Genomic DNA, 272,506 nt, shown 5'->3' with positions numbered 1-272,506 from the left:
CAGTGGGGCTGGCAGGGTCGTGACCCTCTCAAGAACATGGGTGGGACCGCCCCCCCCCCCCCCCGCCACCGCCCGGCAGCCCCCAAGCCTCACCTCCATCTTGTCTCTCAACAGGGAAGGTGAACATGAGCTCCGAGTTCCTGCGCTTCAAGTGGGGTAAGAGCCACTGGCCCTCTCCGGCTGGGCTGGACCGTGGCCGGTGGGGCAGGGGAGCGTGTTGGGGGCAGCAGGAAGGGCGGGTGCCGAGACACGGGCTTGCCTTGCAGAGGTGCTGGCCCAGGGCAGCTGCGCTTAACTGGGGGAGGGCAGGGCACGAGTGGCCCCGGCCGCAGGCTGGCCCCGAAGCTCCACTCATGCCACCGTTTCTGCTCTCCGTGGGGTAGGGATCGGACGCCTGATCGCCGAATGTCATCTCAATCCTGTCATTCTGCCGCTGTGGCACGTCGGTGAGCCAAGGCTGCGGCCCCGGGAGAGGGGCTTCACTCAGTGGTACTGGCGGGTGGCTCTCCTCTGGGTGGCAGAGAGGGGGTGCCCGGGCTGCCCTGCTCCACCCCACACCTGCTTCCCAGCCTTCTGTCTACTGTGCTACAGGAATGAACGACGTCCTTCCTAACAGCCCGCCCTACTTCCCCCGCTTTGGACAGGTGGGTAGGGCTACTGACCTTGTCTGTCTGTCTGTCTTTCTGCCATCTGCCCCGTGACTCCCACCCAGCACCACTGAGGCTGCAGCAGGGGGAACGGAGTGAAGCGAGGGGGCTTCCTGGCGCCGGGGCCGGGGCTGGGGCCGGGGCAGGCCCTGGGATTGGGACAGGACAGGATGGAAGATGAGGGCATGGACCCCGGAACTGGGATGGCCCTTGGATGGCCCTGAGCCCAGCCACCTCGTTTTAAAGAGGTTAGAGCGGACCCGAGGGAGTACTCAGCAAGGTGGGGACAGGATTTGGCCTCTGGCCCCCCAGGGTGCTGGGGCCGTGGGCACCCCCCGTTCCTGTCACCCACCGGCGGCCCGTCTCCCCACAGAAAATCACCGTGCTGATTGGGAAGCCCTTCAGTGCCCTGCCTGTGCTCGAGCGGCTCCGGGCAGAGAACAAGTCAGCTGTGAGTTCTCCCCCAGGCCATCCCACAGCTGTCCTAGCCCTTATCCCTTATGCCCTTGGCCTCCCAGGGACCCTGGGCGAAGCTCCCTGAGGGCTGCAGGCCAGCCCCAGTCCTTCCCCTCAGGTGGAGATTCGCAAAGCCCTGACGGACTTCATCCAGGAGGAATTCCAGCGCCTGAAGAGCCAGGCCGAGCAGCTCCACTACCACCTGCAGGCCGGGAGATAGGCGCCACCCCGCCCAGACCCCGCCCCGGCTTCCTCTTGGACTGGGGCGGGGGCGGGGAGGGGCGGCGAGGCCTGGGACCGAGGCGGCTCTGGACGCGGGTCCCAGCTGCCGGGCGATCGGTGCCGCCTCTGGGTTCTGGCCCTGCGCGAAGCTGGGCTGGGGGACGGACTGATGCTTTGAGCTCAGATGCGGTTTTTCAGACAGATTTGTTCAGAACCCTTAACGGGTGCCCTCTCCTAGTTGGTGAGCATTCCAGCTCCTCTGGGGTTCTTCAGCTGAAAGAAGGGTCTCAGCTGCCCCTCCCACTTGGCCACGCAGGGAGGAAGACATTTAGGCCGGGGCCTCCTTCCTTCTTGCCTTCAGGGTGTTCTCTCCCGGGAGTGGGGGGTGCACCACAGGGACGGTTGTTGAAGCGGGGCGGTGGCCAGGCCTGGCTTCTGCGGTGGCGCCTGCCCTGATGAGGAGCTGCGCACCACTTCCTCAGGGATGGCCGTCAGCCACAGGTATGGGACCCTCGGGCAGGGCCCAGCCCTGGGCTGCAGGTAGAAGAGCTGCCCTTTTCCAGAAGCAGAGCCCAGCCAAATGGGGCCTGCAGCAAGGGCCCAAGACCCAGCCCCTTGCCCCCATGCTGGGGCCTACCGACTTCTCTTTCCACCTCCCTGGCATCACTTGAATCCCCTGGGGCCTGGGTTTTCATGTTTTATAAACAATAAAGCATCTGTGTTGTGCTCTTTTACATCTGGCCTCTCTGTAGGGGTGGGAGTGGGAGGTGGCCCTCCGGACAGGAAGGCTGGACCTTAGAGCTCTGGGCACATCAAGAGCACCTGGCCAGGTGGGCTCTCAGTGTGTACCAGTCACCTAAGACTTCCGTCACTGTCTGTAATCCCCATACAACCTTGCAAAAGTAGGGATTAATCGCATTCTGCAAAGGACGCAGAGCGAGGTTAATGGACTTGCTTCAAAACCCAAAGATTTGTAATACACGTAACTAATGCAGGGCTCACACCCAGAATAAATAAAGAACTCCTATAAATCAGTAAAAGGATAAACAATTGCATAGAAAAATGGGAAGATTGATGTGAGCAGGCATTTCAGAGAAGAGGAAACACAATGGCAGAGCTGAAAATACATGTACTGTATGAGTTTGCTGTAAGTGCAGTAACAAAGCACCCTAAACTGGTAGGGTTAAAACAACAAAAGATTTATTCTCTCACAATTCTGGAGGTCAGAAGTCCAAGGTCAAGGTAACGGTAGGGTTGGCTCCTTCTGGGGGCTCTGAGGAGGGATCTGCCCCTCTGCTAGCTTCCAGTGGTGGCCAGCAATCCTTGGTGTTCCTTGGCTTGAAGACACAAGTTCGCTCCAATCTCTGCTTCCAGCTTTGTATGGCCTCTTCTCTGTGTGTGTCTCTTTTTCTCTTCTTATAAGGACACCATTCGCTGGATTAGGGCTCGCTACTCCACTATGACCTCATCTTAACTAATTATACTCACAGAGATCCTTTTTCCAAATAAAGTCACATGCTGAGGTTCCAGGTGGACATGAATCTGGGGGGACACTATTCAACCTACTACATACACTCTATGACCTGATATATATATACCCATTGAGATGCACGTATGTGTGCACCACATATGCAAGTATTGGCAGCACCACTAGCCCTGCTAGCTGAAGTGGGAAACCACTCAAATGTCTCTCAACACTAGAAGGGCTCAATAACTGGCAGAATATCTATCTAGGGGAATAGCAGTCATGTCACTGTTATGCAGTGACACATTAACCTCCCAATTTTTTTTAAATATTTATTTTGGCTGCGCCGGGTCTTAGCTGCAGCACGCGGGATCTTTGTTGTGGCATGCGGACTTCTTAGTTGTGGCTTGTGGGATCTAGTTGCCCGACCAGGGATCAAACCCGGGCCCCCCGCACTGGGAACGCTGAGTCTTACCCAATGGGCTGCCAGGGAAGTCCCTAACCTCCCAATTTTGAGCACAGAATCTAGACACAAAATGTAATGCTGAATAATTCCATTTAAAGTCCGAAAACAGACAAAACAAAATCATCATATTGAGGGATGCCTGCTTTAGGTCATGAGGTCATGCGGGTGAGGTCCTCATGATGGGATTAGTGCCCTTATAAAAGAAGCTCCAGAGAGTTCCCTCACCCCTTCCACCAGTGAGGATACAATGAGGAGTCTGCAACCTGGAAGGGGGCCTTCCCCCACCCTGATGGCACCCTAATTTCTGACTTCCAGCCTCGGGAACTGTGAGCAATAAATTTCTGCTGTTTATAAACGCCACAGTCTGTGGTGCTTTGTCATAGCATCCTGGACAGACCGACACAATTGGTAAAATTATAAAAACCAAAGAGATTACCACAGAAATCAGGTTTGTGGTCACTTTGATGGAAGGGAGAAGGAAGTGATGGGAGGGGGATGAGGGGGTTTGGGGAGGTAGACATTTGAGTTCTTGACTTCGGTGATGCCAAGGGAGTGTTTGTTTGCTTTGCTAAGTCATTGCACTGTACACCTGGATTTTGCCACTTTTCTGTTTTTGGCCAGCGTAGGGTTGGGGGGCAAGGAGTGTGTGGGGAAGGCAAGCCGGGGAGGGCTGAGCGGTGGTCTGGGTGAGCAGGCTCAGGCTGTGGACTCCACCTTGCCTGGGGGCACACCTGAGATGATGTGGGATGCAGCGGTGAGGCGGTGGCGCCCTTCCCGCCCCTTCACCTGTCTCACACCCAGCACAGCATGGAGTTCAGGGTTTCAGCAGCAACGTTCCAGTGCCTAGTCACTTGCTGTGCGGGCGTCGTAACACTCCCACAGGGCCCCTGGTGGTCTCCTGATCCCTGGATCCCAGCTATGGTGGGGTGCCCTGGAACCTGCCTCTTCCAGTGTGTCTCCTGCCTGGCAATGGGCAAGGAGGGGTGCCCCAAAGGGAAGGGGGAGACTGAATCACTGGGAACGACCGTGCCATCTACCACGGCCCCTGAGACACCTTGCGTTCGTAGATCATGAAAAGCCTCCCGGCAAACAGGGATGGTCGGGAGCACCGGCATCTGCCAAGGGGAGAGTGAAACCAGGGGTCGTGGAAGGCTCACCACCAGACTAGCAAGGATGGCACGATGCTACCCGCGTCCCCTGCGCAGGACTACGACCAGGACGATGCCATTTCGTCAAGCTCAGGTGCGGGCAGGCTGAGCACTGGACTGTTTAGGGGGACACACCGAAGTGGTCAACCTGTAAGAGCAAAAAAAAAGAATGATAAACAGCAAATTCAGGGAAGTCATTACTTCTGGGCGTGGGGCAGGAAAAAGGGATTGGGGGAGACAGATTCTTGCCCAGGAACTGGCAGCGCTCTGTGAAGTCCAGGGTGGGTGATGAGGGCTCCTTTTATTGTATATTTCACATACAATAACGTATCATGGGTAACGTAAGACACAGGCCACACGTGTCTATGTAACATATGTAATCTATGTAGCACACAGATATTACACATATTTCGGGATGTGTCCAATATTATATTAAAACAATTTAAGAAGACATGGAGATGATGAGGGCCCAGAAGGGTTTTAATGAAGAAATGCTTTTACCCAAAAAATGAAGCACCGGACACAGGTGCTTGTGGGCGCTATCAACATTTAGCGAGTGACTCAGCTTAGATGTCACCTTGTGGTCAAAGCAGACTCAGGTGGTGCCCCTCTTTGTGCCTCCCTCCCAGCCCTGTCTCCCCCTTTTGAACATCCATCACCCTGGGTTGTGACGCACTATTCTGCATCTCCTCCAGATCAGACTGTGAACTTGAGGGGCAGGGTCCGAGCCTGACTCAGTGCCTGGCCCATAGCAACCGCTTCAGGAAGCCTCGAGGGTCACCACTCCAGGGACCTCCGGGAACTGAGGGAGAAGAAAAGTAGCCACAGGACTTTCTCCCTTAAGGACGGTGAGCAAGAGACTGCTGGCCAGCAAGGTCACGCTTCTGAGAAAGTCTTTGCCTTGAAACTTTATTTAAATGGTGCCCTTTGTGTTCCTAAGTCTGCCCATGGCCCTCGGCTCCGCTTTTTAAAAAAATATTTATGATTTTTTTTTTTTTCGGTACGCGGGCCTCTCACTATCGTGGTCTCTCCCGTTGCGGAGCACAGGCTCCGGACGTGCAGGCTCAGCGGCCACGGCTCACGGGCCCAGCCGCTCCGCGGCACGTGGGATCCTCCCGGACCGGGGCACAAACCCGCGTCCCCTGCATCGGCAGGTAGAACCACTGCGCCACCAGGGAAGCCCTGCAGTTCCGTTTTGTCTCATTAGTTCCTCCCCGGTAGTCTCCGTGAGTAACATGGGCTGCACAGCACGATTACCTGACACCACGCGACATCGGGGCGGGTTTCCCTGGTGGCGCAGTGGTTCAGAGTCCGCCTGCCGATTCAGGGGACACGGGTTTGTGCCCCGGTCCGCGAAGATCCCATGTGCCGCGGAGTGGCTGGGCCCATAAGCCATGGCCGCTGGGCCTGCACGTCCGGAGCCTGAGCTCTGTAGTGGGAGAGGCCACAGCAGTGAGAGGCCCGTGTACCGCAATAAATAAATAAATTATTTATTTATTTATTTGGCTGCATCAGGTCTTAGTTGCGGCATGTGGGGTCTTTAGTTGCAGCACGCAGGGTCTTTAGTTCTGGCATGTGGGATCGAGTTCCCTGACCGGGGTCGAACCCGGGCCCCCTGCATTGGGAGCGCAGAGCCTCAGCTAGTGGACCACCAGGGAAGTCCCATTGGCTCCTCTTGCCACCCTCTGTCACTGTTCTGATCTCTGGGGCCTCTGTCCCTGCCCTCGACAGCTTTCACTCCTGTGGCATCATTATAGAACTTTCCTGTCAAGACGTGTCCCTTGCTGGGTCTGTCCTGGGCCTGGAGGACTTTGACTTTACTGTGATGCCCCAATTGGGGGTCCTCATTTTCCCCCCCACCGGGCGCTGGGCCGAGCAAGATTTCTAGGACTTTGGTGAGTGACGGAATGACAGACCGAGGGGATGCAACTGAGCCCCAGGGCAGCGAGTGAGAGTAAGAGCCAGGCCAGGGAAGGACTTGAGCATATGCGGGGATCTGGTTTCCCCACCCCCCGCTGGCTGCCCTGACTTCAGCCTCTCACTTCAGGTGCTCCTGGGGCCCTTGCCCCGCCATCATGCCACCTGGTCGAACCTCAGTCCCGCACCAACACTGAGGCAGTGACCTCTGCAGTCTCTTTTGCCTTCCCTCTCTGCCCCTCCATTACCCTAGCCAGGCCCCCATCATCTTTCTCCCAGATGATGGCAACAGCCTCCTCCTGGTTTCTGCTGGCACTCCCATCCCTATCATCTGCTCTGCTCCCACAGCCAGATCCACCATTTCAAATACAAATCAGATCGTGGCACTGGGACTTCCAACCTCTCCCAGGGTTCTGGGGACACAGCAAGCTCCAGCACAAACCTCTCCCCTCAGCTGGCCCAGACATGGCCAGTTGGGGGCCCCACAAATAACCCAAACTTAACTGTCCCCAACTGACCTCATCTCCCAGTCCCCAACTCAGGGACATCCAAGAGCCACCTTCAGCCACTGTCCTCCCTGACCATGGCAAGCCCACCTCCTGTCTTCAGCTCAACTGCCACTGTCTTAGTCCGAGCCCCATGTGTGACAACGATGACTACAATCTCAGAAGCAGTTTCTCACACAAGTGCAGCTGATCAGCGGTCTGTCAGTTCCGTGGGGCTGGGTGGGAGTCACTGTGTACAAGGTGCGGCGGCTCCCAGCATCTAGTCCCCCTTCTCGTGTGCTTTCCTGTGCTGCATTGAGGGTTCCGCACGCAGACTGAATCCTGCCAAGGAGATGGTGTTTGAGGGGCAGGGGCGGCAGCAGCAGTGGCGGGGCACAGTGTCCCAGTGTCTAGTCACAAGTGCCCACATCTTTGCAACTACACAAATGGCGCTGCAATGGATCTCTCTTCGTACGTGCATCTTGTGCTTGGCTGAGTATTTCTGTTGAATGGATCCCGAAGAGGGAAACTGCTTGGTTAAAGGTCATATACGTTTTAGTTTGTTAGATGCTGACAAATTATCCTCCAAAAAAGTTCTACCAGTTGATACTCTCACCACTGTGTAGGTGAGACTATTTCCTAACATCCTTGCCAGCAATGGGCCTGATCAAACTTTCATCTCTCTCTCTCTCTATATATATATATATATTTTTTAAATTAATTAATTTATTTATTTATCTTTGGCTGCGTTGGGTCTTTGTTGCTACGCGTGGGCTTTCTCTAGTTGTGGCGAGCGGTGGCTACTTTTCGTTGCAGTGTGCGGGCTTCTCATTGCGGTGGCTTCTCTTGTTGCGGAGCACGGGCTCTAGGTGCGCGCGCTTCAGTAGCTGTGGCATGTGGGTTCGGTAGCTGTGGCTCATGGGCTCCAGAGCGCAGGCTCAGTAGTTGTGGCGCATGGGCTTAGTTGCTCCGCGGCATGTGGGATCTTCCTGGACCAGGGCTCGAACCTGTGTCCCCTGCATTGGCAGGCAGATTCTTAACCACTGCATCACCAGGGAAGTCCCTCCCTATATGTTTTATTATGAAAAATATCAAACATATAGTGTGTTAGTTTCCCAGAGCTGCCATAACAGATTACCGCAAACTGGCAGGCTTAAACCAACAGAAATTTATTCTCTCCCAGTTCTGGAAGCTAGAAGTCCAAAGTCAACAGGGCTGTGCTCCCTCTGAAAGCTCTAGGGAAGAATCTTTCCTTGCCTCTTCCAGCTTCTGGTGGCTCCAGGAGTTCCTCAGTTGGCAGCTGCAAAACTCTGTCTCCATCATCAATTGGCCTTCTTCCCTGTGTGTCTGTGTCTAAATTTCTCTCTTCTCATAAGGACACTAGTCACTGGATTTAGGGCCCACCCTAATCCAACATGACCTTATTTTGACCACATCTGCAAAGATCCTGTTTCCAAATAAAGTGAAATTTACAAATTCTGGATACACATGAATTTTAGGGGGATACTCTTCAACCCGGTACATGTACCAAGGTCAAAAAAAGCTTACAGTGAACACCCATATACTCACCGGCTAGATTTCAATGGTCACTAATATGAGAAATAAAAAATGGCACAGAAAGGGACTTCCCTGGTGGTGCAGTGGGTACGACTCTGTGCTCCCAACGCAGGGGGCTGGGGTTCGATCCCTGGTCAGGGAACTAGATCCCACATGCATGCCGCAACCAAGAGCTCCCATGCCGCAGCTAAGGAGCACGCCTGCTGCAACTAAGGCCTGGCGCAACTAAATAAATATTTTTTAAAAAAATGGCACAGAGAAAGATGAAAGTCTCCCAATTTATTTGAGGTGGTGTCTCTCATCCTCTGACTCTAGCTGTCACTCTGTCTCTTTCCTCTCTTTAAGGCACACTTCGAGAAAGGACAGTCTATACCGTGTCTCCACTTCCTCACACTGACATCGCTCTCACCAAACTAGTGTTGCTAAGTACAAGAAAGTTTCCTGTCCTCATCTTACCTGCTTCCTGGCAGCAGTCGAGAATGATGTTGTTAACCATGGTGTGCTTGAAACTTCCCTGGGTTTTCCCCTCCTCTTTGATGCTCCTTCTCCGATCCCTCTTCTGGATCCTCCTCCTCCCTGCCCATAGTCAGTGCTGGTGTTCCTCTGGACGCTATCCTGGGCGTTCTCTTCTCTCCCTACCTGTATAAAGGAGGGTCCATGTAGCAGGAAAAAGAAACTACTCTTGCTACTTTAAGCATTAAGAAGATTAAAACAGGGAAAGGGGAAGCTGTGCGTGTGGGAACCAGCGGAGCCCGCTCCGCCCCGTTCCTTTTGCAGGGTTAGAACCTACGGCGTCCGCAGAGGGGCAGGAGGCCTTGGGAGCCGGTGGAGCTCGGTTCCGCCCCCTTTCCTACTTGGAGCGTGCGCGCCTGGAGACACGTACAGCCAACCAGCGAAAAGGAGCGGCTGTGAGTGGCATCCACTCCGTCCAATCACCTGAGGGTCTGGAAAGAGGTCTTGCGCTCGGGCCAATGGCGGCTCGAGGCGGAGCTCGGGCGGGGGCGACGGTCACCTGATCTGCAGCGGCCGAGGTGGGTCCAGGCAGCGGAGGCCGAGAGGTTATGATGGCGGCGACCGCGGTGGATCGAGTGCGGGCGGGGATGCGGCGGGCCCCGGCGCCCTGGCAGATGCCATGGCTGCCGCTGGTGATGGTGGCGGCGGCGGCGGTGGCGTCGGAGCAGCAGGTGCCGCTGGTGCTGTGGTCGAGTGACCGGTGAGCGGGGCGGGCCGGGGCGGGCTGCGCTGCGCGCCGCGGCGGCTGAGGTGCCCTCGCCCGACTCCGGGGCTGTCCTTGGCGAGGGGCGGTGGGGCCCAGAGGGGGACTGTACCTTGCTCGGTGGCTCCATAGCGAGTGGGTTGGGTCTGAGCTCTGGGCCCCACGCATCAAGCTGGGAGCCCGTGGGTTTTCGATCTCAAGCCTTGAGCTTCCGTTTGACAGCACCTCTTCTATCCACTTCCAGAGACCTCTGGGCTCCTGCGGCCGACACCCACGAGGGCCATATCACCAGCGACATGCAGCTCTCTACCTACTTAGACCCCGCCCTGGAGCTGGGTCCCCGCAACGTGCTGCTTTTCCTTCAGGACAAGGTGCGCCTGCCACAGCCCTGTCTCCCTCGGTCATCAGGAGGCAGGCAGGCCCCCTCCCCCCCCTTCCCCAGGACACTGAGGCCCATTCCTCAAGGGAAGCTTCAGTGACCTTGTCCCAAGTCTAGGGAGGTGTGGTTCCTCCCTTGGGAAGGCATGTAGGAGAACATTCAGTGGGAATGGTGAGGGCCTTGAAATGGCACCCACTTGATTTGGGGGAAATAAAGGGTCAGAGGCCAGATGCCCAGTGAGTGCCAGACCCTTATCTGATCTACTCTACGTGGTGGGGATGATGAACCCTGTTTACAGATCAGAAGAGTGATGCCCAAGGATGGCAAATGACTTGCCCAAGGTCACACAGCTAATGGGTGGCAGAGTCGTGATTCTAACTGTAATCATCATAAGAGAGAGAATCGAAGAATGATCACTTACTGAGTGCTTCATTCGCACTATGCTGAGCTGATGTCATTATCTTGGTTTTACTGCCAAAGAAGGATTGACTGAAGTTGTGTGGCTTGTGCAAGCCACAGCTGGTTCCAGCCTGGGTCTGTTGGACACCCGTCCACCCCAGGTTTGTGCTCATATCCAGCACACTGTTTACCCTCCCATCTGGGTCTTTCTGCTCCCAAAGCAGGCATGTAGACCACAGGAAAGTTCTAGGGCAGTGCAGGCTTGTCGTTTGGGAGGTTATCGAGCTTCTGCTTGTCTGTTCCTCATTGGTGGCCTGTATGGTTCATTCCCCTTTTGGTTTTGCTCTGTCGTTCTGTGGGCAGGTGGTGGTGGCTGTGCTGGCCTGTAGTCTTTCCAGGAGGTGGTCAATAATGTAGTCAGATTGGAACTCAGTTCTAGTCCTACTACTTACCGGCCTTTGGACATGTGGAATACTCTGCAAATGCCCCTTTCCGCATCTGTAAAATGAAGACACCGCTGACATCAGAGGGCTGTGAGGAGCACTTCTCACAACCCGCGTAAAACGTTTAGCTGGCATCCCCGCCCCGTCTTACGGCATGCCTTCAGTTCATTCATTTGTCGAGTATGGACTACCTGCTGTGTACCAGGTATTAAGTGTTGGGGACACAGCAGTGAGCAGAATAGCCCAAGCCCCTACCCTGGAGAAGCTGACATTCTCGTGAGGGTGACAGGTAAATGCTAAGTTGGTGTATGATGTAATGTCAGTTCTGTGGTCCTTAGAGAGGAAGGAAGCAGACTAAGGGGACGAGGTGACTGGCAATGCTGTTTAAGATAAGGGTGGCCAGGCAAGCGCTCGCTGTGGAGGTGATATCTGAGCAGAGACCTAAGTGGAGGGAGGGATGGAGCCGTGTAGTTGTAGGGAAAGGGCATTCCTGACAGAGGTAACAGCAGGTGCAAAGGCCCTGGGCAAGGAGCGCTCCTGGTGAGCCCGTGGAAGAGCTGGTGTGGCTGGAGTATAGTGAGCGAGAGAAAGGGGTAGGAGATGGTCAGCCAAGAAACCAGGAGACAAGGGGGAAGATGTTGGTTGCAGTTCTAAATGTGGCAGGAAGCCTTGGGTGATTTCGAGCAGGGAGTGCTATGAGGACAGAGTGGTGGTTCCTGGGCTTTCAGAATGAGAGCTTAGGTGGCCAGACAGGGTAAAGATTCCTGCCCAGAAGGGAGAGGAGGCCGGGCAAGTATGTATACTAAACAGGATGAGGTTAGGGAAGCTGATTAAGATCTTCTCTGGGCCTAACTGGGAAAAGGCAGAGGAAGCTGGGAGTTGTGATGGAGGGGCAGAAGTTGAAGGACATCTCTAGGTTGCAGAGGAAAAGGGATGGGGTTGGGGTTACTGTGGTCCAGAGAGCTCAGAAGACTTCAGTGCTTTTTCTCCAGCATGTTCTGAGATCACCACCTCTCTCTCCCCTTCCACCAAAACCGGCAGGGAGGGGCACTTCTCCCCCTCCTTTGCAAAGGGTCCCATCCAGACCGGACGGACGTGGCTCTACCTGGGGCAGCTGGCGCGCAGGCTCTCCTTGCCTCTGACTTCTGCCTTGGGGGGCTGCAGGCAGTGCTCCTGGCTGCCCCCCAGCCCCTCCCCACAGCTTCCCTCTTCGCTCCGCAGCTCCTGCTGTCTGCTTGCGGGGGGCGGCTGACTCTTACTCCCGAGGTTACCGTGAATCAGCTGCCCACAGACTTCCTTCCAACCCCGTGACCACCTTCCTTGTTCCCTCACCCTGCCAAGAGGGCGCTGGAGAAAGGAGAACCTTCCACCGCCCCACCCCACCCCACCCCTAAAATGCACCGTCACTCACTCTTCGGACCAGATCAAATTTGACTCTAAATGGGATTTTGCTGGCCCTGCAAATGCACAGGGAGGGTGTCTGCCCCCTGCCCTGGCCCTAGCCCAGCCTTCTGAGGCCGTCTCCCTGCTTCCCTACTAGCTGAGCATCGAGGACTTCACGGCGTATGGTGGCGTGTTTGGAAACAAGCAGGACAGTGCCTTCTCTAACCTGGAGGTAAGGCTCCTCTCCCAGCTGCAGGCCCTGGAGGCCATCCTGCACCCCCTCTCCCAGCACAGTAAGAACTGGCCCCCTCAGGAGCCAGAGATGCTGGCTGAAGGTAGAAAGGCCTCAGTGTCAGGGCCAGGGGTGTAGCGTGTTTTCTTTGTCACCTGGAATGAGAGCCCATGTGGGTGTGGGCGTGGCTTTCCAGAGAGGTCTGGGAGGCTGGCCCAGGTCCACTGGCCCCTTGCTAACTCATCCTCTCGCCTGCCCCTCTGTCCGCAGAATGCCCTGGCCCTGGCCCCCTCCTCTCTGGTGCTTCCTGCCGTCGACTGGTACGCGGCCAGCACTCTGACCACTTACCTGCAGGAGAAGCTCGGGGCCAGCGCCCTGCACGTGGACCCGGCTGCCCTTCGGGGGCTGAAGCTCAACGCCAGCCTCCCGGCCTTGCTGCTTGTGCGCCTGCCCTACACAGCCAGGTGCGGCCTGGCCTCGAGCCGCAGGGCCCGGGCTCTGGCGGCCGGCCAGCCAGCCAGCCGGGGAGAGCACTCCTCCCGCTAGCACCTCGAGGCCCTCCCAGAAGGTGCCTGCGTGGTCAGAGAGGCAGGAAGGACCTCAGCCTGTTGGGCCTCCCGGGACAAGGCAGACGTGGGCCTCGCTGGCGGGAGCCGGCCCGCCTAGCGGGGACCGTACACGGAGCAGGTGGCAGGGACTTGAGCGGGACCCGAAGCTGGGGGAGGAGGGCCCGGGGATTCCAGGCAGGGCCGTGAGGTGGGCGAAGGTACCGGTGGTGGGAGCGAGCCCCCGGCTCGAGCGTGCTAGGTGGTGGGGCTACTAGGCCCGGACGGCGGCCCAGGGCAGCAGAGGCCCTTTGGATTTGGGCGTCTCTAATGTTCTGTCTCTTCCCCAGCTCGGGTCTGATGGCGCCGAAGGAAGCGCTCACAGGCAATGGTGAGCGGGGGCGGGGCGGTGCACGGTTTCTGTCCTCAGCCCACCCTTGGCCGCGAGGAGCCGGCCCGTGCTCCTCAGCCCCTCCGCCCTCCCAGGGTGGCCCCCCTGCTTCTTGGTAGCGACTGGCCAGCTGAGCAGGGCGCCGCCGGTCCCCAGGCCTCGGCCCTCTCCAGCTGGGCCCAGCCCGGCAGGGCTGTTGGATGTCCAGGGGCCTTCTGCGTGCAGCCTGGAGCCAGTTTCCACTCAGGCGGCCTGAATGCTAGGGTTTGGGCTTGAACATACCAGCAACGTTTCAAAAAACAGTTCCGAGGGCTGGTCTTCCTTTGGCTGTAAAGGAGTCATTCCTCCTGGCAAGGTCACTGGACACTTTCCGGGGGTAGAATTGGAGTTTCCTGTGTCTGTCTGTCTTTCCTCCTTCCACTGAGTTAGGACGTGGCATTAGGGCCTCAGTGACCAGGCCACGGTGGCCGGGGGGGGGGAGGCTGGGGCGGGGGGTGATGAGAAGCGGCTGCTGGAAGCAGCAAACACTAGTGAAGGTTGCTGGGGCCCGGCTCTGCGAGGGTCTCAGCGTCCCACCAGGGGGCGCGCCGCTTGCTGGGGCATGGCGACTGCACAGGGCAGCCAGCCGGTGCCCCCCACCTCAACACGGTGCTCCCGCGAGGCCTCCAAGAGGGCGGCGGGAGGGCGCAGCCTCGCCTCTGCCGGGCGGCGCTCACGCGGGTTCTGCTGGCCAGAGTGGGAGGCGTGGCTGTGAGTGGCCACCCGTGACTCACTTCTCTGCTCTCCCCGCTGCTCCTCAGATGAGGCCATCGGGCAGGTGCTGAGCGCGCTCAAGTTGGAAGGCATTCCGTACACGGCGGCCCTCACGGCAGCCCGCCCTCCTAGGGTACGTGCCCTTGCCCAGGGCTCCGGAGGTGTGGCCAGGGGCCTGGAGGCGGGTGCGGGGCATGGATGAACCGTGAAGCCCTGCTTTCCTCCTTCCAGGCAGCCGCTGCCTATCTCACCCCAACAGCCTTACTGGCTGGCGTATTCGGACAGTAAGTCCACGTGTTCCTAAGGTGCAGAGACGAGAAGCATCACAAAGGCTTAGGGGCCACCAGGGGAGCGCTTCCCAAAGGAAGCTTTGAGTACGGGCGTGACTGGTGGGACTTGAGATGGTGGAGAGAGTGCCCAGTGGGACCGCGGGGCGGGCCGCTCAGTTCCGGGCCTGCCGAGAGAACCAGGGCTGTTGAGAGAAGGCTTGCGGGCTCTTTCTGCAGGTGGCCCGCGATGTAGCCTTGGTGGCTGGGGGTCTGGGTCGCCAGCTGCTGCAGAGACAGTCGGCATCACCTACGACCTTTTCCCCTGTGAGTTACAATGACACTGCCCCCCGGATCCTGTTCTGGGCCCAAAACTTCTCGGTGGCATATAGGGACCACTGGAAGGACCTGACCTCCCTCACCTTTGGGGATCAGGACCGCCTCAACCTGACCGGCTCCTTCTGGAACGACTCTGTTGCCAGGTAAGGGCGAAGTACATGCCACTGAGGGGGTATGTGTTGGGGGCTGTTCGCCGTGGGGATGCAGGTGGCATTGTGGCGGGGGGAGGCTGGCGGAGGGCTCCTGAGTGGGCGCTGTTCAGAGTTCTGCCTCCTCACGCCTTCTCGTCCTTGGCCCGACCTCGGTGGGTAACACCTTGGATCCTGCTGCTTCCCCCTTGAGCAGCCTCAGCAATCCCAAGGGGGGGGCTGAAGGGAGTGGCCGTGGGTTCGGGGGAACCAGAGGGAGGAGCTCTCAGCTGTAGGTGGGGAACCTGTGTGCTGGCTGGTTCCTGACTTAGGCTGTGATGGGGCCTCAGTTTTCCTATCTGTCAAGTGGGGGCACTGCCTCTTCAGGTGGCTGTGAAGACCCCGTACAGCTTAGGTAGAAGGATACCTGAGGAACTTGCTCGGAGATGCTCAAGGCCATCCCAGAGCCTGAAAACTCACCTCTTCCTCTGACTCCGCAGGCTTGTGCTGACCTACGAACAGCTCTTTGGTACCACAGTGACATTCAGGTGAGTCCGAGAGGCAGGTGCGGGTGGGCTCGTGCGGCCTCGGCCTCCTCTCCAGCTGCCTGACACCTCCACGGCTTCCCCCAGGTTCATTCTGGCTAACCGCTTCTACCCGGTGTCTGCCCGACACTGGTTTACCCTGGAGCGCCTTGAAATCCACAGCAACGGCTCCGTCGCCTACTTCAACGCCTCCCAGGTCACGGGGCCCAGCATCTATTCCTTCCACTGCGAGTACGTCAGCAGTCTGAAGAAGAACGGCGATCTCCTCGTGCCCGGCACACAGCCCTCTCTCTGGCAGATGACTTTTCAGGACTTCCAGGTAGGAAGGGGGAGGGACCGCGCCTGGAGCCCACGTTGCAGGTAGCCCAGTACTGGGAGGGGCTGGGGGAGCGAGGCCTGAGGAGTCTCGGTGTTCTTTGGGTTGGGGTCCGGGCTCAGGAATGTAGTTGAGAGTCCGGTCCCCTTGGTGCTCCCACGCCCTTACTGGGCCTCCCTGTGTGGGGCCACTTGGTGCTTTCTGTCCCCCAGATCCAGGCCTTCAACGTGACGGGCGAGCAGTTCTCCTACGCCAGTGACTGTGCAGGCTTCTTCTCCCCGGGCATCTGGATGGGGCTGCTCACCTCCCTGTTCATGCTTTTCATCTTCACCTACGGCCTGCACATGATCCTCAGCCTCAAGACCATGGACCGCTTTGACGACCACAAGGGCCCCACCATAGCCTTGACCCAGATCGTGTGACCCTGCGCCTGTGGGGGGTTGAGGGCGTGCTGGTGTCCAGGTCGTCGTGTTCCCACCAGAGGCACGCTGGACAGGAGGGCTTCCCCTCTTCCTACGGTAGCATGACTCCTGGCTCCCCTTAGCCTGTCTGGCTCTCTGTTCAACCTGCTGAGGGTCTTCCCCGGGCTGCCCACCCCCCATCTCTATCACCAAGGTGTATGTATTCTGCGTAGATAGTAGGCAAATTTCCCAGGCTTGGTCATTGTGAAGGAAGGGGCCGTGAGTTCTAGGGCCCCGTCCTCCTCCCCCTTTCTCCTTATTTATTCTCATTTCTCCACTTTCGCCCCTCGCTGTTTATAGTGCTTTAGTGTAGCCAGTGCTCCCTCCCCAGGCTCTATGGGGCTCCTTGTAGCAGCCAGGAGCTGGAAGTACCCTGAGTTTGGGGGCTGTGGAAGTACTATTTAACTGTGTCTGTCCTGCTTGGCTGGTGTTATTGTTTTTTGGTGATGTTGTGCTAAGGATAAGCAGTGCACTGGGGTTTTGGGGGTTGTTTTTTTTTTTTTTGGCCTCAGAAGGAAGGGACCTCCCTGGCAGGGGGGCTGGGTGTGATCACTGGGTGCCTGGCAGGAGCCTGGGGTGCTCGTGGTTTCCTTCCTAATAAAATAAAGACGGGTCGCCATGCTTGGGCCTCTTGTTACTCATTTCTGCGCTGGGCACAAGGGAGGATGCGCTTGGCTGAGGGCTGCCGGAGGAGGCGTGCGACTGTACCCGTAGCCTAGCGCGACCAAGAGGGAGGCGGTAAGGTCTCGCACGGGTCCGTCCTGCGGGCTGCTTTTTCGGGGGCCAGGGGAGGCCGGGAGGGTTGTTAGCAAGCTGCGTCCCTAACCGACTAAATGAGGGCGGGGGCGGTCAGCGCCCGGGAAAGGGGTGGAGACGGCCGCGACAATGGCCGCCCCCACGTCCCTAGGGGGCCGCCTCGGGCTGCCGCAGCGGCGCGCACCCAACCCGCGGGGCCGCGCTGAGCTTCCCGGGGGGCGGGGCGCGTGCGGCTCCCGCGCACGGATCCCTCGCGGACCTCAGCACCGGCTGCCGGGCCGCCCCGCCCGCCCCGCCCCGCCCCGCCCCGCCGCTCTCCCCTCAGGGCCGTTGGCGAGCGGGCGCTGCCCGCAGAGCTGCGCTGGTGCTGCGGCCCGGGCCCCAGCAACCCTCACGGGAGACAACCCGGGGAGGCGGTGGCGCCGGTCGGCGCGGCGGGGGCGGGGAGGGGCCGGGACTCTTTGACGCGGCGGAGGGGTCGGGCTACGGCCGAAGCGCCGCCATCTTTGGTCCAGTGCGGCGGCGGCGGCAGCGGCGGCGACGGCGGCGGCGGCGGTGAAGGAGGAGGAGGAGGAGGAGCCGACGGGCGCTGACACTGAGGCCTGACCATGGACGAGGAATATGATGTGATCGTGCTGGGGACCGGCCTCACCGTAAGTGCGGCCTCTGGCGTCCGGGGCTCCACATCGCCCTCTCCTCCCTGGGATGCTGCGGCCCTCGGCCCCATCCTCCCATCATTGCCATCGCGGCGCTGCCGCCCCCGGCGTCCGTGTCCCCGAAAAGACAGCCCTATGCCCATCCCCCCCGACGTTGCTTCTACCCACTGCCATGGCCCATCTCCAAGAAGCGGCCCCTCTTCTGGCCGCCCCCCCTCCAACTCCCCGGGCCGCGACCCCTGGCCCCTCCCGTCCTCCCTATTCCGGCCGGCAGGGCCGGAAAACGCACCCCCGCTCGTCCCGATGTCTCCCGTTGCTCCCTGACCCCGCCCACCCGGCCCCCACCCAAGGCCAGCCCAGCATCACCTACCATCTTGCGCTAATTCTGGTGGGGATGTAGTAGTACAAGGACCGCCGGTCGGGTCGGGGGACCTCGCCAGGATGGGCCCTCATCCCGCCTCCCCGGGTTCTTATGGGGCCCGGGGACCCATGGAATGTTCCAGAAGGAGCAGCAGTGGGGGCAGTGACCACATTCCCGTTACCCCACCCCGGTTTCCCGTGGAGACCTCAGGCTGAGTCGTATTTGCAGCCTTTGTCCTTGGGCTGGTGACAGTGACTGGTGAGGGTGTTTACCCTCCCCCAAACCCCCTCGGACTGCTGCCTTGAGAGATGCATCCCCTGCAGTCGGGCGCAGAAGCCCCTCCCGTGGCTGGGAAGGCTCACGGTCAGGGGCTCCTCTTTGAGGAAAGAGCAGCCCAGGGTGGGGCCTGGGATTTCAGTACCATGCTAACTAAGCCTTTCTTCGCTTCCCTTTTGGGTCCCTTTGGCTGTGCAGCTAGGTCTTCCCTGTGGTTCATTGTGTTTTCTCTGCTTTTCTGTGGGGCTCTACGTACGTAGATGGTTTTCTTGGTATCTGGGTTGCTTGAAGACTGTGCGTGTGTCTGCTGGATACTCTCTTTCTTGTTCACCTTCTTGCCCAGCAAGGTTATGAAAGGAAACCGTGGTCAAATGAAGCACCACCCCCAATTTTAGGCAAGGCGACCAGCCACGGATGGAAGGAGCTGTCCGTTGGGGCACAGTCCTTCCAGCTTTGCTCTCCTCTCGGGGTTGGGGTGGGGAATACATCAGGGCTGCTGGTGGGAATGTGGGCAGGTAGGAGTGCAATGAACGTCGCCCCTCGCCCAGGAATGTATCCTGTCGGGTATCATGTCCGTGAATGGGAAGAAGGTGCTGCATATGGACCGGAACCCCTACTATGGGGGCGAGAGCTCCTCCATCACCCCCCTGGAGGAGGTAGGGTGCTTGGGGCCCAGGCCCATCCCCTGTTAACCTCTCACGTGGGGTGCAGAACGAAGCAGCTCCCCAGGTTTTCTGGGTGGGGGGTGGGGGCGGGACGGGGTGGGTGCTCCTTGAGGTGCATCTCTGTCTCTCTCTCCTGCCTGCAGCTGTATAAGCGTTTTCAATTGCTGGAGGGGCCCCCTGAGACAATGGGCCGAGGCCGAGACTGGAACGTTGACTTGATCCCCAAATTCCTCATGGCCAACGGTGAGGGAGACGAAGGAGGTATTATGGGGGGTGATTAGGATGACCAGAGGAGAGTCAGACTCCAGAGAATGGCAGCCAGACCAGCTAGAGCTTCTGGAGTGAGCCACGCTGACTCTGTTGCCTTGCCCACACCACCCCGCAGGGCAGCTAGTGAAGATGCTACTATATACAGAGGTGACACGCTATCTGGACTTCAAGGTGGTGGAGGGCAGCTTTGTCTACAAGGGGGGCAAGATCTACAAAGTACCGTCCACCGAGACCGAAGCCTTGGCTTCTAGTGAGTGTGGGTCCCCTGAGCCAGGGAATCGTGGGGGGGGGCAGCTGTCCAGAGCAGGGCGCCCCTTGCCCAAGGTCACGTTCCTCACGCTGTACCAGAAGCCCCTTGCTCTGTCGTCCCTCTGTGTCCTGGGCCATGCCTCCCACTGGTTGCCAGGAGGGGAGTTTGCGTGCGGAAGGGATGTGGAGTCCTTGACAGGGGCTCCACCTGATTAGTGAAACATCCCCAAGTGTCGGAGCCGGGAGGGCCCTCGGAGCCTGTCCAGCCTGACTCGTTCTTCGTATGTATGGGGAAACTGAGGCCAAGAAGCACCGAGGGGTTAATCTGAGGTCACACGGGGGTCAGCAAGGGAACTCAGCTGGGAGCTAGGGTGCCCGCTTGCTCTGCCTGCTTGGTGGGATGGAGAGTTTCATCGTCTGTGGTGCAATGATTGTTTTCATGTTGCCCGCGCAGATCTGATGGGCATGTTTGAGAAACGGCGCTTCCGCAAGTTCCTGGTGTTTGTGGCAAACTTTGATGAGAATGACTCCAAGACCTTCGAGGGCGTCGACCCCCAGAACACGAGCATGCGTGACGTCTACCGGAAGTTTGACTTGGGCCAGGATGTCATCGACTTCACTGGCCACGCCCTGGCGCTCTACCGCACCGATGAGTGAGGGAAACTGGCATGGCAGACCGCCCCTCGTCCAGCCCGCGCCCTGCCCTCCCTGCTCCTGCTGCTGTCCTCGGGGCCCACGCCTCCCGTGCTCAGCCTCGTGCTCGCTTGCCTGTCGCCTTTTCTGTCCCTTCCCTACATATGACCTGTGGTCTTGTCCAGGCCATTGAGGGTGGTGGGAAGGCTGGCCTGGTGCCTGGGTGGGGTGAACTGGGGGTCCTGCTGTTGGAGCCTCTTCTGACCCCATCCCCCCAGCTACCTGGACCAGCCCTGTCTTGAGACCATCAACCGCATCAAGTTGTACAGCGAGTCCCTGGCCCGGTATGGCAAGAGCCCGTATCTGTACCCACTCTATGGCCTTGGCGAGCTGCCCCAGGGCTTTGCGAGGTAAGGGCGTGGCTTCGGTCGCTTGGCGGTCCCGAGAGGGACTGAGGCCAACGGTGGAGACGGCCCCCTTGGGCATCTGCACAGCAGTTTGTACTTCCCCACTGTGGTCCTAGCTCGTTTCACACCATCCTTGGGTGATGGCGCCACAGTGGGGTACTGACGTGCAGAGCTGAAGGACCACAAGTGGGGGCTTGCTTGGCTCCTGGCCTGAGTCAGGCAGTGCTAGGGCTGGGCACGGGGTCTGGAAACCTCGAGTCGGATTCTCCAGAGCCCTTCGTTCTGTTGCCCAGAACATTTCCGTGAGGAGCCACCCTCACGCTAGCCCTTCGCAGAACATTCTGGTGTTAAGCTCCGGAGAGGAAGGAGCACTCCGGGTTCAGCCCTGAGTTTGTGGCAGTGACAGAGTCGGGAAGCACCGCCAGGTCTCCCGAGCTCTGCCTGCCTGGGGCCGCCCTCTCCGCACCCTCGTGCTGGCAGGGGCAGGTGGTGCAATAGCGCTGGTCCCCATTTGTCCTGGGAGGGCGCCCTCACCCATCACTCTCCCCACCACAGGTTGAGTGCCATCTACGGGGGGACCTACATGCTGAACAAACCCGTGGATGATATCATCATGGAGAACGGCAAGGTGGTGGGCGTGAAGTCCGAGGGAGAGGTGAGCCGTCCCCGCCGCGTGGGCCCGCTGCTCGGGGCAACCTTCGCCCTCCTTAGCGGCGCTCTTCCCAGCGGCCCTGGCTCTGCTGGGTCTGCTGCTGCTCGGCTCTGAGGGCCTCAGGCTGGGGACCGGGGCTCCAGAAGAAGACTGCGTAGCCGATCCTGTTGGCAGACATCCGCGTGTCAGGGCCCCCTCCCCGAGGTGCAGGAGGAAGCTGCACGTTGTGGGAGTGTCCCGTCTGCCGGAGCTGCCAGCCCTCGTCACGAGTCCAGGCCCTGAAACCCCGAGGGGTGTGATTAGATCGGGACAAGGCCTTTTGGTGCTTTCATAGGTGGCCCGCTGCAAGCAGCTGATCTGTGACCCCAGCTACGTTCCAGACCGCGTGCGGAAGGCTGGCCAGGTTATCCGTATCATCTGTATCCTCAGCCACCCCATCAAGAACACCAACGATGCCAACTCCTGCCAAATCATCATCCCCCAGAACCAGGTCAACAGGAAGTCGGGTAGGCCAAGCCCCATGGGACTTCCTCCAGTGTGTTCTGTTTGGTGTGGCGCATGCCTCTCCCCCTCAGCCTGGGGGCTGGCTCTCTGCCAGATCCCTCCTGGAAGAACAGGGACCCACACTGCAGTCCCCATGACCTGAGGTTCTAGGGATTGGCTGGCTTGGCCTCTTCTCCTCTGTGAGGGTGGCAGCTTGGATGCTGCCTGCTCTGCAGGGCTGGGGGAGGGCGGGCCGGCCGAAATTGAGCTTGGCCCCCCGCCTGCCCGCGTTAACCAAGCCTTTCCTGCGGGCAGACATCTACGTGTGCATGATCTCCTACGCGCACAACGTGGCCGCGCAGGGCAAGTACATTGCCATCGCCAGCACCACGGTGGAGACCGCAGAGCCCGAAAAGGAGGTTGAGCCGGCCCTGGAGCTGCTGGAGCCCATTGACCAGAAGTGAGGGGCTGGGGGGCTGGGGCTGAAGCTGGGGGGAGGAAGGGAGCCAAGGAGCTGGGGGTGGGCATCAGGGAGGGCAAGGCTGGTTGTGAGACCTGACTCGTCCCTTGCATCTGCCCGTCAGGTTTGTGGCCATCAGTGACTTGTATGAGCCCATCGACGATGGTTCCGAGAGCCAGGTAAGCAGCCTGTCCCGGCCCCGGCTCCTGGCTGCCCGCCCAGGGCCCCTGCCCAACTCACCTTGGCCCCCGGGCGCTGGCTGTTTCCAGGTGTTCTGTTCCTGCTCCTATGATGCCACCACACACTTTGAGACAACCTGCAACGACATCAAAGACATCTACAAGCGCATGGCAGGCTCCGCTTTCGATTTTGAGAACATGAAGCGCAAACAGAACGATGTCTTTGGAGAAGCTGACCAGTGATTGCCGGCCCCTGGTGCCCTCTGCCCCAGCCTGAGCCTGTTCTCCTCAAGGGCTGGGGAGATGGGCGTGGCTGGGCACCCCCGTTTCCAGCATCCTCTGCTTCCCCCACCACATTCCTGTCACCCACCTCATTGATTCACTGACCAAATCCTTAACCTTAGTGATGGTTTGGGAGATGGGGGCGGGGGGTGGGGTGGGGTTGGTTAGTATCCTCTTTCTTGGCCCTTCCTTATCCTGGGAGAAGGGGGTTCCTGTCCTTGTGTGTGTCTCCCACCCCCACCCCTAATTCTTCTGCTCTATTCGGGAGGAACATGGAGGAAAAGCTGACTTCTGCCCCCACCGCTCTTACCCCTGCTCTAGTGGCCTTTGGAGATGCCCCTGCCTCCCCCCACCAGCTCTTGTGTGTTGGAGAGAAGGGGCCCTCCCAGCACAAAGTTGCAGTCCTTTCCCTACCCCACCCCCGTAATTTATTCTAATTTATTAACTTCGGCCCACCCTGTGTGAGAAGGGAGCACTGTACCCGCAGCCTCACGGTGCGGCCTGGGGCTGTGGAGCAGCTACCCTGGCCTGGCCTTCCTAACCCTGGCGACCCTGGTGCAGCCTAGGAAGGAAGAGGGCTTGGGTGTGGCCCCATTGGAGGTTGATTTGGTTTTTGTTTTTTGTCTTTGTGTCTGCTGGTACTTGCTGAGAGAGAAAAGACATGCGAGCAAAGCAGAAAGGGGTGGGAAAATGGATCGAAACCCTGCGTGCCCTGCCCTATTCCTTCCCCTTAGTGGTGGGAAACCCTTATCTTGCAAAGTGAATGTGTCCCCTTCCCCAGCCTCTAGTGTATTTCACAGAAAACAAAACCTCCCAATAAAATTGTGTTGAAACCTGAGCCCAGATCGTTAATTTTATTTCCCCAAAGCTGCATCTGGGGCGGGGCCTTGGCTCCTTGGCTCCCTGGGCTGTCCTGCTCTCCTACCCAGGCTTGGGACTGCGTGTGGCTTAGCTTTGCTCCTGATGGCTATAAGAGGTGACTTTCTTCATCAGGAAATCGCAGAGCCCCTGAACTGAAAGGGCCTATACAGAGGAAACAGGTCACATCACCCTGCCCAAGGGGTCAGTGTGAGAGGAATCGGGGGAGAGGGGTCTGGCCTGGGGTGGGGGCTGAAGTGGAGGAAGCAGAAGCGCAGGCCCAGCCTCATGGCCTGGGGAAACGCGGGACTGGGGCCCAGTCTTGGGAGGGGAGTCAAAGCCAAGGAAGCAGGGGGAACCAGGGCGCCCTCAGGCAGGGAGGCAGCGAGGGGATTGGGGGTATCTGCCCTCAGACTGGGATCAACATCGAGGAAGTGAAGGGCCCGGGGGCACAGCCTTAGGGTCAACAGAGGGAAGCAGGACTGGGGACCCAGCCTCGTACCGGCGGTTATTGTTGAGGAACTGCTGGGGAACCTACAAGGAGACGGACCGGCGTCCAGCTTCCGGCGGCCGGCGGGGCGGGGCCGCTAGTGGGGCGGGGCGGCGCGGCGCGGCGCGGCGCGCTGTCACGTGCCGGGGGCGGGGCGCGGTGGCAGCGAGTGCCCCGGTAGCCGACGTCACGGCGCTGGGGTCAGTTGAACAGCCGCCTGCACAGCCGCCGCGGCCCCTGAGACTCTGCTGGACCGCTGTAGCTGTTGCCGCCGCCATGGCTCAGTACAAGGGTGCCGCGAGCGAGGCGGGCCGCGCCATGCACCTGATGAAGAAGCGGGAGAAGCAGCGCGAGCAGATGGAGCAGATGAAGCAGAGGATCGCTGAGGTGCGGGTCGGGCCGGGGCGCCTCGGCGCAGGCGCGCGGCCCGCCGCCGGTGCTCTGCTCCCGCCGCCCAGGGTCGCGCGGGGCCCGGGGAGCGGGAGCAGAGCGCGGGCGGCGAGTGGGGGTGGGACCCTTCCGCAAGGGGCGGAAATGAGCCGGCGACAGTCTGTTCATCTGTAAACTGGGCGCAGAAGGCTGAGAGGAGATAGGTTGTGACAAGCCTCCAGCAGGAAGGAGCCACACTCAGTGACTACATTTTTGGCATTGGGGCGACCCTCGAGAGCACAGAGCATTCTTTCTCTGGCCCTTCAGCCCTGAGAGGCCCAGATCCAATGGATATCAGGAAGGGTGGGCCCCAGCCAATCCACTGGACTCATTCTGGAGCCCATTTCACGGGACAAAGGCAGGCAGGAAGGTGTGGGGTGCTCGCGGTTCACTAAGGGCTTCAGTGAGTGGCCAGTGGCCGTGGGCCGTCAGGAAGGAAGGAGCCCTCCACTTAGGCCTTTGGGGGAGACTCGGTGGAAGAGCAGGGGCTCACTCGGCGCAAAGGGGAGAGCAGGCCTTAGGTACTGTGGCAGCCAGGCCCAAGGAAGTGGCTGTTTGCTGAGGCCCGGTGCTGCCTCGGTTTCCACTTGAGCCCCAGCCCCACTGTCTCAGTGCGAACTCAGCGGCGGGACGGAGGTACATTTCTCCGCTGGCCACCTCCTGTGGAGGCTGCTGGCCAGGGAGGGACCTACTTGGTACCAAGTGGCATGGGACTGGGCTGGAGTGAGGAGGCCTCGTGGGAAGCTGTGGCAGCATCTGGGGCCAGGAGGGAGCAACATTGCTCGGTGAGGGACTAGGCCGCCGGCCACTCTCTGCTCTCTCCTGTCACTCCTTGCCTTGGGTCTCCAGAGCTTCAGCTCAAGAGCTGGGCATGAAGGACACCAACGGCAGGGAGGGCCCACAGCTCCAGAGCACTGAGTGAGCTCTGGTTCCCAGCGGGACCTGTGGAGGGGCCGGAGCAGCGCGGATGGTGCGGGGAAACAACCCCACTTGGTTCCCTCGGCACTGGAAGAGCCTCTCACAGCCCCGTGGAACCTTCCATCAGTCAAGGGAAGGGGACATGGCTTCCCCAAGGTCACATCATAGTGAGTCTAGGGACACACCTGGGACTAGAAGCCAGGTCCCCACTTGCACGGCGGGGTGGCAGGTGGCCCTCACTGCTGTTTTCCCTCCCGGACAGGAGAACATAATGAAATCCAACATTGACAAGAAGTTCTCTGCGCACTACGATGCCGTGGAGGCGGAGCTCAAGTCCAGCACCGTGGGTGAGCCAAGCGCTCGTGTCCGCACCCCCGGGCTGAGGCCAGCTGCATGGCTGAGTCTGGGTGACCGTCTCTCCCCCGCGCCTCCTCACCTCACAGGTCTTGTGACCCTGAACGACATGAAGGCCAAGCAGGAGGCCCTGGTGAAGGAGCGGGAGAAGCAGCTAGCCAAGAAGGAGCAGTCGAAGGAGCTGCAGCTGTGCGTCGTCTCCCCGCAGCCCGCGGCCTTCCCCTCCGGATGGAGCTCGTGCTTGTGGGCGGGTCGGGCTGGTCCCGCACGTGGAAGGGGAGGGGGACCCTTTGGCATCATCAAAGCCCTGCCCCTGAGCTTGAAGTGCCCCGGGCCAGTAGGAGTCCTCTGGGCCTGTGCTGAGTGGGGCCCGCACTCGAGCGCACAGGCGGCTCTGGGTTGGGGAAGGGGCCTCGGGGGTGGGGATACGCATGACGGCCACCCATGCCTTGGCAGGAAGCTGGAGAAGCTGAGAGAGAAGGAGCGCAAGAAAGAGGCCAAGCGGAAGATCTCCAGCCTGTCCTTCACCCTGGAGGAGGAAGATGAGGCGGGCGAGGAGGAGGAGGAGGCGACCGTGGACGAGGAGGAGCTGGAGAGGGGAGGTGGGGGCAGGCTGGGGACGGGGAGGGCTCCCGCCGGCAGAGCTCTGTCCTGCCTTCTGGCTCTCGTGAAGAAGCGCTTCTACCAACAGCCTTGACTGCCCGCCGCATTCGGGGTCCCGGACCTCACAAGTTGGGCCAGGAGGGAAAGGGCCAAATCTTCACCATGGCAAAGTTGAGTGGGGGGCTCGCTTTCGTTGGCCGACTGAGTGGGAGCCAGCTGTGTGGTCCCTGGGCAGGTGTGTGGGGCTTGTGTGGCTGGGCGCCAGACTTAATTCTGCTTGAATAATTTCAGTGTCGATTGACCCAACCGCAGAAACGAAGCCCAAGGGAACAAGGGGCCACAGGAACGGCCCAGGAAGGCTGAGGCCACCGTGGGGCCCCTGTGTGCTGGGTACCCGCTCGCGGCTGGGCCAGGGCCGAGGCAGACGGACAGAAGCTGGGCACCGTCCCTGTCCTGGTGGGGGACACACAGGGAAGCGTGCATCTCGCTGGGGCCAAGGGAGGGGGGGGAATTGAGTTGGGCCTTCAGGGTGAGGGGAATGTCATTAGCACCCAGAGAGAGGCGGGTGGGGCAGCGTGTAGAGTCAAGAGGTGAGCATGCCCAGAAGCAGAGTGGGCAGAGGTGGGCACATTTGAGGAGCGGGGAGGATGCAGTGCGGGCTTGGGCTGGGTTAGAAAGTGTGATGGCCGGGATGTGGTGGCCTGGCATGGGTGTTGGGGGACCGAGGCAGGGGATGGCACTGGGACAGCTTTGGGGGCAGCGGCCGGTGCTGTCAGGAGGAAGAGCCTGCCAGCTTCCCGGGGGGGACGCCCCAGGGGTAGTCTCACTACTATTTAGTGACAGTAACGATCTAGTGATATTTGGCGTCTAAAATATTCCCACGGGCAGGTCAGCTGCGTTTGGCGTGAACTGCGCATCTGTATGGCAGAGGCCGCCTTTGGGACAGCACGGGTCTCGGGGGGAGGCTTTCAACCTCTCTGTGTGTCACTGGGGCTTTGTGGGTGCTTCCCTCCCCCTGGAGGTTTGGTTTCAGGGGCCCGGCCGTGGGTAGCTGGTGTGGAATTTTTGTAACTTGTCCAGGCGCTGGAACCTCTGCCTTGGAGTATGGGCTTGTCTTCTAGGTCAGCGGTTCCCAAAGAGTGCTCCAGGGACCCCTGGGGGTCTCCGAGACCCTTTCAAGAGGTCTGCGAGGTCAAAACCGTTTTCATAATTGTGTTAAGATGTCCTTGGCCTCTTGCACTCTTGTTCTTTCATGAGCGTGCAGTGGATTTTTCCAGAGGTCACGTGACATGGCATGACGTCCTCCCTCCGACAGCTGATAGAATGCATGCTTTCACGTTCTCGAGCCTTTGGCACTTCCCAGACTTAATTTCCAATTTTGTGACTGTCAATGGTTACAACCCCTGGGGAGAAGAGCTCCCTGGGGTCCTTGGTGACACAATTGTAAGAGTGTCCAGGGTGCCGAGACCAGCAAGTGGAAGAATCACTGTTCTCGTTCCTTTGTGCCCTAATTGGGGAAAGTGAGTCGCAGAGTCCAAGATGGCGGGCCTGGCCTGAGCCCATGTGGGGCCTCTCCTTCCCTCCTCCCTGCGGGTTCTGATAGTAGCAACCATGGGACTTTGGGCTTCAGCTTCGTCTCCTGGTAAAAAGGAATGTCATAACGTTTTGAGGCTGTCGTGAAGAGTGCATGAGACGTCACATGTGTCCCTGAGGTGCTCCAGGCCACAGCTGACAGGGCAACAATTAGGTACCAGCCTCCTGTTCAGCTGCTGGCAGCAGAGACCGAGGTGAAGGCCCCTTGGCAAGGGCGCCTTTCATAAAGGTTTCCGGAGGTGCTGTGAAGAGGGCCGTGTGTCCCGGCGAGGCCAGTCCAAGAAGCCTCCAAGGAGGTTGCATTTGAGCTGAGGCCTCGGTGACAAAGGTCTGGGCTGCCCTGGAGGCAAGGGCTGTTGTGCCGCTGACCCTCGTGTTTTCCTTCTGCTCCAGAGATCACCACAAAGAAGAGGAAACTGGGGAAGAACCCAGATGTGGACACGAGCTTCTTGCCTGACCGAGACCGGGAGGTAAAGGCGGCCTGACCCTGACCCTGGCAGAGGCTTTTGCTCAGGAAGTGGGGCCCTATGTGCCCCCCGGGCCTCCCTCCTTTGCCTCTTTCTCTTCCAGGAGGAGGAGAATCGGCTCCGGGAGGAGCTACGGCAGGAGTGGGAAGCCAAGCAGGAGAAGATCAAGAGTGAGGGCTCCTGGAGTAGGACGCAGGCGGCCCGGGGCTGGGAGCCACACCCTCTCTCCTGCCGGGGCTGCTCTGGGCAGTGCCCCGAGCCCCAGGGAGCCGGCCGGGAGTGGGGACACCGGGGTCTGGAGGCCAAGCGGCAATTCTGTTTTGTAGGCGAGGAGATCGAGATCACCTTCAGTTACTGGGATGGCTCAGGGCACCGGCGCACAGTCAAGGTGACGCTGCGGGGCCTGCGCCCCGTGCCCCTCGCCCCTCGGGCCCAGCCTCCTTTGGCCTCGGTGGGAAGGAGCTGTTAATCCCGACAGAGCCCTCAGGCCCCCTGGTGTGGTGGCCCCTGGGGGTTCGAGGGGGAGCAGGGAGGAGGGTTCCGGGCTACCGTCCTCCCTTCCCAACTCCTCGGTTGCTTTCCCCGCACGGTTTCCCTCTCGCCTCTTCTCGGGTCACTCACACAGATGAAAAAGGGCAACACGATGCAGCAGTTCCTGCAGAAGGCCCTCGAGATCCTGCGCAAGGACTTCAGTGAGCTCAGGTGGGGCCGCGCACACCGCAGTCTGCAGCCACAGCCCTGGCGCTCGGGACCCCAGGTGGCAGCTGCTGCTCGCGGCACGCTGCGCGCGCTGCGCTCCTGAGAAGGGGGCCGGGCTCCCTTTCCCATCCCCCTCCCAGCACCGCGGGCCTCCGCCTCCTGGCTCTAGTGCCCCGGTGTCCTTGGCCACCTGCTTCCTGCTCCTTTCTCCCTCAGGTCGGCGGGGGTGGAGCAGCTCATGTACATCAAGGAGGACCTAATCATACCCCACGTGAGTCCCTTCTCTGTCCCCACGGCCCCAGGCGGGGCCGCGGGGAGGGTCTCAGGCTGCGGGACACCCGGGGGCTTCGAGGGGGGCCCCGCCTGCCCTGGGTCTTCGGCTCAGGTGGGCAGGGCTGGAGCCCGGCTCGCAGGCGGCCGCGATGGCTCAGCTGCCGTCGCTTTCCTGCCCTCTGCTCCTAGCACCACAGCTTCTACGACTTCATCGTCACCAAGGCGCGAGGGAAGAGCGGTGAGTGCGCCTGGCCCCACCCCCCGGCCACTTGCCCGTGTCACAGGGCGGCAGCTGAGGGGGCCTGGCCTCTTGTCTCCTTGTCCCTGCAGGGCCCCTCTTCAATTTCGACGTTCACGACGATGTGCGGCTGCTCAGCGACGCCACCGTGGAGAAGGACGAGGTACGGTGGGCGGGGGCGCCGCGCGGGTAACGAGGGGTCCGGCCACGTGGCCCTGGGTCCTGAGCCGCGGCGCCCGGCCCTCCTGCCGTCCTCAGTCGCACGCGGGCAAGGTGGTGCTGCGGAGCTGGTACGAGAAGAACAAGCACATCTTCCCCGCCAGCCGCTGGGAGCCCTACGACCCTGAGAAGAAGTGGGACAAGTACACGGTACAGGAGCCCTCGAGCGCTGGGTGGGAGCTGGCCTGGCTGCCCGGCGGGAGACCCGCCCGGCCCTGCTCAGCTCGCCTTTCCTTCTCTGTCCCCTCGTCCTGCACCAGATCCGGTGATGTGGCAGCAGCACGGCCCCAGCTCCTCCGGCTCCCTGCGGCCCCAGGATTCCGGGCGCCCGGCTCCCCGCTGCCGAGACGTGACGGGGCCTGCTCAGCCCCGGCCCCGGCACTGTTGTTTACCACCTTTTTCTTTGACGACAAAGAGATACACGCGTTAGAGCTGGAGCACCTGTGGTGCGTTTTATTTTAAAGATTTTTTTTTTATTGAGCTAAAATTCACATAACATAAAATTCACCGCTGTGGCCATTTGAAAGTGTACCGTCCAGAGGTACTTGGTACGTTCGTAGTGTTCTGAATCACCCCGAAAGGAGACCCCACGTCCATTGGCAGCCACCCCCCAGCCCCTCGCACCCGCTGGTTTACTTTCTGTGTGTATGGCTTTGCCTGTTCTGGAAGTTTCACATAAATGGAATTATACAGTATCTCTGCTCTCTGTGTCTTGCAAGAAAGTGTGTGTTTGGCAGGGGTGGGAGGGTGGAAGGGCTATTTGGGATGCACTGGGGCCTCGGCAGGCCCAGTTTGTCCCCCACCGCAGCACCTACATGGGTAGGAAGGGCCCTCCTCCCCATGCTTCCCGCCCAAGACTTTGGGCTCCTTTGTGTCTCCTAGCTGTGCCCCTTCCATAAGGGCTATGGCTGTCCTATGGCTCCCAGCCACCCTGTATGCCTGTCACAGCATCTCTCCCCAATCCGGACACGGGAAGGCCCTACAGATGCCCTGTACTCACTGCCTGCCCACCTCACCCACGGCCGGCTCTGCTCGGGCTGTCACGGCCCCAAGCGGGGAGCTTGTCTTGGGGGTGTGTGCTCCTGCGTTCCGCCCCGCCTTGGCAGCCAGCTCCGGGAGGCTGAGGAAGGTAAGCTCGCCACCCCTGCTCCCCCCTCATTCCCCTTGCCTGAGACGTGGCAGAGGGGACAGGGGACAGACCCCAGCGGGCAGGGAGCATCTCAGCTCTGGGTCCGGCCCCACCTCCCTGGCCAGTGTGCAGATCTGACGGTGGTGGTGGGCTTTGCCCGGTGCACAGGCTCTTGTGCCTTCCTCCTCTGTGGCAGGGCCCTCTCTCCTGTTCAGCCGCGGCCTGCGGAGGCCCGTCTGGCAACTAGGAGCTGTCACTTGGGCTTCCTTACCCTGTGTCTGGGGCGGGGCCATCCAGGGTCACTTGGAGGAGGGAGGAGGGTAGAATAGGCCTGGGCACCTGGGGCTCAGCAGGGAGGGGTGGGCAGGCCTGACCCTAAGTCCTGGATGCAGGGAACAACCCTGAGGAAGTCATGTGGCTTTCTGTTGGGTTCCGGGAACCCTGGGGAGGGGATCCTCTGGCCTGCACCAACCCCCTCCTGCCCCCTTTGAGAAGCCACCAGAAGAGGAGGCTCCCTCTCCCTCAGCCAGCTCACCCAGGGCTGCATGATTTGAGGGACTTGCCTTTGGCCTGGCAGCTTCTGGAAAACAAGCCCCTTGAGGCCCAATCTTGTGTCCCGTCAGGGAAGGAGCTGGTTTTTAGAAACAGCCCTAAGTTGCTGGGAAGTCAGGCTGGGAAGAAGGGAGACATCTGGGGTCAGGGTCAAGGGGGCAGGGAGACTGTCGGGGGGGAGACCCCCTTCCCTGTGGCCATTGGAGGGGTGGAAAAGACACCATGGTTGGCGGGGCCCAAGGGAGGAGCCCCTTATCCTAAGAAAGGGCTGCTGTGGCAGGGACAGCAGCTTTCTGCTTGGCAGTCTTGGGCTCCCTACTTCCTGCCTGGAGGCCAGTGCAGGCCAGTGCAGGCCAGCACTCCTGCCAGGACGGTCACTGTCGTGCTGGGGGCCCTCTCCTCGGACCTTGAACTCATGTGAGTGTGGAGTGTAGGGGAGAGGGCCGGGGGCCGCAGAGGAAAGTTGGGGGCTGCTGGGACAGGCATTATCTGATGCTCTAGAACTACACGAGGTCACCGAGGCCAGTGAGTGGTCACCAAGGTTTCTGGGGACTAGTGTTTGCCGGGGGTGGGCTAGGTGGTGAGAAGAGCAGGTATGGCGACACAGGCAGGCAGGCTGGAGGTGAGTGGGTTGGAAGGGAGGGAAGGAGAGAGGGGAAGGTGAGGAAGGGAGGAAAGGTCAGAGAGGCAGTGCCAGGAATGAGCGGGAGCGGCAGGGGCCAGCTCTTCACCCTCCGGGTCCAGCTGCCCCAACAAAGCATCCGCGTTTGTCGCTTAACAATACATCCCCCAGTAGCCTACGTGTCTCTCCGGATCTATGCACACAGAGCCTCCTCCGTTTTAAATCTTTTTAAAACTTTTTGGCCGAGCCATGTGGCCTGCGGGATCTTAGTTCCCCAGCCAGGGATGGAACCCGTGCCCCTGCAGTGGAAGTGCCAAGTCCTAACCACTGGACCGCCAGGGAGGGCATAATTAATTTTCCAGACAGTGGCGGACTCCCCGCCCCCCAGGCCCCTCCCATTTTGCAGCACCACCACCAGGTGACAGTCCTGGCTCCCAGGCTTCGCGCACAGTGCACTGTCTCTCCTCAAGGGGGTGGGGGACATGTGCAACCTGAGATGGCACATGTGGTCTCTCACTGTGGGATTTTGTTTTTTATTTTCAATTTTTTTCAGCTGAGGAAAAATTCGCTAATTTCAAAAAAAACACGCAAAAGGGACTTCCCCGGTGGTCCAGTGGTTAGGACTCTGCGCTTCCACTGCCAGGGGGCGCAGGTTTGATCCCTGGTCAGGGAACTAAGATCCTGCATGCCCTGTGCATGTGGCCGAATGAGAAACAAAAAAACAGGCAAAAGATTTGAATACACAATGTCACAAAAGACAAATAAGAATGGCAATAGCAACACAACACTGTAAATCAATTGTACTCCCATAAAAATTTTTTAAAAAGGAAAAAAAATGGCAATAGCAAGTGAAAAGATGCTCACCATCTTCATGGTGACAGCAAATGCATCAGTAGCTGCTGTGGCCCAAGGTGAAGGGGCACCGGCTGCAGAGGGAACCCAGAGGGGCCTCGGGGCTGATGAAAATGGCCTGTATCTTGACTGGAGGGTGGTTAAAAGGGGTATGCGTTTGTCAAAACTCGCTGAACTGTACCCTTAAAGTGGGGTCATTTATTGTCTGTAAATTATACCCCAATAAAGCTCATATTAAAAGAAAAAAGGAAAAGAAGGCAACTAATGAAACTGGTTACCTAAAGGGGTAGGAGGGAACTGGGTGACAGGGATACGAGAGGGAGTGATGATCCTCTGGATGTCTCTTCTGATGTAGGTTTTTTTTTTTTTTTGTGCTAGGCGGGCCTCTCACCGCTGTGGCCTCTCCCGTTGCGGAGCACAGGCTCCGGACGCGCAGGCTCAGCGGCCATGGCTCACGGGCCCAGCCGTTCCGCGGCATGTGGGATCTTCCCGGACCAGGGCACGAACCCGTGACCCCTGCATCGGCAGGCGGATTCTCAACCACTGCGCCACCAGGGAAGCCCCTGATGTAGTTTTGACTTCTGGACACATGTTGCTATTTTTTTTTTTTTTTTGCAGTACACGAGCCTCTCACTGCTGCGGCCTCTCCCGTTGCGGAGCACAGGCTCCGGACGCGCAGGCTCAGTGGCCATGGCTCACGGGGCCAGATGCTCCGCAGCATGTGGTATCTTCCCGGACCGGGGCACAAACCCGTGTCCCCTGCATCAGCAGGCGGATTCTCAACCACTGAGCCACCAGGGAAGCCCACATGTTGCTATTTTACATACTAAAAAAAAAATCAGGGCTTCCCTGGTGGCGCAGTGGTTGAGAGTCCGCCTGCCGATGCAGGGGTCACGGGTTCGTGCCCCGGTCCGGGAAGATCCCACATGCCGCGGAGCGACTAAGCCCGTGAGCCATGGCCGCTGGGCCTGTGCGTCCGGAGCCTGTGCTCCGCAACGGGAGAGGCCGCAGCAGTGAGAGGCCCGCATACCGCAAAAAAAAAAAAAAAAAAATCAACAGGATGGGGGGAAAAGCTAAAACTGAATACAAACAAATTCTCCCAAGTGTATTTCAAATGAATAACATAGCTATACTAAAAGGAAAGATTTTTCTTTTTTGGCCGTGCTCTGCTTGGCTTGTGGGATCTCAGTTCCCCGACCACGGATTGAACCCGGGCCACAGCAGTGAAAGCCTAACCACTAGACCACCAGGGAACTCCCATAAAGGGACATTTTTTTTTAAAGCTACCCAAGGGACTTCCCTGGTGGCTCAGTGGTTAAGAATCCATCTTCCAATGCAGGGGAAGTGGGTTCGATCCCTGGTCTGGGAACTAAGATCCCATGCACGGCGCAGCCAAAAAAACAAAAAAACAATAATGGATTACAGTCCATCGAATAAAATCCACATCCCCGAGTCCACACTGATAATGAATATATAGATAGATGAACAGAGGAGCTCTTCCTGACAGGAGAATGCCAATGAATGAATGTAGGAGAGATCATGGAGGGAGAAGAATCACTGTTTTGTAACCATCAGAGTAATCATTGATTTAGGCAAGAATTATCAATGACTGGTGACATTTTGATAAAGAGCAGAATATTTAGCTAGTTTCAAAGTATCTTCCTACAAGCTACTTTTTAGTCACAAAGGGAAAAATAATAACTGTCCACTTGAGAAACTGGCAGTCACCACCTTAACCAAATGCTTAAAGTTAACATCAGAGTGAAGGGACAAGACAATAACACTTGCCTCCTGATAAGAAGCACAGAGAGGGCCTGGTAGCCTCCCAATACCACACAACCCAAATCATACCCTGAGAAAACATCGGACAAATCCGACCTGAGGACGTTCCGCCAAACACCTGGCCTGTACTCTTCACAAATGTCCACGCCATGAAAGGCCAAGAAAAGCAGAGGAATGTTCCAAATTAAAGGGAACCGAAGAGACATGAGAACAAATGCCACGTGGGATCCTAGACTGGATCCTGGATCAGAAAAAACATCATGAGGACAATTGGTGAAATTTGAATAAGACCTTAGATAAAATAATATCATCGTATTAACATTAACATTTCTGAGGTTGATAGTTATACTTTGGCTATGTAAGAGTCTATAATAATTATACAGTAATTATGCTGTGGTTATGAAATACAGAGTGAAGTGGGCTAAAGGGGTAAGCTGTATGCAACTTACTTAGACATAGTTGATAAAAATATTATTTTTATATATAATAAATACATATGCACCTACAAGAGAGAGGGAGAGACAGAGAGAGAGAGAGAATGAGAAAGCAGATGGAACAAAATATGAACTCTTGGTGAATGTGGGTTAAGGGTACATGGGAGCTTTCTGTACTATTCTTACAGCTTTTTTGTAAGTCTGAAATAATTTCAAATTGTAAAGTTAAAAAGAAAGCTACCGCTTCTATCCAACATTGACTGGAGTGTGTAGCCAGGGCAATTAGGCAACACAATGAAATAAAAGGCATCCAAATTGGAAAGGAAGAAGTAAAACTATCTCTATTCTCAGATGACATAATCATGTATACGCAAAATCCTAATAAATCTTCTAAAATATGTATTAGAGCTAATAAATGAGTTCAGCAAAGTTGCAGGATGAAAGATCATTACACAAAAATCAATTGTACTGGGGGGCTTCCCTGGTGGCGCAGGGGTTGAGAGTCTGCCTGCCTGATGCAGGGGATGCAGGTTCGTGACCCGGTCCAGGAAGATCCCACGTGCCGCGGAGCGGCTGGACCTGTGAGCCATGGCCGCTGAGCCTGCGTGTCCGGAGCCTGTGCTCCGCAACGGGAGAGGCCACAACAGTGAGAGGCCCGCATACTGCAAAAAAAAAAAAAAAAAAAAAAAAAAAAAAAAATCAATTGTACTTCTATTCCATAGCAATAAACAATTTTGTTTACAAGAGTATTATAAAGAATAAAATACTTAGGAATTAATTTAACAATTTACAATAGAAATGCAAGACTTGTACACTGTAAACTAGACAATGTCATTGAAAGACAATAAAGAAAACCTGAATAAATGGAAAAATATTTAGTTAGGGTTCTCCAGAGTAACAGAACAGGATACACACACACACACACACACACACACACACACACACACACACACACAATTTATTTTGAGGAATTAGCTCATGAGATTGTGAGGGCTGGCAAGGTGGCAAGTCTAAAATTTGTAGGGCAGGTTGGCAAGCTGCAACCTCAAGCAGGACTTCTACATTACAGTCTTGAGGCAGAACATCTATTTCTCCTGGAAACCTCCGTTTTTGCTTTTAAGGCCTTCAACTGAGTGGACAAGACTCAGCCACATTATGGAGGGTAATCTTTACTTAAAGTCAACCGATTGTCGATGTTGACCACACCTACAAAATTCCTTCACAGCAACACTTAGATGAGAGTTTGATTAAATAACTGCAGACTACAGCCTAGCCAAGTTGAAATTAATACACATAAAGTTAATCATCACATCCCAATTGATTTACAGATTAAATTCAATCCCTATCAAGCTCTTGCTGGCTTTTTTGCAGAAACTGACAAGCTCATCCTAAAATTCATATGGGGCATACTGGGAGGACTGCTAAGGGGTATATGGGGGCTTGCTTCAGGGGTGATGTGAACGTTTTGGAATCTGGTAGTGGGGTTGGTTGCACAACTTTGCGAATATACTAAAAGTCTAAAATGTTACTTAAAGTGTGACATTGAATGTTACACTTTACATGAGTGACTTACATGACAGATGAATTATAGGTCAATAAAGCTGCTTAAAAAGAAAAGGAAAAGGAAACCAAGGGAATGAAAACCTCCGATTCAGGGCCGCGGTGGCTGGCTGGGGAAGGGGCCAGGTGTAAATGGCCGACAGTCTCGAGTCCTCGCGCTGGGCATCTGCATGTTATTAGCCGCGGGCCCTCCAGATTAAGGACCGTCAGGGGGAGAGTGTCCTGAGCCAGGACCGCGAGTCCCCGGCTGGTGTGCGCTCTACGGGTTGGGACAGGGGAGGCCGCGCACCGTCGGCAGGTGGCCCCGGGCGCGCCTCCGAGCGCCGGGGCGGGGTCTGCGCGCGCCCCGGGCCCTAGCGGGGGGTGTGTGGCGCGGGCGCGCGCGGGTCCGGGGGTTGCGGGAGGCGGCGGGCCGGGGCGGGGGGTGGCGGGGGAGAGGCGTGCGCCGCGGACGCGGCCATTGCGCGAGGGGGGTCGGCTCGCTGGGCGGGGACCCGGGCCGCTCATGGGGGCCCGGGCTAAGCACTGGGCCTCTCCCGGCCCCAGGGAGGGGCGGCCCCCGCCCGCCTGCCCGCGAGCCCGCGAGCCCGCGAGTCCTCCCGCTCGGCCCTCCCTGGGCGCCCCCGCCCGGCGCGGTGGTACGGTCCGGGTTTAAAAGGCCCTGGCGGCCGCGGGCCGGCCCAGTGTGTGGGCGGCGGCGGCGACGCGGGTGCGCGGGGTGTAGGGCGAGGGGTGCGGCGGCGGGGGCGCGCGAGCGGGGCGGTGTGGGGCTCGAGGGCGCGTCCACGTGGCCGGCGGGCGGCCACCTGGAGCCAGCGGCGGCGGAGGGACAGGTAGGTGGCCTCCATCCCCCGCCGCCCGTGCGGGGCCGGCCTGCTTGGCGGCCCTGGGCTCCGGCAGCGTGGGGGTTCGGCTCGGCCTTTAAGGGGTCGGGCCCTACCCGTGCCTCTCGGGCGCCGGCCTGACTGGTCCTTCGTGCCCGGCACCGGAAGGGAAGGTCCGTCCGCGGCTAGCCCCCGGCCCGATGGGGACCCTTTGTGGCGGAGGAGCGGCCCCTGCAAGGACTGCTGCGGCGCCTCCATCCACTAGGGTCCCCGTGGGTCTGCCGGGGGGGGGAGGTGTCCCTGGTGGGGGCAGGGCGAGCCGGGCAGGCAGCACCTCGCGGGGCGTTGGGGAGTGGGCGCTAGAGCCGGGTCTCTGCGAGGGTCTGTCCTCACCCTCGGGCTCTGCTGGCAGGACCGTAGCAGAGAGGCTGGGTGTGCCTGTGATGCCCGAGGCTCCCGGTTACAGGCTGAGGTTTGGGATGGGCACTTGGGCTGCAAATTCTGCCTTTTCCAGGTCTCCCTCCCGACCTGTCCCATCCCCATTCTTAGGCCTGAATTCCTGTGCGGTGTGGAGGAGGTGAGGGTGGCATGAGGCCTCCCTTCTCCGTCTTCCTTTCTTCTCTGGCTCTTGCATTAAGGATCCAGGATGCGGACCTGACAAAAGAGCCCCAGAGAGATGATCAGCCTGAGCTGAAACTTTGCGGTTCCGAGCTGGGTCTTCTTGTTCTAGCAAATGCATTTTTTCCTCTTTACTTGGCTGCTGCCTTGGTTTGATTCCCCGCACCCTCCCCAAGCTGGGTAACTTGTGTCTCCCTTGGGGCTTGGGCACTGAGAGGGTATCGCTGAGCCCTGCCCCCTTGGCTGCCACGACACTTCTCTGCTGTCTTTGCCGCCTGGAGCTGGCCGAGGGCTGGGTGTGGCCTAGGGGTGAAGACCCAGCCAAGCCCAGTACTGCTCCTGTGGTCCCCCACCCCACCTCCCCAGAGCCTCAGCTGTAATTTAGAATGTTGCTCGCCTTCCATAGGTCTCCTTGGACCCCCCTGCATCTCCCCTTCCCCAGCTAACGTGTGGATTTGGAGGGAGAGCCGCGCAGTGCTGCCTGGGCATCCGTCTGGCTGTGCCTGAGCAGAGCCTGACTTATGTCTGTCTCTGTGCTTTGCTCTGGGGTCAGGCGATTCGGCTTTGTGTTGCAGCCAGTAGGCTGGATGGCAGGCTCCTCCTGGCCAGCCAGCAGCCGGAGGCCCCTGGGACGAGGAGGCAGCCGGGGCCAGGAAGGTGGAAGTGGCAGCCCTGGGTCCCATCTGGTCTCAGGCTTCGATGCCTCAGACCTCTGTCCTGGGGTGGTGTCCTGACACCAGTTTGTGGTTGTTCTCTCCCTACCTTTCCTCCTTTCCGCAGCTAGGCTGTGAGGCACGTCTGTGGCCTTGGCTTGCCCACGGTTGGGTTGCTCTTGTGTGCGGCCGGCCACCCTCAGCTCTGGGATCTGGTGTTTGGCTTCTCCTTCCTGGAGGGCCTCCCACCCTGCCTTTCCTAGCATCTGGCTCTGCTGCCCCCTTGGGTGTGGCCCAGCTGAGGCGAGGCCTCCTGGCTCCTTTCCAGCAGTGGGTGGGGGATGATTGATGGCCCCCAAGCCTGCCTGTGCTCGCTGCTCACTCGTGCGCCCTGGCGGCGGCCCCTCCTCTCTCCCAGCCGTGGTCGCCATCTGGGGCTCTGGCATGGTGGTGGGCGACTGGCCTCCGCCCTCTGTGGCGTGGCTCTTGGCCTGCTGGGGGCCCTAGGCCAGGCAGGGCCGGAAGCGGCGGGGCGCCCCGGGCCGGGGCCCTGTGACTGACACTCCCCGTCTCTCCTCAGGCCCACCCCCGGGGCAGCCGCCGGCCATGCCCGCTGTAGGCCTCCTCCTGCTGTTTCTCCTTGCCGTGGGGCGGGCCCTGGGTGGCAGCACGCCCTTCCCTGCCTTCTCAGTGACGGACACCTCGCTCACCCACCTGGCCGTGCACCGGGTGACTGGGGAGGTGTTTGTGGGTGCGGTGAATCGCGTCTTCAAGCTGGCTCCCAACCTGACCGAGCTGCGGGTCCACGTCACGGGGCCCGTCGAGGACAACGCTCGCTGCTACCCACCCCCCAGCATGCGTGTCTGCGCCCACCGCCTGGCACCCGCGGACAACGCGAACAAGCTGCTGCTCATAGACTACGCAGCCCGGCGCCTGGTGGCCTGCGGCAGCATCTGGCAGGGCACCTGCCAGTTCCTGCGCCTGGACGACCTCTTCAAGCTGGGCGAGCCGCACCGCCGCAAGGAGCACTACCTGTCGGGGGCCCGGGGGCCTGACTCCATGGCGGGCGTCATCGTGGAGCAGGGCCAGGGCCCCAGCAAGCTGTTCGTGGGCACCGCTGTGGATGGCAAGTCTGAGTACTTCCCCACCCTGAGCTCCCGGAAGCTCATCGGCGACGAGGACGGTGCCGACATGTTCAGTCTGGTGGGTGAGCCCGCCCACCTGCTCGGCCTCCCGCGCCGGCTGGCCGGCCCCCTCCCCTCCCTTCTCGCCCCTCTGAGGAGCCAGCTCCCGTGCCCCCCTGCCTTCAGCCTGTCCTGCCTCTGCCTCTGCCTCTGGAAGAGCCCTGGTCCCAGAGGGGACGGGCTGCTGAGGACGGGAGGGCGGGCCAGGTCCCGGGACGGGGCTGCTCAGCCCGCCCTCTGGAGCCTTTCTGGCCTGGGGTCCTGTGACTGCGTGGCTCGGGGGCAGGGAGGGTGTGAGGGAGGCCCCCCGGGGGCCATGTTGTGGGCTCAGGGCCAGGGTGGGTGGCAGGGGCCCAGGGGCCATGGTTGGGGAGGTCGAGGGTGGACCTCGGCCTCGTCCCAGGCTCTGTCCTCCACCTGCTCCCCAGGTGTACCAGGACGAGTTCGTCTCCTCTCAGATCAAGATCCCCTCAGACACGCTGTCCTTGTACCCAGCCTTCGACATCTACTACGTCTATGGCTTTGTGAGCGCCTCCTTCGTGTACTTCCTGACACTGCAGCTGGATACCCAGCAGACACTGCTGGACACGGCAGGCGAGAAATTCTTCACGTCCAAGATCGTGCGCATGTGCTCGGGGGACTCGGAGTTCTACTCGTACGTGGAGTTCCCCATCGGCTGCTCTTGGCGCGGCGTGGAGTACCGCCTGGTGCAGAGCGCCCACCTGGCCAAGCCCGGCCTGCTGCTGGCCCAGGCCCTGGGTGTGCCGGCCGACGAGGACGTCCTCTTCACCATCTTCTCTCAGGGCCAGAAGAACCGGGCCAGCCCGCCGCGGCAGACCATCCTCTGCCTCTTTACCCTCAGCAGCATCAACGCCCACATCCGGCGCCGCATCCAGTCCTGCTACCGCGGGGAGGGCACGCTGGCCCTGCCTTGGCTGCTGAACAAGGAGCTGCCCTGTATCAACACCGTGAGCCCTCACCCGCCCCCACCCCTGCCCCTGGGCTGGGCCCTCTGCCCCTTCCTGGGTCTGTGGGGCCAGCCCAGGCGGTCGTACGGCAGCCGACGGGCTGCGCCGCGTGTGCCAGCCTGGGCTCGGTCTCGGGAACGACAGCTTAGCCCCGGGCCCCCCGCCCCCGTCATCCCCTGTTGCTTCTCTTTCCTCCCCGGCCTGCCTTCCCACCACCTCTCCGGCTGGCTGTGCTCTCTGGGTGGACCACCGCCGCCTTCTTCCTGCCCCTCCTTTCCCCCTGCTCCTGCCTGCTCTCCTTCCGTCTCCCTCCTCAGCCCCCGCTTTCCTGTGGGGCCCCGGGGCAAACGGTTGGTCTCGGCTGCTCCCTCTGAGAACGTGGGCTCCCACTGCCTCTGTCCAGCCGCTGCCCCCAAGCTCAGACTCATGCGTACTCCTCCTGTTCCACCAGCCCATGCAGATAAACGGAAACTTCTGCGGGCTGGTGTTGAACCAGCCGCTGGGCGGCCTGCACGTGATCGAGGGGCTGCCCCTGCTAGCCGACAGTACCGATGGCATGGCCAGTGTGGCCGCCTACACCTACCAGCAGCACTCTGTGGTCTTCATTGGCACCCGCGGCGGCAGTCTGAAGAAGGTGAGCGCCCCCCCGCCCCCGGACGCTCGGCATGTGCGCGTCGGGGCCGAGATGCAGACGAGGGCTGCGGTCGAGAACGTGTGCACGAGCCCTGCAGCACCTTGGACGGGGCCTGGCCCCTGGCGGAAGGGGGACTTCCCAGGCTGGATCCCAGGAGCCCAGCTGTGCTCCACGGGTGGCCTCTCAGCCACCCATGCTTGCAGTGCTACCGCCCGCCTGCCGTGGCCTGAATCGCTGGCTTCCTGTGGCTCTTGGGGAAGACCGGGCCTCCCTGCCGGGAGAGCAGGGGCCATCATGGATGGGTCCTCAGTCAAATGAACGAGGAGACAAATGTGGACCTAACCCTCTCTGCCCTCTTGTCCCCTCATGGGTACGGGGGCCACAGCTGCTTCTGTTCCAGGGTGTTCTGAAGGGACAGGAGTTAGGACAACTGCCACGTTCCCCTCCTGCTCACCTGGGGGAGGTCTGGGGTGGCCGGGGGAAGGTTTGTGAAGGGAGCCACTGAGCTCTTGGGGCCTGGTCTGCTTCCCTCCTGGTCCTCACTTTGCATTTGCCACAGCTTTATTGCGGTGTAACTGCCGTGTCACACACCCCGTTTAAAGCATACACCTCGGTGATTTCAGTAAGTTTGCGGAGTTACTCGAGCATAACCGCTGTCTCATTCCAGGATGCTGCCATCACCCTAAAAACCCCTTCCCTTTTCGCTCTCACGCTCTCCCGGTCCCCCAACTCTAGGCAACGCTCCTCTCTGTCTCTATGTCCTGGGAGCCTTTTTGGACTGGCTGTGTCACCCCCAAGGGCCTCCAGGGGGCAGCCTTGGCGTCCTCCTTCCCTGGTCTGTGGGACAAGGGGGCGGTGGGCAGGCTGGGTCCCTGGCTCGAGAATAGGATGCCCGGGCACGTGGGGTGCTGCTGTGGCATCAGATGGCTGGTCTCGTGGCCCAGGTACGGGTCGACGGCTCTCAGGAGGCCCACCTGTATGAGACAGTGCCTGTGGTGGACGGCAGTCCCATACTCCGCGACCTGCTCTTCAGCCCCGACCACCGGCACGTCTACCTCCTGAGCGAGAAGCAGGTGGGCCCGGCGGGCCGTGGGGCGGGGGCGGGGGCGGGGCGGGGGCGGGGCGGGTGCTGACACGGCTGCCCCCAGGTGAGCCAGCTCCCGGTGGAGACCTGCGAGCAGTACCCAAGCTGCGCAGCCTGCCTGGGCTCGGGGGACCCGCATTGCGGGTGGTGCGTGCTGCAGCACAGGTGAGGAGCCTCCCAAGTGCCCACTCCCCCCAGCTGCGCCCCTGTGGCCTCCCCCTCCCTGCCTTTCTACTTTCTCCAGCTAACGAGTGGAACCTCTATCCCGAGTGACATCCCTCGGACCCCAGGGGATGAGGCCGAGGCATGCGGTTGCCTGGCGCTGTGGGCTGGGCCGGCTGTCCCCTTCGTCCCCGCCCCCCAGGCCCCCGCTGCACTCCCGCTCCGGGCCTTCCTGGGGCAGCTGTGGGATGGGCCTGGCCTGACCCCGTGCAGGTGCTGCCGCCACGGGGCCTGTCCAGGCGCCTCGGCCCCACGTGGCTTCGCCAAGGAGCTGAGCAAGTGTGTCCAGGTGCGGGTCCGGCCCAACAATGTGTCGGTGACATCGCCTGGGGTGCAGGTGAGCGGTGCGGGGCGTGCAGGCGTAGAGGCCCGTGCACACGTGTCAGGGGGGCGCGCCCAGCTCTGAGCCCTCTGCTTCCCCCAGCTGACCGTGGCCATAAGCAACGCGCCGGACCTCAGTGCGGGCGTGAGCTGTGCCTTCGAGGAGGTGACTGAGAGCGAGGCCGTCCTGCTGCCCTCTGGAGAGTTACAGTGTCCCTCACCTTCCCTGCAGGAGCTCCGGGCTCTCACCCGGGGGCACGGTCAGTGGCTGGGCTGCCGAGGGCAGGGGTGCTCTCTGTCCGCGGCTCACGCGTGGCTCCCCTGGGTTCGCTGCAGGGGCCACGCGCACCGTGCAGCTGCAGCTGCTCTCCAGGGAGAGCGGCGTGAGGTTTGCCGGGGCCGACTTTGTCTTCTACAACTGCAGCGTCCTCCAGTCGTGAGTACTGGCCCCTCCGACCCCCGTCCCCGTGTCTCTGTTGCCCACGGTGTCGTGTGGGCCTCGGGCGGGATCCGGCCGGTGCCTTTTGCCTTTGGTTCCCCGTGTGTCCCGCAGGAGGGACGGTGAGGGGCCAGGCCTGCTCTTCTCCGTGATTTCTGAAGCCTCTCCCCTCCAGGTGCACGTCCTGCGTCGGCAGCCCTTACCCCTGCCACTGGTGTAAGTACCGCCACGTGTGTACCAGCCACCCCCACGAGTGCTCCTTCCAGGAGGGCAGGGTCCACAGCCCCGAGGTGAGGCGGGCGCCACACGCGAGGGGGCCGGGCTCTGCGCGGGCCGGCCCCTGGCTTTTCTGCCTTCGGTCTTGGGGTTTTCTTGGAGCCCCCTTAACCGGGGGCCGGCCCAGCTGGCTGACGGGCGATCTCCCCTCAGGGCTGTCCTGAGATCCTTCCCAGTGGGGACCTCCTGATCCCAGTAGGCGTCATGCAGCCTCTCACCCTGCGGGCCAAGAACCTGCCGCAGCCCCAGTCGGGCCAGAAGAACTACGAGTGTGTGGTCCGGGCACAGGGGCGGCAGCAGCGGGTGCCTGCCGTCCGCTTCAACAGCAGCAGCGTGCAGTGCCAGAACGCCTCGGTGAGGCCCGCCCGCCCCGCCTCCCGCGGGGGTCCAGGCTGTGCAGGGCTGGGCGTGCTGCAGATCTGTGCCCGGCAGACTGTTCTAGAAGCTTCGGCTGACCGTGGCAAGGGACCTTCTGAGCCTCCTGCTGGGGATTTCTGAGCTGGGGGAGGGGCGGTCTGCGCACCTTCGCTGGGGTCACGTGGGTCCCTCTCCCCCAGTACTCCTATGAAGGTGATGAGCACGGTGACACCGAGCTGGACTTCTCCGTGGTCTGGGATGGAGATTTCCCCATCGACAAGCCTGCGACCTTCCGAGGTGAGCCGCGGGATGGGGCTGAGGAGCTCACCTCCTCGGGCGGAGAAGGCACGTGCTGGGGCCGGGCCCGCAGGGGGACCCTTCGTCGGGGCCCGGAGCTGCTCCCCAGCGGTGCCCTCTGTGCCCACAGCCCTCCTGTACAAGTGCTGGGCGCAGCGGCCCAGCTGTGGCCTCTGCCTCAAGGCTGACCCTCGCTTCAACTGCGGCTGGTGCATCTCGGAGCATCGGTGCCAGCTGCGGGCCCACTGCCCGGCCCCCAAGACCAACTGGATGCACCCGAACCAGAAGGGCGCTCGCTGCAGCCACCCCCGCATTGCCCAGGTTGGCCTCCCCACCACCCGCCGCCCTCTGGGTACCCACTGCCTCGGCTCACCCTCCCGCCTCCCCTCCTGCTCCGCAGATCCACCCGCTCGTGGGCCCCAAGGAGGGAGGTACCCGGGTCACCATCGTGGGCGAGAACCTGGGCCTCACCTCCCGAGACGTGGGCCTGCGGGTGGCCGGCGTGCGCTGCAACTCCATCCCCGCCGAGTACGTTAGTGCCGAGAGGTGAGTGCGGCCGTGCGGGCGCCGGGCCCCCGCTCAGCCCGCGGCCGGCCGCCCGGGCCTGACCTCCGACCCGACCCGACCCCTAGGATCGTGTGTGAGATGGAGGAGTCGCTGGTGCCCAGCCCGCCGCCGGGGCCCGCGGAGCTCTGCGTCAGCGACTGCTCGGCTGACTTCCGCACGCAGTCTGAGCAGCTCTACAGCTTTGTGGTACGTGGGCTGCCCGCCCCCTTCCCTCGCCCCCTCTTCCTGGCGGGGGCTGTGGCCCAGCCCTGCCGGGCACCCGCTGTCGCCCCGCTCCCCTCAGGGCTGCTTCTCCCGTAGACGCCCACGTTCGACCGCGTGAGTCCCAGCCGGGGCCCGGCCTCGGGGGGCACGCGCATCACCATTTCCGGTCATTCTCTGGACGCCGGCAGCAGAGTCACGGTGACCGTGAGAGACGGCGAGTGCCAGTTCGTGAGGTGAGTGTCGCAGACGGGGGCCGCGGGGCCGGCAGGCGGCAGCCCTGGGCGGCCTGCTCCAAGTCCCCGCTCGCTGACGTAGGAGGGACGCTGAAGCGATCGTGTGCATCTCGCCCGTCTCCACCCTGGGCCCGAGCCAGGCCCCCATCACCCTGGCCATCGACCGCGCCAACATCTCCAGTCCCGGTGTCCTCTACACCTACACCCAGGACCCCACCGTCACTCGCCTCGAGCCCACCTGGAGCATCGTCAAGTGAGGCCCTCGGGAGCATGGCGCCTGGCTGGCAGAGGGGCGGCTGGGGGCCAGGTCCTTGAGTGCCCGGCCTGGGCCTCGCCTGGTGACAGGGCGACCCAGGGTCGCGGAGGCCCTGGGCTCCCACGGCAGCCTTGATAATGCTCCGGGGCTGGGCTCGGGGTGGTGGGGAGGAAGCCTGAGGCCCCTCACCCCTGTCCACAGTGGGAGCACAGCCATCACCGTGAGTGGGACCCACCTGCTGACGGTCCAGGAGCCCCGGGTCCGTGCCAAGTACCGAGGCATCGAGACCACCAACGTGAGTGCCAGCTGCCGCCATGCCACCCCTGCCCCCCTGCCCGCTGTGGCCTCACGTGCTGGGCCGCCCACCTTTGTCCCCACAGACGTGCCAGGTGATCAACGACACCGCCATGCTGTGTAAGGCCCCCGGCATCTTCCTGGGGCGGCCCCAGCCGCAGGCCCAGGGCCAGCACCCTGACGAGTTCGGCTTCCTGCTGGACCACGTGCAGACGGCCCGTTCCCTCAACCGGTCCTCCTTCACCTACTACCCCGACCCCAGCTTCGAGCCGCTTGGGCCCTCTGGGGTCCTGGATGTCAAACCTGGCTCCCACGTGGTGCTGAAGGTGCCGGTGCGGTGGGCGCCTAGGGCGGGAGGGGCGGGGCGGTGGGAGCCCCGGCCAGCAGTGCCCTCCGTGTGCAGGGCAAGAATCTGATCCCCGCGGCGGCTGGCAGCTCCCGCCTCAACTACACGGTGCTGATCGGGGGCCAGCCGTGCACGCTCACCGTCTCGGACACGCAGCTCCTGTGCGACTCCCCCAGCCAGACGGGCCGGCAGCCGGTCATGGTGGGTAGGGGGCAGGGAGGCCGCCAGAGCAGCCCGGGGCGGGGGTGGGGGTCAGCTTACGGCGCCTGTCCCTGCAGGTGCTGGTGGGCGGCCTGGAGTTCTGGCTGGGCACCCTGCACATCACGGCCGATCGGCCGCTGACCCTGCCGGCTGTGGTGGGGCTGGCGGCGGGGGGTGGGCTTCTGCTGCTGGCCATCGCCGCCGTGCTGGTCGCCTACAAACGCAAAACTCAGGATGCCGACCGCACGCTCAAGCGCCTCCAGCTCCAGATGGACAACTTGGAGTCCCGGGTGGCCCTGGAATGCAAGGAAGGTGCCTGTGGGGGGGGTGCGGGGTGGGGCTGGCGGCAGGGGCTCCCCACTCCCTCTCGCCGCTCACTCTCCCTCACCGGCCCTCCCCAGCCTTCGCTGAGCTGCAGACAGACATCAACGAGCTGACAAACCACATGGATGGCGTGCAGATCCCCTTCCTGGACTACCGGACCTACGCCGTGCGTGTGCTCTTCCCGGGCATCGAGGCCCACCCGGTGCTCAAGGAGCTGGACGTGAGTGCCCCCCGTTGCCCGCCCGTGCCCTGTCGCCCCCCAGGGCCACCTCCACCCTCTGAGATGCCCTGTTCCCCCCGCCCGCAGACACCCCCCAATGTCGAGAAGGCCCTGCGTCTCTTTGGGCAGCTGCTGCACAGTCGCGCCTTCGTGCTCACCTTTATCCACACTCTGGAGGCTCAGAGCAGCTTCTCCATGCGCGACCGTGGCACTGTGGCCTCGCTCACTATGGTGGCCCTGCAGAGCCGCCTTGATTATGCCACGGGGCTGCTCAAGCAACTGCTGGCCGACCTCATCGAGAAGAACCTCGAGAGCAAGAACCACCCAAAGCTGCTCCTGCGCAGGTACTTGGGTCCTCCTCCGCCAGTCCTGCCCCTCCCCTGGGAGGCCCCGCCGTGCCCCAGGGCCCCAGCACCCCTCTCACCCTAGGACCGAGTCGGTGGCTGAGAAGATGCTCACCAACTGGTTCACCTTCCTGCTGCATAAGTTTCTGAAGGTGCGCGCGCGCTCAGAGGGCAGGCGGGGGCGGGGGGGGTGAGGAAGCAGTGGGCCGCAGGCAGGCAGGCAGCGAGCCGTGTCCCGGCCCCGCCCGCAGGAGTGCGCCGGGGAGCCGCTCTTCCTGCTCTACTGCGCCATCAAGCAGCAGATGGAGAAGGGCCCCATCGACGCCATCACGGGCGAGGCGCGCTACTCCCTGAGCGAGGACAAGCTCATCCGCCAGCAGATCGACTACAAGACGCTGGTGAGCGGGCGGCCAGGTGGGCAGGGTACCGGGCCCGAGGGGACGGGACGCCTCACCCAGGACCCACCCTGTGGTCCCCCTCGCCCTCAGACCCTGCACTGTGTGTGCCCGGAGAGCGAGGGCAGCGCTCAGGTCCCGGTGAAGGTTCTCAATTGTGACAGTATCACCCAGGCCAAAGACAAGCTGCTGGATGCTGTGTACAAGGGCATCCCCTACTCTCAGCGCCCCAGAGCTGAGGACATGGACCTAGGTGAGGCCCCTGCCCTCGCCTCCTGGCCCCGCCCCCACCTCCTGTGGCCACGTTACCTTGGCTGGCGTTCACTCTCCCCACCTGAGCTCTGCTCTCTGAGGGCAGTGGGCCCAGGGTCCCAGGGGACGCAGAGCAGGACCTCAGAGCTGCCTGTGGCCCACAGAATGGCGCCAGGGCCGCATGGCCCGCATCATTCTCCAGGACGAGGACGTCACCACCAAAATCGAGTGTGACTGGAAGAGGGTCAACTCGTTGGCCCACTACCAGGTGAGGGGCCGGAGGTCCACTCACGCCCAGGGCCCTTGGGAGCCGTGGCCCTGCCCTGAGGCCACAGGAGTAGGGGCCCCGGCCCGTCCCCTCTCTGGCCTCCACATCACAGGCCCACCTTGGGGAGCCGCGGGAGCTGCCCCACGCGTGCCCTGCCGGGCTGGGGTAGACGGCGGCTCAGGCCCTTGGCTTGTTGGCCTCCTGCATTGCCCCCCTCTCTGTCTCTGGCATCTGCAGGTGACGGACAGTTCCTTGGTGGCACTGGTGCCCAAACAAGTGTCGGCCTACAACATGGCCAACTCCTTCACCTTCACGCGCTCTCTCAGCCGTTACGGTAAGCGGCCTCGGTGCGGGGTCCCTGCTGGCCCCGTGCCCTGTGAGGCTGTGTCGGCTGTCGCGGGGAACCCCCAGCCCCACCCCGTCTGAGCAGCCGGCTTGGCTCTGGCGGCCCCCCTGGACCCTGCTCTCAGGAGGTCTCTAGTTCCTGGGAGCCTAGCAGTGCGGTGGGCCCGTGAGAGCAGGTGGGGCCCCTCGGCCTGCAGGGCTCCCGGGACGGAGGGGAGCGAGAGCCACGGCGATGGCTGGTGTGGCCCCACTGGCCTAAGGGGCACACCGCCCTCTGCCCCAGAGAGCTTGCTCCGCACGGCCAGCAGCCCTGACAGCCTCCGCTCTCGGGCACCCATGATCACGCCCGACCAGGAGACGGGCACCAAGCTGTGGCACCTGGTGAAGAACCACGACCACGCCGACCACCGAGAGGGAGACCGAGGCAGCAAGATGGTCTCAGAGATCTACCTGACGCGGCTGCTGGCCACCAAGGTGTGGGCCTGCCCTGCGCCACCCTGGCCTCAGTGCACGTGCCCTGTAGCCCAGCCTTGGCCCTGGGGTTGGCCCGGGCTGCCTGGGGAAGGGGCCACTGGATTGTTCCAATCCCAAGGGACTTGCTCAGCGCCTTTGCTACGGGAACTGCCACCCTGAGGTCGAGGCCAAGCTCGTCTGAGGGGTGCTGGCCAAGCAGGGAAACCGTGCTCGTTGTCAAGCCCCTCCGTCCCCGTCTGTCCTGCCGTGGGCTGGGGACGTCCCACCCTGGCTCCCCGTCAGGTGGTGTCCTTGCTGCGCCCCCGCAGGGCACGCTGCAGAAGTTCGTGGACGACCTCTTCGAGACCGTGTTCAGCACGGCGCACCGGGGCTCGGCCCTGCCCCTGGCCATCAAGTACATGTTCGACTTCCTGGACGAGCAGGCCGACCAGCGGCAGATCAGCGATCCCGACGTGCGCCACACCTGGAAGAGCAACTGGTAGCGCCGCGCACCGGCCCTCGGGCGGGGGCGTGAGGAGGCTTGGCTGGGGCTCGGGGACCACGGTCAGGATGCCGGCGGGGGCTTGGCCGGCCACCCTGGCAGGAGAGGACAGCGGCCTGGCACCGATGGTGCCGCCGAGCACAGAGAGCAAGCGCGTGTGACTCTGCAGGCGGGCTCTGCCGGGGCTTCGGGCGGCTGGGATGTGGGTAGTGTGGCCAGCGCCCAGAGGTGCCCTTGGCCCTCAGGGCCGTGCTGCTCACCTGGTGATACCGCTGACCCAGGGCAGAGATAACCGGAAGCCCGGTCCAGGGGTTAGCCGTGCGAGGGGGGGCGCGCTGAAACTCGCTGAGGACGGAAGACCGTTCACTCTGACTTCTCACTGCTTGAAGTCAGGCAGAAAATTAAAGAAAAGGCTGCTACCTCTCAGCGCGTCACTCTTGCCGCCTGTGGGCCTGCGGAGGTGAGCGCGGACGGACGGGGCGGGTGCGCGGGCAGGTCGGGGAGCTGCGGGCCTTTGTTCCTCTGTCCAGCCTGCCCCTGCGCTTCTGGGTGAACGTGATCAAGAACCCGCAGTTCGTGTTCGACATCCACAAGAGCAGCATCACGGATGCCTGCCTGTCGGTGGTGGCCCAGACCTTCATGGACTCCTGCTCGACGTCCGAGCACCGCCTGGGCAAGGACTCGCCCTCCAACAAGCTGCTCTACGCCAAGGACATCCCCAACTACAAGAGCTGGGTGGAGAGGTGGGCCCCAGTGTGTGTGGGGAGGCGGGGCCGGGACCCCAGGGGACGCGGCTGCCGGGCGAGGGGGCAGGAGCTGCGCCACCACGGGCTGGCTCCTCTTCAGGAAGGGCTGGCTTCAGGAAGCAGGCCCGGAGGCTGGCCTGGCAGCCGGGCCAGGGGCTTTGGCTTTTGTGGCGCCTGCTGGCACGACCTCCTCGGGGCCCCGACAGGTACTACCGGGACATAGCCAAGATGGCCTCCATCAGCGACCAGGACATGGACGCCTACCTGGTGGAGCAGTCCCGTCTCCACGCCAGTGACTTCAACGTCCTGAGCGCGCTCAGTGAGCTCTACTTCTACGTTACCAAGTACCGCCAGGAGGTGCGTGCCACCCCGCAGGCCCCTGCTCTTTGGCTGTGAGAGTACAGCTGGTGGCGAAGGCAGGGTGTGGTGGGGGTCAGCGAGCCCAGCTCTTGGCTTCCTCGGGGTTCCTCCCCCAACCGGGCCCTTAAGGTGGCACAGGTGACACTCTCTGTAGATGCTGGGATTTGAGGGACCCAGTAGAGAAGCCACTGGCTGGAGCGCAAAGTTCTGGTCCAGCAGAAGTTAGGGGCCGGGAGCACACAGAGGGCTGGGTTGACCATGGGCTGGGGCCAGAGGTGGGCGGAGTCAGCCCACCTGCCTGGTTTGTGGCTGGAGAGTCTGGGAAGACAGATGCACCGGCTCCAGGGTTGGATCCCTGGCTGGAGATAAGAATGGGTGAGCCCGGACAGGGCCCCGAGCCTGGATGAGCTCCCCAAGGCGGGTGGGGGGCCACGGGCAGCTGGAGAGGGAGACGTGGCCCAAGCACTTGAGTGTCCCAGGGCCTCTCAGAGGTGGCAGAGAAGAGGGGGGACCAGCTGCAGAGTCTGAGGAGGCTCGGGTGGGGGCCCTGAGTGCCAGACGGGTCCTGGAACGCGCGTGAGGACCCCCCCACCCCCGCCCTGGGCGTCAGGGAGGAGGGAGCGACGGGCTCTGTCGGGTGCTGCCCACAGTCGGTCACGGAAGGTGAGGCCCGAGATCGCGGAGACCTGGGTGAGAGAGGTCTGGGGTAGAGGTGGGGGTTAGGAGGGGACGGGAATGGGGGGCCTCCAGTGCAGACCACCCCTTGGGAGGGGCTGCGTGCTGGCCGTGGAAAGGCGGGGAAGAGGGGGCAGCGGGGGTGGGGCTTGGCCAGGGGGAGCTCGCCCCTCAAGAGCCCAGCTCGGGGCCTCTTCCCGCAGGTTCTCACCGCTCTGGACCGAGATGCCTCTTGCCGGAAGCAGAAGCTGCGCCAGAAGCTGGAACAGATCATCGGCCTTGCGTCCAGCAACAGCTAAGGGAGGCGGACCCCGTGAGGAGGGGGCTTCTCAGTCCTCCTCCCGTGCAGAGGGGCGTCTCCCGCCTGGGTCCCGAGGCTGAGCCCTGGATCGGGTGGCATGAGGTCACCGGGCCAAGATGCCCCCCGGCAGAGCCGGGCCCCCGTCATTAGTGCCTTGCTTTGGGCCCTGCGTGGGGAGGGGGTGACCGGACCAAGCCCCCCACCCCGGCAGCAGCAATACGCCCCCACCCTCCTGCCCTCGTGCCGGGGGTTGTGGCCGCCCCTGCCCTCCTTGCTATTTATACCCCAACCACCTATTTATTTAATTTATCTCCACCTCACCGTCGTTGTCTCCACATGTAAATATGCGCCCCCTCCTCCTCCCCCGCCCCCAGAGGCTGCCAGCCTCACTCTCCCCTCCTTGAGGCCTCCCAGCTCCCTTGTGACATGGTCAGCCTCGGCCTAGCTTCTGACCCCGCCCCCTTGCCCTGGCTGGCCCCACCCATGCCGGGGAGAGGGGGGCAGGCTCGGCACCGCAGCCCTTGGGGCGGGTGAGGCACCCGAAGTTGCCCTTGGATGGTGGCTCGGCCAAGGGGTCCCCCTGCGGCCACTGCAGCAGCCCCTCCAGACTTTTCGGGCCGGGACTGTACTCCCTCCCGGGGCCCCGTTCTCTCAGCGCCTGGAGAGCTCGAACCAGGCTCCTGGCAGGGCGTGAGCTGGGCCTGGGGGCACCGAACCCCCCCCTTCTCTGGGCCCTGCTGCCAGACCCCCTCAGTGTGGTCTGCGTGTCCGGCCCCCTCATCCTCTGCTGACCTGTCCTGCGCTCGCCCCGAGGGGCAGAGGCGGCAGTGCCTTACTCCTTTGTCCTTCTGCTTCCTTGGAGGAATCTGGCCCCGGCCCGTGTGCTCCTGGAAACCCACTTGGCCCCTTTTTCTCTTTTTTGCATGAGGTTTTCTTTGTCCCTGTATTTTTTTTTTTCCTAATTAAATGTTAAGAAATGGACGCCGTGTGTGGCTTTGTCCTCGGGGCAGGTGGCCGCTCCCCAAACGTGGAAGCAGGTGGGGAGGCTGTCGGACTCTGCGTGAGCTGCTCGCCCTTGGTGGGGGGTTTCTGAGGAGCTCCAGGGCCGGTCCAATCCATCAGTGAGTCCTGGTGGCTCCGCCTTCAAGACACATGCAGAATCCGCCCCCTTCTCCCCTCCTCCACTGCCCCCAACTGGTTCAAGCCTCCCTTGTCGCTTGCCTGGATGCGAGGGTCCCCCCATTGCCGCCCTGGGCGCCCTCAGCCTCTTCTCAACGTGGGAGGCACTGGGGCCCTGTTAACATGCACGGTGGACCTTGTCCCCACTCTGTTCAAAACCACCCAGGGCTTCATGGCCCCCAAACGCCTTCATATCTGACAACTCTTTACTGTCCGGTGCACTGCAATGACTGTGCTCCTACCTACCTGCCTCTTACCCTCTTACGCCACACACCTGTTCAGGTAATCCAGGTGGGGAGAAAGCGGGATGTGATTTTAAATAGAGCGGGCAGGAATGATTTTTCGGTGAGCCAGGGGGATCCCCAGAGGAAGAGGGTTCCAGACTGAAGAGAATCGGTGCAAAGACCTTGAGGCAGGAGCCAGCCTGGCATGTTGTTTTTTTTTTTTTTAAATAAACTTATTTATTTATTTATTTATATTTTGGGCTGCGTTGGGTCTTCGTTGCTGCGCGCGGGCTTTCTCTAGGTGCGGCGAGCGGGGGCTGCTCTTTTGTTGTGGTGCCCGGGCTTCTCATTGCGGCAGCTTCTCTTGTTGCGGAGCACGGGCTCTAGGCGCGCGGGCTTCAGTAGTCGTGGCTCACGGGCTCTAGATCGCAGGCTCAGTGGTTGTGGCGCATGGCCTTCCTTGCTCCGTGTCGTGGGATCTTCCTGGACCAGGGCTCGAACCCGTGTCCCCTGCATTGGCAGGCGGATTCTTAACCACTGAGCCACCAGGGAAGCCCCCCGGCCTGGCATTTTTGAACAGCTAAGGAAGCCAGTGAGGCTGAATCAGGATGAGCAAGCGAAAGGGTGGGAGTGGAGAAGACCGGAGAGGAAACAGGCTGGGTCACATCTCACATCTGGCTTTTTTTTTTGGGGGGGGGGAGGCTGCACTGGGTCCTCGTTGGGTTTTTGTTGCTGCGCGCAGGCTTTCTCTAGTTGCGGCAAGCGGGGGCTGCTCTTCATTTGCAGTGTGCGGGCTTCTCTTGCACAGCTCGGGCTGTAGGCACACGGACTTCAGTAGTTGTGGCACGTGGGCTCAGTAGTTGTGGCACACGGGCTTAGTTGCTCCGTGGCCTGTGGGATGTTCCCGGACCAGGGCTCAAACCCGTGTCCTCTGCATTGGCAGGTGGATTCTCAACCACTGTGCCACCAGGGAAGTCCCTCACATCTGGCTTTTCAGGCCACTGTAAGTTCTTTGGCTTTGTCCCTAAGAGTCCCTTTTGGAGATTCTTTTTAACGGAAGAGTGACGCAATCTGCAATCTGACTTACGTTTTAAAGCAACCTGGCAGCTTCACCAGTTCATCTGTCAGGCCAAGGCAGTAGGCTGATTCTGGGCTTTGCCGGGTCAGGGAGGGAGAATCAGATGGACGTCGAGTCCTAGAGCCTGGGAGCTGCTGGAAGAGAGGATCCTGGGGATCTGCAGAGGGTCCCCGTGGAGCATCGGGGGTGCTCATCAGCACAAGTGTGTGAGGAAACCGCCCCGGGCCTGGGGAAGGGCTGCCAGGAAGGATTAAAGGTAACTATGCTCGGGGCTCAAGCACGACCTGGATGAGCCCCTGTCCCCACTGGCCAGAATGGAAACCTGGGAATTCAAGAGGCCTGAGGGAGGGCACTCAGAAGGGTCGTGCCTCAGTAGCAGGAAAATAATTAATTCTACACTAGAAGCTGCTCTAGCGCCATGTAGCAAATCTCAGAAGCAAGATTCTGAAGATCAAATTGTCTCCAAGTAACCGCAGCACCTGAGAACAAAGTTCGAGCCTGTTAATGGGTACAAAAATAGCCAGCACCCAAGGGAAAACATACAAGGTCTGCTTTCCAAGCAAAAACCCTTGGCCTGAAAATAGTAAGTAAAGACCGGCCCATTAGAAGGAGATGGATAGAGCAATCAATACAAGGCAACCAGACTGGAAAGGAGGAAGTAAAACTTCCAAGATCGCAGGATATTTTAGACCCTGAGCCAGGCGTGCCAGCAGTTTTCTTCACTGATCTGAAACGAAGCCAGTAAACTACAAAATTCCTAGCCTCGTGTTTCTGGGTTGTTTGCTCTTCTCACACACACTCAGTCTTTTATTTTTGCGGGACACTAACCGAATGGTGACATAGATGTGGGGAAACCAGAATTGTGGTGGGAGGGCACGGTTTCTGGAGTGAGTAGAATAGAACCACGTGGGGAGGATGCAGAAGGACAGTGGCGTGAAAGTGCTCAATTCTCATCTCCCCATCGATAATTAAAGTCTTAAAAATGGTTTTTAAAAAGGGAAGGAAGAAAAAGACCCTTGCCGTAGCCACCAGAGCTGCTGCGTGCTGGCGGGGGAGATGCTCCATCATCACCGTCATCGCCACGCCCAGCACCAGCATCCCCCTCCCTCCAGGCCACGCTGCCAGAGCTCTCTGGGTTCTGTCCCGGCAGACTCCCTTCACGCACATGCAGGAACAGGGACCGGATCTCCCCCCCCCCCGCCCCCCTCCCCGCTGGCTTGAAAGAATCCCCTAAATGCAGCCAAAATATATGAAACACAGGCTGTGAAGAAACTGAGCCTCCGGTGAGGGAGGACCGTCAGAGATCTCTGGGAGCTGAGACCCCGAAGAGGTGAGCCGTGCAGCTGCCCCCGCTTGCTCTCTACACGGCCTGTCCGGACCGAGCCCAGCCGCCTCCCCGGGTCTCGGGGGTGGATCGCGGAGCGCAGGCAGCGGAGCTGGCGGGTGGAGGACCGGAGAGGACGCAGCGGCGCAGGGAGAGAACCGTGCCCACGGGCCGAGGGTCCGCTGGAGCACGCCGAGGACCACTGAGCAGCGCCAGCGTGGAAGGAAACTCTGCGAGGCGGGGGACAGGGCCACCCAAAGGATGGAAGGTAACTCTGCCCAGTGCTCGAGCAGGACAGGGACTGGGGGCTGTCCCCACCGGCCAGAATGCAAACCTCATAATTGGGGAGGCATCCGGAAGGGGGCTCAGAAGGCTCGCGCCTCAGTAGTGTGGGGAAAAAAATGAATCCTATGGTACTTCCCCGGCGGTCCAGTGGTTAGGACTCCGCACTTCCAGTGCAGGAGGTGCGGGTTCGATCCCTGGTCGGGGAACTGAGATTCCACATGCCATGGGGTGCGGCCAAAAACTAAAAAAAAAATGAACCCTATACTGAAAGCTGCTCTGGTCCCACACAGCAAATCTTCAAAGCAAGACTCAAAAGGATCTGTCCCTGGTAATCTAACAGCATCCCAGAACAAAGCTCAAAAACTATGTCTAGGAATACAGATACCCAGCACCCAGGGGAAAAGGCTCAATGTCTGACACTGAAGAAAAAACTACCAGGGATACAAAGCAGCCAAATCCAATCCTTAACCAGGAGAAAAATTCATCACTGAAAGGCACGCAGATTGGAAAGGAAGAAGGAAAACTGCCTTTATTCTGAGAAAACATGATCAATGATGAAAATCCAACAGCATCTACCAAAGAGCTACTAGAATAAGTGAGTTTAGAAAGGCTGCAGGATACAACACCTTTTACAGGAAGCTAACTCCTTCTAACTAAAGGCTTAAATGACTGTCCTAGCACTGTTTCTTCACTGATCTGAGACAAGGCCAGTAAGCCACAAAGCTCCTATTCAAGTGTTTCTCGGTTGTTTGCTCTCGTCATACAAACCCAGTTTTTTAAAAAAATTTTACCGAGGAGACCCAGTAGTGACAAGGATGTGGGAAACCAGCATTCTAGTGGGAGGGTACATTTTCTGTATAATTTGGAGAGCAATTTCACACACTGAAGCGTGAGAGCTTTACATATTTAACCAATTCTACCTCTTGTAGTCTATCTTAAGAAAACGATCATTCAGGCAAAGCTCTATATACAAGCATTCCACTGAATCATTACCTATAATATGGCAAAAATTGAAAATAATTTAAACATTCAATAATGTATCTTTTATGTATCCATTCAATAATGCTTTTGAAGAATTTTTAGAAAAAGGTTCACGTTAGAAGAAAAATATCAGGAAAAATGCTAAGCTTGCAAAATATTATTACTGTTACACATTTACTACATAAATACCACTACAAAACTAAGAAAATATTCCAAAATGTTGACAGTAGTTAATACTGAATGACATACAGGACCTATCCTCTTCCATTTCTTAAACTGTCTTCAGTTACGTTGTACTATCTGAATCACAGAACCTCCCCTCCAATTTAAGGACAAAGGCAAGAATATTTAAAGGTGCTGTGGTTGAAAATAAAGTCAGACATAGCATCGTAGCTCAGTTTTATTTTCAGTAGTTAAGAAACATTTAAGCACCCAACAGGACAAGTGAACCCTCAGCACCCAAGGGCCAGTAGAGGCAAAAGATGAGGACCCCATAATAAAGCGGCAACTACTACAGGAATCTCTGCCCTAGGAGGGATGCACTGTCTAGGAAGGGGCACAAGTTTAGACCTTAATCCCCTTCTCTAGCCCTGGCTTAGCGTGCAACAGGGGGCCCAAAGCGCTGCATGGTCCGTATCACCAGAGAAAGATGGTCAAGAAAGGAGACGATGGAAGTTTGGAGGAGGTGGGAATCTTCAGCTCTCCAGTGGCTAAAAGTGACGGAAAAAGAAAACCAAGGTGATGGTAGCAACCCCTCCAGTCCCTGGCTCTGCCCCTCTACGACACCGCAGCCGCTGCCATGTCCATTGGAGCGCCCACTAAGGCGGAGACGGCTCCAGTGCGCCGCGTCACCACCTCCCTAGATCCAACGCGGGCTATCTCCGAGTCTCCAATAGAGCGCCCCTGGTGGAGACTGGCCCGGCCACCTGCTGCCACTCCCAAGCAGCCCTTTCTAGAACTTACACCGCCAGGACGCTGCCGCTTACTGTGAGCTCCTTCCCAACAGTCCCATGGTGCAGTTCGGCATCTGGGGCCAGGGAGCCACGGGCTATCTCCGCCTCCAAGGTGGACGGGAAAGGCACACTTAGGGCGCTGATGGAGATTCGGTTAAGGCACCATCCACACGGACTGGTGCTTTGGGCCCCGTCTCAGGGCACCCTGACCAGCCTCACCCCTTTCGGGACTGCTCCCGGCCCACCGAGCACACCTGGCCCTAATCCACCCCAGCCGCCCAGGCGCCCAGCTGTCCCGCGCTCTCTTTTCTTCGCCCCCAGGCGGCCCGGGTCTCCTTCTGCTCTCATCTGTCCGCCGCAAGCCCGCCCCACAGCAGCCCCTGACTCCACCTCCTCCCCTTCGCCCCCAGGCGGCCCGGGTCTCCTGCTCTCATCTGTCCGCCGCAAGCCCGCCCCGCAGCAGCCCCTGACTCCCCCTCCTCCCCTTCGCCCCCAGGCGGCCCGGGTCTCCTGCTCTCATCTATCCGCCGCAAGCCCGCCCCGCAGCAGCCCCTGACTCCCCCTCCTCCCCTTCGCCCCCAGGCGGCCCCCGATTCATGCGTCCCTCCGTCCCACCTCCCACCGCAGGCAGCCTGCAGCCCATTCCCCACTCCGCCCTCGGGTAGGATACAATACGTGTGGCCGGCTTCCCGGCCTTCTGGCCGTGGGTGCAGGGTGTCCGCCCGGTCCCAGAGAGTGCTGTGCCGGCGCGACACACAGAGCTCCGTTGTCTGCAGCGGCAGCAGCACCCCCGCTGCAAGGGCCGCCCTTGCTCCCCATGACACCCCTGCCCCCCTGGCTGCCCAGGCCTTCAGCGCCGCCAGCCATCCTGCCTGTGCCTGCGTCCGCCTCTGCCGCCTGCATGGCTGCAGCGCTCCGCCTCCGACTCTGTCTCCAGGCTGCTGGTCTCCCCATCCGCTCTCTCCACCGAAGGCTGAAAGACAACAGCTCCTTCCAGAAGCTCCGCCCCCTTGCGCTGACGCCGTCCCTTGCGCCTGCGCAAGCAGGCCCCAATGAGGCCGAGGGGCTGCGTGGTGGGTTCCCACGGAACCGGCCCGGCTGGGGGTTCTCCAAGACTCCATTGGCCGCAGAGAAACTGAGGCTCCCTCCCAAAGCCCTGGCCCTTCGCAAACTGTGTGACGCGATTTCAACTTCCTTTTTTCTGTTTTCCTGCAGGTTTTTGACAGTGACCTTATACGACATTTTTAAACAGAAATAAGTTTTTAAACTGCCGTGAAATTTCCGATGGTGATAGTCCTGTTAGTTTTCTATTTTCCTTTGTAATCATAAGGAAGGGCAAAGAGCTGAACTGGATCACCGAAGCCTGTTGGACCTCCCCGATAATAAATCCTAAATCACCCCACTTCTCTCCACACAGTAGAATCAGTTCTTAATTTTCGATATAAATCACATCATATCATGTCCTTGCTTAAAATCCTGACAGTTTCTCATTGCTTTTGGAATCAAAACCGAACTCCTTCCTGTGTGACCTGGCTCCCGGCTCCTGCACTGCACGCTCTGCCCCCACCCGCCTGCTTCCTCACTCTGTGCAGCCTCTAGGGTCTTTTCTCTGCTCCTGACCAAGCAAGGGTGGCCTGCCCCCCTCCCCCTTTGCACTTACTCTTCCTCTCTGGAAGACTGTCCCCAGACTCCCGTGGCTGGCTCCTTCTTGCCTTTAAGATGTTAAGATCTTGAGGCGTCCCTGGTGGCGCAGTGGTTGAGAGCCCGCCTGCCGATGCAGGGGACGCGGGTTCGTGCCGCGGTCCGGGAGGATCCCACGTGCCGCGGAGCGGCCGGGCCCGTGAGCCGTGGCCGCTGAGCCTGCGCGTCCGGAGCCTCTGCTCAGCAGCGGGAGAGGCCACGACAGTGAGAGGCCCGCGTACAGGAAAAACAAACAAAAAAAGATGTTAAGATCTTGGCTACAGTGTCACCTCTGAGAGGCCTTCGGGATCACCAATCTAACATACTACCCCCAGGCACCCTTCGTCACATTTGCCCATTTCAGTTTGCTGCGTTTCTAAGAATCTGAAATTGTACCTTTGTTTCGTTCACTTCTGTTGATGTAGTCTCTGGTACACTTTCAGTGCAGTTTATGCAGTAGGTGGTTTGTTGCTTGTCGGATGAAACAGAGTATTAAGCAAGTACAAAGCTCAGTGTCTTGGGCCTAGCAATGCCACATGTAGGAAGTTACTTTACAAATATGAAACAACATATTTATTAAATTACTCACTGTAACATAACTGCTAATAAACTATTGGACACAACGCACATATCCATCAGCAGGGAACTGGTGAAATCAACTGTGGTTCATTCATACAACAGTCCTAAGCAGCAGTAAAAAGAATGACAACCTCTAATGAAAAGATTTCCAGGATATACTGTTATATGAAAATATGAAAAAAGCAGAGTGCAAACGACAACTGCACACACGCTCACAGACACACATGCTTATTGGGGCAAAAAAATAAGGAGGATGGAAAACCCTGAAACTAGTGAAAATTATCACCTATAAGGGGTTGAGATGGGTATGAGATTTCTTGTAATATATCCTTTTGTGTAGTTTTGACTTTGAACCATGCAAATATTTTATATGTTCAAAAATACGTTTGAGGGACTTCTCTGGTGGTGCAGTGGGTAAGACTCCACGCTCCCAATGCAGGGAGCCGGGGTTCGATCCCTGGTCAGGGAACTAGATCCTGCGTGCTGCAGCTGAGACCCGGCGCAGTCAAATAAACAAACAAACAAATAAATTATATATGTATATATATATATATATATATATATATATGTATATATATATATATATTTGAAAGAGTGAAAAAAAGCTAAAATTGAATATAAACAAAAGCAAATAAGCCTAACTGCATATCCAGTTGATAACAGAACCACACAGAGAATATAAGTCAGGTACCTTCCAAATTCAGCCCTCAGACTGTGCTCCCTTCATGGGATATATTCTAAGGACAGAAACACTCCGCTTTATTCCCAGTATTTATTTATGTTGTTGGCAGTGATAGTGTTGAGGTGATTGTGAAGCTAGAGTCTAAGGTAGACTCTATCTGGTAGAGGACATGAGTAAATACATCCATATATGGATGTTGTCACATCACTGTGGAATGAGGGAAGGTGAGAAAGAACTGTACTGCCAGATTGGAATTGGGGGCTGCAGTATGAACTCTTAAAAAATAGATTTCCTAGTTTTGTCCAGTGAAAGAGTCTAGAAGCAGTGAAACTCCAGTAGCAATGAACACACCCTGTACCCAGACCTTGGTTTCTCAATACCATTCTCCACTAAAAGGAACCAGAGGTCCTTGGGGAGGTGGAAGATTCTAGGTATGGGGCAGGAAAAAATACAAGATGAGCCTGGAGCACCTTGTGGTGCCAGAAAGTAAGGACATGCTTGAAAAACAAAAGGATGAGGCACGTCAAAGGGACGTGGGAGCCAACCAGAAAGAGCCAAAGCTAGAACATTTGAGTATCCAAAAGGCTATTAAACTTTTTGGAGGAGGCACCAGGGAAGGTAACATATATGTATTCACTTTAAAAGTCCATTGAGCTGTACATTGACCATTTATGCACATTACTCTATGCATGCTATAGTCCCATAAAACTCCCCCCCAAAATGACACTCTTGTATTCTAAGTTGTTGAATAAAAAAAAAAAAAAAAAAAAAGACAATGCGGGGACTTCCCCGGTGGCGCAGTGGTTGAGAGTCCGCCTGCCGATGCAGGGGATGCGGGTTCAAGCCCTGGTCCGGGAAGATCCCACATGCCGCGGAGCAACGAAGCCCGCGAGCCACAGCTACTGAGCCCTCGTGCCACAACTACTGAAGCCTGTGCGCCTAGAGCCCGTGCTCCGCAACAAGACAAGCCACCGCAGTGAGAAGTCCGCGCACCGCAGTGAAGAGTAGCCACCACTCGCCCCAGTTAGAGGAAGCCCGAGCGCAGCAACAAAGACCCAACGCAGCCAAAAATAAATAAATCAATAAATTGATTGATTGATTGATTGATTTAAAAAACAAACAAAGAAACAATGTGTCCACCATGACAATTGTGAAAAGGGAAAGCTCTTTATAGAGAAATGCCAACTAAAAATTGTAGAAAGAAAGAAAGCATGAGAAAACCACCATTTTGCAGCCACCAATGCAATTCATCCAGTTGGGGATCATCCTTGGACGGTAAAACCGTTAGATAAAGGTTGTTGGGGAAAAGATAGCCACTGGGTCTCATGGTGTCACCCAGATTACTTGTGCATTAGGGAGGGAAAATGCAACTTTACTAGGGAGACACCAGGTGATCAAACCACCAGGTGATCAAACCGAGCCTCCCTAACAGTGGGCAGCCCGGCCCCCTGCCCCTCCTGGCCCTGCGCGGGGAGGGAGAAGGACACAGCCTGCCCTGGGCGGTACTGTCCTCAAAACACCTAAGCTGAAGAATCTAACCAGGAAGGAAGCGGGCAAAGCCAGACTGGGACTTTCTACAAGGCGAGGGCCCTGGACTCTTCCGAAAATACCGTTGCCTGATTGCCCGCGGAGGAGGGAGGGTTGGGAGAAGCAAAGTCGGCCACTTCCTGTCGTTAAAAGCCTGGCCCACCGTCTTGCCCTCCAGTGCCGGGCACACGTGCGGACGCAGGTGCCAGGCGGGAGGGAACTGTGTCTTCCAGTCCCCGTGCCGCCAGCAACTGGGACATGCACTAAAAGAATGACAGGAGGCTTGTGCAGGGGAGCCGGGCATGGCCTCAGAGTCACAGCCCTCGGAGACAGGACTGGATGAGCCACAGACATGGGCGCAAATAACAGAAATGGCGGGGAAGGTGGACAGGCTCCCCAGGGAGTGACATGGAGAAGGGGTCCGGGGATGGAGTCTCGGGGCCCCCCGACAGTGAGAGATGGGGGTGTTGGGGGAGAACCGGCAAAGGAGCCAGAGGAGCGAGCCACCAAGTGGAAGGAAAAGCGGAGAGGGCGGCAGCAGAGGTGGCCAGGGGCAGGTCCCCAGGAACTCGGGGAGGCTGCTCTGGCTGGGCCCTGGAGGGGGACAGGGGCGACGGTCTCTCCTGCAGGCTTTTCAAGACCCAGAGGGCTGAGGCCGCCACGGCTGTCACGTCTGCTGCTGGCAGGGCCTGGCACGGCTGAGCAGCACCTGTCCCACCTGCCGGAGCTGGTGAGGCCCGGTCTCGCCCAGGCCTGCGGGGAAAGCCTGCAAGGCGCAAATTGTGGGCACGGCGGATCTGTCGCCTGGGCACTTCCAACTCCATGAGCCCCACCCCAAAAGAAACGCTGCTTCCCTGCGAGCCTGCCCCGCCTCCTGTGTGCCCGTGGGAAACGGCACCACAGGCACCATTCCAGGTGCCAGACCATTTCTGTCTGACAGGCCACTTCGGCTGGGCCCTTCGCTCATCCTGCCGTGTCCTAGCGGCACTGCGACCAGCACAGAGACTGGGAACTGCACCGCGGCCCTGGGGGTCAGCGGCGGTCCTGAGGACCCTCCGCGAGGAGTGGACAGCAGGTCTCGGGGCCCTACCGCGGCCAGGGGCCAGGGGGCAACAGGTGGGTCGGCACCCACCTCCGGGGCAGGGGTACAGGGCCCGCGATAAACATTCCGGCCCCTGTGGAAGGATCTCAGCATTTGGAGCCTGCAGTGTACCTCTAAGGGCAAAGGCGGGGTGCAGCCTGCGGCCATTCCGTCTTCACGTGCAGTCGCCCGTCTCCTCTCACGATGGCACGGGCTCGGAGCAGAGCCTCCCTGGCCCCTTTCCACCCGGGCCTCCCGTCTCTCATGCCGGCAGCATCTTCTCCCCCTCCATCTTCCTCCCCGGCCCTGTCCCTGCATAGCTCCACCCTGCTGCGCAGACAAGCCTCCGGGAGCAGGGGTCCGCGGTCACGGTCGGCGCTGCCGGCGACCTTCTTGCTACTGGGGCGAGAGGAGGCACCACTAGCCCCCCCCACCTTCCTGGAGGGGCGTTCTTGGCCTCTGACACCTCCCTGGAGGGGCGTTCTTGGCCTCTGACACCTAGCTCTCCCTGCGGCCTCCACAGCGTCTCCAGCTGGTGAAGTCTCTTACGGGCCAGTCCTCTCCCCCGTTTACGCCACGCTCCCAGGGAAGCCGTCTCATCCGTCCTTACGGCATCTAGGACATCGTGTCCACAGGCCGCTCCCGAACGCCACGGAAGGCTGCACGGGGCTGTGGAATCAGACCGGGTCCGGATCCCAGTAGTTCTGTCAGCGAGGCGCCTACCATACACCCTGAAGACACCACTCCTGTCTCCCTGTCCAGCCTGATCTACCCGCCGCCGACTTCCTGACCCCCCTGTGCAACTGCCCAGCACATGGCTTTGTCACCCCCAAGCCGGGAGGCACTGGCACAAGGGACTCAACCACCACCCGCAGGGTCTGTCTGCAGCATGCGTGTGCGTGTGTCACTGCCCTGCACTGCACCGGCCAGCCCTCCCCGAGGAGCTGGCCTTCGCTGAGAATCTCGCTCGCCGGCCCAAGCCCACCCCAGCCCCTGCCAAAATGATGGAGGCACCACCCGGTTCTGACCAACGAAAGGACAGCGTTTATTTGCTGGGGGCATCTGAGAAAGAAGCTACGCTACAGGTCGGGAAGGTGCTCCTTGCTGGCTGTGCTCGAGGGATTTGGTGGAAGCTGCAGGCAACCATCTTCTGATCCTGAGGCAGAGGCCTGGGGCGAAGCAGACGCTGCAGAGTGCAGAGGGGAGGTAGGAAGAAACTGGGTATTTGGTGAAACTGTTTATCTGCTGCTAATATCCCTGGACTTCTCAGTTTCGTAAACCAACACGTTTCCTTTATTGCTTAAACCAACTTCCTCTACGGTTAAATCAATTACTGGAAACCAAAAGCCGCCCAGCTAATACAGTTCCTTTCAGATCAAAGTCTCACATTCACCTCTAGTGTGACTGGAAGTGTCAGTATAACCCTTCCTGAGGGAAGAGAAATGAGAGTGTAGGCAAGTCTGTCACCCGGGCCCCGCGGCCTTCCGTCTGTTCTTCAAAGCCTTTGGCCGCCAGGCCTCTGTCCGTCCTCCCAGCCCAGGACCGGCGCTCACACCACGAGGCCCAGGCAGGAGGGCGGCCCAGGCGCCTCGATGATGTCTAGGGCCCACCCGCCGGCGGCTTCGGACCCCCGCCCCCCGAGGTTCCTTGGCAGGCAGCGAGTGGCGTGCACAGTGAAAGTCCCCGTACACACGCGGCAGGGGAAGGGTCTACTTTCACGCTGTGGGCGAGCGCAGGGTGCAGGGGCCTGGCTGAGTAACCTTGAGCCCATCACCTGTCCTCCCTAAGGGTGCCCAGAGAAAAGCTGCGACACTAAAGGCCGGGGCACCCCATCTCTGGGCCACGCTTGGCCATCCCTCAGCTTTTGGCCTCACTTTGTATCTGGGACACAAGGGGGAGGATGGCCGCGGCCTCTCGACCCCGGGGGGTTGGGGGTAAAGGAAGCTGACTGAGGTCTAAGGAGTGGCCCTCACTGTGCAGAGTCAGTGGCTGGGGACCGACACGGCACAGGGACTTGCCTAAGGTAACACACCCCAGAGCTGGGTGCCGTCCCAGAGCCCCCAGCACGCTTTCCCTTCATCGAGTGCACGCTGGTGGCAGCAGCTTGAGGGGGCCCAAGGCCGGCTGTCACTTGACCTGCCAATGTCGGACCTGCCAGAGGTGAGGTGACAGGGCTGGGCAGCAGGCCTGGAAACGTATCGCTCGAGGGTTTATCCTCAGTGGGCTGAACATGGACTGCCGAAGCCCACCCCTCCGAACCCTTGTAAACAACCCTCTCGCCCTGAGGCACTTCTAGAAGCTGGCTGCACTCGGATTGTGGCTCTCCCACTTCAGCACTAGCGCCAAACGTGGGAGCAAACCCAGGTCAAGAGCCGGACACAGGTACCCGCGTACCTGCCAGCTAGTATTATGAGCCGAATTGCAACACGAGAACACATTTAATGCTACATGCAGCTTGTGGCCTGGCCCAGCTCCTCCCCACACTCCGAGAATCCTACTTGGAGAACCCCTTCTCCATAGCCTCAGTCACTTCAGGGTGCAGGAAGCGGCCAGCCAAGCGTTCGATGTCATCCAGCGTCAGGCGGCTCAGGGACCTCTCATAATCCTGAGGAGAGAGGGCCCGGAGGACTCAGCGACACGGGTCGGGGGGACGCTGGGACAGGGGCAGGGGCTGCGGGCGGCTGGGAGGGGCGGGGAAGTCCCACGCCGCGCTGCTCACCCGCTGGAGCTGGTCCAGGACTCTGCTGGCATCTGCGGCGCTGAAGTGACGGGCCAGGACTTTGGAGATTAGAGGCCAGGCGGCCGGGGGTGAGGGCGGGGCCTCGGCCACTGTCCGCGCGCTGCTTTCTTCCAGTAACACCTTCTCCAGAGGTTTGACCACTAGATTGAGCTTGGAATTGGGCCCAATGCTGTAATCGGTGAGTCTTTTCCCATCTGCCCGAGAGAGATTGATGGAGCTGTGGCCCACGGTGGTGGGAAAGGCCGCGGCATCCGGCTGAGGATGCAGCCTCCCCTGGGGTCAAGTGGCCAGAGCCCCCTCCACTCCACTGCTGCCCGGGGTCGGCCCGGACGCCCCGTCCCCTGACTTCCCGCGGGGCTCCCCGGGCGTCTCCTCTCCCCGGTTACCTGCCAGGGCCTTGCCCTTGAACAGCAGCCGCTGCTGGCGGACGGGGACGTTCAGCCTCTCGGAGACCAGATGCTTCAGCGTAGACACCAGCTCGTCCTCCGACACCTGGCCGGGCCGAGGGAGAGAGGCAGGCCGTGAGGCCGCAGCCCCCGCGGAGGGCGGCTCTCCTGGCTTCCTCTGCGCGGCCTGCCCGCCCGGTCCGTCCCCCGCCCTCGGCCCGGCCCTGCGCCCGGGGGCCAACCGCGTGAGCCGGCACGGCGGCGGGGCCCGGCGACGCTATACCTGCAGGTTACACTCGCGGCCCTGGAGCGCCTTCACTGTTAGCTGCATGGCGGCCACGGCGGCGTCCACTCCGGCCCTTACGAAGCCCTACAGCCCCCCGCCGCGCGCCGCCGCCCCGGGCGCGCGCCAGAACCAACTACAACTGCCGGAAGTCGCGCGAGCGGCGCGCCCGGCGTCGCGGCCCCGCCCCCCGTGTCGCGTTCCCCCGCACCTCCCCGCCCACCGCCGGCGCACGGGGACCGGCCCGGACCCGGAGCCCGCGGGGATGAAAAGGGGCGGAGGAACTAGTCGGGCCTGGTCGGCGGAGTCGGGAGCTGGGACTCGGGGGAGAAGGCGGGCCAGGGGTTCGCTCGCCCCCCCCCCCCCCCCCCGCTCACTGCCCGCGGGCGGAACAGGTCAGCGCCGAGGCCGATTCCCTGCCTCTCAGGAGTCCGCCGATGACCCGGCCCTGCAGAGCTCTCGCCCCGCGGCCCGCGGGCCTCCTGCTGCCTCTTTCTAGTCGGCCTGCGGAAAAGCAGCTGAGCTTGGGAGCGGGCGGGGGAGCCAATCCTCCGCTCTCATCTTCCCACCGCTCCTTCTAGAACAGAGGCCCAACTCTCAGAGGGGGTGCATGGGGAAGGAGGGCTGAGAGAGAAAGCCTGGGCAGAGGTCACCGTGTCACCCAAGCCAGCCCTCCACCCTGGCCCACACCCAGCCACACCCTTCCTTCCCCCACCTGCAGGCCTCAGAGGACCCCAAAGACTGGAAGGGACCCAAGCTTGCTTCTCTCTTTTATTGAAATATATTTTCTAGGCAGTGCCCACCTACTGAACTCAGCGTGGCCTCTTTGGCACTGAAAGCTGGAGAATAAAAAACGAGTACAAAAAATAAGCCTGGACTTTTCTGAGTGCATAGTGCATGAGAACTAAAGGCCTTTGGTACACAAGAACTGTGGGGACCGTGGGTGGAGGCTGGGGGCTGGGGTGGCGAAAGCTTGACCCGGGGTGGCCTCAGGGAACTGAACACACACTGCTATAGATGAAGTGGCCGGTAACTAGGGCCAGCATCTCTGAGGTGCCACTCAGTGCCACCAGGAAGGGGGCCTGGGAGGCATAGTCGGCCTGAAGGCGGCGGAGGGACAGCTGCAGCACGGCCAAGGCCAGCAGGCTGTTCTGCACCCCGACCTCGATGCTGACAGTCCGACGCTGAGCCACTGGCAGCTTCAGGCACGTGGCCAGGCAGTAACCCACCAGGAGGCCAACCGGGGGCACCGTGAGGCCCACCAGCACAATGGGCAGCCTGACACCCGCCAGGATGAAGACCCCCATGTGGTAGGCCAGGAAGAGGCCGCCCAGGAGCAGCACGAAGCTGAAGGGCTTGATGACTTGCAGCAGCAGCTGTGAGAACTTGGGGAGCTTGGACTTGATGACCACGCCTGCCGCTATGGGGATGGCGATGAACAGCAGGGTCCCCAGGATCTTGGAGATGGGCACGTGCAGTGTTTCGTGGATGCTGAGCAGGCGGCTGTAGACGGCTGAGGACAGCGGCAGGAAACCGGTGGCAGCCACTGTTGAGATGAAAGTCATGGAGATGGCCAGGGTGACGTCCCCCCCAAGGAGGAGGCTGAAGAGGTAGCTCCCCCCGCCGCCAGGCGACGAGCAAGTGATGATGAGGCCCAGGGCCAGGGCCTTGGGCAGCATGAAGACCTTAGCCATCAGAAAAGCACAGAAAGGCATAACCAGAAACTGGCCCAGGAGGCCCAGCAGCATGGGCTGGGGGCTCTGCAGGAGCCCCTTCAGAACCTCGAGCTCTACTTTGCACCCGAATGAACACTTGTTGACGAAGATAAGAGGCAGGAGCAAGTAGAGCACCGGGCTCTCTGAGAAGTGGGCCAAGTCAGTGCCAAGGGTGGCAGGGGTGTCTTCGGCGCGTGCGACCTTGATGCAGAAATCTCTCCGCTCCTCGAGCAGCGCAGGCGGGGCCTCACGGGGCTCCAGGAGCTGCAGGTGGAGCGGCGCTAGCCCAGGCAGGCCCGAGTGGATGCTCACCACGAAGCCGCCCCCGCCGGCCCAGGCTGTGGCGCTCACATTCTTGACGGCCAGCACCTCTGTGTCCAGGGAGGTGACCCTCAGCACAGGGCCGGGCCCCGTCCCGTTGCCCTGGCCCGGGTACTGGCTCGAGACCACGATGATGCCCTCGCTCTCCTCTGGGAACTCAAACTCCGTCACGGAGCCATCCCCAATGCTCAAGTAGCGGCGCCCGGTCAGGGGCGCGGCACGGCCCACCGCCGTGCTAAGACAGGCGCTGGCTGTGCCCCGTGCCCCCCAGAGCACGCTGGCAAGCAGCAGGCTGGCCCTGAGCACACCCAGGGGCCCTGTGCAAACACTGCCCCCTCCCGGGCCCGGCCACCTCACGGAGCTGCACCTGCCCCTGCTAAACGCCATGGCTCCTCCCGAAAGATGGGGCGCCGGGGCCCCCTGCAGCTTAGGAGAGCAGCTCTGCCGGTGCCGTCGGGCCGTCCTGAGAAGGGTCCATGGGCAAGGCCTGGCCCTGTGCTGCCTTTCTTGATGGCAGAGCTCTTCCTGAGGAGAGAAGGGACACGGAGAGGTAGGTGGCTGGTGAGGGTGAGCAGCTGTGAGCCCAGGAGCGCAGGATCTGGAAGCCCGCTGTCCGGAGACTCGGCAGGGCCCCTTGCCGCAAGCCTGGGGATGGAAACGGAAGGCCTAGTGCTGGCCCTTGAGTGCCATTCGGCTGCCCCCTCCCCGGTCACGGCTGCCCCAAGCTTCCCGCCCCTCACCCAGAGGGGCCACCTACAGCTCGGAGTTCGCCTTCAGCCCGCTGATCTGCGCACATTTCCCTGGGTTTGCCCACCGCAGTGACCACCTGGAGATGTCCCGATACCAGGGGATCTGGGAGAGCCACCCTCAATCCTGTCACCACTAGCCTGTGCCCCAGCTGCTTTCAGACGCAGCTCGAAGTACCACAGCCGGGACGAAATCTCTGACGGACTGCCCAGGGATGCCAAGGAAGCAGGCCCGCTGAGAGCAGGTTAGGGCGTTTGAGTGTCACCTGCCAGGCAGAGAGCAGCCGGCAAAGCGTGGGGCGGTGGGTGGCCACCAGGCCAAAGGCCCCAGGGGCTGATGTTCACCATTGACACGTGAACGGCGTTGCTGTGCATGGCCACCAGGCCTCCCTTCCTGCTGACAGGGCTGAGATGGGGGTTCTGGGAGGGAACAGGTCCCCTCTCCCCAGGGGAGTCGCCGGAAGGGGCAGCAGGAAGGGGTCAGATAGGGCCACGTGTCCACTGGGGGTCCTCCTCCTTCTGTCAGAGCCCCCGCTCCCCTGGCAGTCGCAGAATTTGAGCTCCTAGAGCCGCTGAGCCACACCTGAGGGGCTCTGCTCGAAGCCCAGGGACTCCTCCCCCGCCTGCATGTGCCCCAGCAGGGCCTGGAACCGCCAGTGAGAGGAGTGTTTCTAGGGGGGCAGGGCGCCTCGGGCGCCGAGAAGGCCGCTTGTCTCCTTCCGCTCTTCTCGACCTGGGCAGCCAGCAGCCTACTGCCACAGCAGCTGCGGGAACGGGAGCAACGGGGGACGCGGTGAGCTTTCACCATCACTGTTGACTGACTCCCATCCTGCGCTGTCCCAGTCTTGGAAGAGGCCCCTGCTTCTCTACATCCTACCAGGGTTGGGTGCTGGCCCTGCCCCCCGATGCCGGGGGGAGCAGGGCAAGTAGGTGGTGAGGTTCTGCTCTGCCGCCCCGGGATGCCACGGCCTCTCCTGGCTTGGGGTTTGCGTCGCTTACCCTGGAGGCCTTGATGCAGCCCTGAGTCCCGCCACTGAAGAGGGAGGCAGGAGAAGCAGAGGGACTCACGGGGGAAAGATGAAGGCACCCGGTACTGAGGCCACCGGGGAGCTGTGAACCAGTTCAGAGGGAGAGGAGGCGACGGGCCATCCACCCCGTCCCGTCAGTACCGCTAGCGGCTTCGAGTCACCGCGTGAGGGGTCTGGCCCCGATCCCCACTATTTCTGCTTGAGGTGCCGTTCGAGTTTGGGCAGACGCGCCGCTAGGCAGGCGACGGAAGCCCGGGCCGGCGGCTTTTTTCACACGGGCCGAGCGTTCGGCGTCGGGGCAGTTGGCAGTGCTGACCCGGGTCTCCTCCCCACCTGGGAGTCCGGGAGTTGTCGGATGGGGCACAATCAGAGCTCGGGCAGGAATCGGGGAGGGAGGGGAGGAGGTGCGCGCCGCCGCCGGGTTCGCGCTGCAACCCCACAGCCGGCAGAGCGGCGGCTCGCCCGGGCGGTCCCGGGCTCTGTCACGCCACTCCCGGTGCCCGCGGCCGCGCCAGGCCTCACGAACGCGCGGTGGTGGCCCTTCCCCGGCCGGGGCCAGAAGCCGCCTTCCAACCGCCCTCCCCGGACCGAGGCTCTCACCTGCCTCCGCGGCCCGGAAGCTCGGCGCCGGCGCCAGCCCGGCGGGCGGACGCCTGCGAGCTCGGCCCGCCGGGGCCCCGCCCCGAGCCGACGAACCCCCCCGCCCACCCCGCGGCGGCCTCCTCACCTCTCGCAGCCCGGGCGGGTCCCGACCGGATGTGGCGTGTCTGGGAGCGACGAGGTGGCGCGCGTGCCGGCTTGGCAGCCTTCCGGTTGGTCGGCGCCGGGTGCGGACTCGTGTGGCCGCCGGGTCGCGAGTCCCAGCCTTCTGTGGTCGCCGCCGGGGCGACTCGCTCCGGGTAGGCACCGCAGTCATTCCCAAACACGCTGCGACCTCTGGGGTCACTGGGACACAGGCTTAGACGTTAGCCGAGCTGGGACGCCCGAGGGCCGCTGCTAGTGGCGGGAGGCCGGGGTCAGGGTTTCGGCCACGCTCCTGCTCAGTGCGCCCCGCCCTGTAGCCCGAGAGCCGAGTCCGACCGACCCAGACTCCGGCGCCCAGGCTCGGCCTGTCCCACCTTCCTTCGTTCAAGCGTCGACCGAGCGCCTGTTTCCACACTGTGTAGTATCAGTGAACTTTTCAACCTCTCAGCACTATTGGGGGCCACCAGCAAGGTCCGGAGGCTTCACGGAAAAGAAATGCACACACATGGCATAAGGAAGGGCCAAAAGGCGGGGAGGATGTGGAATGTGGACATGGGAAGACAGTACGCAGCAAGCGTAGAATCACGGGGATTTGCGTGTTCCCAGAGGCTGCTGGGCGGCTGCAGTGAGGAGGCAGGACGATGGCTATAGCCACCGCTCTGGGGGACCTCGTCAGGGCTGTGATGGAGGCCAGTGGCGCCCGACTTGCAGGTTCTCGCCCCCAGGAGGTTCGTAGGACACATCACAGAGAATGTCCAAAAAGACCCGTAGCATCTCTTCTATTTAATTTTTCCAATAAATAAGTGTAATCATTTAAATAAAAGCCTATTAATTTTAATTTAGCCTTATTTAAATACATTTTACTTATTTAAAAATTCTAGTTGTGTACGTGCGCTATAAAGTTCAGCTTAGTACATGCGTGTGACATGTAAGCAGACACACACATGGTGAGGGTACACATTCAGGGTTTGATTTATGTCAATGATCCAGAAACATTCAGAGGCCAAAGCTCTAGGCTGTTCTTCAGCCTCAGTTCATAAGCCATTTGTGTGTGTGGACTTGGTGTCCCAGAAAGTCTGTACTGTCCCTCTCAAATGGGTTGAGGTGTCCCGACGGAAGCAGGCTGGCACAGGTGAGAGGGCCGAGCTTGGCACATGCTGTGTTGAAGACTGCAGTTTGCAAGAGAGCAGCGGTGCTGTTGCCGTCTGAGGATGGGGTAAAAATAAAACTGGCCAGAGGGAGCTGGGGGATGGGTCAGCTGGAAGAACTGGGGATGGAAAACCTAAAAGATGTGTTCGCTCTTGAGGAAACCTGTGTTTTTATATTCCAACTGGACGGGGATCGGTGCCAGGGGTCAAGGAGAGCAAATGTAGTTAGAGTGGGCTGGTGGGCTGTCCGACGTGAGGGAATTCAGAGGCCTTCCCTGCAGGAAAAAAGGGGTGGCTAAATTAAAGACAAGAGAATGTTTGTAGTTAGCTTAGGGGATCAATCATGTACCCTAGAAGAGAAGGAAGGTCTCTACGAATCAGTCAAGGATATCTAGTTCCAAAAGAGAAGTCATCTGGACCGATAGAAGAGATGGCACAAACGATAGTGACAGCTAAAAGAACATCCGTGCGCTTGAGGTGGGAGACCTGCCACCGTCCTGCTAACAGGGTCACAGTGATGACCCTGAAAAGTGTGCCTACCTCCTGCTCTGCAGGCAGGGGCCTCCGAGTAGACCGTGTGATAAGTCAGCATGCATGGAAGCCGTATTCTATACAAGCACAAGTACGGGATGCATTTGGTATTTACCGGGAAATGTAGTGACAACTGGCGTTTTTGAAAGCCCAGCAACAGGTCACGGCCCCCGAGTTTTCTTTGGGGGGCCATCCCTAATCCATTCTCGGCACACAAGGTTTGCATGAGGATGACCCCAACACTGGCCTCTGGGGTGGGCACAGGCCCAGAGGTAGCCAATCAGAGCCACACAGGTTGAGGCAAGGATAAACCCGTAAACCGATCTGGACCGATGAGAGGTAGTTCCCGGGGACGCAGACTGGAACGACTGGGAAGGTGGGAGCTCTTTTCTTGCTGGGGTTGCTAACCTGGGACATCTACTGTCACTCCCCCCGCCTGGGGAAGCCAGCATGTTTGAAAAGGATGCAAACACAAACAAAAGCGGAGCCAAGAGATGGAGAGCCTGTATCCCAAGGACATTACTGGAGCTGGAATCACCCATGGGCGTTGGGGTCTGTTACAGGAACATTAAGCCTCCCTCCCCTGTCATTATGTATTTATTTTTGCATATGCCAGTTGAGTTGGGACCCTGTCACTTGTAACTGACGATGTCTTAACTCCCGAGGGTAGGCCTGGGGGACAAAACCCTGGCGGAAGAGGACCGCGGGACGTAGAAAGACGTACCTCCGCTTTGGAAGGTCGGGCGGGCTGCATTCCACACCACTGTCGGCATCCTACCTGCGTTGGGCCACGTGGGGGATAAAGCTGGCCTGCCGTTTCCATCTGTGCGACTCTGCACGCAGCGAAGGTCTGGGACGGGTCCACTGGGTCAGCAGTTGTGGAAGAGGCACGTCCCAGCCTTGTGGTGTGGCCCTTCGCCGAGATGCGTTTCACTTGGGGCGAGCGACTAACCTTGTGGGGCCCTGTTCATCTGGCTTCTAACGTCCCAGCTCCCGGGAAAGTCTCGTGAGCACACCAGGGAGCGTTTATCTTCCATAAACGGGGCTCACCAGCAACCAGCAGCACTTGCTCGCTAGGGTGTACAAATGAAACGCCGGCCACACGTTGATCACTGTGGCAGCCCCACTGGGTACATCTAGATGCATCAGACTAGTCTCTCTCCTTTGGAGGATGTTGAAAATGTCCACCATAGAAGGTTCAAGAAGTGAACACACGTATGATACTATAGTGGTAAGTACTCGTCATTATAAACACTGTCAAACGCACAGACTGTACGACACCGAGAGGGAAGCCTGATGTCCACCCTGGGCTTTGGGTGGTGATGACGTGTCAGTGGAGGCTGGGTACGTGGGAACCCTGGACTTGCTGTCCAACTTTGCTGGGAACCTAAAACTGCTTTAAAACAGGAAGTCTGTTTAAAAATGAAGACACATAAAGCTCCCGGCACACGGTCAGGCCGCGTTTCAGCTCCTGTGAACACCGTCTCCCAGGTAAGCAATCCTGGCCCTCCTCACGTCTCCACTTCCTGATCCTTCGGCAGCCGTGGCTATGGCCTCACCACCACAGCTTCTCCTCCCGGGCCGTCCCTCGCCTCTCTCTCCTCTTCTGCCACCTCCTTAAATACTTTCATTTCCTGATGCCGTGTCCACAACTCTCACGGCGCCTAACCCCTAGAGGGGGGACTCGCAAGTCCGCTGCCCCCGCCACGGCCCCCTCGAGCCTGCCTGGCCGGCGCCCCGATTCCTCCATCTGGGAAGTCCCAAACGCCTTCTCTCCTTTTTGTGACCCCAGAGCATTTTCCAGAAAACTCCTTGCAGTTTCTTGCTCGTTCTCACCCCTTGCAGGGAAATATAACTGCAATCTGGGAGAAATGCCAAATAGCCCATGTGACTCGGCCTCTTGCTGGCCTGATTTCAAAGGCATCTAACGCTGACGCTGTGGGGGAGACACGCTAGCTCTTGCGGGGGGGCTGGGGGGGAGCTCCTGGGTTGGTTTCAATCCCCATCCCCGTCCCTACAGGCCTGCGCCGTTGTCTAAGGGCAAAAGGCTCCAGGGGCGCCCGCAGGGGAGCCTCTCTGCTCACCGCCTGAATCACATCTCAAGGACAACACCATCCGACTCCCCTCTGAACGCACCTCATTCCACAGGGGGCCACCAGTTTATTAAGACGCCATTTCGAAAGCGGGCCCTCTGACAGACAAACCGCAGGAGCTGCCACCCGCCACGCCAGGAAGTGCCATGGGGCTGGCAACCTCACTGCCCGGCCGGCCTGGCTCCCAGGCGCTCACCCCTTCCCGCGAGAGCAAGGCGGGAGGCAGCCAGGCACCGGGAGTGGCCACCACGTTCCGCCCAGCAGAACGAACCACACTGGAAACAGGCCTGGCCCGCAGAGCAGTGAGCCACTCTAGGACGCAGAGGTTCCGGAAGATGCCCCGGCCTGCCAGGCAGCTGCTACTAGACCTGGGGCCGCAGGCGCTTGGGACTCGGGCGGGTGTCAGCCAGCAGAGCAGCTTTAGGCAAAGGAGCCGGGTACCTGGGGCCCCCGGACGGAGCGCCAATGGGGCCGCAGTGCGGCCCCCCCCACCGGGCGTGGTCTGCTCACTGGTCACCGCCTTGGAGCCCTGACGTGCTGGGGCAGGAGTGCTCCTGGCGGGGCATGGGGTCCGGCCGCAGCGCTGTGCCGGCGCCTCCTCCTGGCCGGGTACACACAGCCTTGCTTAGTCTGGTCCTCGAGCTTGGCCGCTAGCTGGCCAGGGTCCTCCTGGGGATGCAGCCTTCCATCTCCAGCGCCTCGGGCCAGCCTTCGTACTTATTGGTGTGCTTACTGTTCTTCACGTGCTGCGGGTCGGCGGGGGCACGAAGGCACGGGCTCAGCCCTCAGGCACCAGGGCCAGACAGAACTCTGTCCCCCTGTGCTGGGCTCAACCAAGCGTGCAGCCTCGGGCACCCGCCACCTGTCTGTCCCACTGCCTCAGCGTTCTCATCTAAAGATGGCGGCAGCTGCCCTGGCCTGCCCCCTCGCACGTGCAGGGGGGTCACCTTCTTTGAACTCAGGTGGGCCAGGCACACGCTGGGGAGGGAAGGAGGGGGAGTGTGTCCCTGCCCTCACCCGGCCCTCGGGGAGCCCCTGGAAGCTGCGGGAAGAGCGAGGCCAGAGGGGGCGTTTCTTCTCTGGGGGCTGAGCTGCTCTTTCGGCAGCCGGAGCCTTCCAGAAACGGGCGGAACAGCCTGTTTGCCTTGTTCTGCTGTGGGAAGCAGGGTGTGCAGTGTGAAATGGGGTGCTGGGTTTTGGGGGGATGGGACAGGACTGAGCATCCTGGCATGCAGGATCTTAGTTCCCCGACCAGCGATTGAACCCATGCCCTTTGCAGTGGAAGCGCAGAGTCCCAACCACTGGACCGCCGGGGAAGCCCCAGGAGCATCTTAAAGACGTGTGGGCCACTGTGTGCGGGGGGGTGCTAGGAGTGAACAGAGGGGACCTCAGAGGATGCAGGCAGGAGGGGAGGGCAGACTGGCCTGCGCCGGGCAGTGGGGGTCCCAGGGCCTGTGCCCATACCTGCTCAAAGGGGCTCTTGTTCTGCACACCCTTGGCCCCTACGAACACCCAGCTGTCTCGGAAGGCCAGGTCCTTGACGTTCTTGCTGCCCAGGTCGCTGAAAAGCTTCCTGGTCTCTTCATTCATCCTGCCCCACAGAAGGAAGAGATATGAGCTGTGACCACAGAAGCGTGAGGCCTCGGCCAGCCTCGGCCATTACTTACTTGGTGGCTGGGTCATCGTAGGAAGCCACAAACACCAGGGTGCCTTCATGCAGCGGCCGGATAAACTTCAGTAGATCATTGACATCTGGGGGGACAGCTCCCATGGAGCAGCAGGCACCACTGAGCACCCCTCCCTCACCAACCCGTTCTCCAGATGAGGAAACTAAAGTAATGATCAGGCCAGGGACACACCCCGGCCAGGGCTGCTGAGTGAGTGCAGGGGCCAAATGGTATGAGAAGCCAGGGCCGAGGCCCTGACTGCACACCTGTCCTTCTCCCCGGCTTTTCTGAACCCCAGGAAGTGCTCAAGGCGCCCCAGCGAGTGAACAGAGGAGAGCAGCTTTCAGGGGGAGGTGCCCTCAGTCCGCCCCGTCAGAAGGCGGGGGCCGCGGCTTGACTCACCTCCCGCCCACATGTCGAAGGCGCGGGCCTTGATGAGCTCTCCGCTTACCCCTGCTCGGAGGGAAGGATGCGCGCTGCTGGAAGCTCTTCAGCCCCATGTTCACGCCGCTGCGCCCCTCGCTCCGACCCCGCTGGGGCCCACCTGAGGCTGGGGCGCTCCTGCCCAGCACTGGGCGCCCTCCCGGGGCTCCCCAGGAAGCAGTCTCCCACCACCCGGAAACATCCCGTTTTTCACTGCACCGCGCTCTCGTCCGTTGGGTCACCTCTTCTGTGGAGCCTTCAGCTCGCGAAGACCCTCTCCCAGGCCCCCCCGGGAATCCCTGGTGGCGGGGTGGAAGGAGGCGGCAGGTCCACGGCTCAGCTTTGCCTCTCTGCTCCGCGGGCAACTCACCGTTCACCAGGGCGACGTTCAGTCCCCGGCCCACGTTGTCCTTGGCACTGCTCATGAGCCTAGCAGGGGGACAGAGCCTTCCAGTGGCACGTCTACCCTGCTCGACCCCGGTCCTCGAGACCCAGCTCCCCTCCCCAGCCCCGCCCGCCCGAGGGGCTCACATCCTGTCCTCCAGGCAGATCTTGGGTCCAATGACGTTGGCGGCCCCGCTGACCATGCGGAAGGCCAGGTGCTCCTCGGGACACGGCTGAGGCAGGCCGCATTTGTACTTCCTGGCCCTCGGCTCTGGGTAGGGACAAGAGGGGTGACCCATGGGCCTGGCCCTGGGGGCACCTGAGATCTGAGAGGGGGAGGTGAGGACCAGCCCACAGGGAGGAATGAGTGACCACAGACCAGAGGACTGGCGAGGGGTTGGGAAGTGGCTCAGGCCAAGGAAGGGACACGTCCATGGACACTCTGTATCCCACTGGGGCTGGCCTCAGGGCAAGGTGACAGGGACCCCGGGGAGGCTCTTCGGCCACTGGTGGGAGGAGAGAAAGGAGGCAGGAGGGCTGGCCTGGGCTGTGGCCCCACCGGGAACAGAGGACAGGCGGGAAGGAAAGCTGCTGGGAGGGCAAAGTGCCCCGTGCAGAGGGCACGAGGAGGTTGGTCTCTATTACGAGGTGACCTGTGTCCCCAACAAAAGATGCTCTCAAGTCCCAACTCCCAGGACCTCAGAACGTGATCCTCTGTGGAAATAGGGTCATTGAAGTTATAATTCATTAAGAGGAGATCATCCTGGAATAGCGTGGGACCTAAATCTAATGACATGTGTTCTTATAGAACACAGACGAGAAGACACAGACACGGAGGAGAAGTCCCTGGGAAGATGGAGGCGGAGATGGGAGGGAGGCGGCCACGAGTCCAGGGACACCTGAGGCCACCAGAAGCTGGCAGAGGTGAGTAAGGGTCCTCCTTGGAGCCTCTGGAGGGAGTGTAGCCTTCCAACACCTAGATTTCAGACTTCTACCTTCCGGAACTGTGAGAGAATACACTTCTGTTGTTTAAGCCACCTGGTTTGTGCTATTTTGTTAGAGCAGCCCCAGGAAACTGATACAGATTCTGCCACCAAGAAGTGGGGTGCTGCCGTAATAAATCCCTAAAAATGCGGAAATGGCTTTGCAATTGGGTAATGGGTAGAGGCTGTAGAATTTTGAGGTGCATCTTAGGAAAGGCCTAGATTGACTTGAAGAGACTGTTGATAGAAATATGGACATTATAGGAGATTCTGGTGAGGGCTCAGAAAGGAGAGAGAAGAGCAGTGGAGAGAGCTCACATGGTCTGGGATAACGCACGTGTCATCGCGACCAGATGGTCGACAGAAATGTGAATGCTAAAAGTGCTTCTGGTGAGCTCTCAGACAGAAATGAGGAACATGCTATGGGACACTGGAGGAAAGGCCATCCTTGTCATCAAGTGGCAAAGAACTTGGCCAAATTGTTTTCTACTGTTTTGTGGAAGGTACAACTTGTAAATGCTGAACTTGGAGATTGAGCTGAGATTTCCAAGCAAAGTGTTGAGGGTTTCTCCTTGCTGCTCCCAGTAACATGTAAGGGAAGAGAGATAAATTGAGCATGTAATTGTTCAGTATGAAGGAACCAGAGTGTGAAGATCTAGAAGATTCTCAGGCTAATCATATTGCAAAAAATGAGAAAGCAGGCTCGGGAGAGAACACCAAGGGTGTGGCTGGACAACTGTTCGTGAAGAGCTGGGCCGTGTGACCTGTGGACCCACTCAAGCATGTCAGCGGAAGCCAGGAATGGAGAGAAGAGGTTATCCAGGAAAGATCTGGAGGACTCTCTTGTCTTACAGCTTAGACCCTCATGAATTGCACAGGAGATCAACAAAGTTTTTGAGAATTTTATACCAGTGGAAACACTGCCAGCCTGGACTGAAAGGGACAGAGAAAGGACAGAAGGGAGGAAAAGGATGATTCCAAGGGCAGAGCAATGGCTGCAAAGGCCAGAGTTGGCTCAGGCCCAGAGGGAGGGTAGGATCATCCCCTACGTTCCAGATCCCCCCCACCCCCACCAAAGGCCCAGGGATTCTTCTTATGTTTTGAAATCGAATGGATTTGCCCTGCTGGGTTTGGGACTTGCTTGAGACTGATGACCCCTTTATTCCTTCCAATTTCTCCCTTTTGGAACGGGAATGTCTATCCTATGCCTGTCCCCCTAGTGTATTCTGGAAGCAGGTAACTTGTTTTCTAGGCTCACAGCATGCAAGCAGCTCCAGTGGGCTGTGACGGCTAGTTTGCGGAGGGATAAGTGGAGAAGAGAAACCCCGGAGGGCTGGGGACAGGCACGGGTGTCACAGAAGTGGTAAGAGGGGTGGGCACAGGGGAGGAGCAGGGAGGTGACAGGAGCCTTACCTGCAGTCACTGAGTTCTCTGGGCCTGTGGGTACAGAGAGTTGTTTCTGTTAGTGTGGACCTTTCCCAGGGCCTGCAGCAGGGCAGCCTGCTCCTATACTGTGAAGTCAAGGTGGAGGGGCAGTCAGGTTCAGGGGCCCAGGGCTAAGCCAGGCTGACCTTGGCATGTACGTTCCTGCTCAAGTCTAAATGATGTTCAGATGCAGAGCTCTCTGCTCCAGGAAAAGAGCAGACTGGAATTGCAAAAAGTACTTAGGTGATGTGTCACCAGTAAGGAGGTGTCGAGTCCCCTCCGCATCTCAGAACCCAGCGGAAGGCCTGCGGGGAACCACTCGGGAGTCATCCCCAGTGTTCAGCAGAAGCCCTCCTGCCCCTCACGTGGGCCTCAGTGAACAGAGGATTCTAATTAGCGGGGACTGGCGTTTCCAGCCGAAGCAGCTGGGTGGTAGGGGGAAGGCTGTGCTGGATGCCAGGAGGCGGACTGAGGGCAGCTACAGGTGTCCTGCCAGGAAGAGACAGCAAACCCAGGCCACCGCCACCCCCACCCCAAGCCTCAGGCTGCAGGCCCAGGCGGCCGCACCGGGGACCTCGTAGCGGGGCGAGGGAGAGTCCCACACTCACTGGCGAAGAGTTGCTGGATGCGAGGAAAGCCACCGCCAGGCCCGCCGAGGAGGATGCTGGCTACGAGCCAGGTGAGGCCCACGGTGATGACCAGGGCCACGATGCGGAGGGGACCTAGAGGCATGACAGACACGGGCAAGGCCTCCTCAGGTGCCAGTGAGCTCCCGATCATGATCGGATCTCCCCAGGCACTTGGGAAGAAGCGAGTGGAGAACAGGAAGGTGGGGACTCCTGGCGGGTGAAGGAGGAAGCTGAGCTCCAACTCCAAGGCTCAGCTTGGCTCTCCCCGGCGGTGTGGAGGGGCCTCCTAACCTCCTGCTTCTGAGGCTACCAACGTCTTCGAGTCCCTGCCATCCTGCCTCCTTTCTCCTGTGACGGTGACGGAGGAGGTTCCTACGCCTTTAGAAGGCCAGGCAGTCCTCCCTTCCCCTGCTGCGAGCTGGGCGCCGAGCTCTCCACCCTGCTAGGCTTTCTTAGCGTAGCGGTCACTTTGTCTCCCTCTTTCCCCTCTATTTTCAACACCTCCCGTCCTCAGAAAATGCGGGAGGAAAGGCCTCCTTCGGAATCACATCCGCGGCCAGCGGCGGGGCTCTGCGCCCTCCCTTCCTCTCCCTGCCGGCTCCTCCAAAGTCCTGCGCGCCGGCTCCTTCCATAGACTTCCCTCCCTGCCGGCTCCTCCAAAGTCCTGCGCGCTGGCTCCTTCCATAGACTTCCCTCCCTGCCGGCTCCTCCAAAGTCCTGCGCGCCGGCTCCTTCCATAGACTTCCCTCCCTGTCTCGCAACCCGCTTCACTCTGCCCTTGCCTCCAATACCCCAGCAGGACGGCTTGTGGCCAAGGCCGCCTGGGACCTTCTTGATGCCAGCGCCCCGGGTTACCTGTTGGCCCTAATGCCCCTTGACCCCTCAGGTGGCCGCGCAGGCTGAAGCCCTCCCGCAGAAACCCTTCTCGGCTGGCTTCTGGGACAGCACCCTGGAAGCCCACCTGGATGCTCCTCACCCTTCTTGCTTAGATCGTCCTCCTTGACCCTCCCCTGAAAAGCTGGACTTTCCCCAGCTCCTGTCCCACAGTGTCCTCTCTGCCTTTACCCTACTCTCCGTCTCCTCTCCTGCCTCGACTCCACCTATAGGTGCCCTGCTCTGCTCCCAGCTTTGAACTAACCCTCACGAGCACTGACTATATTTTACCACTCCAGCCCTGACCGCTCTTGAGGCCCCACTCTCCCAGCCAGTTCCTCGTGGGTCAGCTTCCCCAGGATACATTCATAATGCTTCCGTTTTAGCAGGTATGAAGTCCACCCCCCAACCTATCCGTCCCCAAGCCCCCTTCATCTTAGCTGTCCAGGCGACAGCAGGTCTGGCACTGGGTTCACATCCAACCGCAGGGCCACTATGGTCAGCTTCTCATCTAAGACCACTGCCTCTCCCTGTCCACCCAGCCGTCGTGCTCCCTGGAGCTCTCTCCCACAACTTTTTCCAAACAGCGGCCAGTTATCCCATTTGGGAGAAATCTATTATAATCCTCATCTCACAGCTGAAAAGAGAGAGCTGGGAGCTGAAGTCCTCAGCGGTGAAAGGGTTTGCTCAAGGTCATAGAATGAGTGTTTCTGCAGAGTCCTCTGTTTCAAAAACCAAACCCAGGGACTTCCCTGGTGGTGCAGTGGTTAAGAATCCTCCTGCCAATGCAGGGGACACAGGTTCGAGCCCTGGTCCGGGGAGATCCCACATGCCGCGGAGCAACTAAGCCCGTGCGCCACAGCTACTGAGCCTGCGAGCCACAACTCCTGAGCCCACGTGCCACAACTCCTGAAGCCCGCGCGCCTAGAGCCCGTGCTCTGCAACAAGAGAAGCCACTCAATGAGAAGCCCGCGCACCGCAAGGAAGACCCAACGTAGCCAAAAATAAATAAATGTATTTAAAAAAACACCCCAAACCCCAAACCCAGTGGTCCCACCACCCCCGGCCCTTCCAGACAGACCTCTGGACACCTGGGCCTCCAGCCAAGTCTCCTTTCAAACTCTCTCCGGTTCACTGTGGAAGCCACCCACCTGCCAACCTCATGTCCACTTCTCCCGCTGGGGTGGGGCAGCCGTCAGGTGCAGCGTTTGTGGACCGTGCGCTCTGGGGGGCAACAAAGCAGAAGAGCAGGTTTGGGTGGGGGGTCAGGGATGATGAGCCCGTGCTGGGTCCCAGCTGTGGGGCGGGCGCGATCGGTGCACCGACTTGCTCGTCCAACTACCTGGCCAGGCTCCTCGGGAAGGCGGAGAGAAGCCCGGCTGGGATCGGAGGGGCCTCGGGAAACTGGAGGCTCCCGATCGTGCCCACGGAAGCCTCTGGGCCTGGGAAGTGTAAGTGGTTCTCCCGGACGCGGGCGCGGGAGGCCCCAGCTCAGGTCCCCCCCACCGGCCCCCCGGGCCTGGAGGTCGGCGACGCGAGCCAGGCCAGCCAGAGACTTGCCTGGCGGTGGGGGGATGCGAGCTCGGTCAGGGGCAACCCCGTCAGGCCGGCCGCCCCGCTCTGCTCGGCGAGGCGAGGCGAGGGAGCTCCGCGGCGCGGAGCGAGAGGCCCGGCAATGGCGGCCCAGGGCGGTAGCACGGCCCGCAGGCGCCACCCCCGCCATCGGTTGGGGCTGGGCGACCTGCCACCGGGTGGGAGGGGCCCGAGACGGCCCCGCCCCTGACGCACGCTCCGGCGGAGCCGGACTGCCAGGCCGCCAAGGGGGGGGCTCCCTACTCAGCTCCGCCCACGAGGTCTCCTCTGAGACTTCTTTCAGGCGGGAGAGCCCGGCGTTCCCAGGCTTTGAGGGCGGGGCTATGCTCGTGCCCTGCGCTCGGATTTCTGAAGTTTAGGAAGGGGCGGATGGATCTGGGGGGCGTAATTAGACATTGTTTCAAAGTTCAAATGTGTGCTTTTTTTGAAACCCGGAGGGACAGAAGCGTGTACGGGAAACAGCAGAATGCGAAGAGCCAGGGGCCGACAGGCTCAGCCTTCCGCGGCCTTACCCCTCGCCGTCTGCTTTCTAGAGGGCAGCGCGCTCGCACGCTGTCACCCCCTGCCTGCTCCCCCAGCCTCCTTCACAAAGGCGCCCCCGACACCGCCCAGGGCACCCCGATCACCTCCCGCGCTGGGAGAGCTGGGGCCACCTCTGTCGCCTGGACCCGTCTTTCTGGACGGCAGCGGCCCGGTGGCTTGAGAACCACGGAAACATCCGTGCCCTTTGACCCAATGACACCACTTTCGGGAAACCTTCCTAAGGAAAGAACCCAGAATACAGAGAAAGTTGATAGAGCCAGGCAGTGACAGAGCTCTGGTTAGCATCTAGGAGCTTCTACACTGGCGTTCACAACACTCCCTCGTTCTCCCTAACAAGATCAAGGTGATACGTTTCAGGCCCCTGTGCTGCTGTCATGGGTTGGTATTTGAGTTTTGTCATGGAATTTGGGACCAGAAATAGTACTGACCATTTGCCAAACTCTCACATATCTGTGAGTACCGAGCCCTGGGCACCGTGCCCTCCCTCGTGCTCTTCCCTGTAATGCTGGCAGCTGTGGTGCCCAGTAGACGAAGCTCTTGCCAGGCACAGGGCAGCAGCCAGACGGCTAGTTCTTAGAGGACAGTGTTTACATCTTGCTCAGAGCAGGCATCTTGGAAAGGCTGGTTTAATGAGCCCCCTGAGGGCCCAGAGGCACATTCACCAGCCCCAAGCCTTCTGTGCCTCAAGGGGCAGCTTTGTTTCTCCAGGAATGTTTTTCGATGGGGACCTGGAGAGCGTGAGACCCTCCTGTCATAGACCCTCGTGGCCCTGCCCCAGTGCGGGCACCGCGCGGGAGATGGCAGACAATGTAGTTCCCACGGCTGCAGCGCCGGTTCACCGCGTTTCCTTGGCTCCTTGTGTCCCTGCCTGAGTGTAGGCACCCAGAGCCCGCGTGCTCAGCTCATCCCTTGTCCCGTCAGTGTAGACGCGGAGCACGGAGCTGTCACCTGACGGCGCTCACGTGGGCCTGCGCGCTCACGCCCCTGTGCCGGCACCTCGCGCCTCTACCCCTGAGTAGGCACCCAGAGCTGAGGTGACGGGCGACTGTCCTATCGCGGGACCTCTTGCCTATACCCTAGATTAGGCGATCGGATCTCCGGTGACAGTTGAATGCCCTCACCTGAGGCCACCTCTGCCACAGTGTAGGAATCCGGAGCCGAGGTGACAGTTAAATGACCTCCACGGCCCCTCACTCTCGGTTCCAGTGTAGCTACCAAGATTTGTGCTTGTAGTCGACTCACCTCACCTGGGCCCTCACGTCTCTGCGGTGCGGAGCTGTACGGAGGTGACGCGGCATGTGGGTGCCCCCTGCTGGGCCCCGTGTCTCTGCCCCAGGGTGGCTGCCGTCACTGAAGTGCTGCTTGTGCGCCCTCACCCGCCCCCCATGCCTTTACCTGAGGCTGGGCCTCTAAGCCTCGCCCTGGTCCAGGCACCCGACAGTTAAATGTGAGTTGAATGTCGAAACCTGGGCCCAACGCCTCTCGCCCAGCGTAGGTGCCCAGAGCTAAGGGGACTATTGGCTGTCCTCGCCTGGGCCCTCCTGCTCTGCCTCACTGTAGAGATTCGGTGCCAGTTAAAAGCCCTCAGCGCCAATGTTGCCACCCAGAGCTTAGATGACAGGGACCTCTTCTCACCGGTCCGTTGCGTCTGTTCCCCATCCTAGGGCCCCAGAGCTGTGACATTTGTCTCAATTCAGCGAGGCCCTAAGGACTATGTCAGAGATGAGGTGACCAGTGACTGTCCTCATGGGGTCCCTCATGCTTGTGGCTCCAGAATGGAGGTGACAGCTGAACGTCCTTACCCGGGACCTCATGCTTCTTCCTCAGTTCAGGCTCCTAGAGCTGAGATCACAGCTACTGTCCCTCTCAGGTCTCTCATCTCTGTCACTCACAGGCACCCGGTGTCAGGTGGTAGCGGGGCATCCTCAGCAGAGCCCTCTCATCACTGCCACAGGGTGGCACCCGGATGGGAGGTGTCCCTTGATTGTCCTGGCCTGGGCCCTCTGTCATGGTGGGGACACTCAGACAGATGCGGAGGGTCCCCACCCCTCCCTCCCTTCTCACAGGCGGTTATCACATTTTGGGGGCCCAGGAGGAGCTGGGTCCCTCCTCCACTTCAGGCTCCTGCCCCTACATGGATCTTCTGTGCTGCTAAGAGTCTCCCTCAGTGACGCCATGCCAGAAGTTTCCCCAAGAGGCCTGGGTCCTGGGAGGACTATCCCCAGCACACAGCTCTACTGGGTCCCCCAAAAGTCTGCAGGCGTTTGTGGGGCTCTGTGAGGGGGCTCTGAGCACCAAGACCCCAGCGGGGTCAGGAAGGGCCCCCCCGCACCTCCGTTTATGCGGTTTTTATCCCGAAGGTTTGAGGTCATCCTCAGGCCCGGATTTTGAGGGTTTGAGGTCCCAGGACGGGGCCGGGGACTCGGCTGTCCCTTCCCCGGGAGCGGCACGGCGCCCCCTGGCGGCAAGCAGAAGACCCGCCTGCGGCTCTGAGGACCCGCTCCATCGCATTCCGGGCCACCATCTCGGGGTCCGGCGCTCTGGTGCCATTCTGGGCCTTTTGCAAAACCTCATCTGCCCCTCACGGGCACGTGGCCGCAGCACAGAGAGTCAAGGGCAGGACCCTCTGTAGCCAAAGCGTTACAGGGAGGCGCGGACTTACGGACCCTTCTCCAGGCCACAGGCATCGGGAGGACCAAGGCCACTGCCCCCCGGCCCCCAGGCTGAAGCCTGGCCTCTAGTCCTGTCCACGTGGGGCCTTCTCAGCTGCTCTGCGTGGACCTGGGCCAGGAGGCACTGCGGGATCCGGATTCCAGCCACCCGGTCCCAGAAAGCCCCTCCCTTCCCCGTTCACCTAGGTCTACATGAACTCTGTGGTCTCCCTGCTGCACAAGCTGGAAGCGGCGCGTCCTCTGGTTCCAGGAGGGGTCGGGGAGAGCGGGGATGGCACCTGAGGGTGCAGCCGGTGTGCAGGGTGTGACTCACCACCCTAGCTTCTGGGACAGGAGGCGGCCAGCCCCCACTCGAGCTCCTTCCCGTCTACTTACTGCTCCTGCAGAGTCCTGGGTGGGAGCCTCAGCTCTGCCCCCAGCCCCGGGGGCCGTGCGGCGGTTAAGGAGAGCTGGTTGTCAGCGTCAGGCTGAGGAGAGGCCTCCGTGATGGGAGCGAAAAGCCCTGGACAGTTGCCTTCAACAATGGGGGTGGGGACAGACGGGCCAGAGGCCCAGCTGAAGGGAGGAGCCACCGCCAGGTTCTTGCCAATGGCCTGAGGGGCTGGCCCCGCTGCGGGGGAGCCCTGAGCCCTGCCAGCTGTGAGGCCCTGGGGCGTGGAGTCTGCCTGCCTGGGGCACGCATCGGGCTGCTGGCTCGTTCGCTCCCTCCGTTAGGACGAACCAGCATCTGAGTCTTTTGTCTGTTCGTTTGGCTGGGGTCAGCTGCACCTACCAGAACCCAGGCTGAGGGCAGGGACTCCGCAGCCTGCTGCCACCCTCCCCGGTGCTCAGTGAAGAGCTGAGCCAGGGGGAGGGGAGGACAGACGCCCAGGGAGTGTGCTTATTCAGAAGTGGGGTGTGTGCAGACGTCATCAGGTTAAGGTGAGGTCATCCTGGAGGAGACTGGACCCCCAATTTAGTATGACTGGTGTTCTTGGAAAGCGAAAACAGAGCGAGACAGACACACAGAGAGACTGGAGTGACGGGTCCACATGGCTAGCTGAGCCCCTGGAGGGTGCTGGCCCTGGAGCTCAGCCTTCCAGCCTCCGGCACTAGGAGAGGATACCTTTCTGTTGCCTTAAGCTCCCCTGCGTGTGGCACTTCGTTACGGGGCCCCAGGAAACACAGGCAAGGGAGGCTGGTGAGGCCAGCTGGGCAGTTCGCGGTGCCCAGGGTGCGCCCTGGACTTGCCCCGCCCCCTTGGCGTCTGTTCCCAAATTCCTTATAGCCCCTCCTTCCTAAATACTCGTCGCCTCAGTGGGCCGGCAGCGCCCCCTGAGTGCCCTGGCTGGGGCAGGGGCACTGCCTGGGGGAGGGAAGGGGAAATGAACGTGACCTGTTCTTGTGCCCAAGGTGGTCTCGTGACAAAGTTCCAGGGCGCGAGGCAGAGAGGAGGGGAAGGCCGGGCTTGGTCAGGACTGAAGGATACCCACGTCCCCGCCCGAGCCAGCAGTGGAGGCAAGTGGGTGGCGGCGAGAGGCGAGGGCTGCGGCCCGTGGCCACAGGTGGCAGGAAGGAAACAGCCAGGGGACAGGCAGGCCTGTCTGCGGATTTAATGGCAGAGGACTGGGCTGGGGCACCCCACCTGCCGCTTCTGCTTCTCCGGTGGCGAGGGCACCACCTGAGGGCGCGGTGAGACGGGGCGGCCATGGAGTGCTGAGTTAGGGTGGCCGCAGGAGCTGGGCGGGGCAGAGGGCCACTCGGGAGGCCCGACACAGGGGTGCCGCTCGGCTGCACGGAGGTCCCTTCCAGTGGGGAGCCCGGAATGTCAAGTGGCGCTGAGACTGGGCCGCGCCCACCCCCTTCCCCTGCGCTCCGAGGACCTTGCCTCCCGGCCACCCACAACTGCAGCCCTCCTTCTCCTTCCTCCAGCGGGGCTCAGTCCGGGGGGCAGAGGCTGGCTCGGGCGGGGACGGTCACAGTGCTGGGGGCCAGAGGAATGAGACTGGGCCCAGGGGCGGGTGGCGTGGCCCGAGCCCGGGCGGGAATGTGAGGCTGAGGGCTGTGGTCCCGAGTCCTCCAGCGGCGGGGCCTCCCGAAGTGCATCAGGTGCTGGGGGCGGGGGGGCGGCGGCGGGGGGGGGGGGCGGCGGGGGAGCACGGAGAGGCGGGGCGGGGGCGGGCCCGGCACAGGGTCAGAGCTTGTGCGGGTTCACCCACTTGTAGGTGCCCTCGTACTGGAAGCCCACCCTCTTCATCAGCTCGTCTGCCTCCACGGGGCCGCGGCTGGGAGGGGGACAGATGGGGGGAGAGGTGAGGAAACCCTGAGCCCCAGGATCCCCCTCCTCCATCACCTGCCCCCGCTCGCCCCTCGCACCTGCCGTAGACGTAGGGGATGGGCTGGGCCTTCTCGCGTTCGATCTGGTGCAGCAGAGGAGTGAAGATCCGCCAGGCCTCCCGCAGCTCGTCACTGAGGGGACAGGGGGCAGCGTTGGGGCGGGTGGCGGTCCAGAGGGAAGGAGGTGGGGAAGTAGGGAAGGAGGGGCGGAGGGAGGGGCTGCCCCTCACCTGCGCACGAAGTGCATCTGGCTCCCACAGAAGACGTCCAGGATGAGGCGCTCGTAGGCGTCGGGGAGCTTCACATTCTACCGGCGGACAGGCGGGAGGGGGTCACTGAGGCGCGCGCCCCTTGGAGCCCTGGCCACCACCCCCTCCCCGCAGGCGGGCACCCACCTTGTATCTGTTGCCGTAGGTCAGGTCCAGCTCCGACTCCTCGGGGTTGAAGAACATGCCAGGCTTCTTGGTCATCATCTTGGTGTACACGGCCTCATTGGGCTGCACGCGGATCACCAGCTCGTTGCGCTTGCACTGCTGTCGGAAGATGTCCCCGGCCACGTCGCGGAACTGCAGGCGCACCTCGGCCTTGCGCTCGTTCAGGGCTTTGCCGCAGCGCAGGATGAAGGGCACCCCTGGGGGGACAAGGCCAGCCTTGGGGGGCCGTTCGGGTGGATGAGGGGGCCAGGTCCCACCACCGCGGGCCCGGCAGCATCACCTACCTTCCCAGCGCTCGTTCTCCACGTAGAGGACGACGGCCGCAAAGGTGGCCGTGGTGGACCCACGGGGCACCGTGGGGTCATCCAGGTACCCTTTGGTGGCCTCTCCCTCTCCGTTGGGGTTCCCCACGTACTGGCCCAGGACCACGTTGCTCGCCTGCACCTCTGAGATACATTTCAACACCTTGACCTGGAGAAAAGCCAGGGAGAGGGGCCCTTTGGGTAACAAGGACAGCAGGCGCCAGGAACCGTGTGACTCCGGGGGGCGGCCTTCCTGGACGAGTGAGTGGCCCGGAGAGTCAGGAGGAGGCTCCGCCACGCAAGGGCCCTCTGGGGCCACCTCAGCCCACCCTCACTGTTTCTGAAGGAGAAGCTGAGGTCTAAAAGGCCAGTTCTGGGACAGGACACCTCTGGCTCAGGACTGGTTGCTGCGGAAGGGGGCAGGGCCTGGGAGGGCACAGCTCCACCCACCTTCTCATCACGGACGTCGTCCGAGTGGGTGGAGGCGGGCTTCTCCATGGCCACCAGACACAGCATCTGCAGGAGATGGTTCTGCATCACATCCCTGGCGGGAGGAAGGAGCGTACAGTGAACTCAGGCCCCCTAGTTGGCCAGGTTCTGGGGGCTCAGGGATCCCCAGTGTTTGCCAGGTCCCCTTAAGGCAAAGAAGACCGTGACCACTCCTGACTGCTCAGACACTCCTGCTGCCCAAACAGGAAGAGGCGACCCTGCAGGGCGGCGGGATGCCCCCCTCATCTTCCAGGGAGGGGAACCAGGCTCTCACCGGATGATTCCAAATTCATCGAAGTAGCCCCCACGACCCTCAGTGCCAAAGGGCTCTTTGAAGGTGAGAATGACACAGGCGATGTTGTCTCGGTTCCAGATGGGGCCGAAGATCCTGTTGGCAAACCTGCAGCAGGGACAGGGTAAAGGCTGGTGGGCGTCCAAAGGGGCAGCAGCAGGGCCCCCCAGCGCCCAGCCCTGGCCCCGGTCGCACCTCAGCACCATAAGGTTCTGGACCATCTCCTTGCCCAGGTAGTGGTCGATGCGGTAGATCTGGTCCTCATGGAACAGGGAGGCGATGTGGTTGGACAGCCGGTCGGAGCTCTGCAGGTCTCTCCCGAAGGGCTTCTCCACGATGATGCGATTCCAGCCTCTGCGGGAGGCCGGAGCCGCGTCACTCCCACACCCTCCCTGGAGACCAGGGCTGAGCCCCTCATCCCCCTCCACAGCCCCTCCCCCAGGGAGTGAGGGCAGAGCCTCCCTGCCGCCCCCGCTCTGCGGTGAGATGAGCCAGCGAAGCTCTGCCGGGCTGGCCCTCCCCCGGCCTCAGCACGGAGAACACCTCCTCTCCTTCCCAGCCCTCAGCGCCACGCTCAAAGCCTCCCCAGAAGCCTTCTGGGCTGACTGGCTGGTGACTGGAAGGAAGGCCACTGGCCAGCTCTGCTCCCTCCTGGTCCCCGAGGGTCAGGAGTGGCCCAGAACTAGTGAGAAAACGGGGAGGGGATGCCAAAAGCAGAGCCACCCCCGTGGGTTTTAATGTGGGGAAAGATCCCTTATTCCTCACGGAGTTAATGGAGGACAAAGTGAAACTGACATGGCCGTGGCCATGGGAAAGCAACAGAGCACAGAGCTGCTGCGGCGCAGGCAGCAGAGTTCCCGTGGACCAACGCCGCCCTCTGGTGGTGGTCGAAGAGACGCTAGGAAACGCCGAAAGCTAGAGTAAGCAGCCGGCAGCAAGAGTTTCGTGGAGCAACACTGCCACCTTGTGGTGCTAGCCGGGACTGCTGCCAGGGACAAGGGGATTTCATATGGGTCATTTGGAAGGTAAACACGGGGTGGTAGCATTTTCAGTAAAGGCTGTTAGAGAACTACTCTTACTTCTATTACCTTCTTTGGAGAACTAATTCATGGCAAGAACAAACACGGGACATCTATCTTTTTCAGACTCCCTAGATCGGTCGGCCCAGGAGGCAGGGAGGGTGAAAGAGCAGCCTTACGTCTGGCTCATGCAGTTTTCGTGGATGTTCTTGGTGACAGCCTCATAGACAGTGGGCGGCAAGGCCAGGTAGAACAGGCGGTTGGCCTGTGGCCCCTGGTGGAGAGCGTTCATGTGGCTGTTGAGGCGCTCGTAGGAGGCTGCGTCGTCGTACTGGCCGGCCACGTAGGAGTTGCGGGCAAAGAACTCCTCCAGTTTGTGCTTCTCCTCCGAGGCAGCCTAGAAAATACGGACACAAGGATGTGGGCCCGGCCCCTCCCTCCCTCCTTGATCCCATAGGCAGGGTGGGCTTCCTGAGAAGTCAGCCATCCTAGCCCTGCACCGGGTTCACTCCCATCTCGTTGGCTTTGCACACCCATGGGGGCGGGGGCCACGTGACCTAAGATGGAAGCCAGGGTTCAGGAAACTTTGACCTGGGAGAAAGATCTCTCTCCAAAGTCATTCCACCAAAGTACGGTATGTTGAGAAAAGTCAGGCTTGCAGCATTTCCATGGTGGAGGGGCTACAGGGTACAGTGGGGAGGAACTGGTGAGCTCAAGTCAGAGGGGGCTGGGAAACAGGCATCTCAGGCTGGCATCAAGGGAGCGGTGGGAGCAGGTGGGGAGGAGTGCCAGGCTGAGGATCGCTAGGGAGGGAGTGGCCCAGGCACAGGGGGGAAAGGCTGGGCCTGGGGGGAGGGAAGAAGGGCATCTGCGATGGGAGGGGGGTATGGCACGTATGGAGACCCCAGAAGCCACTCACTTTGAAGAAGGGCTCGCTCTGCTTGCGGATGTCAGCCACTGTGAGGCGGGAGCGGGCATAGCCCACGATGTAGGTGTCTTCAGGCAAGAGGCCATCCCGGAACAGCCACCTGAGGGCAGAGCACGGCTGTGGCGAGGGCGAGGGCAAGAGGGCCGCGGGGGGCAGTGAGCAGTGCAGGAACAAGCTTACCAGATGGTGGGGTAGATCTTCTTCTTGGCCAGGTCACCCTGTGGCAGAGAAAACAGGCATGGTTAGGAGCTGAGGACGTGCCCTAGATCATCTCCCCTCAGGACACCCGGGTACCCTTGTCTTGCCCCTGTGTATAGCTTGAGCAGATTGAACTAGAGCCCAGCCTAGCCCTCGACCCTGACTCGACAGTGCCCGCACACTGCCGGGGGCGCTTCGAGGCAAACAGACCTCGTGCTGGCCAGGAGGCAACCACCAACCTGCTGGTTCCACGATCCACAGACCCTGGTCTCTGGTCGAGCAGGCAGAACCAAAGCCAGCACAAGATACCCGCTTCTAAATAGCTCACGGGCTAAAGAAAGCCCTAAATTCCCTGGAACCGAACGGCAACGGAAGTAGCACACATCAGAACTGAGACGTGACCTTACATGCTTAGGTTAGCAAAAAAGACCGGCTGGAAGCTGATGAGCTCAGAATACAATTGAAGAAGTTAGAAAAAGGACAGCAGAATTTGAAAGCCAAACAGATTACAAGGCAGGGAACAATGAAAAATAAAAATGAATAAAATGGAAAACAAAACCAAAAGAAAAGATCAAAAAGCCGAAAGTTGGTGTTTGAAAAAGACTAATTAAAACAGACAGCCCTCTGGCAAGACTGGTTTTTAAAAATAAATAAATAATTAATTATTGGCTGCGTTGGGTCTTGCTGCGTGCCGGCTTTCTCTAGTTGCAGCGAGCAGGGGCTACTCTTGCTTGCTGTGCGTGGGCTTCTCATTGCGGTGGCTTCTCTTGTTGTGGAGCACAGGCTTCAGTAGTTGTGGCACACGGGCTTAGTTGCTCTGCGGCATGTGGGATCTTCCTGGACCAGGGCTCAAACCCGTGTCCCCTGCATTGGCAGGTGGATTTTTTTTTTTTTGCGGTACGCGGGCCTCTCCCGTTGCTGAGCAGAGGCTCCGGACCCGCAGGCTCAGCGGCCACGGCTCACGGGCCCAGCCGCTCCGCGGCACGTGGGATCTTCCCGGACCGGGGCACAAACCCGTGTCCCCTGCATCGGCAGGCGGACTCTCAACCACTGCGCCACCAGAGAAGCCCCAGGTGTATTCTTAAACACTGCACCACCAGGGAAGTCCCAAGACTGCTTTTTAAACAGGTACCAAGAATTAGGAGTGCAGTGGGACAAAACTACCGACGGGAAAGACAGAAGAGGGGTTTATGAACAATCTTACTCCATGTCTGACAACTTACGTGAAATGGACACATTTCTAGAAAAATCCAATATACCAAAACGGAGCAAGGGACCTGAGCAGGCAATGGTTATTAAGGAGACAGGATTGCAGCCACAGCCTTCCCACCAAGACAAGCCTGGCCCTGATCCTGGCACAGAAAACTCTGCCAGCGGGTCTCTCAGGAGGAGAGAACACCAGTCTGAGGTAAAGCCTGCCTGGGAAGCACCTGCTGAGCCACGTGATGGGGCCCCAGAACCCTGCGGCTGGAACCTCTAAGAAATGCACACAGGAGGCCCCAAGCCCATCTCGTCCATGTACACAGATGCACATGCACAATTTCTGCAGAAGATACCAGCAAACCCAATCCTGCAACGTCAAAAATGGAATATGTCAGAACCAAGTTGGGGTCAGCCTGCAAATGAAAGGTTGGTTTGATGCTGAGAAGCAAAAAAAAAAAAAAAAAAAAAAAAAAAAAAAAAAAAAATCACTGAAATTCACATTAACAGATTAAAGGAAAAAAAGCTGTAAGAAATCTGTCTACTCCTTTTGATTTTTCAATCTAGCAACCTCGCTAAACTCACCAGATGTAGATAAAGTGTTCCAGACATCAACATCTATCACAATAGAACCTCTTACCAAACTAGGAATAAAAGGGGACTTCCTTACCTTGATAAACAGCACCTATAAAAACCATCAAAAACATCATATATTGTGGGGAAATGTTGAAATAATCCCCTTTAAACAGCCAGGAGCAAGAAAAGAGCGCCTGCCATTGGCTGTTTATTCAATGCCCCACCAGAAGCCCTGACAGCGGCAGGTGGAGAGCAGACAAGACGTGAGGACGGGAAAGGAAGAGCCACGCTGGCCCTCTTTGTAGCTGACAGTCTGTCCATTAAAAGAAAATCACCTCAAAGCAAGCTACAGGCAAATGATTACAATTAATGAGATTTTAGCAAGGTTGCTAGTATTTAAAAAAAATCAACACATGGGAGTAGAAACAGATTTCTTAGGACACAGAAAGCAGTAATCAGAAAAACGGATAAATGAAGGTTTCAGCAAAATCAGAAACTCTTGTTCACCATAATACACTACTAAGAAGGTGAACAGAAAATACGAAAGAAAAGATGAATCCACCCAAAGGCTCAACTCCATCAACAGGGGACGGACAGGCAGCATGAAGGGGCGAGCCGGGGCAATTCCCTGGCGGGCCAGTGGTTAGGGTTAGGGGGCCTGCTTCCACTTCAGGGGGCCTGGGTTCGATCCCCGGTCAGGGAACTAAGATCCCGCACGCTGCGCCAAAACAAAACCAAGAACAAACACAAAAGGGGTGAGCCAGTGACCCACCCAGCACATGCGAATCTCAAAGCCATAAGCCCAGCCCCAGCCCCAAGACTAAATACCCTGAGTTCAGTTAAGGGAAGCTTTAGCAAAGGCACGGCTGCACAGCGAAGGAAGTGCCACGTTCCGGAGCGGGAGGTGGACCGCCGCCCCAGAACTGCCCGGGGAGGCGGAAACATCCTCTTTGCTGATAAAGGTGTGCAACCGATTGTACAGTGAAAATAGGTGCCTTTCAACGTGTACAAATTTTGCCTAAAACTAAAGACTGGAAAGCATAATAATCGAGCAGGGGGTGGGGCCTGGGCAACCTGAGGTGACTGGGCAGCGGGGTGCTGGCTGCTCAGCGCGCTCGTCTGTTGACTTGTGTCCACGCGAAACTTTCCAAAGTAAGAGCAAGGGTGTGAACACACAGCGACCGTGGGCAACAATATGGTCACCCCACGAAGGTGACGGAAGACTCACTAAAAAGTCACCAAGTCCCTTCTCTCCACTCCAGTTCAGTCGCCGTAGCCATGGCAACATGCGTTAATTTGGCGACCTGACAAAGGAATTCTCCACTCCGGGTGGAAGAGGCTCCGAGTGAGGGCATGGCCGGCGGGCAGAGGAAGCCTGCGGGCCACAGCAGGCCCCCCTTTCATGCGCCCGCCCTGTAATCAGGGAGGCCCTGGGCTCACCCTGGGCAGGAAAACCACCTCCAGGGATAAGGACCCAGATCTTCGCGGCAAAATGACCTTAGGAGCCACGTAACCACTGCACGGGTTCTACGAACCACTGCAGAAGAGGAGCCGCATGACCAGAAGCGAAGCAATTCCAACCTGATGAAAATCCCCGCCCCCTACACAGGCACTTAGGAAGGCACCTGGGGGGCTCCTGGGGGGCGCTGGAGGTTGGGGCGGGCCACTTATGAGACTCAAACGTTCGCGTTCCTCCTGTCCCTTGGCTTCGGCCTCCAACTCCCGGGCTGAGCTGACCTCTGCGTGCAGACAAGCCCAGGTGTCGGTTCCACCCCAGGTCACCGCCTCCAGGCTCCACCGGGACCCCGATGGCCCAAAGCGGGCGGTTCCCGAGCCAGGGTTCCCCGGGCTGCCGCCCCCGCCCATGTCTTGCCAGCTGCTCAGAACTGATCTCCTACGTGCCTGCCACCTTCCACGGGAGCCACGGAGACAGCAGCGCGTCAAGGTCCAGCTCCGACCCCCAGCCGGGGCCTCGAGCCGCCCCCGGGCCCAGTAGCCCCCAACTGCGGCCCCCTCCTCCCAGGGCCCATCGGTACCCGCTTCCTGCTTCTCCATCAATGGGACCGGGCCGGTGGGAGACTCCAGTCCGGTCCCCGGGGCTCGATGGGCCCCACCTGCTCCCTGGCTTGTCGGGAACTGGCCGGGAGAAACGACCGGCACCACGGCCCACAGCCACCTCCCGCCTTCCTGGCCAAGTGGAATGTTTGCTTCCGATCAAATTCCAGCAGGCCGCCCGCCGGCCCAGTGTCCTGTCTGCTGACTCACGGAGCCCCGCACCCCACTGCTCTCGCTGGTCCCTTTGGGATTAACTAGCGATAGAACCTGCTCGCCTTGTTCAGCTCAGCCCTGCAACCGGTGGCCTGTCGGGCTCCGAGTCACCCGACGGAAAGACGAGGTAGGACCCAGGACAGTGGGGGGCAGGGGCCCGGGGAGGCCCACCCTCCCCACCAGCCTGGGCTGGACTCCTCTGCCAGAACCACTGTGGGAAGAGAGCATGCTGCGCGTGGTGGGGGAGATGATGGGGCCCCCGAGGACCACAGCCGGGAGGGGTGTGACTGGGGACACCTGGTGACACAGCAGGAGAAGCTGTCAGCAAAGGGCCATGGGCCGCCACCTGCCTGTCACCGCCCAGGTCTGACCTCAACCTCCAGTTTTATAAACCCTCGGTCTCGGTCTCGGAGGCTTTTAGGGTGGAGGGGCGCGGCAGAGAATGCAGAGGCCAGCTGCCAGCTGGAGGCCAGGCAGGGGTGGGCCATCCCTGTCCCCCTAGGGCCACCCGGGTCAAGGATCGCCCAGGTCCCAGGGTGGAGCGCAGCTCTGCTGGGGCCCAGCTGGATCCCAGCCACTGGGGTGAGACCCTGGGGCTGCTGAGGCAGGCTGGGCTGCAAAACCAACAAAAGGGCCTCCCTCCTACTCCCTGGGGCTCATGAATCATCAGGCCTTTGGGGGAGTGCCAGAGTCATCGTGACACAGCAAGAATCTTATCGCCCTACGAGGGGAGGCAGCCCAAAAACACCCCGAGGAGAGGGAGGGCTGAGGCTGCCAGGCCGTGCCATGCACGGGCCCATCACTGGGATGGGGCCCGAGCACCCATCGAGCCCACGGCCCTCGCGCTCCAGGTGGGGAAACCGAGGCCCAGAGAGGCGAAGGACATGCTGAGGACCGCGCGGTGAGCCGGTCCTGCCCGAGGGGGCTCCCGGCCCTGTTCTCTTTCTCTTGCCCCAATTGTTCCCTCCGTCCACTGTGGGGGAAAAGTGGCTCCAGCCCGGGAGAGGACACATACGATCGGCCAGGCCCCAGGTTCCTCTCCCAAATGCTGCTCTATACGGAGAAACTGAGCTCTTTCAGTCCAGAGCTCTCTGGACTGGGACAGTAAGTATCTCCACTCCCTCCCCGGCCGAGGGTGGGAGTCCTGAGAAGGGAGGAGAGAGTGGCGGAAAGCCCATCGCTAAGTCCACGAGCCAGCCTCAGGACACCCCCAGGAAGGAAGCTGGGCAAGCGGGCGACGGTTGGGTAAGCGGGCCAGGGAGGAGAGGGGGCAGAGGGCAACTCTGCAGCCCAGCCTGCCCCAAGGGCTCTGCGGCCGCTCGTCCTTCTGAGAGGAAGGCTCTGCTCTGTGGCCCTCCTCGTGAGCCCTGGCAACAGGAAGGCCTGGCGGTATCTGCTGTCACATGCACTCACCTTGGGTCCCGGCCCCCAGCACGTTCCCACGAGGAGGGGGAGGGAGGGGGAGGGGGGAGGGAGGACGGAGGAAGCCTCCCAGCTGGGCTACGTGGGTGGGAGCTGTTCTAGGTGCTGCCCATGCAGGGACGCCCCCCGCATCGGGAACAGGAGGAGGGAGAAATACACAAGGGCTCTTCCTCAAGGACCCTCCTCCTCCCCCACTCCACCCTGCTGGGGCGGCACCTCCCACTCCTGCTCTCGAAGCCTCTGATTACTGCTCCCAGAGCAGAGGCGAGCAAAGAGGAACCCTACTGTTGGCAAAAAACAAAGTTGCCTAAGCCCAAGGCCGCCCCACATGAAGGCAGTGCAGTCACAGAATCAGCTCGGCAAAGCCCCAGGGCCCTCTGCACTCATTTCAAAAGACCTCAGTTGCTAAGTGGAGACAAAGAGGTTGAGAGAAGGAAAGACTCCTGCCCCAGGCCACAGAGCAAGCTTGGATGCTCTCGATGAGGCATCTAAGTGTTGAGGGCCTGGGGTCATATGCCACTTACTGAGGCCTGGGACCCTCTGTTGGAGCATCCTGTGACAGGCCGGTATGGGGACAGGGACAGGAGGGGGGGAAGGAGGAAAATAATCCTGAGTTACTTGTTACTTTCTCCCCCAACCTATTTCTTGGACAAAGTCCCAGGTGTTACGGTTTCTGGCTCCTCTAAGGGGATGAGGCTGGGGCCAGGGTGGGGGCTAGGCCTGCTCCGTGAGCTCCTCCTGGGCCCCCCCCAGTCTTGGGTGACAGGGGGTCAGGGAACGGTGTTTGGGGTGACCTTCCTTCCCTCCCACGGGCAGAGCCCTGCATTCTGGCTGGCTTTTCCAAGTTCTGAACAGACTCACAAAGCTGGCAGGAAGCAGGCTCTGCAAAGTGGTTACGACACATGAACGAAGAAACGAGTTCCTCCAGAGCTGAGGGGACAGTGGTGTGGAAGTCACAGAGAGACAATGTCTGCCCCGTCAAGAGCTGACTAGTTTGGGTAGAACTCTCGTTTGACGTTTCTATAATAAGTTACCAGCAAAGATGCTCACATCATGGGTAGCAGATTCTTGGTCAAGTCCGCGGTGAAAAGTGAAAAGAGAAAAGAGACCACTTTCACTCTGAGGTGAACCCTGACAGCTCCCCAGCCCCTGCTCACGTCTTACCACTGGGTAGATCTTGTTTCCACACGGCACGTGGGGAGAGTGCTTCAGTCAGGGGCCATGGCTCTCCGAGGACCCACCCTCCCTTTCCTGTTCCCCCACCCCCATCACATATGGTCAGCGTGCTTTACTTCTGCTTTTGCTCCTACTCTTTGGCCCTCCTGATCAGAGCAAAGTGGCAGTTCCACTGGCTAGACAATGGGGCTGGTCTCAGTTCCTCAGCAGGCCTCGGAAGCTGGGCCAAAGAGATGGTGTTTCAAGAAAGGTCGAGTGTTTTTCCTCAGGGAACTTGACGGGAGAGAGATAAGGTAGAGATCCGGCCTCGAATCCTACCTCTGGATCTAACTGTGTGACATCTGTCAAGTCAGAAACAGGTTTGGAAAACATGCTCCCAGAATGAATCGCTTCCCCTGTTTGCATCTCAGCTTTCCCTGAGGAGGAGGAAGTCCAACCAGACAGTCTCTAAGGACCTCCCAGCTCCAGGACATAGGGCTACAGTCGATGGCTGCACACGGACATCAGAAATGCCTCGCGTTGTGTGTATACCTGGTGGTGGCACATGAGCGAGAGCAACAGCGAGAGCCCGACTGAGCAGAGCCCGAGGGACCCGGCGACAGTCAGCTGGGAAAGCCCAGGTACCTAAAGGGAAGGGACCTGAAGCAACGCCATGCTCTAAGTCTGCTGCATCTACAATATGGGGCCTGGGGGAGACTCACCGATGCACCCATGATGATAAAGATATGCGTATCCGCCTGATGGAAGGCATCGCCCTGGTACAGCTCTTCCCGCAGGATCCCGCACACCTGGGTCCGGCTCAGAGCCACCTGCCTTGCCATCATGCTCTCTGGTGGAAGAAAAACTCGTTAACAAGGCAGGAGTACAGAAGAGCATTGAGAAGCTGGCCCCTTTCTGGAGGGGTCCTTTGGGCTCTCACCCAGCTGGTGCCTGATTATTGAAACCACTCACTGTGAATACGGCTGGGGAGCAGGATGTTTGGGAGGTTAGAAACTGCTGGCCCTGGGCTCTGGCCATACTCTCTGGGCAACCTTCTTTCATGGTGTATGTTACAAAATTACCCAAAGCATTAGTGAATTCCTACTAGGGCCTCCGCTCTGGGGGACGGAGTAAAACCCTGCTGGAGCATCGTACGACCTGCTTAAGACTATCTCACCCGGGATTCAGGCGGAAACTCCACAATGAGCTGGAGCATGCTAGATTGTGCAGCTGATGGAGTGTAGCTCCAGCCCTCCTCCTGCCACGCTGCGAGACACCGGCAAGTCCCGTGTCCAGTGTGGCGGGGGGCAGGGATGCAGGGGACTGTGAGATCGTCTAAGACCCTCTCGATTTTGCCCCGTTCCCAAGTATGGGAAATCAAAGTGCCTTGCAGAGCCGCGACCGCCCACTTACCTGTGCTTCGACGCTGCCGCCTGTCGCGCTCACAGCCCCGGAGCTCCCAGCAGTTTCCGGGGGCTACTCCCCGCCGGCCCATTTAACCGGCGGGGGCGGGCACCTGGTCTGAGCTGACCAGCCTCAGGCGAGACGCGTGGGTGGGGCCTCTGCAGGCCCCTCCCCCGAGGGGGCGGGGAGGGCCAAGGGGCGGGAAGGTGCGCGCGCATCACAGGCCGACACTCCCGCCCCCCCCCCGGCAGACCCCGTGCGAGGGCCCAGCCCTGGCCCGCCCTGCCCTTTGAGCACCTGCGCTGGCCGCCGGGCCGCGAGCCGCCTCCTTTATCTGCCGCCGCTGCACCGTGTCTCCGATGCTTCGAGAGTCCGCGTGCTGCTCTCCGCTGCTCGCCCGCGTGCCCATCCGTGGCCAGACCCCGCCCTTATAGTCCGGCTTTCTCGCGGGCCCTGGGAGGTCCCGCGCCCTAGCGAAGGGCTCCACTTCCGCCGGCCGCGTGGTCACGCCCCTCGACCTTGTTTGTGGGCGGGGCCTTCAGCAGCCCCGTCCCCTCTCCGGACCGGTCGCCGGATCAGGTCAAACCGGCCCTATTAGATAATAGCCTCGTCGTGGCTCCTCCCCTAACGGGGGCGGGGCGGCCAAGCGCCCCGTGGCTGGATGCTGCCGACGGAGAGACAAGGGGGAATGCGGGTCGCGACGCATATTACTGGGGAACGTCCTGAGGGCCAGCCGAGGCTGGCGGGCTCGGGTTTCGGTCTGAGGCAGCCTCCCTCACACCTCTCGCCAGCCGGCTGGGGTCGGGGCCTGAGTGTTTTACTTCCGGATCCCACAGCTACGACACCGGAAGCCGGAAGTAGGAATTTGGCAGGGGGAGAAGGGAAGGGCTACCGCGGAACCCGGGCTTTTTCGGAACATCGGGGTCCGAGGAGCGCTCGGGGCCCGCCACTCCCGCCTTTCTCACGTCGGACCGACTCTGCTGACAGGTGTGGTCCTCTTCTCCGAAGACAGGGTACCATCGGTGGGTGTTCCGCCGCCTCCGAGACCCCCCCCCCCCCCGCGGACGATCAGGCTTCCCCCTCCTGTTGGGCCCCGGCCGGGTTCTGCCGCCAGCTTCTAGACCAGGGGCCGAGGCCGGCCGATTTAGGACTCAGGTTACTTTAGCGGCGAGCGGGACTGTTTCTGCCTCTTCTTCCTCCACCACGGCGGAGTCTGACCACACCCCTAGTTTGTGAATGACTCTTCTAGTTAGGAGACATTTTCTGTTCATCAAACTTGACTGCATTTGAAGTTAAGTTCTTTAAAAAGGCCTCAAATGTAACTTGGCAGCTAAGTATCTTAAGTCATGTGCCTCATTTTGCTCCTTTTGCAAAAGGTCTCCCGGACCTCATATCATTTCTGTGACTTGAGGATGAATGGGCCATCCTGGCATGTTCGAGGAACTCATTAAGGAGGCCACTATACCTGGAGTAGAGTGAGCGAGGGGAGAGTACTTAGAGTGGAAGCCATGGGGGACCAGATAGTGCACGGCCTTGTAGGCGGGTTGTAGGGCCTTTGAGTTTTACGCGATGGGCAATGAGGAACCATGGTAGCGATCCCAGTAAAAGAGGAATGTGATCAGAATCACCTTTTAGGCTGATTGTTCTGGCACAGTGGGGAGAACAGACTGTAGGGGCAAGGGTAGGAGCAGGGTGACCTGTTAGGAGGTTATTGTAGTAATCCAGGTGAGAGACGATGGTGCTCTGATCATTTTATTATGTAAAATTTCAAAGATGTTCAAAAGTAGAAAGAATAGTTTAGTAAATCCAATGTATCCATTTCCCAGCGTCAACAGCTACCAACTCGTGGCTACTTTTGTTTAATTTATACCCCTCGCAGTATTCTATTATTTTCAAAAATAGCTTTATTGACATATAATTCACATACCTTACAATTCACCCATTTAAAGTGTACAGTTTGCTGGTATATTCACAGACTGGCACAACCATCACCATTAATTCCAGAACATTTTCATCACTCCGAAAAGAAACCCCATAAACTTTAGCCATCACTCCCATCACCCCCATCTACCCCAGCTCTAAGCAGCCACTAGTCTCTATGTATTTGCCTATTCTGGACATTTCACATAACTGGAATCATATAATATGTGGTCTTTTGTGACTTGTTTCTTTCTCTTAGCATAATGTTGTAGCGTGGGTATGTACTAGATTTTGTTTATTCATCAGTTGATGGACATTTGGGTCATTTCCACTCTTTGGCTGTTAGGAGTAATGCTGCTGTGAACATCCCTGTGTGGACGTGGGTTTTCATTTCTTTCAGGTAGATACCTAGGAGTTCCCCCATTATTTTGTGGTGTTTTTTTTGTTTTGCGGTACGCGGGCCTCTCACTGTCGTGGCCTTTTCCGTTGCGGAGCACAGGCTCCGGACGCGCAGGCTCAGCGGCCATGGCTCACGGGCCCAGCCGCTCCGCGGCATGTGGGATCTTCCCGGACCAGGGCACGAACCCATGTCCCCTGCATCGGCAGGCGGACTCTCAACCACTGTGCCACCAGGGAAGCCCCCCCCCCCATTATTTTGAACCAAATTCCAGGCAGTGTAATTTCATCCATAAATATTTCAGTGTGCATCTCTAAGAAATGACTTTGAAAGAAACATAACCATGATACCACTATCACACCCAAAATAGTTACCATTATTTGTTTAGCATCATCAAATAAATTCTAAGATACATTTTGACAGGATTTCCTGATGGATCCGATGTGAGCTGTGAGAGGCAGAGAGGACTCAAGAAGGACTCCTAGGTTTTGTCCTGCTAACTGGAGGATGGATTTGCCATCAACTGGTCATAAGGAAGGCTGTGGGTGAGCTGGCTTCTGGGGGCTGTCAGGAGTGCAGTTTTAGAGACGTTAGTTTTGAGAGGATGACTAGATATCCAAGTGGAGATGTTGAGTTTGATGTGTTAGTTTGGAGTTCAGGAAAGAGTTCTGATTTGGGGTGTCATCAGCATTAAGATGAGGGTTACAGCTTTGAGTCTGGATGGAGTTAGTATTGGAGTGACTGGAGTCAGAGAAAAGATCCCAGAACAGAGCCCTGGGCACCACCACATGAAGAGCTGGGCGGATGAGGATGGTCCAGTGAAAGAGCCTGAACAGCAGCGGCCAGTGAGGTAGGAGGAAAACCAGGAATCGGGGATTAGCGATCTGTCAGATACTGCTGATGGGTCAGGAGGGCGTTCAGGTAAGTATCAGTGTAACAGTGAAACGTCCAGGCTCATTCGGTGTTCAGGTCTCTGGCTGAAGCTCAGGCCCTACTCCTGGAAACTTCTGTTGGGATTGGCCTCCTCCTCCATGTAGTCAGTCTCCTTGGTCAGGACTTCAAAGGGCTCCAGGCTGGTGCTGTCCGGCATAGCCTCCCTCTCCGTGCTCTAGTTCACAAGAGAACGCAAACAGCTCAGCCTGTGCCTGCCACTGTCTCTTCGGCTGTGAGCCCAGCTCCCACTTTCAGATGCTTCAGTACATGTCAGCTGCTAGATATCTGCCTTGGCCCCTCAGGTCCAGGGAACACTCATCAGGCTCTGAGTGAAGTCCCTCTTACTTGGTGTATGGATTTCCTAGGGCCGCTGTAGGAGAGGTCCACAAGCCAGGGGGCTTAAAACAACAGAAATGTATCCTCTCCCAGCTTCTGGGGCTCCAGGTGCCGCTTGGCTTGTGGCCGCATCCCTGCCATCTCTGCCTCCATCTTCACGTGGCTTCTCCTCTGTCTGTGTCTCTGCTCTTCTGTGTCTTATAAGGACCCTGCCATTGGATTTAGGGCCACTCTCATCCAGGATGATCTCATCTCCAGATCCTTAACTTTATTACATCTGCAAAGACCCTTTTGCCAAGTCAGGTCACAGTCACCGGTTCTGGGGGTCAGGGCATGGACGTACCTTCTTGGGGGCCATCATCCCACTCAGTGCACTAGGTGAGGGGCCAGCACTCCCCACTCGTGCCTGGAGGTGTATGTGTCGGGGTAGGATTCCCGGCACACTGACACCTCCCTCCAAAAATAATCTCCGTGATTTCTCCTCTCTGGTGAAGTTCTTCAGGTTACAGCCTGGAGATAGTGCTAGGCACAGTATACAACCAGTGCTGAGCCGTGACCTTTCCAAGCACCACATAAACGCCTGTACCTCCCTTTGGAATGGGAGTATGTGCCACCTCTTAGCACCCTTTTCTGCTTGGCACAGTGCTCGTCGTTCTGCTTAAAGTGTGGCGCCCAAACTCCTCGCCGGCCTGCGGGGTAGGAGAATTCTGCATAGGCCTCCTCATGTGATGCCTCTGCTGGCTCTCTGTTTCAGACCCTGACGTGTTGGATGAGCAGGCCCCCCTGGAAGAGTCCACTGTGTGAGATGGTGCAGCCTAGCGGCGGCCCAGCAGGGGACCAGGACGTGCTGGGTGAAGAGTCTTCTCTGGGGAAGCCAGCCATGCTTCACCTGCCTTCAGAGCAGGGTGCTCCTGAGACCTTCCAGCGCTGTCTGGAGGAGAATCAAGAGCTCCGAGGTGAGGGAGACAGCGGGTGTGTGGAGTAAAATGTCCGGGGACCTGGCACTGCTGGGGGAAGGATTATCCCACGCACCTGCGCCTCTGCATTGACTGGGACTGGGGTGGGCCAGTTAGCGACTCAAGCCCAGCCACCCTTCCTCTTTGCTTCAGGTGGGATTCCCTGGAAGTGGACTTTGAGATACACAGTGGCATGCTGGACGTTTGTTTAGAGTCGTCTTAGGAGTAACACCGGGGAGGGGCGGGGCAGGGCAGTGAAGAAGCAGGGGAGGGCGGAGGGAGAGGCTGGGCCGCAGCGCAGGCCGGCCCTACAAGGAGCTCTGAAGCGGGAAGGACCCTTCTGCGTTGTCCCACCTGGGCCAACGCGGCCAGGCCCCTGTGTCTCTGTACTGATCCGTCATTAAGCACTGGCTATCCTGGGAAGGGGTGGGGCTGTCCTGGGAAGGAGCGAGGCTATTCCGGGAGGGGCGTGGCCATCCCGGGAAGGGGGCGTGACCTGCTCCAGAAAGGGGCTGTGGTCTGCTCTGGGAATGGGCGTGGCCTCCCTTAGAAGGGCCGGTGGGCTGCTTTGGAAAAGGGGCGTCCAGGCCGCTGTGGGCAGGGCATGAGCCCAGGGGGTGCTCCTGGAAGATACCGGAGCGGAGGGCTGCCGTCCAGCAGCACCCACCCCCCAGGTGGCCGGGTTCGAGTACTTTCCGGGCCGCCCCATCTCCATCACAGCCCCCACTCACTCACCCTCCACGTCCTCACCTGCAGCTTCTCCAGGCCCCAGGGGCCATCGCGTCGCGCCCCTCAGCTGCTGTGTCTGCCCTGGGGTGTGACCCACTCCTGCCCGCTTCGCGTGGGACAGCCCTCCCCCCTTGGCGGTCGTGTCCCGGGGGCTCCTCGTCTGGCGTGCTGCTCCTTGGGTACGGTAGCCCCAGGTGCCCAGGCGGCGCCCCTGGCTTCCCACTCGGTGAGCCTCTTGTGTTTGGTGCTGTGAGGACCTTCTCCACTGCCGAGCCCAGAGCTGCAGGTGGGGATGGGTGGCGCAGACTCCCCGGGTGGGTCACGGGGGGTGATGGGGCACATGGCCACTTTTGCTTCATCCTGGTTCCTGATAGCAGCTCAGGGCTTACAACGGCTGCAGCCTTTGTGTGCACCATATCCCAGAGGACGGGGGCTTGCTTGTTTTCGCTCAGCTGTCCACTGTCCAAGCTGGCGGGCAGGTTGGCATGTGACATAAGCAGTGGAGGCCACAGTCATGGGGCCACTCCCCCACCCCTCTGCTGGACAGTGCATTCTCTGGTGTGATGGGATGTCACGTGGGGCCCTGTGGTGACGAGTCACGTGCCCTGTAGGCCTCAGAGACTGGTGCTGGCTGAGGCCCTGCAGGCAGGGACCAAACTTGTGCCCAGAATATGCGTCTCTTCTTCTGTGAAGATGAGTCGCCTTCTCTTGCAGGATGGAAAGGGTCCATCGTGGTCAACCGGCCACTTAGGGGCTGCTTGGTCTTTTGGAGCGCTGGCCTGCTTTGGAGACAGCCCTGATTCACGCACAGAGGGCTGGGACCTACCTGCTTTAGGACCGGGTCCTCCCCCTCAGCGCTCAGACATCTAGAGGCTGTTCTGGGCACGGTGGGGTGTTGAGCAGCATTCCTGGCCTCTACCCACCAGGTGCCAATAGCACCCCTCCAGTTAAGACAACCAGCAGTATCCCCAGGTGTCCTCCAATGTCTTACTGTGTTGGGGCCACATAGAGCTGGCGGCCAGGTTGAGGGGTGGGGAGACAGCTCACCCCCCATAGCTATGTGCGTAGTCTCTGCTCATTCCCAGGACAGTGCTCTGGCAAAGGGGACTTGGGGGTGACAGTGTGGCAGGCTGGCCGGACAGGGACCGTGGACCCCCAGCTGCCCCACAGGGAGCTCGAGCCCTGCACGTTTCTGCTTATATGGCTGCAGTGTATCAGGCCCTGGTCCAAACTCCTGGGGCCCGAGGTGTCTGCCCCTGTGATGTTTGTGATCATGTCCATGGAGGAGGGGGCAGGAGGGAGGACGTAGGATTTGCTTGGAGTATTTGTGGGGAAGCTTCATGGAAGAAGTCGCTTCTACCTGGTGTAGGAGTCCATTGATGTGGCGTGTCCAGGAGAGGTGAGCGTAGAGAAAGAAGCATGAGTGGGCGCCAGGGTCCGGGGCCAGAGGGGAAGTGACCGCCAGTGGGTATGAGGTTTCCTTTGGAGGATGGAAATGTTGTGGAGCTAGATAGAGGTGATGGGTGCACAGCTTGGTGAATATACTATAGCCACTGAATGATTGTATACTTTAGAATAGTTAAAATGCTGAATTTGGTGTTCTGTGAATTGTACCTCAGTTAAAAACAGAAGTTGCGTGTGAGCTGAGCTGAGCCTTGGTGGGGGCTGGTGAGGCACCCGAGGCAGGGGACAGTGGGGCCCAGAAGGTGGCTTTGGAGCCACTGTGGTTCCAGTGAAAGAATGTTCCATCAGCAGGCACCAGTTAGCTCGTTGGGGGTTTTGACCAGAGGGGGGCCTGAAGCTACTGCCTGCCCCCCTCTTGTCCAGCTCTGTGGTAGCTAGAACCTTTACATGCCACGGATTTCTGCTGCCTGGGGTGTCCCCGGGTGTGTGGCTGTCCTTTCCTTAGGCCCTGCTGACTGCCCAGGGAAAGGAGGATGCACTGGTTCTTGAGCTTGTCTTGAAAACCAGGCACTTTGGCTGCTTTTTGGTTTACGCTTCCTCATCCTGTGAGACGGGTATGCTTGTCCCCGTTGAACGTGTACATGAGGACCGTGAGGCTCAGAGAGGTGGCTAAGTGGCCAGTAGGGCCACGGGCAAGTTTGTTCTGGTGGCTGTGCCCCCGACTCTGATCCCGAAGGCAGTGACCCAGGGCCCCAGGGCGGCTCACCTCTGACCCACGCAGAGGGCAGATGAGTTCCAGAGTCACCTGCAAAGAAAGGGGCATTTGGCATGTGCTTTTTTTTGTTTTGGCTGCCCCGTGCGGCTTGTGGGATCTCAGTTCCCCGAACAGGGATTGAACCCACACGCTGACAGTGAAAGCCTGGAATCCTAACCGCTAGGCCACCAGGGAACTCCCGGACACACGTTTTTGTTTTTGTTTTTTGTTTTTTGCGGTACGCGGGCCTCTCACTGTTGTGGCCTCTCCCGTTGCGGAGCACAGGCTCCGGACGCGCAGGCTCAGCGGCCACGGCTCACGGGCCCGGCCGCTCCGCGGCACGTGGGATCCTCCCGGACCGGGGCACGAACCCGCGTCCCCCGCATCGGCAGGCGGACTCTCAACCACCGCGCCACCAGAGGAGCCCCCGGACACATGCTTTTAAGTGAAGCTTACGTGGTTAATATCTTGGAGACACTGGGGGCACGTCATTTGCGTAGTTGACTTCGAAGGCGCTTGGCGAAGTGAAGGGAGTGTTTGGAAGCTGTCAGGGTGGGAGAGGCCGCGGGGTGGTGGGGGCTGCGGCCAACGGGCTCACCTGCCCCCTGCCACCTCTGCAGACGCCATCCGCCAGAGCAACCAGATGCTGCGGGAACGCTGCGAGGAGCTGCAGCGTTTCCAGGGCAGCCAGAGGGAGGAGAAGGCCTTCCTCATGCAGAAGTTCCAGGAGGCCCGGGACCTGGTGGAGAGGCTGAGCCTGGAGAAGCGGGAGCTGCACCGGCAGAGGGAGCAGGCCCTGCAGGAGCTGGAGTGCCTCAAGACATGCCAGCAGGTAGCGGGCCGCCACCGGCCGCCCAGGGCCCGCCCCGAACCCGCACCCGCAGGGACCGTGCGCGTATGCGGCGTCGCGAGGGGGTGGGGCTCCCGGAGCTGGGCAAAGCCACTGTCTGCATGGTCATGGCACTAGGCTTAGTCACCCAGGAGGGATGCGGGTTGAAATCGGCAAAGATAAAAGGAACAGAGGGCAGGTCCAGGAGAGGCTGGGCCACGTGTGATGACACGCACGGATACCACCACCAGGGAAGCTCCCCTGAGTGGTGTGGTCCGGGGACTTGAGTGAGGGTCGATCCTGGAGGCCTGGGGTGCCCATGTGACTGACCTTAGTTACCGGGTCTCTGCGCCCCGCAGGTCAAGCTGGTACATGTTGCCTGGGGCCCACCCCAAATCACCCTGGTGGCGTAGACTGCCTGGTGGGGGCCCTCAGGGAGGTGTGTTAGGTTCCTGGAGCTGCTGTAACAAAGTACCACAAACCGGGTAGTTTTAAGCCACAGAAACGTGTTGTCTCCCAGTTCTGGAGGCCGGAAGTCCAAGATAAAGGTGAGGGCAGGGTTGGTTCCTTCTGAGGAGCGTGAGGGCAGGATCTGGTCAAGCCCTCTCTCCCAGCCTCGGGTGCTGGCGGGCAGGACTTGGCGTTCCTTGGTTTGCAAACACACTGTTGTGTGGCCTTCTCCCTGTGCGTCTGGGCTTCTCTCCTCCTCTTAGGAAGACGCTGGTGTCAAAGAGCAGCTCGGCCGGCCATTAGGTAAAGGGGTCAAAACAGGCTTTGTTTGGTAACTACCGGCAGCAGGGGAGGGCGCTGAGCACCCTCTGACGGGCACAGAGGTGCCGGCGCTTTGAAGGGAGAGGGAGGGGGGCAGCGAGCAGGGGCTCAAGTGAAAACCCCCGCGGGGTGGGCCGGTGTCGGTGCGCTGAGGTCAGCGGCGTCCACCCCGGGAGTCAGTTCTGGAAGCTAGGATTCCATCCCGCGCAGACGCGGGCAGCCCGAGGCCCTGTCCTTCCTGAGGATTCCGTTTCAGAGGAAAGGCTCTCCTGGGTTGTCTCAAAGGGACGGAGGAAGGATTCACATGTTGGGAGCCCTCTTAGGAAAGGCTCTGAGGATGGGGGGGGCTAGGTCAGGTGTTGGCTGCAACACACAGTACATTCTTTTGCCAGCCCTCTTTTCTCAAGACAGGAGCTCAAAAGGGGGCTGGGCCGGCCCCGGGTCGTGACCTTAGGCTGCAAGAAGCCACTCTAGAGTTTGCTCGAGTGTCCGAGTCTTTCGTAGTTCTCAGCAGTCACCGGATCAGGGGCCCACCCTCCTCCAGTACGACCTCATCTTAAGTTGGTCACATCTGGAGAGACTCTGTCTCTAAATCAGGTACCATCTACAGGTACTGGGGGTTAGGCCATGGCCACGTCACTTTGGGGCCATCAGCAAAGCCACTACAGTCCTGAACTGGTGCGCTTGGCGCAGAAGTGAGAAGGAGAAGGCCGCTGTTCTCAGGGCGCCTTCAGAGCGCCCGGCTGCCCCGTGCTCACGTGATGGGACGCTGCCTTCACGGCGGCGGTCAGAGCCACTGCCAAAGCCCCATTTCTAGCTGACAAGTCTGACGGTAGCGGGTATTGGAGGGGCCGCGGCTTCATGTTGCCGGTGGCAGCATCAGTTGGTTCCACTGCTTTGGAAAACTACGTGGCATTTTCTCTTCACGTTGAAAACTTAGGTCGCCCCCAACTCATCAGTTGCACCCCAGGTATACGTAAGAGAAACTCTTGCACGTGGACAACAGGTGATGGGGATAAGACGGTGACCCCAGCAAAAACCGGGGCATAGCCGAGAGCCCGTCCCTGGAGAAAGTGCTAGAGCCACAGGCTGGAGCTTTTTCCAACAGCTTTTCTGGGATAAAACTCAACATACCATGAAATTCACCCCTTGAAAGTGTAGAGTTCAGCAGTTTTTAGTGTAGTCCTCGAGTTGTCCAAGCATCGCCTGCCTCTGCTTCCCAAACACTGTCGTCACCCCAAGGAGGAACCCTGGCCCCGTGAGCAGTCACCCCCCAGCCCCGGGCGCGCGCTCAGCTATCTTCCTGTCTGTGTTGGCCTGTTCTGGGCGTCTCCTGTGAGTAGAACCCACCGTGTGGCTCTCACGTCTGGCTGCTTTCACTCAGCATCACGTTTTTTTAAAAAAATAATATTTATTTATTTGGTTGCACCAGGTCTTAGTTGTCGCAGGTGGGCTCCTTAGTCATGGCATGCGAATTCTTTTTTTTTTTTAACATCTTTATTGGGGTATAATTGCTTTACAATGGTGTGTTAGTTTCTGCTTTACAACAAAGTGAATCAGCTATACATATACATATGTTCCCATATCTCCTCCCTCTTGCATCACCCTCCCTCCCTCCCACCCTCCCTATTGACTTGCAAATTCTTACTTGCAACATGCCTGTGGGATCCAGTTCCCCGACCGACCAGGGATCACACCCGGGCCCCCTGCATTGGGACCTCAGAGCCCTAACCACCGCGCCTCCAGGGAAGGCCCAGCCTCATATTTTTGAGGTTCATCCGCGCTGTAGTCTGTCCAAGTACCTCATCGCACGTTATGGCTGGGTGATATTCCAGTGTATGGAGAGACCACGTTTTGTTTATCCAGTCGTCATTTGATGGACATTTGGGTCATTTCCACTCTGGCTGTTAGGAGTAATGCTGCTGTGAACACTCCTGTGTGGACGTGGGTTTTCATTTCTTTCAGGTAGATACCTAGGAGTTCTCCCATCATTTTGAACCAAATTCCAGACACTGCATAATTTCGTCTGTAAATATTTCAGTGTGCATCTCTAAGAAACATAAGAACAATACCACCGTCACACCTAAAGTAGTTACCGTTACCTGCTTAGTGTCATCAAATAGATTCTAAGATACATTTTGACAGGATTTCCCGGTGGATCCAATGTGAGCTGTGACAGGCAGAGAAGACTTCAAGGTTTTGTGCTGCCAACTGGAGGATGGACTAGATGGGGAAGGCCTCACTGGGGTGCCATCTAGTCAGGACTGGAATACATGTGGGGTATCTGGGGAAAGACTGTTTTAGAGGTGGGGAAAGCATGTGCAAAGGTCCTGAGGCAGGAGCATGCCTGTGATGTTCAGGGAAGACCAAAGAGGCAAACATGGCTGGGGCAGAGTCATGATGGGGCTAATCATGTGGGATTAGTAAGCCAGTGAAGGATTTGGGCTTTGATCCTGAGTGTGACAGGAACCGTGGGAGGGTGCTGTGCTAGTGGGAGACATTATCTGGATTCCTGTCTAGTGTAAGGGGTGTTATGGGTTGAATTACATTCTCCCAAGAGAAATGCCCATATCCTACCCCTGGGACCTCAGAATGTGACCTTATTTAGAAATGGGGTGTTTGCAGATGTAACCAAGTTAAGATGAGGTCACACTGGCTTAGGATGGCCCTAAATCCAATGACTGGTACCTTTAAAAGAAGAGAAACAGACACCCAGGGAAGATGGTCACGTGACAATGGAGGCTGCTACAGCCAAGGGCCCTCAGGAGGAACCAGCCCCGCCGACACCTTACTCTCGGACTCCCGGCCTCGAGAAGGCAATCCGTTTCTGTTGTCTTAAGCCCCCTGCTTTGTGGCCCTTTTGGGGAACGCTTACTGCAGCCTGCGGGCCTCGATGTGGAGAAGCTGGGCAGGCAGTTGGGTAGCGAAGCTGGGGTGCCGGAGAGAAGTCTGTCCTGGAGGGAGGAATCTGGAAGCCCTCAGCCCGTGGAGGGTACGGAAAGCCTTGAGACGGAGCAGGTCCTCATCGTGCGCGTGTAACTGGAGAGGAGACGTGGCCCTGAGACTGCCCTTGAGAAGGATGGTGGGCGGGGCCGTGTGTGTGGCCAGGAGCTCAGGGGTGCTGGTTACTACCGAGGGGTTACTGCGGAGGGGCCGGATATGCAGAGGGCCGGGGCTGCACCCTGGGCTGGAGCCGCCCGAGGTCTCAGGGGACCGGGATCTGGACAGTTGGATGACAGAGGCACACAGACTCCTGCTGGGCTCAGCCCTCGTGGCCTGCTTGTCAGCCTTGTGAGACTCGAGGCACCTCTGTGCTCCCGTGTCCCTGGGTCTCCTGTTGCCCCATCTGCAGGGACGAGCAGGGGCTGGGAGTGGGGGCTCATGGGACTCGATCCCTTTCCACCACTTCACTTGCCTCGCTGGGGGAAAGAAGCTTCCAGAGGTGAGAGGTGAGATGAGTAGGGGTGCTGAGGGCTCGAGGGGAGCCTTTGGGGGAGCCGTCTCAGTGCTTTCAGCTGCCCTGGGGCTTGGGGCTGCCGGGGTGAGCAGCTGGGAAGGAAGCATTGCCGACAGGAAGTGGCTTTTTTTCATGCAGCAGATGGCCGAGGACAAGGCCTCAGTGAAAGCCCAGGTGACATCCTTGCTGGGGGAGCTGCAGGAGAGCCAGAGTCGCTTGGAGGCCGCCACCAAGGAGAGGCAGGTTTTGGAGGGCAGGTGAGTAGGGAGGGCAAACCAGCCTGGAGGCCGTTGTCAGGGTGCCCGAGAAGAATGAGGCCATTCAGGGGCTTCCAGAGAGTTCCTCTGTGACAGGATGGACGGGAGCACACGGGCTTGAGGCAGGTACACACCTGTGTGGTGGGGCTCCGGACTGGGCGCCCAGGACCTGAGTCCCAGCGGCACTTCTGGCCTCTCTGACCTTTTGCTGGAGTTTGGATTATTTCCTGAGAGGGCATTTGCTGGGCAGCGGGGAAGAGCACCGCCGTGAAAGCACTCCAGTGCCCTCCCGGCTGACGCTGATGACAGGGAAAGGGCACACGCCGGCACCCCCAAGGACAGAAGACGCGGGTCGGGCGTGGAGAACCCCACACCTTCGGCTTCCTCTCTCCCTCCCACGAGGGGCCAGCCGAGCACTCTCCCTTCTCCGGCAGTGACAGACGCCTCCCTGGAGACCCAGGGAGCCCACTCGAGACTCAGCGCCCCGGGTTTCCTTGAGGGCTGGTCGCTGCCCGGCACGTGCCAAACTTCCCGATTCCCAGAGGAAAGCAGGTGCGCCCCCTAAACCACCCTGTGGTGCCAGAGTCCAGGCACAGGGGCCACCCTTATCAGTAGGGAAAGTGTCTTGTCGATGCAGGGCACTCGCACCAGCCCACTGCCCGGGCACCACCCCAGGGCCAGCCTTGCAAGCCGGCCCTTCCAAAGCTGGCCGCCTCAGGTCCACCAGTCTCTCTCTCCTGCAGAGGGAGGCTCCTGTAAGTGGTGTCATTGGGTCAGAGGGCACGGATGTTTCCGTGGTTCTCAAGCCACCGGGCCGCTGCCGTCCAGAAAGACGGGTCCAGGCGACAGAGGTGGCCCCAGCTCTCCCAGCGCGGGAGGTGATCGGGGTGCCCTGGGCGGTGTCGGGGGCGCCTTTGTGAAGGAGGCTGGGGGAGCAGGCAGGGGGTGACAGCGTGCGAGCGCGCTGCCCTCTAGAAAGCAGACGGCGAGGGGTAAGGCCGCGGAAGGCTGAGCCTGTCGGCCCCTGGCTCTTCGCATTCTGCTGTTTCCCGTACACGCTTCTGTCCCTCCGGGTTTTGAAAAGGCACGTGGAATTTTTAGGGCACTTTTGGGGCTTCCCCGCCTATCTTTTTTCTGTGCACGTGAAAGAAGCCGACTTTGGTCACTGAATGACCCTGCAGGGGCGTTACCCCAGCAATTGTAGGCTCTTGGGCACCCTCCTTTCCTGTCTCCCGCCCCCGTCTCCGTGGCTGAGCGTGTACTTGCTGAGCTGGACGGCTCGGGGCGGGAAGCCTGCCTGCATCTTACATCATTCGGTGTGGGCATTTAAGTGGCCTCAGCCTTAATGCACGTGGCTGCCCTTTGAGCCCTGGCCTGTCACATCGGGCTCCGGGCAGGCAGCAGCTCCATCTGTCGATGACAGTGGCGGCTGCTAACTTTTGCCGGCTCACAGATGGGGACGTGTGTTCAGTAGATTTGGATAGGCGCGTGCACAGAGGTGCGTGCATGCGGTGAGACCAGAGACCATCCCCGGTAGCCTCCCCCACCGAGAAGCAGCCGCTGTCGCCCCGCAGGGAGCTGTGTGGACATACGGATGTTGAGTCGGGAGATCGCGGGCTGGGGCGGATGTAGCTGAGGAGAGCTGAGCTGTCACTGCGCCATGGGACAGGGCACCGGGAAGTCTCTGCCGAGGCTGTTGCTGTCTCCTGGGTGGGCAGGTGCGAGGCTCTTCGTGCAGGTGTGGACCCCGGGGTCCAGACGGGCCTGTGCCTCCTCGCCACTTCTGGAGCAGTGACTGGTCGGCAAAGAGCCTCCGAGCACTGACCCTGCCTCCCCCCCCCCCCGCGCCCTGCCCCGTTTCTCACCTTCTCCCTCTCCAGCTTCCAGAAAGGCTGTCTTTGCTGGCTGTCTCCACCTGCTTTCCTCCCAGTCCCTCCCAACCCATGCACTGAGATGGCTCTGGCCAGGGCCCCCAGCACCCACATGTCGGAACCCAATGGGCAGCGCCCTGGGGCTCCTCTCCCCTGGGACCACCTCCTTCACCTTCAGAAGGGCTTCTCTGGGGGCCGCCATCAGCCCGAACCTGCCCCCATTTGGCTGCCCTGCAGTTGTCCCTGTGCGCAGCGATAGTGCATCCACCGCGACACCTGGAGGGCCCCCTTGGCCCCAGCGCGCCGTGACTCGTTCCTGCCTCTGCGCAGCATGGCGGGGATGCTGGGAGCACAGGAGGGTCCTGCTGTGGGCCCTCCGTGACCTCCCGTGCCCTCGCCAGGGCCCGGGCCGCCAGCGAGCAGGCCCGGCAGCTGGAGAACGAGCGCGAGGCGCTGCAGCAGCAGCACAGCGTGCAGGTGGACCAGCTGCGCCTGCAGAACCAGAGCATGGACGCCGCCCTGCGCATGGAGCGCCAGGCTGCCTCGGAGGAGAAGTGAGTGGCCCGCTGCCTCCTGGGAGCCCTTCCAGGGGCCGGCCGTGGGGGAGGGCCCAATGCTGTCCCCGACTGTTGTCACACCCCAATGATCCGGCTTTCAGAGGGTGACATTATTCGCTCTCCAGTCCACATGTTAACAGCATCCCATCTGGGATCCTACGTTCTCCTTGTTGGTGTGTCTTTTGAGTCTTGCTTAATCTAGAACAGTCCTCCTGCTTTTCTGTGTTTTTCTTGGACTTGACTTTTTTGAACAGTACAGGACAGCTCTGTTTTATTATAAACATTTCTTTGTGTACATTTTGAAATGCCAGATTGATGGAAAATGATATGAAATAGGTAGCAAAGCTTGCCTCAGAGCTGACGGCCTTCAAGGCACACAGGCACCCTGAAAGCCACACTCTGGTCTTTGGCCGTGACGAGGAGGAAGAGGGTGGAGTTGGAAGCAGTAAGAGCTGTGGCTGGGTCAGGACAAGGTGGTTTCTCCAGCCTAAGCTCCTTTTCCTTAGGAGGAAGCTGGCCCAGCTGCAGGTGGCCTATCACCAGCTCTTCCAGGAGTATGACAACCACATCAAGAGCAGCGTGGTGAGCAGTGAGCGGAATGAGTGAATGTGGTGGGCCCGGGGCTGACGCCCCTCAGTTCAGGGGTGTTGGAACTCAGGGCCCTACCTTAACAGACTCACGGAGTTGGCTTTGGAGAGGGATACTCGAGTCGACCTAGAGCTTTGTCAGGGCTGTGGGGTGATGGCTCAGGACAGGCAGTGGGGAGGTGGGCACGCTTGGGCTGTGTTGTTTGCAGCCCATGTGGGGCTGGGCGGCGCCTCCAGATGCTCTGCCTGTGGGCGGGACCATGCTTGTCTCCGCGGCTGGCCCCTCCCGCCAGGCATCCCCAGATTTCCTTGGGAATGTTTCCATATCAGTGTTGAAGGTGGCTGATTCCCCTTTTCTAGTTTGTTCTCGTCAGACTTATACTGAGTGCAGTTTCTAGTGATCACATTTTAGGAAGGATGTAGTCGAACCTGAACATACCTGGAAGAGACTTATAAGGGTAAAGCCTGAAAGTGGGTCACGTGAGGAAGAGTTAGTTATGAAAGCGTGGCCCTTTGATCTCCAGAGGGAAGGCTTGGTGGTGCGTGTGTGCGCGCGTGCGCGCACGCGTGGGGGCGGGGCGGGGCGGGGCGGGGCATCCGTGAGGGCCCAGCAGACCCTTGATCAGGTGGCAGAGTGGAAGGACCGATGGCTCAGCATGGAGCACGTGGCTTCAGGAGGGAGTGTGGCCCCTGTCCTTTGAGGGGTTGGAGGACTGTCCAGCTGGAAAGGGGATGTCAGCCTGGGGGGCGGTGGTGCCGGATGACCTCAGAGGTCCCCTTCGGCGTCCGCCTTTCCTGGGCCCTGCACAGCGCGGGCGGGCTGGGCCCGATCCCTCGCTCCTCTTGGTTCTGCTTTCCTGGAGCGGCGGCCGGCCTGGGGGCAGCCTGGCCCCAAGGCTGAGCCAGATCGGGCTCCGTCAGCTCCCCGTCACCCACGCCTAGGGATTGCAGCTGGAAGATCTCAAGCAGCAGCTCAAGCAGGCCGAGGAGGCCCTGGTGGCCAAACAGGAGCTGATCGACAAACTGAAGGAAGAGGCTGAACAGCACAGGGTGGTGATGGAGACGGTCCCGGTGCTGAAAGCCCAGGTGAGGCTCCTCCGCGGCCCGCGCGTGGGCGAGCACACCGGGCCACCGGCGCTGGGGCCTGCCTGTGCCCGGCGTCACGTTGCAGTAGCCGCTCAGGAGCTCTCTGAGTCCCTCGCAAAGTCCCTTGAACCCTCAGTGCCTTTGGGGTGACTGTGTTTGTGCCGTGGGCTCTGGGAGAGCAGGAACGGGCTGTGCCTCCCCCCGGCCCGCCGCGGCTGGCACAGAGCGTCCAGTGCGTGGCTGACGGAGGGCGGGCACTGCCCCTGTGTTGGCCCCGCCAGGCGGATATCTACAAGGCGGATTTCCAGGCCGAGAGGCAGGCCCGGGAGAGGCTGGCCGAGAAGAAGGAGCTCCTGCAGGAGCAGCTGCAGCAGCTGCGGAGGGGCTACAGCAGGCTGAGGGGCGGCTGCCAGGACTCGGCCAGGTGGGCCTCGGGGCGCGGGCCCGCGGGGGGCACCGGGCCAATGCCTGTCACATGGGGGGCAGCCTCCCTCTCCCTGCCTCGTGGCCCGGCCTTCCGTCAGCTTTGGACGTGCTGGGGATCGACTCGTCCGTATTGACTGCACTGTTTCTTCTCTCAAAGGATCGAAGACATGAGGAAGCGGCATGTAGAGGTCTCCCAGCCCCCCTTAGCCCCGGGCCCAGGTGAGGGCGCTGCAGGGGGAGGGCTGGGGAGGGCAGTGTGCTGGGAGGAGGCGCTGAGGATCCTGGGGCCCAGCGGACGGAGCTCCAGGGAGCTCGCACCGCCCCCCCCCCCCCAGCGGTACCACCCCTGGGGGCAGGGCTAAAGGGGAGGCGCTAGCGGTGGGGACCCAGGTCACTGGCACCAAGGTGTCTCAGCACTTTCTGCCTTGGCCCTTCCGTGCGGTTCGTGCAAGGGGACACACAGGGAGCGCGGGGGGCCCCCACCGGTGCCTATTCTCTTTCCCCAGCGCACCACTCCTTTCACCTGGCCCTGCCCAGCCAGCGGAGGGGCCCCCCCGAGGAGCCGCTGAACTTCTGCTGCCCCAAGTGCCAGTATCAGGCTCCTGACATGGACACCCTGCAGATACACGTCATGGAGTGCATTGAGTAGGGCTGCCTGCTGACACCCAGCCCAGGACAGTGCAATCTGTTGCTTTCCGCTCCTGTCTGCCTGGTCCTGAATTAGGGGCTGGGTGACAGAGGGTGGGCCCCTTCTCTGAGCCCCGAGAGCTAGCTGCAGGGCCTTACGCTTCTGCGTCCCCGTCCACCGGTTCACCTCTTTTAGGGCACACGGAGCCCCACAGAGGCCCGATGCTCTGCTTTTTTTTGTTCGTTCTGTCTGCTTGAACTGCTTGTCTCCGGGGTTCGCTCTTCTTCCACCTGTGCTGGGGAAGTCAAGAGCCAAGGCCAGGGCTCCCAGACAGCTGCTTCCCAGGCTGAGACGGGCAGGAGGGCCTTCGCCCCGGCTGCCTGGCACGGTGCGGCGCTGCTCTCGTGGGCCGGGTGCCGGTCCGCGGCGGCCGCACCACTGCGGATCGAACTTGGCTGCTGCTGGTGGACGTTTGGGTTGTTACTGGTCTTTTTACTGTCATAAACAACACCACGGTGAAAATCCTTGTGCATCCGTCATATGTACCTTTGGGTTGGATCCCGCAGCAGCGGCACCACTGAGCGGGGGGCAGACAGTACCAGCGCTCCCCTACCCTGGGCGCGCTTTCCCGCTCCTCCCTCCCCGTAGCCCTGCCGCGATGACCGGTGCCCAACCGGCGGGCTTGTGCCATCCACCAGGCGAGCCGTCCTCTGCTAAGAGCGAGCTTGAGCAGCTCTCAGAGCCCGAAGGGTCCTTTTCAGTTCTTCTGGTGTAGACAGCTTGTTTGTATTTTTTGCCCATTTTTCTGTCGGGCTGTTAGTCTTTTGTCCCTTGACTTACGGGAGCTCCTCGGTCATTAGTGGGGTCAGCTCCTGTGCGGGACGGAAGTTTCGGCCATCTTCTCCTCCTGACTCGGTGCCGCTGTGTTTGGACTGGAGCTTCTCATCCTTGGAGCCACGTTTATCCACTGTTCCTTCACGGCTTTGGGTTTGGAGCTGCTGTGACCACCTCTTGGTCTGGCGAGGGGCGCGTCCCACACGTACGCTTTCCCTGTCCCTGCCGTGACACCGCAGCGCGCTCCTGTCCTCCCCAGGTGCGTCGCCACCCAGCGTGAGCAGTGGCGGCCATGTGTCGTCCCATTCCAAAAGTGTGTGATGCCGTCCCCCACGCCAGCCGCCAGCGCCCCGGCCTGGCCAGCAGAAGCCCCTCAGCAATCTTTGGCAGATTTTACCAGCACCAGAGAACTCTTGCTCATTGTTCTGCAAGATTCTGGACATTTCCGAGGATGTCAAAGCTGGGGGCGTTATCACCCCTGCGACCGCGGTTTGCTCCTCGGTGCCCAGCCTCTTCCTGCGCCCCGTGGGCTGCCCGGGTTGGGAATGGGGCGTCACAGATCCGCCCCTGGGCTTTGTCCACGCCTCCCTGCTATGCGGCAGTGGCAGGGTGGGCTAGGATCGGGGCGTCAGTCTCCTGCTGGAAGACGGCCCGGCCGGCATCCCGTTCCAAGGAGAAGCCTCGGCTGGGGGCTTGCTTGGCATCTGCAGGGGCGGAGGGGCTGACCCACTTCCTGAAGCCCAAGTATGTAGCTGCAGATGGTCCTTCGGGACCACGTTAAAGGCACGGACAGCTTCTCCGCTCACGGGTGCTGCTCTTCAGTCCACCTCCTGCAATTTCTCTACAGGAGCACTTTCTGTTTTGGGGGGAATGTGCTAGTTTCCTGTGGCTGCTGTAACAAATGGCTACAAACTTGGTGGCTTCAAACACCAGGAATTCATTCTTTCCCGGTTCTGGAGACCGAAGTCCGAGATTCAGGTGCGGGCAGGCTTGGTTCCTTCTGGAACCTCTGAGGGAGCATCAGTTCTGGGCCTGTCTCCCAGCTCCTGGTGGCTGTCCTCGGTGGTCCTTGGTTGGTAGACGCATCTCTCCGGCATCTGCCTCCGTCTTCACGTGGTCTTCTCTGCTTCTGTCTGTGTCCTCTTTCTTCTCTTTTAAGGATACTTGTCGTTGGATCTGGGGCCCCCCTGTGTCATCCAGGATGACCTCATCTGTAGACCCTTACTTTCATCACATCCCCAAAGACCCTTTTTCCAAATAAGATCACAGTCGCCAGTTCTGGGGGTCAGGACGCGTGTATCTCTCGCGGCCACCGTTCAGCCCGGCACAGGGGCGTCTCTAGGAGCCGCAGCTGTCGGAGGGCTTGTTCCCCACGGTGATGGCGGCGAGGAAAGCTGGAGTTGGGGGTGGGCGGGCCCTTGCAGGCTTGGGGACTGTCGATCCTTAAGACGTCTTGTCTCCGGCCGCACCCCGCTGCTGGGGCCGACGGGCGCGGCGGGAAAAGGGGGCAGTGCCACTGGACCACCTGCAACCTGTGCTGGCTCCTGGCTGTGTCGGGGTTGGCTTCGTGCTTCTAACAGGGTGACAGGGGTGCACAGGAGCCCTTCTCTAATCAGCTCCCTTTTCTGAAAGGGGGTTCAAAGAAGGGGAGACCCTGGAGTGGCGCGAGGCGGGCATTCTCCCACCCGGTGACCCCCCACGCAGGCTGCACAGCGGCAGTGGCGAGACAGCTTGACAGCACGTGCTGCCCGCGCCCCGGGCCGGCTGAGTCGGGGCTGGGATGGGACCAGGCGCCGGCCGGGAGCCACTGCCCTTCGGAACCTTCTCTCCCCGGAGGCTGTCGGGATTACTGTAACTTTGGAGTATAGTCCGGAGTTCGGGAGCCTGATTCCTCCTGTAGGGCCGACTGGACCCGCGAGACCGAGGGTTTGAAAGCAGGGCTTCCACTCTCTGGCTTCGGGAGCAAGTGACGGGGTTCCTCCCACGAGGGAAGCAGCCCCTTGATCCTCATGACCCTGGGTTTGGGAGGTGGAGACAGACAGACGGAAGCACATCCCTGTGGTCATATTCCCACATGCCCCACTTCGTTACCTGCTTAAGAGGAGTCCGGGTGAGCCATAAAATAAGCACCACATGAAAGGTTTTCTCCCTCACGAAAGACTAAAACAACGCAGACTCAGACTACACAAAAAGTGATGTCAAAATGGCAACAAATGAAGACTTCCAGTGCCGTGCTGACAAGGAGCAGGGACCCCCGTCTGTGCACACCCTGCTACCATTTGGGTGGGTGTGGTGGTAGCATTACCAGTGGCTCAGTTGTCCTTATGTATGTATTTGCTAGATGCCTGTCATGTGCATGTGTGAGTTTGATACACAGAGGGTATATGTCACCGCCCTGGGGTGGGTGCAGCAGGGGGTTGACTGCAGATGGCGCGAGGGCCGACTTGGCGCTTCCGTGCCGCGTGCGCAAGCTGGCTGGGGCAAGCGACAGGGACGTCTCGTCTCCCAAGATCCAGGGGGCTGTGGGCAGGGGCACTTCCTTCCGGGGACCGTGAGGGAGGGTCCGTTCCAGGCCTCTCTCCTGGGCGTGTAGTTGCCGTCTGCTCCGTGTGTCTTCACGTCGTCTCTCCTCTGTGCGTGTCTGCCTCTCCAAATGGCCCCTTTTTATAAGGACACCAGTTCCATCGGATGCGGACCTACCCCAGTGACCTCACTTTAACTCGATCACCTCTGTAAAGACCCTGTCTCCAGGGCTTCCCTGGTGGCGCAGTGGTTGAGAGCCCACCTGCCAATTCAGGGGATGCAGGTTCGTGCCCCGGTCCGGGAAGATCCCACGTGCCGCGGAGTGGCTGGGCCCGTGAGCCGTGGCCGCTGAGCCTGCGCGTCCGGAGCCTGTGCTCCGCAACGGGAGAGTCCGCAACAGGAGAGGCCACAACAGTGAGAGGCCTGCATACCGCAAAAAATAAAAAAAATTAAAAAAAAGACCCTGTCTCCAAATGCAGTGGCATTCTCATGTCCTGCGGGTGAGGACTCCCATGGATCTTCTTTGGGGGGACACATTTCAACCCATAGCACATGGGGCACCCAGCCCTGTTCTATAGGAGGCCCGAGACAGCAACGAGTCTGCTATTTTCTGTGAGAAAACGCAGCTCTGCCTGCATTGCGAGTTGGATGCCTTTGGTTGCCAGCCGACCACTGACAGGTTAGAAAGGGGACAGGGCTGAGCAGGGTCCCTTGGCCGCAGCAGGACGTTGCCCGTCTGAACGGACAGAGCAGACCCGTCGCTGTGCGGGCTTTGCCGAGGAGCAGAGGGCAGGAGGAGATGGGCCCGCACGACGTCTCCCTGGGCCCGTCTGCTGTTTGATGGTGGCCTGGTGATTTTACCTTTCTGAGCCTCAGGCTCCTCATCCATAAAATGGGACCGTCCAAGTATTGACTTCCACGTGAGCAGCTTGTCCTTCGCACACTGTTTGTACGTGGTGGATGGAGAAGAGGAGACGAAATAGCAGCACTTTGCGGGTGGGCAGTGTGGGGTGTGGCTGCTGCATTGTTTCTGCGACCTCCTCCCTTACGTTTTGGAGTGTCTCGTGCCTTAGTGGCGGTGAAGCCATGGCAAGGGTGGCTCTTTTTTTTTTTTTTTTTGCGGTACACGGGCCTGTCACTGTCGTGGCCTCTCCCATTGCGGAGCACGGGCTCCGGACGTGCAGGCTCAGCGGCCACGGCTCACGGGCCCAGCCGCTCCGCGGCACGTGGGATCTTCCCGGACCGGGGCTCGAACCCGTGTCCCCTGCATCGGCAGGTGGACTCCCAACCACCGCGCCACCAGGGAAGCCCGCAAGGGCGGCTCTTGAAGAACCTTGGCCAAGGCAGAGCTGAACTGTGGCTGAGGTACAAACCACAAGCCTCCGAAGCAGACATCTCAACCTACAGTCAAACTGCGCACTGCACCATGGGTGGGTGGGTGGGGGAATGTCCCCAGATCCAGGTGTGTAAAATGGGGAGCATGTTACTGCCGCGTCTGTGAGGTCCGCCAGGTAACCAGTGTGTAGATATTCAGACATGGAAAGAGAAAACGTGCTTGGACAGACAGCTGCACGCTGCACACTGACCCGTGCGGGTCCCTTTCCCGCTGACCCTGGCATCTGAGGGCAGTTAAGTGCAAGCAACTGAACGCAGGGTGGGAAGCAAAACCGATTGCATGAGAACCTAGCGGGGGTGCTGGGCTGGCACAGCTGTCGTAAACACGGCGCCCCACGGCAGAGGCCCCAGTGTTGCTGGTTGGGTTGGGTGCTCTGCTAGCCACGGGGGTGGCCAACTCCGTGCCTCGCTCAGGCATGAGGAGCTGCTGCTTCAGGAAACCAGGAAGAAGGAAACAGCGCGCCTAAGCCCCCCTCTCGAGTGTGCTAACACAGCTTGTGAACTTCCGACAGACCCGGCGGCTTCTTGCATAACTGCTTCTCTTACCCAGCTGTTGGCAAGCACTGACTTCCTTACAGCTGCGCTTCTCTGAGCACGTCCCCAGCCACTGCATGGTGTGTTGCTCACAACCAACCAGACACACGCACACGCACGCACACTTCGTTGATCCCTGGCCACACACACACACACACACACACTGACTGCTAACTCTTTGTTAATCCCTGGCCACACACACACACACACACACACACACACACACACACACACACACTTCGTTGATCCCTGGCCACACACACACACACACACACACTGACTGCTAACTCTTTGTTGATCCCTGGTCTGCCCAAGTGAGACATCGAGGTGTCTGCACGGCTGTCCACTTGTGCTCCCAAAGCAACTTCAAACATAATGCGACTCATACTGGAAACCCAAGAGCACATAATTCCAAACTGGTAATTCATTTTTAAAAAGCTGATTTTTTTAAACATCTTTACTGGAGTATAATTGCTTTACAGTGGTGTGTTAGTTTCTGCTTTACAACAAAGTGAATCAGTTATACATATACACATGTTCCCATATCTCCTCCCTCTTGTGTCTCCCTCCCTCCCACCCTCCCTATCCCACCCCTCTAGGTGGTCACAGAGCACCGAGCTGATCTCCCTGTGCTATGCGGCTGCTTCCCACTAGCTCTCTATTCTACGTTTGGTAGTGTATATGTGTCCATGCCACTCTCTCACTTTGTCACAGCTTACCCTTCCCCCTCCCCGTGTCCTCAAGTCCATTCTCTACATCTGCATCTTTATTCCTGTCCTGCCCCTAGGTTCTTCACAACCATTTTCTTTTCATTTGTTTTAGATTCCATATATACATGTTAGCATACGGTATTTGTTTTTCTCTTTCTGACTTACTTCACTCTGTATGACAGGCTCTAGGTCCATCCACCTCACTACAGATAACTCAATTTCGTTTCTTTTTATGGCTGAGTAATATTCCATTGTATATATGTGCCACATCTTCTTTATCCATTCATCTGTCGATGGACACTTAGGGTGCTTCCATGTCCTGGCTATTGCAAATAGAGCTGCAGTGAACACTGGTACATGACTCTTTTGGAATTATGGTTTTCTCAGGGTATATACCCAGTAGGGAGATCGCTGGGTCATATGGTAGTTTTTTGTGTTTCCATACAAATTGTGAAATTTTTGGTTCTAGTTCTGTGAAAAATGCCATTGGTAGTTTGATAGGGATTGCCTTGAATCTGTAGATTGCTTTGGGTAGTAGAGTCATTTTCACAGTGTTGATTTTTCCAATCCAAGAACATGCTATATCTCTCCATCTGTTGGTATCAACTTTAATTTCTTTCATCAGTGTCTTACACTTTCCTGCATACAGGTCTTCTGTCTACCTAGGTAGGTTTATTCCTAGGTATTTTATTCTTTTTGTTGCAGTGGTAAATGGGAGGGTTTCCTTAATTTCTCTCTCAGATTTTTCATCATTAGTGTATAGGAATGCAAGAGATTTCTGTGCATTAGTTTTGTATCCTGCTACTTTACCAAATTCATTGATTAGCTCTTAGTTTTCTGGTAGCATCTTTAGGATTCTTGATGTATAGTATCATGTCATCTGCAAACAGTGACAGCTTTATTTCTTCTTTTCCTATTTGTGTTCCTTTTATTTCTTTTTCTTCTCTGGTTGCTGTGGCTAAAACTTCCAAAACTATGTTGAGTAATAGTGGTGAGAGTGGACATCCTTGTCTTGTTCCCGATCTTAGAGGAAATGCTTTCAGTTTTTCACCTTTGAGAACAATGCTGGCTGTGGGTTTGTCATATATGGCCTTTATTATGTTGAGGTAAGTTCCCTCTATGCTGACTTTCTGGAGAGTTTTTTTTTTTTTTATCATAAATGGGTGTTGCATTTTGTCGAGAGCTTAAAAAGCTGATTTGAAAATTTTATTTTCAAAGGTGTTCTCCAAACACTTCGTGATGTGGGTGTTTTTATAAGTTGTCGTAAAATACACATAGGATTTACCATGTTAACCATTTGTAAGTGTACGGTTCAGGGGCCTGAAGCCCTCTTAGGAAAGGCTCTGAGGATGGGGGGGGCTAGGTCAGGTGTTGGCTGCAACACACAGTACATTCTTTTGCCAGCCCTCTTTTCTCAGACAGGAGCTCAAAAGGGGGCTGGGCCGGCCCCGGGTCGTGACCTTAGGCTGCAAGAAGCCAGCCAGTGTTTGCCATGCCCGAGTGCCAGGGGTCGAATGGAATGTTCCCGCCGAGAGCTCTTGTGGTTCTCAACGGCACCCTCTTCCCCTTCCTCACCTGTGTCTTGAGGCCTTTGTCCCTGCTGGCCTCCCCACCCCCTTGCGGTGAGTGCCATTTTCCAAACCTTTGCATGGCTGGTTTCTCTTTTGTTGTTCAGCTTGAAGGTGAAACATCACCTCCTTCATCTGTAGTCTCCACCCTAAATCCATTGCCCTGTTTGAATTCCCCGTCTTTTCTGGTTTGTTTTCCATCTCCCTCCACTAGAGGGCAGAGTCCCCCGGAACAGTGTGCATATCGAGGGCGGGAGCTTGCCTTGAAGCCCCATCAGGATCCTTCTGTCCATATTTTCGCAGACACCCCCGCATCCCGATAAATGGTACTTGACAGAAATGTGTATTAATGTGCTAGAGATGATCGCGCCGTAAACCTCTTTTAGGGGGCAGGTGACTTAATTTGGGGGGGCCTCTTATAAGCATCGGTATTTTTTATAGATATTTTTCTGGAGCACGAATGGGTAGATCATGTTGGCAATGTACAGGCAGGAACACAGACCCCGGGGTCACCTGGACAAGTCACAGCTCTGCCCCTTATTTAATCTCCCTGAGCTGTAGTTTCCCCATTTGTAAAAAGGGCAGAATGCCATCTGGTTGAGGGAAATGTGAACAATGAAGGTATTAAGAAGTTGTTCAGGGCTTCCCTGGTGGCGCAGTGCTTAAGAATCCACCTGCCGATGCAGGGGACACGGGTTCGAGCCCTGGTCCGGGAGGATCCCACATGCTGAGGAGCAACTAAGCCCGTGCGCCACAACAACTGAGCCTGCGCTCTAGAGCCCGCGAGCCACAACTACTGAGCCCACGAGCCACAACTACTGAAGCCCGTGCGCCTAGAACCTGTGCTCCGCAACAAGAGAAGCCACCGCAATGAGAAGCCCGCGCACCGCAACGAAGGATAACCCCCGCGCACCGCAACTAGAGAAAGCCCGCGCGCAGCAACGAAGACCCAACGCAGCCAAAAAAACAAAACAAAACAACAACAAAAAAACCAAAGGTAGAAGGGAAAACCGTGAAAGCAATTCCAGTTCAGGCCATGACAAAAAACTGGATTTTCCTTTAGATTATAACTATTGTGAATATAAGTTTAAATTTTAAGGAAAGTCACCTGGCGGCTGCTAGGCCGCAGGAGCTGGGGGAATTGGGAAATGACTGCTAGTGGGTGCGGGGATGATAAGAAGATTCTGAAATTGGTTGTGGTGATGGTTGCAAAAATCTATGAATATACTAAAACCCGCTTGACTGTGCACTTTAGACGGCCGGATTGTACGGTGTGTGAGTTTATCTCAATAAAGCTGTTATAGAAAATGCTGTCCAAGAGCCCTGTGTAGCTTCCTATAAGCTCCTTTGAAAATGCACATGAAGATACAGCAACACATTTACACCTTTGCCAAAGCTCTGTTTGACAGATGACCATTGGACAGGTGGTGCCACGTGCACTAACCACAGGGCGGAAGAGAACAGGGGACTGTCTGCCTTGGTCTCATGACACAGGTGACCCTACTCTGTCCTTTCCCTAGAGGCTGATTTCTCTAGAGTCATTCAGAGGTGAACCCCCCCCAGAGGGGGGTGTGCATGTCGGGGGGGGGGGGCGGGCAGCAGCTCACGCTGCCACATCCCTGCTGGAGCAGAGGGCAGGGCAAGTGTGGTAGGTCCTAGCAAGCGTGGCAGTGGGGAGACCCAGGGATGGAACGTTCTGTGAATTCCGCTGGTTCCATTGGTTCTGGCGGCAAGGTGGGCACTGATTTCTCAGAACCACACGGATGAACGTCTGCTGCCGACAGACAGGTTGGAAGGCCAAGATCAAGGTACCAGCAGATTTGGTGTCTGGTGAGGGCCCACTTGTGCTCTGTGGACAGCCGTCTTCTCACTGTGTCCTCACACGGCACAAGGGGCGACGGAGCTCTTTGGGATCTCTTTTGTAAGGGTACTAGTCCCATTCATGAGGGCTCCACCCTCATGACCTAAATCATCTCCCAAAGGCCCCACTTTGCAGGTTAGGATTTCAACACATGAATTTTGAGGGGACACAAACATTCGGTCTATGGCATAATTCAACCCCTAATAGTACCATTAGATGCCAAGCAAAAGCAATCAATGCGGGCTTCCCTGGTGGCGCAGTGGTTGGGGGTCCGCCTGCCGATGCAGGGGACGCGGGTTCGTGCCCTGGTCTGGGAGGATCCCACATGCCGCGGAGCGGCTGGGCCCGTGAGCCATGGCCGCTGGGCCTGCGCGTCCAGAGCCTGTGCTCCGCAACAGGAGACGCCACGACAGTGAGAGGGCGGCGTACCACACACACAAAAAAGCAATCAATTCTTTTCTGGAGAATGCCATCCTAGGCTCCAAAGAATCCCCACAAAAAAACTTCTTACGGACAATGAGTAGTACACAGCTCAAAAACAACCAAGCTTAAAAGATTTTCCACAGCAAACAAAACTACCAACAAAACAAAAAAGCCACCTACTGAATGGAAGAAAATATTTGCAAATGATATGACCGATGATGGTTTTTTCAAAAAAATTTTATTGGACTATAGTTTATTAACAATGTTGTGTTAGTTTCAGGTGCACAGCAAAGTGAATCAGTTATACATAAACATATATTCACTCATTTTAGATTCTTTTCCCATATAGGTCACTACAGAGTATTGAGTAGAGTTCCCTGTGCTATACAGTAGGTCCTTACTAGTTATCTATTTTATTTTATTTTATTATTTTTTATTTATTTATTTATTTTTTTTTGCAGTATGCGGGCCTCTCACTGTTGTGGCCTCTCCCGTTGCGGAGCACAGGCTCCGGACGCGCAGGCCTAGCGGCCATGGCTCATGGGCTTAGTTGCTCCACGGCATGTGGGATCTTCCCGGACCAGGGCACGAACCCGTGTCTCCTGCATCGGCAGGCGGATTCTCAACCACTGCGCCACCAGGGAAGCCCTTATCTATTTTATATATAGTAGTGTGTATCTGTCAATCCCAATCTCCCAGTTTATCCCTCCACCCCCGCCCCCGCTTACCCCCCTGCTAACCATAAGTTTGTTTTCTACATCTGTGACCCTATTTCTGTTTTGTGTATTAGTTCATTTGTACCATTTTTAAAAGATTACACATATAAGTGATATCATATGATATTTATCTTTCTGTGTCTGACTTACGTCACTTAGTATGACAGTATCTACGTCCATCCATGTTGCTACAAACGGCATTATTTCATCCTTTTTCATGGCTGAGTAATATTCCATTGTATATATATACACCACATCTTCTCTATCCATTAACTGTTGATGGACGTTTGGGTTGCTTCCATGTCTTTGCTATTGTAAATAGAGCTGCTGTGAACATTGAGGTGCGTGTATCTGCTCAAATTAGAGATGGAAGGGACACCCCCCGGAGAAGGGTAAGACTTGGAATCGCTAGTGTTGGGGAGAGAGTGGGTGTGTTTTACCTGTTCGGAGGAGAGTTGCATCATGGGAGACAGGAGACTGATGTTGGCAATATTGTCTGAAATCCTACACGATGGACTAATACACGGAAAGCACTTGAAACAGCGTATGGAACATAGGAAGTGCCAGCTATTACTACGGAGTCCAGTAGCCAGAGCATGGACCCTGCTGGGTTCTGTGGCTTGGCCCCTCGCCATCTACTCCAACCTTCATCCAGCGAGCCCTGTTCTACAGCACAACCTGACAGGGAGCCCCTGAGGGAGGGATGTGTCCAGGCTCCCCGCCGGGTCCCCCAGGGCAGACAGGCAGGTGAGAGAGACAGACCGAGACGGTCAAACACTGACTCAGGGCCAGAACCCAGAGAGACCGGAAGGGAGGGAAGGCGAGCCAGGGACGCCCCCCACCCCAGGGAAGGGGCAGCCGCTCCCGGGGCCCCTCCCCCTCCACTCGGGAGGGAAGGCTGCCGGGCCTGGAGGCGCAGGGTGGGTTAGACTCTCCAGCCAGGGGGTGGGGATCAAGTGGCCCGGACTGAAGTCCCTGCCGCTCCTCGGGCTCTGGCCCTGCTCCAGTCTCCTCCTCCCGTTGCAGCAGTGGTCGCTGGCAGACTCCCCCCCCCCACCCCCAGGCAGTGCTGCCCCCAGCCCTGCCGTCACCCCGGCTGTACCTTTCCTGTTGACTTGACCCCCTTCCAGACACAGAAGTAGACCAGCACCCAGCAGGCCAGCAGACACAGGGTCACCTCCCAGTTGAGGGCCCCCGGAGCCTCCAGCCCCCCAGAGAGCCGCAAGACCTTGTTCCTGGGGGAGGGAAAGCCCATGAAGCTTGTGCCAGCGAAGGGCCAGGAGGCTGGGGGAGGCCCCGGGGTGGTGCCCGCCGCCTCCCCACCGCCGCAGCCCTTGAGTCCAGCCGGTCTCCCCCGTGCACCTGGCCGGCCCGGGCCAAGCCTGCAGCCTGGAGTCGCTGCGGTCTGTGTCCCCGGAGCCTCGGAGCCCCTGGCGGCCCGGCCCGGCCCGGCCCCACGCCGTCCCCAGCGGGCCCAGCGGCAGTCCCCCGCTTCCCTCCCCAGGCGGGCAGGCACCGCCCGCTCCGCATCCCTGGCCTCATCCTCCCAAGGCCGGACCCCGACACACGCACACACATGCAGACTTGAGCTACGTGTGGGAGGCCAGAGAGACAGGCTGGGCCCGGCCCAGAGGTGCCTGACTCACTCCCAGAACTCGATGACAGGGACCTGTGCTCAGCAGGCTGGTCACATGTGGAGGTGGCCAGGCTGGCATTGACACAGACTTTGAAGTGCACGGGGCTCGCCTGGGGTTTGCAGGCTTGGCAGGGAAACAGTTACGTGCCCAAAGGCCTTAGGAGTTGGGGGCGCAGGTCTGTTTGGACATGCGCACTGGGGAGCTCCAGCCACACTAAGGGGAGGAGCGTCACCTGGAGGCCTCGTGGCTAAGCCGCCTACGGGGGGTATCTGGGCCCGAGGTAGGCGGGTTAAAGGGACCAGACCACGTGGGTGTCCGTTGGCGCAGCCTCATTGGGGTTACACAGCTCTCTGAGGTGTGGAGCTTCGTAAGGGGGGCACCGGTTGGCTGGAGGGCCTGAGGCTCTGTCAGTGGGAACCAATCACGGGTCGGGAGGCATTCCGGGGGTCTGTTTGCGCAGGCGCTCCGGGAATCACGAGTTGCAGGGGGCGCTAGGGGGCTGAGTTTTGTGAGGGTGCGCCGTGCTCTTCCTCAGCTCGCAGGGGGAGTGGAAGCGGTTCTAGATGGAGTCTGAGGCAGATGGAGGAGGAGACGTGAGGGCGGCAGACGAAGGCGCAGGTGCCGTGGCCGATGTAGTGGAAGCGGCATGTGGTGGCCAGGACGACCCCGGTGCCCCGGTCAGTCCTGGCGACGCTGGCGAGCCCGGCGTCGCAGGAGAAGCAGGTGGCGCAGCCCATGACCTTGTGCAGATCCAGTGGTTACAGCACGCAGCCGGGCCACGTGGAGATGCGGCAGCCGGGGCCGGGGGTCCGGGTGAGGAAGAGCTAGAGTGGTATCCTTTCGCAGGGGCCCCCGTGGGCCGCGCGGCCGGGGGCTGGGCTGGAGGTGGGGTGGGGGGAGGGGCCGCCGGCGGTTGGGCGTGAAGCGCGGAGTGAGGGACTCTGGGCGGCGGGAGGGTACGGGCCAAGGGTGGTCTGGGCCCACGGGATGCTGGTGGGGACACCAGCCTGAGGGAACCCAGAGGGTAGTGGTGATGTCCAGGGTGGCCTCAGTGTATAGGGTGGGAGGGTGTGGACGGCCTAAGGGGTGGTCTGAGGGGGAGGCCGGGGGCTGGGGGGTGAAGGCGGGTCTCAGTGAGGACGAAGCCTGACGCACAGGCGGAATCAGTAGCGTGGGTGGTGCCTTAACCATATGTCCACCAGCATCCTTACCGTGCTTTTCCCATCGCGCATGGACGCGCAGGTCGCCCACCAGTTGCTGAGTGTATACTTTCCAGTCGCAGAGCCCATGCAGCAGGAGCTCAACGTGGAGGGCCGCGTCCTTGTCATGTCCGTTCTACAGGGAGCTGGGGAGGGTGGGGTGGCAGGTGGCTAGAGGCAGGCTTAGCCCCGGTGGAGCTGTGATGGAGGGTTAAGCCCAAAGAAGTGTGCTGCTCTGGGATTGTCGGTGTGGGGGGACAGGGAGGGAGGCGCCCCTCCTCAGGAACTTGAATTTGATTTTTCCCTTCCTTTTAGCCGATTGACCGCTGAAGACCTGGGCCACCTCCGCGCTTCCGTCACCTTCTGTCTGAGCCAGCTTTCCCAGGTGGTTCAGATCTTGCAGCGCCTTGTGCCCCCCTTTTATGTTCAGCGTCATCAGGCCACTGGGGGCTAACCCTAGCTTACGTGTCCTGTCCTTGGCGTCCTTCCCTAGGGCGTTGCTTTCTTCGGTGGTCGCCATTTTGTTGTTGTGGCTTCGATTTTTGCCTGTTTGGTGATTGAATGTTAACTGCAGAAAATAAAACCGAGCTGCTGTTCTGCGTCTGAGTTTAGTGTTAGCTTCTGCACCTCCTAATATTCTTGCAGCTGTCTTCAGGTTGGAGGGGAGGACTGGGATTCAGCTATTCAAGTAGTACACGTAATTGAAGACAGTGTTAAGAAGTAGAACAAAAAGAAAATTGTGTCCTGCCATTCAGTGTTAATTTTGGAATATTTTCTTAGTTGTATAGTTACATTTTTATGTTAACATATAACGCCAGGATACTAAGTAGGAATTTGTGGCTTACTGACCTTGTTTCAGATCTGCAAAGAAGAGTGCCGGGGCAGTTGGTGAAGTGTTTGGGGTGAGGTAATTAGCTCCCTCTAAAACAGCTTGTATTCTGCAACCCTGCTGAACTCACTAGTTGATTGTAATAGCTCTTTTTATAAATCCCATGGGCCTTTCTACATATACAATCATGTTGTCTGTAAATACAGGCACATTTACTTCTTCCTTTCCAATCGATGCATTTTAACTGATTTCTGTCATAATGGTTTGGATTTGCCTGCTTCTTTGCATGCCCGGTAATTTTAGATTGGATGTTAGGCACGAGAAGATTTCCCTTAGGTGCTGGATGTTTTTTCTATTCCTAAACTTATTCTTGAGCTTTGTTCTGGGATCCTATTAAGTTACTCGGAAACAGTTTGAACCTCTTGAGTCTTACTTTTTTAAGATTTGCTTTCTGGGACCAGAGCAGATCTCAGTGTAGGATTAATTTAATTAACTGAAATCTTCAGTGTTCGAGAAGGCTATAGTTAGAAACGAGGACTCTTATACACTATCAGAGTGGTGGTAAAATCTATTTGGACATTCGATTGGCATTTCCTATTAAATATTAAGATATGCATATCCTTTGACCCACCTTTGGGTATCTATCACAGAAAAACTCTTGTGTATGTGACCAAGGCAGAATGGACCACGGTGTTAATTACAGCATCGTTTGTCATTGTGAAAAACTGGTAGAAGGTACATCAACAGGGGAAGCGTTCAGTAAATCACGGTAAGTCCGTCCTGGTGGAGTAACATATGGCAGTCAGAGCAAAGTAGATAGCTGGGAAGTAATATGGAAAGAGATGAAAGCAAATCGCAGAATTCTGGGTACGGCCTGTTCCTGTTTTTCAATACGTTGTGACTATATGACCATGTGGGAAAAGGCAGAGCCACCCCTGCTGTCAATGTCATCGCTGGGCGTTAGGGAAGAAACCTTTCGCTATTTAGATTTTAGATTCCCATGTTGTTTGAATATTTTCATAAGGAATTATTAGTTTTGAAATGTTCTTCCTTTGGAAAATAATAGTCTGCTCCATTTTCCCCCTTTAAAACCACTTACTTACAAACTTTAATTCAGCAAAGGTCTGTGTGGAAGGATTAGGAAGAGGACACCCCCCTGAAGTGGATGTGGAACCCCAGAGTCAGGGGATGGAAGCTGACGGGAAGGCCAGTAGCAGGGCACATGCTCTATTACGAGAAGATTCTTTCCTAGTCTTGCTTTTTAAAAAAAAAAAACATTGGAAATGGATTTTGAATTTGATGAAAAGTCTGCACCGCTGTAGAGGAAATCTATGGGTTTTGTCACCCAGCATCCGTTTCCCTTCTCTTGGTACTGGTATCCTCATGTCACCCTAGAAAATCTCCCCTTTCCTTTTCTCTTGGCCATTATGGTTCTGATAGAGTTGACTTCACCTCTGCTTCCAGGGGTGGGCATGTAGCTCAGGCCGGGCCAATCGGAGCACTGCTTTCCTCCGGCCATGGTGATTCCATCCAACCAGTGACACTTTGGGGTTGCAGGGGAGGGAGGCTGGCAATGGACAGAGGGGAAGCTAGAGCAAGAAGAAAGATCTCAGAGAACCGAGTCCCGGATCCAGCCATGCCTGAAGACAGGAACTACCTCTGTACATTTCAGTTACACAGACCCAGAAATTCTCCCTTTGGCTTAAGCCAATGTGGACATTTTTTTTTCTTTTGTGGTACGCGGGCCTCTCACTGCTGTGGCCTCTCCCGTTGCGGAGCACAGGCTCCGGACGCGCAGGCTCGGCGGCCGTGGCTCACGGGCCCGGCCACTCCGCAGCCTGTGGGATCTTCTCGGACCGGGGCACGAACCCGTGTCCCCTGCATCGGCAGGTGGACTCTCAACCACTGTGCCACCAGGGAAGCCCCCAATGTGGATATTTTTGATTGTTTTTGTTCTATTCGGTTCCAAACCCTCCAATGGGCTGCCTCTCAGAGTTGAAAACAAAGCCTTACAGTGGCCTGAAAAGTCCTACGTGATCCAGTCTGTATCCTCTCTGGCTTCATCCCTTCCCCTTCCCCTTCCCCTTCCCCTTTCCCTTTCCCCTTGCCTATTTGAATCCAGCCATACAGGGTTCTTTGCCCTTTATAAAAAATGAGGCCCATTCATTCCTGCCTCAGGGCCTTTGCACTGGCCTTTTCTAGAACTCTTCATCCAGAGTTCACCTGGATTACTGAAATGTCACCCACTCAGCACGGCTTTCCTGGCCACCCTATTTGAAATTGCCACAACAACTGAGCCTGCGCTCTAGAGCCCATGAGCCCCAACTACTGAAGCCCGCATGCCTAGAGCCCGTATTCCGCAACAAGAGAAATCACTGCAATGAGAAGGCCGTGCACCGCAACAAAGAGTAGCCCTCGCTCGCCACAACTAGAGAAAGCCCATGTGCAGTAACAAAGACCCAACGCAGCCAAAAATAAATAATTAATTAAAAAAAGAATTTTTTGCGGTACGCGGGCCTCTCACTGCTGTGGCCTCTCCCGTTGCGGAGCACAGGCTCCGGACGCGCAGGTCCAGCGGCCACGGCTCACGGGACCAGCCGCTCCGCGGCACGTGGGATCCTCCCAGACCGGGGCACGAACCCATGTCCCCTGCATCGGCAGGTGGAATCTTAACCACTGTGCCACCAGGGAAGCCCCAAGAATATATATTTAAAATATCCTGTTGGTCATCAAGAAGATAACAGAAATTCCAATTTTTATGGAAATAGGCGAAGGATATGAATAGGCTAGTTACAGAAGAGGAAAGCCCCAAAGGTCGCAAGGACCTAGTAGGAGTGGAGACGGCTACGGCCATAGCAGAGAGCAGCGCGGCGCAACTGAACGCAGTGACGCCTGCTCATACCTAAAGCCCGGCAATTCTGCTCCTGGGAACTTGCCACTGGTCCCCTTGATGGGTATGTATGAGGATGTCCATCAGGTATTGTTCGCAGAGGCGGGACTCAGAGCCCCCAGACGTCCCACGGACCCTGCCCTTCTGCCCTTATTTCAGACCCTCAGGTGGCTCCGGTTAATTCATGAGTTTCCGCTTGTGATATGGGTGACAGCAGAAGCCAACATGCGACACCCTTGCTCAGTACATTCTCTGGGCTTTTCCCGCACATGTCCAACCAGTGTCCACGCCTACTCACTACCTACCCATGGGAGTCCGCTTCTGCACTGATGGTTTGTTGTTTTTTTTTTTCCCCAGTGATGACGATTAAAACCTATTTGCTAAACCTAAAACGAAAAAACTCTGAGAATGTCTGCTCACGGCTCCGCCTTCGCCACTCCCACAGGGCAACCTGGGACAGAGAGCTCACCGGGTCTTCCGTAAGTGCCTGTGCGGCTTTAATTCCCACTTGGCTTTCGCACAAGACCACGGCTCGGCCTCCCTAGTCCGGCTCCCTACTGCCCACTATTCAGAGAAGCTGGCCTGCTCTCCTTTCCTCGTGTTTATATGTTCGTCTGGCCTGAATTGTAATCACTTCTGTACCCTCTGCTTTCTCCTGAAGAAACGTACGTGGCGTTACAAATTGGACCACGCGAATCATTTCCTCTGCAAGGAGTTCACTGACACCACTCACGCCTGCCGCCTGTCCTTTTCCACCCCTTTCAAATAGGTCTAGTTTACCATCTGCAGCCTTCGACACATCTCCCTTGACATGTTTTTCAACCTAAATACCAGCTTTATTACTGATAAAAGTGATTGGGGGACTTCCCTGGTGGTGCAGTGGTTAAGACTCCATACTCCCAACGCAGTTCTATCCCTGGTCGGGAACTGGATCCCACATGCTACATCTAAGGAGTTCATATGCCACAACTAAGGAGTCTGCACGCCGCAACTAACTCCCACATGCCGTGGAGCAGCTAAGCCCGTGCGCCACAACTGCCGAGCCCGCGCACCACAATTACTGAAGCCCGTGCACCTACAGCCCGTGCTCTGCAACAAGAGAAGCCAGTGCAATGAGAAGCCCGCACAACGCAACGAAGAGTAGCCCCTGCTCGCCACAACTAGAGAAAGCCCATGGGCAGCAACAGAGACCCAACGCAGCCCAAAATAAAGAAATTAAATAAATTTTTAAAAATGAGGTCCTGGTCTCACAGTGATTAGTGTCCTTATAAGAGGACACCTGAGAGCGTACGCACCCTCTCTCTCTCTCTCTCCTGGTGTCTGTCTGTCTCTCTCATCTATCTGTCTCCCCATGTGCACTGAGGAAAGGCCACAAGAGGATATAGAAGGCGGTCGTCTACAAGGCATAGAGTCCACCAGAAGCCAAATTTGCTGGCACCTTGATCGTGGACTTCTAGCCTCCAAAACTGTCAGAAAGTAAATTTCTGTTGTTTCAGTCAGCCAGTGTGGATCGGGGAATCAGCATTTTGTTACAGAATCTTGAGCATACTTGGCTTTATCCAAGGGAAAAATAAACCCCCCATATCTTTATGGCAGGAGCTCGTTTTGCAGTCTGGGGCCAGGTGCTCACTGGTTAGGTTTCTGCCCTCCCACAACAACTGGGAGGAAGAGGTGCTATCTTGCTTGATGTTTACGTTGCAAAGAGATGTTTCTTAGGTCCCTGAAAAAGACATTTCTGGGTTGTAAAGCGGACAAGAGACTCTTTTAGCCTTTAAAAATATAGACATACTTTCAAGGAGACAGAGAAAGAACTTACAAGTTTTCTAAAGTAGATGATTTAAGAAAAGGAGGGGGCCCACCTGTCCCCTTATTTTCAACGGAGAGAATTAAACCTATTTTTTTAACATCTTTATTGGAGTGTAATTGCTTTACAATGGTGTGTTAGTTTCTGTTGTATAACAAAGTGAATCAGCTATATGTGTACATATATCCCCATATCCCTTCCCTCTTGCATCTCCCTCCCACTCTTTCACTTCCCCCTCCCCGTGTCTTCCAAGTCCATTTTCTACGTCTCCGTCTTTATTCCTGTCCTGCCCCTAGGTTCATCAAGCCTCTTTTTCGATTTTACTGTTTCTCTGCACGCCTGGTAATTTTAGATTGGATGCCAGCATTATGATTTTCCCCTGGGGGCTGGATATCTTTGTATTCCTAGACATATTTTTTGAGCTTTGCTCTGGGATGCTGTTAGATTACCGGGGACGCTTAGATCCTATTAATACTTGTTTGAAGATCTGCTGCGTGGGACCAGAGCAGCTTTCAGTGTAGGAGTCAATTTCTCCCCACACTACTGAAGGGAGAGCGCTCTGAGCTCTCTGCTCAAGGCCTCCTGAAATTATGAGCTTTGCGTTCCGACCGGCGGGGACAGCCCCCAGTCCCTGTCCTGCCTGAGCGCTGGGCAGAGTTACCTTCCATCCTTTCGGGTGGTCCTTTCCTTGGCCTCACATAGTTTCCTCGCACGCTTGTGGAGGTCAGTGCTCTGGCAGACTCCAGCGGGAGTGTTTCCAGTGGGAGGGTAAGTCTGATTCCTGTTACTCCTGGACACACAGGCTGCCACTGTAGAGCCCGGAGAGCTCTGGTGTTATGGGCTGGAGGGAGAGAGATGCTGGCGATGGTGATTGGTGGGAGGCATGACAATGGCGGCAATGAAGGTGGTGATGAAAACTCTGACCCGACAGCATATGCGGCAGCTGTAGTGACTACGTCGAGGATCTGTTTTTCTTTTCTTTTCCGTCCTTCCTTCCTGTCTCGTTCTTTCTGTTTCTCTTTTCCCCTCCCTTCCCTTCTTCTTTTCTTTCTTCCTTCCTTCTGACCTTTCTTCCTCCTTCTCCGTGTCCCTCTCCCTTCCCTTCCCCTCTTTCTTGCTCCTGCGTCCTTTTGTCTTTCTATCTTGATTCGTTTTTTATTTTTGTTTGTTTGTTTGTTTGGTTTTTTTTTTTTCGGTACGCGGGCCTCTCACCGCTGTGGCCCCTCCCGTTGCGGAGCACAGGCTCCGGACGCGCAGGCTCAGCGGCCACGGCTCACGGGCCCAGCCGCTCCGCGGCACGTGGGATCCTCCCGGACCGGGGCACGAACCCGCGTCCCCTGCATCGGCAGGCGGACTCTCAACCACTGCGCCACCAGGGAAGCCCCTTGATTCGTTTTTTAGAGGTTAATTACTAATGAATAGAATTCAGCTTTTATAACACTACCCACCCTGCTTCCTTCCTCATTCTTCCATTATAGTTCTGTTAGATTCTGTTCATTTCTGAGAGTTTGGATATTTAGTGAAAGTATAACATATGGATGTTCAGGGTGACATCACCAACAAATGGCAAGTGAGGAACTCCAGGGCTCCATTGCTCCACACATGCAACTAATCAGCTGGAAAACACTGTCAGAGTCAACGTTTAGAGAACTCTAGAATCTAGTAAAAAAAAATGCACCACTAGGGAAAAGGTTGATGAAGAAAGAAGTTGCTGCTTTGTGAGAGGAGAGTGCTATGGCATTTTAAATTGCCCACCTAACATCACCCAACACCCAAATCAGCGGCGGGCTGGAGACAGCTGCCAGCACACCTGGTGCAGGTTGCTAATGCCATCGCATTCACTGCTCCCTTCTGCCCTCAAGAGGAGGAATTTATACCGGGTCTGCACAACACGGATGGGCGTCTAGGCGGACAGCTTCAAATTCTGCCCACCACAGGGAAGGACTCGAGAAAGGGGATGTGTCTGTCAATTAAAATTGCTGCCTTTTATGCTCCTGCATCACGGAATTTTTTTACGGTGGGCACTTGTCAGTTTTCAAATTAAAAACCAATGAAGGGCTTCCCTGGTGGTGCAGTGGTTGAAAGTCCGCCTGCTGATGCGGGGGACGCGGGTTCGTGCCCCGGTCCGGGAGGATCCCACGTGCCGCGGAGCGGCTGGGCCCGTGAGCCGTGGCCGCTGAGCCTGCGCGTCCGGAGCCTGTGCTCAGCAACGGGAGAGGCCACAGCAGTGAGAGGCCCGCGTACCACACACAAAAAACCCCAAAACCAACAAACAAAAAAACCCCATGAAGATGGGCTTCCCTGGTGGCGCAGTGGTTGAAGCCCGCCTGCCAATGCAGGGGACGCGGGTTCGAGCCCCGGTCCGGGAGGATGCCACAGGCCGTGGAGCGGCTGGGCCTGTGAGCCAGGAAATAAATGAATTAATTTTTAAAAAAACCAAAAAAACCAAACCAATGAAGAGGCTTCCCTGGTGGCACAGTGGTTGAGAATCCACCTGCCAATGCAGGGGACACGGGTTTGAGCCCTGGTCCAGGAGGATCCCACGTGCCGTGGAGCAACTAAGCCCATGCGCCACAACTACTGATCCTAGAGCCGGAGAGCCACAAGTACTGAGCCCGCATTATACGACTACTGAAGCCCTTGCGCCTGGAGCCCGCGCTCCGCAACAAGAGAAGCCACCGCAACGAGAAGCCCGCGCACCCCAACGAAGAGTAGCCCCCGCTCGCCGCAACTAGAGAAAAACCCACGCACAGCAACGAAGACCCAACGCAGCCACAAATAAATAAATTAAAAAAAAAAAAACACCCCAGAAACGCAATGAAGGTAAGACTGCATATGTGTCTACACATCCATATCCGGAATCTTGGACAGTAAGGACTCATTGAGGAGTGTCAGGCACGGGATCAGGAAGGAACAAGTTCCAGGTGGTCTGTACCACGCAGCGGTGTTCCCTACTCCTGCCGGCTATATGGTGGTCATCGTCTCCAGCACGCTGGCCAATTTCCTGTCCGGGAGCCAGCGGATGCCCTTCCTGGGCTGCGCCCTGCAAATGCACCTCTTCAGCGCCCTGGGCAGAGCAGCGTGCTTCCTCGTGGCTGCGATGGCCTACGACCGCTTTGTGGCCATCTGCAAGCCGCTGCATTACACACTCGTCGTCGCCAGGCCCCTGTGTCTGCAGATGCTGGCTCTGGCGTGAGTCAGCGGATTCGCGCTCTCCTTCACCCTCACCACACCGACATCCCTCTTACCCTTCGGTCAGTCTCACGAGGTCCATCATTTCTTTTGTGACATCTCCGCTGCGCTGCTCCTGGCTCGGACACACGCGGGCCAGTGAGGTCGCAGTCTCCTGCGGGTTCATGATCGCTGCCACCCTCAGAATCCACTCGGCTGAGGGTGGGAGCAAGGCCTTCTCCGCCTGTGCTGGGCGCCCGCTGGGCTCCCTTCTGCACTACGGCTGCACAATATTCATCGACATTCGCCCCGCGTCGTGCTACGCCCCAGAACAGGACCAAATTGTGTCCTTCATCTACGCCGATGTCACTCCCACGCTCTACCCTATGATCTACAGTCTGAGGAACAGGGAAGTCAAGGGGGCCCGCAAGAGCCTCCTGGAGAGCCACAGGCAGACGAGGCTGGCGGTCCAGTGCAAGGGGAGGGGGAAGAGGGGGTCCACGAGCAAGAGCCCAGTGGGTCATGTCAGCGCAGCCCTCGCAGCTCCGCGCCCCCTCCCGAGGGCTGCGCTGCGGGGCTGCGGGCGCCTGGACCTTCCCGCCCCCTTTCCCGCCGTCACGGGTGGAACAAACCCTGACGCTTTCCGAGACGGAGCAGCTCTGGGGGGTCAGTGAACGTTTCGCTGCCCCTTCAGGGACGACGACACCCAGCATCTGGCTTCTGCGGCCAAAAGTGAGCTAGAGGTGCAAGGAGCTAGCTCCCAAGTCCCAGTGAGGTACAGGCAAGGGTGGCACGGCAGAGCCGGCCCCGGAGCTGTAAGCCACTCCGCCCTCCCCCTGCGCACCCCCCTCTCTGACGCATGCCCGACCCCCCGCTTCCAGCCTCCGGGCCAGCCGGCTCCTCCCCACCCCGCGATGGGCCGAAGGACTGCTCACTCCCGGAGGCCTTGCGGAGTGCCCGTGGGCTCACTCATCACCTAGGACTGATGTGCTCTGCTCCCTCCCTGACCGGCCTAGAGGCTCCTTGAAGGCACGAACTGTGATTAACGTGTCACCCCAGCACCAGGCACGTATCAGGTGCTCCGTAAGCGCTGACCGCACGCTGCTGCCCCGGGAGCTCTGGCTCAGGAACAGCTCCGGCCTCTGGTGGCGAATGGAACGAAAGCCTTCACTACTCTGCTGAGCCTCTGTGACTCAGGGACTCAGCCCAGCGTTACGGTCTCGAGAAAGTGTTTGCTGACCCCGCTTCCACCCCACGGGCGGGGCGAAGTGCCGTGGGTCCCTGCAGCACAGCACTTGGTGGCAAGTAAGCCCTGGCTGGATGAACGGGCACCTGGTGGGTACCAGGCACTGCACGTGGGACACACCAAGGCATGAGCCTCCAAGGAGCTCACAGATTAGGCCGGGGAGCGGAGCACCTCATTTAAAAGATGGAAATAAAACAAATTATTTTAAAACTACACAGCGGTTACGAGCTGTTCTTTCATAGGAAGGAGTGATTCACCCGCCACCAAGCCTAGGAACACGCACATGCTGTTTAAAAGGGTCAGGAAGGAAAGGGTCTGGGTCCTCGATGACCCTGCATTGCAAAACTCAACCACCACCAGGATCACCTCCCTCTGGCCTTCGTGCTGCCAACAATACACTTTCTCCTAGTTCAAACCCCCCACGCCTCCCTCACCGAACCCCAACCTTCCCTCCTCTCCCCAGTGCATGGCTCCCACCACCTCCCTCATCATTCCTAGACGATGACCCCATCTCCTGCCACAGAGGGGCCCTCAGGGACGCCACAGGGGCACCCCTCAACGGCGGTGGCAGATCTTGGAGGGCAGGAGCCATGTGGGTAATTTTTCCTCGTGTCCAGCCCTACTTGCTCTCTGGCCCGTGCCCTCAGACCTAGGAAAGGTCGGAGCCTGGAGGGGCAGGAGGGGGCGCCATTATGAGGTCCCTGCGGGGGAACCCAGATGGCGACTCCAGGTTGATCAAAGTGAAGGCGGGGTGATCACTGGCTTCAGTGTATGTGGAGAGAGAACTGACGTGCAAGTCAGAGAGACAGTGACCAAAACACCAGTAGCTGCTTGTTCCCGGCGACATCCCGTGGCAACCCTACGCGGGCCCTGTGCTTCAGGGCCACGTGATACCCTTACGAAAGGGGTGCAGGGGCACCCCTTTATTTGGACAAGCTTAGAGGGGTGCCTCTTCTTTGATCTCTTCAAGAAATATTATCTTCACTACTCTCACCCCTAAATCCTTCCTTATTTTCAAAATAAACTAGTGAAATGTTGACAAGTATTGAAGCTGGGTGAAAGGTAGGTGGATTTTTAAAAACACTATCCTCTCTCGTGTGGACATGTGACATGTCCATAATAAAGACGTTAGAAAAGTCAAGGTACTGACTGGTCTCCCACCCTCGCCATTTATCTCAACTCCTCTCTTCCCCGAAGGCGCAGCTCAGATGCCACAGTCGAGTTCGCACTTAGGGAGGGAACGTTGCTGACAGGAGAACAGCCTCGGGTTCCCATCCACCACGGCCTTGCTGTGTGCGCACAGCACCAAGCCACGTGTTCCTGTGCACGTGCGCACCCACACACGTGCACACCCACACACGTGCGCACACACAAGGCCCTGAGTGGGCAGGGGTGCAGAGACAGGGGGTTCCATCACTCCCAGGCAGTGGGGTGGGAGTCTGGTGGCACAGGGGGCCCCAGAGAGGAGGGAAACCCTCTCCTGGGTGCTGTGGGACAGGACGTGGGTCTGTGTGGTTGGGGGGAGATCCTAGGTGACATGACGATGACCTGCCCAGGGAGGAGGGGTTCCCAGAGAGCAGGGGCACAGCAATCTGTCCGGTAAGAGACGATGCCACCCTGGCCTACGGTGGCCTAGGGAGAGTGGTTGGGGATCTTTCGGGGGAGCGATCAGATGGAGGACAGAACAGAGAGCAGGAGGCTATGGAGAGGCCTGTCATCAGGACGGTAAAGGAAGAAGAGGGGAGACCGGGAAGCGGGGAGAGCAGAGTGAGGGCGTGGGGGCCGGTTGGTCCAGGCCCTACAGGACATCTGGGTTTAGGCGGCTGTACTGACTTGAAGCTCAGGAATTCAAGAAAGACGCCGAGTATCTGGCAAAGAGATCCTTGTTGATTTAACCATCAACTTCCTTGAATTTATATGCCCGGGCCCTGTCACCTCTTAGCTTTAGTCATTACAGATTATGCTTAATATGTTTTAAATATATTTCCTCTATTCCAAACAAGTCTTCTCTGATTCAGAACTGCACAGGCGTGACCGATAAGGCAGCCAGAAGTGCTTGGGCCAGGACGGGCGCCCCGGGGAAGAGGAGCTGTGATGTGCTGAGCATCTGCTGGCTACGTAGCCGCGCGCCCGTGCGTGGCTTTTGTGTCTACGGACACGTGCAAATACACACACATACTTGGAAGGGGTAGAAGAGCAAAGCATCTCCTCGTGTGATACAGATGAAGCGCTGCTAAAGCAAGCTCTCTCAGCTGTCCTCCGGAGGAATAACTTTCCAGGTAGAGTGGGCATTATGCGTGGAACTGAGAAAAGGTTGCTTTCTGGAAGCAGCTCAAAGTCACAGAGGCAGGCAGGGCTGCGCCGCAGTGGCCCTGTGGTGGTTAGCTGGGGCCCCAAGGCTCAGGCACCTCAGGGATATCATTACGGTCCTCCTAATTCCATCAAGAAAAGGTGCCAATTAGCAGCACTTTTCGAAGGAAAGATCGGCCTCCAATGAATTAAACAGGGTAAGTAAAACTTTGGCAAAGTAGTTCACTGGGGAACTAAATACAAGTTTTTGTAAACAACATCTCAGTAAGTTTCTGAATTTTTTTTGGCTTTCAAATGTAACCCACCCTCACTGTCAAAAATAGAGAAAATATAGGCAAGTTTGGAAAAGAAAAATCAATCATCTCACTACTAAAGATAAGCACGATGAAAATGCTGGTGTATTTCAGGATGCAACGAGCTCATTTGTGTTAGCTGTCGAGCACAGTGGCTGGAACATCGTAATCACCCAATCAATGTGACTGGTTATTATTATTCCATTGTTAGTAAGCTTAGCAAATGCTTCTCCCATGCAAGGATCAAAGTTCACCTAAATGTTCTTCTAGTATTTTCCTTTTGATTTTACTGTGTGTATAACACATAAATACCTCTTGTCACAAATAATTCATATAATATAGAAATATGTAGCATAAACGTGGATTTGTTGCTTCACAAAATCCCACCCACCCCAAGGCTTCACGGAAACGCTTAACAATGGCTCATTTACCTGCTTGTAGCTCATTCCAGTCAGTCATCGGTCACTTGCATCTCAGAACCGTCCCTCCAAAGGAGGAGAGCGTGGGCTTCCCTGGTGGCGCAGTGGTTGAGAATCCGCCTGCCGATGCAGGGGACACGGGTTCGTGCCCCGGTCCGGGAAGATCCCACATGCCGCGGAGCGGCTGGGCCCGTGAGCCGTGGCCGCTGAGCCTGCGTGTCCGGAGCCCGTGCTCCGCAACGGGAGAGGCCACAACAGTGAGAGGCCCGCCTACCGCAAAAAAAAAAAAAAAAAAAAAAAAAAAAAAAAAAAGTTGTCCAAAGGAGGAGAGCGTGAGGCATTTATCCAGAGACTCCTGGCTGCATCAGCACAGAACCGTGTCCAGGGCTGCGACCTCCTCTGTACCTCCAGGCCTGGCCTGCCCTGCCCCGTGCACCCGGCAGGCAGCGTGAAGGCACAGGGCTCAGCGGCTCTGCGTGACCTGAGGCGGGAAAGTGTCTATGGAAATACAAAGGAGCTCGTTAGCAGGTCAAAGCTGGGGTCTTGTTTGTCACCCTGCCGGGCCTGGATTTTTCCCTTGGCTGGCATCTCAGTGTGACCCACTTATGCCAAGCCTGGGGGTCCTCCTTGACAACACTCTTCGTCCTCCGCATCCAGTCCTTCCTGAAACGGGCCACTCTGACCTGCTAACAGCTCTTTCCCGTTTTCTCTCGAATCCCTTCACCCACCTTCCCGCTCGGCGTGCTCCTCGGCAGCACACCGCTCTCCTTGCTCCCCAAGTATGTCAGCTCCGTGGGGAAAAGGCTTCCTGCCCTGTTCCGTTCCAGGTTCCCAGAACAGTGCCGGGTGCAGAGACCCTCGGGGCGAACACTTGCCCAAGGAAGCTACTAGCTGCTCGAGGCGGGGAGGCCTCCACCCGCAGCCCCGGCACCTGACAAACAGAGGGGGGGCCAGGAGCCAGCTTTGGAAAATGACATGTTTTTATTGCTACGTTTGCAGTGGCTTTTTGAGCACAGTAAGGGTGCCCCCGCTGGACGGCCGCCCTCACCCGCGCCCCCCACCCACCCCTCCAGCCCACGTCAGGGCGCGAGGGAAGCCTTTCTAGGGCCCCCTCGGCCGTCTCGGGATTGGACGTGACACAGACGTGGGTCGAGTGAAGCCGCTACGCGGAGGACTTGAGACGTGGAGAGCACGTCGGCCTTAAGCTCGCAGGTGGGAGCCGCGCGCAGGATCCCCGGGGCGGGGGACGGACGCCCACCTCAGCTCCCTGCCGCAGGGGCGCCCGGCTCGGGGCGCAGGGTGCGGGCCAGCCCGAGCGTGCCGGGTGAGCCGCCCCGGGTCCGGATCCCCCCGCAGAACCCTGCGACCCGCGGGCAGAGCGGGCGGTGTGCGGACACCCACAGAAGTCCCCACCGTGCACTTTTCCGCCGCCCCGGTCGGGGGCCAGGGACTACACGTGCACATACCCACGCGACAGACTCACACTCGACAGCCTGAAGCTTCTGTTTCGCCTACGAAAACGAGATCTATAAATTCACACTCCTTGGCTGGGGCAGAGGTGTAAGAGGGGCTGAGAGGGATGGGGCGTGGCAAAGAGAGGGACGTTGGGGTGTTTCTCTTAGAAATATACAAGCAGAAATCTCCTCAAGTTTTTATAAAATGTGCAAAATACAAGCCTCGTTTGCCCACACCCGGGATTCACCTCGGCTGAGAACTAGAGACCTACGTCTATCCCCTACGTACTCACGCACACACGCACTCAAGCTCACACAACTGATATTGGCGGCAACGGGCTCAGGAACGGAAGGTTCCCTTGCTGGCTGGCTCTCTAAGCTTCTAGAGTAGGGACGGGGAGAGGGGTCTAGCCCCGCTGAAAGGTTCGCCGTGGCCCTGCCGCCCCTCCCTCGCCTGCCCCCACCCCCCACCCCCGCTCTCCAGTCCCCCGTTCCCCGAGCTGCCCCCGCTGCCCCTGGGGTGAGGGGCCACCCAAGGGTGCGCTGGGCAGAGCCCGGAGAGAGGCGGGCGGAGCCCGGTGGGGTCAGGTGAGACGTGACCGTAGCGGGCACTGGAGGGCGGGCGGCAGGGCCTGGGAAGCAGCGTGTGCACCAGCTTGGTTAAGGGGGGTGGGGTGGGGGAGGCATCTATTTTTGGTGGGTCGTGACATTTTTGGCATTTTATTAAAAATGGAAAAAGTTATTTTAGTTATAAGCACTCTGGTGCTTCCTCCCCTCCCCACCCCCCAGGCAGACCCCGTAGGTGTCAGGGAAAGGCAAGCCCCCTGGGGGGGGTGGGGGGCTGGAGCAGGGGCTGCTATGGCTACGAGAGGGTGAGCTGGTGACGTGAGCCGGGGCACCTGTCACATGACGCTCTCCACCACCACCACCTTGCTGCTCTCAGACACTGGGGTCAGGGTGGTCAGGCCCCTGACATCCGAGTCCTGAGCTCTGTACTCCAAGTGGTGGAGGCCCCAGACGGGCTGCGTCAGGTGCTGCCAGCGCTGCGGGAGAGAGGGACACGCTGAGTCCCCGGGGAGGGGCACCCGCTTGTCCCCGGCCTGCCTCCGCTTCCCGACACCTGCCACCGACTTGGGGCCCGGGGCCGCGCCCCTCCTGACCGGGCCCCGCTCCCCACGCTAGGGAAATAGGGGGTTCAGTGGAGGGCCGAGTGGCGGCTAGAACGGAGGCTAGGGACAGGCCTCTCCTCCTCCGCCGCCACCACCTGAGCGAGGCCCTGGAGGGCCAGCTCTCCTCCCGTACACCCCCCCCTCCGAGCTGGCCCAGAGGCTCCGGGCACGACGGTCTGTCCCGCCGGCGGCGGCGGCGGCAGGTGGGAGAAGGGGCGGGGCGCCCTGGAGGTCATGTCTCGACCCAGCGGGAGGGTGGGGTGCTGTGCGGGAGACGGGGCGCGGGGAACTGACCTCAGCCACGGTCCCCTTGGCCCTGAGGAGGCGGCCCAGGAGGTGGAGGGGCACACACAGCATGGAGGAGAGCGCGAAGCCCCAGCCCACGGCCTCGCCCCACCACGGGTACACGTAGGTGTTGTTGTAGACCAGCGGCTTGTAGTACACCGTGTTGAAGATGAAGATGCCCTGCGGGCGAGAAGCCCCGCGCTCAGCCGGCAGCCACCCCCGCGGGCCCTCGGCGCCCCTCGCCCTGCCCAGCCTCTCCCGGCCCTTACCATGCACACCAGCGGGGTGAAGAAAGACCAGCACCATTTCATCCAGGGGCAAGGTCGGTACCCGATCATGCAGGCCACGTCGTCCATGAAGCGGTCGGCTCCTGGGGTAACGTGAGGCCGGGGGGCCAGGGCTAGAGACGCGCCACCCCTGACCGCGCCGCGCCCCCGGCTCGCCCGTCGGCCCAGACCTACCGTACACCCAGGCGATCACCACGCACTCCCAGAAGGCCTGCCAGAGCAGGGTGGTGCCGCTGGCCGAGTAGTAGTCAAACAGCTGGAAGACATACATCCCGCCCTGGGGACGGAGCCCGGTCAGGGAAGGTGGCCGGCGGCCTGAGGCCGGGGGCATCCCTCCCCCTGCCCCCACTCACATCGGTCACCATGGAGAGATCAATGACAAAGCAGAGGGCGCAGCAGAGGGCCACGGAGATCTCTCTTTGGAAACGGAAGTAGTAGGAGGCCGGGAGGAGGTCCAGCAGGCCGGTGATGAAGCCTTCCACACCTACAAACTGTGGCCGGGCAACTCAGGCCGTGCCCCTCCCACCCACCTGCCATCTCCCGTGGCCTGGTGTGCCCTCGGCCCGCCAGCCCCCCTCCCCGCCACCTCCCAGCCCCCTCTACCCTGTCCCGCCTTGCAAACCTGGCTGTCGAGGCCAAGCAGCAGCAGCATGAAGAAGAACAGGGCAGCCCAGAGCGGGGCCACGGGCATCAGCGTGACGGCTCGGGGATAGGCGATGAAAGCCAGGCCAGGCCCTGAGGGGGAAGGGGCAGGGCGTGGACACCTGGAGCCCCCCACCCACATCCTGTCCCCCTCCACCCTGCACCGCGGCACCGGAGCAACGGACGACGCCGGGGCACCCTGTGGCCAAGGGCCTTTCCAGTTGCGTCAAAGACACCGCCGGGCCGCTCGAGCCCCGTGCGCCACACCAGGGGCTGGAAGGTTCCCGCAAGCCCTCGGTAGAGCCCTACCCATGAGAGTGGCGTGTCTGGCTCGGCCTTCCGGACCTGGGCTCCAGCAGCTACTGTGGTCGCAGATCCCCACTGACCCAGAAAAGGCCGACCTTTCCCTCTACGACACTCGGGCAAGCGTGAGGACATACCCCGAGGCCCCTGGATACAGACGGACCGGGGCTCGGGGCTCCACGTGGCCTGGCCCGAGATGGCTGAACAGCTGTGCCTCGCAGCTGCTCAGCCAGGCCCCCCGGCCCAGAGTGAGCGACGTGACAAATTGAGTCGGAACGGGTCTCGTTTCTCAGAACGTCATCCCGTGCGCGTGCACGTACACGGTACGTGACGACAGCAGCTGCTGCTGGTCCGGAGGCCGGGCTGGGGCTCGCGGGGGGCTCTTTACCTGATTCCGCCACCTTGGAGATGTGCACGCCCTGCTCCGCGGCCATGAAGCCCAGGATGGAGAAGACCACGAAGCCAGCGAAGAAGCTGGTCCCGCTGTTGATGAGTGCGAGGATGATGGCATCCCTGGGGGCAGAGGGGGCCGCGCGGGCTGGTGAGACTGCCTGCCGCCCACGGGCAGGCGGGGCAGGGGTGGCAGGGCTGCAGCGCCTACTTGTAGCAGTTGTTGTTGAAGCGGTTGTAGCTGCCCAGGGCCGTGAGGGCCCCCAGGCCGATGGCGTAAGAAAAGAAAATCTGGGTCCCGGCCTCTATCCACACCTGGAGGTGAGCGAGGGGAGGGCAGGTGTGAGGAGCCCCGCCGGGCCGGCCTGCTCCCGCACCACGTCCCCCCACCTCACCTGAGGGGACGCCAGCTTCGACCAGTCAGGCTTGAGATAGTAGACGATGCCGTCCAAGGCTCCAGGCAGCAGCACGCCACGCACCAGCAGCACGACGAGGACCACGTAGGGGAATGTAGCGGTGAAATACACGACCTGGGGGGCGGGGCTGCTCAGAGGGCTCCTGCGGCACCCACCTCCCCCTTAGGTGCCCTCGGCCCGCGCAGGGCTGCCTGCCGGGAAGGCCACGGTCCCCGGCCCCACCCCCACCCCGCTGGCCGCTGTGCTCAGTGGTGAGGAGGGAGGCCAGCCAGCGGCACCCCCGTCTACTCATCACAGCCACGACTCCTCCCGAAGGAAGCTGGCTGCTCGGCCGGGGCACCGGCAGCCCCACGGCAAGCACAGGTCAGCTGCAGAGGGAGGGAGAGGCAGGGCCCTCCCCTGGCAGGGGGTGAGGCCACGGCCCGCAAGGCAGGTCCCGCGCCTCCCGTGCCGACTCCAGGTCCTCGTCTGCAGAGAGGCGGGGGTCCTCGGTGCCGAGGATGAGAACTCAGCTAGCCAGAGACAGAGGCAAGATCAAGACGACGGCAAAGGCCTCTGCCTCCCAGCCAAGCGGCACCAAGCGGCTGCTCTGCGGACCCTGCTGGAATGCTCCCGCCCTCCTCCGGAGACCTGGCCGCGTCCCGTCGGCACGCCGCCTTTTTGTGTGTGTGTCTGTTCACACAGCCGTCCCCGCAACCTGACGGGGAGCCCCTGAGGGAGGGATGTGTCCAGGCTCCCCGCCGGGTCCCCCAGGGCAGACAGGCAGGTGAGAGAGACAGACCGAGACGGTCAAACACTGACTCAGGGCCAGAACCCAGAGAGACCGGAAGGGAGGGAAGGCGAGCCAGGGACGCCCCCCACCCCAGGGAAGGGGCAGCCGCTGCCGGGGCCCCTCCCCCTCCACTCGGGAGGGAAGGCTGCCGGGCCTGGAGGCGCAGGGTGCGTTAGACTCTCCAGCCAGCGGGTGGGGATCAAGTGGCCCGGACTGAAGTCCCTGCCCCTCCTCGGGCTCTGGCCCTGCTCCAGTCTCCTCCTCCCGTTGCAGCAGTGGTCGCTGGCAGACTCCCCCCCCCCACCCCCAGGCAGTGCTGCCCCCAGCCCTGCCGTCACCCCGGCTGTACCTTTCCTGTTGACTTGACCCCCTTCCAGACACAGAAGTAGACCAGCACCCAGCAGGCCAGCAGACACAGGGTCACCTCCCAGTTGAGGGCCCCCGGAGCCTCCAGCCCCCCAGAGAGCCGCAGGACCTTGTTCCTGGGGGGGGGAAAGCCCATGAAGCTTGTGCCAGCGAAGGGCCAGGAGGCTGGGGGAGGCCCCGGGGTGGTGCCCGCCGCCTCCCCACCGCCGCAGCCCTTGAGTCCAGCCGGTCTCCCCCGTGCACCTGGCCGGCCCGGGCCAAGCCTGCAGCCTGGAGTCGCTGCGGTCTGTGTCCCCGGAGCCTCGGAGCCCCTGGCGGCCCGGCCCGGCCCGGCCCCACGCCGTCCCCAGCGGGCCCAGCGGCAGTCCCCCGCTTCCCTCCCCAGGCGGGCAGGCACCGCCCGCTCCGCATCCCTGGCCTCATCCTCCCAAGGCCGGACCCCGGCACACGCACACGTGCACACGCACACACATGCAGACTTGAGCTACGTGTGGGAGGCCAGAGGGTTGGCCAGGCCTGGCCCAGAGGTGCCTGGCTCCCTTCCAGAAGTTGATGACAGGGACCTGCACTCAGCAAGCTGGTCACATGTGAGGGTGGCCCGGCTGGCACCAGTAGAGACTTCGAGGTGCATGGGGCTCGCCTGGGGTTTGCCGATTTGCTGGTAAGTAGTCACGTGCCCAGAGGCCTCGCAAGCGTGACGTCCGGGGAATGGCGGTGGGGCCTGTTTGCGCAGGCGCTCTTGGAGCCCTAGTGACATCAGCCACCGTGGGGCAGAGCGTCCGGTGGGGCCCTCGTTCCCTCAGAAGCTTGTGCTGGGCGTGGCGAGCGGAAGCGTGAGGTAGTATGGAGGCCGCAGGCCGAGGAGTGCCGGGACGTGCTGAACACCAGGGCGGCCCAGGGGGCCCCAGAGGTGTCGCAGAAGAGGGTGGAGGTCCACAGGCCGCGCAGCCGCCGCCTGTTCCTGGGCCGAGTGGAGATGGTTTGCCCCCGGTTGGCGGAGGCGCCTTGCAGCGGCCCCGTGGCCACCCCGCGCCACACCGAGCTAGACACGCCGGGCCGGGACCCGGTGGAGACGCCTCGCTGAGACCAGGTGGACCCAGGGCGCCTCAGGGCTGGGTGGGTTTGTCAGCCCGTGGGCAGAGAATCCGGAAGCCATCTGCTCCAGTTGTACCCTGTTTGAGGGGAGGCCGGGGGGCCGTGCCTTCGGGAGGTGGCGGAGGAGGGGGAAGGGGGTCAGCCTGGGGATGTGAAGGGGTGGGGGGGTGGGGGGAGGCGGGGGCGGGGGGTGTAAGCGGGGCGGGAGAGGTGGGGCGGGGAGACGGCGCGGGGGACGCGGGCCTGCGGCACGGGCCTGGGCGGACACGGCTCCTTGACCGCGCCGCCGCAGGCTCCTGCCCGGCGCCCCGCCGGTGGCCCGTGGAGGCAGGAGGACCTGCGAGCGCCCGGCGCCACGTGCCCAGCCCCCGAGGGGCGCAGTGCGGCACAGCCTCGCCCGTCAGTTTTCCGAGGGGCCCCGGGGCGGGGCGGTGGCAGGTGGCCGGGCGCGTCCGAGAGTGAGCTGGAGGCCCCCGGACGCGAGGTCTGAGGACGTAGACCTGCGACCTGCGTGCCGAGGGGGCGGAGCATTCGGCTCACAGCTGCCACGTTTACCTTGGTTTTCTCTTGTTCTCTTTTCAGCCCGGTGAGTGCCGAGCACGCTGGCCGCCTCCGAACTGCCATCACCTCCCGTCTCATCCAGCCCTCCCTGTTGGTTCGGACCGTGCAGCAGGTCGTGGCCCACGTTTTCACGGAGCCGGGCCAGGAAGGGGGCGTAGGACTGACCTAGCGTCTCTTCCTCGGCACGGCGTCCCTCCCCGGGGCGGGGATGCCTGCGCCCGTTGCCACTTTATGATGGGGCCCGAATTGTTTGCTTGCATTAGTCTCGGGCACTCTTGGCCCTGTTTTTTCCCTGTTGCTGGAGGAGGAGGCTGCTGAAATGTTTGTTATGGCAGAAAATAAAACTGAACTACTATTCCGTGTCTTGAGTATATTTTCAGGTACTGCGCCTCCGCGGTTTCTGGCTTTGTCCTTGGTTTCAAGGGAAGGTTCTGGGCTTCAGATATTCTAGTGGTACAAGGTGATTGAAGACAGTTTAGGAAATGGAAGAAAATGAAAATGCACTGTGTCCTGTCATTCAGTGTTAACTACTATCCGTATTTTGGAATATTTTCTTAGTTTTATGCTTGCATTTATATATAACAATAATGTAATTTTTGAAAGTTCATGGTTTTTTCCTGAATTATTTTCATTTAACATATGAGCTTTATTTTTTCTAAAATTTCTTAAAAAACATGTATTTGGTTGTTTAAAAGAAGTACTGTGTTAAACATTTAATACATTTTCATTTTTCCCTATTACAAGTAATGAGTCAGTGGAATTCTTCTGTGTAAGTCTTTGCCTGACTGGTTATGTCCTCATGGTAGATTCCAAAGGGTAGAATTACTGAGGTAAAAAATTACTTTTCTATTGATTTTTTTTGTTTTGCGGTACGCGGGCCTCTCACTGTCGTGGCCTCTCCCGTTGCGGAGCACAGGCTCTGGACACGCAGGCTCAGCGGCCACGGCTCACGGGCCCAGCCGCTCTGCGGCCTGTGGGATCTTCCCGGACCGGGGCACGAACCGGCGTCCCCTGCATCGGCAGGCGGGCTCCCAACCACTGCGCCACCAGGGAAGCCCCACCTCTATTGATTTTTAAAGGCTGTTGGTGTATAGTACATGGTTGCTGCTCAGAAAGTGTGCCCTCCCACCAGAATTCTAGTTTGCCCACCACCTTGTACCAGTAGCTCTGATTCCTGCCAAAATAAAAAGCTTAGTTTGCAGGAGAAGATCAAACAACCCGGAAACACTAGAACTGGAACTCTGGTCTACTCACCTTGTTTCAGACCAGTGAAGAAAAGTTTTGAGACAGTTAAGTCTTTGGGGGAGGAGTTAGCCCCCTCTAATGTATAGTGTTTCCTGCAACCTCGCTAAATTTGCTTATAGTTTTAGAAGCTCTTACGTGAATTTCATCATATTTTCTACATACATGATCAGGTGGTCTGCAGATAAGGTAGTTTTACTTTTTCCTTTCCAATCGGGATGCCTATTTGTAATTGATTTCTCTCCTAATGAGATTGGATTTTCCTGATGCTTTTCATGCCTGGTGATTTTATATTGGATGCCAGACATTGTGAAATTTTACCTTGGATGCTGGATATTTGTGTTCCCAAACATATTCTTGAGCTTTTTTTGGGGACTCTGTTAAGTTACTTGGAAACAATTTGATCCTTTCAAGTCTTCCTTTTGGTGAGAACAGGGCTGGTTTTAGTGTAGGAATAATTTAATTAACAACCTCCAATGCTTGTTAGAAGCAAAGACTTTTATACTTTATCAGTTGGAGTGTTAGTAAATATATCGGGACATTTATTTGGCATTTTATATTGAAGTTTAAGCTATTTTTTACCCTTTGGCCCACCTTTGGGAATCTATCATAGACAAACTCTTGCATATGCAAACAAGGCAGAATTAACCAGAATGTTAATTATAGCATCGAGTTAAAAAAGTTCAACTGAGTAAAGATTCAGTAAATTACAGTAAGCCCATCCTAGTGGAAAACGCGTGTGGCAGTTAGAGAAAGAGCAAGGTAGATAGCTGGGTACTAAGAAAGATTAAAACAAGTTGAGACTTTTCCTCTGCATAGGACTTGCCCTGCAGCCCACACTGTGGTTTGTGTGCAGAAAATGCCTGAGGATTCTCTAAGAGTTTGCTATGAAAAGAAATGGTTCTTCCTTGCTGCCTTATATGGAGGACAGAGAAGATGGCGGAAGAGTAAGACGCGGAGATCACCTTCCTCCCCACAGATACATCAGAGATACATCTACACGTGGAACTGCTCCTATAGAACACCCACTGAACGCTGGCAGAAGACCTCAGACCTTCCAAAAGGCTCTTGGTGCTCCAGCCAGGCATCAGGGCTGTGTCTCTGAGGTGGGAGAACCAACTTCAGGACACTCGTCCACAAGAGATCTCCCAGCTCCACGTAATATCAAACGGCGAAAATCTCCCAGAGATCTCCATCTCAACACCAACATCCAGTTTCACTCAACGACCAGCAAGCTACAGTGCTGGACACCCTATGCCAAACAACTAGCAAGACAGGACCACAGCCCCATCCATTAGCAGAGAGGCTGCCTAAAATCATCATAAAGCTACAGACACCCCAAAACACACCACCAGATGTGGACCTGCCCACCAGAAAGACAAGACCCAGTCTCACCCACCAGAACACAGGCACTAGTCCCCTCAACCAGGAAACCTACTCAACCCACTGAACCAACCTTAGCCACTGGGGACAGCCACCAAAAACAGAGGGAACTACGAACCTGCAGCCTGCGAGAAGGAGACCCCAAACTCCTAATTTATCTCTTCCCCTCTCCCTCTACTATCCTCTTTGGTAACCATAAGTTTGTTTTCTATGTCTGTGAGTCTGTTTCTGTTTTGTAGATCATTTGTGTCACTTTTTAAGATCCCACGTATAAGTGGTATCATATGATATTAGTCTTTCTCTGTCTGACTTACTTCACTTAGTATGCTAATCTGTAGGTCCATCCATGTTGCTGCAAAGGGCATTATTTCATTTTTTATGGCTGAGTAATATTCCATTGTATATATTACCACATCTTCTTTATCTGTTTATCTGTCCATGGAGATTTAGGTGGTTTCCGTGTCTTGGCTACTGTGAACAGTGCTGCTCTGAACATAGGGGTGCATGGATCTTTTTGAATCATAGTTTTGCCTGGATACATGCCCAGGAGTGGGATTGCTGGATCATATGGTAGTTCGATTTTTAGTTTTTTAAGGAACCTCCATACTGTTCTCCATAGTGGCTGCACCAAATTACATTCCCACCAACAGTGTAAGAGGGTTCCTTTTTCTCCACACCCTCTCCAGCATTTGTTATTTGTAGACTTTTTTTTTTTGGCTGCGTTGGGTCTCCATTGCTGTGTGCGGGCTTTCTCTAGTTGCAGCGGTCAGGGGCTACTCTTTGTCGCGGTGCAGTGGCTTCTCTTGTTGTGGAGCATGGCCTCTAGGCGCACAGGCTTCAGTAGTTGTGGCACGAGGGCTCAGTAGTTGTGGTTTGCAGGCTTGGTTGCTCTGGCATGTGGGATCTTTCCGGACCAGGGATTGAACCCGTGTCCCCTGCATTGGCAGGCGGATTCTCAACCACTGCGCCACTGGGGAAGTCCCTATTATGTGTAGACTTTTTAATGATGGCCATTCTGACCGGTGTGAGGTGATACCTCACTGTAGTTTTGATTTGCATTTCTCTAGTAATTAGCGATATTGAGCATCTTTTCATGTGCCTGTTGGCCATCTGCATGTCTTCTTTGAAGAAATGTCTACCTAAATGATTTTATAATAAGCATATATTGTAGTTGAAAAAATAAAAAATCTCTAAGCGTCCAGAACTGTAAATACACAGTAATTCCAGTTTTGTTTCCCTGCTTTAAATACACATGCACATACATTTGTAGTTCAAAAAGAAACCCGAAGGAAACCATGAAAATGTTCACAGTGGTTCTCTGTAGGTGGTGAGATTGTGAAGGGTATTTTTTTGGTCATTTTATGAGCTTCTGTAACTGCACAACTTCTCCAGTGACAATGTTTTATTTCTATAAATGCAGAAAACAATGTTTTAGAATAAAAAAATGCAACAGAAGTATTTGATCTTTGCTAGAATGGAGGAAAACCTGGCACACAAAATAAGATTCACCAAATGGACCAGCTACACTAAATGTCAGCCTCCTATGTAGTTGGATTCACTCCCAAAGCGTGTGGTATGTGCCAGCCGCACTGTGAAGGAGTGTGGCCTGGTTTTGCATATGCCGTAGACGATGGGGTTGAGCATGGGAGTGAGGGCCACATACAGCACAGAAGGAACCCGGTCTCTCGAGCCAGCGTGTGCAGAGCCGGGAAGGATGCCGCGCGGGGCCGCAGTGATGTAGAAAATACAGACCGTGGTGATGTGAGCGCCACGGGTAGAAAAAGCTTTCCTTCGGCCCTCGGCAGAGTGGATCCTGAAAACCGCGGCGACGACATGTATGTAGGAGATCACAACCAGGGCAAAGTGTGCAAGAGCCACCAGAAAACTGAAGAAGAACAGGGCAAGTTCATTGGCCCACGTGGTGGAGCAAGAGTTTGAGCGGTGGAGGGAGGTCACACAAGAAGTGGGTGACAAGGCGGAGTCCACAGAACTTGAGTAGAGCTGCAAGGATGGTGTGGGTGAGCGCATTGGTCAAAGCAAGCAGGCAGGAGATTGAAGCCAGTCCTGTCCGGGTCCTTTGGCCCATGAGGACTAGGTAGCGCAGTGGCTGGCAGATGGCTGCATAGTGGCCACAGGCCATGGATGTGAGCAGGAAGCACTCCCAGGGATCCAGGAAGTGGAGAAAGAATATCTGGGTAAGACAAGCCTGACAGGGCATGACCTGCACTGGCGCCAGCAGATGTACTCGAACCTGAGGCACCGTGTTGGAGATATAGGCAGTATCCAGCAGCAAGAGGTTGTCCAGGAAGAAATACATGGGAGAGTGGAGTCGGAAGTTCCCAGCCATAGCCACTATGCAGACCAGCAGAAAGATGGCGAACAGCAAATGCCTCAACTCCCGCGTCCCACATTCCCAGCTGCGTGAAGCCACGCACAGAAACTTGCACCTGTGGAGTCCTATTCAGAGTCAGATGAGAGTTTACGTTTGGAGTTTCAGTTTACAAAAGGGAGTGGTGGTGAGGGACAGAGACAAAGAAGGCAGGCTTCAGGCTTAAGGGAATAAAACGCAGAACTGGAAGAATGAAATTAGGCTCAGGAGACCAGCGGTAAAGTGGAGGCCAGGAGAATGGAAACCCCATCAGCCTCACACCAAGAGAAGGTATACAGACCTTGACGTCACAGTGCACGCACGTCCTATGAGAAATCAGGAAAGCAAACAAATAGAAGACTTGTTAGCAGAGGAAAGAAAAGTAGTACATATGGCAAAATACTCAATCCCACAAGTTACTTATAAAATGATAATTGAAACAGCAAGTGAATGCCATTTTATAACTAGTAAATCAGATGTACTAAAATTAACAGCCAGTGCTGACTAGGTTGCAGCCAATGGGTTTACTATATTGGTGACAGTGTGAATTGATGTAATTCTTTCTGGCAAACAATTTGCAATACGTTTGAAAAGAAACATACATCTATTGCATGTGATGCTGGACATCCTGTAACTCCGCATCCACAACTTTGTCTCCTTCTCCTCCCACAGCGGACAGAAATAATTCCACATGCGATCTTTCCAAGGTGTCCCACAGTATCAGCTACTGGTGTTATCTGACATCCTCAGATATATATGAGGGTGAAGGCTGAGAGGCCCAGGAAGTATGAGTATATATTAGGAAAAGGATACCACAAAGGAACGAAGACTCAAGTATTAAGAAAAAACTTGGGGGCTTCGATGGTGGTGCAGTGGTTAAGAATCCGCCTGCCAATGCAGGGGACACGGGTTCGAGCCCTGGTCCGGGAAGATCCCACAGGCCACGGAGCAACTAAGCCCGTGCACCACAACTACTGAGCCTGCGCTCTAGAGCCCACAAGCCACAACTACTGAAGCCCGCGTGCCTAGAGCCTGTGCTCCGCAGCAAGAGAAGCCGCCGCAATGAGAAGCCCGCGCACCACCATGAAGAGCAGCCCCCGCTCGCCACAACTAGAGAAAGCCCGCGCGCAGCAACAGACCCAACGCAGCCAAAAAGAAATAATTAATTTAAAAAAGAATATATATTTAAAATATCCTGTTGGTCATCAAGAAGATAACAGAAATTCCAATTTTTATGGAAATGGGCGAAGGATATGAATAGGCTAGTTACAGAAGAGGAAAGCCCCAAAGGTCGCAAGGACCTAGTAGGAGTGGAGACGGCTACGGCCATAGCAGAGAGCAGCGCGGCGCGGCTGAACCCAGTGACGTCTGCTCATACCTAAAGCCCGGCAATTCTGCTCCTGGGAACTTGCCACTGGTCCCCTTGATGGGTATGTATGAGGATGTCCATCAGGTATTGTTCGCAGAGGCGGGACTCAGAGCCCCCAGACGTCCCACGGACCCTGCCCTTCTGCCCTTATTTCAGACCCTCAGGTGGCTCTGGTTAATTCATGAGTTTCCGCTTGTGATATGGGCGACAGCAGAAGCCAACATGCGACACCCTTGCTCAGTACATTCTCTGGGCTTTTCCCGCACATGTCCAACCAGTGTCCACGCCTACTCACTACCTACCCATGGGAGTCCGCTTCTGCACTGATGGTTTGTTGTTTTTTTTTTCCCCAGTGATGACGATTAAAACGTATTTGCTAAACCTAAAACGAAAAAACTCTGAGAATGTCTGCTCACGGCTCCGCCTTCGCCACTCCCACAGGGCAACCTGGGACAGAGAGCTCACCGGGTCTTCCGTAAGTGCCTGTGCGGCTTTAATTCCTGCTTGGCTTTCGCACAAGACCACGGCTCGGCCTCCCTAGTCCGGCTCCCTACTGCCCATTATTCAGAGAAGCTGGCCTGCTCTCCTTTCCTCGTGTTTATATGTTCGTCTGGCCTGAATTGTAATCACTTCTGTACCCTCTGCTTTCTCCTGAAGAAACGTACGTGGCGTTACAAATTGGACCACGCGACTCATTTCCTCTGCAAGGAGTTCACTGACACCATCCACTCACGCCTGCCGCCTGTCCTTTTCCACCCCTTTCAAATAGGTCTAGTTTACCATCTGCAGCCTTCGACACATCTCCCTTGACATGTTTTTCAACCTAAATACCGGCTTTATTACTGATAAAACTGATTGGGGGACTTCCCTGGTGGTGCAGTGGTTAAGACTCCATACTTCCAATGCAGGGGGCCTGGGTTTGATCCTTGGTCAGGGAACAAGATCCCATGTGCATGCCACAACTAAGAGTTCACATGCCACAACTAAGAAGCCTGCCTGCCGCAACTAAGGAGCCTGCGAGCCACAACTAAGACCCAGCACAACCAAATAAATAAATAAATATATTAAAAAACCAAAAACCAAAAAAACTGATTGGGGGTACTTCCCTGGTGGTCCAGTGGGTAAGACTCTGAGTTCCCAATGCAGTTCCATCCCTGGTCGGGGAACTGGATCCCACATGCCGCAACTAAGGAGTTCGTATGCCACAATTAAGGAGTCTGCACGCCACAACTAAGTCCCACATGCCGCGGAGCAACTAAGCCTGTGTGCCACAACCACTGAGCCTGCGTGCTAGAGCCTGCGAGCCACAACTACTGAGCCCGTGCGCAGCAACGAAGACCCAACGCAGCCAATAAATAAAGAAATAAACTAACTGCAAAAAAACTTAAAAAAGAAAGCACGGGTCTAGATGTCGAGTAGCCAGAGGGAGGACTCTGGTGGGTTCCGTGGCTTGGCCCCTCGCCACGTACTCTAACCTCGGTCCGGTGAGGCCTCTTCTACCGCACACGCTGGAGAAATACGAGCTGCTTTTCCCTGGCCCCCTTTGGAGCTAGCGTCCTGGGCGAGGTCCAGGCGTGGCCAGCTGGTTGCCCTCGCCTGTGATGCGGGGGTCAAAGCAAGATGGAAGTCCGCTTCTGGGTGCCCTTCCTGTGAGTCACAGGGCCGCGGTTTCCGTGTGAGTACTAGCAGAGTGTCCGTGTGTGCTGGGACGCACGGGGCGGCCCTGGGTGTGTGCTGGGCCACCTCGGACCAGCTGGCGACAGCCGAGCGGGAGCGTCTCTTTGCGGCCAGGCACTCAGTGACGTCGTGTTGGCGGCCTGCAGTCAGTCGGCTGTGGTGGGAGTGGGTACGGCGTGGAGATCAGCAGATGCAGGGCCCCTGTTGCATCTGGAGAGCCGTTGTTAAAGCTTCACCAGGGCAGCACTGGCAGCCCGGGCGAGGGCGCCTGCTGAGTGAGCGTCCACCTCGGGGCAGCCTCTGGGGCCGAGGGCATGGCTGCGGAAGGACGGTAACCAGCCCCGCAGGTGGAGGAGTGGCCTAGAAACAGCCGAGAGGAAGCCAGACTGGCCCGTGTCACCTCCTGGCCCTGGGACGCGAGGGGCCGGGCCGGCCCAGGGGCAGGAGGGTCCACACCACTGGCAAGGACAGCAGGGAGCACGAGGAGGGGGAGGGGACACCCGAGAGGAGGCAGGGAGAAAGTAGAATAAGCATCCGTCATCACAGCTGGTGTCACGGCCACAGCTCCTCTGATTCCAGGCGCGTCCTTCGGGCGCTTGGGGTTGACTGGCGTTAACCCTGTTCTATCGCAGTCTTCGTTTCCCCGTTTCCATCCCGCCCCGCAGCTGGGGGACCTGTGAGGCCTTGGCTGGCGCACCTCTCAGGGCAGCTGAGGTGGATCATCTCTCCGTCAGGAAAGATGCTGTTTCTGTGTTCGGTCAGGTAAGTCAGTGGCTCCCCGCTGACTTACTCACGGGAACCTAGCCGGGGTTAGCTGAGCAGCGCTGGCCTATGGCCTGAGCATCGAGCCCCTCCCCATCCCCGTCCCCCGGTTCACCCATGGAAGCCCTAACCCCCGCCACGGGATGGACTTTGGAGGCGGGCCTTTGCGAGGTAATAGGGTCTGGACCAGGTCATGCGGGTGGCACCTCCGCGATGGGGTCAGTGAAGACACCCACCAGCCCTGACCTCCCGGCTCGGCAGAGACCCCGCTGCTTGGAGGTCCTACGCTTCCCCTGCTGTTTGTGCTTTACTCTGGGCTTTACCGGGGGGAGGGTCGGAGGGCTATGGGGGTGGGTGGGTGGCCCTTATTGCCCTGAGTAGATGGTTTGGGAGACAAGTCAAGTCCTTGGGAGTGGAAAGGCGTCGTTCCTGTCTCGGTGGTGACTCCGTGGGCGCTCGGCGCCCGCTCCACGCCGCCCGGCCCCGGACAGGAAGGGCCTGTCTGCGCAGGCGCATCAGGGGTGCCCGAAAGGAGCGGGGCTTCACGTCGGAGCCGAATCTGTGCAGCCCGACGGGGTCTCCGGGGCGGCCCATGGGGGGCAGGTCGGCAGCCAATCCGGTGCCAGCCTCAGGGGAGTCTGCGCAGGCGCCCTGGGTATCCTTGGGCAGAAGGGGCGGGGCCTCGTGAGGCGCTCGGGCCCTCGTGAGGCGCTCAGGCTCTCCTCAGCTCTTGGAGGGACGTGCAGCAGCCATGCAGGCCCCGGCGGACGGCAGCGCGGTAGGGGCAGGGGGTCGCGTTGGCCAGCAAAGCTCCGGAGCTCCTGGTGGCCAGAGTCAATCCGGTAGCCCTGAAGGCGAGGGCGGTCCCCGGCGCCCGGAAGCCCGGTGTGGGCCTGGCAGAGGAGCTGCAGGTCCCCAGGGTGGGCGGGCACCATGTGCCCTAAGAGCTGGTGGAGATGCAGCGCGCGCGGCTGTAGCGCCTGGAAGCAGACGTGTGGTGTTGTATCCTTTCCGTGGAGCCTCCCTGGGCTGGGGCAGCGGTGCGGTGGCAGGGTACATGGCGGCCGCCTGCGGAGGGGACGGAGGGAAGCGCAGGGCGCAGTCAGGGGCAGCAGGGGCGGGCAGCCTGGCAGGAAAGGGGATGGTCCATGCCTGAGGAGGCTGGAGGGTGGGGAAGGACCGAAGGGTTAGGGAGGCGGCTCCGGGCGGTCTCATCCTGGGGTAAAAACGGGCCTCTGAGGTGTGGGCAAGCCCGAGATACCAGCAAATTCAGTAGCGGATGGAGCCTTAACCACGTCTTCCCCCAGCAAGCTCACAGTGCTTTTCCAATCCCCGCTGGAGGCACACATGGCCCGCAGAGCTCTGATCCCGGATGCCCAGCGTGACCAAGGCGTGATTCAGAAGGAATATAGTGTGAATGGCAGTGCCCTAGCTATGTGAGTTCTAGAAGAGTCTGCCATGGGGGGGGGGTCGGTGGCAGGTGCTGGGATCTGATCTCTGTCCTAAGAGTGCTGTGATGGGGGCGCTGACGGGCTTGGTATAAGGAGGGGGCTGGGGGCTGGTGCCCTGGACCTACATGAGCGATCTCCCCTTTAACCTGACTTTCCTTTTCCCTCACTTGTAGTACATGGACTGCTGAAGACTTTGTTCTCTTACGGATTTCCATCAACTCGTTCCTCGAACAGCTTTCCCTGGTGATTCTGAACATTCAGTGCCTTGGGCTCCCGCCTCCCTAAAGGGTACGCGAAGGAAAGGGGGCTGAGGCCTAACCTTGTGTCCCCTACTAGGCAAGGCGTAGGGAATTCAAACTTGAGTAATCACCACTTTGTTATTTGGGTTTAATTTTTTGCCAGTACTGGCCCTTGGTATCTCTTGGTTCACTTGTTTCGTTTCCCTGCAGCTCGAGGAGTGGGATATGCTTCAATGTGTATTAACTGCAGAAAATAAAACTAGGCTACTGTTTTGTGTCACAGTTTCTTTTCAGTTAAGGCATTTCTGGATTTTTTATCTTTGTCCTCGTGTTGGAGGGAAGGTTCTGGAACTCAGATATTCCAGTAGTACAAGGTAATTGAAGACAGTTTAGGAAAATGAAAACCAAGCCCGATTTTCAGCACTAAATACTGTCAACATTTTAGATCTTTTTTTTTTTTTTTTTTTTTTTGCGGTACTGGGCGCCTCTCACTGTTGCGGCCTCTACCATTGCGGAGCACAGGCTCTGGACGCGCAGGCCACGGGCCCAGCTGCTCCGTGGCCTGTGGGATCCTCCCGGACCAGGGCACGAACCCGCGTCCCCTGCATCGGCAGGCGGGCTCTCAACCACTGTGCCACCAGGGAAGCCCATTTTAGAACTATTTTTTTAGTTGTACTTGCACAGTAAATGTATAACGGTATGCAATGTAGAAGTTATCAAGTTTAGCATTAAATTTTATCCTGACTTTTTTTAACATACTAGCTTTTCCACATTCTAAAAACTCTTCAAAAATATGTTATTGAGTGGAGGTATATAAGATGCATCACAATGTAATCACTGAACATTTAAGTTGTTTTCAATTTTTTCATGACTATGGTTAACGATTCAATGCAATTCATGTATATAATTCTTAACATGAATGGTTATTTCCTTAAAGTATATTCCAAAAGTTAGACATTTTTTTTTTTTTTTTTTGCGGTACGCGGGCCTCTCACTGCCGTGGCCTCTCCCGTTGCGGAGCACAGGCTCCGGACGCGCAGGCGCAGCGGCCACGGCTCACGGGCCCAGCCGCTCCGTGGCACGTGGGATCCTCCCGGACGGGACGCGAACCCGTGTCCCCTGCATCGGCAGGCGGACTCTCAACCACTGCGCCACCAGGGAAGCCCAAAAGTTAGAAATATTGATCTAAATGTTTACTTTTCTATTTCTTTTTTGAGACTCTTGATCACAGGGAATTCCCTGGCAGTCCAGTGGTTAGGACCCCGTGCTTCCACGGCAGGGGGCACGGGTTCGATCCCTGGTTGGGGAACTAAGATCCTGTAAGCCACGCGGCATGGAAAAGAGAGAGAGAGAGAGCACGAGAGAGAGAAGAAACAGACTGCCTTTTTAAAAAAAGACATCACAATTTCTCTTCAGAAAATACACCTGCTACCAGATTTCTGCTTTCCCAACATCCTTGTCACAATTGGCTTGGTTTCCTACTAAAATGAAAAACTTAGTTTGCACAAAAGAGAAAAACCCTAGGCACAGGAAAATAACAACATTGGGGCTGGCTCGGTTTGTTTCAGGTCAGTGCCGAAAAGCGCTGGGACAAGATCAAGTAGTTGAGCGTTGGGCAGGCGGCGTTGGCGCCCTCTGATGGCTTTTGTCCTGAACCTTAGCATATACCACTTTCCTTGGGTGCTGGGTAGTTTTCCTAAGTATATTCCAGAACTTCACAAAACTCTAATATTGTTAACTTACTTGGAAACAGTTTGCTCCTTTTGAGTCTTGCCTTGAGACTTTATCGGTGGGAGCAGAGCAGCTTTTAGTTTTCCACGCTACTGAGACGAGATCCCTCAGAGTACTGTATATGATGTCACCCGACTTCGGAGCTTCCACTAGCGGACCCTCGGCCCGTGGGCACGGTTCTCTCCCTGCGCCGCTGCGTCCTCTCCGGTCCTCCACCCGCCAGCTCCGCTGCCTGCGCTCCGCGATCCACCCCCGAGACCCGGGGAGGCGGCTGGGCTCGGTCCGGACAGGCCGTGTAGAGAGCAAGCGGGGGCAGCTGCACGGCTCACCTCTTCGGGGTCTCAGCTCCCAGAGATCTCTGACGGTCCTCCCTCACCGGAGGCTCAGTTTCTTCACAGCCTGTGTTTCATATATTTTGGCTGCATTTAGGGGATTCTTTCAAGCCAGCGGGGGGGGGGGGCGGGGGGGGGTTCCGGTCCCGGTTCCTGCATGTGCGTGAAGGGAGTCTGCCGGGACAGAACCCAGAGAGCTCTGGCAGCGTGGCCTGGAGGGAGGGGGATGCTGGTGCTGGGCGTGGCGATGACGGTGATGATGGAGCATCTCCCCCGCCAGCACGGTGGCTACAGTGATCCTGCATTTCAAAATATGTCAGGTCATGTCTCCCCTGCCTAATTCCCTTCACGGGCTCCATTCTCACCCAGGATATAAGCCAGAGGTCCTCGTAATGGGCAGCAAGTCCCCGCACTGTAATCTGTGACTCCCCCATTGCCTCTCTTACCTCCTTTGCCCTCTCTTGCTCGCTCCACGCCAGCCACGCTGGCCTCTTGCCTGCGCCCTCACCATTCCAGGTTTTCTACTGACTTAGGGCTTTTGCACAGCCTGTTGTCCCTGCCTTGAATGTGCTCTGAAATACAGCACCTGGCTGACTCTCTCACCTCCTTCGAGTCTGCCCAGATGTCGTCTTCTCACCCTACTTCTTCCTGTGGCCGCCGACAGCCCGGTGCACAGCCACTCCTCTTCCTGCTGTTCTTTTCCATACCACTCATCACCTTCTATAACACAGTATAATTTACAAATTGACTTTTTATTTCCTGCCTCTTCCCCAAAGAGATAACCACTATTCTGACTTCTACCACCATGGAGTGTGAAAGTGAATTAAAAGTCTCATGTTGAAGAACAAAATAATGGAAATGATTTAAAATTGCAAGACAGATATAAAACAGGATGCATTCTTTTACGCGAAGGTAAACAAAGGCTAAAACTCATGGAAATAGAGGTTTTGGCCACGAAACAAAGACCAAAACAGCAGTGCTGGATGGAAGCCAAATGGCTCCGATAAGGCAGAGGGGACCGTCCCCTGGACTGTCCTGCCTTCCCCACGCAGCTCCCCCAGGAACCGATGTCTGTACGCGGGGGCAGAGTGGGGTCAGGTTCGTTATCATCCTCGCGGGGCTCCAGCGACCTGGCAGCCTCGATTGCCCCCGAGGCTCTCCAGCCGCCGTCTGCCGTCGGTGAAGTGCCCGTGGCGGGGACGCTGCGTCTCAGCTCTGCTGTCTCCCATCGGGCCCCCGGCTCCAGCCCGCACCTGCCACTCTCTCTCAGTTGCAGAAAATAAAAACTAAATTTATAAAAACAAATGACAATTAAAAGAAGGAAATGATAACAATAAATGCAACTTAAGATCAAGGAGAAGGAAGAAGTAGAAAGCTGGAAACTTAGGGAGCTGCCTGGTGACGTAAAGGGGCCAGAGCACGAGGGGCCTGGGGCTCAGAGACCTTCAGGTCAGGTTCCCTGGCCCCTGCTTCTGAGGTTAGCCTTGTGGGCCGACCGACTCTCCTCTAGGTCAAGGGCTCGGTCTGGAGTGTGTGTCAGGAAAAAGCGTTCCTGGTACTCAGCCTCGTACTGGACCAGGGTGAGGAATTCCATGTGGCTTCTCCTCCTTTCTCTCAGCACCAGGACTCCTGCTGGCCGTAGGGTCTCTGCTTTGGGCGTTTTCCCCAGACCTGAGCCCCTGCTATTCTGTTGTCTCTGCCTCACATCGTGGCCTACAGATGCTGCTGACCTGGCAGCCAGGGCAACTGGGAGTCTCAGCCATAGGGAAAAGGGAGGTGGTGGCCCAAGAGACCCCTTCTGTGGAGATGCAAGCTGGGCGCTGTTGCTTTTTAATGTCAGTAGTGGCAGAGGTTGTGTTATACGTGGTATCTGGCAGAGCCAGTGATTTTACTGCCAATTATCGAAGCTAGTTGCTGACCCAGATGTCAAGATGTGGTTTGGCTGAGCGAAAGTGGTACTTCTTACAGCCACCTGCCCCACCGTTTGCAGCGAAGTAACGTGGATGTAGGCCGTTCCACGTGAGTCACGTTAGGTCTGTTGTATTTGAAAATGGCAATGAAGCCTATTTGCACTTATTCAGGTTTCAGAATGTGTCCCGTAGTTTTCCAGTGTCATCACTTAAATAAGAGGGCACTGAGGTCACGATTCCTCTCCTTGTAAGACTTTTATTAATGCCACACATGAAATAGTAAAAACATAAGTGAATTGTTAAAAATCTGCACGGTTGTGGATACAGAGGTGCTTTGAACGGGGACCGAGGAGGAGGCCGTGAGAGGGGGAAGCCAGGCCTAAGGGGAGCCAACAGTCTCGACCTGGACCCAACGGCCACGATTCAGCTGCTGCTCGCTGCGTGGTGAAGTGGCCTGGACACCGGGTCCCCAGGGTCACGCCTCCATGCCCTTGTAGCCAGGCTGCGTGCGGGGCCTCAGGGCTCCTGTCTCCCCAAGGAAAGCTTAACTCCCAACGCTCCTGGGCCTCTGGACTTAGGCTTGAGAGCCTTCAGTCCCCCTTTCTGCATGACAAAAACACCTGATCTGGAAGTATTTCCTAATGAAAGGAGATGGAAGGAAACGAAGCAAAAAGGAGCTACAGGAAATAATGCGAGATTAATTGCTGCACTGTCCTGTTACGTTGATTCCCAAATCTTCTAGAAAGGAAAGGTGTACTCTGCACAGTGTTACAGACATGCCATGTGTACTTGACTTGGAGTGGTATCTGGGATCATTTCTGTTAAAAGAACACAAAAACCCCTCAGACCCCATCAGAATCATAGCCCTCTGTTACACGTGGATTGTCTCTGCCGGAAAACGAGATTTGGCCGGCATCGTTGTGAGTTACAGTGCCTTTCTCGGGAGCATATGCCGCCGTCAGCTCAAAAACGACCTGTACTTTGTGTCCCTGAGTCATTTTGCCTTTGTGTAGCCATCCATTGGCAGTTTTATCAAAGCAAGACATAATCCATACACCCTGGAAATGAGGGTGAAGTCGTATCTTTTTAAAGTCCCTAATCACTTCCAAACAAGTCACACTGCCGTAGTGTCTATTGCTTCGTGCAGTAAGTATGTCCCTGGAAATGTTTTGCAGAAACAGATTTTTGGTTTTTTTTGGTCAACTGGATGACATTTCACTGCTGCCGAAATTTCAGCTGCATTTACTATTCCAGTCTATCTTCAATCTGGGGAGGTTCTTGACACTTGGATGTACAATTTTTCTGCACTGGCCTTTGTCAGGCAATCGATGACCTAAACACCGGTGGCCCGCACATAAGGAAGCCACCATCTATGGGAACTGGCGGTCTGCAGCCCTGGATACTCGCCTGACGTTCTGTGACTCCTTGCAAGTCACACAAGGAAGAAGGCAGCACCTTACAGGCTGTGGCCGTGGAGCAGGCCGTGGGCTCAGGGAGCCCCCTCGTGGCTCCATCCAGACTCACTAAGTGCTCCTAACTTAGGTAAAGCCCTTGGCAATTGCCCCCCCATCTTGCTCTGGGAAGAAAATGATGTCACCAGACCGTGCTGCTTTGAACATCAAAATTACTTCTTTTGTGGTCTGAAAAACCAAGATTTGGGCACTTACCTTCGGAGCAGTTCGAAACGCTGAAACCCTGCGGCAAAGCCAACAGTTGCCCTGCCCAACCCTGGCTGCCGCAGACCTGCCCGCCTATTTGATCCATCCTCGTATATGAGACACCGTGCCAGAACAGTGGGCCAGGACCTGCGGACTACCCACTTGTTCAGATTTGTCTTCTGGCTGCAGGTCCTCAGAAGGATCAGGAAGGGGCATTCAGGAAAACTCCATGCCCAATCGAGCCTGCTGTCTGGCTCCCCTGAACCCCAGTGCCCCATAAAGGGAGGGGCGACAAGATGCCCTCACTGCACGGTGGGAACGTGTGCACCCTCACTAAAGCAGAAGGGAAACATTAGCCAGGAAACCTGAGACTTGAAGTCACCGCTTTTTGGTTTGTTGGTTTGTTTGCTTTGGATCATTAACTATCACCCAGAAGCTTGAGCCCAGCACAGGATGGCCAGGGACCGCTTTCCCCGAGGGGGCAAAGGTTCTTCTCCCAGCTCATGGGAAACACGTGGCAAGGGGACCATGTGAACCAAGAGTGGATTTCACACTGATTGTCGGGAGGTGTCTCTAATGGTAGCTGCCGATTATGTCAGAGTGCCCTGTCTGAACACCGTACAAAGAAACCCTGGCTCGACAGGCGTACCTTTCAAGGAGAAAAGCACCTGCTCAAAGTCCTATGAGAGGGAGAGGAGATGAGGAGTCGTCCCGTGTCTGCACGTGTTTCCCACGCGTCTCCGAAGTTGCCCTAAGTGACTGAAGCAGCACTAGGTGGTGGACGGAGCGTGACTTGCTGTCTCACTCCACGAGTCATCTTGGGTCAAGCGGTCCCCTCTCTGGTCCTTGGCATTGTTTTCCTCAAAGTGGGAGCAAGGATCTCCGCCAAGCCTAGCTTCCGAGGTCTTTGAGGGGAAAAGACGAGACGATGCGTGGGAAAGCATGCCGGGAAAAGGCCAACAGCAGTGGGACACCCGGCCACAGGTGGCTGCTTAGGCACGATGTCCTTAGAGCCACCAGTGTCACCTGACACGCTCATCACGGACCTCGGGACTCAACGCTGCCGTCACTCGCATTGTGTTTCCGCCACCATCACTAGGCTTGGCGTCTTGCACTGTGTCTTCAGGGGTGGGGGCGGGGTGGCGTCCAGGCGCGTCTCTCCTAGGATCGTTTACGATTCCAGTGGAAGCACAGGAGAGAGATGGAAACGTCAGGCGTCGGAGTCAAAAGATGTCATCCTGTTGGCTCCAGTCCGCACGTCAAAGGCTCCACCGGAGAAGATTTCTAACGCCACTTTTGCTTTGATTGTGCCTACCGGGCCCGGATGGGGTTTCCTACATCCCAGTCCGCTGGCCTGAGGCTCGGCGGGGGCAAGTGTGGCCGGTGACAAGGGCCGGCGTCCCGCAGGGCCGCGGCCGCAGCGCAGCCCCGTCACGCTCTGGACCTGCCTCTCGTCCGTCCACTCCTGCTTTGTGCTCCGGAGGGCTTGCGTCTTGCGCTCGTCCACTTGTACGTAGTCCACTCTTTGCTCCTCCGAAAAGAGAAGTTTCTGAAGGGCGAGAACACAAAGGTTTCATTACATCGAATCTTAAAATGCAGCGCAGTGTCAGCCCGTCTCGGCTGGGTGACAGCGTCAAGTATTGGCTGGCCCTCGCCCCCGGGTCGTCACTCGCAGAAACGTCACGCTGCGTGTGCACGCGTGCAGGTGTCTCCTCACCTCTGCCCCGCGTCAGCTCGGCTCTGGCCAGCTGACTCGCCTTGACCAGGGTGATGGGAGTGGGGTGATGGGTGCCCCTCCTAAAGCGAAGACGGGCGTCCCGCGATCCTGCACTCTCCCTTTTTCCCCTGCCAGCACACGGGCACGCCTCGCGTGGGGCCCGTGCTGGACTGTCCCACAGGCAACAACTGAGGAGCCTCTGCGGTCGAAAGCCGCAGACATTCGGGGCTCGTCTTCACCGCACAGCCGACCAGAACTGACTAATGCACCGTCTGTGCTTATCTGTCTACCCTGCTGACCAGCTTTGCTGGAGTGTCATTTTAGGTTTCTGGAATGAAATGAAAGGTAAAGGAGAAGTGGGACCTCATTCAGCCAGAGGGAAGGGAAGCCTCCCAGACTCCTTTTCTCTCCACACACACAAAATGAAGTTATACTGAATATTCTGTTCAGCAAGTGATTTTCCTCGTCAAACAATACATTGGTAGCGCAGTCTACACTATGGCCATCCACTGCTTACCAGGCATTCGTTCCGTGGCTTCCCCTGTGCCATGTGACACAGTGACAGCAGTCAATGGCTAAGGTCCCTTATGTGTATTAACTCACTCAACCCTCACGACAGGCTTCAATGTAGGTGTTATTTCTGCTGCCCACTCTGCAGACAAGAACAGTACCCAGAGGGGTCAAAACTGCCCAACCTGGCGCTGGGGGCCCTTCGTGGAGCCGTCTCAAAGCCAGCGACTCCCCAGAGCCGAGCCAAACGGGGCTGTCACTTCTTCCCTCAGCAGGCCCTTCCTATGCCTGGACTACACTTTACCCCACCCGATCTCCGCCACAGCAATTTCGCAACAATCCTTATGGTCCAAATTTTGAAGAGCGTCAGTACTACAGACATTGACACAGAGACATGCAAAGAACCTAGCCCCGAGGGAGATACACCAGGACTTCTGGGACGCAGAATTGGGGCTGATTTTAAGATTCTTCACTGTACGTGTCTGTATGTTTACGACTTTGCAAAGAGAACATCCACGGTGGAATCATCGAAAGGAACTCCAAACCGAAATGGAATCTCCTGGGAATTCTCAGACACAGAATACTTCCTACCTGCTGCACAGGGGCTGGTGACGCCGAGTTGAAGTCCAGGGCTAAATAGTCCAGGCTGAATTTCCTCGTCCACGTCAGAGCTCCACTGCTGAGCAAGCTGGCTTTTCTGTGCTCCTCCTAGAAACCAACGCCACAGGATGCGGCCCGATGAGTCCTGTGCAGCTCAGCCTGCACCTCGGAGGGAGAGCCGGCTTTGAAATACAATACAGCCCATTTGGCTTTCACATGAAGCTATGCCTTCATTCACCATTGAAGCAGTTGGCCAAAATCTCCCCCAACAAGAGATCATTTTACGGATCTGACAGGCCCATGATACCTTAGAGACTTTAAATCCTGAAAAGGTCAATCACACTTACGAAAGCTTTAGTAAAGACATCCCAAGTGCACTTAAAGATACTTTATACAATACAAACGGCGATAACGCGTGCAACACACACCCACGGCATCACCATCCACCTTCAGACACACACGGCACACGCCAAGGGCCCCCTTCTACTGCTGCCTTCTTGCCCCCCACGGGGGTGAGGGCTATCTTGAACTATCTTGAACTTGGTGTTTACCACTTTTCTTTTTTTTTTTTTTTTTTTGTCGGTACGCGGGCCTCTCACTGTTCTGGCCTCTCCCGCTGCGGAGCACAGGTTCCGGACGCGCAGGCGCAGCGGCCACGGCTCACGGGCCCAGCCGCTCCGCGGCACGTGGGATCTTCCCGGACCGGGGCACGAACCCGTGTCTCCTGCATCGGCAGGCGGGCTCTCAACCACTGCGCCACCAGGGAAGCCCTTTTCTTTTAAAAGATGGTTTTATGAATGTGTGTGTCCTTAAGTGACATACTGTTTTGTTTTGCCTGTTTTGAACTCTTATCAATAGAACCGTATTGTATGCATTTGTGGTGACTTCACTTTGCACTCCATTTACGTACTTCACATTCACCCATGTCAACGCCCTATTTCATTCATTTTCATTAGCATACATGATTCCACTGCATCATTTATTTAACTGTTCCACCAACAACAGACATTTGAGTTGTTTCCAGTTTGGAGGCTCTTACAAGCAATGCGACGGTGAGCATTCATGCACCTGTGGAAGAATTTCTAGGCTGTGTCCCTGGGCTGTGGGCCCCTTCAACTTGACTATCACCAGCCTGATAGGAGGAAAATAGTATTTTACCGCGATTTGATTTTCCACACCCTTGATAATTTAATTAGTTGGCCATCCTTTCACTTGTTTACAGTTCATTTATTTTTTTCTCTTCTGTGAATTATCTGTTTAGGTTTGTTTTTGTTTTGCTAATTTTTAGACTGAAGTGCTTGTATTTTTGATTTTTCTCCGTAATTCCTCACATATCTAAGAGACTAATAATTTGTTGGTTATGTGTGTTGCTAATAGCTCATCACAGTCTACAGTGGGTACTTCTTGGTGTTTTTTAAATTAAGAATTGTTCTCGCTTTCAGTGTTAATATAGCAATATTTTCCCGAGTAGCTTGCTCTTGTATTTTGTTTAAAGAATTCTTCCTATGCTCAGGTTGTAATTTGTTTTCCCACATCTTCTTCTAAGTTATAAAGCTTTGTCCTTTGCATTTAAGTAATAATCTAGCCTCAACTGATTTTAACATGTGGTGGTGACCCAGGGGTACAATTAATTCCCTTCTGTTCTGTTTTGTACCCCACCTGGGTGACCGACCCTCCTTTCCCCAGTAATGCAGCCTCTGTTCACATATCACATCCCCATGTGTGAATAGCTGGTCAGTTCTACTGCATATTTTTGCTGCATCTGAGACAATCACGTCACTTTTCTCCTTGAACATGTTAATGTGCTTGACTGACTTGACAGATTCCTTTAATTTACGGTTGTAACAGCTCATCTCTCAGGCAATATTTGTAACAATAGATTAAAAAAAAGTTTCTCCTTCTGGCATAGTTTTCGTTTCCTCCAATCTGTTCGTTTGGTTTCTGTCTTTATGCTAGTGCTTCCCTGAGATGTCTGATGAAATCATTGGCTGTCTGCTCATATTTAGGAGTGAAAGACCAAAACGCTGATCTGAAGCTCCGACTGACTACATGGGTGGTGCTTGTCACCTGTGGTGACCTTGCTGGACGATTTTCTTGGGGAGCCCCTAATATTATGAACCATGTCTTGCCTCTTGGGTTGCTCAAATAGGTCTGAGAACTGTCTCCGAATCTCTAGACCCGATTGTAAAGGTCTGGTTGTCAACATTCTGGAAGAGAGCTGCTGGAAAAGGGTTTGGGAAAGGCTCGCGTATCTATTGTACATATTTACTTAATGTTGCTTTTAGCCTAGTATCCTCAGTCAGATGTGTCTAGCATCCCTCCGGGCAGAGACCCCTTGTTTTACTCTCTCCAGAGACTACACTTCATCTTTTGTGTGGAGTAGGAGAGAGCAAGTCACAGTGGTCAGCCTTCAAAGAAGACACCACAGTAACGTATTGGAAACTGGAAAGCAGGTGGATTTGTAGTGAATGAAGTGTATTCAGGATTCAACTCTCTTGGGTCTGATAAATCATTCACTACAAATCCACCTGCTTTCCAGTTTCCAATACGTTACTGTGGTGTCTTCTTCAGTTCTTCACAGTCGTGGGGGTTTATGCCTTTAACAAATCCTTTACTGTGATTTTAGAGGATGGTTTGGGACGGAGGGAAAACGGAAGTCTGTGGTCAATCTGCCATCTTTACCGAGATGCCCATGAACAGATTCTCAAATGTTAAACCCACTTTGCATACCGGGAATAATTCCGACTTGTTCTTGCATATGTTTTAAATTAATTAATTAATTTTTGGCTGCGTTGGGTCTCCGTCGCTGCATGTGGCTTTTCTCTAGTTGAGGCGAGCGGGGGCTACTCTTGGTTGCGGTGCGTGGGCCTCTCATTGCGGTGGCTTCTCTTGTTGCGGAGCACGGGCTCTAGGAGCGCGGGCTTCAGTAGTTGTGGCGCACGGGCTTAGTTGCTCCGCGGCATGTGGGATCTTCCCGGACCAGGGCTCGAACCCGTGTCCCCTGCATTGGCAGGCGGATTCTTAACCACTGCGCCACCGGGGAAGCCCGTTCATGCATATTTTCAGTTTTATAAAGTGCTGAACTTATTTTACTAAAATCTTTAGGATTTCTTTTGTAAACAGCTTTACTGAGATATAATTCCATACCATGCGATTCTCTCACTTCAAGTGTACCATTCGGTGGTGCTTAGGCTATTCACATATTATTTGTGCAATCATCACCTCAATTTTAGAATATTTCCATCACCCCAAAATGGAATCCTGCTCCCTTTAGCCGTCATCCCCTAGTCCCAGTATCTCCCCAAGCTCTAGGCAACCACCACTAATCTAATTTCTGTCTCTATAGATTTACTATACTAGACATGTCATACAAATGGAATCATACAATATGTGGTTGTGATACTGTGATTTACAAGAAATACACATTTGGTCATTCAGGTGACCAAATATTTCTTTCTCATATATAGTTGGTCTTCAGTCCACAATTCCTGGGTCACAGCTCCCAAAACCCTTCGAATTTCCTAAGTGTTGAGAATGACACAGATGTCTCTTATTATAGGAATGAGGTGACTTTTAGGTGGCACCTAACAACGTGCCTCCTACTTGCCAGGAGAACCAACCATGTGATCAGAAGCTTGGAACTTTCGGTCCCACTGCCCGGCTCCCACCCGATCTCTGGGGAGTGGGGAGGTGCCGGAGCTTGACTCAGTCACCAATGGCCAGTGATTTCATCAGTCGTGCCTGTGTGAGGAAGCGTCCATGAAAACCCACGAGGACTGGGTTCAGAGAGCTTCTGGGTCGGGGGACACGCGGAGGTGCTGGGGGAGGGGCCCCCGGTGAGGGCGTGGAAGCCCCGGGCCCCTTCCTCGTGCCTCGCCCTGTGCGTCTCTTCCGTCTGGGTGTTCCTCAGTTATATCCTTCTAGGGTCAGTCGGTGATCTAGTAAGTGAAGTGTTTCTCTGAGTCCTGTGAGCTGCCCTAGCAAATTAATTGAACCCTCAGAGGAGGTCGTGGGAAGCTCCCTTCTACAGCTGCTCAGTCAGAAGCACAGATATCAACCTGGGCTTTTGACTGGCTCCTGAAACTGAGGGGGGCGGGGCACTCTCCTAGTCTCCTGGGACTGAGCCCTTAACCTGTGGAATGTGACGCTATCTCCCGGCAGAAAGTGTCAGAATTGAGTTGAATCCTTGGACACCCTGCCGGTGTCCGAGAATTGCTTGACGTTATGTGGGAACCCACCCCAACCAACACACACATCCTGCAACTGGGTCCAGAAATCCCAGAGAGTGGTCTTTTGGGGTTGGCTTCTTTCACTCAGCATATTGTTTTCCGGGTTCATCCTTGTTGTTTCATGGACCTGATTTCACTGTATGGCTGCGTAACACCCCGCTGTGCGGCCATACCACACTGTAGTTACCCATATTCATGATTTGGGGAACATTTCGGCTGCTTTCACTTGTTGGCCATTATGAAAAAGGATGCTATGGGGCTTCCCTGGTGGCGCAGTGGTTGAGAGTCCGCCTGCCGATGCAGGGGACGCGGGTTCGTGCCCCGGTCCGGGAAGATCCCACATGCCGCGGGGCGGCTGGGCCCGTGAGCCGTGGCCGCTGAGCCTGCGCGTCCGGAGCCTGTGCTCCGCAACGGGAGAGGCCACGACAGTGAGAGGCCCGCGTACCGCAGAAAAAAAAAAAAGGATGCTATGAACATTCACGTGCAAGATTTGGTTGGACTTATTCTTGCTTAGGATTGTTTAACCTGCGTGAATGAGTGAGATTGATATATAATTTTCTACTTATGTTAGTGCTATTTGTTTTGGTATTAAGTTATTTTAGCTTTTATAAAATAAGCTGGGTAATATTTCCGCTTTTTGCCATTCCCTGGAGGTGCTTCTGTAAGATCGCAGCGATCGCTTCCTTTTGATAGAAAGTTTCTGTGAAGTTTTGGGGGCTTCGTGATCCTTTGTAGTAAAAATTTCCCTACGTATATTCAGTTTCTCTAATAATTTGTGTTTTCTGTTTTTACTTGAGGCAGTTTTTAATAATATTTTTCTGAGAATTTGTCTGTTTTCACTAAAGTTTTCAAATTCACTCAACATGAAGTTGTTCTTAGTATCCTCATGTCATTCATCTCTGACGTATTTGCAATTATTACCTCCTTCCTTTGCATTCTTAATATTATTGGCATGCATTGCTTTCTCTTGATTGGTTGCGTTCAATTTTAATCTCTTAAAAGAGCAAATTAGGTCGGTGTTGATTCTAATTTTGTTGTTTATTTTGTCAATTTCTGGTCTCACCTTTATTCATTTTCCTTTCATGGGGTTTATTTCTTCAATTTATTATTATGAAAAATTTCTAATAATCAGCCAAATTGAAGAAAATATGCTATGAACACCCATATACCTACCATCCACATTCCACCACTAACATCTGACTACAATGAACTATCTGTGAGTCTTTGGACTGAGGATGGGTGTCTTTCATGAACTGTGAGAAACTGACATTATTCCTTTACATATTGCTTCTCTACTTTTTCCCTATTATCTCCTTCTGTAACGCCGACTGGACAAATGTTTGACCTTCTCATACTATCTTCCACTTCTCAACTTTGTTTATGTTTTTATCTCCTTGTCCTGACTTATCAGTAACTTCAAAACTATATTCTAGTTCACTAAATTACTCTTTGGGTTTAGTCTGTTTAACTCACCAATTGAGTTTCTAATTTCATCCCTATTTTTATGTCTAGAAGTTCTAAATGGTCTTTTCTAATCCACCTGGTCATTTTTAAATAGTACCTTGTGACTCAGTCCAACTTTCAACTCCTCATCTTATTTTTCAAATATATAAAACATAGTTATTTTATATGTGAAATCTAATATTTCTAATAATGACTTACTTCCCTACGTGATTTTATTTTTTGTAATTCCTACTGATTCTCAGGATTTGCAATTTCTCAATATTTTTGGCCCGTGAGATCCCCTTTCCTTTCTTGGCAGTTGAGTTTTGGATTTAAAAAATGCATTTAAAACTATATTCTCTACCATTTTAAGATTATTTTTATATGGTGGTCATGTGGTTTTCACAGTACCTTGCCTACTGAAGTGCTTCATCAAATTAAAAAAAATAGAACAGGGGCTTCCCTGGTGGCGCAGTGGTTAAGAATCCACCTGCCGATGCATGGGACACGGGTTCGAGCCCTGGCCTGGGAAGATCCCACGTGCCGCAGAGCAACTAAGCCCGTGCGCCACAACTACTGAGCCTGCATGTCACAACTACTGAAGCCCTTGCGCCTAGGGCCCGTGCTCTGCAACAAGAGAAACCACTGCAATGAGAAGCCCGCGCACTGCAATGAAGAGTAGCCCCCGCTCACTGCAACTAGAGAAAGCCCGCGCACAGCAAAAAAAAAAAAAAAAGAAAAAAGAAAGAAAGAAAAAGAAAAAGAAGAACAAAGCTGGAGGAATCACACTCCCTGATTTCAAACTATACTATAATCAAAGCAGTGTGGTACTGGCAAAAAAAACAGACACATAGATTAATGGAACAGAATAGACCCCATAAATAAATCCATACTTATATGGTTGATTAATCTACGACAAAGGAAGCAAGAATATACAATGGAGAAAAGACAGCTTCTTCAATAAATGGTGTTGGGAAAACTGCACAGCTACATGCAAAAGAATCAAACAGTACTACTTTCTTACAGCATATACAAAAACAAATTCAAAATGGAAGAAAGACAAATACAAGACCTGAAACCATAAAACTCCCAGAAGAAAACATACACAGTATATTCTTTGACATGGGTCTTAACAATATTTTTTGGTTATGTCTCCTCAGGCAAGAGAAAGAAAAACAAAAAATAAATAAACTAAAAAGCTTTTGCACAGCAAAGGGAACTATCAATAAAACAAAAGGGCAGTCTACTGAATGGGAGAAGATATTTTCAAATGATACATCTGACAAGAGGTTCATATCCAAAATATACAAATAACAAATACAACTCAACAAAAAAACAAACAACCTGATTAAAAAATGGGTAGAGGACCTGAATAGACATTTTTCCAAAGAAGACATACAGGTGTCCAACAGATAGATGAAAAGATGCTCAACATCACTAATCAGCAGGTAAATGCAAATCAATACCACGATGAGACATCACCTCACACCTGTCAGAATGGCCATCATCAAAAGAACACAAGTGGGCTTCCCTGGTGGCGCAGTGGTTGGGAGTCCGCCTGCCGATGCAGGGGACGCGGGTTCGTGCCCCGGTCCGGGAGGATCCCACGTGCCGCGGAGCGGCTGGGCCCGTGAGCCATGGCCGCTGCGCCTGCGCGTCCGGAGCCTGTGCTCCGCAACGGGAGAGGCCACAGCGGTGAGAGGCCCGCGTACCGCAAAAAAAAAAAAAAAAAAAAAAAGAACACAAGTAACAAAATTTGGTGAGGATGTGGAGAAAAGGGGACCCTCCTACACTGTTGGTGAGAATGTAAACTGGTGCAGCTGCTATGGAGAACAGTATGGAGGTTCCTCAAAAATTAAAAACATGATTCAGTAATTTCACTTCTGGGTATTTATCTCCCCGCCAAATAAAAAAACAGTAATTCAAAAAGATACACGCGCTCCCAAGTGCTGCTGTTCACTGCAGCACTATTTACAGTAGTCAAGACATGGAAGCACCCTCAGTGTCCATCAATAGATAAATGGATAAAGATGTGGTATACGGATGTGTATATATATGTGTGTGTATGTACATGTGTGTATACACACACACACACACACACACTGGAATGTTACCTAGCAAAAAAAAAAAAAAAAAAAAAAGAAAGAAATCTTGCCATTAGGACAACATGGGTGGATCTAGAGGCTGTTATGCCAAAGTGAAATAAGTCAGAGAAAGACAAACGCTACATGATCTTACTCATACGTGGAATCTAAACAAAACAAAAACAAAAACCAAAAAACAGGGGCTTCCCCGGTGGCGCAGTGGTTAAGAATCCGCCTGCCAATGCAGGGGACACGGGTTCGAGCCCTGGTCCGGGAAGATCCCCCATGCCGCGGAGCAACTAAGCCCGTGCGCCACAACTACTGAGCCTGCGCTCTAGAGCCCGCGAGCCAAAACTACTGAGCCCGCGAGCCACAACTACTGAAGCCCGTGCACCTAGAGCCCGTGCTCCGCAACAAGAGAAGCCACCGCAACGAGAAGCCCACGCACCACAACGAAGAGCAGCCCCCGCTCGCTGCAACTAGAGAAAGCCCGTGCGCGGCAATGAAGACCCAACGCAGCCAAAAAAAAAAACAACAACAAAAAAGCAAAAAAAAAAAAGAAAACAGACTCATAGATACAGAGAACAAATGGGTGGTTGCCATAAGGGAGGGGGTGAGGAGGGGGTGGAATAGGTGAAGGGGGTGTGGAGATACACACCTCGATTATATAATAAGTAACCCGTGGGAATGTCCTCTACAGTGTAAGGAACAGGGTCAATAACATTGTAGTAAGTCAGAGAGGGACACATGCTCACTAGACTTTATCATGGTGACCATTTCATTCATGTATGAAAATGTCAATCATTATGTAGCACACCTGAGATGAACAAAATGTTGAACGTCAACTATATTTCATTAAAAAATAAAGCAGCTAAAGAAGGATAGGTGACTTTAATAAAACAAAACTTGTATTGCAGCCCCTGGCCTAAATTTTTACATTCAGATAAGAACTTGTCCTCAAAGAGAGAAAAATTATGCATATGATTATGTGCAAAATCGAAACTGAATTATATTAGTCCTGTCTACCAAATGGGTTGTTTTGTGGAACAAGTGAAAGAATGTAAAAGTCATTTGAAAATATCATATTACTGAATTTAAAACACTGAATTGAATGAGATGGGATAGGCTTTAAATTTCATTTATGTGGTGGTTCCCTCAGAGCTACCTTCCTTCAGCCAGTTTTCTGGGCTCTTAATCTACTGTGTCATATTGCCTAGTAATGTACAGAGACAGTCATTAATCGATGATTATATACAGGCAAGAAACCAATCCTGAATTATACTGTTAATGAAACACTGGTCTTTCTCACAACCTCAAAGATCAGAAATAACTGCTAGTGTCTGGAATGGCTCTGCACTTGCTTCTATGAGGCTATAGATTCCCTTCCCTTCTCTGTTCTCTGGAGACAAAGCACAGCTGGGCAGTATCTTTTATAAGAGTGTTTTCTTCTAGAAGTTTCCCAAGGGCCATTACTAAGAGTGAAAAATATTGGGAATACCACAGCAGCCTGGATATGAGTCACTTTCCACCTGCATATGGCTACTCACAGAACAATCTGTCAAATAGAAAGGCAAAATGAAGCACTTAATTGCTGCTTCACTGGAGATGAGTGTTTTGAGAATTTTAAATGCCTTTTACTGTCATGTGTAGGAAGGCAGAGTTCTCTTCTCAAAAGTATATAGTCTCAGTGCCTTGAACACTGTCCTTCTAAGATCTCTTTTTCAAAATTTCATAGTTTAAACAGAGATTCTCTCTAGAGTTCCCTACATTTTAAAGTTCTGGCTAAAGGGCCTGATAATTGCCAGAGGTGCTAAAAGACCCTCTTTCTCTTCAGTAACCCATTCTCAACAGAATCCAGGGTAGAGGGAATGGAAGGGACAAGAGGGCAGGAGAGATTGAACCATAAATCGTTCATCAAAGGATCGAGATGCCGGGTCTCTGTGCACTCTACCAGGAGTCTCCAGAGGCTAGACCCATCCATGACCTGGGACACCGGGCCACCCTCCCAACGGGACTCGAAGTGATTCATCCTTGGTAAAAGTTTGGAGGTGGTCAGGGCAGGGCTACCCGGTGGTGTGGTGGAAGGGAACATCCAATGTGTGAGTTTTCACAGCTTAGACTCTGGTCATCCAGGGAGCTACAAAGCTACTGGGGTCAAACACGATATCCCAGCCATGGTGAAAAGAATTGCCAGCATTTCCATTTTCCCATTACACATTGCAGCCCTGGGCACACTGAAAACTGTGGCCTCAAAATGGTACGGGGAGCTGAATATCGCAGGAAAGAAAACCAACTTCATAACAACTTGTTCCTGGTCTGGAAAACATTGTAAGCTTGTATTACAGTCAAGTAATTGCTTTAAGATTGCACGGGACTTTCTGAATGCTATGTTTCGTTTACAGTGAGCTGATAAGAATATAGATTGGGGTGAAGAATAAGAAGAGTGTGAAAAATATAGGATTACCATTTGCATGTAGCTTTGTTCCTCTTCTCTGGAAACAGAATTGGCAAAAAATCTTGCAGAATTAATACCATTTCTTTCCGGAGAGAGAAAGCTGGTTCGATTGCTAAGAACAGAAATATAGATGAGGTCAAAGCAATGTCTTACAGCTGCTCTGAAAGCCAGCCAAGAACTGACATGGCCCCTCTGGGGTTTCGGCCCTCGCCCCCGCTTCCCCATGCAACTTCCTTCTGGCCAAAGCAATTCCTGAACCAGGAGAGAGACTACCCCGCAGCTGCCGTCCTGCTATGGGGCAAAGGGTTCCCAATTCTCAAAGGCTATATTTTTTCCAGGCCCTCCATGTGACACAGCTCATGAGCTTTCTAGAAAGAGACCAAGGCATCATATCATTTAGAGAAAAACAAAACAAAACAAAAACGCTCCTTTGAGGCTCTCTTGTTTCCATTCAAAGTAACCAGGAAAAGTAAGGAAGTGTGGTCATTCGTTTGATAGGATGAGCCCAGGACTACGAATCCACTTTTATCCTACTCCCAAGTCAGAAGCAGAGGCCAAGGCCCTGCGGCTCTGTCTAGAAATGTAGTTCACTACAGAATTCTGCTTTACAGAGCCACTGTGTCCTGCGGCATATAGGGTGAACTAAGAAACTCCGAGGCCAGGCTCAGGACTCTGAAGTTCCTACAAGGACTCTGAAATTGCTACAAGGTGAGATGAGAGAGTGCAGATACATTTTGGGGTTTGTCTACTGAGCCCATGTGAACTGGGATCGAAAAAGAACCTTTCTCTGTTGGTACTAGGGTTGTAGCATGTAAATAAGGACCTCAGGCCGTGAGGACTGTGCAACAGAGAAGCAGCACCGTCGTTCCTGAGTCCACTGTCCTGGGAGATTCACTTATGGTCCTTCCTCTGTGACCTACGAAACACTCCCAGCTCGGGATAATAAACCACATCCCTCGTTCGGCTTAAGCTGGACTGAGTGGGCTTCGACCCCCTTGAACCACCGAGGCCTGAGTAACGCTGGGGGAGTGCACCGGCCGAGGCCCCTACGAGCAATCAAAGACTCACCAAGGCGCAGTGCGGGTCCTGGTGAGACACGTGTGTTCCCGGATGGTGCAGAGGCGTTTCAGGTCCAGGGGAGGTGACCGTGCTGCAAGATAACACGTGAAAAGCAACACGGTAAGTGCTCAGGGGTTCAAGGCCACAAACCGAAGACTATAAAACGATGGCCTTCCGTCAGATCCACGTTTACTCCCCGCGGTGCTGAGGATGAGCGTCCTGTTTGCTGTCCTACTCTTCCCAGCCTCACCGGGAGGAGGGGGGACAACCACCGAGCCAGTGGCCACATGGTCGGCTGGGCTTCCATCCAGTCACTGCACACTTACTGAGAACTCGCTGTCAGGCACGGCTCCAGGTGTCCCGAACTGAAGCTGCACCTTCCTTCGCCATCTCTCTGCCTAGTGAGTCACCTTCGGATCCCAGCTCAACGTGTCCCGCTCAGGAAGGCCTTCCCTGACCGCCAGGCAAGACAAGGCCCAGCTCACGGGCTGTCACGAGTTCCTGCGCTCGCCCCCCGCAGCACTCGCCCGCTTCGTGACGATACGTTCGGCAGTGGTGATCGTCACAGGGTTTTCTGGCTTCTTCACCGCAGCGGCCTCGGCAGCCCGTCCTGCTGAGTGGCTTGTGAGCATATTCCTCTATTGCTGCCTCGACCAGCTTGGTTTTCTAGCTCTTTCCTCCACTAGGCCACACAGCTGGAGAGTGTTTAACTCCGCTCCGTATTGCCAGGGACTTTCGTGCTGCTCAGTCAGTTTCCCGGGAGCCTCAGACCTGCCAGGTGCTGAGCTGGAAAGGACATATGCGTCGTGTAGTCCCCGGGCACAAGGTCTCTCCTGGCTCTCATGCACCCTGGTCTCGGCTTCACTGACCGGCCGCCTCCTGGCTTCAGCCCCTGCCTCTCCTGCTTGGGCCGCAGGCTCCACCCCCGGAGCCACACGTGTAAGAACCAGCCCCTCCCGGCCCAGGTGTCCCAATTAATCCACAACCACACGTCCAACCAACATCTCTGCGCCTCCATCACTAGGTCTTTTAGCGCTCTAACATCCAACGTGCTAGCCACTAGCCGCGCGTGGCTATTGAAATTTCAATGCATTAAAATGAAATAAAATCTAACAATTCAGTTCCTCAGTTGCACCGGCCACGTTTCACTTGTTCAACAGCCACATTTTCTTCGTTACAGAAAGTTCTGTTGCACTGCATTGCTACAGAAAAGTCACTGAGTAAAACAACAGTATCTACCTCAAAGTTACAGGTCCCCGTGAAATGGTTTCTGGCCAGCCTGCATGGCTGGTTCCTCTAAAGCCCAGGAGACGGGGTCTGTTCTCCTATTCAGTAGCGATTGAATGACTACTTTTTCTCTCGGGCGGCTTGGGCATATCTTTCTCCCTGCTTGCTTCCTCATCCGTGCCTCCCCCAGAAATGTGATTTGACTCGCATCGAAGAGGGGGAGGCTGCAGCGGACGGGGCACAAGCAGACGACTTCGTTCCAGCTCTGGGCGTGGCCGCCTGAAGCAGCAGAGGCGGCGATGGAGCCAATGGGGTGTCGGGGGTCGCGGTCACGGTACCGGCTATTTCCTTGGAATCGCCCAGCCCGACCGGGCGCTAGCAGGGCACCGAGCGACGTGGCATACGGCCAGGTCTACATTCAGGAATCAGTGCCAAAGGCCACTCTTGGCTGCCTCACACAAGGTGGACACTGTGATTACGTTCAAGTGCTGTCTAAACAAAGAGAGGCCTTATTTCTGGGGTTTTGTTAGGGAAGCAGCCAAAGATGAGTCCTCTGGAATGAACCTGGCTTCAGAGGCTGCATCTGCCAGGCCACAGTGACTGCAAGTCCCCCGGTTCCTTTTATCCTTACGATCGGGGGCAGCAGGGCTCCTCAGCCCTCGCCACTCAATCCCAGGCATTTCTCCGTGCCCTTGTGCTTCCCAGGCCTCTGGGCTGCTTTCTCTAGTGTCCCCTTCCCAGAGACGGTCAGGAGGGAAGCTTTTCCACGTGGCCACCAGACCTCGCTCCCCACTCCCGCACAGCAGGCCTGGGGAAGTGACTTACGTTTCCTCTGAGGCTTGAGATCTCTATTCACAGGGGGGGGCTCCAGGTGCGCCGGGAGCTCGGGCAATGGGCTGGTGATGCTTCCTGAGCTCATTGGGATGTAGTCATCAGGGCTGCAGTGGGGTCCGAGAGCAGAAGCGGCGGCCTGGGGTCTCATGGGCACGTAGCTGTCCTCAGTGCTGGTGGAAGCCGGAGGGGACGTCGGGAAGAACCTGCATGGCTGCAAAGGGAAAAAGCACAGAATAGCCACGGAAACTGCTTCCAGTGGGCAGCCTCGGCTGCACGTGGCATTTCAATTGCAGATTATCCAAGAATAACTTTGAACTTCCCTAGGAAAGTCAGACAAGCCTCTAACTCAGGCTCTGCCGCTGGACTTATCATGTGAGGTAGGTGATGGCTCGCCTAGATCTCATGCTGGAAGACAGAGGTTAATGAATTTATGCAAGTGCTTTAAGTGTCATGTGATGACTTCAGCAGGTACCCCAAGTTCGGGGAAGCGTCCGGACCATTAGAACTGGCAGGGTCCTCACAGCACACGAGGTCCAGTAGCTCCCAGACAAGTTTAAGCCTTAATGGGAGACTGGAAGGGTCCTCAGAGATTCACAGTGCTGTCTCAAAAGACATCATGGGAACATAAATAGGTCAGGCTATTGTTTTGGTAAAAATTGAGGCTTAAAGAAACTCAAGTACCAAACTTACCAAATTTAAACTTAGCCGCTTATCTCGGTGTCTTAAAGATTGGCCTTCTACATCACCTGCAAGAAACAAGCAGGGTGGTGAAAAATGCGGACAACATCAGTTGAAACTATGCTCCAAGTACCTGTGCACCTCAGGGCCCTGTGTGCAGCTCCAGAGAGGGAGAGAGACTTGCTCTTGAGTCTAGCTCGGCAGTCAGAACACCTTCCCCCAACAGATGGAAAGCGGACCAGGTTTTGAAGAGGTTGCTGTATGATGGCTTCAGTTCCCTCTGTGAACTGGGGAGAGTCAGAGCAGGTAATTAACAAATGCTCGTTGCATTTGTTACATGAATTTTCTGCACTTAGGGATGGTAGAGACAGAGCTGGAGGTTTGAGGAGAGGCGAGCAGGAGTGAAATAGCCCTTGTGATGTGCAGGAGCGAATCGGTGACCATGAATTTCTGAAGCAAGAATCAGCACCTCAGGTACAGATCCGGAGAGAGAGGAGAGCTGGATGAATCCAGGATCAGACATTTGTGAGACGGATGTGACATAAACAGCGTGACGTAAAAATTTAGAATAACTGTTGAACTGAAATAGGAGATGTCCAGAAGGTAGCAAGATATATGGGCCTAGGTTCAAATGAGACCTGCTTAGAGATGGCAGTCAAAACCTAAGAGTAGAGGAGAAGTTTAAATAGAAAATCCTGGAGACTCTCAATATTCAAAGAGTAGGAGGATGAGCACTGGCTCATGTGGAGAGAGCGCAAGTGGAGAAGGAGGAAAGTCAGGGGCCCCAGGCTGCGAGAGCCCACGGGAGGCGATGGTGGCCGGTGGCGGGGAATACCGCCAAAAAGGGCCCTCAGCACGTGGGGACCGGAGCAAAGTGTCTTCCTAGAACTTGGACATGTGAAAAGCCAGGCTGCCTGTGAGAAATAAACTGAAGAGTCAACATCATCCTAAAGCAAGAGAATAACTCCCAGCTCAGAAAGATGTGATGCAGATTGATGGAATTAAGGCCAGACACCATCAAACTCCGAGAGGAAAACAGAGGCAGAGCACTCTCTGACACAAATCGCAGCAAGATCTTCTTTGACCCACCTCCCAGAGAAATGGAAATAAAAACAAACAAATGGGACCTAATGAAACCTAAAAGCTTTTGCACAGCAAAGGCAACCATAAACAAGACGAAAAGACAACCCTCAGAATGGGAGAAAATATTTGCAAATGAAGCAACGGACAAAGGATTAATCTCCAAATATATAAACAGCTCATGCAGCTCAATATTAAAGAAACAAACAACCCAATCCAAAAATGGGCAGAAGATCTAAATAGACATTTCTCCAAAGAAGACATACAGATGGTCAAGAGGCACATGAAAAGCTGCTCAACATCACTAATCATTAGAGAAATGCAAATCAAAACTACCATGAGGGGGCTTCCCTGGTGGCGCAGTGGTTGAGAGTCCGCCTGCCGATGCAGGGGGCACGGGTTCGTGCCCTGGTCCGGGAAGATCCCACATGCCGCGGAGCGGCTGGGCCTGTGAGCCATGGCCGCTGGGCCTGCACGTCCGGAGCCTGTGCTCCGCAACGGGAGAGGCCACGACAGTGAGAGGCCCGCGTACCGCAAAAAAAAAAAAAAAAAAAAAACCTACCATGAGGCATCACCTCACACTGGTTAGAATGGGCATCATTAGAAAAATCTTGAAACAATAAATGCTGGAGAGGGTGTGGAGAGAAGGGAACCCTCTTGCACTGTTGGTGGGAACGTAAATTGATACAGCCACTATGGAGAACAGTACGGAGGTTCCTTAAAAAACTAAAAATAGAGCTGCCATGTGACCTAGCAATCCCACTCCTGGGCATATACCCTGAGAAAACCATAACTCAAAAAGACACATGCACCCCAATGTTCACTGCAGCACTATTTACGATAGCCAGGACATGGAAGCAACCTAAATGTCCATCAACAGACGAATGGATAAAGAAGATGCAGTGCATATATATGATGGAATATTAGCCATAAAAAGAAATGAAATTGGGTCATTTGTAGAAACATGGATGGACCTAGACAGTGTCATACAGAGAGTGAAGTAAGTCAGAAAGAGAAAAACAAATATCACACATTAACCCATATATGTGGAACCTAGAAAAATGGTATAGATGATCCTATTTGCAAAGCAGAAATACAGACACACATGTAGAGAAGAAACGTATAGACACCAAGGGGGAAGGGGGCTGTGGGATGAATTGGGAGATTGGGATTGACATATATACACTATTGATGTTAAGTGTAAAATAGATAACTAATGAGAACCTACTGTATAGCACAGGGTAACCTACTCAATGCACTGTGGTGACGTGAATGGGAAGGGAGTCCAAAAGGGAGGGGGCATATGTATACGGCTGATTCATTTTGTTGTACAGTATAAACTAACACAACATTGTAAAGAACTATTCTCCAATAAAAATTAATTTTACAAAATATTGAAATCATAATCCAAGAAAAGGTCCACAAATAAAGTAACACTCGAATCTAATATTGAAAGGGCCCATCAAGTACCTGGTATAAATAAATGGTCAATTCTACCCAGAATGTAAAATCTGTTAAAACATTATATCAATAAAAATGACATGGGCTGCCCTGGTGGCGCAGTGGTGGAAAGTCCGCCTGCCGATGCGGGGGACGCGGGTTTGTGCCCCGGTCCGGGAAGATCCCACGTGCCGCAGAGCGGCCGGGCCTGTGAGCCGTGGCCGCTGAGCCTGCGCGTCCGGAGCCTGTGCTCCGCCACGGGAGAGGCCACGACAGTGAGAGGCCCACGTACCGCAAAAAAACAAAACAAAACAAAAATTAAAATGACAGAATGAAACAGATGAATTAAGTAACCAGTTCAAAGCTAAAACAGAATAGAGAAAATGAAAAGAAATTATAAAATAAAGATAAAAGCAAAAAAATAGAGTACAGAGAAATAGTGGAATTAATTTTAAAAAATCAAAATCTTGGTTTCCTGGGGAAAAAATTTAACCTAAAGTGAACCTGCTAGCCAATATAATCAATAAAAGAGGGGGGCACAAATATGCAAAATAAGAATTGACAAGGAAATAATTATCATTGAAACAGAGGAAATTTTTTTAAAAGACACAATTCTGCATGCCTTTACACAAATACATTTTAAAATCTAGATGAAATGGATAATTTTCCAAAAAATACACTACAGCAAAATTGACACAAAAAATTTCCAAAGAATAAAATAGACAAAGTTATGCAGATCAGACGGTTTCAACAGACAATTTTACCAAAAGTTCAAAGACCAGACAGTCCGAATGCTTCACAAATTTGTTCAAGAGTTTAGAAAATCAGGGAATAGTTCTAATTCTTTTTATGAAGCAAGTATAACTTTGGTAGCTAAACCTGATAAATATAAAATATATCAGAAAAGTACAGACTAATATCACTTATGATTACCAATACAAAAATCCTAAATAAAATATTAGCAAACGTCACGCCCTCTTTGAAGCATTACTGTAAAACTTCTCACTACCCTCTCCAAGTTGGGACACACAGTTTTAAGGGCATTCACCTGCTGCGGCCCCCTTTGCCTGGCAAAGCAATAAAGCTATTCTTTTCTACTTCACCCCGCAAAAATATTAGCGAACAGAGGAAGGTGGTATTACTGGAATGGCTGAATGAGGAGCTCAGAAAAGCCATTCTCCAAAAAACAATGATACAAGTGTACAAAATTATTTTTAAAAAGTCAAGCACAACTATTTGGGGACTCTGAAAATTTTCCAAAAGCATACAACAAAATTGTTGTATATTATATTGGGAAGGATTTATTGGAAAAAATAAAAAACTACTGGACATCCGGTAAGAACAGTGAGAATCTGTGGCATTTTAGCTTGGGGTGCTCTCATACCCCTCACCAGCTCACTCAGAAGTAGTTCTACCAGGGCAAGGCAAGTCGTGAAGACCAGAAGCTTCTTTGCCAAAGGGGTCTAATTTGATTTGGATCAAAGCATATAAAAAACTCCATTCCTCTAGGTACTTTCAAAAGCATACCAACAATTCATTTCACCGGGGTTCCAGGAGAAAAGAGAGAGAAAAGCATTGAAAATGTATTTGCAGAACATACGGCTGAAAACTTCCCAAACCTACAGAAGGCAACAGATATCCAGGTACAGGAAGCAGAGGGTCGCAAACAAAATGAACCCAAACAGACTCACACCAAGACATATCATAATTAAAATGGCAAAAGTTAAAGATAAAGAGAATTCTAAAAGCAGCAAGAGAAAAACAGAGTCACTTGCAAGGAAATCCCCATAAGGCTATCAGCTGATTTCTCTGCAGAAACTTTGCAGACCAGAAGAGAGTGGAGTGATAGATTCAAAGTCCTAAAAGGGAAAAACCTGCAACCTTGGATAATCTACCCAGCAAGATCATCGTTTAGAATCGAAGGAGAGATAAAGAGCTTCTCAGACAAGCAAAAACTAAAAGAGTTCATCAATACTAAACCTACCCTAAAAGAAATGTTAAAAGGTCTTCTCTAAGCAAAAAAGAAGGAAAAATCTATAGGAAAAGGAAAATCCCACTAGGAAAGACAGATATATAGTAATGACTGAGGATCAACCACTTAAATCAGCCAGTACAAAGATTACAATACAAAAAATTATAAAATCAACTATAACTACAATAAAGAGTTAAGGGATAGACGTGAAGATGTAAAATATGATATCAAAAACGCAAAATGTGGGAGAAGGGAGTAAAAAATGTAGATCTTCTAGAATTCGTTTGAACTTAAATGACTATCAGTTTAAAACAAGTAGATACGGTTATAGGTCAACATATATGAACCCAATGATAACCACAAACGAAAAACCTACAATAGATACACAAACACTAAAAAGAAAGGAACACAAACATAACACTAAAGAAAATCATCAAACCACAAGGGAAGACACAAAAAAGAAGAAGAAATGAACAGAGAAGAACTACAAAAACAACCGGAAAACAAGCAATAAAATGGAAATAAATACATATCTATCAATAATTACTTTACATGTCAATGGGCTAAATGCTCCAATCAAAAGACATAGGCTGGCTGATCAGATCAAAAATAAGATTCTTGGGCTTCCCTGGTGGCGCAGTGGTTGAGAGTCCGCCTGCCGATGCAGGGGACGCGGGTTCGTGCCCCGGTCCGGGAAGATCCCACATGCCGCGGAGCGGCTGGGCCCGTGGGCCATGGCCGCTGGGCCTGCGCGTCCAGAGCCTACACTCCGCAATGGGAGAGGCCGCAACAGTGAGAGGCCCGCGTACCCCAAAAAAAAAAAAAAAAAAAAAAAAAAAAAAAAAAAAAAAGATTCTTTAATATGCTACCTATAAGACACTCACTTCAGGGCTAAAGACACACAAAGACTGAATGTAAAGGGATGGAAAAAAATATTTCATGCCAACAGAAATAACAAAAAAAGTGGGAGTAGCAATACTTCTATCAGACAAAACAGACTTTAAAACAAAAGCTATAACAAAAGACAAAGAAGGACACTATATAATGATAAAGGGATCGATAAAAAAGAGGATATTACACTCATTAACAAATATGCACCCAATACAGGAGCCCCTAAATATATAAAGCAAATACTAACAGACATAAAGGAAGAAACTGACAGTAACACCATCATAGTAGGGGACTTTTACATCCCACTGATATCAATGGACAGATCATCCAGACAGAAGCTCTCAGGCAACAGCGACACAAGACTGGATGGATTTAATAGATATCTACAGGACATTCAATCCCAAAACAGCAGAATACACATTTTCTTCAAGTGCACATGGAATGTTCTCCAGGATAAATTGCATGCTAGGCCACAGAACAAGTCTCAACAAATTTAAGAGGATAGAAATTATATATCAAGTATTTTTCCAACAACAGTATGAAACTAGAAATCAATTATAGAAAGAAAAATAGGAGAAGCACAAATGTGTGGAGACTAACCAACATGCTAATAAAGATCAATGGGTCAATGAAGAAGTCAAAGAGGAAATCAGAAAATAACGAGACAAGTTAAAATGGAAACACAACACTCCAAAATCTATGGGATGCAGCAAAAGCAGTTCTAAGAGGGAAGTTTACAGCAATACAGGCCTTCCTCAAGAAGCAAGAAAAATCTCAAATAAACAACCTAACCCACCACCTAAAAGAATTAGAAAAAGAAGAACAAAGGCCAAAGTCAGCAGAAGGAAGGAAATAATAAAGATCAGAGAGGAAATAAATAAAATAGAGATCAAAAAACAATAGAAAAGATCAATGAAACCAAGAGCTGCTTTTTTGAAAAGATAAACAAAATTCATAAACCTTTAGCCAGGCTCACCAAGAAGAGAGAGGGCCCAAATTAACAAAATAAATGAAACAAGAGAAATAACAACAGATACCACAGAGATTTAAAAAATCATAAAAGAATAGTATGAATAGTTACATGCCAAAGAATTGGAAAACCTAGAAGAAATGGACAAATTTCTAGAAATATAGAACCTGCCAAGACTGAAACAAGAAGAAACACACAATTTTTTTTTTTTTTGGTGGTACGCGGGCCTCTCCCTGTTGTGGCCTCTCCCGTTGCGGAGCACAGGCTCCGGACGCGCAGGCTCAGCGGCCATGGCTCACAGGCCCAGCCGCCCCGCGGCACGTGGGATCCTCCCGGACCGGGGCACGAACCCGCGTCCCCTGCATCGGCAGGCGGGCTCTCAACCACTGAGCCACCAGGGAACCCCGAAACACGCAATTTGAACAGACCAATCACTAGTAGTGAAAATGAATTTGTATTAAAAAAAAAAAAAAACCTCCCAGAAAATAAAACTCCAAGGCCAAATGGCTTCACAGGAGAATTCTAACAAACATGTGAAGAACTAACACTTATCCTTCTCAAACTATTCCAAATAATTGAAGAGGACGGAACACTCCCAAATTCATTCTACAAGGCCACCATTACCTTGATACCAAAACCAAACAAAGACACTACAAAAAAAGAAAATTACAGGTCAATATCTTTGATGAATATAGATGCAAAAATCCTTAATAAAATATTAGCAAACTAACTCCAACAATATATAAAAAGGATCATATACCATCAAAGGATCAAGTTGGATTTATTCCAGAAACACAAGGATGGCTCAATTTTCGCAAATCAATCAATGTGTTACACCACATTAACAAAAGGAAGGATAAAAATCACATAATCATCTCAATAGATGCAGAAAAGTCATTTGACAAAATTCAACATCCATTCATGATAAAAACTCTCTTCAAGGTGGGTATAGAGGGAACATATCTCAACACAATAAAGGGAATTTATGACAAACCCACAGCTAACATTATACTTAATGGTGAAAAGCTGAAAACCTTTCCTCTAAATTCAGGAACAAGACAAGGCTGCCCACTCTTGCCACTTCTATATAACATAGTATTGGAAGTCCTAGCGACAGCAGTCAGACAAGAAATAGAAATAAAAAGCAACCAAATTGGAAAGGGAGAAGTAAAACAGTCAGTATTTGCTGATGACATGATACTTTATATAGAAAACCCTTAAAGTCTCCACAAAAAACTATTAGAACTAATACATGAATTCAGCAAAGTTGCAGCATACAAGATTAATATACAGAACTCTGTCATATTTCTATACACTAATAATGAACTAACAGAAAGAGAAAGCAAGTAAACGATCCTGTTTAAAATTGCATCAAAAAGAATAAAATAACCAAGAATAAACTTAACCAAGGAGGTGAAAGACCTATATTCTGAAAGCTATACAACACTGATGGGGGAAACTGAAGATGATACAAACTAATGAAAAGATATCTTGTACTCTTGGATTGGAAAAATTAATATTGTTAAAGTGTCCATACGACCCAAAGCAATCTACAGATTTAATGCAATCCCTATCAGAATACCCATATTTTTTCACAGAACTGGAACAAATAATCCCCAAATTCATATGGATTTTGACCCTGAATGAAACTAAGAGAGACCCTGAAACGCCAAAGCAATCCGGAGGAAAAAGAACAGAGCAGGAGGCATAACCCTCCCAGACTTAACACAATACTACAAAGCTACAGTAATCAAAACAGAGTGACACTGCCACAAAAACAGACACATAGATCAACGCAACAGAATAGAGAGCCCAGAAATAAACCCACACACCTATGGTCAATTAATCTACAACAAAGGAGGCAAGAATATACAGTGGAGAAAAGACAGTCTCTTCAATAAGTGGTGCTGGGAAAGCTGGACAGCTACATGTAAAGCAGTGAGATTAGAACATTTCCTCACACCATATACAAAAATAAACTCAAAATGGATTAAAGACCTAACTCCAAGACCTGAAACCATAAAACTCCTAGAAGAGAACATAGAACACTCTTTGCCATAAATCATAGCAATATTTTTTGGATCTAACTTCTAAGGAAAAGAAATAAAAGCAAAATAAACAAACAGGACCTCATTAAACTTAAAAAGCTTTTGCACAGCAAAGGAAACCACCAACAAAACAAAAAGCAACCTGCAGAATGAGAGAAAATATTGGCACATGATATGACCAACAAGGGTTTAATATTCAAAATATATAAACAGCTCATAAAACTCAATGTCAAAAAAAGCACCTGATTTAAAAATGGGCAGAAGAAGTGAATAGACATTTTTCCAAAGAAAACATACAGATAGCCAACAGGCACATGAAAAGGTGCTCCAAATTTCTAATTATTAGAGAAATGCAAATCAAAACCACAATGAGGTATCACCTCATACCTGTCGGAATGGTTATCATCAAAAAGGCAACAAATAACAAAGGCTGGTGAGGATGTGGATGAAAGGGAACCCTTGTACACTGTTGGTGGAAATGTAAATTAGTGAAGTCACTATGGAAAATAGCATGAAGGTTCTTCAGAAAACTAAAACTAGAGCTACCATATGATCCATCAATCCCACTGCTGGGCAAATATCAGGAAAAAATGAAAACTCTAATTTGAAAAGACACATGCACCCCAATGTTCATAGCAGCAGTATTTACAATAGCCAGGACATGGAAGCACCCTAAGTGTCCACCAACAGAGGAATGGATAAAGAAGATGTGGGACATATATACAATGGAATATTACTCAGCCATAAAAAGGAATGAAATTCTATCATTTGCAGCAATGTGGATGGCTCTTATGCTTAGTGAAATAAGTCAGTCAGACAGAGAAAGACAAATACTGTATGATATCATTTGTATGTGGAATCTAAAAAATAAAACAAATAAATGTATTATATCAAAACGGAAGCAGACTCACAGATATAGAGAACAAACTAGTGTTTACTAGTGGGGAGAGGGAAGGGGGAGGGGCAAGATAAGGTAGGGGATTAAGAGGTACAAACTACTATGTATAAAATAGATAAGCAACAAGGATATATTGTGCAGCACAGGGAATTATAGCCATTACTCTGGAATAACTTTTTTTTTTTTGGCCATGCTGCGTAGATTGCAGGATCTCAGTTTCCCAACCAGGGACTGAACCCGGGCCCTGGCAGTGAGAACGCCAAGTCCTAACCACTGGGCTGCCACGGAATTCCCTGTAATAACTTTTTTTTTTTTTTTTTTTGCGGTACGCGGGCCTCTCACTGCTGTGGCCTCTCCCTTCGTGGAGCACAGGCTCCAGATGCGCAGGCTCAGCGGCCACGGCTCACGGGCCCGGCCGCTCCGCGGCACGTGGGATCTTCCCTGACCGGGGCACGAACCCGTGTCCCCTGCATCGGCAGGCGGACTCTCAACCACTGCGCCACCAGGGAAGCCCCCCTGTAATAACTTTTAATGGAGTATAATCTGTAAAAATACTGAATCACTATGCTATACATCTGAAACTAATATAATATCGTAAACCAACTATACTGCAAAAAATAATTGGCCGGTGAAGTTCTTCACGTTAACAGGATAAAGGAGAAAAAAAAAATCACATGATCATAAAATGTTTCAATAAATTCAATACCCTTTCATGATTGTAAAAGATAACATTTGGCAAAGTAGGAATATCAGAGAATGTCCTTAATCTGATGAATGGTGTCTATAAAAGTCTGCTGCAAACCACATTAGAACGGTGAAACATTGGAAGCTTTCCATGTGAGATCGGGAGTAAGACAAGGATCCCTGTTATTAATACTAGTATTCAAAGATGTCCTGGCCTTCCTAGCCCAAGCAGTGACATAAGAAAAAGAAAATGAAAGATATGTTATAAAAGAAAAAACAAAGTTATTAGTATTTGCGTGTGATATGATTGTATACAAAGAAAATGCAAGTAAATATATAGTTTAGAAAAGGTAGATACAAAATCAAAATATAAAGCTGATTTATTTGTATGCAACAGCAAAGAAATTATTTAAAGTAAAATACCATTGGCAATGACGTAAAAAATAACAAACGCATGGGAATACATTAATGAGATATGCAAGACTTCACTAAAAATCATCAAAATCACAGACAGAAATAAAATAAGAAGGGGAGTTCCCTGGTGGTTCAGTGGTTAGAACTCTGCGCTTTCACTCCTAGTTGAGAGTATGGCATTGGGGGAGGGGGAATTGGATGAAGGTCTGAAGGTGGCCAAAAAGTACAAACATCCAGTTCTAAGATAAGTAAGTGCTAGGGATGGAATGCGGGACAAGAGAAACATAGGTAACAGCGCTGCGTGTCACATGTGAAAGCTGTTAACAAGAGTAACTCCTAAGAGTTCTCATCAGAAGGAACATTTTTTTCTATTTGTTTAATGTTGTAGCTACATGAGATGATAGATGCTCACAAAACTTACTGTGGTCATTATTTCACGATGTATATTAAGTCAAACCGTTCTGTATTCCTTAGACTCATACAGTGCTGTATGTCAATTACATCTCAATAAAACCGGAAGAAAAATGAAGGATAAGGGATGCAGGCACGACAGATCCCAGTGGGCCTTGCACGCTATGCTAAGAAATTTAGATTTTATTCCAAGTGCAAAGAGAAGTCGTTAGATTGGTTTTTATCAAGGAACTGACGATCTGATTTACATGTTTTAAGAGACCACTGGAGTGTGTGTGGAAACCAGATTAGAGGCAGGCAAGAATGGTGGTGGCGTGATCTCAGGATAACGAGTTGGAGTACCGTAAATATATTCAGATTTCATTTATGCTTTAAAAAGAAGAGATAGTATGTATTTCTGTATTGTTTAATTGTTTCCAGAAATTCTTCCTGTTCCACACTGTTTGGGCAGAACCAACAAGGTGGCTGGATCCCCAAATTGTCATGAAATCAAGAAATTAAACCATGACGACTCAGAGAGCAAGCGGCTGAATGCAACAGAATGTGTTGCACTCGGGAAAAAGTGACAACTGACAACACGACCCCCGCTTGTGTCATGTCACCGAGACTTATCACCTGAATAAGAGGTGAGATCCATCAACGAATTGGGTGACCACAGCTTGGAACAAGGTGACAATGAGCCAGCCTCGGGGGGTGACTTCCCTGGTCACCAAGGCGTGGCATGAATGTCGTGTCTACCTTTACCTTTTCTATAAGTTGTACCAAAACACCCACTTAAGTTCTTTCATTTCTACTATTCCTTTCAATAAAATTTAGTAGCCCTTCCTCCCCCAAAAAAAGAGAGTGGCAGGTGCGGGCTGGAGCCGGGGGCCCGATGGGAGACAGCAGAGCTGAGACGCAGCGTCCCCGCCAAGGGCACTTCACCGACGGCAGACGGCGGCTGGAGAGCCTCGGGGGCAATCGAGGCTGCCAGGTCGCTGGAGCCCCGCGAGGATGATAACGAACCTGACCCCACTCTGCCCCCGCGTACAGACATCGGTTCCTGGGGGAGCTGCGTGGGGAAGGCAGGACAGTCCAGGGGACGGTCCCCTCTGCCTTATCAGAGCCATTTGGCTTCCATCCAGCACTGCTGTTTTGGTCTTTGTTTCGTGGCCAAAACCTCTATTTCCATGAGCTTTAGCCTTTGTTTACCTTCGCGTAAAAGAATGCAACGTTTGGACAGAGACAGAGGAGAAGAGAGAGAGGGAGAGAGGGAGGGAGGGAGGGAGTGTGAGAATCAACAGATTTCCAGAAAAAGGCCAAACAGGGACCAAGCTGACAGGGCTAGGTTAGCATCACCTCGACGGTGATACCTTGGCAAAAAGCCACATCACTTCAGCCAGGTAGAATTTGGAAAGAACATGTCAGGTGGGATGCTGGATGAGGCTGATTGGATTGTTGACAAATAGAGACAGACAAGAGGATGGTCTCCCAGCTCAGCGCTCAGTCTGCATGTGAAAGGAAACGGATGGAACTGGGCCCAGCGGAGGCAAAAGACACCGCCTCCTGTACCAAGCGGATCCCGGAGCGGCTCCAAACACACACCAGGAGTGCGCCCTCAGCTGGGGAGCCCACCGTGTGGGCAAGGGCACGGCTAGGGGACCAGGGAGCCACGCACACCTCTGCCGCTGCTCGGGGTGTGCGCTTCCACGCTGGGCCTGACCCTGCCGCGACACTGGAGTGGCCTGAGCTGAGGACGCTGGCCAACGGCCTCATGTGGACACAAGGAGGAAAGAGGAGCCGGGCTTCTCTCAGTACCGAAGTTTAGCATGTGACGCTTACCTTTCCAGGTTCTCATGTTATCTAAAGCGGAGAGAGAGATTCTTCTCGGTGCCACAGTGCCTTCTGGCTTCTTGACGCTACTGGGCCCGCCGCACAGGAGCCGCTCCTCGTGGCACCGCTCAAAGAGATGGCTTGGCTTAGGGGGGCGGGGAGGTGGCGTGTTGGACGTAACATCGACTTCTTTTACCCCGTAGGGCAAGGAAGCTTGGTTTTGATCTACCTGGACAGTGGAGTTTAAGGAAGTTTCCAGCACTGGTAAAGAAAAGTGGTCCCTGGACAGGCCACTGACATCTCTCGTCCAGATCAGGGCAGCCTGGGGCCTCATGGAAGGGGCCTCCTGAGAACTGTTCCCAGGGCGTGAGGGGCAGACCAGGTTCCCGGAGGGCAGTGGCTGCGGGCCATCCACAAAAACGTCGTCGAAGGATGCCTGTTCCAGTGAGCGCTCCGAGTTTGACCAGCTGTCACATCTGGTGGGGAGACTGAGGGAAGAAAAGCACATACATCTGACTGAGAGGCGGCAAGTCCCCGGCAGCGGTAGTTGGTACTGCTACACCCTTGGCACCCACCCACCCATGCCTCTAATGTCGCCTCTACAACCCTCGGTGACACCAACCCTTTGATGCAGGGGAAAAAATGGCTCATTGACTTTTCTCGGCCTCTAAGTGTAAGATACGTATGAAAATGCAAGGTTAGAAAGGAAAGCCACATGCCGAAGGGCATGAGTCATTCTGCTTGGTGTGCCACAAGCTTCGCTCTCGGTAGTGGTTGATAGGGATCTGTCCCTGCCCTGGCGGCAGCAGGAAGAGAGGGGAGTGCACGTACACCCACTAGAAGATGCTACAGCGAAACGGCCGGAGGCGTACCTGGCGTGGTGCACTCTTCCCGTCTCGCAGTTGGATAGAATCAGGTAATCAGGAAGGAAGGGAAACTCTGACTCACTTCCGGTTCCCTCAGTGGCTACAGTACTAGTGCTCGGGTCATCTCTTGGCAGGGAGCTGACAGCAGGGGCGGTGCGAAGGGAGCTGGCGGCGGAGGGCTGCGCGCAGAGAGGTGCACGAGAGCCGCTCGCCACAGAATCTGCAGGAGAAATCATTTCCCAGATGAACGTTTCAGAATGGCTAGAACACAGTTGCTCAAATGGCATCTAAGAGGCCAAAGAGAAGATGCAAATCACAGCTGGTGTTTGTACTGATGGAGACCGTTTCCCCAAGCTATAAACAATGTCTGGGGAAGAAGGCCAATGTTTCAAGAGTGAAGCGCTGAATCAATTAAGAGCAAAAACCCCAAGGGTTCTTGGCCTAAAAATCTGCAGTTAGATAGTCTACACACAGCCTCTTCATGGCCCTCGGCCACAGCTCTGCATCACTGTTTATTCACTCAACAAATATACTTACAGTTTATATATATGTACACACACATATTTATGCATAACAAATATATGTACACAGACTTACATAAGCATCTGTGCACATATGCAGACATGCACATGTAGATATATGTCTATTTATGTCTATATAGATACCTACTCTTGCACCTACTATGTGCCTGGAACCGTTCTACCTCTGCCCTCACAGCATTAATGACTGACTGTTAGTGATGTCTAAGAAAAGGAATGAAAGAAACAAAGTGTTGTGATGGCTGGTAAAGCCCACATTCATAAACTCCCAATGAAAGGCCTGCTCCTATTCCCACCGCACCTTTTTTTTTTTTTTTGCGGTACGCGGGCCTCTCACTGCTGTGGCCTCTCCCGTTGCGGAGCACAGGCTCCGGACGCACAGGCTCAGCGGCCACGGCTCACGGGCCCGGCCGCCCCGCGGAACGTAGGATCCTCCCGGACCGGGGCACGAACCCGCGTCCCCCGCATCGGCAAGCGGACCCTCAACCACTGCGCCGCCAGGGAAGCCCTCTATTTCCCTTTTGAACAAAGTTGGCAGGAATTCAGGATTGCTGAGCCAGAGTGGCCCAGGACTGCCTGGGTTCAAGTCCAGGCTCTAGTATCTAGCTGTCCTGACCTTGGGCAAGTTACCTGCTTGCTCCAAGCTTCCTTATCTGTAACGTGATCATGCTTATACTACATATGCCACAGAATCGGTCTGTGGATGAGACGAGCTAACACAGGCTTGGTTCTCAGATGAAGAGGAGTTAGCCAGCCCCCGCATCCTCGTCCAAACTGAAGGGGGCTACAGGGAACAAAAGAGGTCATGGGGGGGGGTTCTGGCTTCCTCCAACTTCAGGCCAGAGCTTTCTGTTTTCTGCCTGGTGCCTTACTTGTTTCTGTTCCCCTTAGGATATTGGGACACATGTTATTTATCTATAGTTTAGCGTAACTCCCAGATGAGGAAACAAACAGAGGAGACACATGACACAAAAATATGTATCTCGTGTGGGCTGAACGTATGGACTGGGGTGAAGAGTGAGCAGCGGGGCCACTGCGTAGTTTCACTTAGTAAGCTTTTCTGGGTCATGAAAAGAAAAGGACTTTGCTGGCAGGAAGCACACACACCCTCACGTCTGTCTAAAGAGATGCAACTGACTCTTCCGCGCCACCTAGCGTTAGAATGTGGGTATTTCAGTGGAAGATGATAAGCATCAGTAACGAGGGAACTGCTGAAGCAACTGTAGACCATGGGATTTAGGGGTAAGGTTCCGCCGGCTAGACTAAGAGACTAAAAGAAAGTAGATTCGAAGTCTCATAGTTTGAAGATCAGGGCATGGTGCCAGGGCCTCAAGAACAAAATCCATGAAGGGGAGTTTACTGTAACCCCAGGTGCTGTATACCCAGTATATTATACAGAAAGCAGTGTGTGTGTGTGTGTGTGTGTGTGTGTGTGTGTGTGTGTGTGAAAGCAAGAGTGAGAGAAAAAGAGCCTCATGGGTCATTTGCTTCCACTGCCCAGAAATGGCTCACAGCAAACTTAGAGCTCATTTCCGTTGCAGAGACCTTGAGCCACTTGGAGACAAGAGGAAACGTTACCTGCCTACGACAAGTCGCTTAGCTCTGTCTTTCTACCTTCTAGTACTGAACGACTGAGTAGGCGACAGAAAAGGTGGAGTTCCTAGAATTTTTTAAAGACAGCGACATTTGATATTTCTAGAAAACCCGGCGGCAGCAGCATGGGGAAAATCAGAGCTGTACAGGACGTCCCCACCCACGTTTTGCTTTCACTGCACGCGCTCCCTGTAGCTCACGAGAGCAAAGCCAAGGTGCCGCTTCGAGGCCACCGAAGTGGCCCGTCACGCTCCGTGGGCAGCGCACGTGGCTCGTGGCTGGGCCGCGTCCTTTCCGGAGCTTCTCGGCGCAAGCGCTGCGGCCCCCGCCCGCCCTCAGCCTCGGGAGCCCCCGGTCCGCTCTTACCTGCGCTGTCATCCAGGTGGCCGAAGTTGCAGACCTGAGTGATGCTGTGCACCCACACCTGCATTTCCTCCTCCGTCTTGGCCACCAGATAGAAGGTGCGAGATGCAGTCTTGACAATGAACACGAAATGGTTCTGGAACTCCTTCCGAACGAAGCCCGGGCCCGCGTGCTTCCAGACGGCGCACTCGCTGAGGTCGATGGCGCGGATGGGCTTGCGGGCGCGCTGGCTGCGGTAGTACTCCAGGACGTCGCGGTCGCCGCTCAGGCGGCCCCGCCGCAGCACGAACCAGCGCCTGCGCCAGGCCTGCGGGGAGGCAAGCGGACACGGCTTCTCAGACTCCGCCGGACGGGCGAGGCCGGCAGACGACGAGGACGCCGCCCGGCAACGGTGAGGCGCGAGGCCCGGCCGGCGGCGTTGCTTTCCAAGGACCCGCGCAGCCTCTTCAGGTCGGCTTTCGTCAGTGATTGGAACGATCGGTCATCGCTGGGGGTGTAGTGACGCAGCAAGGCACGCAGTACAAATGTACGTGGGCCACGCTTTTTAAAGAAAAACAACTTAATAATGAAGAACAAGAAGGAAGTCATTTAACTTGTAGAGAACTGCTCAACAAGAAAAGAAAAATAGTGTACATTGGAGAGGAAAGAGGATTCGCATTAGCTGAAGTTGATGTGATTGTCTCTCTATAAAATCCCCAATGAAGATGAAAATGCAAGTAGAATTCTCAGAGAATTAAGTGACGTGGTGGTTCTGTTTCCTATGTGAGAAACTGTTTTCTAAGGGCTTTACCATAACCTGTTTCATCTCCAAAACGATCCCATGGGACAGGTAACTATTTTTATGTCCATTTTATGTATGAAAACACTGAGGTTCAGAGAAGTTAATGAGCCCAAGGTCACACAGCTAAGAAGCTGTAGGAATAGATTTGAACTCAAGTGAGGGTGGAAGGATCGCTAAATATGAAGTAAAAAAAAAACAGAGAGAGGGGACTGTGGGCAATTCTTTAGACATGTCTGATTGTACAGGGGGAGAGCTCTGGGGTCCAGGGATTTTTTTTAAAGATGGAGGACACGTCTGCATCCACCCCCTAGGTCAGCCCGTCGTAAAGGCTGGGGGCCGGGGCGTGGGGCAGGCACTGTCCAGCCTAAAGCCATCCTCTATTCGCTATGACAACAGGAGGGAACTGCCTTTAGTGCTATAGGAATCCGGGAAGAAGCCAAGCCTTGAGGTCACATGATCTGGCGAAGCTTACCATGACCAAAAAAGAAGAGAGAACGATGCTCTGTGTGCCACTGTAGCTTCAGGTGCGCCCGACACGTTTACATGCCCGCCGGCTTTCATCCGGAGGCCGGGAGAAAAGGGAAAGGGCAGCAGAGAACCCGATGAGGCCATGAAGAGGGAGAGGGGGCTCTCACACATGACCTGCAGTCATGGCTCAGAACTGAAAGCTGCTTTGAGGCCGTGGCAAGAGGCAGCATCAGAAAGGTGGCGGTCACCCCACATGGGGTTGGGACAGGGAGGAGGAAACCGTGCCTTTAATGATGGCGTAAAGCTCGAAGGAGAGATCTGGCCACTGGGAAGAGGGACAAAGCAGTGTAATTAAGTCCTTGTTTTTAAGACAAGAGAAACAACGGCATGTTTGCAGGCTCCTGGGAGTGATGGGCGAGGGAGAGAAGCATTAATCATTCAATAAGTTCCTGTCACAAAAACATGGTGCTGGATGGGGTGGCAGGAGCTCCCACATCACCGTCAGGATGAGAGAACGCCCTGGGGTGCCCGGGGTACCCCAAACTTTCCAAAGGCCACTTTGGTAGGGAAATGTGAAGAGGAACTTTGTACTTCCCAAAAATGATTCTAAAAGAGGAAGTCAAATTGGATGCTGAAACAAGTTTCAAGCTAACTGCTCTTAGTTTTATAGAAACACATTTCTTATCCTTTAATAACAGTGTTGGTGGGCAGGGGGGGAGGGGTCCACAATGCATCCTGCCAGATGGTGGAGATGGGGAAGGGGGTTAGAACTGGTCCCTGAAAGAGCTCACCACGTAGCTGGGATGCCGAGAGGGGTGCAAATATGAAATGGGTAGATTTCAACCCCGGGTAACGAGCGCTCTGGTAGGAGAAGAATGACACAGACATTCATTCAGCAATTATCTGTTGATACCCTAATATGCTGGCCACTGGTCAACAAGCCACGGGCCCTGCCACTCAGTCTCGTGGGCAGCAAGGGGAAGTGGGCATATGGATAAACAGACAACTGCAGTCAGCGAGATCAGTGCTACAATAAGGGAGAGCCAAAATGCTATGGGCATACACAAGAGACATCCTCCGGGACGACGTGGTAGCCAAGCTGAGACTGAAGAAGGGCCAAGGAAGCAGCAGCATCTAGCACAGTCTGCATGCAAAACTCGCCAGCACGCCCTCCCTCAGGTTTTTAAATCTCTGCCTAAGAGTTGTGATTATAGAAAAGCAGAAATAACGTGTTCTTGGAGCTCTTTGCTAAGTAGGTGAAACCAGGCTTCTGGGCTTCTGGAAGTGAGAGACGTGTGACAAAGACCCCTGAGAGCGAGCAGCCAGCACCAAAGTGAAGCTCTTCATAGTGACACGGTTCCACAAGGAAGTTATCAAAAGGACTCAGGAGCCGACCTGAAGATACTCCCACTGGTCGAAGATGGAACAATTCGAGCTTTAATAGATATAATAATTACGGTGGCTTGAAATCCATCAGGTATGTTTAAATCTGGGAGTTCAGCATGATATTAAAAAAGAAAAAAGAATTTGTCATCCTCAGAGGCTGTGATGGAACCACGTCATTATCTTTTCATAAATGTATTCTGCTTAACAAAGGAAAACCAATGATAGAATTACAATCTCACCATTCTGCTGTCCACAGTGAAATCATAGGTAGAGGTGTTCAGCGTCAACAGTTGCTAACTTATGAAGAGGAACGAGCAGGTGGGAAAGTTCCACCCGCAAAGCCAGACAGTGGGAAACTCTGTGATCAAAGGCCCAGGTTCTTCACCAGATAAATGACAAGAAAAAGCAAGGACAGAGGTGATCTATGGAGTAAATAAGCCTTAAAAGGTCTATCAGAAATTTTCTGTGGGATTATTTTTTATTGAAGTATAGTTGATTTCCAGTGTTGTGTTACTTTCAGGTGTACAGCACAGCGATTCAGTTATACGTATATTCTTTTTCAGATTCTTTTCCATTATAGGTTATTATGAGCTAGATACTGAATATAGTTCCCTGTGCTATACGGTAGGTCCTTGTTGGTTATTTTATATATATTAGTGTGTATCTGCTAATCCCAAACTCCTAATTCATCCCTTCCCCACCCCCTTTGGTAACTATGAGTTTCTGTTCTATGTCTGCGAGTCTGTATCTGTTTTGTAAATAAGTTCATTTGTGTCGCTTTTTTAGATTCCACATATCAGTGATATCATATGAGATTTGTCTTTCTCTGTCTGACTGACTTCACTTAGTATGATCATCTCTAGGTCCATCCCTGTTGCTGCAGATGGTATTGTTTCACTTTTTTTTTTTTTTTTTTTTTTTTTTTTTGCGGTATGCGGGCCTCTCACTGTCGTGGCCTCTCCCGTTGCGGAGCACAGGCTCCAGACGCGCAGGCTCAGCGGCCATGGCTCACGGGCTTAGTTGCTCCGCGGCACGTGGGATCTTCCCGGACCGGGGCACGAACCCGTGTCCCCTGCATCCGCAGGCGGGCTCTCAACCACTGCGCCACCAGGGAAGCCCTGTTTCACTCTTTTTCATGGCTGAGTGATATCCCATTGTATCATAGTGTCTAGGGGATGCTCTTTTGAGTGATAAAGACACTTAAAAATGCAAAGAAGAGATTTCTCTGGATAGGGCGTGTTCATGGCTGCATGCACTATGTGCCAGGCACTGAGCACGGCGGGACCCGGGGGCTGCTGGCTCTTCCAGCTGGGGAGATGTTCACATTTCACAAGGGCAGGATTGCGGGGTTCCACAGCAAAGCGTTTGCCCTGGGCAAGTCGCTTGTCCCGCTGCACACTGACGGGCCCTGAGGGCTCTTCCAGCTCTGACCACAGGAAGATGCTTCCCAGCAGCCTTTTCCGCCAGCCCGCCAGTATCCTCTCCAGCAACAAACCCTGCAACGTCGTGTAACCCTGTGGAAAAGTTTGTGCTCAGTTCTCAAATATGAAGAAGGTAAGACTGAACCTCTCTAGGAAGGTGTGCTGAGATCACAGGCCCGTTGCTGATTCTGTGTTTACAAACACCTCCTGGTTGGTTTCTTGATAAAGAGGGACCACGCCCCAGGTTAAATAAAGGTACAAGCACTTGCAAGGCCGAGGCGGCTGCTGTGCAACGGCAGACTTCCCATCCAGGGAAGGGGGACTGAGACTTGAATCTGAGTTTCCCTGTTACGGATTGAACTGTTCTCCCCGCCAAAAGAATTCCTGTGTTGAAGTCCTAATCCTCAATACCTCAGAAGGTAACCTTATTTGGAGACAGGGTCTTTACAGAGGTATCAAGTTAAAATAAGGTCATAAGGGTGGGCCCTAATGTGCTATGACTGGCGGAGTTGAGAAGACAGATCAGCATTCTGGATGGCTGAGGTAGCTGGAATTTGTAGGGAAAGGCACCAGAGAGGGTAAAGAAAGAGCTGCAGAAATCGGCCTGGGAATTCCCTCATGGGACTTTGGCTGAATACTAACACCCACAGGTGTTGGCTGAAACCCCAGGAGGTGAATCGAAAACCAACTCCTGGACACCCACAAAGTGAATGACTCCCTGAGCTCACACGGGGCTGGGGGGTGTTCAGACCAGCTCAAGTGGAGAAACCTGGATCATTCAGTAGAGACTCTAGAGAGGCCACACCTCAGAAGCTTTCTTACTGAATTACCGGACAAAGACAGCTCAACACTTTAGGGGAAAAATCATACAATAGACAGACCTAAAAATGACAGAGATGATGGAATAAGCACACAGTATTTTAAAAACAGCTCTTATAATGTATGCCATTTAAAGGAAAATGTGTACATAACGAGGGCAGAGACAGAAGATATAGACAAGAGCGAACTGGAACTTGTGGAGATAAATGTACAATACCTGAAATGAAAAATTCACTGGATGTGGAGAACAACATCTTAAGCATGGAAGAAGTGCTCAGTGAACCGGAAGTGCATTTGTAGCAGCTCCCTGGGGAGAACTGCCCCAGGGAGCTGCTAAAAATGCGCATTCCTGGACCTCACATCCAGAAAGGCTTACTCACCAGGCCTGGCTTTGGGCCCAGGAATGTGCATTTTAAACAAGCATCTCTACAGATTGTGATGCATAGAAGCAGCGCCCTTTCTAAAGGTACCTAACTGGCCAAGGATGAGAAGGAAGGAAGAGGTGAAAAGGGAGTTCGAGATGGACCATTTCAACACTGAATTCCTATCCTTTTCTGGGTTGTGAACCCCTTAGAAAACATGATGAAATTCATGGACCTTCTCTCATCACAAACATGTGTGCAGGGACTTCCCTGGTGGTCCAGTGGTTAAGACTTCGCGCTCCCAATGGAGGGAGCCCAGGTTGGATCCCTGGTCAGGGGACTAGATCCCACATGCGTGCCGCAACTAAGAGCCCACATGCCGCGACTAAACAGCCTGCATGCCGCAACTAAGACCCCGTGCAGCCAAAATAAAATTAATTAATTTTAAAAAAAGAAAGGTGCACGCGCGTGCGCACACACACACACATACACACTGTTCTAGATGGCTTTCCCTATTGAACTACACACACTCTCCCTCATGGCCTCATCCAGTATCATTTATCTTAACAACCATCTATTTGTTGATGATTTACAAAATTATATTTCCAACCTAGATCTTTCCCAGAAACTTCAGACCCATGCCTAAGGTCCAGTTTCTCAACTCATACTTGTTGAGTGAACTAATTCCACAGGATTCCACAGTGCCCTGGACCTAGGCTTAAAACTCTACTCTTGAGAAACATGACTAGCTTTGTGGGTTCATAACAAACCTCATCACCAGGATTTACTCATCACACATTTACGTGCTACGAACTGGGGATGTGATGGGGAACCAGACAGACAAGTTCTCGAAGCTGGACCTTAGACAGTCAGGCAAGGCTTAGTTCGAGCCTTTTAACTCAAACACAGCAAATGCTCCATCCACACACTGAGTACACTGGGGTGTCAGCTACACATTTCTTTTCTTAATTAATTAATTTTATTTATTTTTGGCTGCACTGCGTCTTCGTTGCTGCGCGCGGGCTTTCTCTAGCTGTGGCGAGTGGTGGCTACTCTTCGTTGCGGTGCACGGGCTTCTCACTGCGGAGGCTTCTCTTGTTGCGGAGCACGGGCTCCAGGTGCACGGGCTTCAGTAGTTGTGGCTCGCGGGCTCAGTAGTTGTGGCGCAAGGGCTTAGTTGCTCCGCGGCATGTGGGATCTTCCCGGACCGGGGCTCGAACCCTTGTCCCCTGCCTTGGCAGGCGGATTCTTAACCACTGCGCCACCAGGGAAGCCCTAGCTACACGCTTCTAAGATGAGCCTTTCTCAGTTAATAACACAGGCTATTGAGGCTGAAGATGACCACGGATGAAGGTTTGAAGTTTGAGCACTTTATTCCTACACTCAGTTCTATTTGCACAATAAAATAAACCTGGCTGGGTTAAGCAAGTTTCACTTCTTGGGCTCCCAGAATTCACTCCAATAAAAGTGAAGTGCCCCGTCTGGATTGTATCCATCGTCGAAAGACACTGAAGTGAACCGAGAAACGTCCTGCAAGTCTCTGAGGCTGTAAAGAGACACCTCTGATTTAAGCTGCTCTTCTGGCCAGAGTGATTACTGTCCCTTTGTTTCAGCGGAATTGGCCCCCTGACCCCTCTGCAGTGGTGAAATCCCAAAGCTATGAAATCATTTCCTCCGCATGCGCACAGGACCCATCAGCAAGCTGCCGGCACCGCCCGGCCTTCCGACTCGGCCTGAAGGAACGAAACCTCCATCGAGCGGCACTTGGAACTGTGGGGTTTGATCCTTCAATATTACTGTCATCTGAGCCAGGGCAGTTTTCCAAGCTGCCCAAGGAACTGTGCAGGCCTCTTCCTCTTTGGACCTGTGGATGTGCTCCGTGCTGCCCTGGCCCGGAGTGTCCAGGGCTCCAGGATTTGGGGCTCAGACTCCAAAATCTGAGTCTGTTCTGATTGCTTACATGTGTTGGGCTTCTGAGCTGTTCTTGCAGGGGCCTTATCTGTCAGGCTTCGGGAGATGCCTTGATTAGAGGACGACAAGGAGAAAGGATGTTGCCGAGGAGGTATGGGTGGCAAGGCCTAGCTCTAGTGTGAAAAGCGTTCGCGTTGTGTGCAAATTCTGTGGTACAAAGTTGGAAGTGGAACATGCAGAAGAAGGGAACTTGAGAAACCAAGACCTGGCCAAAGAACATCAGCTGGTCCCCAGGTCGCCCTGGGACTCTAGCCTGTGTCCGTCTAGCCTGTGTGCTCTGCGAGGGCAGGACTGGGGGGAGGGCTGGCTGGAAAAGCTTAACGGGAGGAGTCCTCATGCCGGAACAGATCTGTATATTGATTGCAGTGGTGGTCACAGGAAGCTACATGTGCAATGAAACTGCACTGAGACGCACAGACACACACACACAACAGGTGAAACACACAGCAGCTCCTGCTTGTTTACAAACTCCTGGGGATCTAGTTAAGTTTCTAAATACGTTTACAAAAAGATGCTCAATCCAAAAGAACTCAAGAAAGTACAGAAAAGACCAAACGTAGAATAGATAGCTAGTGGGAAGCAGCCGCGTGGCACAGGGAGATCAGCTCTGTGCTTTGTGACCACCTAGAGGGGTGGGATAGGGAGGGTGGGAGGGAGGGAGACGCAAGAGGGAGGGGATATGGGAACATATGTATATGTATAACTGATTCACTTTGTTATACAGCAGAAACTGACACACCATTGTAAAGCAATTATACTCCCATAAAGATGTTAAAATAATTTTTTAAAAAAAGACATCTACTAGAGAATGGACCTGAGGACACGGGGAGGGGGAAGGGTAAGCTGTGACGAAGTGAGAGAGTGGCATGGACATATGTACACTACCAAATGTAAAATAGATAGCTAGTGGGAAGCAGCCGCATAGCACAGGGAGATCAGCTCGGTGCTTTGTGACCACCTAGAGGGGTGGAATGGGGAGGGTGGGAGGGAGGGAGACGCAAGAGGGAGGAGATATGGGAACATATGTATATTTATAACTGATTCACTTTGTTATACAGCAGAAACTAACACACCATTGTAAAACAGTTATACTCCAGTAAAGATGTTTAAAAAAAAGAAAGAAAAAGGAGAAGTGAATTGTGTCCACTTGAAATTGTTTTCAGAAGGATGACTGGTTGAAGTTAGTGAGACTAAAGTATGGGGAAAGGTAATATTTATAAGTGTGTATTTGATTCAGTACATGTGGTTGTACATATTTGAAGAGCTCTTTTTTAATGGTGAACCTTGCCTGAGAAGCTAAGTCTGTCAGGTATTTTAGGTCCGTGAACACTGGTTGAGTTGACATCTACATCGTTTGCTTTGAAACCCATTGTCTCACCATTGGTCAGATTACCTTTTCAATTTGTATTCCTAATCTTTCTGTGTGATAACTTTGCATACTCTCCGTCTTGTATTTTGTTTCACCCCCCTCCAGCCCTTGGTAGCAGCAGGTCTGGGGGACCATGTTGTATCCTGTGTCTCAATTCCCAACTTCTGATTGGATCAGAAATGGGTATCTGACCCAAGGGTGATTCATCCAGTAACTGGCCTGCAAGAAATTAGTCTTGTGCTCTTGAGAATGTGAACTAAGTGACCCCAAATCTGTGACATCTAATGGTTTGTGTTAGGAGGTGGTGGCGGTGAGGATTGGGTGCTGGTGGAAGAATCTGTGGTGACATATAGAGTCCAATGGAGACTCTGTGGTTCCTGAAAGTCAGAGACCAGTTTAGTTCCCATTAGGACTGGCTGCGTTTAGATGTTGCATCTATGAGATTACCTTTTACATTCTTAAAAACTTTCCTCCTCCCTCATTTGATTTGATTGAGTTGATATCTTTTCTTAGGTCTAATGTTTCATGAATAGAACACATCGGTGAACTGCCAAAGTAGGCAAAAAAATTATCCCATGACAACTTGTGATTATCTATACTGTCTCTTGTATTCCCAGCTCACAGCCCATGATACATAATCAATAATTCTGTATTAAATATACATTAAACAATAGTGCTGAGTGCAGATGACCCTGCCTAATTATTTCCCCTTGCCATATAGCTGTATAATATGTCTTCATCAAGCTTGATTACTTTGTATTTTGGGAATGTCAAATGTTATGAATCTGCATTTGAATAATACAAGAAATTTACTGATATTTCACTGGAGAAAATCCAATACATACCTTCCACTGTTTTTTGTTTGTTTGTTTTAAAAAAAGAAAGTACAGAAAAGGAAACCTACAGGAAGTGGGGAGCACATCAAAAGTACAAGTAAGATGCTCGATTTCAATCTCAATGCATCAATCATTACACCCAGTGGAAATGGACTCAGCACTCTGGCACAAAGATGTTTATGGAATGGGTCGCATGCAGGGGATGCAGAGATGAGCCACCCGGCCCTGCTCGCCGGATGCTCGTGATGGTCTCGAGGGCCGTGTGCTGTGACAGAACATACCACGTGCATGAATTTGTGGGCGTCAGGAAGGTTAGAGTGACAGAGGATGAAGCTAAAGAGGGGGCGGTGGCCAAATGGTGGAAGACACAGTGGGCCCGAGGGGGGGGGGAGGGCTCGAAGCTGAATCAGACGCTGCGTTAGGACCGGGCAGGTGCTATTATCGTGTCCTGTGTTACCAACTTGTATTTATAATCTTGCGAAGTGGTCGAGGCAGCTACTTTTCCAGAAAAAGAAGCTGATCCTCAGAGAGACGGCGTGTTAGCTCTCCGCAGACTGTCCTGTCACGTGGAACTGTCAAAGCTGTTTCCCCGATCTAGCTCCAGAGTGGAATCTTTCTGTCCCTTCACACAAGCATTATTCACCGGAGTCCAGAAGACACGGAGGGAAAAGAGACAAGAGGCCCAAGACTGGCTCTTGTCTGACTGACTGGCTTTGCATTTCCTTTTACATCTTTCTTCATCCCCGTTCTTCTGACTGGAACACATTTGCCCGCTGTGTTTTTCTTCTCGTTGTGTTGCTATTAACGGATACTCGGTAAATGTTAGTGAGTGTTTAGAAAACCTAACAACTCCATCACCAAGTGCCATTTGTAAGGCCCCCGGGAATCTTGGATGTGGTCCCAGAACACGAGATGAAAGAAAGCGTTTGGTAACAACTTGGAGGTTTATAGTAACTTCTCAGCTCCCATTTTCTTCCCAGTGGTGTCACCTTGAAAACACTCAGGAAGTTTGGGGTGTGGTTATGTGTTGCAAAAGGCGAACATCACTGAAGAAACAAAGTCCTGGTTAATGTTCTATTTTGTGCCGTGCTTTATTCAAGGGGGCCCCTTCTGTCCGCCTCCGACTTCCTCACCAAGGGGGACCACAAAAGCCAGGGAACGGGGGGGGGGTCGGGAATTTCCAGGAGCAGGTTACATGCCCCTCTTGGTCCTGGCCCAGCGCCACTGGCCCCGGGATTGCTGGTGACCCCGCAGCCTGATGGCCTGTAACCTTCTGCCTGCCACCACATGGAGCCGGGACTTGTCGCAGGCGTGGAATAGCTTCCTGTGATTGTCCTGGAGACGGCCTGGCCCAAGGGTTCCACTTCCAGGCCTTGTCAAGAGAGGCAGACGAGTCCTGGATCTCTGCGATGTGGAAGGAGGAGCCCTGATGAGAACTGTTCAGCAGTCCACGCCACGTAAGGCCACCTTACGTAAGGTGTACTGAGACCCGAGCGCCACTCGATGGCCTGGGGGGTTCCTCATCGTTTCTGAACTGGACACTTACAAATGAAACAGTATAACCCTCACACCCAAGGGTGTCTGTCCCCTTGGGACGTTCGTTTGCCATTGGCTCAAGCTGAGCACACAGGGGCGAGGGCTCCTGGGACCATCTCCGAAGGAGTCATGAACGATGCGGTGACACCGATCCCTTGGAATGCACAATAGTAATAATATTAGGTAACACGCACGTCCCGGGAACTGGTCGAAGTGCTCTGGATGGATTAAATTAAATCATTTAACCTGCGCACGGGTCCTTACAGTATTCTCTACACAGGAGGAAAGGCGTGACGTGAGCCAACTGGGATGGGCCGAGAGCGTGGACCAAAGGTCTTGGTAAGGAGACAATCTGGTCCTATTTTGTTACAAATGAGCTCACACTCCAGCAGGAGGCCCACCCCTTCTTTCTCCTGGAAAGGTGAATTTGGAAGGCATTCGGAAAACCTGCTCTCTTGTGTTATGAGATGTAAGGTAGCTGAGGTTTAATGCTGAGGAAAATCTCTCTAAAATGTTCCCCCCAGAGCCCGGTGCCGCGAGCAAGCTCACTCAATCGTGTTGAACAAATCAATGAATGTCCAGCTCATTCCACCTGTAATCCAAATAAATCCTGCCTGAATGAAATAGTCACATTTAAATAAGGAAATGATAACAGGACTGAAAAAACAGAGGTGCGCATTGACCTAACGCCGGCCTCTGGGAAGGCTTTTCCAAACACGTGACACGACAGCCACACAGTCAGTCCTCAGAAGTGGAGCCGTCGGTGCCGTTAACACTCGTGCTGCCCGTGACTCAGCTGCCGGAGGGCAGGAGGGACAGAAACAGGACAGAGCGGGCCGGAGACGGGTCCTAGCTGGCAGGCGGCTAACAGACCCAGAGTGATGGTTACGGGGCACCTCATCAGCACGAAACAGTTTTGGCTGCAGGAAGTTGCCAAAACCGCCTCCCAGCCTCTGGCCAGCACAAAACTGTGACTCAAGAGAAGCGGTTCCGCCCGGGAGCCCACAGGATGCCAGTGTTGACTTAAGCTCGCGCCTCGGCCTGGGAGAAGCTGAGCTCCCAGAGGGCACCTGCCAGCGGCAGACTCGTCCCCAGGTACCTAGAGAGGAAAAGACCAGCCTGGCTTTCAGCCTGGTTTCACGACTTGCTGGGCTCAAAGGACAGACATCTGTTAGAAGGAAGACCCCTTTATTGTTTACAGTTCAAGGCCGATTCCCTGGGCCTCCTCCCTGCTGACCCCAGTGCATTTCTGCATGCCGGGAACGCAGGTGCCACTCAGGATGCAGAAACGTTTGCTGGGTGAAGTGGCGAGCACTGGTCTAGGGCAAGCACCTCAAGCCGCTGCCCGCTCGCTGCGTCTGGCTTTTGTCCTATTCCCCGCAAAGGCTGAGAGTCTGGGTGGAGGAGTAGCCCACACCATTGTCCTCTCATTCCTCAGTTAAGGATTTTTCACTGGCATCCTTCACAAATCGTTCTCCTATTTCGTCAAAGCCGTACCCTTCTTCCAGGGGTAGATGAGACGTCTAACCGATCTCAGGTCTTTCCATGACTTGGTTAGATTTTCCTGCTCTATTCTGGACTCTCCTTTTCGGTGAGTTTCACAGAGGGGAATTACAAAAGCATGTATTCAGAAATAAGTTACTTTCTTTCTCAGAAACCTCTTTGAAAGATCCAGCGGTCACACAGGCGAAAGCAAAAAGAGCACCTTGTTGTTTACATGTATATTACTTCTTACAGGTCATGTCCCTTTGGGAGGCCTTTTTCTATGCCCATTTTGCCATTGCAATGCCAATCCTTTCCCTAAGGAGTGACAAGGATTATTCCTAGAAGTTAAGGATACAAACTCATTTGCCTTATAAGTTTATGTTGTTTTTGAAGCGCCTAAAATCGCGCTCAGCATGCAGGAGATGCTCAGTAAATGTTTGCTGAGGGACTGAAGGAATCAATAAATGGACGAATGGAAGTGTTTTATTTGCAAAAATCTGTCTTTCCCTTTATAGTTTTTCTATCATGTTTAGAAAGGTTTTCCCAACCCCAACATCAGATTGAGATCCTACAACATTCTCTTGTGGAAATTATATTTCATTGTCTTCCATTTAAACTCAACGCATCTGGAATTCGTTTGTCATGTCTCTATGAAGTGAGATTGATCTATAGTTTTATGAATTTGCTCTCAGGGTTCCTGAAGAAGCTTGCATCTTTTCCTGTGCCTAAATAGTTTAAAGAGTGTGAGAGTGATCTGTTCTTTAAAGCTCAAAAGATCTCAAATATTAAAACATTCTGGGTCAAGCATCTGTCTCGGAGGTAATTTCACTTCTTTCATATTTACTTTATAATATTGACCAAAATAACATTTTAGGGTGTAAGACTGTGAAGAGTGTACTTCTTTCCAGCAAGGCCATGTGGGACTTCTCGTTTGGTGTGAAAATTTCGGTGGAGTTAAATTACAGTTTAAGCTTCAGTTTAATTTCTAGTTACACCATGCTCAGGGCCCAAGACCCCAAACCACGGATTTCTTGTCAGCACTAAAAGCCACAATGTTAACAGACTTGCTTCTTGTGAAATAGGAACTGGTGGTGATAAACCGAAACAACCACGGAAAAGGAGGCCTGGGAGGGGACCTAGCTGGCATGTTGATATAAAGCAGGCACAGTTCTGATGTGTAAAGAAGGCAAAGTAAGCTGAGTTACCCAGCACGGCGGGATGCACCGTGAGGCTCTACCTGGAGGGAGACAGACGAGAAAACAGGGTGCTCCGTGGCAGAAGGAATGCGACTTTGATCCCTGACAGGATACAACAGGTGTGGAGGCCCCCGGGCCAGAGCTGCCCAGGATGCCTTGCGGCTTGGATACACAGGGCCTCTGGGCTCATCCAGCCTGACACAAGATGATAAAAAAGTTATTTTCCTACATTTTCTTTTAATCTTTTATGTTGAATTATTCCATGAACATAATACGAGAAGCCAAACAACTCACCGAAACTATAAAGGAACCAATTTCCAGATTTGCTTACAAAAAAAGATAAAAAAATATCTGCGTGGCAAGAGACCCCTTGAACAAAGTCGAGATGATGAATTTGTAAGGAGCTACAACTGAATAAACAAAATGCATAAAGAGCTTCTATGAAAACACTTCGATAAACGTAAATGACCTGGGCACGTGGAGGATGGCATTTCCATACTCTGAGATTCGGAAGCCCTTGGAAGGAGCAGATTTAGGGAGACTAAATCTGCTCTATCTTGTTGCTGCGAGTGCGCTTTTATTTTGGAGAATGATAAACTTTACCCTTCATTTCACTCAGGCTTATAAATGAGATGAGGGAAATGAAACTCAAAGAATCACAACAAAGTACCTTTGTTGTGGAGATGGAGATTTACTTTCTTCCTTTCTGATTTTTAGCCATTATACACAGTGACGTTAACGGCCATGAACACACGTCATTGTGCAAAGGTTTGAAAATTTTGTGCCAATCTGATGGGCAAAGGTATCACATTTTTTAATTAGCAATTTTTGGTTATATGACTTGGGGCCATTTGTTTCTTCTTCTATGAAATGCTTATTTTCTCTCAGAAAATGAAAACGTGTGGGTGTTGACTGTTACAATCTAGAGGCAGATGGGTCCATAGACAGGGGGGTGGTAGCAGCTGCCAGCTTCCAATAAAAAAAGAACAAGATGCGACAATGGCTTGCTTTCTCCACTCTGGCTCTAGGTTCTGAACAGGTGGGAACTTATATCCTGAGAAGGACCTAAGGAAAGGTGGGAACTTATTTCCTTCTCTGTCGGGCCCAAATCTGGATGTGGGTGTCACTTGATTCCTGGTGACCTTACACTGCAAATCAATAAAATGCTTCCCTCTCCTTTGCTTTCAGCTACCCAAAGATCATGACAGATTGGCCAAAGGACAAATTGCAAACCAAAAGGTGAAATTTACCAGTAAGAAATGCAAGGTCCAGTCCCCCGGCCTCAACAAAGCAAAACATCGACAGCACAAGCAGAGACTGGAGGAAAGAGAGCTCAGCAAGAGCACAGAGGAAAACGCAGTTCTCTCGACAGGAAGCCAGGCGGGTGTGAGTCAGCGGTGGGGTGGCCGCCAGCCCCGAGCCAGGGGGACCTCCAGCCTCCAGGAGGGGAGTGGGCAGCTGGCTCCGCTAGGCCTGGCGCTCTGATCCCAGGAGCGCACTCAGTCCTGGTAGCAGCTCGGAGGAGGTGGATCGATGGCCTGAGAACCTGGAAGGAATGGCGGCATCGACCGGCCACCCTCACCCCGGATGCCAGCGGGGCTCCCAGGTGAACAGAGCGAGGTGTGTTCCGCGGAATCTCAAGAGGTAACAACACCGGGCTGGATTCTCCCAGTCGGAGCTGTCACACGATTCTTTGGGAATCGTGTTTATGTAACCGGTTTCCTGTTGCTGGAACTGTCCGGATAACAAGTGATTGCTCAAAAACATGGCCAGTATGTAACGAGATGACCACTGACACCCTTTCCAATCACTGAAGTTCACAGAACTGCACTGCGATCGGGCTTACAGACCGCCCTGCTCAACGGCCCCTGTCTCTCTCAGACGTTTTAGTGAAGCAGTTGAGAGGCCCCATTGGTTATTTCTCTAAAATCATTCTCATATTCTTCCTTTTTGCTGCACTCCCATTAATACCCTTTGTTTCCAGTCTCCCTTACAGCTGGAATACAGACTCTGATGGTCTCTCCTGCCAGTTTGGCCTCAAGATCGCTTCTGCAAGCCCGACAGCAGTCTGCTAGCCACCTAATTAACTAATCATCGAGTTCCCTGAACCGATGTGCCCAGTACTCCGAGGTAGGCGTTTGCTTCTCAATGTGCTGCAGATCGTAAAGCAAAAGGATGACAAGCTCCAAGACTTAAAGTCTTGGCTCGAAGCACGGTTGGAAAACTAGGCTTTCTATGATAGTGCTAAGACTCTCTTCCAGCTTACGTGCGCAGGCTGAGATCACCCACAACGAACCTGGGTTTAACGCTGCCAAGTTGCCGAATTATTCCACCGGGTCTTACAAGTGAAACGAAGGGCACGCTTCGAAAAGACTGGACCTGGAGAGTTGGAACGGGGACGTTTGATGGCGTTGGGCTGGATCTGAGCCCCACTGGGAGGACCACCGAGGAGTCAGACTCCTCAGGAAGGAAGGTTTCGATCACCTCACCAGGCCAGCAAAACCGATGAGCTAAGGCATCGTCTTTGCCCTTTCATTTCCCTACTGTTTTCTGTAGGATGTGCTGCTGGGCAGTGAACTCGAGCTAAGTGCCATCGTTCAGCCTCTCAGGCAGCCACAGTAGTGATAGCAGGTTTCTCACCAGAACTAGTTCTGAGTTGTGGTTTGGGGTGTTTTTTCCTGGCTGTTTAACCTCAAAGCTGGTTCTCCAGCCCTCTCACCATTTCTGTCAGAGACCCAATATCATTCTGATTCGCTCTTTTTCTGCTTAAAGCAGTCAGGATCAGCTTCTGTTGCTTGCAAATTAAAACCCTGACTAGTACAACCTCTACAGAGAGTGTGTGGTCAGTCCAAGTTTCCTCATCTCTAAAACACACCAAAACTGAATGAAGAAATAATAAAGAGAAAAGGAGAAATTAAAGTTAGAAAAATTAAAAAGTAGGACTTATTAATAATCAAAAAACCGGTTCACTGCCAAAACAAAAATCAATAAAACAGGAAGCACCAACTAACCTAGCCAACAGGGGGAAAAGGAACGGAGCACAAATTCACAACGACAAGGAAGCAATACCTCTGAGAAGGGTAAAAACAAATTTTAAAAATCCTAAAAGCATTTCATAAAATTATATGTGATGAATTTGACGGCCTGGATGAAACAGACACTTTTCCAGGAAGAGTATAATTTATAAAACTGACCCAGGGAGAGACAGACTAAACAGACCAATTTCCATAAAAGAAATAAGAGTTGACAAAGATCTAAACACACACAAAAAGCAACAGATATAGTTTAGAGGAGAATTCTGCCAAAATTTTAAAGGGCTGTTAATTCCAACTCTACTTAAAATATTCTAGAATATGGCAAACTTCCAAATTTTTATATGACCCAAGTATGACATTGATGCCAAAATATGCTAAAGATTGTACAGAAATAAATAAAGCCAAATTTATTGCCAAAGACCAATCTCACTTATGAATGTTGATGCAAATATCCAATATAAAATATTAGTATGAATAATCCAACAACACAATGAAAAACATACCTTGTTCAACTGGGGCTTATTCCAGAAATATAAAGGTGGTCTAATATTAGATAATCTATTAATAGAATTCATTGATTTGCTAGATTTAATGAAAGTCATATGACCATCACTAGAAATGCTGAAAAACTTCTTAATAAAACTCAACAATGACTTCTGATTTAAAAAAAAAGAAAACTCAGTAATACAGGAATTGTAGAATATTTCACTAACATAAAGAAAATATATTCTCCTAGCCCCAAAGTCAATATTTTTCTTTCTTTCTTTTTTTAAAGTATTAAAAAAATTTTTTTTAAAGATTTTTTAAAAAATTTATTCTTTGGCTGCATTGGGTCTTCATCGCTGCACGCGGGCTTTCTGTTTAGCTGCGGCGAGCGGGGGCTACTCTTTGTTGCGGTGCATGGGCTTCTCATTGCAGCGGCTTCTCTTGTTGTAGAGCACGGGCTCTAGGCGCGTGGGCTTCAGTAGTTGTGGTGCGCAGGCTCAGTAGCTGTGGCTCACGGGCTCTAGAGCGCAGGCTCAGTAGTTGTGGTGCAGGAGCTTCATTGCTCCGTGGCATGGGGGACCTTCTCGGACCACAGCTCGAACCCGTGTCCCCTGCATCTGCAGGCGGACTCTTAACCACTGCGCCATCAGGGAAGCCCTCGTTCTTTTTTTAAAGAGCAGCTTTGGGCTTCCCTGGTGGCGCAGTGGTTGAGAATCCGCCTGCTGATGCGGGGGACACGGGTTCGTGCCCCGATTCGGGAAGATCCCACATGCCGCAGAGCGGCCGGGCCCGTGAGCCATGGCTGCTGAGCCTGTGCGTCCGGAGCCCATGCTCCACAACGGGAGAGGCCACAGCAGTGAGAGGCCCACGTACTGCAAAAAAAAATAAAATAAAATAAGAGCAGCTTTATTGAAGTATAATTGGCACACAGAGAACTTATGTACACATTATGTACACATAACGTGTACAATTTGATGAGTTTGACATATGTAGACAGCTGTGAAATCATCACCACAGTCAAGGTAGTAGACATATCCATCACCTCCCAAAGTTTTCCCGTGTTCCTTTGTGTGTGTGTCAATGTGTGTGTAGTAAGAACACATACATGGCATCTACCCCTCTAACAACTTTTAAGTGCATAATATAGTATTGTTGGCTATAGGCATTATGCTGTACAGCAGATCTCTAGAAATAATTTATCTTGTATAATGGAAACTTTATACCAATACAGGCCAGCAATTCCACTTGTGGGTATATGCTCAAAAGAGTTGAAATCAGGATCTCAAAGAGTATCTGTCCTCCCATGTTCATCCACCAGAACATTGTTTACAAAGCCAAGACATGGAAACAATCTAAGTGTTGGATGATGGATGAATGCATAAAGAAAATGTGGTATGTCCATACAATGGAATATTATTAAGCCTTAAAAAAGGCAGTCCTGCCATTTGTGACATATGGATAAACCTGGAGGACATTATGTTAAGTGAGATAAGCCAGACACAAACGGACAAATACTGCATGATTCCACTTATATGAGGTCCCTAGAGCAGTCAAACTCATAGAAGCAGAGAATTGGATGGTGGTCACTGGGGGACAGGGGGAGGAGGAAATGGGGAGTATTGACAATGGGCAAGCTTATTTTGATCTTGACTTTTATAGGCATGCCTTCAATGTTTTCCTATTAAGAAAAATATTAGAAGTTTATACCAATTGAACAACAAATCCCCATTTCGTCCTCCCCCTGTCCCCAGTCAAACTCATAGAAGCAGAGAATTGGATGGTGGTCACTGGTGGTCCAGTGGCTAAGCTCCAGGCTCCCAACGCACGGGGCCCAGGTTCCATCCCCAGTCGGAGAACTAGATCCTGCAAGCCACAACTAAAGAGCCCACATGCCGCAACTAAAAGATCCCGCCTGCCGCAACTAAGACCTGGCGCAGGCAAATAAATTAAAAAAAAAAAACAAACAACTCTTTCTTTTTTGGATGACATGATTGTATACACAAGAAATCCCCAAAGAAGAATTAACTGAAAAACTACTACAAAAAGTAAGAGAATTCAAAGGTAAGAGGATAGAATATTAATATGTTGGAATTATATTGGACCCAATTTTGTGCATCTTGGCGCCACCTGCCTTCCAGGCCCAGCTGCTCACTCAGTGGGGAGCCATGGCCTCTGCTGAGAGACCCTCCCACCCCTTCCCAAGCCCAAGCCAGTGAACCCTGAAATACTCCAGTTCCTTCCACCACTTCTGGAGTCAGATGAGACACCAGGCCAAAAAACACTGGCTTTCCCAGTGGCTGCCCCCAAAGACACTGAGAGACAGGAGCCGTAAGGGAACTGACAGATACGTTTATCTCCCTTCTTTGTTGCAAAAGACGGTTTCAAGGTGAATCGGTTCTACAGAGCTTGTCCAAATCCATCCAAATGACCCAGCCAGTGGCTGTGTTTTCTCATGAAACCGTGGCCAATTCAGTACAACACGAATTTGCAAGTTCTTTCCTTTCTCCCCTTTTCCCATCACTCTCACTGCGTTGAGATTACAGCAACTCCAACAAAGCCTTGGCAAATAAGCCTTGGCTCAAGTTCTGTCTTCTAAGGAATTCAGGTGAAGACAGAAACCAATAGCCCTATGAATACAAACAAACAAACAAAGACCCCAAACAGGCATAAGCCTAATAAGAATTGTGTAAAGACCAATGTGAAAAAAACTTGGAAATCCTCCTGTAAGACATAAAAGCTGACTTGGATAGAAAGGCTCCACACCATAATGTCAGTTCTACGTTAATTTAAAAATCTAACCTAACCCTCCTCCCCAATAATAACAGGTTTTGTTTTGAAATTAAGCAAGCCGATTCTCAAGTTCATGTGGGAAAATTAAATCAAAACTAGCCAAACTAAACTCTTAAAACTCTGTAACTCTAAAAACTCCAGAAAAAGAACAATAAAGGGGGACTAGCCATATCACTGTTCAAATCAACTGTAAAACGTCTATAATGAAAACAGCTTAACAATGGCACATGAATTGACAGAGGGACCAATGGAAGTTGAACCAGAAACTGAGCCAGAAATAAATGTGGGAATTTCATATATGATAAGGAAGGGCAGAGTATCTCACATCAGTGGGGATACAGATGAACTTCGTAATAAGTACAGCCATTTGGAAAACAATAAAGTCGGATCCATTCCTTACTTACATCTGCACCAGAATCAACTCCAAATGGACCCCAATCTCAATGTAAACAAATAAAACCCACGGTCCGGGGCTCCTGTCTGCTGCCATCGAGCTGCCTGGCCCAGACTCGGCACCCAAGTGCCCTAAGCGCTGAGCAGGTGACCTCGCTGGGGAAGAATGGCTGTGGGCCTTGCCTGAAGGGCGAGAAATGTGCAAAGTCGCTGCCCTGATGGGGCCACACCCAAAGGCAACCACCCCTGCAGTGCAGCCTTCGGTGAGATGGAACTGAGGGTCACACTTTCAAGTCAACCCGGGTTTTGGAGACCCCATCCCCGGTCATGTGCAGGCACTTCGGTCTCCCCTGTAGACTCCCATGCCCTCAATAAACCTGAACACTCAGGAAAGAAAATGAATAAAACAAAACAAGGGGCTTCGCTGGTGGCACGGAGGTTAAGAATCCGCCTGTCAATGCAGGGGACACGGGTTTGAGCCCTGGTCCGGGAAGATCCCACGTGCCGCGGAGCAGCTGACCCTGCAAGCCACAGCTACTGAGCCTGTGCTCCAGAGCCCCTGCTCCGAACAAGAGAAGCCACTGCAGTGAGAAGCCCTCGCACCGCAACCGAGAGTAGCCCCCGCTCGCCGCAGCTAGAGAAAGCCCGCGCGCAGCAACGAAGACCCAACGCAGCCAAAAAATAGATAAATAAAATAAATCAATTAAAAACAAACAAAACCATACAAGCACCAGAAGAAACCACAGGTGAATTCCTTTAAAACCAGGGAGGGGAAAAGGCCTTCCTAAATCTGACTGAGAATCCAGAAGCTGTAAAAGAAAACATTGACACATTCTACTAGATACACTTTTTTCCTTTGCACATACACACAGGCACACAAATAACATAAGCAGAGTCAAAATACAAGCGGCAAACTGGGGAAATGTATACATATCTCTTCTCACAAAGGACTAATCACCTCTCAGAAATTGCGACTAAAAAGACCAAAATGGAGAAAGAGCACACAGGAAAATAAACATGTCAAGAAATGTTCAACCTCCCTCCGAATAAAAGAACTGCAAATTAAAACGATGCAGAAATACCATTTCTCACCTATGAGATGGCAAAAATCCCAAAGTTGAACAACACATACTGGAAGGAATGCAAAATGGAACATTCGTTAATGTCTACTAAATTTATAGATTCATAGCCCCAGCAATCCCAGCTCTGGGAATCATACAGATATACCTGCACAAGTACAAAATGTCACATATACCATGCTACTATTTGTGGCAATGGATGTAAAATCAAAAGAGTGGAAAAAACTCAGGTGTCCAAAATACGGAACTGGTTGAATAAACACGCTCCAGCCACACAGCAGGACATTGTACAGCTGTCAGAAATAGTCAAGATCTCTGGTCACTGACATGGGCAGAATTCTAGAACAAAATTTTTTTGGAGAATTTTCAAGATCTACTCTCTTAGCAACTTTCATATATACAATTCAGTGTTACTAGCTATAGTTGAGATGCTGTATATTATATCCTTAGGACTTATTTATTTTATAACTGCGAGTCTGGACCTTGGGGATCACCTTCTCCCATTTCACCCCCCAACCGCCATCCCCCACCAATCTGTCCTCTGTATCTTTGAGTTCCTGTTCCACTTTTTTGTTTTTTAAGATTTTACATAAAACTGAGATCACATGGCATTTGTCTTTCCCTGTCTGACTTACTTCACTTAGCATAATGCTCTCAAGTTCCACCCATGTTGCTGCAAAGGGCAAGATGTCATTCTTTCTTATGGCTGAGTAATATCCCATTGTATGTATATGTATGTACCACATCTTCATCCATTCATCTGTTGATGCGCACTTAGGTTGCTTCCACACCCACCTTGAATATTGTAAATAATGCTGCAGGGAACAGGGGGGTGCAGATATCTTTTCCAGTTAGTCTTTTCGTTTTCTTTGGATAAATATCCAGAAGTGGAATTGGTTGATCATATGGTAGCTCTATTTTTAATCTGGGGGGGAATCTCCATACTGTTCTCCGTAGTGGCTGCACCAATTTACATTCTCACCAACAGTGCGAGAGGCTTCCCTTTTCTCCACACCCTCTCCAGCATTTATCTCTTGTCTTTTGGTGAAGGCCACTCTGACAGGTGTGAGGGGATATCTCACTGCAGTTTTTTGGGTTTTGTTTTGTTTTTCCTGTACGCGGGCCTCTCACTGTTGTGGCCTCTCCCGTTGCGGAGCACAGGCTCCGGACGCGCAGGCCCAGCGACCACGGCTCACGGGCCCAGCCGCTCCGTGGCCTGTGGGATCTTCCCGGACCGGGGCACGAACCTGCGTCCCCTGAATTGGCAGGCGGACTCTCAACCACTGCGCCACCAGGGAAGCCCCTCACTGCAGTTTTGATTTGCTTTTCCCTGATGATTAGAGATGTTGAGCATCTTCTCATGTGCTTGTTAGCTGTCTGTAGGTCTTCTTTTTTTTCTTTATTGGACTATGGTTGCTTTACAATTTTGTGTTATCTTCTGCTGTACAGCAGTGAATCAGCTATATGTATACATATGTCCCCTCTTTGTTAGATTTACTTCCCATTTAGGTCACCACAGAGCATTCAGTAGAGTTCCCTGAGCTTGTCTGTATGTCTTCTTAAATGAACAGACTAAGATATAGAATGGGATATTGTGTAAGAAAGTGGGGGTTAAGAAGCTATGTACAGGGCTTCCCTGGTGGCGCAGTGGTTGAGAGCCCGCCTGCCGATGCAGGAGACACGGGTTCGTGCCCTGGTTCGGGAAGATCCCACATGCCGCGGAGCGGCTGGTCCCGTGAGCCGTGGTCGCTGGGCCTGCGCGTCCGGAGCCTGTGCTCCGCAACGGGAGAGGCCACAACAGTGAGAGGCCCGCGTAACAAAAAAAAAAAAAAAAAAAAAAAAGAAGCTATGTACATATGTCCTCGTATTTATAGAAAGAAATACTGGAAGTGTGAAGGAAAAAACTAAGAATGGTTACTTGAGGGCTAAGGGCAATTAAGATGGATGAAGACAGAGGTGAGGGTGAGAGTTTTCATTTCTGAATCATGTAAGTGGTTACCAGCATTATGCTAATGCCAAAACCAGAGAAAGAGTAAAAAAAAGAAAAACTATAACAAATATCCCTCATGAACAAAGTCACAAATACCCTCAGCAAAATATAGCAAATTAAATCCAGCAACACATGAAAAGGGGCTTCCCTGGTGGCACAGTGGTTAAGAATCCATCTGCCAATGCAGGGGACACGGGTTCGAGCCCTGGTCCGGGAAGATCCCACATGCCGTGGAGCAGCTAAGCCCGTGCGCCACAACTACTGAGCCTGTGCTATAGAGCCCGCAAGCCACAGCTACTGATCCCACGTGCCGCAACTACTGAAGCCCGCACGCCTAGAGCCCGTGCTCCCAACAAGAGAAGTCACCGCAATGAGAAGCCCACGCACCGCAGTGAGGAGTAGCCCCGCTCGCCACAACTTAAGAGAAAGCCCGCGTGGCAGCAACGAAGACCCAACGCAGCCGAAAATAAAATAAATTTATTTTTAAAAACCCCAAAACATGAAAAGGATAAAACATCACAACCAAGTGAAGTTTATCCCAGGAACTCAAAGCTGGCTCCAGATACAAAAATCAATCAGAATGATTCACCATAGTAACAGACAAAAAAAAAAGAAAATGCATATTATTATTTTTACACATGCAAGAAAGGCACTTAACAAATCCAATTCACGATGAAAAGTTTCAGCAAACTAGCAATACAAGGGAACTTCAGCCTGAGAAAAGGCACCCACAAAAAGCCTATGGCTAATGTACTTAAAACGTAAAAGACTAAATGCTTTTTCCCCTTTAGATCAAGAAAAATCAAGGATGTCTGTTCTTATCATTTTTATACAACAGACAGTATTGAAAGTTCAAACTATAAATAAGTGAGTTTATTAGCAAGGTTGCAGGATACAAGGTTAATAAACAAAAATCAACTGACAAACAAATTCTAAAACTGGTATGGAAAAGCAAACGACCAACAATAGCCAAAACAACTCTGAAAAGAAAAACAAAGTTGGAGGGCTAAAACTGCCTGATTTCAAGAATTATTACAAAGTTCTTGTTATCAAAACAGCGTGTTGTTAGCATAAAGATGAACAAAGACATAAAAGGAACAGACTAGAGAACACAGAAATAGACTTACATAAATATGACCAATTGATTTTTAAATTTATTTTAATTTTTTTAACCTCTTTATTGGAGTATAATTGCTTTACAGTGGTGTGTTAGTTTCTGCTTTACAACAAAGTGAATCAGCTATACATATACATATGTCCCCATATCTCCTCCCTCTTGCGTCTCCCTCCCTCCCTCCCTATCACACCGCCCCCATCCCGCCCCCTAGGTGGTCACAAAGCACGGAGCTGGCCTCCCTGTACTATGTGGCTGCTTCCCACTAGCTCTCTATTCTACGTTTGGCAGTGTATATGTGTCCATGCCACTCTCTCACTTTGTCACAGCTTACCCTTCCCCGTCCCCATGTCCTCAAGTCCATGCTCTAGTAGGTCTGTGTCTTTATTCCCATCTTAGCCCTAGGTTCTTCATGACCTTTTTTTTTTCTCCTTAGATTCCATATATATGTGTTAGCGTACGGTACTTGTTTTTCTCTTTCTGACTTACTTCACCCTGTATGACAGACTCTAGGTCCATCCAAGTTGCAAAAGTAATTCAATGGAATAAAGACAGTTTGTTCAATAAATGTAATTGGTTTGCAAGAAAATGAATCACAACACGAATGCTACACCATGTACAAAATGTTTAACTGGAATGTATTATTGGTCTAAAGTGTAAAACCATAAATTTTTTAGGAGAAAAAACATAGGAGGAAATCTTCCGGATCTAGGGTTAAGCAAGAGTTCTTAGATTTGACAGTAAACATGATCCATAAAAGAAAACTTGACAAACTGGACTTAATCAAAACTTTAACATCTTTGTTCTATAAAAGATACCGTAAAGAGAAAGAAAAGACAAACTATAGCCTGGTAGAAAATATTTGAAAATTATATATCCAACAAAGAGCTTGTATGCAGAGATAAAAGTAGTGCCTGGATCTTAGTGTCGTTTTGAAGACTAAAGGAGATAATTCAAGTAAAGTCCACTCAGTAAATGTGAACTATTATAATTTTATTATCATAATTGTTACAGCATTCTTTAAAGTTGAGAAAATAAAAAGCAAGATAACTGTTCATCAACAGAGAAATTGTTAAAATATGTTATGTCTATGAGCAGGCGTGTTCCGCAACGGTTTAAAAGAATGAAGCAAATCTATGTGCACCAACTTGGAAAGATGTCCAGGATTGTTGTGAAAAAAGAAAATCGCAGGACAGTTTGTATAGTATGATCTCATTTGTGCAAAACGAAAATTCTTCGAAATTTTTAAAGAATAACACTGACCAAACTTCTAACAGTTGTCATCCCTAGGGAGGGGCGTGGAAGGGGAGGAGGAGAGGTGCCCAGGAAGGGCAGATGTGGGGAAAATGAAAGAGGGTCTTTCACTTTTTACTGTATTTACTCCTAGATCATCTGGCTGTTTATAAGAATAAGTTTGTATATTTGTGAAACAAAAAACAGAAAAGAATCAACCATCTTTTAAAAGAGCAGGAATTCACCTGTCAGAATGGCAAAAGGTCTACAAACAGTTAATGCTGGAGAGGGTGTGGAGAGAAGGGAGTCCTCCTACACTGTTGGTGGGAATGTAGACTGGTGCAGCCACTGTGGAGAGCAGTATGGAGGCTCCTTAAGAAAGTAGAAATAGAGCTACCATATGATCCAGCAATCCCACTCCTAGGCATATATCTGGAAAAGATGAAAAGTCTAATTCAAAAAGATACATGCTCCCCAATATTCATGGCAGCACTATTCACAGCAGGCAGGACATGGAAACAACCCAAATGTCCATTGACAGAGGAATGGATAAAGAAGATGTGGTACATATAATCTACAATAGAATATTATACAGCCATAAAAAAGAATGAAATATTTACAGCAACATGGACGGACCCAGGGGTTATCATACTAAGTGCAGTAATTCAGAGAAGGACAAATACCATATGATTTCACTTATACGTGGAATCTAAAAAAGTACAAATGAACTTACAAAACAGAAATAGACTCACAGACATAGAAAACAAACTTATGATTACCAAAGGGGAAGGGGAGGGGATAAGTTAAGAGTTCAGGATTAGTAAGTACACACCACTATATATAAAATAGATAAACAACAAAGACCTACTGTTATGGCACAGGGAACTATATTCAATATCTTGTAATAACCTATAGTGAAAAAAAATCAGAAGGTGTACAGCTGAAAGTAACACAATATTGTAAGTTAACTACAGTTGAATTTAAAATTTAAAGAGTAGTGATGAAACTCACTTTCTCGCTTTCACAGATTCTAGAGTGAAACACAAGCTTACCTCCGACTGAAAGACTTACCTAAATACAGACTTAGCTTCCATCTGTGGTTTACAAACATTAACAGAGAGCTACTTGGCTGGCAGTTCAAAGAACTAAGTTATTGCCCTAGTTGTGCCACTAAGTAGCTTCGTTATGTCATTGGGTAACACATGTGAGACTCTGGACTTCTTGAGGACAGGGATCAAGTCTCTTTTGCCCTCTCTAGCCAATGGCATAGGGCCTGGTTCAGAGTTGGTGCTCAATTAAAAGGAAGACGGAATGAGCCCTCTCGACAGGATCTGAGTGAAAAGCGGCTTGTGAGCACTGACAAATGATCGCCATCTAGTGGCAATACGGCGTTCCTGCAGAACTTAGAGAAGAGCGGAAACTATGGGGTGTGTTTCAGGGACTCCTTTCAACCAAAGAGCGTCGACTGTCGAAGCGACTATGTCCCTCATTATAAAAAGTCCCCAACCATAGCCTGAGAGGCCCAGGTTTATGTCTTGGAGTGTCGGTAAGATGACATCTAGGTAGTCTTGTGTCCTAAGTCTCCTCCTTCGCCACCCCGTCACACGCCCCACGCCTATAAGCTGTGCGAAGTCCACGCCCGCCACACCTCCATTGCACCTCAAGAGAACGAAGCACATGTAATAACAGGTATGGACACCCATGCCTTCCCGAGGTGGATGAAGTACTAATAAAGTTTCCTAAGCCAGTCTGGTCAGGACAAGATAGAAAACAGGACTGGAAAAACATCTGCCACGAACTTTGCACTCCAGGTTCAGCACCTTCCTGCATCGTCTGACAATATGCAGTAAACATTTAAGATGTGTCACATTCCAAAGGGCAACAAGGAAAGCTACCTCGAGCTGCCTTTGCAAGTGCTGCTCTGTGACAGACCCTCACCCTGAGTATCAGCGAGTCTTCAAAGCAGATGCACCCTTAGCGAAGCAGCTGGGTGCCTTTGAGGCTGAGAAATAGTGGACCTCGTGTTTATAGACTCGGGGACTCAAAAAGAATGATGAAGGTAAACGGTGGTAGAAATCAGAAGAATCGAGGTGTGTCTACATCTATGGCATCTACACGCTACGTGGAACATGCCTCTAAAACGCTGCTCATCGGAACAAACGGCAAAAAAACTTCCCAAAGAGTCGCAGGAGACGGACACTAGTGTAGTCCCGGGTCAATGGAGAAAGGGGTCTGAGCAGCTGTACGTTGTAAAGACCTGGTCCCGAGGACGCGGGTGGACATAATGAATGTTCGAACTGTGGCTCGTACATTTAAGGTGTGCTCTCCCGAGTGCCCCTTGTGTCATCCTAGCAAAAGTCCATGGCTCCCGGAGGTTCTCGAAAAGAGCGGTGTCCACAGAAAGGAGAAGCTGAGAAGCGACACCCCGAGGAAGGCTGCGGACGGTCGTGTCCGACGACAGCTCCGCGGGAAGACGGGGCTCGCGGCCCCGGGGGAAAGCGGAGCCTGCGCGCCCGCCCCGTGCAGGCGGCGCGTCCCGGGGTCCCCGTCCCTCTCCCCCGCCGCGGCACGGCGACAGGGCCGCTCTTTCGGGAGGTCCCCCCGGCCGCTCCCGCAGCGAGACGGCCGCCCGGGCTCGCCCCACCCGCCTCCCTCCCGTCGGCTCGGCGCGCTCTGGCTCGACGTGCGATCTCGCTTTCCATCCGCCGGCCTCGCCCGCAGCCTGAGCGCGGGGCTCCCGCGCCACTCCGGGGCCACCCCGCGGCCACCCGGGGCCCCGAGGACGCGCGGCGACGCCCCTACTCACGTAGCGCTGCAGCTTCCTCTCGGGGGGCGACTTGACGAGCCAGCCCGTGCACACGGCGTCGCCCGCGCTCATCGTGCCGCGCGCTTCCTCCGGCTGGGCCGGCGCTCGCGGCGGGAGGAAGTCGGCGGGGATGCCGGCGGGGCGGGCCCAACGCCTCCAGCCCGCCCGCCCTCCCAGCGCCGCCCCCGCGGCCCCGCGACCCCCGCCCGGAGGGGACGGGCGCCACCCCCGGCCTCGGGCAGGAAAGCCCTGCGGGCCGGAGCCGGTCCCCCGCCGCCCTCGCCCCCGCCCGCGGTCGGCCGCGCCTGAAGGGCTGGTGCCCGGGGCCTCGGGGTCACGAGAGCCGAAATCTAAACCCCGCACCTGCGATGTCAATGCTTAGGAACAAAGAAAAACCTAACTGCCCCTTGACTTCCCGTTTCCACTTGATGGTTTGCAAATTACTGCTTCTGCTGTGTCCCTCCCCCGAGGATCTCTTTATCCGGTGAGGAGCTCTGCAGCAAAACTAAATCCAAATCATCCAGAACCAAAAGGTTCAAAACTGGAAGTGCTGTTTGCAGTGTCTTTGACCCCAAGGCTTTAAAACATGGATCCCAGAATGATGGTGCGGGCGGCGTGCTGAGGCCGGTAAGTAACAGCCGCGCACACGACACTTGCGCAGACCTGCGGCTGCAGGGCCGGTGAATATGCGCACCAGTGGACAGGCATTAGCTCCCTGGTCCATACACACTACCAAGTGGGCTCCACCATGATCTCAGTTGTGCGGTGAGTAAAATGAGAAAACAGGGCCATATCATCCTCCAAAGTCGCACAAGTAGGAACTTAGCTGAGAGGCTGCCAGGCCTGTCTGTGCTGCCCTTCAAGGCACACTCTGCGCTTTATGAACACTTTATAAACAGAAAAGCACGGATATCAAATTTCGGGGCCGCAGCCACAGTGCTAATCCGAGTGAGGTATGGCGTCACCTGACCTGTAGTGCTCTTTTCCCTCTATGTGACGCCTCTCCCTTAGAAGTGACACTTGCAAGAAAGAACTGCCACATCATTTCTTTGACTTACAAAAAGACCTCTCAGCCTCCTGCCATACATCTGAAATTTCCACGGAGCGATGGCTCTTGTACGGTAGGGTTCATGTGTTGTTCTGTAATCAGTCAGGGTTCAGTGGAGGGAACGGAGTTTGCTCTAGGTGTTTCAAGCAAAAGGGATTTAATTTAGGGAAGAAGGTGCTTATAAAATCAATGGAAGTGCTGGAGCATTGGGAGTCCATGGGCGCTGAAAGCAACAACAACTCACTCCTGGCAAAATAATACTGCTATCCTATCCCTCCTACAAAACTAAAAAGCACTCCCTAAAACAGGACACCGAAAGGCCCATCCATCACTGTCGCCATCTCTAGTTCAGACACCACCTCACTTCAATATCCTAAAACCTAAAGAAAAACATAAAGCTAGCCTCTAGCAGCCTTTATCTGACATACATAAAATCTGGAGAGAAGGAATATGGGAAAAGTTTATATGGTCACCACACACACACACACACACACACGCACACACGCACGCACAGCTACTACAATTCTCCTTTCTAGAACTGATCTTGAGATCATAATTTCATTGGTTTTTATAGCTTCCTTCTTCACTACCGTCCCTGTCCTTTCGCTCTTCCAGCCTCAGCTGGTCAGAATTCTTTATCTGGTCAGTCAACCAAACCTTTACTCCCACTGAGCCTGAAGCCTTAGTGGTCCTGCTTGGACGTGACAGAGGATCCCTTGGACTTAAGACATAGTCCTTCCCAATCCCATGGTATAACAGTGACCCTGTTTCAACTTGATAATCAATGTCAACCATCCAAGCCTGCTCAGTAGACCTGTGGTTCAGTGGCACAAACTTGCACTACGACGGAGCCAGCATCTGGGTCCTGGTTGAAGCGTTCCTACCTTGGAGACCAACAGAGCTCCAAGCTGCTCCACCATGGGGGTGGATGATTAGGTGTGATGGTGAGAGGAGTCCTTCCCACTTCTCGATTCGTGGGCCCCCGTGGGTTCTGGCTAAGGAGAAACAGCGCCACACAGTGGCCACCAGCTCACCTCCCCCTTTCAGTGTCTTTTCACCCAACTACTGTAGGAAGTGAGCCTTCACTAGACTGACCAGCACCGATCCTCTCAGGCCAGGGGCTTCAGCGAAATCCCTCAGTGTCAGCACATAGCACACGTCTTGTGTCCTATAGCGATTGCCTTGGTCGGAAGCACTGTTATGTGAAATATTGTGAAAGTGAATGCGGGACAGTAAGTCTACGGGTGGCCATGCCAGCAGAAAGGTGGCTCACGGTAAGTACCTATTCAAGTGAGGACAAATTGTGGCCCCTTCCCCACAGATGATGTGGTCTGATTTCATCAGTCGCCACAAGGTGGTGGGCTCGTCCCCCAGGGAAGGCTACCTTATTGGAAACTCAGTGTGGGTCTCTGCTGTGGACAGGAAGAGTACTTAGCAGCGCCAGTGACAGTTCCTGGGAGGGGAGCCTCACCCCTGCTCATTCCTTTAACCTCTGTAAACAATCTTCCCATTAGATTCTCCTCAGTTCAACCCATAGAGCCTCCCATTTGTTTCCTTTGCAGACCCTGACCAACAGACCTATGAGGTTACACGTGGGAGTCAAGGGAAAGAGTGTCACCCCCAGCAGGGGCCACAGAGTTTGATCAAAAGGAAAATACGACGGCAGGAGAGGGCATGATTTCCTTCAGAACTCCAGGAATCCATGGTCTGTTTCTCCTTTTAGGACTTGCCAAAGCTCCATGTAATGTTGCAGTGCGCTGAGGGGCCAGTACCTGCCGCAGACACTTTCCTCGCCTGGGGTTCCACTAAAAACACGTCACCTTACAGATTACTTGCTGAAGCACTGGTGGCACAATTTCATGTCGTATATGTTGCCTACAGAATCTGAAGAGCTCCAGCAAATGCGGCGCCCCTTTCTGAGTGGTAGGTGGTATGAAGTGCAGCGACTTACTGAATATCCAGTATGGTCCAGACCATCTCAAAACATCACTAACGGTCAGTCTCCTGAGTTTTCATGGGCTTTGTCTCCCACACTCTGGCATACAGGTGTCCTAATGAAGCATCTCTGCTCCCCCTTGTCCAGCAGGTGCAGTCAGCATGGTGTGCACCGTGACTGTCGGAGCAAAATCAAGTTCCACTCATCCAGGATGATGACGGAGAGTCAGAGGATGGCTTGTTTGCGCTCCAGCCCGGGGAGACTAGATAATTTGAATAGCAAGTGGTGTTTTAGAACCTGGATTCCCTTTGTGGCTTACCCAGTTCTCATTTATTTAAAATATGTTTAGGAAAAACAAACACCGTATGTTAACACATATATATGGAATCTAAAAAAAAAAAAAAAATGGTTGTGAAGAACCTAGGGGCAGGACAGGAATAAAGATGCAGACGTAGAGAACGGACTTGAGGACACGGGACTGGGGGAAGGGTAAGCTGGGATGAAGTGAGAGAGTGGCATGGACATATATACACTACCAAACGTAGGGTGGATAGCTAGTGGGAAGCAGCCACATGGCACAGGGAGATCAGCTCAGTGCTTTGTGACCACCTAGAGGGGTGGGATAGGGAGGGTGGGAGGGAGGGAGACGCAAGAGGGAAGAGATAGGGGGACATATGTATATGTATAACTGATTCACTTTGTTGTAAAGCAGAAATTAACACACTACTGTAAAGCAATTATACTCCAGTAAAGATGTTAAAGAAATATAAAATAGGTTTAGTTTGAAATAGATAACCAACAAGGACCTACCGTATAGCACAGGGAACTATATTCAATATCTTGTATTAACCTATAATGGAAAAGAATCTGAAAAATTATATATATATACATATATATATAATAATCACTGTGCTGTACATCTGAAACTAACACCTTATTGTAAATCAACTCTACTTCAATAAAATAAATGAATAAATAACGTTTTTTAAAAAAACAAAAAAGAGCAAGGCTTCCCAACCAAAAAAAAAAAAAGGTTTAGTTTGGCAGTTCTTTAAGTACTGTAAATCTTGTAACTAGGAGGAGTTATGAAAATAAATGTCCACTATTAAGGAAGATTTTCTATTTTAATTACGTTATGCGGGGCAAAGAGGCCATGCATCTAACTTATTCTCTGTGAAAAGAAAGAAAATTTGAAAAGAAAATTCTTCTCCAACTTCTGGATGAGGGACAAACATGAGGAGATAGCTATACATGTGTGTGAAAGGCCAATAATGTAAAATTCACAAGTAAAATCTGCAAACAAAAAGAATTATACACCATGACCAGGTGGGGTTTATCCCAGAGATGCAAGGCTCATTCCGTATATGAAAATCAATCAGTGATATCCACCATATTGACAAGCAAAAGAGGAAAAGCCACATGATTGTATCAATTGATGCAGAACAAACATTTGCCAAACCCAATATCAATTCATGACAAAAACTCTCATAAAACTAGGAATAGGGGGGAGTTTCCTCAACTTGTTAAAGAACATCTATGGAAGACATATGACTAACATCATATGACTAACTTCATACTTAAATGGTGAAACACTGGGCACTTTCCCCTATGGTCGGGAACAAGGCAAGGCTATGTGCTCTCACTACTCTTACTTAACGCAGTGTTGGAAGTGCTAGCCAGTGCAATAAGGAAAAACAAGAAAAAGAAAGAAAGAAACAAAAGGCACACAGATTGGGAAGAAGAATTAAAAGTGTCTTCATTTGCAGATGATATAACTGTCTTCATAGAAAATCCAAAGGAATCTACATGCAAAACTCCCATAACTAATAAGTGAGCTTTACAGGGTTGCAGGATACAAGATCAACACATAAATCTCTGTACATAATTTCAAGGCTCATTATATAACTACAGTGATCAAGATTGTGTGATATTGGTAGAGGAATAAACACATAGATAAATGGAACAGAGTAGAGAACCCAGAAATCGACCCACATAAATTTACCCAGCTGGTTTTTGACAAAGGTATAAAAGAGCATCCACATGGGGTATGCCACCCCCAGAAAGGGGCCCACCAAGCATCGTACTTCTTTCTCCGTGACAGTGGGTTCGAGGTACAGCAACTTGCTTTTCTCTTTGGAGGGACAATGCCAATATGCTTCAGTCCACTGGTGCCCAGAAACTTCATGAAAGTTTTGGGCCCCTGAATTTTTATGGGGCTTATCTTTCGCTCTGTGGTGAAATATTTGCTACTGCCCGTGCACTAGGTCCAGTCAGCGTGACGTCATTAATGTGGCAGACCAGTATGATGGTTTTGGGGACAATCAGATGATCAAGTCTATGCCCAGGGGCTTCATTACGGTAATGCACCTGATAATTGGAGGGACAGTGACCGGGGCTTTCTTTGGACCCTTTTCCCATAATTGTGCTGAGTCCTTTAGTCAGGAAGCCTCTGTGGGAATTCATCCAGCTGCCAATTATGCGATCAGGAACTGGGGAAAGAGCCACAGGGGCTCCACAGGGAGAGAGCCGCAGCCTAAAGACTCCTTTCCGACCAGTGGACCGCAGTGGAAAGTTGGAGGAAGGTTTAAAGTACACAGTTGTGTTATGTGTACCTGGCCTCACCTTCCCTTGAGGGCTGAGTCTGTGAATTGATTGGGTCCGGGAATTAGATGAGGGGCCATGATTTTCCATCGTGGTGATTCAAGGCAGGCTGCTGTTCACCAGACCTAGAGTTCTTGTTGGTGGTGGTCTACTCTCAGCAGGATTCCATGATTCATCACCCTGAAGATCCTTGGGGAGAAAACATTCTCGTTCCAGCTGCCAGCTCTGCTGTCTATGTTGACACCCATCCTGTGTCTATGAGATTTAGTGCCGCCACTTAGACGCTGTTGCTCTAGGTTCCCGTCCTTCCCACTGAGAGTGCAAGCCTGTTTCCGTGGCAACACCTCCTACCTCCTTTCGCAACGCAACTTGAAGGTTTGTATGTAGGGTACTTACTGTATATAGCAGTGGAAAAAAATAGACCAGACTTTCCTGGCTTCATAAGGCTACCATTCTAGTGAAGAGACATACAAGAAACAAGGCCCATTGAAGGCAGAAGGAAGAGCAGGTGCAAAAGCCTGAAGAGGAGGGTGTCTGCCTGTGGAGGCGTCTTCCCAGCCAGAGTCAGTGTGGCCAGTGGTGGCAGACACTGACCGCCGTCATCAGCACCTCAGCTTTTACTCTTAGTGAGATGGTTTATTAGTTTGCTCAGGTTGCCGTAACAAATTACTCCAAACTGGGTGGCTTTACTTTTTTAAACTTCATTTATTTTTTATAATTAATTTTTCTTGGAGTGTAGTTGATTTACTATGTTGTGTTAGTTTCTGCTGTACAGCAAAGTGAGTCTGTTCTACAAATACATGTATCCACTCTTTTTTAGGTTCTATTCCCATATAGGTCATTACAGAGTAGTGAGTAGAGTTCCCTGTGCTATACAGTAGCTTCTTATTAGTTATCTATTTTATATACGGTAGTGTGTATACGTCAAGCCCGGTCTCCCAATTTATCCCTCCTCCTGTCCCCCTCTCCTTAACTATAAGTTTGTTTTCTACATCTGTGACTCTCTATTTCTCTTTTGTAAATAGGTTCATTTGTACTGGGCAGCTTTAAATAACAGGCATTTATTCTCTCACAGATCTAGAGGCTGAAAGTCTAAAATCACTGCAGTCTCTGCCGCCATCTTTACATGGTCTTATCCTCTTCTGTGTCCTTCTTCTAAGGATACTTGTCGTTGGATTTGGGGCCCACCTGAGTCATCCAGGATGACCTCGTCTGTAGATCCTTAACTTCAGTACCTCTACAAAGACCCTTTTCTCAAGTAAGTTCGTTTTCATAGGGTCCAGGGGTTAGGTCCGAAGTGGGGGGCCAGTCTTCATCCCACTATAGATGGGAAGCCATTGAAGGGCTTTGAGCAGAGGAGGGACATGGCCTGACTCACAATTTCTTTCTTTTTTTTTTTTTTTTTTTTTGCGGTATGCGGGCCTCTCACTGTTGTGGCCTCTCCCGTTGCGGAGCACAGGCTCCGGACGCACAGGCCTAGCGGCCACGGCTCACGGGCTTAGTTGCTCCGCGGCATGTGGGATCTTCCCGGACCAGGGCACGAACCCGTGTCTCCTGCATCGGCAGGCGGATTCTCAACCACTGCGCCACCAGGGAAGCCCCTGACTCACAATTTAATGGCTGTTTCCAGGGGCCGTGTTGAGAAGACAATATAGTTGGAAAAAACAGAAGGACGGGGGAAGTGCAGGAGGCGAGTGGAAAAATGTAGGAGAGCCATGGTGATGACACGGACTCCAGTGACAGTATTGAGGGTGGTGAAAAACTACCAGATTCTGGATCTTTTGAAAGCAAAGCCGAGAGGATTTGCTAACAGATCAGATGAGGAGTGTTGGAGAACAATTGGTGAGTACCTGAAATTTAGCCAAATATATACCAACGGAGCATTATAAAATTATGGGGAGTGTAATTAACTGCTCGTGGATTGGTTGCTATTGAGGACTTTGGCTATGTATAAAAAATCAAGTTAGAGCATTATTATTATTATTACTACAGGAGGGAAGAGGGCTTGAACCTGGAGCCGCTACTTGCTTGGCCATTCAGCACCGCAGCCACGAGGCCGCTTTGACTGTCGAGCAGTTCACATGGAGCCCCGTCGTGGAGCTGAAATCGAGCTGTGCTGTAACCGTAAAGCGCACACCGGAAAGACTTGGTACAGAAAAAAAACACAAAAAGAGCATAAAATATGCCATTCACAATGCTGTGTATTGCTTATATGTTGAAGTGATAAAACTGTGGATCGCTGCGTTAAATAAAGTTTGTTATTAAAATCGATTTAACTTTTAACGTTGTATTTTTTTTCCCCAAGTGGCTGCTGGAGAATTTAAAAGTCCACAAGTGGCTCGCACTCTGGTTTCTATCGCCAGTGCCGCTCTATCTGGATGGGAATTACAAGCGGCAAAGGACGTGCGAGCTCTATGTGCCTCAACGTCTTCGTTTTGCCATCGGGACTGATCCGACAGCCACCTTCAAGGGTCGGCGAGGAAGCAAGGAGCGCTCAGGCGGATGCCCATGTGCCCCCGTCCGGGTAAAACCTCAGCGAAGGTAAACCGCGGCCGGGCCACGCCCACAGGCTATGAACCGCCCCGGCGAGCTGCGCAGGCGCTCCTAGACCTCGCCGCCGAAGGCGGGGAGAGGCCCAAGGCGCACGCGCGGACGCGCCAGCGCCCCGGGCCGCGTCCGCCAATGAGAGTGTGCAGCCGTCCCGCGCGCGCTTGGGGCTCTGCCCCGCGAGCCCGGCCCCGCCTCGCCCCGCCCCACTGCACGACACGCACGGGGCGGCGCACAGGTGGGCGGGCCCTAGCGGCGCGGCCTGACGGCGGCGGGAGTCCGCGGTAGCTTCCTCGGCGCTGGCTCACGCGGCTCGCACGCTCAGCGGGGCAACATGGCGGACGCAGAAGGTGCGGGTGATTCTTTCGCGGGTGGCCGGGCGGGTTGCCGCGGGCCGGGGCCAGGTCCTCCGGCTGGGGGAGCCGGGGGTGGGGGGGACAACGTCGAGGCCTGAGCTTTCCGCTAGCTCCAGCTGCCGGGCCTCCTGCCGACCTTGTCGGTTGGCCTTGGCTCCACGGGTGAGGGCGAGAGAGCGAGAGGCCCCCGCGGTGACGTGACGCCACCAGCCCGGGCCTCCCGCCGACGGTACAGTCCCCTCAGGGCCCGGGCCGCCGCCGCCAGCTCGGACGCCGCGGTCAGCGATGACGGGAAGCAAAGGGGCCGAGGGGCTCGGGCGTGCGCGGAGCGCTAAGTCGAAAAAAGTTCTAGGGGCCACCAGCCCTCGGGGACCGTCGGGAGGTCGCTTACGGAACTTACGGGCCCGCGGCCAGAGCGCCGTGGGCGTTTCAGCCCCGCGCGGCCACGTGGTGAACCGGGATGGAGGGCGACACGTGCGGCTGTTGTCGGGATCCCGCCGTGCAGCCCGCGCACTCGGCCTGACACGCGGCGGCTTCCCCTGTGATCCTAGACAAGCATCCGTTTTCTCTCTACCCTTGTTTTCAACTTCACTGTCTTTATTTTCGGGGAAAACTCCTAATTCTTAATGTGTGTGTGGTTTTTTTTAAGTATTTATTTTACCGAAGAAACATAAGAAGAAAAAGGAGCGGAAATCCTTACCAGAAGAAGATGTAGCAGTGAGTACGAATGTGTTGTACTTTGCTTTGACTGAAAAGAAAGGTTTCTTAGATGACAGATTACAGAAGAGAACTGTTTTTCAAGGCTTTGGAGGAATGGGCTGTAATTGAGTGGTCGTTGCGTAGAAAGTGCACAACGCCCGCCAGCCTAGGTCTTTGCTGTCAGGCACACCCCGCTAAACGTTGCTGGCCACACCAACTGCTCCCCCTGAAATTCTCTCTCTTATCAGACCCACTATCCCTCTTTCTCTTAAAATTGCTGTGCCTGTCTTGGTGGCACTTCACTTACGCTTCTCAGTTCTTTGTTCTTTTTCCTTTGGAGGTCCCAGGGAAAAGGCATAGACTACCTTGTTTTTTGTTTCAAAGGCGTAGACTTCTGTGGTAGTTAGTAGTGGAACTGTTCAAAGTCAGGTGGGAAGTCTAACAGGCTGTGTTTCTGTCCTGTGGAAGGAAATACAACATGCTGAAGAATTTCTCATCAAACCTGAATCCAAAGTGGCTCAGCTGGACACATCTCAGTGGCCCCTGTTGCTAAAGGTGTGTGTTTCGCATCAGGTCAACGCGGGGCTTTTACATTGTTTTGGGGTATTAAACAGTTGATCGAGAGTGCATCCTGGACTTAGGAAATGCTAGATGAGGCCGCCTAAATCACTGTTCGTCAAGGTGTCTGAGATGAAGAACCAGGGTTTGTTCGGGGTTTTTTTCCCCTTCGTTTCCAATGTACCCAACACTTGTAGAATACAGGTAAATTTCACAACAATGGCATACTGCTATCCCGTTTTATAAACAGTTAGTTCTCAACTTCTGTACTTAGCCTAACCTTACAGACTTGTACTGGTTTGTGGAGTAGAAGATGCTTGAGAGCATAGGCCAGTGCCTGGCATGTTAACTTGCTCTCAGAAGTTACTGGCTGTCGTGTTGGGTTTTAACTAGGGTACTTCGGTAATGAGTTGAATTACAAGTTTCACAGATGACATAGTGGGCGCCAGCTACGAGATTCGGAGGTAAATTTATTGAAAGACTCCTTGACAAAACTGTTTGAATAAATCACTGAATGTGAGGTAAAAGAGAGATTTGCATATAGAATTCAATACAGTTGAGTTTCTGCTTGGCCAGATGCGTCTGCCATTTAGACAGCGTCGGGTTCTCTTTACCCGCTGGCAAACCAGGTTGCAATGTCCCTGCCGTCATGGAACTTAAAATCTAGGGGTGGGAGATACAGTTAAAAAAATCAGTGCTGCTTGTGGAAAGTACCAAGGCGAAGCTAATGGGCTTCCATTGACGGGAGCTCTTTCAGGCTGGTGGTGGAGCCCTGGAAAGGAGAGTGAGAAGGGGCAGACATGAGGAAAGTGGGGTAGGAGCGTCTGGGGCAGGCGCAGGCTGGTCAGGTGTGAGGTGGCCATTTGGCTACCTTTGGTTCCTGAGAAAATCAAAGCTAGTCCATATTTTACTCATAAGCCTGCACAGTGAAGCCCAGTTTGTTCTGCAGTACCCCAAGAGGTCTTTCTGGAGGAGGGATCAAATTTGTCTTATTCTTACTCACATAGGTAATTTTTCCAGCATGTGGGGAGGCTTAGCAGTCTGTCACAGCACATAATGCAAATATAGGAGCAAGATCTAAAACAAGCACCTGAAGTGTCACCATATCATGGTTCTTGGCGGTCCTGACTCTTGTTTTCCGCATGTTAATGATTTATTGTTTGTTTTGTGTTGTATCATTGCTTTCTAGAATTTTGATAAGCTAAATGTAAGGACAACACATTATACGCCTCTTCCTTGTGGTTCAAATCCTCTGAAGAGGGAAATTGGGGACTATATCAGGTAAGTGTGTTGGGAACGGCACTGTTCAAACTTCTGTTCTTTTCAAAATGACCCTTTCACGTCAGTTATTCCTGGAGGTAGTGGTGGCATTGCCCGAAATATGATATCCTGTACCCATGGTAAACTTTTCTTTTTTACTCTTCAGATTTACTTTTCATTAGAGGACCAGAGCCGATGACACAGTGATTTCTTTCCCATTCTAGGACAGGTTTCATTAATCTTGACAAGCCTTCCAACCCCTCTTCCCATGAGGTGGTAGCCTGGATCCGGCGAATACTCCGGGTAGAGAAGACAGGACACAGTGGTACCCTGGATCCCAAGGTGACTGGTTGTTTAATAGTGTGCATTGAACGAGCCACCCGCTTGGTGAAATCTCAGCAGAGCGCAGGTACGTGGGAGAGGGAGGGAAGGCGGGGCTACTTTGAGATTGGAAGGCTTTCTGTGTTTCCTTTCCCTTCTACATGTTGGCTCTCGGAAATGATTTCTTCATTAGTAAAATCAGAAAACAAACCCAGAAAACAAGCAAGGGATATTCTTGGTGTGTATGTGCCTTCTGTCCTCGGCCAGACCCTGGTGGGGCTGCCTTGTTTGGAGTTCTAGGTGCTCTTTGTGCACACGTTGAGCCCAGCTCCAGGCCTGTCACTCCGCGCTCCTCTAAGCGCCCTGCTGCTGCTTCCTGAAGTGCCTCTCCTTCATTGGCATTGGGGAGAATTCTCCTTGACCTTCTAAGGGGATCTCTAGGCAGGTTCTCCATGGGCGCCCCGGCTGTCCGTGTCAGCACATTGAAAGTTGAGCTCTCGATGAGATAGCGTCCTCATTCCTTTCCCACCTCTGCACCACGAAAGCTGTCGTAATGCAAATTTTACAGAAACAGGAGGTCAAATTGCCTGCTTTTTCTGGCTGTACAAAATGGGAGTGATATATGCGTATAGAAAATACAGAAAACTCAGTGGCCACACCTGACTACTCTTTTGTCATTTTACAGGCAAAGAGTATGTGGGAATTGTCCGGCTGCACAATGCTATCGAAGGGGGGACTCAGCTTTCTAGGGTAAGTCTGCAAATGGTAGGGGAGGCGCCTGTTAGCAACTGGGGTCTCTGAGGCCCTTGCCCTTTTCAGTGGGCTGCCGTGGCCAACCTGGTCATGTCCCCTCTGAGGAGAGGTTTCTGCTCAGCACTGAGCCATCTCTGTGTAGTTGAAGAGAGAATCAAAAATTGAAAGGCCCTTTTAGATCCTAAATGATTGAAAGAGACATTTTGTGTTTCAAATGTGCCCTTGAAACTCCCCAGACCTGCCCTTTGATCTTCTTTGAGAGTCCGTGCAGCGAATCTTTGTTTTGCTTTGTGCTTTATTCTCAGGCCCTAGAGACCTTGACAGGTGCCTTATTCCAGCGACCCCCGCTCATCGCTGCCGTAAAGAGGCAGCTCCGAGTGCGGACCATCTACGAGAGCAAGATGATCGAGTATGATCCTGAAAGGAGATTAGGTGGGTCCTTAGGCCTGTGAGGCACTGGGCCGACGTAGAGCACATGTGCGTAGGAATGAATTCTTGAGAATTAGTCTCTTAAAAGTAGGTGCCTTTAGTATGTGGTGTAGTCGTGGCCTGTGTCTGTTGTCTCTAGTTTTGCTGGTGCAGATAGAGAATAACTCTGGGTTTTTCAACCAGTGATGTGTTTACTTGGGAAAATATGTGCTACGTTTGCATGTGTCTTAGGAATCTTCTGGGTGAGTTGTGAGGCCGGCACTTACATTCGGACGCTGTGTGTACACCTTGGTTTGTTATTGGGAGTTGGTGGTCAGATGCAGGAACTCCGGCGGGTTCGTTCCGGAGTCATGAGTGAAAAGGTACGTCATCGCGGGGCTAAGAGCTTCAGAGCCGGCTGGTACCTAGGTCTTCAGCCCTCGGTGGGACTCCACCTGCTTCACACGCAAGAAAAGGAAGTTTCCAAAGTGTTGAGTTCGGTTCAGGGCAGTTTCCCTGTTCTGTTAATTAAACTTTGGGACATTGAAATACAGGCTGGCGGGGGGGGCATTGGATGGGAAGCATTACTCTATTCATTTACCTCCTAGCCTACAGCTATGCCTGCTTAGATTTAATAGACCAACGGGTAAAGAGTTGACCGCGAGGAGACCAAAGACTAATGAGCTTGGACTAGCCAACGGGACTAAATTCATTCCGTGTTTGCGAGTGTGAGGGCCGTTTGCCTGTTGGGGACACAATGGCACTCGGGTAATTTTCACATGCGGCTGCTCTCCAGGACCACATGGTGACGATGCACGATGTGATGGACGCCCAGTGGCTGTATGACAACCACAAGGACGAGAGCTACCTGCGGCGAGTTGTCTACCCTTTGGAAAAGCTGCTGACCTGCCATAAACGGCTGGTCATGAAAGACAGCGCGGTAAGTTCCCTTAGGACAGACTGTGACCGCGAGAGATGAGATACGCTCCGTGTCCTGAACACTGCATTCTACTTAGAGATTTGAAATAGGGCTTTGTGAACTTGGAACTATTATTTTCCTTTGGTTTATTTTCTGGTTTCGTAGATTGGACACTGGATTCATTTATTTGTTTTTTTGTTAATGGAAGCATTTATGAATAACTTTTTATTAAATCAAAAACAAATATAAATTCAAGTAGAAGTTTAACGCTAGGACTAATTCCATTTCGAAATAAGGCAAATACTTTAAAAGTAAGTGACTTGGTTCAAGCAATAGACTTGATCGGTGGTAGTTCTGCGTGTGCCTAAGACACCTTGGTTCATTTAAATTACTGCTAGAAAAGGTGGTTTTGATGGGGATAAAAGGTTGAGACTAGAGAGTTTAAGAGATACGATAAGTTAGTTCTCCATTAAAGGCTTTGTTTTGTTTAAATAAATCCTAGTTTGAGGCCATAAAACCCCTGAACATCACAGAGATTATCAAGCTTTTTTTCTTAGTATACTTACTAAATAACCTCAGAGAGAGTAATCTTAATGATGAAATCTGCAATTATTTGTGTTGCTTTGGGTTTTCGCTTTAGTAGTCATTTAAGGTTGAGTAGTTCAGAATTGTAAATAGCCTTATTTTTAATGGTATTATGGTCAGAGAATGCGGTCTGCTATAAGTTAAGATGCTTTGTGGCCTAGTGTATAATCAATTATTGTTAAACAAGTAGCACTAAAAAATTTTTCTAACTTTTAAAGATATAAATTTTTGTATATATTTAATAATTTGAGCTTGCTCATTCATATTCAGGTCTTAAATTATATAGGATGTTATAGTTTGTAATAAGAGACAGAAAAACTAATGAGGCATACCAAAACGTGCCTCTATGGCGACTGAAAAAACTTAATCACATAAAACAGACCAACATAAATGTGATCCCCCGTTGTGCTGGGGTCAAACTGGTCGCTTCTGGGTGAACTTCAAGGGAGGATGGAATATGGTGAGTGAAGAGAAGGTAGCAGAAGGCGGGTTGGGCGCGTGGAGGGCTGTTGAACTCGGGGAGGGTTGGCCTTGGCCGGCTTGCTTGTGAGTTAACTTTGGGAACCTGTTATTATCCAGTTTTCCCAGTAAATCTGATACACCTCCCAGCTCTGTCCGGGCTCTTTCCCTTAATGATTAGAGGACTAGGGAAGAGCAATTTACGAGCTGGGTTTTGGTTGAATATGCAGGCAGCTCTCAGTGCCGCGGGTAGGAGTAGCTATTCACGGTCCCCACTGACCTTTCTGAGCCGACGCGCGTGAAGCGCCGGGCCCGTGGTGGGTGGTTGCCGTGACCCTGAGTCCCTTCGTAAACTAGATTGCAGCCCGTGGCTGTGGGTGTCGTTCGTCCTCTGTCACGGCTGGGGGGGGGTGGAGGGTGGTGGCTGCCCGCGGCCGGGGCGCTCACCAGGGACACCGTCCCTGCAGGTGAACGCAATCTGCTACGGGGCGAAGATCATGCTCCCGGGTGTCCTCCGATACGAGGACGGCATCGAAGTCAATCAGGAGATTGTGGTCATCACCACCAAAGGGGAGGCCATCTGCATGGGTAAGAGGTGAAGGTGCCCTCGTCCCTCCTGCGCCATCACAGCCAGGCTCGCCAAGAGGGGCTCCCCAAGGCCTGGCCCCTTGCGTTGATCTGATCCCTGTGTTACTTGGGTTCTGTTGGGGTGGCATGTCAGACAGGCATGGGCAGCAAGGAGGTAAGTGGGGTTTCCTCCTGTCCCACTGGCTTCTGTTAGGAGCTGTGTGTCAGCGGTTTGGCTCTCTTGGGCTCTCCAGTGAAAAGAGAGGAGATCATCAGTGAAGGGGGCGGCGAATAGCTGTGGTAACTAAAGAGCCTTCAGTCCACTCTGTCTGCTTGCAGCACCACCTTGTGAAAGTTCAGCTGCTGTCGGACTGTCTCTGCGTGTGCCCTGTGCTCCAGGCACGACACACATGCCTTTGGGGTTCCTTTCCTTATTGAGGTGGCCCTTCACCTCTGGCTGCCTGCTCACAGCTGAAAAGGAATCCTGATGACATGCTTTAGTGCTTGTGCAAATTACACAGGTTAAAGCTCTGATTGACTTACTGAGAGGTCCCTTCTGAGGACCTAGGAAGCATTGATTTTTATGAGTGTGATTAGTGTCAGTATTTTTTGAATTCGATAAGTAACGTGATTTCACAGGCTTTATTGCCGTAATGGTGGATTTTCTCCATATGCAACCCTCAGCAAAGGAAACGTCAAGGCAGGAGAGCTTAGAGTTTTAAATAGGCTTTTAAAAGTTGTATAAAACAGTGGCATTCAGGCTCATTGATTATCAAGTCTTTTCCCTTCAAATCCTTCTTTTATCTCTTTCCAATGCCTGCAGCTATTGCATTAATGACCACGGCAGTGATCTCCACCTGTGACCATGGTATCGTAGCCAAGATCAAGAGAGTGATCATGGAGAGAGACACTTACCCTCGGAAGTGGGGTTTAGGTCCAAAAGTAAGTGGTACAGGGCGTGTGCCCTGCTGCCTTATTCTGTTTTGCCTTGTGGAATACTCACTCAGGCAGCTCCCAGTGTGTGTCCACTGCCACGTCCTTGCCTTATGCTGGGCTCTGGGGAGTCAATGGTAAGTAGAAACGGGCCTGTCTCGGACCTTAGCGATTTCAGTCTAAGGGGGACAGTAGATGGGCAATGCTCAAATTGCACAGTGGCGTGGTGAGGGTCTTACGAAGGGGTGTGGAGAGGTGCCTAGCACCTCAAGAGTCCACGATGAAGGCTTTGGCCTGGTTGGGGAGTCGGGGTGAGGGATCTTGACCCACGCCAGCGTGAGGTACATAGTGTTCGATGTTGAGGTGAAGGGGGGAGGGAAGAGTCCAGGGCCGCTGGAATGGCATGTGCAAAGGCCCTGTGGTCAAAATGAGGCTGCAGAGGCTCCCACTGGTACAAAAAGGTTTGCAACCTTTGGTAAGTCCCCTGTTTGCTCCCATTAGAGGGAGGGTGAGTTTGGAGCGCTCTGCTGAGAACACCCAAGGGGGGGCACTTTATTTGCTGTGTGTGTGTGGTCATGGTACCTGCTTTATGTGTTGACACTGTTCTGACGTTGAAACCCTGACGGTCCACCAGGCGAGTCAGAAGAGGCTGATGATCCAGCAGGGCCTTTTGGACAAGCACGGCAAGCCCACGGACAGCACGCCTGCCGCCTGGACACAGGCGTACGTGGACTACAGGTGAGGCTGGGACGTTACCCAGCCGTGTGAGTGGGCACGAGGGCATGCTGGCTGCGGTGCTATAGCGACGCAGGGGAGGAGGGCAAGGCGGGGAGCCCGGACGTGGGAAGGGGGTGGATTTAGTTTGGGGGAGACGTGTAGGACCGAGGGGACTGGCCTTGGGGCGTTTGGAGTGGCCGGTTAGGGCATTGGGCAGCACGACAGACCGTTAACCCTTTCTAGTCTGGCTCGTGGCACTCCAGCGGGAGTCAGTCTGCGACAGCAAGTGGTGAGTTATTCTGTCCAGTGTCAGGATGCTGATGGTGGCCTTAGTCCTGCCAGATGTGCTGGGAACGGTTCTCACCTGTGGCTCCTCTTTTCAGCGATTCTGCCAGGAAAGATGCCAAAGCCCCCCAGGTAGTTGCCGAAGCAGTCAAAGCCCCGAAGGTGAGTGGCGTGCTCTGAGGGCTTCGCCACGTGCCGTCCAGCCACACGTGCCGGCTCAGCGGGGTGGGCCCTCCTGCCCCCCTCGGGCTCTGCGGGCTCCAGTTCATGTTCCCTGTCGTTTCTCCTGGCAGGGGTGTGGGCTCAGCTGAGGCCACGACCCCGGAACAGAGTTGGGTCAAGGGGTGGCACGGGTGTGTTGAAATAGAGGCTGTGACGCTCGGGGCCGGGCGGCACCCGCTCAGTGTTGGGGCCACCCGCGGGAAGCACGCTGTGGCTGCTCGGCTCGGGGGCTGGCGGCTGCTGGTGTTAGACTGCACGATGGCTTGTCTGTACCTCGGGTGGCACGGGGTGCCCTGCTTGGGGCCCGTGGGCGGGGATTCCGCGCTGCCTTTCTTCTCTGAGGACTCGTGCGGCCCTGCCTTTGGCTTCAGTGAGGGTGTGGCCTTTCCAGCCCGGCCCCGGCCCCGGGCCCCGGGGCCCCGTGTTGCTGCCCTGGCGCTCCTGCTGTGCCCCTGGCTTCCTGGTCTTTGAAAACTTCCTGTTGGATCCAATCAGCATCCTCTCTGCTGGCTCTACCCCTTTTCACTTATTGAAACTTTCTCATCCATATTTGCCCAAGATCTTAACATTTGATCAATTGTCTCCACCTTAGCGGAAGCGAGAGAGTGAAAGTGATGAAACCTCTCCAGTGGCTCCCCAGTTGGTCAAGAAGGAAAAGAAGAAGAAAAAAGACAAGAAGGCCAAAGCCGCTCTGGAGAGTGTGGAGCAGCCGGGAGATGGGGTGTGTACCAACACGCCCAGGCCCGGGGGCTCGCTTTGTCCCTGAGGGGAAGGAACTGCCCGCTGGTGGCGGCTTGGTTACTCGGGGAACTGCCCTGTGGAAAGGACAGACGGGCCCGGCTTTTTATAGTAATGCCTCAGAGTTAGGGTTGTGTTGCTGGTGGGTGGGGGGGGTGCGTAGCTGGGGGAGCTGAATGCTGGGGCCGTCCGTGGAAAACGCGTATCGCAGCAAACCCTTGTGGGTCCTGAAAAGGCCTAGTTGACTGTGTGGAACTTCCCTGATTTCCTTTGGGGAGAGTGGCGGTGCTTAACAGGCGCTTGTTTTCTCTTCCCCCCAGGACAGTGACACCACCAAGAAGAAGAAGAAGAAGAAGAAAATAAAAATGGAAACCTTTTCTGTGTAGTGGACGCCACTTGAAGCACTGTGTCCAGGTGGGAGGAGGAATTAAAGCCTTATTGAGAAATAACATAACTACGTTTGTTCTTGAGGGAATGAACCTGAGATCCCGGAAAGGGCGGAGAGTCCAGCACGTCGGAGCAGCTGCTGCGACCTTGCTGACATCCCCTGGCGCGGTCATCCCATCTTGTCCTGTTTTAAGGACACCGGTGAAGGGGGCGGGTTCGGCGCCACCCGCTTCTCTGCCCAAGAGAGTTGGAGTGTCTCCCCTTCAGACCCAGCACCGCCCAGTGAGCATCCGCAGCTGTTTCCTCCCCCATCAAAAAAGTGTATCAAAAGTAAAAGCCTGCTCGGCAGAATGGCATAGGCAAGTAAAAAACATATATAACTGAACCACGTTATTGAGGGGTGATCTTTTTTCCAGTGTCCTGGGAGGACTCTAGTGTCAGTGTCCTCTGTCGCCCCGTATTTCCCTTCTGCATGGAGACCTGGCCCAGGGCTCTGTCGTTGCGTCTTGTGAGTTAGTTCCAGTCACTTCTTCACTGCTTGTGTACATAGGCACCACTTCAGGCACCTAAACCCATTTGGCTCTTTGTGAGAGAATCCCCCCCGAAACTATCTCCATTCTTTGTTTTAATCCTCAGTTAGTTTCATTGCTGGGAGAAGGTTGTAATTTTTACTTATTAAAATTTACTTATGAAATTTTTAAAGTATTCCTGTTGGATTTTCTAATTGTTGATCTCAAACTAGGAGGACAGAAAATATATTTTGATTAAAAATGTAGGGACCTTTGTGTCCTAGTTGAAATTTGATGCTTTTTCTTTATGTTTGGTTACTTTTCTTTCTCTGGCTCTGTGTCTTGTAACATTTCCCTTTGGGCCTGTCATGTGGCATGAGATCAGATACTCTGGCGTCTTCATCAAGACACTGAGGAGATAAGGGGGGACTCATCACAAATGAAGTGATTTCCAAACTACCTGAGAGGAGAAAGGTTCTCAGTGTTACGTGGTGGGTGTGCAGGGAAGGTGCCGCCAGTGCCTGTGTTTCTCGACAGCCCTTAAGTATCTGCCGACACGTCTGGGCACAAACTTGACGACGGGAGCCACCGAAGCTTTTGCTTATGCTGGAGGCTGGGTGAGTGACAAGAGAGGGCGCGGTGACGGGGAGGATGTTCAGGAGTCTGAAGGCCTCGGTGAGAGGTCTAGAGCGGTCTGTGGGGAAGTGCCGTGCTGCTGGCTTGTCGCGGCTCTGCTGCCCGGGACCCTGAGGTGCCAGGACGTACGCCTCCGGCAAGTTCAGTGTGTGTCCGCGGTGGGGTCCCGTGTGGGGTGAGATGCTTTGGGGCGCTTGTCTACGCGGGCGCTAGTTTCGGGAGAGCTGCGGTGTGACTTTTGAGGGCACAGCTGCCTCTTGGTTCTTGGGGGCTAGTGTGACTCTCAGCTGTGTGAACGAGGGCGCAGCGTATTTCGTTCTGGATGCATTAGTTTAAATCTGGGCAGCGAGTCTGGGTGCTCTGGAAACCACGTTGAGAACAGAAGAGAAAAGCTAAAAGGGAGGGGTGGTTATTAGGAGGAAAGACAGATCTGGGAGGCGTGTCGAAACCAAGACCAGTGCAAGTGGAAGCAAAGGGCTCCGGAGCGCTCTCCCCACTGGAGCAGAAAACTGGATGGTCCCCTTACACCTCTGCTCCCGAAGTGTTTTTATATGTTACACACACGTATGTGTTCACACGCACACGCCCGGCCCAGCGCACGGGCACCAGCCACGTGCACGTGGGCTTTTAGCCTGACTGACCTCTAGGCTTAAGGTCGTCACAAGCCTGAGGGAGGCTTGTGAAGCCAGCAGAGGCGTCTGGTGCTGGTACCATCCTGCAGCAGCTGCTCCCGGAGGCTTGGGGCACAGGTGGACAGCCAGAGAGTTAAAGGGCACAAGGTCATTGGCATTTTAACACAGCAACACTTTTATTGCTTTTGAGGGTTTCGCTAGAGCAGACCTCATCCTATTGCACAGCTGTTTCATTTTGGCAGTTTAGAAAGTTGCAGTTGAAAATGCTTTCTTCAGAGACAAATGAAATGCCCAGTGTGACTGAAGGTAAAGGAGTGCAGGCTTCAGAGGGACAGGGTCCACTGCTTTTCCTCCCCACGTGTACCATCTTTGATCAGCAGCTGCGTTTGGATAGTACTTCCGGACCCCAATTTCCAGTCCTCATCCATGGGGCCCCATCTATCAGGGAAGTCCGAGCCCAGCCCTTCAGAAACCTGAGCAAGATGGATACCCACTGGTCGTGAGGATAGTTGCCGAGAGCTGGAAGCTGACACAGAGCTAGCTGGGGCGATCCTGTTCGTCTTAAAGCGAGGGGAATGGAGTTCCTAAGGCTCGACGGGGTGTTCTGAAAGCTCAGTAAACCCAGGAGACAGGCACCCACTGCGGAGAACTGCACGCCCGGTCAAAGGCTTCTTGCAGTTTCTTAAGGGTTTCATCGACGCTGTTATTGACCAGTGAGAGGTCGAAGTAGTGAGCATACTGGCTGCGGATGGCCTCGGAGTCCTCCTGCAGCTGCTGCAGGGCTTCCGTCTGTGGAGGAGGCGGAGAAAGAGGGAGGGAGGGAGGGAGGGAGGGAGGGGGAGAGGGCGCCATGGATGGAGCAGGGGTCCACCCGTCTGCACCCCAGCACCACCGATTCCAGTAAAACATACAAGCACAGTGAGACTGTGTTTCCCCTCTAGCAGATTCACCGAAGATGAAACTCTGCATAACATGCTCCTGGCACAGGGACGACCTCTCTCCACATTCCCAACACAATCCTGCCTGCAATGTCCTCCTACAGCTATATTGGCACGTGTCAAACGCCGTACGGCTCGGGGCCATCGATTGTCGTATTATTTATAATAAGCTTTAAACCTAAATAGCCATCAAGAAGGCAGTGAGGAAACTAAATGAGTCTCTGCTACAGCCACACGATGGGAGACCACACAGCTACTGAGCAAGAGCCAGGGAGGTCCCCACGCACACGTTCAGTGCAAAGCAAAGCGCCTGCAGGGTGGGTTTGGGGCAGCTCGGCTCTGGGGGGCGGGGAGGCTTTTCAACACGGTCCTGGCCTCCTTCCTGCCCCTCCCCGCACAGCACGTACCACGTGGGCCCAGGGCTGCCTCTGTCCTTCACAGCCCCTGCCCTGCCCCCAGATGCCCCTCTTAAGCCCACGTCGCACCAGTGTCAGGATCTGCTCTTCTGGAACAGCGGCCTGGCTAGCGCGTTAACAGCTGTCTGCTGAACGGACGGGACAGGCACACGTGCTCTGGCCCCTGGCCGGGCGGGAAGGGGACGGGAGCGGGCGGGCTTAGGTTTAGGGTCAGGAGGCCGAGCTCTGCCCCACCCCGCCCAGCACAGACCCTTCAGTCCCACCTGAGTTCCCTGGTCAGTGGGTGCGATGAACACAATGAAGGGTGAAAGTTCTGCCGTCCGGACAATCTTCAGGGTCTGGAAAAAGGGAGTGGGGGAAGAAGAGAAGAAGAAAAGGAGTTAGGTGTGGTGACGGACCTCGGCGATCGGCATCTTCGGGCCTCGCCGATCCCCGCACTGTCTCCAGCATTTCTGGTCCCGCTCTTCCTGCTCCAGGTGATCCCAGTGAGAGCTCGCGGCATCCACTCCTGCCTTCCATGCCTACCCACCTGGGGCTCAATGTCAAGGATGGCGATCTTGTCCTGCTTGTGAATCTGGTGCACTGTTTCAAATTTGGTGCCAAACATGTTGCCCTGGTAGCTGCCGAACTCCAAGAACTCGTTGGCAGAGATGCTCCGCGTCATCTCCTCCGTGGAGACGAAGTGGTACTCCTTCCCGTCCTCTTCACTCTTCCTGGCCGGCCGTGTCGTATCTGTGCACGAGAACCCAAATCCCTGAGCATCTCGGGGCCTCCTTGGCTCCCGAGGGCTCGGACGCTGGCGTCGCCACCGCCACCCCAGCTGCTTTAGCGCAGGCAGTTTACCGGAGGGGTGTCTCACACAGGACCCCGAGGGGCTGACTCTGGGAAGCGAAGCGGACCAGCAAGTCCCCCCATCCACCCAGGACACATTGAACTGTCAAGAGCCAGAGCCCAACGTAGAAAGTTCGTACCATCCTCCTCCCTTTATGAAGGCGCCTCTCTCAAACACCCAACCCCAGGGACACGGACGCTCAGAAATGAAGACATGACAGCTGAAAATATTTTAGAAGCAGAGCTCCAGGCTACAGCCAGGATTTCTGGGAAGTACACTGAAAGTCTCCTCTTCGTTGTTTGGAGAGAAGAGTACTTTGGTTTGCTTTAAACTCACACTGTTAAATGCTGGAATGTCCTTAAGTCACAACGTTTACGCTTACTCATGTAAGTGGTCCTCTGAGTAAAACGTGCTACAGGTGCTGTAGCTTGAGGCGCAAGCGCCTGGTCTCGTGCGTCACCCTCTGGTCTCTCTCAATGGGCACCTTCTCCTCAATCCACAACTGCCGCGCGTCTTTCCTTCCATCTTATAAAACGAGGACTCTCCTTTGACCGGAGTTATCCTCACCTCTCACCCTTTCTAACTCACTTCTCATTCTAACGTATTGAATGATGGGACTGTCACGGTCATTTCTACCTGCAAGGCCTTCTGCTTTCTGACCCCAGTGTCTCACTCTGTCCTCAAATGGCAAAACGGAGAAGCAAGGAATAAAAGAATACTAATAACAGGTTTAGAATCCAGTTTTCTGCACAGATTCGCTCCTGGGGATGGAACTGATCTACGCGTGCGCCTGCCTGCTGGCCCGACTCTCCTCCTACAGCGGCTGCTGGGGTTACGCGGGCCTCACTGAGCGCTGCTTTGAGAAAACATTTCATGGAAGTTGGTGGCTGTCCTGTAATTGCCTAAGGCACTCAACGGACCGGAAGAGAGCTCTCAGAGTGATTTAGGCGTATGAGACAGTGTTTATAATATAAATTAAAATGAAAAAAAAAAAAAAAAAAAAAAAAAAAAGAAAAAAAGTAACAGAAGTTTTTAATAACACATTATTTGTTTAATCTTTTAAAGCAGTATAAAAATGTTGACCGCTGCTTCTCTTATGTAGACAAACAGCACAGCTACACTTTTAGTGGGAGCAGCTACGGGCACAGATTTGTATCTTTCCAAATTGGCTTTTCTTTTTATAATCAGACATTAAAAAAAAAAATCACAGAGGAGGGACTTCCCTGGCGGTCCGGTGGTTAGGACTCAGCACTCTCACTGCTGGGGCCTGGGCGCCATCCCTGGTCAGGGAACTAAGACCCTGCAAGCTGCACGGTGCAGCTGAAGGAAAAAAGTCACAAAGGCAAAGACAGATGACTGCGGTATCGTGTCCTCGAGGCCCCCGAGCTACTCACACGGGGCGGGGTACGCGAACTTGTCCGGGCTCCGGCTGAGCAGGGCGCTCTTGACGTGGCTGCGGCCCACGCCGCCGGCTCCTGCACAGACACGAGAGACACGAAGGTGGGGCTGGGGAGGGGGACGCGATAGGGGTTTTCCCCTCTCAGACCCCGAGGTGAGCCGCGGGTCAAAGCGAGTTGCGTGGCTTCTGGCCTGGGGTCAGGAGGATCGGGGGCTCCAGGCCCTGGGGTCCCAGTTAGGATTCCGCAGACAACTGTCACTGCCACAGAGGGGCCAGCTACCACGTGGCACTTTCTGTTTATTTCTGAAGTATATTTGCCTTACTGGACTCTCCAAAATGAACGGAACTGACTTTTACTGGAAATTTAAACAGAACCCTCATACGGGTCCTCTGACCAACTCATGTTCTCGCTCTAAAGATGGGGAGGACCCGGAAGCACGGGCCTGGAGCACCTCTACTGCCGCCAGACGCACAGACCACCTCAAAGAGCTAGTTGCTGAAAACCGTGTGAGGTCTACCCTCTGTTGTAACGTGAACCCAGGGGGGTCCTGGTAAAAGGACGCAGACACCTCCCTATACCCGCCCCACGTGGAGGACCCAAGACACCCGCCTTCTCGTTTCCTCTGCTTCCTCACTGCCCGCGCGTCTGTCTGTCTGTCTGTCTGTCTTGGTTTTTTGCGGGAGGGAGTGAGGGAGGTCACGCGCCGCGGGCAGGGAAATCAGAGCAGAGGCGCAGAAATGCACTCTAAGCGGCAAAGCGATGGGAAGATACCTATAAGCACCAGAGTCTTCCTCTTGAACGCGGGCAGCCGGACAACCTCCTCGTAAGAAACGACATCCAGCTGGTCAAAAACTGGAGGCGAAGGAAAGCCAGCCGCGCTCATGGTGGAGCCGGGCGCCCAGCGGAGGCTGCGGCCGGCCCCACCGCCTCGGACACCGTCAGGGACGACCTGGGTCGTGGGCGCCCTTCCTTGGGGCCTAGTGTTTGCTTCTCCCAACCCCCGCGCCATCTACACTCAGCACGGCTGCTTGCCAGGTCTCTGGACTCACAGTTTCTCTAATCTTACGGCCCCCACCCTCTCCACTTCCGCTCCACAGCTCGTTACCCGGCGCGCCCGTCATCTCCCCGCACCTCCAGCCCCCGCGGCCGTCCCTCCGTCCCTCCCGCTCCGCCAGCAGCGAGGCTCCGGCCACATCTGCCTCGCCGGACGCCCCTGCCGTAGCCTGCAGGCCCTGTGCTTCGCTGCTGCCTTGCTCTAGAATGCTCCATGCTCCCGGCAGGAAGGACGCATTCAGTAAACAGTAGCTCAACCACAGATCACTCTTCACTCGCTATCTACCACCCACTCAAACGCGTTTAGAATGTTCATATATTTCCAAGCGCGGCGGCTAAGGGACAAAGTCTGAATCAGTTCTAAGGAAAACAGGCCACTGTCTGGGGCCGCTCAGACCCTGCAGTCGGCCATACTGATGGCACTGATGTACCGAGAAAGGTCTAGAAGGCTGTGGGGTTGGCTCCCTGGGGCCGGGCGGCGGGGAGGCGGGGAGCGTACTTGCGCTGTGCTTGGCCAGGTACTTGTCTTTGTACTTTTTCTTCTTCCCGAAGGGACTGCAGCTCGGAGCCTCACTCGGAGCCGACCGAGCCCCGCTCGCCACTCGCCTGGAGGGAAGAGAGGACCGAGGACGTTGGTGGCTTCTTGCTGCAAAAGCCCCGGGGTCATTCGCCTGTGCCGTCCCTTCTACACAAAACCCCCAGACCCCGGCCTCCTCCGGCAGAGAAAGAGGGGCTGCAGTCCCAACGCAGGCTCAGGGACCTAAACATTAGCGAAAGCATTTGCGGCAACACAGATCCACGGGTGAAGGAAGAGCCAGTCGGCCTCCCTCACCCACAAGGGCCAGTGAGGCTCATCAAGGCATCGTTGCCCCCCGCCCATTGTTCCAGGAAAACCGGAAGCTTGGCCCAGTCGAGAAACAGAAACTATGCACGGGACGAGAGGTTTGGAAGCAGAGCAGCCCGCGGTGGCCACTGGCAGCTCACCACTCCTGCAGCTCGGGGGAGGGGAGCAGGCCCGCGGGCTCCTGGGAGGAGCCTTCCACCCGCCCCTGCCACCAGTTGCTGTCATCCTTGTTGATGATCTGGATGATGTCCCCGGTGACGAATTTCAGCCCCGCCTCCTTGCAGGGGATCAGGCTGTCCTTTCTGGGGTCATAGTCAAACTGTGCTCTCATGAACATCTGAAAGAGAAGGCTCCTATCTGAAACGCGCTTGTCTCCTTGACCCCACGACCTGCCTCCACACAGAAGCTTGTCAGTTACGATACATGGGTACACGGGCTCACCATAGCATTATCTATTAGAGCGAAATACCAGAAACAATCTGATCTTCCAAGAACGGGGAATTCATTAAATATGGCCATCTGCAGAATATATTACCATGCAACTATAAAAATCAATTTGTAGAAGAATATTTAATGTCCTGAGAAAATGCTGCTGATATAACATTAAATGAGAATATCATTAAATAAAAACAATACCTAGTGTGCTTGAAATTTCAAAGGAGCATTTCTTTATACACAGAAACAAAAAAGACTGGAAGAAGCTATGTCAGAATTTAATACCAGTCACCTCTGCTAGGAAGATTAGGGGTAAAAATCCAACCCAAAGAAATAATAAAGAGCAGAAACCAGTGAAACACAAAATAGAGTCGAAAGGATCAAGAAAGGCAACGACATTGGTTCTTGGAAGATTCATGAAATTAAGGCTGATTAACAAACTAGAGAAGACACCGTTTCCCAGTAGAGAGCACAATGCAACACCACCATCACAACGGCCAAGATGAAGGAAACAAAACCGCAGATCATTCTAAGTTCTAGCGAGGATGTGGCAGAGCTGGGGCTTGCAGCTGCGAACGGGAAATTGTCCGGCTGCCTTGGAAGCTAGTTTGGCGACATCATGAAACATGCACACGGCCTACAGCTCAGCAGGAGTGCGCCGAAACTCAGGCACAAAGAGGTTCATGGCGGCACTAATTTTTGTAAGAACTAAAAAGCTGGAATCACAGAAGGCCTTCCAGAGCATACAGTCATACAACAAATGAATAAGAAGGAATCATCTGTTGCTACAGCACAGACTTCATACCGAGTGGACAAAATGAGACACTAAAGGATTCATACTGCATGGGTCAATTTACACAAATTTCAAAAAGGGGCAAAACTCATCTCTGGAGTTAGAAGTCAGGGTTGGTGGGACTGGAAGTGGCCGTGTGACCATGGGTGTGTTCAATGTGTGAAAAGTCATCTCGTTTTACACTTAGGTTTTGTGTCCTTTATTGTCTATGTGCCCATATATACCAAACCTTCCATTTAAAATAGGTTTCTTTAGAAAGAAAATTATACCATCACACGCTAAGTGACCTGTGACAGAAACTTCAGAGTTGTTTTTCGTAAAACTTCCTTCTTCCACATTTACCTGTCAGGGCCCTGCAGCCCCAATGAGCTGCAAAGGGCCAGTCCTGCCTGCGGTCAGAGAAACGCCTGCCAGTTTGTAACACATGTTAGTTTGGTTCAGAGAGTACCAGGCAGCTATGCTTGTTGAGATACTTACAATCACATCATTTCAATCAAATTCAAAGGATACACACTGGGCCTGAATCCTGCCATCATCACAAGAGAGAAGCCACCTACCTGCAGTGCAGGAAGCCGATTTTGCTGGTTGGGAATTACTTTTAATGAGATCATTCCTTTGGTTTCTTTCTATTAAAAAAGAAAGGTGAAATAAAATTGTCATGTAAAACGAACCGGGGTGACTGGGGGTTTCATTAAGTCATTTTTCCCCTCCCAAAATCCTGGGCATTTTTTTTTCCCAGTAGCCATCTTTCCTGTACACTTTGAAATCTTGTAGAACAATGCTTCCTCCAAGACAGAAGTGTCACGTGCCCCATAAACCAGCCTAACAACATATGGGGACATACGAAGAATAACGAACAAAGGCCGATGGTTTTCCCTCCTCCTCACGGTCGACCCCCAAGAGGCCCCCAGAAGTACTTAAAATGAACCCTGGCACACAAATATCCACACATTTCTCCACACCAATAAAGGGCCAGCCATGTGTCTAAATACTTACACACATATTCACGCACGTGTACCTTCGCTGTCTGTTTTTAACAAAAATGGGATTATACTCCCTGCATTACTCTATGACTTGCTTCCAGGTTGATGCATGAAGACCTCACTCACATCCCTTGCTCAGCCACCACCCCCATTACTGGCTGTGCCCACTGTTGCAGTTGTTTTTTTTATTACAATCTGCTGCAGTAGACACCCTGTAATGTGTGTCCTTATATATTTGCATTTGATTTATACAGAATAGAACCCCATGATGGAAATGCAGAGTCAAAGGATGAAAACAATTTTATAGCTATCCTCAAATTACTTTTCTAAAAAACTATAAAAATTCCACTCTCACCAGGAGTATATGAGATTCCCTCTCCCCTGAAATTCTTGCCAGAATTACACAGTAACGTTCGTTTTAAATTTCTGCCAATCTGATGGGTGGAAATTATTTCATGGTTGCTTTATTTTGTAATTTTATTACCATAACCAAGATTGAGCACTTTTCAAGAGCTCATTGGCCATATGCTTTTTCTTCTTATATCTTTTGCCTAGTTGTCTACTTGGTTGTTTGTCTTGTGAAAGCCCAGAGTCCTAACCACTGGACAGCCAGGGAACTCCCTAGTTATTTGTCTTTTTTTTTTTTTTTTTTTTGTGGTACACGGGCCTCTCACTGTTGTGGCCTCTCCCACTGCGGAGCACAGGCTCAGCAGCCATGGCTCACAGACCCAGCCGCTCCGCGGCACGTGGGATCTTCCCGGACCGGGGCACGAACCCGTGTCCCCTGAATCGGCAGGCAGGCTCTCAACCGCTGCGCCACCAGGGAAGCCCTATTTGTCTTTTCATACAAAGTTTAGAAGCACTTTAAATATTAGAGTTGTTAACTGTCTACCTATTATATGCACAACAAGTATTTCTCCAAGTGTATTGTTCATGGTAACTTTTGCCACGACACAAATTACCTTTTACATAGTTGAGTTTATTTACATAAACCAAAAAGAAGCACAAATGTTGAATGTTCACATACTAGAAACGGTTTTTATGCAAGACGAAGGGATACAGCCGTGCCATCGGCTCAGAGAAAACACGTGCATCACGTTCTATTGAGAAGCAACTGCTCCTCGTGTTGGTGACCGTGCAACGACCCAGCCAGCGTCCCGGTGGGAAACAGGTGGCCCGCTGCAGAGGGTGGGAAGACGCTGGATGAAGGGTCTGGGGCACGTGGTCCGACACCGTTTGCAGTTGGTGGGTATGTCTTGTAAGGGTCGAATTTTCATCTAGCTGTTCTCCCTGCAGTGTTTTCTTTTCTAGCCTTTTCTTTGTGGAAGGAACCGGGTCGTTGGTCCTACGGAGTTTCTGAGAGGTGGGTGACGCCTACTTCAGAGTTATATTTTACAAACCCCTTCACCCTCCGCGTTCATTTACCAAGGTCCTGTCCGTTCTATTTCGGGTCGTTTGACTGTTTCTTTTCCTCTGCTTGCTTTGGGTTTCATTTTTTCTCCTTCTAGTTTCTGTGGGTAGAACCTGAGGCTGTTGACGGAAACCTTTCTCATTTTATAATCCAGGAGTTTCCACCTTGGTCCGAGTTCAGTGGCGTTCCACAAAACCTGACACGCTGTGCTTTCCTTTCTATTTGTTTAAAGACAGTTTCTAATTTGCCTTGTGTTTCTCCTATGGCCTGTGACTTCTTTAGAAGTGTGTTAACTTCCAAATATTTAGGGATTTCCAGGTATCTTTCTGTTTTCGATTTCTAATTTCATTTCACTGTGGGAGGACAGTGCCTTTTTGTACGGTTTGAATCCTTTAAACCTGGTGAGGCTTGTCATGCGGCAAGGTACACAGTCTATCCTGCAGAATGCGGCAGTGCTGCCCGCGTTTGCTTCAAGTATTTGGAATCCTCTGTCATCAGGTACGTGAATATGTAGGATGTGAGTCATTTCAAGAAGCGGGGTAAATCTGGTCCCTGTTATTTCATCTTGGTCAGAAGTGAGGTCTATTCTTAAACAGCCACGCTTCAGAACCTCTAAGGTTCAGTTTCCTCAGCTCTGGTTCAAGTTAAACGTTTCCCTAAGTCGCTAGTTTCTGCTTCATTCCCTGCCTGGTACCCTGGCATCTCCTTGCTGAGCGCCGGAGGGGCGGTTCCTACCGGCTCTGACCAATTCCACCCAACTACCCCATGTGCTTTTTCCTGCTTTGGTTATAGGAAGGGTCCCCGCTGTGTGCAGGGGTGGGCAGGGCCGGTGAAGAATCCGGAGAGGCAAACACCCAGCGCAACGCCCGGCACATTCACCGTTTCACCGCTCACAGCCCAGCTGTTCTTTGTAACAACTCTATGACATAAGAACCGCAATTACTACCATCTTCATTTCAAAGTGAATTCACCTGCTCCAAATCACAGGGCTGGAGTAAAGGAGAGCGGGCTCCAGAGCTGCCACTGCAGTCCAATGCTCCTTTTAGACAGACACCCTGGGTCTTTTGCCTTGTCTTACAAGTTTACTGAATGAAGACAGAGAGCTGTCATTTCTTGCACAGAATAAAGATTAGCAGTGGCAAGGGGCCCTTCAATGAGGTATAAACCCTTTCACAGAAAACTGAGGCACACAGACAGCAACGTGGACGGCCGCTGCACGAGGACCAGCGCGCAGTGAGTACCCACCATCGCCTTCTGCAGCTCATCCACTGAGTGATGAGTCACGTTCGTGCCGTTGATTTCGAGGATCTCATCTCCGACGTGAAGGGAGCCTACCAACAAAAGAACGAACGTTCAGACGAAAGACGTGTCAACAGAAGTCAAAACGCCACAGAAAAGAAACCATGATCTAGAGCATGTCGTACAACAGACTGTGTAGAACACACGGGGCTGAAACCATTCAACCACGAGAGATGGGAATGTTCTGTTCATGGCCTCCAGGGACCTAGCAAGACAAGCACTCGACGGTTTAAGATTATGTCATCCTCCTTGACCTCAGGACTCCGATTGCAAAATAAAAGCACCTGGTCCTGAAAGTGTCCTGGAACTAGAGTCCCCCGATGTCAGGGGGCTATGACACAGCTGAACACGCTCCAAGGAACAAGAAAGCTCGATGTTTCTCTGTTGTTTAGCTAAGACCTCCAAATGCTACCAAGTGGTAAAGTTAATCACTGTTTAGATTCTATGTGAAGAATGGGTATCAACACCTGTACTACCCTTGATACACAGAAAAGCACTTTTACTAAATGACGCATCTGCAAATCGACGGCAGCTTCACATGGAGATACAACAGTTACTTGTAATTATCTGTTAATATCTATTTTCTCGGTTTATTTATTTTTTCTTTTCTTCTTTTTCTTTTATCTTTGGCCGTGCCATGTGGCTTGTGGGATCTTAGGTCCCCGACCAGGGATGGAACCCGCACCGTCGGCAGTGCAAGTGCCAAGTCCTAACCACTGGACTGCCAGGGAATTCCCTATTTTCTCAGTTTAACTGGTAGCCGCAGGAGGTAGGGACGATCTGGTTTCTTCACTGCTACGTGTTCCCAGTCTAATGCAAGGGGTTGCATATAGTAGTTGCTCAAATGTTAACTGACTGCAAACGTATTGGCAGAAATAAGCGTATACGAATGCGGCAGTGGCGCCGGCGAGTCATCACTCTGAAGAACCAGTCATTTCAGCACCAACCACACAAACGCTCCCTGTTTTGAACTCTGTATGCTTCGTGCCCCTCAGCCCCGAACGAAACACGCCGGTACCTTGTCTGTGAACCATGCCGCCGTGGAGGATTCTGGCCACCGTGCAGGACTGCTTCTCGTTCAGCTTCAGCGTGATTCCCTGGAAGAGAGGCGAGGGCACGGCACGCTGAACTGCAAGCTCTTTCTGAGTCGATCTTGAAGCCAACTTAAGGCAACTGCCCGGGAGAAACGCTTTCTGTCTGCACACGAGGTGTCGTCAGTCGGCAGGGGGGCAAGAAGCCTGCCGTGAGGGGCCTGGGGGGGTGAGGAGGGGATTACCATGGGCTCCGCGGTGACCTTCTCAAACTGGATGAGCCGCACCTTCCGGGCCTCCTGGCCTTGGCCTTGGCCCCGGGAGGGGCTCCCCGGGGCGGCGGGCCCATTGCTGTACATGTCCTCCGTCACGGCGCTCAGCTGCGGTGACACAGTCTGTCGGGTCAAAACAGCAGAGAAATGTGTGAAGCAAGCAGCCATCGGGCCGTCGCCGCGCGTCTAAAACCCCGAAGGCTCAGCAAACCAACGCTTGTCTCCTGAGGCTGGTGGCCAGGTGCATTAGACCTGATGTGAAGCGTCATGTATCCAAGTGGCTACCCCTGCCATCAGCCCAAGACGACACATCAACTGTGAGCCCTCGACCCCGACCGTGAAGACAGCAAAGCTGGACGGACTGCACTCCAGAAGGACGCCGTTAGTGTGAATCGGAAGTAATTTAAGGCCCGTGGCCTTGGCAGGAGGGCAGACAGTGACGTGGGTGAGCGCCGCACAGGCAAAGGGCACGTTCGTCCCCACATCACGTTATATGCGGGACCAGCTCCAAACGTGACGGGGAAAACAACCGAGCTTTGAGAAGAAGGCACAATACATCTTCAACACCTGGGAGGAGGCGGAAAACCGGAAAAAACCGAAAGCTAAAACTACAAATACTTTAAAGTTAGGAACATCTGTTTGTGGAGAAACTCCACTGAGACAGGCAAAGGTTTCGTAGACACAGAGAGCGATAATCCAAAAGCACCCAAGTGATCTCATCCAAACTAAACACTTCTCACCCAAACGCTCAGCCTGAGAGTACGAAGACGTCTACCTGGAACACGTAACGAAGCCTCCTCACTCAGGAACACGATGATGAGCAATGGAGACGTGCACAGAACGTCTGGACAGACGCTCCACTAAAGAAGGCCTATGAGGAGCCAGCATCACCGTGACGCATGTGCTAGAGCAAGCGTGGCAAAACGTTAATGGCAGAATCTAGGAGGTATGGCTAACGGAAGTTCCTATAAAACCGTTTCATCTTTTCAGTGCGATTGACAATTTTCAGATAAAACGTTGGAAGGGAATGGCACGTAGACAGTGGAAAGGCCGTGGAGCAGGGAACCGGACCCCTCGGGTGGTGTCCTACTGTGGACGGACTTCGGGGTGCTTCCAGGTTTGGGCTTTTAAGAACAGTGTCGCTCTGAGACCACACGCCAACGAGAATAAGTGGCTGCTGCACAATATGAATAAATCTCCTTGAAACGCTCCTTCTCCTGATACAACGGTCAATCAAAAACAATATGGAGAAGGAAGAAGCCCGACCCTGGTCTATGTAAGGACCGAGCTGAAAATGGACTGTGGCTGCAATCCGGCCACAGCTCGGGGTGCCCCCCGGGGACGGCGGGGAGGGAAGATCTTCCCAATGGGTGGAGCCGTGAGCAGGACACCTCGTCAGCCACTCGGTGGCAAAGGAGAAACGGGAACATCCCCAGGTGGGAACAGCTAGACCTATCTGTCTGTCTACAGAATGAGGGAAGTACTGACAAAGAGAAACTGCCTTGTGTAGCAACTAGAACTTCAAAAACCTCACATGACATTGAGTTACACGGCACTGCTATTAAAGCAGAATTGTCTAACAAAGGGCTATATTTAGAAAAGTGACTTATGAGACCTGGGAGCCCAGAACCACACAGAACGTCAAGGTTGTCTACAGTAGCTAAGCCGTTAATACAGTTACCACTGCATCTGTGCGGGCGTATCCTGGCACACAGACACCATGCAGCCCTGAAAGGGAGGTTCAGAGGTTAATCTGGAAGACATACTAAGTGGAAAAAGAAAAGAGTGAGGAAAGGTATGTTCTCATCAGCATAAACAGTGAAATATAAGAATATCTTCATATTTGCTTGTAAATGCATCATCTCCCTCTGGAGAGAGACATGAACAACAGGGAGGAACTGGGTGACTAGAGAAGGAGGTGAGAAGTAAACTGTATTCGTTTCATTTCAAATTAATTTATAAACAGGCAAATGAAAGCCTATTATTCCTAAAGCCCTACAAGGTACAATGCTTTCTACTCTGGCAAGATCGAATTTTCCTAAGTGATTGTGATTTAGGTCCAAGTTGGCAGCGTAAGTACTTGCGTGTAGCCTGGACCCTGTTTAAATGAGACCAAAGTGGGGAGGGTACATAGAAACCCACACACAAGAAACAGGAAGTCAACAGGGATGAGAGATTTCAAAAATTTTTCCAGAAGACAGCAGAGCCTGGAACGTGCACATAGGAGGAATTGGCCGGGGCACAACGGGCTGGGGCTCGGACTTCTGAGAAAACATCTCCTGAACAGCTGCCCATCCAACCTACAGCTCCACTTTCAAGGCAGGAAGAAGGAAGAAAGGCCAGGCCAGTGGCATCTGTCCCAGAACTTCCGCAATGGACATCTGCTCATGTCTCATCAGCCAGAACTGCAGAACACGGCGTGGCCATCCCAGGCTGCAAAAGGGGCTGAGAAAACAAGAACTGAGTTGGGCACCTTGCCACCCCGAACAAGATCAGGGAGGAGCGGACTTTCCCTTTTTACAATCTACCTCCAGCAAGGCACGAAACGACGTTAAGGTCCACACACACATGATAGAAAGAGATGAAGGGAAGGGCTGCGAAGGAATGAATGTAGCATTTAAGGTTCTGCTGTATTTTGTTTCGTTTAGTAACAATCAGAAGACCCGTCCCTGTGGCAGCTGCCCCCCTGCAGGTGGGCACACTCTCTAGCTCACTCTCCACTGCACCCTGGGGGGAAAGCTAAGCATGACCTGTGGATCCTCCTGCATCTGGGATGTTATTTTTTACCCACAAGTGGCTTCACTCACCCGATCCCTGCAGGTTACATGAAAAAAGTACCTCTGGACGACGTGTAATGTACGTGATGTAAGGGCACAGGCCCTTGAACAGCTAAGACAATTTTGAAAAGGAAGTCAGTAGAAGGAGTCGGTCTACATGGTTTCAAGATTTATATGGTTACAAATAATCAAGACGGTGTGGTCTGGTGGAGGGACAGACACAAAGATCAGTGGAACAGAAGAGAGAGCCCAGAAACAGACCCACAGATACACCCAGTTGATTTTGACAAGGCGCAAAGGCAATTCAACGGAGGAAGGGTAGTCTTTTCAACAAATGACGCTGCAGCAATTGGACACCCATAGGCAAAAAAAGAAACACTGAACTAGACCTTTAAAATGGATCATGGGCTTAAATGTAAAATGTAAAACTACAAAACTTTTTAGAAAAAAACCTAGGAGACAGTCATCAGGGTTTAGGGCTAGACGAGAGTTCTTATACTTGGCACCAACAGTGAGATCCATAAAAGGAAAAACTGATAAACTGGACCTCTTAAAAATGAAAAGCTTTACCCCTGTGACAAGCCTGCGTGAAGACGATGAAAAGACAAGATGTGGACTGAGACAAAACATCCACAAACTCCACATCCAATGAAAAATTCTAACATCTAGAGTACATAAAGAATGCTCCATATGCAACAATAAAAACAATCTAATTAGAAAACGGGCAAAAGACATGAACAGATATTTCACTAAAGAGGATATGTAAGGAAGGATGGCAAATGAGGACATGAAAAGATGTTCAGTGTCATTAGCTATCCGGGAGAAATGCAGATTAAAACCATAATGAAATACCACTACACACCTATCAGAAGAGCTAAGATAAAAATTGGTGACAAGACTAAATGCTGGTGAGGATGCAAAGAAACGGAATCTCTCATCCATGGCTGGTGGGAATGTAAAATGTTACAGCCAATGGGAAGAGAATTGGGAACTTTCTTAAAAAACTAAATGACTGGGCTTCCCTGGTGGCGCAGTGGTTGAGAATCCGCCTGCCGATGCAGGAGACACGGGTTCGTGCCCTGGTCCGGGAAGATCCCACATGCCGCGGAGCAACTAAGCCCGTGAGCCATGGCCGCTGAGCCTGTGCGTCCGGAGCCTGTGCTCCGCAACGGGAGAGGCCACAACAGTGAGAGGCCCGCTTACCGCAAAAAAAAAAAAAAAAAAAAAACAAAAAACTAAATGACTACTTCACAACCCAGCAATGGCACAAGACAAAAGTTTGTGCAAAACGTGTACATGAAGGTTCATAACAGCTTTATTCGTAGTAACTCAAACCTGGAGACAAGGAGAACAGCCTATAATAGACTGTGGTCTATCCATACCTCGGGACGCTTCCCAGCAATAAAAATTGCATACAATATGATTCCAGTTATATAGCATTCTAGAGATGACAAAATTATAGAGGAGGAGAACAGATGAGAGGTTGTCCAGGGGACACGGGGAGATGTGACTATGAAGGGGTGGCACCAGGGGGGTCTCTGTGCTGACGGAACAGTTCAATATCTTGCTTGTGGTGGTGGTTACATATATTCAGACATGTGACAAGATGGCCCAGAACTACACTCACATGTCATACCAATGTCAAATCCATGCTTTTGACGGGGTACTATTTTTGAGCTTGTAGTAGAGACAGGTGAAGTTATTGCGTAAAAGAACTAGCAAAATGGCTGGCAAGTCGCACTTGTTTGCAACCGAAGAGCTATAACTAAGACAGCACAACACCAACGAACAGGCAGAGGCAACAACCAATGCTTGAGACATCTGCAGGGCGCAGGGTCAGCTGCCACACAGCGAGCAAACAGTTCCTCAGAGCATTGCCCATGGCGACCTGGAGCCGTGTGGTTAAAACTCTTCAAAGCTAGGTAGCTCCTGCCACAGACCCATTTAAAGAGAATGAGATCAAACAGCTCTCTAAGTAGACTCAAGAAAACCGGAGGGGGCTTCCTTGGTGGCACAGTGGTTGAGAGCCCGCCTGCCGATGCAGGGGACGCGGGTTCGTGCCCTGGTCCGGGAAGATCCCACGTGCCGCGGAGCAACTGAGCCCGTGAGCCGTGGCCGCTGGGCCTGCGCGTCCGGAGCCTGTGCTCCGCAACGGGAGAGGCCACAACAGTGAGAGGCCCGCGTACCGCAAAAAAAAAGATTAAAGAAAAGAAAATTGGAGGAAAAGCAGTGTCAAGTTGGAAGGAAGAATTCTTTCTGTCAAATTAAGCATCTGTACTATTTGTATATTTTTACCACGCGCATGTGTTAAGAGACTGAATGTATAGAATGGGGAATTCAAGGATTGCTGCCTGAATGACTGCTGTGAATAGACAAAGAGCTCAAATCTCAAATTTCTGGCCTCAAAGCATGAAATAAAACTTAGGACTTTCCTTGATCCTGACTTACAAATCTTTTTTCACTAGTAGCTGTGGGGCTGAGAAAGCTGAAAACCAAACTCAGAAATTAATCCTATGGATTTATCAGCATCTACCATTTCTCTGTGTCAGTAAGCAAAGCAGGTACTGGTGGCCATAAAATCTGAAAACACAGATCAGATTATTTTATCATGTGCTGTAAAGTGCCATCAATAACCCATTTATGATGATTCACCTGTGCCTCGAGACGCGCTGGGGCCCACCTACAATGACAGATTCGAAAGTCTCAGTCCACTGAAGACAAAGTGACCTTTGCGAGGGGCCGCCGCCTACGTGACTGTGTGCCTGGAACAGGCAGATAAAGAGGCGCCCTCCGCGCGTTGCCCTCTCACTCGGCTCCCTGACACAGATTGCTTTTACCACATCAGCCTTTACATTAAGGACTCGGCACCCAGGAAAGTTCAAGACTTGCTATCTGAAAGGCTGGTCTTTTAAATGTGCTTATTCATCAAGACGTCCCCCTTCGGGATCATGCTCACCCGGAAGCTGCAAATGATGAGGACGATAGACGGATCCCTCCGACGTGGCGACCAGAGAACCAACTATAGCAGCAGTGAGGCTTCCCTGGCTGCTCAGCAAGAGGGGGGCAGCCTCTCCTCAACAGCACCTGACATGCAGGAAACTCCCTCAAGCAGCCCCCTGCACCCCTCGCCACAGACGATCCCAGGAGCAGGGCTAGACAGACAGACAGACAGATGCACACGGAGCCAAGGCGCTTCCTTGACCCCAGCCGTGGGTCTGAGACCACACCAAGGGCAGGACACGTCCACAGAGTTCAGCTGGCCCACACCCAGCTTTGAAGAAATGGGAAGGTTACCCGCCTGCCACTCAGGGTAACTAACTTGTCCAGGTTCACAACAACAGCTTAGACTGCAGTCTGTCCCCTGTCCCACCTGTCCATCTGTCCACTGGCCACGTGCCAGGCACCTGTCCTGCCCCCGAACTGCTCTAACTTTTCTTGTTTCCATAGCTGGTAATACATTCTTTCCAACGTGCTACAAATATTTCGTTTGTTTACTTTGTCGCCCCAAAGCTGAGCCACCCACGACCACCAAGTGATGTTGAACAAGGCGGTCAAAGGTACTAGACTGCATTTGGCAGAGTTCACTTCACAACTTTGAGACCAGCCTTCATCCCCGCCGCCCCCGCAGGACGGGGGCAGCTCTGCAGCCTCTCGGCCTTTAATCACACACACTGCTGGGGTGGCAATGCCTGTGCGCTGAAACCCCCTTCGGAGGAAACATCTGCAGCGGGTTCAAAGGGCAGAGGCAGTGGCTCAAAGGAAGTTGGGATTAAACAAGAGATGAAAACAAACTTGGCAGCGGGTGGCTTTCCCACCCAAACAGTCGGATTCAGAGCCCGTGACGGCGAACGGCGAATGAACGAATGAACGGAGGAAAGAACAAACATTTGTTCAGTCTGCTGTTAGGCTCTTTGCCAGCTGTTTCCACGTGGAGACTCAGAAGAAGGCCCAGGCCAAGAAGGCAAGTGATCGCCGCAGATGGCAGGCAAGGTCAGGCTCCACTTTGGGAAAGAAAACAAGAAACACTATGAGAAAACCAAGAGGGCGCAAGGTACCAGAAACAGCTGAGCACTGTTTCACCACAAATGACAAGAGCTGGGGAAAAGAGCTGGGGAAAGAGGAGCGCCTCAGAGCCAGAATTTTCTGGCAAGTGACTTTTGACCAAAAACCTATACAGTCGACCCTTGAGCATGACGGGTTTGAGCTGCACGGGTCCACTGACACGCGGATTTTTCCCATAGTGAACACCACAGTGCTACACAATCCGTGCTTGGTGGCCTCTGCGGATGGGAGTCGTGGGCACACAGGAGCCGTTCCAGCGGCAACTGCGTATGTACTTTGCTCATGTGTATTTCTCTATGGGAAGGTAAAACGGAAAAGTGAAGACTCAGAAAAGAAAATGTCACATTACAAAAGTTGTATTCTGGTTCCCTAATTCTGAGCTTTTCTTCCCATTTCCCAGCCCTGGGGTCACTTCCCCTCCTTTTTTAGCAACAGTGAAACATTTGAGCAACTCACTGCTTAGGGGAAAAAAATCTCCGCAGTCAATGAAATGTCAGCTGATTTCATCCACCTTGCCCCAGGGGACATTTGGCTGTGTCTCAAGACCCCCTGTCAACACTGAATGTGCCCTGCCTGGAGCGCTATTCGCCAGCGACATCCTGGCCCATGCACAGCCGCTGACGCTGCATCTCCCCACCCAGGAGCCCGCAGACAGCTCTTCTGAGTGGAAACTCACCTGCAGCCTGACTTATTTCTTAGGTTATTTCCCATGTGGGACAGGCCCAAGTGAACTTTCAGGGACTTTCAACGTATTGCTTCAGGTCATGGGAGAAGGGCTACTTCAAACAGGACTGAAGAGAAAAGTAGGAAGTTTACAACCAATCTTATGTGCACTAAGGGATTTCAAAAAAGAAAAAGGTCAGAGAGAGCTCATAAAATGTTTCCCCAAGGAAGGAAACATGCACTTAAATATGGGAGACAAGCTACACTTCAAACCTACTGCAAAATTATATTTTGACAATGCTTTTCCAATACCAAGTGTGGACTATAATCAGAGGTGAAACTTTGGGTTTCCAGTGTTTAGAACTTTTATAGAAAGCAACCTCCCTAAATGAAGCCTTTGGCAACATGAGTTTATGAACTCCTTTAAAGCCAACAAACTTCCTTACAACTTTTCTTGCTTCTTGCTAGGACAGCAAAACGTGCAACTGCTGCTGGACAGGCGTTACGTCAGGTCAGCATCACCGCAGCCCTCTAAGCAGGTCCATTTTCCAGAGAAGAGAAATCAAAGGCACAGGGAACTTGGGCAGCGAGGGGGACGCGGAGCCCAGGGTCGGCAGCAGAGACTGCTACGAGCCCCAGAGGGAAGGTGAACCTCAGGAAATAAGAATCAGCAGGCTCGTGGGCTCAGGCCACCTTTCACCGTGTGGAGATTCTTCTTCCAGTGTCCACACCTTGGCAGACCTGGATGCTCTTTATTCAGTGCTTCACCAAGTTTTCTTATTTCACCTTCAAATCCTTTCATATACTCAAGCAAAGTGACTAAGCAAATAGACTGTATCTGGTATTGCAGGATCAACTCACAGCTCCACACAAACTGCTAATTACTCAGAGGGCAGTGAAAGGGCCTCTTTTCAAAACCGCACACAACTTCTCCAGCCTCCCCACCAGGAGCAGACAGGTCTACACAGGGCCTGGGCACTGAGTTAGAGGTGACACTCAGGTTGTGCTAAGTGAAAAGAGCCAGAAAGAAAAGCCTGCATATGGTTGGAGTCCATTTGTAAGACAGTCTGAAAAAGACAAAGTGGTAGCGTTTTCCAGAAGTTGTCAGGGTGGCTTCCAGGTTTCCGGGGAAATGAACCTAAAGGACCATCGGGGAACTTTCTGGAGCGATACAAATGTTCCACATTATGATTACGGTGACGGCCACATGATGGGATGCATCTGTCAAATGTCATTGAACTGCACAATCAAATTCGCGAATTAGATGTATGCTAAGTAAACCTCAATAAAGTTGCCAAAAGAAAATTTAATAAAGAGAGGTGTTTTTTTTGAGGGGGTGAGTTAAGGCTCAGCCAAGTGAGCTGATTGTAGGGAAGAAAAAAAAATCCCATGTCCAAACTTCTGAGGAACCAAGTAGTTTTAGAGCCTGATCCCCTCCTAGGGTACATGCTGCTGCATAACTTCCAATTTCCTCTTGTCAGCTGAATAACCAATGTCTTCCCCACGGGTTCATCCTGATTTGCAATGACAGACAGGTGTGAATGCGGAGACCTACGCTGATGCCACCCAGCCCAGAGTCCACAGCTCTACAGTCTGCTTTACCTTGTGGATCTTGTTTCCTCATCTGTGAAAGTGGATGGCTATGCTGAATCGCATGTCCACCTCTTAAGTCACTTATTAATTCAGCAAACATTTCTGAGGACCCACTTACCAGGCGTTTAAAATGTAAAAAGTGAGCGTGAAACAGCCCTGCCCTGGAAGATCTTGTAGTCTAGGAAAAAGATTCACACTGTGAGTTCGGAGGCTGAGTTATCAAAGGCAAGATAGCTTCTGCCTGGCCCTCTCTCTCTGTCTGTGTGTCTCCGTGGACATCCTTTCTTGGAACCTGGCCACTGCATTGTGAGAAGGCCAGGGGCATGGAAGGGCTGCTGGCCGGTGCTGGCTGCTGGCTGACAATGAGACAGAGCGTCAGCCTTCAGATGAGTGAGTGAGCGAGCATCCTGGTGGCCGTGCCCTTGTGGGAGAGACACTGAGTGACAGCCTTACCTTGCTGGGTCCTCGCCACACCCAGAAGTATGAGAGATCACAAGATAATGATCACTCCTTCCCTCTGGGCATCTTTGAGGATCGAGGTGATGAGCTATTTATGGGCCATCATAACAATCTGAGGGGCAGAATTACCTGTGACATGACTGACTGCCCACAAACAGACACAGGGGTCACAGGGGTCCCCCCACCTGCACCCCAGCACCAGGGGCCCTGCCTAAATGCACAGGGACGGTGAGTGAGCACTTCGGGGCCAGCGTTGGCTTTTACCATCCTTTCTGCTGACACAACCACCAAGCAGTCCTACTCTCGGATCTGTTCCGTCCACGAAGAAGTTTCCCTTGACCTTAATCAGCTCTCGGTCGAGGCCGCGGCCTCTCCCGATTCTCGCCTAGAGGCGCTACTGGGGGCCACTAGCCTCCGCGCCCGGAGTCCCGCCCGAACCCCGCCGCCCGCTGGGGCCTCCACCCCGGGGGCAGGACCCCCGAGGGCAGGGCGGCGGGCGGGGAGGGACCGCGGCGGGTGGCGCGGCCTAGAGACGAGGACCGGCCCGCATCCCGCGCCGGGCCCCGGGGGCAGCTCACCTCGGGCCGGCTGCGCTTCTGCAGCAAGTGCTCCAGGTAGAGGTCGGAGAGCGCCGTGCGCATGGCACCCCCACTCTCGCCCTCGCTCGCCTTCAGCGTCATCTTGCGGGACCTGGGACGCCGGGCGCCGGGACGCGGGGACGCGGGGCTGCGGGGCCGGGCAGAGCCTGGAGCGGCAGGGCGCCGGGCCTGCGGCGCGGAGGCGGCAGAGGCGGCGAAGGCAACTGGGAAGCGGCGCGGCTGCTCAGTCACCACCCCGCAGGCTGTGCGCCGAGAGCGCGGGGGAGGAGCTCCGCCCACGCCCCACCCTCGCCCCGCCCCCTGACCCACCCCCGCCTGCCCCCGCCCCCTGGGCCCCGCGGGCCCCCGGCGCTGCGCACCTGAGGGCCGGAAGGAGGCGCTGCTACCGCCGAGGCCCCTGCCGCTGGATCCCAGAGGGGTCCTAGGGAAAAGCACACCGCTCCCAAACCGCAGAGGACTCCCAGCCTGGGGCGGGTTGAGCGCTCGACCTACACCCGGGTCGAATTCGTGGGGATGGCAGGGGAGCATCCGAGGGCTGCGACGGTCGCCCCTCTGACTCCAGGCTCCACCCATAAACCGATGCGGGCACAGGACGTTGAGAAAAGGCCTTTTAAGGCTCCTGTGCTGCTGTTATTTGTCTTAGGCTACATCTCCTACTGTTAATGCCACAAAAAAATTGAGGGATCAGTGGAAGCGAAGAGCGCCAACATTCCTTCCGAATCCTAGAGCAGAATTCCTTATACCCCAACACCTTCGTGGCGTTAAAACAGCAGCCTAAAGGACGACAGACTTTCTGAACAAAACAAACATTTCCTGTGCTTACAGAGCTCAGGGCTGTCCACGATCTGT

The 272,506-nt window shown here is 54.4% G+C and overlaps 16 protein-coding genes, 1 long non-coding RNA gene and 2 other non-coding genes across 36 annotated transcripts in view; 10 read left to right on the top strand and 9 right to left on the bottom strand.

The window, feature by feature from the left end:
- Positions 1-2,059, top strand: part of TAFAZZIN (tafazzin, phospholipid-lysophospholipid transacylase) — a 7,702-nt gene extending 5,643 nt beyond the window's left edge. The window contains exons 6-10 of one of the 2 annotated variants that reach the window (XM_059049713.2): positions 115-156; positions 384-446; positions 592-644; positions 1,021-1,098; positions 1,222-2,059. In XM_059049713.2, the coding sequence (XP_058905696.1) occupies positions 115-156; positions 384-446; positions 592-644; positions 1,021-1,098; positions 1,222-1,323 (338 nt within the window). In that variant the 3' untranslated portion in view covers positions 1,324-2,059. The remainder of the gene's footprint in view (positions 1-114; positions 157-383; positions 447-591; positions 645-1,020; positions 1,099-1,221) is intronic. The other variant, XM_067023951.1, reaches the window with a different exon arrangement.
- A 444-nt stretch (positions 2,060-2,503) lies between these two features.
- On the bottom strand, positions 2,504-9,226 carry LOC136793468 (uncharacterized). The gene is made up of 2 exons (XR_010838739.1): positions 8,820-9,226; positions 2,504-4,552 (listed from the first exon to the last, which is right to left on the bottom strand). It is a non-coding gene; the product is annotated as an uncharacterized lncRNA (long non-coding RNA).
- Positions 9,227-9,344: 118 nt separating this feature from the next.
- ATP6AP1 (ATPase H+ transporting accessory protein 1) lies at positions 9,345-16,780 on the top strand. Its single transcript, XM_059049708.2, has 10 exons — positions 9,345-9,576; positions 9,824-9,950; positions 12,341-12,415; positions 12,686-12,879; positions 13,311-13,351; positions 14,152-14,237; positions 14,611-14,852; positions 15,338-15,385; positions 15,470-15,701; positions 15,911-16,780. Exons 1-10 carry the CDS (start codon positions 9,425-9,427, stop codon positions 16,118-16,120), a joined length of 1,407 nt encoding a protein of 468 aa, XP_058905691.1. The 5' UTR covers positions 9,345-9,424; the 3' UTR covers positions 16,121-16,780.
- Positions 16,781-17,215: 435 nt separating this feature from the next.
- GDI1 (GDP dissociation inhibitor 1) lies at positions 17,216-23,326 on the top strand. The gene is made up of 11 exons (XM_059050617.2): positions 17,216-17,568; positions 18,757-18,864; positions 19,017-19,116; positions 19,259-19,393; positions 19,847-20,045; positions 20,304-20,435; positions 20,988-21,087; positions 21,419-21,590; positions 21,883-22,027; positions 22,152-22,206; positions 22,297-23,326. Exons 1-11 carry the CDS (start codon positions 17,524-17,526, stop codon positions 22,447-22,449), a joined length of 1,344 nt encoding a protein of 447 aa, XP_058906600.1. The 5' UTR covers positions 17,216-17,523; the 3' UTR covers positions 22,450-23,326.
- Positions 23,327-23,990: 664 nt separating this feature from the next.
- Positions 23,991-30,324, top strand: FAM50A (family with sequence similarity 50 member A). 2 transcript variants are annotated; one of them, XM_059049890.2, is made up of 13 exons: positions 23,991-24,223; positions 25,446-25,530; positions 25,627-25,726; positions 25,994-26,139; positions 28,127-28,203; positions 28,304-28,370; positions 28,527-28,588; positions 28,826-28,902; positions 29,116-29,170; positions 29,362-29,410; positions 29,503-29,573; positions 29,669-29,779; positions 29,890-30,324. In XM_059049890.2, exons 1-13 carry the CDS (start codon positions 24,113-24,115, stop codon positions 29,896-29,898), a joined length of 1,020 nt encoding a protein of 339 aa, XP_058905873.1. In that variant the 5' UTR covers positions 23,991-24,112; the 3' UTR covers positions 29,899-30,324. The 2 variants fall into 2 exon arrangements, with proteins under 2 accessions (XP_058905873.1, XP_066879055.1); XM_067022954.1 differs by having other exon boundaries at positions 23,999-24,223; positions 29,370-29,410.
- A 6,995-nt stretch (positions 30,325-37,319) lies between these two features.
- On the top strand, positions 37,320-53,380 carry PLXNA3 (plexin A3). Of its 2 annotated transcripts, none has more exons than XM_059050509.2 (33): positions 37,320-37,393; positions 39,236-39,858; positions 40,268-40,807; positions 41,259-41,441; positions 42,386-42,514; positions 42,590-42,690; positions 42,961-43,084; positions 43,172-43,328; positions 43,405-43,504; positions 43,683-43,797; positions 43,937-44,137; positions 44,341-44,437; positions 44,568-44,758; positions 44,838-44,983; positions 45,070-45,190; positions 45,305-45,441; positions 45,524-45,694; positions 45,899-45,992; positions 46,078-46,317; positions 46,395-46,538; positions 46,616-46,850; positions 46,940-47,082; positions 47,170-47,426; positions 47,512-47,578; positions 47,678-47,824; positions 47,915-48,074; positions 48,238-48,341; positions 48,579-48,675; positions 48,970-49,160; positions 49,469-49,638; positions 50,172-50,384; positions 50,594-50,744; positions 51,626-53,380. In XM_059050509.2, exons 2-33 carry the CDS (start codon positions 39,262-39,264, stop codon positions 51,719-51,721), a joined length of 5,619 nt encoding a protein of 1,872 aa, XP_058906492.1. In that variant the 5' UTR covers positions 37,320-37,393; positions 39,236-39,261; the 3' UTR covers positions 51,722-53,380. The 2 variants fall into 2 exon arrangements, with proteins under 2 accessions (XP_058906492.1, XP_058906491.2); XM_059050508.2 differs by lacking the exon at positions 37,320-37,393 and adding an exon at positions 37,977-38,087.
- Positions 53,381-57,176: 3,796 nt separating this feature from the next.
- LAGE3 (L antigen family member 3) lies at positions 57,177-58,762 on the bottom strand. The gene is made up of 3 exons (XM_059049862.2): positions 58,418-58,762; positions 57,758-57,886; positions 57,177-57,504 (listed from the first exon to the last, which is right to left on the bottom strand). The coding sequence occupies exons 1-3, from the start codon at positions 58,699-58,701 to the stop codon at positions 57,390-57,392; spliced, it is 528 nt and encodes a 175-aa protein (XP_058905845.2). The 5' UTR covers positions 58,702-58,762; the 3' UTR covers positions 57,177-57,389.
- A 5,555-nt stretch (positions 58,763-64,317) lies between these two features.
- Positions 64,318-66,902, bottom strand: UBL4A (ubiquitin like 4A). Of its 2 annotated transcripts, XM_059049865.2 has the most exons (5): positions 66,706-66,872; positions 66,423-66,528; positions 66,016-66,230; positions 65,795-65,901; positions 64,318-64,482 (listed from the first exon to the last, which is right to left on the bottom strand). In XM_059049865.2, the coding sequence occupies exons 1-5, from the start codon at positions 66,751-66,753 to the stop codon at positions 64,371-64,373; spliced, it is 588 nt and encodes a 195-aa protein (XP_058905848.1). In that variant the 5' UTR covers positions 66,754-66,872; the 3' UTR covers positions 64,318-64,370. The 2 variants fall into 2 exon arrangements, with proteins under 2 accessions (XP_058905848.1, XP_058905849.1); XM_059049866.2 differs by lacking the exon at positions 64,318-64,482 and having other exon boundaries at positions 65,716-65,901; positions 66,706-66,902.
- Positions 66,903-67,462: 560 nt separating this feature from the next.
- On the bottom strand, positions 67,463-74,974 carry SLC10A3 (solute carrier family 10 member 3). Of its 4 annotated transcripts, XM_067022861.1 has the most exons (3): positions 73,663-74,974; positions 71,243-71,739; positions 67,463-69,386 (listed from the first exon to the last, which is right to left on the bottom strand). In XM_067022861.1, exons 2-3 carry the CDS (start codon positions 71,429-71,431, stop codon positions 67,695-67,697), a joined length of 1,881 nt encoding a protein of 626 aa, XP_066878962.1. In that variant the 5' UTR covers positions 71,432-71,739; positions 73,663-74,974; the 3' UTR covers positions 67,463-67,694. The 4 variants fall into 4 exon arrangements, with proteins under 4 accessions (XP_066878962.1, XP_058905830.1, XP_058905833.1 ...); XM_059049847.2 differs by lacking the exon at positions 73,663-74,974 and having other exon boundaries at positions 67,463-69,266; positions 71,243-71,955; XM_059049850.2 differs by lacking the exons at positions 71,243-71,739; positions 73,663-74,974 and adding an exon at positions 71,116-71,188 and having other exon boundaries at positions 67,463-69,266.
- Positions 74,975-75,078: 104 nt separating this feature from the next.
- Positions 75,079-83,271, bottom strand: FAM3A (FAM3 metabolism regulating signaling molecule A). Of its 2 annotated transcripts, none has more exons than XM_059049861.2 (10): positions 82,758-83,271; positions 82,567-82,639; positions 80,522-80,635; positions 79,902-79,925; positions 77,653-77,776; positions 77,492-77,550; positions 77,101-77,151; positions 76,699-76,783; positions 76,496-76,622; positions 75,079-75,777 (listed from the first exon to the last, which is right to left on the bottom strand). In XM_059049861.2, the coding sequence occupies exons 1-10, from the start codon at positions 83,136-83,138 to the stop codon at positions 75,682-75,684; spliced, it is 1,134 nt and encodes a 377-aa protein (XP_058905844.1). In that variant the 5' UTR covers positions 83,139-83,271; the 3' UTR covers positions 75,079-75,681. The 2 variants fall into 2 exon arrangements, with proteins under 2 accessions (XP_058905844.1, XP_066878964.1); XM_067022863.1 differs by having other exon boundaries at positions 82,976-83,184.
- A 4,529-nt stretch (positions 83,272-87,800) lies between these two features.
- Positions 87,801-101,005, bottom strand: G6PD (glucose-6-phosphate dehydrogenase). Of its 2 annotated transcripts, none has more exons than XM_059049851.2 (13): positions 100,524-101,005; positions 99,545-99,672; positions 92,184-92,221; positions 91,995-92,103; positions 91,255-91,472; positions 90,252-90,410; positions 90,039-90,164; positions 89,726-89,819; positions 89,258-89,444; positions 88,935-89,170; positions 88,770-88,846; positions 88,579-88,671; positions 87,801-88,487 (listed from the first exon to the last, which is right to left on the bottom strand). In XM_059049851.2, the coding sequence occupies exons 1-13, from the start codon at positions 100,633-100,635 to the stop codon at positions 88,397-88,399; spliced, it is 1,668 nt and encodes a 555-aa protein (XP_058905834.1). In that variant the 5' UTR covers positions 100,636-101,005; the 3' UTR covers positions 87,801-88,396. The 2 variants fall into 2 exon arrangements, with proteins under 2 accessions (XP_058905834.1, XP_058905835.1); XM_059049852.2 differs by having other exon boundaries at positions 100,236-100,629.
- Positions 95,885-127,001, top strand: IKBKG (inhibitor of nuclear factor kappa B kinase regulatory subunit gamma). Of its 9 annotated transcripts, XM_067023876.1 has the most exons (11): positions 96,312-96,372; positions 99,254-101,248; positions 104,567-104,768; positions 108,276-108,487; positions 112,851-112,969; positions 115,242-115,394; positions 115,904-115,979; positions 116,927-117,070; positions 117,352-117,494; positions 117,654-117,715; positions 118,003-118,646. In XM_067023876.1, the coding sequence occupies exons 3-11, from the start codon at positions 104,582-104,584 to the stop codon at positions 118,143-118,145; spliced, it is 1,239 nt and encodes a 412-aa protein (XP_066879977.1). In that variant the 5' UTR covers positions 96,312-96,372; positions 99,254-101,248; positions 104,567-104,581; the 3' UTR covers positions 118,146-118,646. The 9 variants fall into 9 exon arrangements, with proteins under 9 accessions (XP_058905838.1, XP_066879981.1, XP_066879980.1 ...); XM_059049855.2 differs by lacking the exon at positions 99,254-101,248 and having other exon boundaries at positions 95,885-96,372; XM_067023880.1 differs by lacking the exons at positions 99,254-101,248; positions 118,003-118,646 and adding an exon at positions 126,375-127,001 and having other exon boundaries at positions 95,895-96,372.
- Positions 127,002-140,015: 13,014 nt separating this feature from the next.
- On the top strand, positions 140,016-140,892 carry LOC131748833 (olfactory receptor 10W1-like). The gene is given in 2 exon segments (XM_059051185.1): positions 140,016-140,359; positions 140,361-140,892. Coding segments are annotated over 2 exon segments (876 nt in total).
- Positions 140,893-146,644: 5,752 nt separating this feature from the next.
- LOC131748832 (sodium- and chloride-dependent creatine transporter 1-like) lies at positions 146,645-150,571 on the bottom strand. The gene is made up of 10 exons (XM_059051183.2): positions 150,554-150,571; positions 149,412-149,546; positions 149,228-149,331; positions 149,015-149,139; positions 148,304-148,416; positions 148,035-148,172; positions 147,856-147,958; positions 147,664-147,764; positions 147,404-147,574; positions 146,645-146,983 (listed from the first exon to the last, which is right to left on the bottom strand). The coding sequence occupies exons 4-10, from the start codon at positions 149,058-149,060 to the stop codon at positions 146,843-146,845; spliced, it is 813 nt and encodes a 270-aa protein (XP_058907166.2). The 5' UTR covers positions 149,061-149,139; positions 149,228-149,331; positions 149,412-149,546; positions 150,554-150,571; the 3' UTR covers positions 146,645-146,842.
- A 16,350-nt stretch (positions 150,572-166,921) lies between these two features.
- Positions 166,922-229,810, bottom strand: GAB3 (GRB2 associated binding protein 3). Its single transcript, XM_059051181.2, has 10 exons — positions 229,722-229,810; positions 201,169-201,472; positions 198,677-198,890; positions 197,814-198,292; positions 185,197-185,252; positions 184,498-184,717; positions 182,455-182,536; positions 181,396-181,498; positions 171,167-171,283; positions 166,922-169,897 (listed from the first exon to the last, which is right to left on the bottom strand). The coding sequence occupies exons 1-10, from the start codon at positions 229,791-229,793 to the stop codon at positions 169,559-169,561; spliced, it is 1,986 nt and encodes a 661-aa protein (XP_058907164.1). The 5' UTR covers positions 229,794-229,810; the 3' UTR covers positions 166,922-169,558.
- An 8,261-nt stretch (positions 229,811-238,071) lies between these two features.
- DKC1 (dyskerin pseudouridine synthase 1) lies at positions 238,072-248,722 on the top strand. The gene is made up of 15 exons (XM_059049853.2): positions 238,072-238,203; positions 238,859-238,926; positions 239,377-239,463; positions 240,656-240,747; positions 240,951-241,135; positions 241,733-241,797; positions 242,106-242,232; positions 242,461-242,591; positions 243,005-243,148; positions 244,639-244,759; positions 245,562-245,680; positions 246,306-246,409; positions 246,772-246,835; positions 247,488-247,616; positions 247,954-248,722. The coding sequence occupies exons 1-15, from the start codon at positions 238,188-238,190 to the stop codon at positions 248,017-248,019; spliced, it is 1,518 nt and encodes a 505-aa protein (XP_058905836.1). The 5' UTR covers positions 238,072-238,187; the 3' UTR covers positions 248,020-248,722.
- Positions 242,690-242,825, top strand: LOC131749068 (small nucleolar RNA SNORA36 family). The gene has a single exon (XR_009333181.1). It is a non-coding gene; the product is annotated as a small nucleolar RNA SNORA36 family (small nucleolar RNA).
- Positions 246,608-246,736, top strand: LOC131749070 (small nucleolar RNA SNORA56). Its single transcript, XR_009333183.1, has one exon. It is a non-coding gene; the product is annotated as a small nucleolar RNA SNORA56 (small nucleolar RNA).
- Positions 248,723-249,948: 1,226 nt separating the features above from the next.
- On the bottom strand, positions 249,949-271,927 carry MPP1 (MAGUK p55 scaffold protein 1). The gene is made up of 12 exons (XM_059051272.2): positions 271,637-271,927; positions 261,478-261,627; positions 261,220-261,298; positions 260,148-260,233; positions 257,066-257,134; positions 255,421-255,617; positions 254,936-255,042; positions 254,155-254,235; positions 253,378-253,458; positions 251,681-251,883; positions 251,415-251,489; positions 249,949-250,586 (listed from the first exon to the last, which is right to left on the bottom strand). Exons 1-12 carry the CDS (start codon positions 271,736-271,738, stop codon positions 250,410-250,412), a joined length of 1,407 nt encoding a protein of 468 aa, XP_058907255.1. The 5' UTR covers positions 271,739-271,927; the 3' UTR covers positions 249,949-250,409.
- Positions 271,928-272,506: the final 579 nt, after the last annotated feature.

This window comes from Kogia breviceps, chromosome X (assembly GCF_026419965.1).
Source record: "Kogia breviceps isolate mKogBre1 chromosome X, mKogBre1 haplotype 1, whole genome shotgun sequence".
NCBI classification, from domain to species: domain Eukaryota; kingdom Metazoa; phylum Chordata; class Mammalia; order Artiodactyla; family Physeteridae; genus Kogia; species Kogia breviceps.
This window is presented reverse-complemented; position numbering and strand designations above follow the sequence as displayed.

What these genes read in the sequence shown, in the direction of transcription:
- ATP6AP1 (XM_059049708.2), top strand. Translation starts at nt 9,425, where the DNA reads ATGATGGCGGCGACCGCGGTGGATCGAGTGCGGGCGGGGATGCGGCGG. An exon ending in GTGCCTTCTCTAACCTGGAG is followed by an intron (nt 12,416 to 12,685) that starts GTAAGGCTCCTC and finishes CTCTGTCCGCAG; the next exon opens with AATGCCCTGGCCCTGGCCCC. An exon ending in CGGCAGCCCGCCCTCCTAGG is followed by an intron (nt 14,238 to 14,610) that starts GTACGTGCCCTT and finishes CTCTTTCTGCAG; the next exon opens with GTGGCCCGCGATGTAGCCTT.
- GDI1 (XM_059050617.2), top strand. Translation starts at nt 17,524, where the DNA reads ATGGACGAGGAATATGATGTGATCGTGCTGGGGACCGGCCTCACC. An exon ending in CAAATTCCTCATGGCCAACG is followed by an intron (nt 19,117 to 19,258) that starts GTGAGGGAGACG and finishes ACCACCCCGCAG; the next exon opens with GGCAGCTAGTGAAGATGCTA. An exon ending in GCGCTCTACCGCACCGATGA is followed by an intron (nt 20,046 to 20,303) that starts GTGAGGGAAACT and finishes CCATCCCCCCAG; the next exon opens with CTACCTGGACCAGCCCTGTC.
- FAM50A (XM_059049890.2), top strand. Translation starts at nt 24,113, where the DNA reads ATGGCTCAGTACAAGGGTGCCGCGAGCGAGGCGGGCCGCGCCATGCAC. An exon ending in GGAGGAGCTGGAGAGGGGAG is followed by an intron (nt 26,140 to 28,126) that starts GTGGGGGCAGGC and finishes CTTCTGCTCCAG; the next exon opens with AGATCACCACAAAGAAGAGG. An exon ending in GGCACCGGCGCACAGTCAAG is followed by an intron (nt 28,589 to 28,825) that starts GTGACGCTGCGG and finishes TCACTCACACAG; the next exon opens with ATGAAAAAGGGCAACACGAT.
- PLXNA3 (XM_059050509.2), top strand. Translation starts at nt 39,262, where the DNA reads ATGCCCGCTGTAGGCCTCCTCCTGCTGTTTCTCCTTGCCGTGGGGCGG. An exon ending in AACTGCAGCGTCCTCCAGTC is followed by an intron (nt 43,505 to 43,682) that starts GTGAGTACTGGC and finishes TCTCCCCTCCAG; the next exon opens with GTGCACGTCCTGCGTCGGCA. An exon ending in GCCACCCCCGCATTGCCCAG is followed by an intron (nt 44,759 to 44,837) that starts GTTGGCCTCCCC and finishes CCTGCTCCGCAG; the next exon opens with ATCCACCCGCTCGTGGGCCC.
- LAGE3 (XM_059049862.2), bottom strand. Translation starts at nt 58,701, where the DNA reads ATGGGGAGACCAGCAGCCTGGAGACAGAGTCGGAGGCGGAGCGCTGCA. An exon ending in GGAAGCCGGCCACACGTATT is followed by an intron (nt 57,887 to 58,417) that starts GTATCCTACCCG and finishes AATCTCCATCAG; the next exon opens with CGCCCTAAGTGTGCCTTTCC. An exon ending in AGCGGCAGCGTCCTGGCGGT is followed by an intron (nt 57,505 to 57,757) that starts GTAAGTTCTAGA and finishes CGTCACTTTTAG; the next exon opens with CCACTGGAGAGCTGAAGATT.
- UBL4A (XM_059049865.2), bottom strand. Translation starts at nt 66,753, where the DNA reads ATGCAGCTAACAGTGAAGGCGCTCCAGGGCCGCGAGTGTAACCTGCAG. An exon ending in TCCTGGACCAGCTCCAGCGG is followed by an intron (nt 65,902 to 66,015) that starts GTGAGCAGCGCG and finishes CTCTCTCCTCAG; the next exon opens with GATTATGAGAGGTCCCTGAG. An exon ending in ATGGAGAAGGGGTTCTCCAA is followed by an intron (nt 64,483 to 65,794) that starts GTAGGATTCTCG and finishes TGCACTCTGCAG; the next exon opens with CGTCTGCTTCGCCCCAGGCC.
- SLC10A3 (XM_067022861.1), bottom strand. Translation starts at nt 71,431, where the DNA reads ATGACTGCGGTGCCTACCCGGAGCGAGTCGCCCCGGCGGCGACCACAG. An exon ending in ACCCGCCCGGGCTGCGAGAG is followed by an intron (nt 69,387 to 71,242) that starts GTGAGGAGGCCG and finishes TTCCATCCCCAG; the next exon opens with GCTTGCGGCAAGGGGCCCTG.
- FAM3A (XM_059049861.2), bottom strand. Translation starts at nt 83,138, where the DNA reads ATGGCGGGGGTGGCGCCTGCGGGCCGTGCTACCGCCCTGGGCCGCCAT. An exon ending in ATCTGCCTGGAGGACAGGAT is followed by an intron (nt 77,551 to 77,652) that starts GTGAGCCCCTCG and finishes TCCCCCTGCTAG; the next exon opens with GCTCATGAGCAGTGCCAAGG. An exon ending in TACGATGACCCAGCCACCAA is followed by an intron (nt 76,623 to 76,698) that starts GTAAGTAATGGC and finishes TCTGTGGGGCAG; the next exon opens with GATGAATGAAGAGACCAGGA.
- G6PD (XM_059049851.2), bottom strand. Translation starts at nt 100,635, where the DNA reads ATGGGCACGCGGGCGAGCAGCGGAGAGCAGCACGCGGACTCTCGAAGC. An exon ending in AAGATCTACCCCACCATCTG is followed by an intron (nt 92,104 to 92,183) that starts GTAAGCTTGTTC and finishes CTCTGCCCTCAG; the next exon opens with GTGGCTGTTCCGGGATGGCC. An exon ending in CAGAACCTTATGGTGCTGAG is followed by an intron (nt 90,165 to 90,251) that starts GTGCGACCGGGG and finishes TCCCTGCTGCAG; the next exon opens with GTTTGCCAACAGGATCTTCG.
- IKBKG (XM_059049855.2), top strand. Translation starts at nt 104,582, where the DNA reads ATGAGCAGGCCCCCCTGGAAGAGTCCACTGTGTGAGATGGTGCAGCCT. An exon ending in CAGGCTGCCTCGGAGGAGAA is followed by an intron (nt 115,395 to 115,903) that starts GTGAGTGGCCCG and finishes CCTTTTCCTTAG; the next exon opens with GAGGAAGCTGGCCCAGCTGC. An exon ending in CCCCTTAGCCCCGGGCCCAG is followed by an intron (nt 117,716 to 118,002) that starts GTGAGGGCGCTG and finishes CTCTTTCCCCAG; the next exon opens with CGCACCACTCCTTTCACCTG.
- LOC131748832 (XM_059051183.2), bottom strand. Translation starts at nt 149,060, where the DNA reads ATGGCCGCGGAGCAGGGCGTGCACATCTCCAAGGTGGCGGAATCAG. An exon ending in CTCCAAGGTGGCGGAATCAG is followed by an intron (nt 148,417 to 149,014) that starts GTAAAGAGCCCC and finishes CTTCCCCCTCAG; the next exon opens with GGCCTGGCCTGGCTTTCATC. An exon ending in GGTGATCGCCTGGGTGTACG is followed by an intron (nt 147,765 to 147,855) that starts GTAGGTCTGGGC and finishes ACGTTACCCCAG; the next exon opens with GAGCCGACCGCTTCATGGAC.
- GAB3 (XM_059051181.2), bottom strand. Translation starts at nt 229,793, where the DNA reads ATGAGCGCGGGCGACGCCGTGTGCACGGGCTGGCTCGTCAAGTCGCCC. An exon ending in TCTCAAGCCTCAGAGGAAAC is followed by an intron (nt 182,537 to 184,497) that starts GTAAGTCACTTC and finishes GTTATCTTGCAG; the next exon opens with CACGGTCACCTCCCCTGGAC. An exon ending in AGGACCCGCACTGCGCCTTG is followed by an intron (nt 181,499 to 182,454) that starts GTGAGTCTTTGA and finishes TTCTGTTCTTAG; the next exon opens with CAATCGAACCAGCTTTCTCT.
- DKC1 (XM_059049853.2), top strand. An exon ending in TACCAGAAGAAGATGTAGCA is followed by an intron (nt 238,927 to 239,376) that starts GTGAGTACGAAT and finishes GTCCTGTGGAAG; the next exon opens with GAAATACAACATGCTGAAGA. An exon ending in TGGAGCAGCCGGGAGATGGG is followed by an intron (nt 247,617 to 247,953) that starts GTGTGTACCAAC and finishes TCTTCCCCCCAG; the next exon opens with GACAGTGACACCACCAAGAA.
- MPP1 (XM_059051272.2), bottom strand. Translation starts at nt 271,738, where the DNA reads ATGACGCTGAAGGCGAGCGAGGGCGAGAGTGGGGGTGCCATGCGCACG. An exon ending in AGGTCACCGCGGAGCCCATG is followed by an intron (nt 261,299 to 261,477) that starts GTAATCCCCTCC and finishes CCTCTCTTCCAG; the next exon opens with GGAATCACGCTGAAGCTGAA. An exon ending in TCCCCCGAGCTGCAGGAGTG is followed by an intron (nt 255,043 to 255,420) that starts GTGAGCTGCCAG and finishes TCTTCCCTCCAG; the next exon opens with GCGAGTGGCGAGCGGGGCTC.